The 257613-nt window shown below is 43.7% G+C and overlaps 3 protein-coding genes across 8 annotated transcripts in view; 1 reads left to right on the top strand and 2 right to left on the bottom strand.

Annotated features, from left to right (window-relative positions):
• The window catches only part of UGP2 (UDP-glucose pyrophosphorylase 2), a gene marked incomplete in the record, with an annotated part of 100819 nt that extends 98655 nt beyond the window's left edge, over positions 1-2164 (top strand). The window contains 1 exon segment of the mRNA XM_056567987.1: positions 1596-2164. Within this exon segment, the coding sequence (XP_056423962.1) occupies positions 1596-1703 (108 nt within the window).
• Positions 2165-65859: 63695 nt separating this feature from the next.
• Positions 65860-206681, bottom strand: VPS54 (VPS54 subunit of GARP complex). 4 transcript variants are annotated; one of them, XM_056567985.1, is made up of 23 exons: positions 206574-206681; positions 103966-104119; positions 101943-102184; positions 100759-100834; positions 95148-95185; positions 93892-94023; positions 91830-92215; positions 89601-89727; positions 89105-89212; positions 87560-87615; positions 83887-83983; positions 83012-83355; positions 78955-79084; positions 75156-75337; positions 73318-73430; positions 72269-72332; positions 72076-72181; positions 71763-71850; positions 71105-71226; positions 70380-70460; positions 69171-69278; positions 67640-67734; positions 65860-67049 (listed from the first exon to the last, which is right to left on the bottom strand). In XM_056567985.1, exons 2-23 carry the CDS (start codon positions 104108-104110, stop codon positions 66944-66946), a joined length of 2946 nt encoding a protein of 981 aa, XP_056423960.1. In that variant the 5' UTR covers positions 104111-104119; positions 206574-206681; the 3' UTR covers positions 65860-66943. The 4 variants fall into 4 exon arrangements, with proteins under 4 accessions (XP_056423960.1, XP_056423959.1, XP_056423961.1 ...); XM_056567984.1 differs by lacking the exon at positions 206574-206681 and adding an exon at positions 146853-146941; XM_056567983.1 differs by lacking the exon at positions 206574-206681 and adding an exon at positions 146980-147263 and having other exon boundaries at positions 65861-67049.
• Positions 206682-230682: 24001 nt separating this feature from the next.
• The window catches only part of PELI1 (pellino E3 ubiquitin protein ligase 1), a 65549-nt gene continuing 38618 nt past the window's right edge, over positions 230683-257613 (bottom strand). For 2 of the 3 annotated variants that reach the window (XM_056567980.1, XM_056567979.1), the window contains 6 exons: positions 244396-244531; positions 243123-243256; positions 241243-241344; positions 238563-238760; positions 237347-237535; positions 230683-233960 (listed from right to left, as the gene is read on the bottom strand). In XM_056567980.1, the coding sequence (XP_056423955.1) occupies positions 233394-233960; positions 237347-237535; positions 238563-238760; positions 241243-241344; positions 243123-243256; positions 244396-244465 (1260 nt within the window). In that variant the 5' untranslated portion in view covers positions 244466-244531 and the 3' untranslated portion in view covers positions 230683-233393. Of the gene's footprint in view, positions 233961-237346; positions 237536-238562; positions 238761-241242; positions 241345-243122; positions 243257-244394; positions 244532-257613 lie in introns of all 3 variants that reach the window. The other variant, XM_056567981.1, reaches the window with a different exon arrangement.

The following is a 257613-nucleotide window of genomic DNA, read 5'->3' as shown; positions in this document are numbered from 1 at the left end:
GCAATTGTTATTGGGCCCGATTCTCCCCTCTTAATGCTCTGGCTGCAGGATAGGGCATGTCTGAGCGCAGGGGATCCATCCTTTGGGACCCCCCACCTTCTCCAGAACTGGTACAGACTTTCCTGCTGACACTCTGGCCCACATGATAGGGAATAATTGTGTGACCCCACCTCTAGGACCCCCCTAAATTTCCTGAAACAGTGGAACAGGCCTGACCCCCCCCCCCCCCCCCGAAATGCTCCAGACCCCACGTTCCAAGACATACTTGTCTTAGCAGTGACGGGCCGCTCAGTCGATCACCAATATCGGGGACATCGCTGCAGCTGTTGATTAGCTGTGCTGTCCGTCACTACCGAGGCAAGTATATCTTGGAAGCTGGGGGCCAATCTAGATATCGCAGGGGGGGGGGGTCACATAAATCTGACTGCCAGCAATCCTGGGAGATCCTGTGGATAGGGAATATGTTCTTAATAACTCGATAACCCCTTTAAAGCTTTGTTCAAGTCAACTTTGAGGTATCAGAACACTTGGAAAGCAATAAGACATCTACAAGACTAAATAAATCTGCTGCTGATTTATTACTTACGATTGATTATATTGATGTTTAATGGTCTATTCACACGTACAGTATCCTGTGCAGATTTGATGCGCAGGATTTTCTGCTGCAGATTTCAATGTAAATTGCGCAAATCTGCGCAGAACACTTTACGTGTGAATAGACCCTAAGGGAGTGTTTCGGAGGGAAAATGTTGGTGTAAGAACGTGTAATACTCTGTATGTGTAATACTTGTTCTCCAGAGTATTAGACAAAGTCTGGTGTAGGGATGTCAGCACTGGGTTGCGTTAATCTGCAGTGCTGCGCTGTACATGGTGCAGTTTATTGTATTTGTGATACATTTCAGTCTTGAGTTTGTTTCTCTGATCTTCATAATTTCAAACTTATCTGTTCCATTTTCCATAGCATTTGACAATTGCTAGAAATTTTATCCAATATGTTCCATGAAGGCAAGTTTATACTAGGGGTATATGGCAACTTTAGTGCTTACAGCAGTGTTTCCCAACCAGGGTGCCTACAGCTGTGGCCAAACCACAACTCCCAGCATGAAAAGCTGTCCGGGCATGCTGGGCGTTGTAGTTTGGCCACAGCTGGAGGCACCCTGGTTGGGAAACACTGGCTTTACAGTCTTGCCAGCACGGTGGTTTGTCCTAACCATGTCCCTAGACTGCTGCCATCTGTTGTTATGGCCACTTTCCAAAGACTTAGAACACTAATAAAGCTTTATCTTGTTAGGACTATTGGCTTTTCACTGATAGATGTGATGCTGTGGGCTCTGATGGACTTAATCTCATGCATTATAAGAAGATTTATAATAGAATGGAGCCCATATGGACAAAGATCTAGATCAGTGTTTCCCAACCAGGGTGCCTCCAGCTGTGGCCAAACTACAACTCCCAGCATGCCCAGACAGCCAAAGGCTGTCCAGGCATGCTGGGAGTTGTAGTTTGGCCACAGCTGGAGGCACCCTGGTTGGGAAACACTGATCTAGAGACTGTGGGAACATGTACAATAAACTTTTAATTTCTTCTTCTCTCAGGGCACAGTGATTATCATTGCAAACCATGGTGACCGGATTGACATCCCCCCTGGAGCCGTTTTAGAAAACAAAATAGTGTCTGGAAACCTGCGGATCCTGGATCACTGAGGCCGTCTATGTACATACTTTTTACGTATGATGTACAGTATATAATTACACAGACGGCTGGTTACTAGCTGATCTGAACTCTGTGGTCTCCACTGTCAGTATTGTAGTTGTCTGTGCTCTCTATAGTCCCTATTTAAGAAGAAAGCCCAATCTATATTTAGAAGCAATAAATAAAATATTTAGTAGTGTAATAAAAGATATACCCTGGTAATGTGCAATACCGTCCTGAATTGGGAACAATTAAAGGACAAATCTAACCTTGTGTCTGATTTTCTTTCTTGGAGTTTGTTGCCATCAGAACCAAAACAACATAAAAATGTCCGGGAAACCATTTGCTGACACTAAAGTGTGATGTTATAAGGAATGTCGCTTATGATTTGTCTTTGTTTGTACCCCATAATTGTAAGCGCTGCGGAATCTCTAGGCGCTATATAAATAAAATGATTAATATTATTATGAGACATTTTAGAAGTTGAGACATTTTTCTGCATACTTCACAGGAGTGAGACAATTCTATGCTTGAGCGAAATGGTTAAATGGGTTGTCCCAGCACAATAATTTTTTATATATTTATATATATTTATATATATATATATTTATATATATTTATATATCTCCAAAGAATCTCCTGTTGAGATATATATATATATATATATATATATATATATATATATATATGTATATATATGTATGTATATATAATATTTATATTACAGACCAAAAGTTTGGACGCAGAGTTTTCTTTATCTTCATGACTATGAAAATTGTAGATTCACGTTGAAGGCATCAAAACTATGAATTAACACATGTGGAATTATAGACATAACAAAAAAGTGTGAAACAACTGAAAATATGTCATATTCTAGGTTCTTCAAAGTAGCCACCTTTTGCTTTCATTACTGCTTTGCACACTCTTGGCATTCTCTTGTTGAGATTCAAGAGGTAGTCACCTGAAATGGTTTTCACTTCACAGGTGTGCTGGTGTGGAGGAGGAGGTGTGATGGGGTGGGGGTGCTTTGCTGGTGACACTGTTGGGGATTTATTCAAAATTGAAGGCATACTGAACCAGCATGGCTACCACAGCATCTTGCAGCGGCATGCTATTCCATCCGGTTTGTGTTTAGTTCGACCATCATTTATTTTTCAACAGGACGATGACCCCAAACACACCTCCAGGCTGTGTAAGGGCTATTTGACCAAGAAGGAGAGTGATGGGGTGCGGCGCCAGATGACCTGGCCTCCACAGTCACCGGACCTGAACCCAATCGAGATGGTTTGGGGTGAGCTGGACCGCAGAGTGAAGGCAAAAAGGGCCAACAAGGGCTAAGCCTCTCTGGGAACTTCTTCAAGACTGTTAGAAGACCATTTCAGGTGACTACCTCTTGAATCTCAACAAGAGAATGCCAAGAGTGCGCAAAGCAGTAATCAAAGCAAAAGGTGGCTAGAACCTAGAATATGACATATTTTCACACTTTTTTGTTATGTATTTAATTCCGCATGTGTTAATTCATAGTTTTGATGCCTTCAGTGTGAATCTACAATTTTCATAGTCATGAAAATAAAGAAAACTCTAAATGAGGTGTGTCCAAACTTTTGTTCTGTACTATATAGAGATAGAGATGATATTTTACAACCCTTACGCACACTTGAAGGGGGTTGGCTTTGCCACATGGGCTGGCCCTATATTGCAACTGCTGCATGTAGGGGAAACCATGCAGTGGCCAATGGCGTAAATATGTAAATTGACCACAGATCTAACGCGATTGTGACTGCACATGGTGCATTACCCAGCCCTAGTCAAGGGTGGAACAGTCCATACAGGATGCATCTGCCATGAGGTGAGATGAGTGACTTGCCTCAGGCATCAATTTGCTGGGTGCCAGGGCCTGCAATGCTGCAGCTGCACCACTTACATATGACATTTTAACTGTCTCATTTACACTGCCCGAGTGTCTCTTCCTTTGGGACACAGGGCACACAATGAGTGAGGTCATTGATCAACATGTATCTTAAAGGAAAAGACACTCCTGGACTCTAGTAGCTGCAGGTTCGAGGAAAACTATCTACTGGAGGGGGACATAGGCGAAATGATCTACTGACGGCACCTACATAATTGAGGAAAATAGCTTCTGGTGGATACCAGCATACCGGTGATGCCAAAGAGACATCTGCACAGGATGGCTCATAACTTAAAGGGGTACTCCAGTGGAAAACAATTTATTTGAAATCAACTGGTGCCAGAAAGTTACAGATTTGTAAATTACTTGTATTTAAAAAAATCTTATTCCTTCCAGTACTTATCAGCTGCTGTATGCTACAGAGGACGTTCTTTTCTTTTTGAGTTTTTCTGTCTGTCCACAGTGCTCTTTGCTGACACCTCTGGCTGTGTCAGCAACTGTCCAGAGCGTGAGCAAATCCTCTTAAACCTCTCTTGCTCTGGACAGCTCCTGACATGGACAGAGGTGTCAGCAGAGAACACTGTGGACAGACAGAATGGAAATTCTCTGTAGTAAACAGCAGCTGATAAGTACTGGGAGGATTAATATTTTTTAATAGAAGTAATTTACAGGGCCCACCTCTTAATATTTGTTATACATTGAAAAACTTGTCTAGGATATAAAATTGCAATAAAATGTGTTTGCTTGCTGGTTGTAGATAGCAAACTAAACATTGGAAACGGAGCCCAATTCAAGTTCTCTAACATAGCATTAAAATAAACTATTCTCTTTTTATACGTCCTAAAGTTGTAGCCTTCTCATTTATTTTAGGTGGCATAAACAGAATTAGGAAAAGACTTGAAATACTGCAGACCCTTACTTTCTCCCTGCAGTATCAGATAGAGATAAAATAACGTGTGGTGGCCAAACACAAGACAACAAGCGGCCTGTGACTCTGTAGAGATGGTGAGTCTAATATAATCTCACTTTTTATAGGGAGGTCATAGCTCTACATGACAGACGAGAACAGTGTTACAGCTTCCTGTTAATTAGGAAGATGGAGAGATCTGCGGCACTAACATCTTAGTCCTGAAAGGAAAAGATCAACAACGGTTCTGTATAAAAGGATCGACGAGGACTGTTTAGGTTCTGTAGAAGGATCCAAGAGGACTGTTTAGGTTCTGTAGAAGGATCCAAGAGGACTGTTTAGGTTCTGTATAAAAGGATCCAAGAGGACTGTTTAGGTTCTGTATAAAAGGATCCAAGAGGACTGTTTAGGTTCTGTATAAAAGGATCTAAGAGGACTGTTTAAGTTCTGGATAAGGATCCAAGAGGACTGTTTAAAGGGGTACTACGGTGGAAAAACTATTTTTTTTTCCCCTTTTTTTTTTTTTTTTGTCATCTGGTGCCAGAAAGTTAAACATATTTGTAAATTACTTCTATTAAAAAAATCTTAATCCTTCCAGTATTTATTAGCTGCTGAATGCTAAAGAGGAAATTCCTTTCTTTTTGGAACACTGATGACCTCACGAGCACAGTGCTCTCTGCTGACATCTCTGTCCATTTTAGCAACCATGCATAGCAGATGTATGCTAAGGGCAGCATGGTGGCTCAGTGGTTAGCACTGCTGCCTTGTAGTGCTGGAGCCTTGGGTTCAAATCCCACTAAGGACAACAATAAATAAATAAAGACTTATTATTCTAATAACATCAGCAGAGAGCAGTGTGTTCATGATGTCATCAGAGAGCATTCCAAAAAGAAAAGAATTTCCTCTGTAGTATTCAGCAGCTAATAAATACAGGAAGGATTAAGATTTTTATAATAGAAGTAATTTACAAATATGTTTAACTTTCTGGCACCAGTTGATTTAAAAAAAGAAAAAAAAAATAGTTTTTCCACCGGAGTACCCCTTTAAGTTCTGTATAAGGATCTAAGAGGACTGTTTAGGTTCTGTGTAGGGATTTTAAGAGGACTGTATAGGGATCAATGAAGACTGTTTAGGTTCTGTATAAGGATATAAGAGGGCTGTTTAGGTTCTGTATAAGGATATAAGAGGGCTGTTTAGGTTCTGTATAAGGATATAAGAGGGCTGTTTATGTTCTGTATAAGGATCCAAGAGGATTGTTTAGGTTAAGGATATAAGAGGGCTGTTTAGGTTCTGTATAAGGATATAAGAGGGCTGTTTATGTTCTGTATAAGAATCCAAGAGGACTGTTTATGTTCTGTATAAGGATCCAAGAGGACTGTTTATGTTCTGTATAAGGATCCAAGAGGATTGTTTAGGTTAAGGATATAAGAGGGCTGTTTAGGTTCTGTATAAGGATATAAGAGGGCTGTTTAGGTTCTGTATAAGGATATAAGAGGGCTGTTTAGGTTCTGTATAAGGATATAAGAGGGCTGTTTAGGTTCTGTATAAGGATCCAAGAGGATTGTTTAGGTTAAGGATATAAGAGGGCTGTTTAGGTTCTGTGTAGGAATTTTAAGAGGACTGTATAGGGATCAATGAAGACTGTTTAGGTTCTGTATAAGGATATAAGAGGGCTGTTTAGGTTCTGTATAAGGATATAAGAGGGCTGTTTAGGTTCTGTATAAGGATATAAGAGGGCTGTTTATGTTCTGTATAAGAATCCAAGAGGACTGTTTATGTTCTGTATAAGGATCCAAGAGGACTGTTTAGGTTAAGGATATAAGAGGGCTGTTTAGGTTCTGTATAAGGATATAAGAGGGCTGTTTATGTTCTGTATAAGGATCCAAGAGGATTGTTTAGGTTAAGGATATAAGAGGGCTGTTTAGGTTCTGTATAAGGATATAAGAGGGCTGTTTAGGTTCTGTATAAGGATCCAAGAGGACTGTTTAGGTTAAGGATATAAGAGGGCTGTTTAGGTTCTGTATAAGGATCTAAGAGGACTGTTTAGTTTCTTTTATAAGGATATAAGAGGACTGTTTAGGTTCTGTATAAGGATATGAGGACTGTTTTTAGGTTCTGTATAAGGATATGAGGACTGTTTAGGTTCTGTATAAGGATCCAAGAGGACTTATCTTATGAAATCTTATCTAAGTAGTATACTGCACCCTTCACGCAGTCTGGGTTTATTCCTCTTGTTTACTGCTTCTCAACCAGGGTGCCTTCAGCTGTGACAAAACTACAACTCCCACCATGCATGGACAGCCTTTTAAGGCATCTCAGCTGGTATACAGTAGTCATGAAATGCAATTAAATAAAATCATGGTGTAAAGGGTACGCCGGTGGAAATTTTATTTTTTTTCATATCAACTGGTTCTGGTTCTAGTTAAATAGATTTTTAAATTACTTCTATAAAAAAAAAATCTTAATCCTTCCAGTACTTATCAGCTGCTGTATACTACAGATGAAGTTGTGTAGTTCTTTTCAGTCTGAGAGAGGTGTCTACAGAGAGCACTGTGGTCAATGTCAGGAACTGTCCAGAGCAGGATAGGTTTGCTAATGGGATTTGCTTCTACTCTGGACAGTTCCTAAAATGGACAGAGGTGTCAGCAGAGAGCACTGTGGTCAGACTGAAAAGAACTACACAACTTCCTCTGGAGCATACAGCAGCTAATACGTACTGAAAGAATTAAGATTTTTATTAATTTTTTATAGAAGTCATTTACAAATCTGTTTAACTTTCTGGAACCAGTTGATATGAATTTTTCCCCCCTTTTAAGGCTAGCTTCACACTACAAAATTTCCCAGTGTAAATGCACTTAGAAAATACACTTGGAGATTCTATTGCAGCAAATTCCTATTGGTGACTATGGCATTTCAACAGCCGAAATTTTGATCATTGATGATTTTGGCAAAATACAGTCTATGAGGGCGCATTTGGAATCTCTGCCCGGAGTGAACCTTGCCAAAGGATTTAAAAAAAAAAAAAAAACATTGGGGTTGGGATGGCCATTTCAGAACATTGGGGGACATTTACCATTGAATTTACACCACCTTTTGTTTTTTAAATTGTTTTTATTGAAGTTTTTCAAGTAATAACAGGGGGGATACAAGCATGTAAAGCATAGATATTAGGCAATACAAAGCAGATTCAGGTCCTGTTTTAGTCATGAGGTTACATCTGGTGGTAGTATCCCAAAAAAGAGAGAGGATTACATTATAACAATGTGTAACATCACAGTGCTGAGCTTACAGCATACGTCCTAAAGGCAAAGCCAGTGTCAAAGTTGTCATTTCTCCTGTTTGGAGGTAAAAGCGATGTAAAAAGTTGTTCAGTTGAAAAATCGATAACAAAATGTGAATGGATAGAAGTGGAGGTGAGCGAGAGAAGATAATGTGAGTGTGAGTAGGTACCTAACAAGAGTGGGTAGCAAGAAAAGGGTTTATATATCTTTACAGTACTCTGATTGTATCCAACATTGCCAACGGTTTTGAAAAAAATTGGTAACGTCCAGCTCCCAGTGCCATCATTTTTTTTTTAAAGAGTAGGTCGTGTTGATCTTGGCTATTAGGTGGTCTGAAGTAGGGACATCGGTGGCACACTATCCAATAAAGGTCTCTCAGGTGCTGTGGGAGTGTGAGCAGGTGGATGAATAGTAAAACAGAATTCGGTAACCAGGGGAGGTCGCAACCCAATAGGTCATGCAGTAAGGTTTGGCAGGAAGTCCAGAAGGGTCTAATCATCTGATACATCCATAAGATAGGATTAAGGGAGCCACATGAGCCACAGCCTCGCCAACAGAGGTGAGAGGTGCCCGTGTATATGACCGACAATTTATCTGGAGTGTAATACCAGCGCAGCATAGTATTAAATGCTGATTCTATGTGGGAGGGGCATTGAAAAGAGGCGTGCACAGTCTTAAATGCCCATTGCCAATCCTCCGTGAAAAATTCTAGACCCAACTCTCTTTCCCAATGTCTCAACGGATAAGACTTAGTGAAGGAATTAGACCTCAATAGATGATTATACCGAGGTTTTAGGCCTTTAATTGGAAAAACTAACAGTCGTATGACTGAGTAGTTCAAAGGGTCATTTGATAAGTGTAATTCGTGCAGGGAATGACGGATCTGCAAGTATTTGTAAAAGTCTGTGGAACAGAGGTGGTAAGTGCTACATATCGTTTGGAATGTATTCAGGGTATGGTCGGAGTATAGATCTTTGAGGTATGTAATGCCCTGTGAGATCCAAAATCTTACATGAAGGTCAGGTATTGTAGCATGCAAGAAGGACTGCGGGAGATCTTCACTAAGAGCAATACACGAAGGTAGTGTGTTTTTTGAGACTTTACACCACTTTAATGTTCTAAATGTCACTGCAAATTTTGCATAACGGCATTTTTAGTGCAATTTTTTTCCCGATCTTTTCTGTAGAACATCTTTCAAAGTTGTCTACAGTTTGGTGCACCGTACACCACTTTTTGCAGTGGAGCTGTATTTACCTCTTAATAGGGCACATACAAAGGTGTCAGATGCCAGAGCACAAAGCTTAAACCTAGCTTTGCAGCTCACTGGTTTTTATAACTGCACAATTTATCAAGTCTGTGCACCTTTTGGTAAATTTGGAAAAACTGTGTAAAGAAATATACCAAGCAAGTGGGTAAATTTTATACTTCCTCACACCAACATTGAGTAGATTATAAGCAGTATTTTGGGTCATTGTCCAGCCCCGGTGTAATTTCCACTCTCCACTATTCTCAAGTATCTTCTGAATGGAATCTATGCGACCCTCAACTTTAAGGCTATGTTCACACATCTGGAATATCCGCATGAAAAAATCATAGAAGGCTATGCATTCTGTGTGGAGTCGGCAGAAAGAAAAGGTTCATTCTTTTTGCGGACACAGAAAAGGAAACATCTGGTGTGGAAATTCCGTCATGTGCACAGCACGCAGCAGTATCCTATTGAATACAATGGGATTCTGCTGCTCCAGAATCTCAGTTGGAATTCCAATGTGAAATTCCGGACTTGTAAATATGGCCTAAAAAGTCTACCAGGACTAGCAAAGGCCCAACAGCATGATGGAACCTCCACCCAATTTAACTGTGGGTACAAGTGTTTATCTTGGAACGCTGTGTTCTTTTGACGCCATGCATACTGCTCAAAATTGTGCACTTATTATGACCAAATAACTCAAATAACATTTTCTGTTCATCCAATAAACCTCATTTCACTTCAATTACTGCGTCTTTTAGATATTTGATTGCTCAAAATAAACTAGCTGATCCAAACACCCAATTATTTCAAAAATAAAAAAATAATAGAAATTGTCAGGGGTGCCTAAAATTATGCATACAACTGTATATTAGAATACTTCATTTCTCCTTTAATCACATAAAAAATAAACCTAATTGGTACTGCCGTGTTTAGAGTTATGTAGGTTATGTATGCCACCCGGTTTTGCAGGTCATTATGGTGACAAAAAGGTTCACAGTAAAAGGGATAACGTCCAGCAAAAGAAAAAAAAAAGTCCCTCCTACTAAAAAAAAAAAAGTTATATTTCTTTTGTATTCCATGTTATTTAGAGATGAGCGAACTTACCGTAAATTCGATTTGTCACGAACTTCTCGGCTCGGCAGTTGATGACTTTTCCTGCATAAATTAGTTCAGCTTTCAGGTGCTCCCGTGGGCTGGAAAAGGTGGATACAGTCCTAGGAGACTCTTTCCTAGGAATGTATCCACCTTTTCCAGCCCACGGGAGCACCTGAAGGCTGAACTAATTTACGCAGGAAAAGTTATCAACTGCCGAGCCGAGAAGTTCGTGACGAATCGAATTTACTGTAAGTTCGCTCATCTCTAATGTTATTATTCAGATCTTCAGGACAAGTATGTAATGGCAAAAGCTAAGAATGTTCCGCAGAATCCATCTGCAGAGGTGTGCAACTACAATTGGGGCCACATGTTACACTAAAAAGGTGTGGAAATTCCATATTCCTTCTGCAGTTTCCATAGTTATTGTCTGGGTGTGTTTACAGATTCAGTTATTTTTAATATTTCTCCATTACGTCATGAATCTGACATCTGTGACATTAGGTGTGGTGCAGCATATTCAGAAAACTGCAATCTGGCAACAATTACTCCTGAAAATGATAAAAGAGGTAAAAGGGAGTAATAAGACACTAAAAACAGCGTTTCCCAACCAGGGTGCTCCAGCTGTTGCAAAACTACAACTCCCAGCCAGCTGGGAATTGTAGTTTTGCAACAGCTGGTGAAACCCTGGTTGGGACACGCTGTACTAAATTGGAGATTTTCCTAGTCCTAATGATGGAAAATGGATTTCATCAAGGTCCGGAGACTTCACATTATGCATGCACTCTTTCTTTTTACTGGATAGCAGCAATCATATAATTAATAAATTACAGAAAAAATAAACTTGAAATAGCATATACAAACATGCTATAACTGTAAGCACCAATCAGAGTATAGCACAGGTTATATAAGGTGTGACACTCCAGTCAACTTCCTCTTTCTTTGATGGTGAGAGGATAAAACAAGAATTATAAGTCCCATGTAAAATTGGTAAACATGAAAGCCAAAAGTCTAATAAAACAGGAAAGAAGGACGTGGATCAGCTTGTGAAGAAGGATTCTTCTCAAAGCTGTATTGCAGAAGTATCCAAATGAAGAAAGTCGATGAGAAGACAAAAATGTCAGCCATGGAATCTCAGTATGCTAGAAACAAAAATATACAAGTAACATAAGTTAAAGGGAAGGGACAATGGGAGGGATAATGTTTGTCTCCTGTCCTTAAAAAAATCCATATTTTCTGTCATTAGGACTAGAAAAATCTCCAATTTTATTACAGAACGGAGACTTCACGTTATGCAAGTTTAAAGCTTAAAGTAAGCATAAACCATACAGATATAAAATAGAGAAACACAAAAGTACTATAAAATAGACATAGAAACATGACATCAGGTTTAAAATGTTCTAAAAGTTGATTCAGAAACCAGTTTGCAGCCTTCAGAATGTCTGAGAGAGAAGCTCCGGACTGGAATCATTTAGTAGACATGGCACCTCTCGTAGAATGAGCGCTAAAAGAAGATTTCAATGCCAGCCAAAGCCATGGATTGTTTGACCCATCAAGCCAGAGTGGCGGAAGAAACAGGTAAGTGAGGTTTACACTAGGAAATAAGAAGTTGGGAAGAAGAAAGTCTTCTAAGAGAAGAAATTCTGGATTCATAGGATCTCAAACAATGTACCACACATAATTATGAGTGGTGAGGAAACGAGGGGCAAAAAAATTGAAGATAAATTAGCTTAAGTACTTCTGCAAACAGAAAATGTAACTTCATTAGGGAGATCTTGTCCATAGGAAATATCCAAGGCCTTAACGTCAGAAATTCTCTTAATAGGGATTAAACATAGAAGAGAAGTCAATTTAAAGGATAAAAAGTTCCCAAGAAGAAAAAAGATTAAAGAGAAGATTGACATCCCAGGTAGAATGATATTTGGATAAAGGAGGGTGTCTAAATCTGATACATTTTAAAAGTTTGCAAACCAATGGATGTTTGCCAACAGGAACAGAATCAATGAGAGAATGAGAAAAGGAAATAGCGGATCGATATAGATTGATAGTGCAGTATGCTTTTCTTTCATCAAAAGAGGAAGACAAGAAGTTTAAAATAGGAGCTAAAGGTGCATGAATGGGATCCAGATCCCGTTGTGAGCACCAATGAAACCATAATTCTCAGGCTGCTCTATAAGCCTTTTTGGTACCTGGAGATTCTCCAAGCCATAAGATTCAATTGGTTGGAAAGAACAAGAGGGTGAGGATTCTCTGAAGGATCCACAAGAAGATGTGGATGAGAAGGAAGAAGTCTCAGAAAATCTGTTAACATCCCTAGAATTTGAGGGAACCAAGATTGCATTGGCCACCAAGGAGTTATCAAAATTAGGGAAGCCTTGTGGAAGAAGGTTTGAAGAAGAACTCTGGGGATCAGGGAGAATGGAGGGAATGCATAAAGAAATTCTCTGGGCCACGGTTGACGAAAGGCATCCACTCCAGAAGCTTCGTGATCTGGACGCCAACTGAAATATATTGGGAGTTGTTTGTTCAATCAAGATGCGAACAAGTCCAATGAAGAAGACCCCAGAGGGAATTGATGCGTAGAAAAATAGAAGAATTCAGTTTCCAATCAGCCACGATATTGGATAAACCTGGATCATATTCCTCTCCAGGCAGAAATGGCAAAGATTTTTTGTAATAGTGGTAAGTATTTTCGACTTGGTACCGCCCATTCGGTTGACATGTTGGACTGCTGAAATATTGTCCATGCATAGAAGGACGCAACAGTGAGATTGGTTTTTCATTAAACTCTTCAAAGTAAAAAATCCTGCGAGGAGTTCCAGGCAATTTATATGGAGATGAAATTCTGAGGTAGACCATTTTCCTCCTGTAGATTGAAGGTGACAACGGGTCCCCCAACCGGAGAGACTGGCATCGGACTCCACTATAAAATCCGGATTGGAACTGAAAATAGTTTTCCCGTTCCAATCCTGAATGTGTTGGAGCCAACAAATTAATTATTTCTGGCTTCTGGAGAACGAGGAATTACATCTGAATTAGGCTGGGTCCACGCTACGTTTTGTCCCATACGGGAGCGCATACGGCAGGGGGGAGCTAAAAGCTCGCGCTCCCGTATGTCACCGTATGCGCTCCCGTATGTCATTCATTTCAATGAGCCGACCGGAGTGAAACGTTCGGTCCGGTCGGCTCATTTTTGCGCCGTATGCGCTTTTACAACCGGACCTAAAACTGTGGTCAACCACGGTTTTAGGTCCGGTTGTAAAAGCGCATACGGCGCAAAAATGAGGCGACCGGACCGAACGTTTCACTCCGGTCGGCTCATTGAAATGAATGACATACGGGAGCGCATACGGTAACATACGGGAGCGCGAGCTTTTAGCTCCCCCCTGCCGTATGCGCTCCCGTATGGGACAAAACGTAGTGTGGACCCAGCCTAAGCCAGGCCTTCTCTTAAATGTCAGATTTTTAGTCTTTGGAGAGCTCTGTAATGTAGGGGTGCCGAAATATAGCCTGAATGGATGCTGAAAGCAGACCTACTATCAGCTATGATCCGTAAAGAAGTTAGATTTTTGTTCAGGGTGGTTCGAATTTCTTTTTTGATAAGTTTCAATTTCTTGGGGGGAAGTCTCAAAAGAGTCGATTTGGTATCTATCATGAAACCTAGAAATTATAGATGTCTGGACGGGGAAACGAGAAGCCATGATAAGGATGTCGTCCAGATAAATGATTAGACGAACACCCTGAGAACTAAGAGCTGCAACCACCGGCTTCAATAGTTTGGTGAAGCACTAAGGAGCTGAAGAAAGACCGAATGGGAGGCAGGTGAATTGTTTTTTCCAGAGGAAGTGGAGATAAGGTTGGGAAGAAGGGTGAATTGGAACAGTGAGATAGGCGTCTTTGAGGTCTATTTTCACTAACCAATCCCCTTGTAATAGAATATCCCTCAAAAGATGAATGCCCTCCATTTTGAAGTGGCGGTGTGTTACAAAATCGTTCAACAGTCTTAAATTTATTACTGGTCTGTGACCGCCAACTTTTTTCTTTACTAGAAAAATATTGCTTAGAAACCGTTGAGAATGGAGGGGAACAGATATAATTGCATTTTTTTAGATGAGTTCCTCTATTTCCAGATCTATCAATTGTTGGTCTGGAAGGGAAAAATGGATAGGATGAGGAAGGTGGTGTTGTGTTGGAGGGTAAATAAAATATATTTGATACCCTGATATGGTGTTCAGAACCCAAGAGTCTGTTGTCAGCATGTTCCAATTTTGGAAAAAATATTGGATTCTCCCTCCTAATGGAATGAGTGAGGGTATGTTACATACCTGAGGGTCTTGATCTTGAAAACCTGCATCTTCCTCTGGACCTCCACAGTTTACCCCTATAGGGGAAGAAAGGTGTGGGTTGTGTGGGAGGAATGGGCATGGAGAAGCGGTCTGATTGGGTGGGGCCTCTTTGGGAAAATTTATTCTGGAAGGCACGGCTGGGAAAGCGGCCCCGTCCTCTCCCAGCCCTGCCAAAAACCTTAGGGGCAAAAACCTTTTTTAAAGATGCTTGGGCTTTATCCAAGCTGGAAAACAGGCCCACATATTTGGAAATTCCTTTAATAAAAGATTCTCCAAACAATAATCAGTAGATGTTGATTCTTGAGGGGCTAAGTGAGATAATTCATTGTCAAGTTTCATGAGGATTGTACAGCGCCTTTCTGAACAGACGGCTGAATTTACATTGCCAAATAAACATATGGCCCTTTGGGCCCATCCTTTCAGGAAGTCCACATCTATGTGAGTACTAGTTGAAGAAGCTATTTCTTCCATATCTAACATTTTTGGCAAGGGACCTAATAAGTCAAGAAATTTGTCTTGGAAGGTTCTAAAGGATCTATCCAATCCTTTTTTGGGGATTATCCCAGAATTTAATAGATATTTAATTAGAATTGGGTCTATATCGGTTGTAGCTGCAGCATGTAATGGAAGGGATGGTCTAGGGCACTTGGCCCTGAGTTTACTTCTAGCCGCCTTGTCAAGATTTCTTCTGATCCACAAATTAGTGAATATTAGTACCTGAGGTTGAGGGACCCATTCCCCAGATCTTGGATGACGTATTTGGGCCGGATCAAAAAATGGTACTCCATTGCCATCCAATATAACATCTTTAGAATATCATCATTAATGATCATGTCATCATTTTCATCAGAAAATTCTTGTTCTGAAATAGCATAGTCAGATTCGTCAGATGGAATACTGGAATATTCACTATCTGATTCTAAAAAGGAGTCAGATTTTACTCTTTTGGAGGATCTATTGGCCTGCGGAGGGTCCATGGTGTGATATTAAAACACCTGCAGATGGGCTACAATTTTTATTAGAGCCATGCACAAGGTCTTGACCTCTTTGACTTTTGACATATTTAGAGGAAGTAGGGTCGTTATTGTCCATGCAGTAGCATCATGAGGAGATTTTTGAGTATTGGTGTGAGACATGGCAAGAACCATTGAATGTGAAATTGACTCTTGTATAGAATTAATTGCCGAATGAACGGCTTCTTGAACAGACTCCTGAACCAAGATTTTTATTTGGTCACTATTCAAATGGTCAGGGTTAGAAGTGTTAGCCATGTCTTGAGAGGACATAATAAAATATAAATAAAAATTTGATAATGAATTGAATAATTAATTAGTGAATGCTATATATATATATATAATATGCATAATGAGGAATTTATTTAAATTAAATAATACTGTATATCAATTGATTGATGAAGTAAAATATTTGATGAAAAATATAAAAGGGAAATTAATGATGATTAATTGATATGTAGTGTTAGAATTGATGTAAGAGAGTGAGGTAGGGAGAAAAGAGAAAATCTTTATTACAGTGGGTAATGAAACAGGAGCCTGGGAAAGCTGGGTGGATACAATATAAATACCTAGCAGCACTACGGACAGAGATTGACAGAGGAGCTGTGGTGAAGGCAGGAGATGTGATTGACAGCAGGGAAAGCCGAAGCAGGAGCTGGAGGAGATGCTCCAAAGAGAGACACGCAGAGGAGCTGAATACAGTTCTGTGACAGGATACCTCACTGAGGTAAGCGGGGCGGGAAAGGGATTATAATTACAGATACGCAATGAAGAGCGCAAGCCAAAGTGGGACATGTGACCGGCCAGGAGCTACACAGCAGAAAAAGATATATATAATATATACATGTATGTACGTTTAGAGAAGGGCAAAAAGAGGGAAAATTAGAGATCAAGTAAAATTAAACCTAGGAATATGGTGATAAAGATAAATCATGTTTATGGAAAGAATAAGTGTATATTGTAAATAAATGGATTGAAAAAAGAAGAAATCAGGACAAAAAGGAATAAAGAGAAATTAAAATAATGAGAAATATTGTAGGAATGCTAAATTGGAATAAAATGAAATGATCATTAAAAAACATCAATAATGTATGGTAAAATAATGGATGGATTAAAAAATAGATGAATAATAATACATTAAAGAAATGAATTAAACAAATAAATAAGAAATAAATTAATAAAGAGTAGAATAAATAAGTCAATAAAATATAAAATAAGGGACACCACAATAAGAACTATGGAGGTGTACTTATCTAGTTTGAAGCACCAAAGAAAGAGAAAGTTGACTGGAGTGTCACACCTTATATAACCTGTGCTATACTCTGATTGGTGCTTACAGTTATAGCATGTTTGTATACGCTATTTCAAGTTTATTTTTTTATGTAATATATTATTAGCTATTTGTTTGCTGCTATCTAGTAAAAAGAAAGTGTGCATGCATAATGTGAAGTCTCCGTCCTGTAATAAAATTAATGTTGTCTATCTAGTTGTCACCTACTAGTAATGTTATCTATTTTATTTTTTTTATTTTTATGTTTTAAAATTTTTTTTAAATAAACTTATTGAGGTACTTGTATGAGCACAATACTTAGGAACCCATTCCTGCAGATAAAAATGTGTCCTGCTCACATCTCCATAGAAATGATAAGGCGCATGGCAGTAGACAGGATGCATATTATTACCCAGGCCTATTTATCCACAAAGATAAAAACATTACAGACTGTGTGACAGCTGTGCAGAGGAAAAGTGGAGCAGTTGCCCATAGCAACCAATCAGATTGCTTCTTTCTTAGAAAAGGCCTCTGAAAAATGAAAGGATCACTCTGATTGCAATGGGCAACTGCGCCACTTTTCCTCTGCACAGCTTTTGTTAAATCTCCCGCACAGTCTGTAAAGTTTTTTAACTTTGTGAATAAAATGCAATGCTAAACTGGCTGTATCAACAACACATGGCCTGATGTTTGTCGCCATATAGTGACTAAACTTCAAACTATTTTTTTTAAAAGCTGATGTTGAAGTGATTTTCAATAGGCAAAACTGCTGAAACCATCTGAAGCGTACCAAATTCTATACTCGATAGGCTTATATGTATACGAATGTAAGTGTTTGTATAGATAATCCACAACATAAGCATGCCTATTGTATTACTGTTCTATAAATTTGTTGTGGATTGTCTGTGTGGAATGGTTCAACTTCTGAACAGGGCTTATTTCTATCCCTATAAGGTTATGTTCACACAGCAAAAATTTGTGGAATGTCCGGACAGAAAATATGGGCAGACATTCTGCTACATCTGCATGTTCTGCCGGCGCTAGGACCGCTCGGAAATGTGCCGTCTCCGTAGACAACAATGCATTTCCGAGCAGAAACCGCAGAACATGTTTATTGTTTCTGCGGTTGCCGAAATTAGGAAATTACGCCGTGTGCATAGTGCAGTAGTATCCTTCTAAAATCAATAGGACTCTGCTGCAGCTAAATAGTTCCGGAATTCCGCTCGGAAAGTCCGCTGTGTGAACATGGCCTAATATAACGCTTCCCTCCCTGTATACTTGTCTGGGGAGATTTAGCAAATCCTGTGCAGAGGAAAAGTTGACCAAACAGATTGCTGCTTTTATTTTTCAGAGGCCTTTGTAAAAATGAAAGAGGCGATCTGTTTGGTTGCCACAGGCAACTGATCAACTTTTCCTCAGCACATGTTTAGATAAATCTCCCCGGTACTGTAGTCAGCCCCTATTTATGCATTATCTGTCGTCTTGTGCGGGTATGAATTATTTAAAAAGTCATAATATATAACATTAAAAATAAATTCTATCTGATCTACAAAATTTCGATATGGCACATCAAACGCCAGATGGTCAGAGGCGCTCCACTATCCAAGGAACACAAAAATTGCTATATCTTAAAAAAAAAATTAAAAAAAATCATATATGTCTTCAGTAGGTTTTAAATGAACCAGTAGATCAATTACATTTTAAAATAGTTACAAGAAATGAGTCAATGGAGGATTTGCCTGTTTTGTCTTCTATTCGCTGTTGTGCACATTGGAGGCAGAAAGCTGTCTTGCCGAGCTCCCTCCCTCCTCATTATTCCCTGCCCGGCCTGCCCCATGAGGAATATTCAAATGTCTTCACTTTCACATTACTAGGATGTGAGATGCTGCCGGGGGTGAGCTCTCTGCTGCCTCGCTACACCCGGAAGAGAGCCACAATGTCATGTACTGTCCACGCGACAATCCACATATTGTTGTGACAGTCCTGGATTCCGGTGACTGCAGATATTGGGACAGAATGATAAAGCTTTATGTATATGTATGGGACATGAATATTCCTTGAAGAGGAATGCATGGGAACTGAGTTCCTGCACTTTTTCCACAGCAGGAGTCCTGGAGGACTAGCTTTTGAGTGGAAATCGTGGGCGAGTTCCTTCACTTTTTCCGCAGCAGGAGTCCTGCAGGACTAGCTTTTGAGTGGAAATCTTGGGCGAGTTCCTGCACTTTTTTTTTCCCCCAGGACTTGACCCCTGCATGACGGAGATATGATGTTGTACACTGTACAACTTTTCCTCATTTTTAGGATCAATTTCTGGCGTTGTCAATAAAAATACATCAAAAGTACCCTGTAAAAACAATGCAACATCTGTAAGTCTCCAGAGAAGAGTCACATACATACAGTATATAGCGACTGTTCTTCCGTGTACCACACTACATTTGTATACATTCACTCTCACATAAGAGCACAGAAAAAGTATTGTTGGCCAAAAGAGTGCAGGGTTACAGGGTTCTCCAGTTCAGAGAAGCCCCAGTCATTACAGGAGCTCAGGCCTGACGCACACAGAACATGATGTTCCTAAGCAAATATTTTCAGACGTATCCTGAGGTCTTGGTAACACTGTATGCCTTGTGAGTCTCTTTCCTTTCAGGTACTTACTCCCTCATCTTAAAGGGGTTATCCACCATAAAGTGATTTTAGTATGTACCTGCCAGACAGTAATGGACATGCTTGGGAAGGATCTGCGCTTGTCTTGGGGCTAAATGGCTATGTTGTGAGATAACCATAACACTGTGGCTAGCTTTTTGTGAACTGGTATTTCATTTTTGAGTTTTCTTCTTTTGCCTACAAACCCATAATTCAGTTTTCTTCCCTCCCACACATCAGCCACCAAACCCATTGAAACATAAATGAGCTGCATCCATTCAAATGACCTGTGGTTTTTAATCAGGGTGCCTACAGCTGTTGCATTAGTTGCAGATTGATTTCTCTACCACCAAGCGATCCCTCCACCCATTGAAGCAGACAGGCTCCCTGTCATCAGCTGACTAGTGAGTCAGGTCTCGGCCACATTGCAGCCTGGGAAAAATCTGAGACAACAGTCATTTTGTATGCTGGTAAAAATTAATATTGGGGTGAAAATCACAGAAGAATTGTGAGAAAACCATTACACACAGGTACAGACACTATATTATGAACTACACTAACTTTACAGCCCCTGTAGCATAGTCAAATAAAAAAAAATCCTGGAATACCCCTTCAAAGGTGATGTCAGTGACCAGTCTGTGAGTATTTCACCTCACTTCTGTAGGCAGATGCATGCAAAAGCTGAACAGGCTTCCTGCAGTAAAGTGGGATATGGATGAAGAGGAAAAAATCTCTGCCAGCAGGCGCTCAGAAGTCCATGGAAGATATCACACTTGAGTTACGTTGATAAAGTATAGGCAACTTTATTGATGTACAGCAATGACGCGTTTTGGGGTACACACTGCCCCTTCTTCAGATTGACATAGTACTATGTCAATCTGAAGAAGGGGTAGTGTGTACCCCCGAAATGTGTCATTGCTGTACATCAATAAAATTGCCTATACTTTATCCACGTGACTCAAGTGTGATATCTTCCATGGACTTCTGAGCGCCTGCTGGCAAAGGTTTTTTCTCTTCATCCAAATCCAAGTTATCTACAGGACACCGGCTGGTACTCCTGGACCGTGGGCTGCACAGGATCCACATTCATCCCATACCCCTATACGGGGTGATATGCGTATTTCCTATATGCTTAAGGTGAGCTGCCACTCTATAGAGCCTGCACCTCCCTCCTGCTACCAGCAGGGAGGGGAAATAATATCTCCCCCCCCCCCCCCCCCCCCCACTGCTATCTGGGGTGACACACAAGCCACCGTCCTTCGGTCTTTCCCCTTTTCTACTTTTTTACAGGTCCTGCAGCAAAGGACCATTAAAGCACTAGACCAGTGGTCTTCAAACTGTGACCCTCCAGCTGTTGCTAAACTACAACTCCCAGCATGCACACACCCCAAATGAGCTATATATGTGAATTAAATTCTTATGTATTTTTGATTGGCATGTCAATAAAGTGATTGCCTTCATAACTGCAGGAATTTTCTTTATTTGACTATGCTACAGGGGCTGTAGGAACTGCAGGAATTTTTTTTATTTGACTGTGCTACAGGGGCTGTAAAGTTAGTGTAGTTCATAATATAGTGTCTGTACCTGTGTGTGTGATGGTTGTCTCACAATTCTTCTGTGATTTTTACCCCAATATTTATTTTTACCAGCTTAGTACTTTGTCAATCTGAAGAAGGGGTAGTGTGTACCCCCGAAACGTGCCATTGCTGTATATCAATAAAATTGCCTATACTTTATCCACGTGACTCAAGTGTGATATCTTCCATGGACTTCTGAGCGCCTGCTGGCAGAGGTTTTTTCTCTTCATCCATATCCAAGTTATCTACAGGACACTGGCTGGTACTCCTGGACTTTGGGCTGCACAGGATCCACATTCATCCCATACCCCTACACGGGGTGATATGCGTATTTTCTATATGCTTAAGGTGAGCGGCCACTCTATAGAGGGGTGATATGCGTATTTCCTATACACTTAAGGTGAGCGGCACATTTCCTATACGCTTAAGGTGAGCGGCCACTCTATAGAGCCTGCACCTCCCTCCTGCTACCAGCAGGGAGGGGAAGTAATATCCCCCCCCCCCCCCCCCCACTGCTATCTGGGGTAATGCTCAAGCCACAGTCCTTCCCTTTTTCTACTTTTATACAGGTCCTGCAGTAAAGGACCATCAAAGCCCTAGACCAGTGGTCTTCAAACTGTGACCCTCCAAACTGTACAGACATAATATAGTGTCTGTAACTGTGTGTGACGGTTTTCTCACAATTCCAGGGCAGGCTCGATGTAACGTACTTTATTTACAAATCAACAGACATGCTGTTGTGGTAGCCCTCTGGGGGTGTATGGTAGTTGAGGTGTTGTTTTGGTAGATGAGGGGTTAAGGTTAACCCTATAGTTCGTGACGCCAGGCTGAGGGCTAGTATGCTGAGGTAATTATCCAGCCTATCGCTGTCCTTCCCAGTAACGATAGGTGCATGCATAAAATGACTGAAGGTCCACAAGGTACTTGAACTTGGATAAACTTTACTTAAATGCTTGCGGTACATCCAATGAACAGTAACAGTCTCAGGAATACAGTCTCTATCTATTGCAATGACTGACAGTTGTTGCGGACCTTGACTTCTCATAAAGTCTCTGAATTAGGGAATATTGCGAAGATCCGTCCGGATTTAGGGGATAGATAAGGTCTGGTGATCTTGCAGAGTGTTTAGGGATTGACACACTCACAATTTAGCAGATATCAGCCGTCGCCGCAAGGCACAGGCCTAAACTCACTGATGACAGCAGCGCAGATCCTTCTCCATCAACAGCCCACAAGGAAAGAGAGTGAGCAATGGCCACCGCTCCCTTATATGGGTTTTTACTGCTCCAATCAACCAAGGAGTGATGGGAGATAAACGTCACAGGAACCTCCAAAGGTCCTCAAGCGCAAAACCATAGAGTTCACCCGGTCACGTGATCCGCAGGTCCTGTTACGCTATGCCTAGGTAATTAACCATTTATATACCCTTGTACAATCCTATATATACAAATCCTAAAGAATTACTAGATAACTAATACCTAGATGAGAGGTGACTAGGGGCGGGCTAGTTAACCACTTAAGGACCTAGGGTGTATGGATACGCCTTGACGTCCTGGTACTTAAGGACCCAGGGCGTATCCATATGCCCGTGGGAATTTCGGTCCCCGCCGCACGCCGGGCGGGGATCGGACCGGGATGCCTGCTGATATCGTTCAGCAGGCATCCCGCGCAAATGCCCAGGGGGATCATCAGACCCAACCCCATGTCGGCGATCGTGGCAGATCGTTGGTGAATTCACACTAACGATCTGCCGCGATTCGGGTCATACGGGTCACGTGTGACCCGCCGACCCAAAGATACAAGGTGATCGGGGGTGTACAATACACCCCCTATCACCCACTGTATCTATGGGGAGGTGGCGATTTCGTCACCCCCCCAGGAGCGCTGCTATTGGCTGGATCGTCCAGCCAATAGCAGCCGGCGGGGGAGGGGTTAACTGCATCTTCTTGCAGCTCTGCCCGTTAGCTGAGTTCAGTCAGCGGGCAAAGCTGCTCGAAGGTGCCAGGGATCCCCCCTGTGAGGATTGGAGCCCCCTCAGGACCGATGATCCCCCATGGAGCAGGGACAGAAAAACCCCCAGGGAAAGGTAGGAAAAAATTGTGTAAAACAGTAAAAGAAAAGTAAAAAAAAAAATCCCCCCCCCCCCCCCCTGACCTCCTAATAGGTCCCCAAGGGTCTGCCTTAGATTTTTTAGCTTGACCCGGGCCCTATTAGGGGTTCAGGGCGCTGCGTTTAGACCCCCATTTTTTTGGGGCCGCAGCTTTTTATTTTTGTTCATACATCCCCGCCACCCCCCACACACACCCCCTCCCCCCCGCCCCCCGCCACCGTAGAAAAAGGCGATGGCTCGCCGGGAATTTTCGGTAGCGGAGGCATACGCTGTATTCTTCATCGTCCTCCTCATCATCTAGTACTGATGATGAGCCCCCTGCACGGCGGTGGAGACGCCGCCAGGCGAGGCCACGCACCCCCCATTAAAGTGCCCCAGTGTCTGGTACTAGTGCAAGAGGTGATGCCGCTCGTACTAGGAGTCCGACCCCCCAGGCGATTTTACCGGAGCTCCCTTCCGGTGAACCTGTCTGGAGACCCCCAGAGGGTTATCAGCCACGGATTCCGGAGTTTGTTGGCGACTCTGGAATCCGGATTGACACGGCTGGGTTCACTGAATTTTACTTTTTCAGTTATTTTTTCAGTGACAGCCTGGTCAATCACATGGTGGAGCAGACGAATCTGTACGCCAGGCAGTTCATCGCCCACCACCCTGATTCTTTTTTGGCCAGGTCCAATGAATGGTACGCTGTCAGTGCAGCCGAAATGAGGACATTTTGGGGCCTCGTGCTGCACATGGGCCTGGTAAAAAAGCCAAGTGTCAGGCAGTACTGGAGCGGGGACGTCCTATACCAGACCCCGATGTACAGTATGGCCATGGCACGGAAGCGGTTCGAGGCCATTCGGAAAAGCCAGCATTATGCAGATAATGCGGCATGTCCACCCCGAAGTGATCCCACCTATGACCGGCTTTACAAAGTGAGGCCGGTCATCGATCACTTTGGGGCCAAATTTTTGGAGGCCTATGTACCGCTTAGGGAGCTCTCTGTAGATGAGTCTCTCATCAGTTTTAAGGGGAGACTCATCTTCCGCCAGTATATTCCCTCGAAGCGGGCGAGATATGGCGTGAAGCTATATAAACTTTGTGAGAGTACCTCCGGGTACACTCTCAAGTTTAGGGTGTATGAGGGACGAGATTCCCGTATTGAACCCCCAGATTGTTCCCCCACTCTGGGCGTTCGCGGGAAAATCGTTTGGGACCTTATGTACCCATTGCTGGATAAGGGTTACCACGTGTACGTGGACAACTTTTATACCAGCATCCCTCTCTTCACATCCCTTGCCGCCAGATCGACGTCAGCTTGTGGGACCGTGCGGAAGAATCAGAGAGACCTCTCTCTAAATTTTGTTCAGACACCTATGCCCAAGGGTGAGTCCCGTGCCCTTACCCATGAAAACCTGTTGCTGGTCAAGTATAAGGATAAGAGGGATGTCCTTATGCTGACCACTATTCATGGTAACGGCAGCTCACCTGTCCCTGTGCGAGGTATCACAACAACGGTCCTCAAGCCCGATTATATTCTGGACTACAATCGGTATATGGGGGGAGTTGATCTTTCTGATCAAATCCTGAAGCCATATAACACCATGCGGAAAACACGTGTATGGTACAAGAAAGTTGCGGTCTACTTGGTACAGGTTGCCATGTACAACTCTTTTGTACTGTACCAGAACGCTGGCAACACAGGGACATACCTTCAGTTCCAAGAAGAAGTCCTAAAGATCCTGATATATTTGGCATATTTTTTTGTTTTGGCTATGCTCTGGGTCATCATTCTGGGAACATAACCTGTTTTATCCTTTTATGTCCCACTGTACCCCTTGTTAGTTATTAGTGTACCCCATATAATGCCCCTTGAGGGGGGGGGGGTCCCACTGTTCTGGCTCCATATGCAGAAGCTCATGGCCCCTGACTGCCCTCCTGTTCCTCCGTGACCAGTGTGCTCCCGGAGATCCGTTTTACGCCCAGATATGAGGTATGTCCTTTTTCCAAAGAAATGTATTTACAAATTTAATTTTTTCTTTGCTTTTCTCGCAGTAAATGCAACATGCCCCCCCCCCCATTTCAGCAAAATTAGCAAATGTGACTCCTTCTCTTCTGAGCATTGTAGAGCTCCTGCAGTGCATTTGACGTCCACTTATGGGGTACCTCCATACTCAGAAGAGATGGGGTTACACATTTTGGGGGGTATTTTCTGCTATTAACCCTTGCAAAAATGTGAAATTTTGGGGGAAACACACATTTTAGTGAAAAAAATATATATTTTTTTTACATATGCAAAAGTCGTGAAACCCCTGTGGAGGATTAAGGCTCACTTTATTCCTTGTTACGTTCCTCAAGGGGTCTAGTTTCCAAAATGGTATGCCATGTGTTTTTTTTTTTTTTGCTGTTCCAACACCATAGGGGCTTCCTAAATGCGACATGCCCCCCGAGCAAAATTTGCTCTCAAAAAGCCAAATATGACTCCTTCTCTTCTGAGCATTGTAGTTCGCCCGTAGTGCACTTCAGTTCAACATATGGGGTACCTCCATACTCAGAAGAGATGGGGTTACAAATTTTGGGGGGGTATTTTCTGCTATTAACCCTTGCAAAAATTTGAAATATGGGGGGAAACACACATTTTAGTGAAAAAAAATATATATATTTTTTTTACATATGCAAAAGTCGTGAAACCCCTGTGGCTCACTTTATTCCTTGTTACGTTCCTCAAGGGGTCTAGTTTCCAAAATGGTATGCCATGTGTTTTTTTTTTTTTTTTGCTGTTCCAACACCATAGGGGCTTCCTAAATGCGACATGCCCCCCAAGCAAAATTTGCTCTCAAAAAGCCAAATATGACTCCTTCTCTTCTGAGCATTGTAGTTCGCCCGTAGTGCACTTCAGGTCAACATATGGGGTACCTCCATATTCAGAAGAGATGGGGTTACAAATTTTGGGGGGTATTTTCTGCTATTAACCCCTGCAACAATGTGAAATTTGGGGGGAAACACACATTTTAGTGAAAAAAATATATATTTTTTTTACATATGCAAAAGTCGTGAAACCCCTGTGGGGTATTAAGGCTCACTTTATTCCTTGTTACTTTCCTCAAGGGGTCTAGTTTCCAAAATGGTATGCCATGTGTTTTTTTTTTGCTGTTCTGGCACCATAGGGGCATCCTAAATGCGACATGCCCCCCGAGCAAAATTTGCTCTCAAAAAGCCATCACATCGCAATGTCTTATCCCATCACCCTCCCGTGAGAGGGGTGTAGCTAAACTGTCTTTTATTGTTTTACCAGATCAAGCCAAGTCATATCTTGTGTATGGTAGAGACAATTGATGGCCGATATTTTGCAGATACCTATTTGCAAGATGTGTTCATATGTCCAATCAAGGGGTTAATTGACACTGGGTCTCAGGCCACCCTACTTTTGCAGAGGCATTTCCATCAGATTATGGATTTAGCCACAGTGAAACAACGGTTAAAACCATTTACTGGTTCTCTGATTAGCGTGGGAAGTGATTCTCTTAATGTTTTAGGAACAACTTGGTTAAAGTTTAGTCTGGACAAGAAGACAATTAGGCATTCCATAATCATTGTGGATCTTCCATATGATCGGCTGATCATTGGAATTGATTTGCTAAAACGCTTGATTTACATAGTAGACTTCATTAATGAAGTGATATGGGTGCAAGTAAGGGCACCAATTGCCTACGATCATTCTTGCAAGGAACGATCCAGACATAGCTATCATGTTGTGGAAGAAAGGCCTGATACTATTGAGATTCATTTTAGGAACAGTCAAAGACCTGATGTGACAGTCCGGCAAAATGGCAATCCAGTGACATCCGCTAATGGCGATGCCCACACCATTACGGTCCAGAAGGACAGGATTAAAAAGGGTAACTCTGGATAGGGATGTCCTAACCATTTCTCTTGACAACCCAATGATTCCTATTCAGGTTAACAATATAGCTAGGATGAAGTATGCCAAGCTGGATCTGAAGTCTGAAGACAGCTATATCAGACTGAGCCTATTAACCCCTTAAGGACCATGGACGTAGGCGTACGTCTAAGCATCCTGGTAGTTAAGGACCAAGGACGTACGTGTACGTCCGTGGGAATTTCGGTCCCTGCCGTGCGGGGACCGGACCGGGGTGACTGCTGATATCGATCAGCAGTCACCCCGTGCAAATGCCCAGGGGGGTCATCAGACCCCCCCCCCCATGTCGGCGATCGGCGCAAATCGTAAGTGAATTCACACTTGCGATTTGCGCAATTCCGGGTCATTACGGGTCTATGGTGACCCGGTGACCCAGTGACCCAGAATATAAGGGGGATCGTGGGTGTCTAAGACACCCACAATCCCCCTGAAGAGATAGGAGTGAGGTGGCAGGGGTGCCACCCCTCCTATCCCTGCTATTGGTGGTCTAGACGCGACCATCAATAGCAGATCGGAGGCAGTGGGTTAACTTTCGTTTTCCCCGTCCTGCCCACCCACAATAGGCGGGGCAGAATGGGGAAACGATAGAGGACCGGCGCCGGAGTCCACTTACCGATCTGCGGAGATCGGCGGGCGGCGATGTCGTGCAGCAGGCTCCCTGGATCCGACGGAAGCCGGTAAGTTGCCTAGCAACATCTGGAGGGCTGAAGTCCGAGACCACTATATAGTGGTCTCTATACTGTAGCACTCCAGATGTTGCAAAACTACAATTCCCAGCATGCCCAGACAGCTGTTTGGGCATGCTGGGAGTTGTAGTTTTGCAACAGCTGGAGGGCTACAGTTTGAGATCACTATATGGTAGTCTCTGAACTATAGCCCTCCCGATCTTGCAAAACTACAACTCCTAGCATGCCCACACAACTGTTTGCTGTCTGGGCAAGCTGGGATTTGTAGTTTTGCAGCATCTGGAGGGCCACAGTTTGCAGTGGTCTCTATACTGTAGCTCTCCAGATGTTGCAAAACTGCAAATCCCAGCATGCTGGGAGTTGTAATTGTGATCCCTCCAGCTGTTGTATAACTACATCTCCCAGCATGCCCTTCGGTGATCAGTACATGCTGGGAGTTGTAGTTTTGCAACAGCTGGAGGCACACTGGTTGGAAAATATTGAGTTAGATAATAGAACCTAACTGAAGATTTTCCAACCAGTGTGCCTCCAGCTGTTGCAAAAGTACAACTCCCAGCCTGCATGGTCTGTCAGTACATGCTGGGAGTTGTAGTTTTGAAACAGCTGGAGGCTTGCCCCCCCCATGTGAACGTACAGGGTACATTCACACAGGCAGGCTTACAGTAGGTTTTCTGCTTCAAGTATGAGCTGCGGCAAATTTTTCGCCGCATTGCAAACTCCTAGCAGGGAACTCACTGTAAACCTCCGCCAGTGCAAATGTACCCTAAAAACACTACACTACACTAACACATAATAAAGGGTAAAATACTACATATACACCCCCTTACACTGTCCCCCCCCAATAAAAATTAAAAACGTATTGTACAGCAGTGTTTCCAAAATGGAGCCTCGAGCTGTTGCAAAACAACAACTCCCAGCATTTCCAGACAACCACTGACTGTCCAGGCATGCTGGGAGTTTAGCAACAGCTGGAGGCACCCTGTTTGGGAATCACTGGCGTAGAATACCCCTATGTCCACCCCTATGCAATCCCTAATTTAGTCCTCAAATGCGCATGGCGCTCTCTTACTTCGGAGCCCTGTCGTATTTGAAGGAAACAGTTTAGGGCCACATATGGGGCTTTTGGGGGGCTTTTACTCCTTTTACCCCTTATGAAAAGGAAGATTTGGGGTCTACACCAGCTTGTTAGTGTAAAAAAAATTTTTTTTTTACACTAACATGCTGGTGTTGCCCTTTACGTTTTATTTTCACAGAGGTAAAAGGAAAAAAAATTGTGACGCAAAATTTGTAACGCAATTTCTCCTGAGTACGGAAATACCCCAGATGTGTGTAAAAAATGATCTGCGGGTGCATAACAAGGCTCAAGAGTGAAAGCGCACTATGTACATTTGAAGCCTAAATTGGTGATTTGCACAGGGGTGGCTAATTTTACAGCGGTTCTGACATAAACGCAAAAAAATAAATACTGACATGTGACCCCATTTTGGAAACTACACCCCTCACAGAATGTAACAAGGGGTATTGTGAGCCTTAACACCCCACAGGTGTTTGAAAATATTTCGTTAAAGTTGGATGGGAAAATGAAAAAAAAATATTTTTTTTCACTAAAATGCTGGTGTTACCCTAAATTTTTCATTTTCACAAGGGAAAATAGGAAATAAAGCCCCCCAAAATTTGTAACCCCATTTCTTCTGAGTAAGAAAATACCCCAAATGTGGATGCAAAGTGCTCGGCGGGCGAACTACAATGCTCAGAAGAGGGAGCGCCATTGGGATTTTGAAGAGAAAATGTGTCCGGAATTGAAAGCCACGTGTGTTTACAAAGCCCCCATAGTGCCAGAACAATTTCATTTTTCATTTGCTCAGCCCACTGTTCCAAAGATCTGTCAAATGCCAGTGGGGTGTAAATACTCACTGCACCCCTTATAAAATTTTGTGAGGGTGTAGTTTCAAAATGGGGTCACATGTGGGGGGTCCACTATTCTGGCACCACAGGGGGGCTTTGTAAACGCACATGGCCCCTGACTACCATTCCAAACAAATTCACTCTTCAAAAGCTCAATGGTGCTCCTCCTCTTCTGAGCATTGTAGTTCGACCGCAGGGCACTTGACGTCCACACATGGGGTATTTCTATACTCAGAAGAAATGGGGCTACAAATTTTGAGGGGTATTTTCTGCTATTAACCCTTGCAAAAATGTGAAATTTGGGGGGAAACACATTTTTGTGAAAACATTTTTTTTTTTTACATATACAAAAGTCGTGAAACCCTTGTGGGGTATTAAGGCTCACTTTATTCCTTGTTATGTTCCTCAAGAGGTCTAGTTTCCAAAATGGTATGCCATGTGGTTTTTTTTTGCTGTTCTGGCACCATAGGGGCTTCCTAAATGCGACATGCCCCCCGACCAAAATTTGTTCTCAAAAAGCCAAATATGACTCCTTCTCTTCTGAGCATTGTAGTACGCCCGTAGTGCACTTCAGGTCAACTTATGGGGTACCTCCATACTCAGATGAGATGAGGTTACAAATTTTGGGGGGTATTTTCTGCTATTAACCCTTGCAAAAATGTGAAATTTTGGGGGGAAACACATTTTTGTGAAAAAAGTATTTTTTTTACATATGCAAAAGTCGTGAAACCCCTGTGGGGTATTAAGGCTCACTTTATTCCTTGTTACGTTCCTCAATGGGTCTAGTTTCCAAAATGGTATGCCATGTGTTTTTTTTTTTTTGCTGTTCTGGCACCATAGGGGCTTCCTAAATGCAACATGCCCCCCAAAAACCATTTCAGAAAAACGTACTCTCCAAAATCCCCTTGACGCTCCTTCGCTACTGCGCCCGCCGAACACTTTACATAGACATATGAGGTATGTGCTTATTCGAGAGAAATTGGGCTACAAATACAAATATAAATTTTCTCCTTTTACCCCTTGTAAAGATTAAAAAAATTGGGTCTACAAGAACATGCAAGTGTAAAAAATGAAGATTGTGAATTTTCTCCTTCACTTTGCTGCTATTCCTGTGAAAAACCTAAAGGGTTAAAACGCTGACTGAATGTCAGCATTTTAGGGTGCAATTTTTATAATGGGGTCTTTTATGGGGTATTTCTAATACGAAGATCCTTCAAATCCACTTCAAACCTCAACTGGTCCCTGACAAATAGTGAGTTTGAAAATTTTGTGAAAAATTGGAAAATTGCTGCTGAACTTTGAAGCCCTCTGCTGTTTTCCAAAAGTAAAAACTTGTCAATTTTATGATGCAGACATAAAGTAGACATATTGGAAATGTGAATAAAATTTTTTTTTATTTGGAATATCCATTTTCCTTACAAAGCAGAGAGCTTAAAAGTTAGAAAAATGCAAAATGTTCAATTTTTTCATAAAATTTGGGGATTTTTCACCAAGAAAGGATGCAAGTTACCACAACAATTTACCACCATGTTAAAGTAGAATATGTCACGAAAAAAGAATCTATAGACAGCTATATCAGACTGAGCCTATTAACCCCTTAAGGACCATGGACGTAGGCGTACGTCTAAGCATCCTGGTAGTTAAGGACCAAGGACGTACGTGTACGTCCGTGGGAATTTCGGTCCCTGCCGTGCGGGGACCGGACCGGGGTGACTGCTGATATCGATCAGCAGTCACCCCGTGCAAATGCCCAGGGGGGTCATCAGACCCCCCCCCCCATGTCGGCGATCGGCGCAAATCGTAAGTGAATTCACACTTGCGATTTGCGCAATTCCGGGTCATTACGGGTCTATGGTGACCCGGTGACCCAGTGACCCAGAATATAAGGGGGATCGTGGGTGTCTAAGACACCCACAATCCCCCTGAAGAGATAGGAGTGAGGTGGCAGGGGTGCCACCCCTCCTATCCCTGCTATTGGTGGTCTAGACGCGACCATCAATAGCAGATCGGAGGCAGTGGGTTAACTTTCGTTTTCCCCGTCCTGCCCACCCACAATAGGCGGGGCAGAATGGGGAAACGATAGAGGACCGGCGCCGGAGTCCACTTACCGATCTGCGGAGATCGGCGGGCGGCGATGTCGTGCAGCAGGCTCCCTGGATCCGACGGAAGCCGGTAAGTTGCCTAGCAACATCTGGAGGGCTGAAGTCCGAGACCACTATATAGTGGTCTCTATACTGTAGCACTCCAGATGTTGCAAAACTACAATTCCCAGCATGCCCAGACAGCTGTTTGGGCATGCTGGGAGTTGTAGTTTTGCAACAGCTGGAGGGCTACAGTTTGAGATCACTATATGGTAGTCTCTGAACTATAGCCCTCCCGATCTTGCAAAACTACAACTCCTAGCATGCCCACACAACTGTTTGCTGTCTGGGCAAGCTGGGATTTGTAGTTTTGCAGCATCTGGAGGGCCACAGTTTGCAGTGGTCTCTATACTGTAGCTCTCCAGATGTTGCAAAACTGCAAATCCCAGCATGCTGGGAGTTGTAATTGTGATCCCTCCAGCTGTTGTATAACTACATCTCCCAGCATGCCCTTCGGTGATCAGTACATGCTGGGAGTTGTAGTTTTGCAACAGCTGGAGGCACACTGGTTGGAAAATATTGAGTTAGATAATAGAACCTAACTGAAGATTTTCCAACCAGTGTGCCTCCAGCTGTTGCAAAAGTACAACTCCCAGCCTGCATGGTCTGTCAGTACATGCTGGGAGTTGTAGTTTTGAAACAGCTGGAGGCTTGCCCCCCCCATGTGAACGTACAGGGTACATTCACACAGGCAGGCTTACAGTAGGTTTTCTGCTTCAAGTATGAGCTGCGGCAAATTTTTCGCCGCATTGCAAACTCCTAGCAGGGAACTCACTGTAAACCTCCGCCAGTGCAAATGTACCCTAAAAACACTACACTACACTAACACATAATAAAGGGTAAAATACTACATATACACCCCCTTACACTGTCCCCCCCCAATAAAAATTAAAAACGTATTGTACAGCAGTGTTTCCAAAATGGAGCCTCGAGCTGTTGCAAAACAACAACTCCCAGCATTTCCAGACAACCACTGACTGTCCAGGCATGCTGGGAGTTTAGCAACAGCTGGAGGCACCCTGTTTGGGAATCACTGGCGTAGAATACCCCTATGTCCACCCCTATGCAATCCCTAATTTAGTCCTCAAATGCGCATGGCGCTCTCTTACTTCGGAGCCCTGTCGTATTTGAAGGAAACAGTTTAGGGCCACATATGGGGCTTTTGGGGGGCTTTTACTCCTTTTACCCCTTATGAAAAGGAAGATTTGGGGTCTACACCAGCTTGTTAGTGTAAAAAAAATTTTTTTTTTACACTAACATGCTGGTGTTGCCCTTTACGTTTTATTTTCACAGAGGTAAAAGGAAAAAAAATTGTGACGCAAAATTTGTAACGCAATTTCTCCTGAGTACGGAAATACCCCAGATGTGTGTAAAAAATGATCTGCGGGTGCATAACAAGGCTCAAGAGTGAAAGCGCACTATGTACATTTGAAGCCTAAATTGGTGATTTGCACAGGGGTGGCTAATTTTACAGCGGTTCTGACATAAACGCAAAAAAATAAATACTGACATGTGACCCCATTTTGGAAACTACACCCCTCACAGAATGTAACAAGGGGTATTGTGAGCCTTAACACCCCACAGGTGTTTGAAAATATTTCGTTAAAGTTGGATGGGAAAATGAAAAAAAAATATTTTTTTTCACTAAAATGCTGGTGTTACCCTAAATTTTTCATTTTCACAAGGGAAAATAGGAAATAAAGCCCCCCAAAATTTGTAACCCCATTTCTTCTGAGTAAGAAAATACCCCAAATGTGGATGCAAAGTGCTCGGCGGGCGAACTACAATGCTCAGAAGAGGGAGCGCCATTGGGATTTTGAAGAGAAAATGTGTCCGGAATTGAAAGCCACGTGTGTTTACAAAGCCCCCATAGTGCCAGAACAATTTCATTTTTCATTTGCTCAGCCCACTGTTCCAAAGATCTGTCAAATGCCAGTGGGGTGTAAATACTCACTGCACCCCTTATAAAATTTTGTGAGGGTGTAGTTTCAAAATGGGGTCACATGTGGGGGGTCCACTATTCTGGCACCACAGGGGGGCTTTGTAAACGCACATGGCCCCTGACTACCATTCCAAACAAATTCACTCTTCAAAAGCTCAATGGTGCTCCTCCTCTTCTGAGCATTGTAGTTCGACCGCAGGGCACTTGACGTCCACACATGGGGTATTTCTATACTCAGAAGAAATGGGGCTACAAATTTTGAGGGGTATTTTCTGCTATTAACCCTTGCAAAAATGTGAAATTTGGGGGGAAACACATTTTTGTGAAAACATTTTTTTTTTTTACATATACAAAAGTCGTGAAACCCTTGTGGGGTATTAAGGCTCACTTTATTCCTTGTTATGTTCCTCAAGAGGTCTAGTTTCCAAAATGGTATGCCATGTGGTTTTTTTTTGCTGTTCTGGCACCATAGGGGCTTCCTAAATGCGACATGCCCCCCGACCAAAATTTGTTCTCAAAAAGCCAAATATGACTCCTTCTCTTCTGAGCATTGTAGTACGCCCGTAGTGCACTTCAGGTCAACTTATGGGGTACCTCCATACTCAGATGAGATGAGGTTACAAATTTTGGGGGGTATTTTCTGCTATTAACCCTTGCAAAAATGTGAAATTTTGGGGGGAAACACATTTTTGTGAAAAAAGTATTTTTTTTACATATGCAAAAGTCGTGAAACCCCTGTGGGGTATTAAGGCTCACTTTATTCCTTGTTACGTTCCTCAATGGGTCTAGTTTCCAAAATGGTATGCCATGTGTTTTTTTTTTTTTGCTGTTCTGGCACCATAGGGGCTTCCTAAATGCAACATGCCCCCCAAAAACCATTTCAGAAAAACGTACTCTCCAAAATCCCCTTGACGCTCCTTCGCTACTGCGCCCGCCGAACACTTTACATAGACATATGAGGTATGTGCTTATTCGAGAGAAATTGGGCTACAAATACAAATATAAATTTTCTCCTTTTACCCCTTGTAAAGATTAAAAAAATTGGGTCTACAAGAACATGCAAGTGTAAAAAATGAAGATTGTGAATTTTCTCCTTCACTTTGCTGCTATTCCTGTGAAAAACCTAAAGGGTTAAAACGCTGACTGAATGTCAGCATTTTAGGGTGCAATTTTTATAATGGGGTCTTTTATGGGGTATTTCTAATACGAAGATCCTTCAAATCCACTTCAAACCTCAACTGGTCCCTGACAAATAGTGAGTTTGAAAATTTTGTGAAAAATTGGAAAATTGCTGCTGAACTTTGAAGCCCTCTGCTGTTTTCCAAAAGTAAAAACTTGTCAATTTTATGATGCAGACATAAAGTAGACATATTGGAAATGTGAATAAAATTTTTTTTTATTTGGAATATCCATTTTCCTTACAAAGCAGAGAGCTTAAAAGTTAGAAAAATGCAAAATGTTCAATTTTTTCATAAAATTTGGGGATTTTTCACCAAGAAAGGATGCAAGTTACCACAACAATTTACCACCATGTTAAAGTAGAATATGTCACGAAAAAAGAATCTCGGAATCAGAATGATAACTAAAAGCATTCCAGAGTTATTAATGTTTAAAGTGACAGTGGTCAGATGTTCAAAGAACGCTCTGGTCCTAAGGTGTAAAATGGCCTGGTCCTTAAGGGGGTTAAAACAGATGTCCAATCCTAAAATGATTAGATGTCTTTCTCCACAGGAATAATGGGTACATGATCTGGATGGGGACACTATGAGTCATAATGTCTTTGCAAAATGTTTGTTATATATTTCTATAGGTAACAAAACTGCAGAACACTCTTTTCTCATGCGGAGAGAGCCAAAATACCAGATGTATGTGGGTAATGACCTCTTACACCAATTTGCCATACAGATCGACCTGATCAATGGTAACTTGTGGTCCAGGTTACCAGGGGATCCAGAAGGATTCCTGGATGCGGGACAGACCTTAAGATGGGACAACAAATGCCTTATGCTGTGAGTATCATGGTTGCTGACAAGGTAAAGATCCCTAAAGGGCACCATCAGTTTCTTCTTCTAATACAGATAAAGGAGGGGCAGAAGTTAAAGAATGCTGATGCTTTGATCTGTTAGTCCACTAGGATGCAACAACTCGGTCATAAGGTACCACATAATCCCATAGTAAATATTCAACAATATCCTTTGTATATGGTTGTGTATAACATGGCTCCTCATAACATATGAATACCAAAGGGTACTTCAATTGGCCTAGCTTTGGAGTCAGAATATTATACCTTTGGATTCCAGAATGATGTAATTGGACTTATTCCTGATGAGTACCTGACAGAAGAACAGATAGTGGAACAAAACTTTTCCTCTACTCCAGAAGGGTTATTCAACAGGAAAAGGTAAGAGAACCTAAAGGCGACTTAACAACTAAGCTTGAAGAAACTTATGAGTTAAGTTAACATGAAATCTTCCCTGAATTTCAGGAGCGGGTGGAAGAGCAGGTCTCTATAGCTGATGCATGCTCCGATGATTTTACGCATCAACAGCTAAAAAGGGCTCTTCACAGATTTCCAAGAGATGTTTGCTAAGGATTCTTATGACTGTGGGGTAACTGACCTACATGTTGCAAGAATCCAGACAGATTCAGATGCACCTCCCGTATATGTCAAACAATACCAACTTCCGCTGGCAGCTTACGAGTCGCTATCGGTAATCATCAAGAACTTGGAGAAGCGAGGTATTAAATTAAGCGGGTATATATAAATTATAAATTAAGCGGGTATATATGTCTGGCTGGCCCGTACCATATATAGACCAGTGTTTGGCACAGATACAGGGGTCCAAAATTTTCACTGCCCTTAATCTTGCACAGGGATATTGGACAAATAAGGTGGAGGAGAGAGACCAATACAAATTGGTCTTCACATTTGGGAAGCAACAATATGCTTGGACCCGATTGCCTTTTGGTTACATTCAGGCCATACAACTCAGGCCATGTGTTCGCTGTGTTCATGCATAAGGCGATGCCTGATGCCACTGAACGTGGTACCTTATCCTATGTGGATGACATTCTGATTAATGGTCTATTCACACGTACAGTATTCTGTGTAGATTTGACACGCAGATTTGATGTGCAGGATTTTCTGTTGCAGATTTCAATGTAAACTGAATGATTGAACACAGCTTGAAATCCTGCACATCAAATCTACTTTTCACGTAAGTTCATTGATAACTATGCCGAAATTTCAAAACCTCTATTGCAGTTATTGAAGAAAGGAGCAAGATGGGAGTGGAGTGGAACTCACGATCAAGCTCTGAATGAACTCAAGAGGAGACTCACCCAGGCCCCATGCCTAGCATACCCAGAAGGTGGGAAACCTTTCTTTTTTGAAACAGGCTTCACCAACAAAAGCATGAGTGCAGTTCTCTATCAGAAGCAGGAGAATCTGAATAAGACCATCGCTTCTGCCAGCAAGTCCTTATCCTCGGTGGGAGTAAAATTCAACAATTGGGAAAAAGCAATATGATCAACCGTATGGGCTTTGCAAACTCATCCAAGGTGAGAAATCATTGTGGAAACGGCACATCAACCTGTGCAATATTTGCAAAGTGCCAGGATAAGGGATGGTAATCTTTCTAACAGCAGGATAACCACGTGGACTTTATCATTGATGGGATGGCCTCTAGAGGTCAGATACAAGCAAAGCAAGGGAAATCCAGTTGCCCAAGGGTTAGCTGAGATCCATGATTGTACTGCTCCAAAACATAGTTATGAACTGGTGGGAGAAGATTTCCTGGATGAACAATTATTATCTCCTTATAAGTCATTTGAGGAGGAATATTGTAGACTTTACCATACGTGTACATGGACGGTTGCTCCTGCCATGCTGTGATAGGAGATGAGCGAAAATTGGTTGCAGGTACTGGCATGGTTTGGTGTAACACTTTCCCAGATATATCCCGGGGGTACAGTATTGGTTCAAAATGTAGCCAGGTTGCAGAGCTCACAGCTGTGTACAAAGCTGTTCAAATGGCCGTAGAATATGGTATGAAGGAATTTGTTATTGTCACGGATTCTAACTATATTCGTGATAGCTGTGTAGAGTATTTTCCTGGATGGAAAAGATCCAATATGATGCGAAGTAACAACAAGCCTGTCCAGCATGGTAAGATATTTTGCAGGATCAATGAAATGGTTTGTGCACACGGATTAACCCTTTATTGGAAAAAAGGCCATTCAAAATGCCCTTGTGCATAAGGAAGGTAATTACTTGGCAGATTCCCCAGCCAAGCAAGGAGCCATTCATGGAGAATATTTGGAGGTCGATGATCTCATGGGACCTATCCAGGTAAATACCTTAACCAGAGAACAGGCTAAAAGGGAAGCCAAGGCCCAGGGCCACTGTGGGGGGTACACCCAGTAAAGGGCCCGAGCTTCCAGGAGGCCCAGGCCCCCACTGCAGCCCCCTGCAGAAGCCGCATCAAAGAAGGGGTGGACTGACCGTGGGGCACTCCAGCTTGAGAAGGAGCCCACTGCTGCCAGCACCATTCTCTTTTCTTTCTTTTTTTTTTTTTATTCAGTCTGGGGTCCCTTTAAAGTCAGCGAAGGGTCGCGGCCATGCTGACTTTCTGGGAGGAGAAGGATGCTCCTTCTCCTCTCTCTCTCTCCCCCGGTCATATGGAGCAGGCACATGATGGATTCAAAAATCTGCTCGCACTGCCGAAAAAAAGAGGACTTCTTCTCACCACTGATCCTGCCCATCTGGTAGGTTACTTTTTGCGGGGGGGTTGTTATGCAGTTTGGGGGTTAGTGTTTTCCAGTGCCTCCTGGTTTTACAAAACTACAACTCCCAGCATGCCTTTGGCTGTCCGGGATGCTGGGAGTTGTAGTTTTGCAACAGCTGGAGGCACTCTGGCTGGGAAACACTGATCTATCTAATATCTTTCTATCTATTTTATATCTATCTATTTTATATTTATTTATTTTATATCTATCTATCTATTTTATATCTATCTTTCTGTCTATCTGCGTATATATATAACGCCCATTTTTTAAGCTAAAATTAGCTTAGCTTAAAGTCTATCTGCATGTTATACGCCAATAAACTCTTTCTGGCCCAGCAAAAGCCACTGTGGTTCAATGATTTAAAGCGGCCGTTTTAAATCATGTAACTGCAGCGGCTTCTGCGGGGCCAGAGAACCGCCACTACCCGATTCCCTCCCCATCCCCGGCATTCATATTTACCTGTCCTGGGGCGTGCTCCCTCAGCGCCTGCACTGTCGCTGTGCACTGATGAGTGACGTCCTTAATGCAATGTCACTCGTCATCGCGCAGCACACAGTGACAGCGCAGGACGCCGCCGGAGCCTGCAGGAGGACGCCCCAGGACAGGTAAATATGAAAGCCGGGGATGGGGAGGGAATCGGGCGGTGGGACTCTGGCCCCATAGAAGCAGCTGCAGTTACATGATTTAAACGTCCACTTTAATTCATTGAACCGCAGTGGCTTATGCGGGCCAGAAAGAGTTTATCGGGGTATACACACACCTACACGCACCCTTATTTTAACAAGGATATATGGGTAAAAACACTTTTTTACCCAAATTTGCTTGGAAAAAATAGGGGGCGTAATAGGCCAGTGCGTGGTATACCCCGATAAATACAGTATTTTATATCTATCTATCTTCTATCTATCTCATATCCAGGGACAGACTAACAGGTCGGGCATCCAGGCACTGCTCAAGGACTTGGGCCTGAAAGGGCCGCTGCCAGCACCGTTTATTTATTCTTAAATCTACCTTCAGCCTACTATGACTCAGACGCTGGGACAGGCTGTGGGATCTTAAAAATCAGCACAGGGGCCTGCCAAGGGTAGGCATGATCTGCCAGGGGCACTACCTACCTGGGGGCATTACTTACCTGGGGGCGGGCACTATCTACTGGGGACAATAGCTACCTGGGACCATTACCTACTGGAAGCATTACGTACCTGGTGGCATTATCTACTAACTTCTGGGGGGCATTACCTACTTGGGGGCACTACATACTGTGGGCATTACCTACTACTGACCTATCTGGGGACATTACCTAATAACTACTGGGGCATTTCTTACAACCTACCTAATGGGGGTATTACCTACTACCTATCTACTGGTGGCATTACAGACATACTGGGGGTTTCCATCTTATAAGGGAAATTTCATAAGTACCTACTGAGGGCATTACCTAATAGGGGAGAGGAAATTACCTACCCACCACCACCCAATCTCCCTACCCTTTCCCCCAACACTGACTCCCTCGCAGGGACCCAAGGGGGGGGCATTATTTGGGGGCACTGAGGGTAGGAAACACGTGGGGAATGTGCAGAAAAAGCTCAGAACCTAATATGTTTGTTGTCTGACAGATTCTGTGGACACAACTCATCGTTAGAAGAAAACATTATGGAGATCAGATCAAAACAGAGAAGAAAAGGAAAAAGAACGACTCCAAGAAGATGCCCCCTGTGAGTCAGTAAATATAATTGCACTGTAATCACATATGGTCTGCAGGCCCTGAGTAGAGCTAGGGTCACTGCTATATGGGCTTTGTATAGGGAATATTGGTCTATGTTCAGTGATTTCTTTGATATAGTCACTATGTGGTGATAAAGTTAGTGGTCATGGTGTGACGATACTATTCTACCTTGTGTCCTGGTATTATTGGTAATACTGGTGTCAGTATACAGGATTTGGCCAGTAACAGTATGATGGTAATATGTATATTTCCTCCTTCCTTCCTCAGTGAACTAAAGGGCTTTTGTTTTCATAGACAGTGGGGAAAATAGTGGGCGGGCCCTGGAGATGGGGCCCGGGCCTTGAGTTGTGTAAAAGGCCACAAAATTTCTAATGGCAGCCCTGCCAAGACCAATGTGGCATAATGGAGCCAGGATTCTCCCAGTGAAGATCTAATCGCGAGCCAAAAGGAGGATCACATCCTTGGTATCTTTTCTAAATATATTGATAAGCCCCAGAAAAATCCCATCTCTGAAATGGATTGGGAAGGTAAAGAAGACTTACAAATTTTAATGAAAGGTAAGTCACAGTTCTCATTACAGGATGGATTGTTGTTGATAACTACAAAGATCGGCATATCGCAATGGGTAGTCCCTACCCCATTCCATGGTTTGATGCACCAGCATGCCCATGATGCTCCAACTGCTGGTCATCGAGGTGAAAAGGTAACCTATGAACTGTTACAGGATTATGCTTATTGGCCTCATATGTTGAGGTATGTTCAAACCTATTGTCAAGGATTTTTAATCTGTCCTCAATTTCAACCGCAAGCTCCCATTCACCGGACACCACTGATGAAAAGGGGGATGTCGCTACCCTGGTCAGACATCCAGATTGATCTCATCGGACCTGTAACTCCTTCGTCAAAGGGAAACAGATATATGCTGACTGTTACCTGTCTTTTCACTAAATGGGCCGAATGTTTATCTTATAGGACATGTAGTTCAAGTGTGTGTGCCACGTTACTTATTAACCACATATTTTCCAGATTTGGTCTTCCTCAACGCATTGAATCATATTGTGGGAGTCATTTTACCAGTGAAGTGATGTCCAAAATGTGGGATATCCTAGGCCTCAAAAAGGAAGATACATATCACTTACAGACCCGGCCTCTAGTGGTGGAGTAGAACGTTACAATCAATCCATTGTAAACATTCTCAAAAAGTTTGTTAGCGAATCTGGTAAGGACTGGGATGTCAAGTTGCCTTAGGTTCTTATGGCCATTTGCGCCACACCAAGCACAGCAACTAAGCTTTCTCCTTTTGAGATGATAACAGGTAGGAAAATGGTTTTACACCAGCGCCTACTATACTGGACAACAGATTCCAATTTGATCAATGCTTCAACAACTCATCAGTATATTGAGGATCTTTGGAAGCATCTTCAATAGGCTTTCGCCATTGCGCAAAGGAATCTGGAAAAAGCAGCAACTAGTACTAAGACCTATTATGACTTAAAGACTACACAAAAGGAGCATGAAATCTCAGATAATGTTTATCTGTACAATTTCGCTCACAACCAGGTGAAAGAGAGAAAATTCTTACCTTTGAGGGCCTAGTAGAGAAGGAGGAAGGCTTTCTTTGGGAAGAGGCCTTAGCTGGCCGCTTATGGTATACTTCCTCTTGGGCCCAGGGTCTGAAGTAACTTAGAGACCTCTTCAATTGAACTTTAGATAAAGCCTTTATAGAAATTTGATCCCCTGCTTGTGATGCCATTCTCTTTTGTTTGGCAGCAGAAGGATCGCTAATGAGGGGACGTTGTTTTTGGGTAGCTTTACCCTGTTTAAATCCACCCTCCATGTGAGAGCTGGAGTCCTCTGAGGACCAAAACAACTCAGAGGGAGTGGCTGGACCCATTTGAAGGGAACCATGAAATGTGTTACGGTTCATTGCTGAAGCCACAGATTTAGCAAATAGATCGTGTATGGAAGACATAGCAGAACGAACTGCTGTCTGTACAGATTTATTGACCGGTCTTGTGCACATTAGACTGCAATAGATTTTCATCTATAATATCAAAATAATGAGTGTCAGACATTTTAGTTGTTTCCTCGTTCTCCATTTATGAATAGAAAAATATATGAGAGAAAATATAGGAAATAATATAATACATTTAGGAATAAATATGAATAAATTTTACTAATAATGATTAATTTATTAGTCTTATTTATAATTTATATATTAGTAAATGTATTATTTATTGACTTCAGCTATTAATCTATTTATTATTAAATTAATTACATTAGTAGTATGAAGAAAAGGAATCTGAACAAAATGAATTAATATAATATATTGAATGTAGTTATCTGAAATGAACACTAGATGGCAGTAGTCTTTCAATGGAGCTGAACCCTGACTGAAAGCTCTGGCTGCCGAAGCTGTGAGGTAACCGATAGGCGAATGAGTGATGTGCCAGGAAAATGGATGCCTGTGTCTGAGGTGATTTGAGTGTGGAGCTGCCTCTGTCTGAGGTGATTTGAGCGCATGCAGCTGATCACCAGCCCAAACGCAGGAAGCAGGGACACCACAGAGCTGTGCATGAGGTAATTGTACAATTGGACAATGAATTGTAAAAACGGAGAGAGAAAGAGAGAGAAAGAAAGAGAAAGAGAAAGAGAGAAAGAAAGAGAAAGAGAAAGAGAGAAAGAAAGAAAGAGAGAAAGAAAGAAAGAGAGAAAGAAAGAAAGAGAGAAAGAGAGAAAGAAAGAAAGAGAGAAAGAGAGAAAGAAAGAAAGAGAGAAAGAAAGAAAGAGAGAGAGAGAGAGAGAGAGAGAGAGAGAGAGAGAGAGAGAGAGAGAGAGAGAGAGAGAGAGAGAGAGAGAAAAAGAATACTGTAGTTATCTTAACCATTAGCAGCAAAGAAAGAGGAGGGGGCCTCACCTGGGGGTCCTTATATTCACCTGGACTGTACCATTACTGATTAAATACTGGACTTAATGTACTGCTTCAACTTTTTTCTTGTTAACTCTTTATCTACTGTTACATGTATTAACATATCTTGAATTTAATATACTCTTTTCTTATGTATACTAACTGCGTATACTGTATGCTATATACCGTTGATATCTACGTTGCCATCTTGTGGTCAATTTTGAATACCGTTGTGAACTAGGGCAGTATACTCCCATCTAGTGGGCAAATTTAGATATCACTGTGACTTAGTACGGTATAATGACATCTAATGACATTGATCTACATATTCCATCGTATTTTATATTTCTATATTTTAATTAATAAATCGTATATCTATTTTTACATATTTTATTGTTGATGTCTTATTTGTGCAACAATATTCCTATTTTCCAAATCTTAATGAATACTAGAGGTATTTATTGTGTCGACCTCACTTGTTTAAATCTTTTTTTATCCGTGGTCCTCATATTTTTATTTTTGAGAGATAACGTTTATTAATTTATCTTCCTCGCGTATAAACTATACGACACTCCCATCAGCTTGTTGTTGTTTATTCTTCATAATTCTTCTTTATGATTATCCACAGACCTGCCTCCTATACCAACTGTAAATTTATTTTAATTTCATTTTTCGGGAATAGTTTAGTACATCGATCCTAGATCTATTTAATTACATTGTGGCTATTAACAATTCACTACAGGTCAACTAGAAGATACAATACATTAGGAAAGGCATTAGACACTTTCATTTTTTCCCCTTTTGTGATGCTGCAGACTTGTGCAAAAGTAAAATAAACATTCACACTTTCCCAATCATTCTGCAGTCAATGCTACAAAATGAAAATGTGAAAACAGAATTTTAGGAAAAAAAGGAAAAATTTTAAATTGGCATGGACATAAGTATTCAGACCCTTTGCTCTGGACACTTGAGATTTAGCTCTGGCTCCTCCCATTTCTCCTGATCCTCTCTGAGATGTTTCTTCACCTTGATGGAAGTCACCTGTGGTAAATTCAGGTGATAGACACATCCCTGTCTATATAAGGTCTCACAGATGACAATGTATATCAGAGAAAATACCAAGCCATGAGGGGGAAAAACTGTCTGTAGAGCTTAGAGACAGGATTGTGTGGAGGCACAGATCTGAAGAAGGGAGCACAGTGGCCTCCATAATTCTTACAGTGAAGCATGGTGCTAGCAGCATCATGATGTGGGGGTGTTTTTTTTTTTAGCAACAGGGACAGGGAGACTGGTAAAGGTTGAGGGAAAGCTGAATGGGGCAAAGTACAGAGATATTGTTATTGGAAAAAAAAAACCTGGTCCAGAGTGTTCTGGACCTCAAACCTTCCAACAATACAATGGGGGAGATTTCCACCTGTACAGAGGAAAAGTTGCCTAGTTGCACAAAGCAAATAATCAGATCGCTTCATTTATTTTTCAGAGGCCTTTTTTAGAAGGAATCTGATTGGTTGCTATGGGTACCTGTCAATTTTTCCTCAGCACAGGTTTTAATAAATCTGGCCCAATGACCCTAAGCACACAGCCAACAGAGGAGCGACTTAAGGACAACTCTGAACCCTGACTTCAACCCAAAGACCTGATTATGGCTTCCAATAACGGCCTCCATCCAAACTGACAGAGCTTGAGAGGATCTGCAGAGAAGAATGGCAGAAAATCCTCAAATCCAGGTGTGTAAACCTTGCGGCCTCATCCCCAAGAAGACTGGAGGCTGCAAAAGTATCATGTTTATAATCTGTGGCTACAAATGTAAAAAAAGAAAGTATTATTATTTGCAAAAATGAATCTTGTTTACTCATTACTGTTGGTCATATAGTCAGGTGCATAAATATTGGGACATCGACACAATTCTAACATTTTTGGCTCTATACACCACCACAATGGATTTGAAATGAAATGAACAAAATGTGCTTTAATTCCAGACTGTCAGCTTTAATCTGAGGGTATTTACATCCAAATCAGGTGAACGGTGTAGGAATTGCAACAGTTTGCATATGTGCCTCCCACTTGCTAAGTGACCAAAAGTAATGGGACAATTGGCTTCTCAGCTGTTCCGTGTCCATTTGTGTGTTATTCCCTCATTATCCCAATTACAGTGAGCAGATAAAAGGTTCAGAGTTCATTTCAAGTGTGCTATTTGCATTTGGAATATGTCGCTATCAACTCTCAAGATGAGATCCAAAGAGCTGTCACTATCAGTGATGCAAGCCATCATTAGGCTGAAAAAAACAACAACAAACCCATCAGAGAGATAGCAAAAACATTAGGTGTGGCCATAACAACAGTTTGGAACATTCTTAAAAAGGAGGAACGCACCGGTGAGCTCAGCAACACCAAAAGACAAGGAAGGCAACTGTGGAGGATGACCGAAGAATTCTTTCCCTGGTGAAGAAAACCCCTTCACAACAGTTGGCCAGATGAAGAACACTTTCCAGGAGGTAGGTATATGTTTGTCAAAGTCAACAAGAGAAAACTTCACCAGAGTGAATACAGAGGGTTCACTACAAGATGGAAACCATTGGGGAGCCTCAAAAACAGGAAGGCCAGATTAGAGTTTGCCAAGCAACATCTAAAAAAGCCTTCACAGTCCTGGAACAACATCCTATGGACAGATGAGACCAAGATCAACTTGTACGAGAGTGATGGGAAGAAAAGAGTATGGAGAAGGAAAGGAACATGATCCTAAGCATACACCTCATCAGTGAACATGGTGGTGGTAGTGTAGAGTGGGCATGTATGGTGCCAATGGAACTGCTTCTCTTGTATTTATTGATGATGTGACTGCTGACAAAAGCAGCAGGATCAATTCTGAAGTGCTTCGGGCAATATTATCTGCTCATATTCAGCAAAATGCTTCAGAACTCATTGGACGGCGCTTCACTGTGCAGATGGACAATGACCCAAAGCATACTGCAAAAGCGTTTTTCCGTTTTTGCATTTTCCTTTTTTCCTCATCACCTTCTAAAAATAATAATGCTTTAAATTTTGCATATAAAATTCCATATGATGGCTTATTTTTTGCGCCACCAATTCTACTTTGCAGTGACATTAGTCATTTTACCAAAAAATCCACGACGAAACGGAAAAAAAATTAATTGTGCGATAAAATTGAAGAAAAAATGTAATTTTGCAACTTTTGGGGGCTTCTGTTTCTACGTAGTGCATTTTTCGGTAAAGATAACACCTTATCTTTATTCTGTAGGTCCATACGGTTAAAATTATACCCTATTTATATAGGTTGGATATTGTCGCACTTAGGAAAAAAAATCATAACTACATGCAGGAAAATTTATATGTTTAAAATTGTCATTTTCTGACCCCTATAACTTTTTTATTTTTCCGCGTACGGGCGGATATGAGGGCTCATTTTTTGCGCCGTGTTCTGAAGTTTTTATTGGTACCATTTTTGCATTGATTGGACTTTGTGATTGCTTTTTATTCATTTTTTTATGATATAAAAAGTGACCAAAAATACGCTATTTTGGAATTTTGAATTATTTTGCGCATATGCCATTGACCGTGCGGTTTAATTAATGATATATTTTTATAGTTCAGACATTTACGCATGCAGCGATACCACATATGTTTATTTTTATTTACACAGTTTTTTTATGAGAAAAAGGGGGTGATTCAAACTTTTATTAGGGAAGGGGTTAAATGACCTTTGTTAACTTTTTTTTTTTTTTGCAGTGCTATAGCTCCCATAGGGACCTATAACACTGCACACACTGATCTTTTACCCTGATCCTTGCAAAGCCATAGCTTTGCATGGATCGGCGAGATAGGGGCTCGATTGCTCAAGCCTGTAGCTCAGGCTTGGAGCAATCAAACGACGACCGGATGCGACCGAGCAAGGTAAGGGGACCTCTGCTCACGTCTTAGCTGATCGGGACATCGCGATTTTATTGCGATAGTCCAGATCAGCCCGACTGAGCTGCCGGGAAGCGTTTGATCGCCACGTCTGAAGGGTTAATAGCCGGCGGCACAACGATCAGAAGTTCCGGTTAGCCCAGGGTTCCGGTTATGAATAGCAGCCGGGACCGACTCGGTGGGATGCGGGGTCACGGCGTGACCCCGTTTTAAACACCCGGACCGGGCGCAGGGCATACAGGTACGCCCTGCGTCCTTAACCCCTTAAGGACAAGGCCATTTTATACCTTAAGGACCGGAGCGTTTTTTGCAATTCTGACCACTGTCACTTTAAACATTAATAACTCTGGAATACTTTTAGTTATCATTCTGATTCTGAGATTGTTTTTTCGTGACATATTCTACTTTAACTTAGCGGTAAAATTTTATGGTAACTTGCATCCTTTCTTGGTGAAAAATCCCAAAATTTGATGAAAAAAATGAAAATTTTGCATTTTTCTAACTTTGAAGCTCTCTGCTTGTAAGGAAAATGGATATTCAAAATATATTTTTTGGGGGTTCACATATACAATATGTCTACTTTATGTTTGCATCATAAAATTTATGAGTTTTTACTTTTGGAAGACACCAGAGGGCTTCAAAGTTCAGTAGCAATTTTGAAATTTTTCACAAAATTTTCAAACTCACTATTTTTCAGGGACCAGTTCAGTTTTGAAGTGGATTTGAAGGGTCTTCATATTAGAAATACCCCATAAAAGACCCCATTATAAAAACTACACCCCCTAAAGTATTCAAAAAAACATTCAGTAAGTGTATTAACCCTTTAGGTGTTTCACAGGAATAGCAGCAAAGTGAAGGAGAAAATTCAAAATCTTCATTTTTTACACTCGCATGTTCTTGTAGACCCAATTTTTGAATTTTTGCAAGGGATAAAAAGGAGAAAATTTTTACTTGTATTTGAAACCCAATTTCTCTCGAGTAAGCACATACCTCATATGTCTATGTTAATTGTTCGGCGGGCGCAGTAGAGGGCTCAGAAGGGAAGGAGCGACAAATGGTTTTTGGGGGGCATGCCGCATTTAGGAAGCCCCTATGGTGCCAGAACAGCAAAAAAAAACCACATGGCATACCATTTTGGAAACTAGACCCCTCGGGGAACGTAACAAGGGGTAACGTGAACCTTAATGCCCTACAGGTGTTTCACGACTTTTGCATATGTAAAAAAAAAATTTTTTTTTTACCTAAAATGCTTGTTTTCCCAAAATGTTTACATTTTTAAAAAGGCTAATAGCGGAAAATACCCCCCAAAATTTGAAGCCCAATTTCTCCCGATTCAGAAAACACCCCATATGGGGGTGAAAAGTGCTCTGCTGGCGCACTACAGGTCTCAGAAGAGAAGGAGTAACATTTGGCTTTTTGAAAGCAAATTTTGCTCTGGGGGTATGCCGCATTTAGAAAGCCCCTATGGTGCCAGAACAGCAAAAAAAAAACACATGGCATACCATTTTGAAAACTAGACCCCTCGGGGAACGTAACAAGGGGTAATGTGAACCTTAATACCCTACAGGTGTTTCACGACTTTTGCATATGTAAAAAAATATATATTTTTTTTACCTAAAATGCTTGGTTTCCCAAAATTTTTACAATTTTAAAAAGGGTAATAGCAGAAAATACCCCCCAAAATTTGAAGCCCAATTTCTCCCGATTCAGAAAACACCCCATATGGGTGTGAAAAGTGCTCTGCTGGCGCACTACAGGTCTCAGAAGAGAAGGAGTCACATTTGGCTTTTTGAAAGCGAATTTTGCTCTGGGGGCATGCCGCATTTAGGAAGCCCCTATGGTGCCAGGACAGCAAAAAAAAAACACATGGGATACCATTTTGGAAACTAGACCCCTCGGGGAACGTAACAAGGGGTAATTTGAACCTTAATACCCTACAGGTGTTTCACGACTTTTGCATATGTAAAAAAATATATATTTTTTTTACCTAAAATGCTTGTTTTCCCAAAAATTTTACATTTTTTAAAAGGGTAATAGCAGAAAATACCCCCCAAAATTTGAAGCCCAATTTCTCCCGAGTACGGCGATACCCCATATGTGGCCCTAAACTGTTGCCTTGAAATACGACAGGGCTCCAAAGTGAGAGCGCCATGCGCATTTGAGGCCTAAATTAGGGACTTGCATAGGGGTGGACATAGGGGTATTCTACGCCAGTGATTCCCAAACAGGGTGCCTCCAGCTGTTGTAAAACTCCCAGCATGCCTGGACAGTCAACGGCTATCTGGCAATACTGGGAGTAGTTGTTTTGCAACAGCTGGAGGCTCCGTTTTGGAAACAGTGGCGTACCAGACGTTTTTCATTTTTATTGGGGAGGGGGGTTGTATAGGGGTATGTGTATATGTAGTGTTTTTTACTTTTTATTTTATTGTGTGTTAGTGTTGTGTAGTGTTTTTAGGGTACAGTCGCACGGGCGGGGGTTCACAGTAGTTTCTCGCTGGCAGTTTGAGCTACGGCAGAAAATTTTACGCAGCTCAAACTTGCAGCCGGATACTTACTGTAATCCTCCGCCCATGTGAGTGTACCCTGTACATTCACATTGGGGGGGGGGGGGGGGGAACATCCAGCTGTTGCAAAACTACAACTCCCAGCATGTACGGTCTATCAGTGCATGCTGGGAGTTGTAGTTTTGCAACCGCTGGAGGCTCCGTTTTGGAAACAGTGGCGTACCAGACGTTTTTCATTTTTATTGGGGAGGGGGGCTGTGTAGGGGTATGTGTATATGTAGTGTTTTTTTACTTTTTATTTTATTGTGTGTTAGTGTAGTGTAATGTTTTTAGGGTACAGTCACACGGGCGGGGGGTTCACAGTAGTTTCTTGCTGGCAGTTTGAGCTGCGGCAGAAATTTTGCCGCACCTCAAACTTGCAGCCGGATACTTACTGTAATCCTCCGCCCATGTGAGTGTACCCTGTACGTTCACATTGGGGGGGGGGACATCCAGCTGTTGCAAAACTACAACTCCCAGCATGTACGGTCTATCAGTGCATGCTGGGAGTTGTAGTTTTGCAACAGCTGGAGGCACACTGGTTGTGAAACACCGAGTTTGGTAACAAACTCAGTGTTTTGCAACCAGTGTGCCTTCAGCTGTTGCAAAAGCTACAACCCCCAGCATGTACGGACAGCGGAAGGGCATGCTGGGTGTTGTAGTTATGCAACAGCTGGAGGCATACTACTTTGGCTGGGGATGCTGGGGATTGTAGTTATGCAACAGCTGGAGACACACTGGTTTGCTACTTAACTCAGTGTGCCTTCAGCTGTTGCAAAACTCTCAGCAGTCACCGACAGCCAAAGGGCATGCTGGGAGTTGTAGTTATGCAACCACCAGATGCACCACTACAACTCCCAGCATGCACTTTAGCTGATTGTGCAAGCTGGGAGTTGTAGTTACACAACAGCTGAAGGTACACTTTTCCATAAGGGCATGCTGGGAGTTGTGGTGGTCTGCCTCCTGCTGTTGCATAACTACAGCTCCCAGCATGCCCTTTTTGCATGCTGGGAGCTGTTGCTAAGCAACAGCAGGAGGCTGTCACTCACCTCCAACGATCCAGCCGCACAGGTCAGTCCCTCGTCGTCTCCGCCGCCGCCGCTGCTCCTGGGGCCCCGATCCCAACAGGGGCGCCGGGGATCGGGGTCCCCAGCACCCGGGGTGCACGTCCCGCACCCGCTCACGTCCTCTGGAAGAGGGGCGGAGCGGGTTGCGGGAGTGACACCCGCAGCAGGCGCCCTGATTGGTCGGCCGGTAATCCGGCCGACGAATCAGGGCGATCGTGAGGTGGCACCAGTGCCACCTCACCCCTGCTGGCTCTGGCTGATCGGGGCCGTCTCTGACGGCCCCGATCAGCCAATAATTCCGGGTCACCGGGTCACTGGAGACCCGATTGACCCGGAATCCGCCGCAGATCGCTGGACTGAATTGTCCAGCGATCTGCGGCCATCGCCGACATGGGGGGTCATAATGACCCCCCTGGGCGATATGCCCCGATGCCTGCTGAACGATTTCAGCAGGCATCGGACACCGGCTCCGCTCCAGATGGTTGCGGGGGGCCGGTAAAACACATGACGTTCTCATACGTCATGTGTCCTTAAGGACTCGGAAATGGAGACGTATGAGAACGTCATGTGTCCTTAAGGGGTTAAGAGGTTAAGGGAAAGAAGTGGAATGTTATGCAATGGCCAAGTCAGTCACCTGACCTGAATCCGATTGCGCATGCATTTCACTAGCTGAAGACAAAACTGAAGGGAAAATGCCCCAAGAACAAGCAGGAACTGAAGACAGTTGCAGTAGAGGCCTGGCAGAGCATCATCAGGGATGAAACCCAGCGTCTGGTGATGTTTATGCGTTCCAGACTTCAATTTGTAATTGACTGCAAAGGATTTGCAACCAAGTATTAAAAATTGAAAGTTTGTTTTATGATTATTATTCTGTCCCATTACTTTTGGTCCCTTAACAAGCGGGAGGCACATATGCAAACTGTTGTAATTCCTACATCGTTCACCTGATATGGATGTAAATACCCTCAAATTAAAGCGGACAATCTGCAGTTAAAGCACATCTTGTTTTTTTTTTTTTTTAATCCATTGTGGTGGTGTATAGAGCCAAAAATGTTAGAATTGTATCGATGTCCCAATATTTATGGGCCTGACTGTATCTTAGTATAATAGTATTAAAGGGGTATTCCGGCCACAGACATTGAATCCCCTATCCCCCCCGCGATCTCTGTGTAGCACCCGCATTCTATGCCGGGCTGCTACTCCATTCTCTGAAACCTCTGTATTTCGGGGACTGAAGACGTGAAGTCACACCACGCCCCCTCCATTCATTTCTATATACGAGGGGGCGTAAGGCTTCCGAGACTGGAGTAGCAGCCCGGCATTGAATGAGGGTGCTGCACGGAGATCGCGGGGGGTCTCAGCAGCGGGCCCACCTGCGATCAGACATCTTATTCCCTATCCTTTGGATAGGGGATAAGATGTCTTTGGCCGGAATACCCCTTTGAAGGGGTTGTCTGCAATGAGAAAGGGTCTGACTTCCCTACCCACAAACTCTTGCATAAAGGTTGCATATTGCATCACAGCTTAGCCCAATTTATTTAAATGGTAATAACCGCACTACTAGTAAGAAACCTTTTTTTAAAAACACAAAGGAACAGATATTTTTTTTAAATCTCATAATCCCATCATAGGGAATGTGGGAAACATCAGTGGTCTCTACCAATTTCCCTGAGTGAAAGTAAAATTGAATGGAACAGCCAATAAAATCTGATGCATTATTTATAAAGAAAATTTCGATTTTTATTGTGTGTGTATATATATATATGGGAGATATCTTGGCTCATATGGGAGATCTCCACCACACTGTGCCTGTACAGTTAAAGTAGTTGATAATATAGTGTCTCTACCTGTGTTTGATGGTGGCCTGCAATTCTTATGTGATCTTTGCCCCAACATTTATTTTTAGCAGCATACAAAATGAGTGTTGTTTCAGGCCTTTCCCAGGTTGCAGTGCGGCCCGAGATATTATCAGGTGTTGAAAGGGAGCCTGTCTGCTTCAACTGGTGGAGCAACCAGTGGGTGAGAAGGAGACCATTCTCCACAGGGCTGCAGGGTATTGTAGTTTTAAGCACAGCTGAAAGGGAGCTCAGCTGTGGGGTGGGGTGACATGTGGGAGGGAGAAAAGTGACCTCACTCACACTTACAAACAAGGGATCCTGGGACTTGTAGTTGGAGGGAGGGATCTCCAACAGGAAATTGCTATTTCACAAAAAGAAAGCTACATCCTTCATAAGCATGTCCATTACTGTCTGGCAGGTAAGTACTAAAATCACCTTATGGTGGATAATCCCTTTAATATGGTGCTGGAGCATTATGGGAAACTTAGAAAACCCTTTGGTCCACCGTAGGTCTGCAGTAGATCTTCTCTGTGCTTTCTTCAGAGATATGAAGCTGGTTGCAGGACCTTCCCACTCAGTCCCTGTCCGAGACAGGACATCACTGTGGCCAGGTGCTACAGCAAGCTGCTTGTCTCTGAAGAAAGAAGCACAGAGAAAATACCAGGACTGCATAGAGGAAAGCAGGCTCTGCGGAAGACCTACCAGGTACAGGGGCTAGTTAAGTATGAGGTTTTTTTTTTTTTTAGGTTTCCCGCACACCCCGGCACCATATTACATACACACAGGGGTCGGGTCTGGCACTCGGCCGTGAAATTCAAATGCAAGGTAATAATGGCAGGATTTTGCAGTCACGTACCAGTGAATGGCTGATATTGCAGTTTGATTGTTTTTGCAATAAATTGTGCAGCCTTAATACATATGCATGTCAAATCGTCCTAGACTCAAGATCAAGTATAATTATACAGCTGTAATGTAATAATGACATTGTTCAAATTCAACGACTAGAAATCAATTAGAAAAAGTTACATTTTGAAGTAATTAAATTAGTATATGAAAGTGAAATCCATTAAAGCATTAGTAGCTTTAATGACTTGAGAAAATACCACTAATATGAAGAATGAATGAGCGCTCTGCTTCATTGTCCTCAGCAACACCCACTAAACTTCTAATTCTGTATCTAAGACGTCTGAGAAGAATCTGCAGATAACTCAGTGGGAATTCAGAAGGAAGAACTTTTTTTTGGTGCCATTTATATAGTTATATAGGGTTATACAATCTTAGAAAGGTATGATATTTCCATAAAATATGCCATAAAAGTCTGATACCGATTTCATGTCTGTGACCAACAACTATATGCAAAATTTGGGCCCCCCCAAAGTCACAATCCTGGTTGGTGAGGCAAGCTGCCATATTATCCTATGGTAGGTGACAGGGATAGGTCACCTCTGCTGCCTCCCTGTACAGTGACTTCTACACACATCACCGAGAATGCCCACAACACTCTCCTACACACATCACAGAGCATGCCCACAACTCTCCTGCACACATCAGAGCATGCCTACAACACTTTCCTACACACATCGCAGTGCATACCCACAACACTCTCCTATACACACCACAGAGCATGCCCACAACACTCTCCTATACACATCACAGAGCATGCCCACAACACTCTCCTACACACATCAGAGCATTCCCACAAAACTTTCCTACACATATCACAGATCATGCCCACTATGCACTGTGATGTGTGTAGGAGAGTGTTGTGGGCATGCTCTGTTACAACAGCTCAGCAAAAAAAAAAAGTCTGCCCTTCATAATTATGTAAAAATAAGAAAATAAAAACAGGTCAGAAAAAACAGAGAGCCATGTTCCACAACGGTTTCTAGATTAATTCCTAACCAAGACTGGACCTCCCCAAACTGAATTGTCGGTGACCGCCACAGTGAGGTCTGATAGAAGACTCTAAGGTCAATTGATTAAAAGATGCAGACAGGATAACATTATTATTATATAACACTGTCCCCACCAGTATTCCTGGAGTGTTACTAGGTTCATCCCAGCTCAGCTGCATCCATGCATTGCATTACTGCAGTCGAGTCATGTGATTTCTTGTCTTAACGACATGCTGTAACGTGTGGACGGGAGGTCAGTCTCTTATGATGGTCTCAGTACAGGTCTCCAGACCCAAGATCAGGGGTAGACTTGTGTCCATAATAGGGGGGGGGGGGGGTGTCCGTCCCCCGGCTAAGCAATTGCTCACAATTAGCCAATCAGTTCTGGGGTTGTCATGTGTTATGGGTGCTTTACGATATTCCCATTTGGGGAAGGACAGAATTGCAAGTTCCACAATTTGTGAATTACTTGAACCAGAACTATTTTAATCTTAGGTTCACATTTAATCATGGTGGAAGCTAAATTGAATTCCTTGACATATTATTAGTATACAGAGGATGAGGGCACAGTCAAAATCTATGCCAGACTATATAGAAAACCCACAGCACGCGATTCTCTCCTTAAATCTCCTTAATCCCTTCACCTGTGATCAGAACATAGAGGGGGTCAATCCAGTCACTGCGCGCATGAGCAATCAAAAAGGTGAAGAAACCTTTAAGGCAGTGTTTTGAAAGCACTGCTGCTTTAGTAACATGGTTCATAAGGTTGAAAAAAGACCAGAGTCCATCAAGTTCAACCTATAACTCTGAGTCCCTACTGAGTTGATCCAGAGGAAGGCAAAAAACCCTCATACTAGAGGTAAAAATTCCTTCCCGACTCCAAATATGGCAGTCAGAATAAATCCCTGGATCAACCTTCTGTCCTTTAAATCTAGTATACATAACCAGCAAGGTTATTACTCTCCAAAAATGTATCCAGGCCCTTTTTGAACTCTTTTACAGAGTTCCCCATGACCACCTCATCCGGGAGAGAATTCCACAGTCTCACTGCTCTTACAGTAAAGAACCCCCCATCTGTGCTGGTGTGGAAACCTTCTTTCCTCTAGACGTAGAGGATGCCCCCTTGTTATAGATACAGTCCTGGGTATAATAGATCTTGGAAGAGATCTCTGTACTGCCCTCTGATATATTTATACATAGTTATTAGGTCTCCCCTAAGCCTTCTTTTTTCTAAACTAAATAACCCTAATTCTGATAATCTTTCTGGGTACTGTAGTCCTCCCATTCCCCGTATTACCCTGTTGCCCATCTTTGAACCCTCTCCAGCTCCACTATATCTTTCTTGTACACAGTATTCTATGTGTGGTCTGACTAGTGATTTGTACAGCGGTAGAATTATTTCCTTGTCGTGGGCATCTATGCCCCTATTGATGCACCCCATGATTTTATTTGCCTTGCCAGCAGCTGCCCGACACTGGTTACTACAGCTATATTAACTGTTAACTAAGACTCCTAAGTCCTTTTCCCCATCAGTTGTCCCAAGTGTTTGCCCATTTAATACTTAATCCCAGGCCGGATTTTTCTTCCCCATGTGCATTACCTTACATTTATCAGTGTTGAACCTCATCTGCCACTTCTCAGCCCAAACCTCCAACCTATCCAGATCCATCTGTAACAGTGCACTGTCCTCTATAGTGTTTACCACTTTACAGAGTTTAGTAACATCTGCAAAGATTAATACTTTACTATTCAACCCCTCTACAAGGTCATTAATAAATATAGTAAACAGAACAGGATCCAAGACTGACCCCTGTGGTACCCCACTAGTAACAGTCACCCAATCAGAATAAGTACCATTAATAACCACCCTGTTTCCTATCACTGAGCCAGTTACTTACCCACTTACACACATTCTCCCCCAGCCCAATCCTTCTCATTATATGTACCAACCTTTTATGTGGCACCGTATCAAATGCTTTGGAAAACTCCAGATATACAACATCCAGAGATTTCCCCTGGTCCAGTCTGGAGCTCATCTCCGCATAAAAGCTGATCAGGTTAGTTTGACAGGACCAATCCCTTATAAAGCCGTGCTGATATGGGGTTGTATATTTATTTTTATCAAGATATTCCAAAATAGCATCTCTTAGTAAACCCTCAAACAATTTACATACAGCAGAGGTTAAACTAACAGGTCTATAATTCCCGGGGTCACCTTTTGAAATATTGGCACCACATTGTCATGCGCCAGTCCTGGGGAACAGTCCCTGTCACTATAGAGTCCCTGAATATTAAAGGGGTTCTCCACTGCCTCAACCTACTTTTGCGAAACTACAACTCCCAGCAAGCCCAGACAGCCTTCGGGTGTCTGGGCATGCTGGGAGTTGTAGTTTTGCAACAGCTGGAGGCACCCTGGTTGGAAAACGCTGCCATAGCAAACCTTCAGGAGCTGTCCAGCGCTCCGGAACTCAGCTCTGGCCACGTTAGGGTTAACAAACCCCCAGCGCGTCAGGCCCGATGCTGACATTACTATGGCACATGCACAGATGATCCTCCGGAGCGAGGACCAACTGCGCATGCGCCCATCACGGCATCCGATTCGCCGAAAGCAGCCCAATCCGCATTCAGCTTAGAAGAAGCTGAAAGTAAGGAGGGTGCGCGCTGATGACGACTGAGGATTCTGTCGCACGGGAGGCGGGCCCGTACACACCACCCTCCACGGTGACGTCCCGATGGCAAGATGGCGGCGGAAGAAAAGAAACAAAGTGGTCGAGGCAAGGCAGGAAGCAAATGAAGAAACCAGCTTCCGGGTCTGGAAAAAAGGTAAGTAAAACACCACATACAGAACAGTTAGCAACATGAAAAAAAGCCATAACAACATATAGCCACAGAACTAACTAGCTGCCAAAAGTAGGTTAAGGCAGTGGCGAACCCCTTTAAAAAATAGGGGTCTTACAAAACTTAATTCCTTTAGAATACGGGGGTGAATGCCATCTGGACCTGGTGATTTGTCTATTTTGATTTTTGTAGGCGGCACTGTACTTCTTCCTGGGTTAGACAGGTGACCTGTACTGGGGAGTTTTCCTTATCTCGCTGTATTTCACCTGGCATTTCATTTTCCTCGGTGAATACAGTGGAGAAGAATTTGTTTAATATATTTGCTTTTTCCTGATCCCCGTGTATGTCTTCCTCATCATTTTTTAAAGGGCCTACACTTTCACTTTTGACCTTTTTGCTATTTATATAGCTAAAGAATATTTTGGGGTTAGTTTTACTCTCTTGGGCCATGAGTTTTTCTGTCTCTTTTTTTGCGGCTTTTATCTGTTTTTTACATATTCTACATTTTTCTCTATAGCTTTTTAATGCTTCTTCACTGCCGTTCTGTTTTATTTTTGTCATTTATTGCTCCCTTAACGTTCTTATTCATCCATATTGGTTTTCTTTTATTTCTGACCCTTTTATTCCCAGGTCTCCGCCCCCTCCCTCAGTATGCTGTCTGCTCACATCTCCCCTAGCATTAGCAAAACAACAACTCCCAGCATGTCCTCACTGACAGTAGCGGGACACAAGCTGACAGTGGAAGGATTTTCCTCCAGCTGTGAGCCCTGCGCTCACAGCTGTGAATCAAGGAAGTGGGTCCATGACGCATGGACACAGCAGGACTAGTATGTGTCCAAGCAGTTAGTTACTCTGTCAGGTCTGTTGCTTAATATTAAGTCTAGTAGGGCGCCCCCTCTGGTCAGGCCCTGCACCATTTGGGACAGATAATTGTGTTTAAGGGATGGAGGTAGAGGGAGGAGGCTTCTACTTAGAGAGGTAGAAAGGCTTTTACCATTAATACAACAGCTTCATGAGATTGAAACAGAAGGACTGATCTTATGTTTTTCTTTTTATTATTCTATATTTTATAAATTTTTCAATTTAAAAGTGAAAACAGCAATTACAGTAACACCCCCACTCTTATACCAGAGGAGGAGAGAGAGAAAAGAAAATTTCTATTTAGAACTTACTGAAGAATGGGACACAGAGTAAGTATACCCGTAAGTGGACATGGACAGTGAGGGACATTTATCATTATTGCTTTGGAGTTCTGAAGTCATTTTTTTCTTTGGTTTTGCTTATGTGTGACATATTTATCATACTATCACAGGGGGTTGATAAATTTGGCTCACATAAGCAAAAACAAGAATTCACTTGAATACCATTTTTTTTTAGAACACATAAGCAAAAAACAATAAATGCCTTCAGAACACCACTTTGTAACCCAACCTCAAGTCACAGCTGTACAAAAAATTTGTGATTATATATATATATATATATATATATATATATATATATATATATATGTGTGTGTGTGTATTACATTTTTTTTTACCACTTTTTTTTCCCCCTAAATGTACTAACCCATTTTTTTGTGTTTTTTTATTCTCATTTCAGATCAGTGTATGCAGAGGACTACTTCGGATTTGGTGGACTACGGTGATCAGTATTTTTTTGGTTTAATATTAATAAAATGGTTAACGAGGGCTTGTGGGGGGAGTGTTTTTTTTTTTTTTTAAGTTTTTAAATATGTTTTTTTATTTATGTTATAGGCTTAGTAGTGGAAGCTGTCTTATAGATTGAGTCCATTACTAAGCCGGGGCTTAGTGTTAGTATCAACAGCTAGCGCTAACCCCCAATTATTACCCCGGTAACCACCGCCACAGGGTTGCCAGGACGAGCCAGTATTAACAGTAACAGGCTGGTGTTATTTAGACTGAGGAGGGCCAGTAAAAATGGTCATCGCCCACCCCAGTAACGTTAGGCTGTTGCTGTTTGGTTGGTATCTGGCCGAGAACCCCACCCCAGGGGAGGGGGAACCCCACCCTTTTTTATTATTGAATTATTTATGAAAAAATTTAAAAATAACGCATAGGGTTTCCCGTATTTTAGAAACATAGAATGTGTCGGCAGATAAGAACCATTTGGCCCATCTAGTCTGCCCAATAATCTGAATCCTATCAATAGTCCCTGGCCCTATCATATCTTATCTTATTTTCATTCCCAGCCAGATATCAACCAAGCAGCAACAGCCTGACGTTACCAGGGTGGGCTAGGACCATTGTTACTGGCCATCCTAAATAACACCAACCTGTTACCGCCTAGGTCCAGGAGAGCCATTTTTGATGCTCCGGGCCTGTTGGTACCTGCTCTTCCCAGCAACCCTGTGGCGGTGGGTACTGGGGTAATAATTGGGAGTTAGCGCTAGCTGTAATTGGGGCTAACGCTAAGCCCGGCTTAGTAATGGACTCAAGTCTATAAGACAGCTTCCACTACTAAGCCTGTAAAGTAAATAAAAAAAAACACATTTTAAAAACTTTTAACGCAAAAAACACTCCCTCACAAGACCTTGTTAACCCTTTTATTGACAGTAAGCAACAAAATAAAACGTGCATCATCGTCATAGTCCACCGAATCCGAAGTAGTCCTCTGCATACACAGATCTTAAATGAAAAAAAAAAAAAAAATTAAAATAAACCAAAAAAAAGGGTTAGCACATTTATGGCACTCTCCCCTGGGGAGAATGCCCATAAAGTAGGGTTTCCCAAACTGGGAGCCTAAAGCTGTTACTAAACTAAACCCCACATCATTTCCAGACAGCGAAATTATACGAGTTGTAATTTAACAACAGCGAGCCACCAGTTAAGCACCAGCTGGAGTCTTGCTGTTCCTAAACTACAACTCCCCTCATGGGAGTTGTAGCTTAGCAACAGCTGGAGGTGGCTGTTGCAACTAAAACTCCCAGAATGTCCTACTATAAGGGCATGCTGGGAGTTGTAGTCTTGCAACACCTACCTGGCAGTTGGTAGATGTGGGTGGCAGGTGGGGAGTGGAGCCGGTTGGCTCACAGGAATGTGAAAGTACAGCACTGTAATTTCATATTTCCCGTTGGGAGACGTGATCAGGGCTCCAGGTGAGAAATATGAAATTACAATGCTGTACCTTCATATTTCTTTTAGTGAGCCGGCTCTGCTCTCTGGCCACCTGCCCGCATCTACCACCCGTCCGCTATCTTTTGAAGGAGTACAACTCCCAGCATACCCTTACAGTGAGGACATCCTGGGAGTTGTAGTTGCACCAGCTAACGGGCAGGATGTAGATGTGGGCAGGTGGCCGAGGAGTGGAGCTCCGCAAAACTTTTGTGCGACTTTTAAAAAATGCTGTCAAAAGCAAGTTTTGTAAGCCAGGTCTTTTTGAAGGGGGTTTACGACTTTATTGCTTAAATGCAACATTCGCACTTGATAGATTCCCGACCACTGCAAAGTGAAAATGAAAAATTGTTTAGGTAGGGCTGATTGGTACTTAATGCTTAACCACAAAAGTCGCACAAAAAAATTGCGTAGGCCCACGTGCAACTTTTTGTGCGACTTTTGTAAGCAAGAAAAAAAAAAAAGAAAAAAAACAAGAAAAAAAATCCCTTGATAAATCTTAATGAAATTATAAAGTTTTTACTGATTTACATGCAGGGGTTAACATTTTTTTGTGTTGTCAGCATCCAAACCACACCCTGGGTTAGGTCACTTCCATAGTGTTATAGTATTATAGAGTGTTTTAAATTGGTAAGCCATGAGTAAGGGTAAGGTGACCAGAAAGGTGTTTTTTGTAATTTTTGTTGTTGTACATACATACTGTACAGTTTTAAACTGAAAGTAAACTTTAAGTAATTATTTACCTTTATTATAGTGTAAATTCAGGGTCCAAGAAACATTTTTAACACTGCCTTTTAACAATAAGAGCTTTATTTTTCTGATACTGTTACTTTAGGAATCCTGTTGCTATGAACCTTGTTGTTAGGGGAGTATGCAAAGGTGAACCAGATGACTTATCCGGCCAATGGGATCTCTCTAAATTGCTCCCATATATATATATAGTGAGGTCAGAGTTCAGTTCTGCAGTCTTGTGCTGAGGTACAGTTTGGTGAGGAGTGACGTCTGTCTGTGAGGTGATCTGAAGGAGGCCTGAGGCCTAGTCCAGCAACAACGCATCAACTACCAGTTAACCCCACTACCGAGGTGAAAGTCAAAGCCTTGTGGTAAGCAGTGCAGTCCGTGGATTAACTCAAGACAAGTAGTCAAGTCTAAGTCACTAAAGTCTAGCGTGGACTGCTTGCAAGTCAAGTCAGTCATATACAGCACAATCAACTTCAAGTCCCAGCAAGCCGATAAGCTTCCCAAAGTTCACCCTGCAATTCCTTCGTACTAATCTGAACTGTAACGGATTGTACCATCTTTCCAACCTCAGTAAAGCCAGTTATCCGTAACCTTGCCTTGGAGTGATTATTTGCCCCGTGCCTGGTCTGCCCCGGGTGGTGTATAGGTAAACCATGCCCTGGCATGATATCATGCTGGTTACCTTTACCCTTAGCGGAAGCTTACTGCATAGTTTATTGCATTGTTATTGAATTGGATGTATAAGCACTATGCAGCAAGCTTCCACTAGTGGTGTGTCTTAGAGTCCTGTCAACAATTTTGATTGGTCGGGGTCTGGGTGTTCAGACTCCCAATCATCATCAGAACTATGATATTTAGAGATTCTCTGGTGTCTGGTATTGTGCCAAGGGACTGGCACAAGGCGAATGTGGTACCAATCTTCAAGAAGGGCTCTAGGTCTTCGCCAGGCAATTATAGACCGGTAAGTCTAACGTGCATTGTGGGTAAATTGTTTGAAGGACTTATACGGGATTACATACAGGAATACATAGGGGATAATTGTATTATAAGTGATAGCCAGCATGGGTTTACTAAGGATAGAAGTTGTCAAACCAATCTTATTTGCTTTTATAAAGAGGTGAGTAGAAGCCTTGACAGAGGGAATGGCTGTGGATATAGTGTTCCTGGATTTTGCCAAAGCATTTGATACTGTCCCTCACAGACGTCGGACAGGTAAGTTAAGGTCCTTGGGCTTGGAAACTTTAGTTTGTAACTGGATTGAACACTGGCTCATGGATTGTACCCAGAGAGTGGTGGTCAATGATTCGTACTCTGATTGGTCCCCGGTTATTAGTGGTGTACCCCAAGGTTCAGTACTGGGCCCGCTGTTGTTTAATTTATTTATCAATGATATAGAGGATGGTATTAACAGCTCTGTTTCTATCTTTGCAGATGACACCAAGCTTTGTAGCACGGTACAGTCTATAGAGGATGTGTATAAGTTACAAGATGACTTGGATAGACTAAGTGTCTGGGCATCCACTTGGCAAATGAGGTTCAATGTGGATAAATGTAAAGTTATGCATCTGGGTACTAATAACCTGCATGCATCGTATGTCTTAGGGGGGATTAAACTGGCAGAGTCACTGGTAGAGAAGGATCTGGGTGTACTTGTAGATCACAGACTACAGAATAGCATGCAATGTCAGGCTGCTGCATCCAAAGCCGGCAGGATATTGTCATGTATAAAAAGAGGCATGGACTCGAGGGACAGGGACATAATACTCCCCCTTTATAAATCATTGGTACGGCCTCACCTGGAAAATGCTGTTCAGTTTTGGTCGCCTGTTCATAAAAGGGACACTGCGGAGTTGGAAAGGGTGCAGAGACGCGCGACTAAACTAATATGGGGCATGGAACATCTTAGCTATGAGGAGCGATTAAAGGAGTTACAATTGTTTAGTCTTGAGAAGAGACGTTTAAGGGGGGATATGATAAACGTATATAAGTATATAAATGGCCCATACAAAAAATATGGAGAAAAACTGTTCCAGGTTAAACCCCCCCCCAAAGGACGAGGGGGCACTCCCTCCGTCTGGAGAAGAAAAGGGGCGTAACACCTTCTTTACCGTGAGGACTGTGAATTTATGGAACGGTCTACCTCAGGAACTGGTCACAGCAGGAACAATTAACAGCTTTAAAACAGGGTTAGATACATTCCTGGAACAAAATAACATTAATGCTTATGCAGAATTATAAAACTACATCCCTTCCCCTTATCCCCTTACACCCTTCACTTCAATTCCCTGGTTGGACTTGATGGACGTATGTCTTTTTTCAACCATACTAACTATGTAACTATGAGGGAGAGAAGCACTGCTGACTGAGACAATCTTTGACATTTCTCTACACCATGTTAAAAGTGTTTTTTTTTAAGTGACAGTGCCCATTGAAAGGTGTACTCCACTGCCCCTGCGTCCGAAAGATTTTGTTCTGAACGATGGGTGCGGCCTGCGAGGCTCGTAACGTCACAGCCATGCCCATTGTGACGTCACGCCACGCCCCCTAATGCAAGTCTATGGGAAGGGGTGTGGTCGCTGTGTCTGTACCTTTGGATGCAGCGGACCAATAAACAAATGTGAAACAATACATTTATAGACTGTTGTGTGCACCAGTCTGGATCTTTGTGTGTTACAGATAGACATGCCCTTACTCCTGTGGTGACTTCAAGATTCAATAGTCCATGTGATTCATGATGACGGCTGCTCGGCACAGCTGACTTTTTTGATAGATCTACCGATAACCAGGTTGATAAAGATTGTGATGCCCAAAATGTACAATTTGAAATTGAAACTTTGGTTTAATTGAATCAAGTGGATCATATCCATTCTGAATTGGTTTCAGTGCTGTTTCGTATTACTATAGTGCTGAGCCGTATGGGCTGTGAAATTATAATTGGAGTGAAGTGCTACTGATTTTCTTAATGTGTATCTATAGGATGGAATAGACCATTTGGTAGTTTTTATTTATCTCCCCCCAATGTTTAACACAAGGTTTTGCCCTGGGATCCTGCTGCTTGGCTGAAATGAGAGGTACCCTTTAAAGTGAAAGTATCAGCAATATTTTATTAACCAGTTAAAACCAGATGTATGTCCTTTTCATAGATTTTATTTTCTATATGTAGCATCTATTTTCTATACATGGTTATGGGGGCAGCCATCTTGCCTGAGCTGCTTGTAACAGCATTTATAGATATGACTTAGAGCAGCCACATGGACCATAGGAACCTGTAGTTTGACTTGATTTATTGACTTCTATGGTATTATAGGCCTGCTCTGTGGCCTTTGAAGTCATTGTGCAGGGAGCGGGAGGGAGGAGCAGTTACCATCACCTAATGTTAATGGTGGATCCACTGTCATCTGTATGTAGGTGTTACAGTTGATTGAAATCCTGCCTGTTATAATGGTGAGGACACAGCTGAGAAGTGAACTCTACAAAGTGTCAGCTAATTACTGGTAGAAGCCAAACTGCAAGCGACAAGATATTAGGATTATTTTTTTTAATAGTATTTTTGTATGTGCAATATTACCTTTGAATATACCGTATATACTTGAGTATAAGCCGACCTGAATATAAGCCGAAGCCCCTAATTTCACCTCAAAAACCCAGGAAAAGTTATTGACTCGACGATAAGCCTAGGGTGGGAAATACATCATCCCCCCTGTCATCATCCAGACCCCCATCATTAACACCCCCGTCATCATCACCCCCTCCGTCATCAACCCCGTCATCACCCCCCCCCCCCCCTTCATCATCACCTCCTGTCAATCCCTTCATCAGTGGTCTTCAACCTGCGGACCTCCAGATGTGGCAACACTACAACTCCCAGCATGCCCGGACAGCCATCAGCTGTCCGTCCATGCTGGGAGTTGTAGTTTTGAAACATCTGGAGGTCCACAGGTTGAAGACCACTGCGGCCTTTGTCATCATCCAGACCCCCCTTTAGTTTTTTACTCACCTCCCCTCGGTGGGAAGGAAGGGTGAGCTGGTCCGGGCCATCTATGCTGCAGGGACCGTCCGGTGGGGAAGGTTAGTCGTTCCGGGCTGTCCATCTTCACCGGGAGGCCCTGTTCTCTGCTCCGGGCCGGCCCCGAACTAGTGATGCCGCCTTGACGACGACGCACAGGGACGTTGATGCGCAGGGATGGACGTCCCTGTGTGTCATCGTCAAGATAACGTCACTAGTCCGGGGCCGGCCCGGAGCGGAGAAGAGGGCCTCCAGGTGAAGATGGACAGCCCAGAACAACTAAACCTCCCCACCGGACGGTCCCTGCAGCACAGATGGCCCGGACCAGCTCACTCTTCCTTCCCACCGAGGGGAGGAGAGTAGAAAACTAAAGGGGGGTCTTGATGATGACGAAGGCCGCAGTGGTCTTAACCCAGCGGACCTCCAGATGTTTCAAAACTACAACTCCCAGCATGCCCGGACAGCCATCGGCTGTCCGGACATGCTGGGAGTTGTAGTTTTGCAACATCTGGAGGTCCGCAGGTTGAAGACCACTGAGAAGGGATTGACAGGTGGAGAGCTCACTTGAGTAGAAGCCGAGGGGGGCGTTTTCAGCACGAAAAATCGTGCTGAAAAACTCGGCTTATACTCGAGTATATACGGTACTCATGATATGTATGTATGTAAGTGTGCGCGGATAGATAAAAAGATAGACAGATAAATAGATAGATGTCTACGCTTCTGTCTGTCTTAACACACACAAATGACAAACATCATTCTTAATTGATTGAAATTTACTTAAAAATGCAATCAGAAAATATCCACATCAATAGCAGATACTGCAAAATAAATACTTTCGCCCTCACCGAGTAAGGGAAGAGCAAAAATACCTTAATTTAAAACAAACAAAAAAAAAAAATATATATATATATATATATATTGTACAAAAATACTGATTGAAAATACCAGCAATTTAATAGCATTGTCCCCAAGCTATCTGAAGGATACCAGCTAATCAAAGCACCATTACTATGGAGTTATTCTACCGGAGCAGTGCAAGACACAGAGGAGATGTGGCAACCTGTGGCCCCTCAGCTCCTGAGCGATCGCCCTCCCGCCATCACCCTGGAGAGCCACATATTACTTGAGCATGAAGAGTCTGGCACAGAGAAGCCTGCCCTGTGCATCAAGGATCAATTACTCCATTGTGCTTAGAGGGCAAGTAACAGGGCCTTTGAAATAGAAAACCCAGTATCCAGTTTGAGGACAGACAATAAAGCAGGTGAACAAAGGACCTTCACTTACTCCCGCAGTTGCTCGGCCGCCAACCACCATTAAAGCTTTTTCCTTCCGATTTCTTCACTGCTAAAATGCCCAGCTTTTGTATATACACAACCAGCGTTGTCTTAAATAGAGAAATCACAAATTACAGTGACGGTTCTGTCAATACGTAGTGTTCAGGGAATCTGTACCATTGTTATACATTACAAGAGAAGCCTTTGAAAGTCTTTTGCAGAAAGGGGGATCCTGTTACTTATTAATACAGGCGATCTGACATAAGGGGAGCTGTGTTGCAGCCATGCACTTGTTTGGATTTGGTCCAAAAAATAAACAAAAACCTGAGGTTGTTTTTAATGAAAAATAAAGAGGTTTTTTTTTTTCCCCTGTAAATCGTTCATCAGTTGTTCATTGAGAGGAATAGTTACGGGTCGTCCCTGACAGCCAGGCCGGATCCAGTTACCGGAAACCACCATCTTGCAGCCCCTGACTTGCACTTTGGAATTTACATTAAGGTCTTGTGTATAACACTTCCAATCGTACACATACTTGAAAGATCAAGGTCTTTTTTTTTTCTCTCCTTTGGTTAGATATCACCTTTTCTGCTCCCAAATTTCACCCATATTTAGGTCCAAATCCTTAAGACTCTTTAGAGCTTGGACATTTCCAGTGTAAAAGGCAATATCTGCTGCTACCATTCTGTAAACAGAAAGCAATTCGTGTCAGCTGTAAAATGTGGCACATAGTCCACTCACCAGATTATAAAGTATATATAAACTATATAAAGTATCATTACAACTGGAGTTATCTGACAATAAGGTAACATTTCTTATAGTAGCATTTCTGATGCAAACTGTCTGCTTGTTGTCTTTATTAGCCCATCTTCCTGTAATAGACTTTCTGTTCCTGCTGTACACTCTAGCTGGGATTTCAGCCAACTCTATATTCCTCCCACTATAAGGGAGGGTCTTGCGGGTGCAGGGGTAGTGGGCCAGTAGGAAGTTGGTTACAGGATGTACACTACACAGGAAGTTGGGGTAATGAAGACAACAGAGCAGGCCATTTGCATCAGAAGCAGAAGATAAGCATGAAAGACCACAGATAAGCAGTAAAATAACTTTATTTACCAATATATATTAATTTATTAAATCAGAATATAGGTTTCATTGTCAGAAAACCACTTTTCCGAAAGACAAATACTTCACACCTGTATTATCATATATTTCTCTCTGTATACAGTATATACATTTAATGCACATTTGTTGGACTGCACAGAGGGGGATACTCACCCATGCTGGGGACCTCCGTCATTTATGACATTCAGGTGACACAGCTGATTTTTTAGGTGACGTCTGCAGCTTGTGTTTATTCGGAGGAACAGACTCTGCATTAAAGCAACAAAATAATATCAGAACTCTATAAAGACAGCTGCAAAACTGAATGAGCTGAGAAGAACATTGGGATGTGTAAGAACATCTTGACTTACCACCTATTTTTCCTATTTAGAACATGCTTACTGATTTAGAATAAATATGCTTGTATAACATGTTGCAGGTATAAAGGTGCAGCACACTGGTGCATAAGAACTAATGGTGCAGAAGACCCAAGATGGATTAAAAGGGGGTTATTCAGCAATAGAAAAATAGCGGATTTCTTAACAACAACAAAAAAAATAAAAAATTAAAAAATTGTCCCTTATTCATGTGCTGGTTGAGTGTCATGTTAAAGCTCAGATCCATTGAAGTGAAAGGAGCCAAGTTGTAATACCACATACAACCCACAGACAGGTGTGGTGCTGTTTTTTGAAAAAAAAAATTATGTTTTTTATTTTATTTTTTATTGCTGGATAACCCCTTTAATGCTGGAATTACACAGTATTTTGGTTCGTATTTTCAGCCCAAACCAGGAGTGGAACTGGTACATAGGAAACTGCAAAAAAAAAACTATAAAGATTTGAACTTTTTCTGTGTTTTGGAATCACTCCTGGGTTTAGTTAAAACGACTAGCCAAAACATAGACCAAAAAACTACGTGTGAACTATAAAATGTTGAGAAAATATAAAAAATAGCCCTAATGTGGGGCTGTGACATTGCTGAACATAGGAAAAAAAATTGTGGATATTTTCACCTAACTTGTATAAAAATTAGATGACATTATATGGTTATATAAAAGATTTTTTTTAATGGTTTACAAAATAACTGCAGTGGAAAACTGGAGCTGTTGCTCATATTATAGGAGTTGTCTTATGAAGATAATCCTTGTTTATATATATATATATATATATATATATATATATATATATATATATGTCTTATTAGAGCCTGAATGAAGAACTGCACTCTGGTGGACTACAGCCATCCGTCCTTTATACGGACAACCATCTATCTGAGTGCTATTCTTAAAGGGGTATCCCAGGCCAAAATTTTTTTTTATATATCAACTGGCTCCGGAAAGTTAAACAGATTTGTAAATTACTTCTATTAAAAAATCGTAATCCTTCCAATAGTTATTAGCTTCTGAAGTTGAGTTGTTGTTTTCTGTCTAACTGCTCTCTGATGACTCACGTCCCGGGAGCTGTGCAGTTCCTATGGGGATATTCTCCCATCATGCACACCTCCCGGGACGTGACATCATCCTTGAGCAGTTAGACTGAAAACTTCAGCAGCTAATAACTATTGGAAGGATTAAGATTTTTTAATAGAAGTAATTTACAAATCTGTTTAACTTTCCGGAGCCAGTTGATATATCTAAAAAAAGTTTTGCCTGGAATACCCCTTTAATAGTGAAATTTTTTTTTTTTATACTTAAGGAGGTACCTACTTGTGTTTGTTCCTCAGGCAGTAGATCATAAATAGCTTCGTGCATTTTAGCCATTTGCTTGCAGATATTTCTAAAGCACATTGAGGGAACAGGGGCTTTTACCTCGTACTAGAAGAGAGAAACATATGTTAAACCATTTTAGGCATCATGTACCACATATCATATGCAAACAAGAGTCACCTTATCTGGGAGACATCAACAAACAGCAAGCAAAAATGTCTGACACAATACAGATTATATATATATATATATTTATTATATATATATAATATTTATTTATTATAATTATTTTTTTTTTCCATTTCTTCAGGGCTCAATCCATAATAATGGGAATAATAGGAATCATGTTAAGATAATGGTCTACATCAGTGTTTCCCAACAAATGTGCCTCCAGCTGTTGCAAAACTACAACTCCCAGCATGCCTGGACAGCCGAAGGCTGTCCAGGCATGCTGGGAGTTGTAGTTTTGCAACAGCTGGAGGTAAACTGGTTGGGAAACACTGGTCTAGATTATTGCTCTAGACCAGTTCTCATATTTTTCTTTTTGGTTGGAACAAAGTGGAGATTCTGAAAGGGAGAGCACAGCTGAAATAAATGATCTGTGAACTTTTGATAATAACACTATATTAGTAAGTCGCTTTATTACAGATTTTTGGCACCAAAACCCCATTCTTTTCTGTCGCCAGACAACTCCTTTAAAGGAGCACTCTGGTGAAAACCAACTTATCCCCTATTCACCGCTGGGGTCCCCACGATCACCATGACAGGACCCGGCGCTCTCAGTGAGGAGCGCTTGTCTACCAGTTGACGGCTCGCGCTCCATTCATTCCCATGGGAGCGTCGATGATGCCCCAGAGCTGTACTCAGGTCTTTTTAGAGCTCCCATAGGAATGAATGGAGTGCGTGCCGATTGCAGCACGAGCTGCTCGTCCCGTCCCAGTGATCGCGGCCCCAGCATTCGGACCTCTAGCGATCAGCTACTTATCTCCTATCCTGTGGATAGGGGAACCTTTTTTTTTTTTTTTTAGCCGGAGATCTCCTTTAAATAATTTCAAGGGACAGCCTAGCAACCAGAGAAAGCGACCACTCTGGTTCTGCAGGATCTTGTTTAGATTCAGTGTGGTCACCTATTTTGCAGGAGGACCACCGGCATTCCTACAGCTAAAAAGAGAATTTTTTTTTTTTTTTACAAGTACGGAGTGAAGGTACCTTTGACAGAAGTTTCTCAAATAAGGAATCCATTATGGAAACCAGTTTGGCCGAAATTTCCGCTATGTGGTCATTGTAGTCCTGTTACAAGACAAAAATAAAAATACTTATCTGTATATGTTGCAGATTGGTTACAGACTATAAGTGTTCACAATCTATGCTCAGGCAGCAGCGGATATTATTTTGATAAAGTGCAATTACAAATTGTGTGTATCTAACCTGTGTCTTTTAGTTTCTTGTTCCATTTTCTCTTCCTGATGTGATACCAGCGCTATCTTCCACTTCAATCAGCTGTCTATCTACTAGTACAGACAGAAAAACTGCAGCTGCATCCCCCTCCTCCCTGTCTACAAGATACTGTAATAATCTAGGTTTTTTAAGGTTTAAAGTCTTTTTCACACAGGGTGATTATTAGCTGAATGGCTCGATTACTGCCCTGTGATCAGCTGAAGCAAACGCTGCCCAGTGATTTCCAGTGATGTTGGTGGAGGATCACACAAATGGCTAAATCCTTCACTCACTACAATTTCCCCATTAGATTATCCTTTCAACAAGCATTAAGAGGATTTGTGCTCATATCCAGGTAATTGACTGTACATATTCAAAGGACCCTAAGGAGGTCTGTAATTTACGGAACCTGTAAGTAAGGAAATAGGGACCTACAGGCTGCTGAAAAGGATATCTATGGAGCAAATGTTCTATGGAATGTACCAGGTAGTTATTACCTTAGTGATGTGGTCAAATTGTCGAAGCATGCTGTACTGCTTAGGCTGCATTCGGGCCTCAAAATGTGCCCTTATTACAGGAATGTAATGTACAATAAGCTGCAGGCACTGGGAGGATAATGCTGGAAAACAAACATTAGAATTATAACATTAATGCAGTTATCAATGATTATTATAAAGATAATATATTTATAGGGCTAGGTTCACACACAGTATTTTGGTCAGTATGTTTAGCCCAAACCAGGAGTGGAACTGTCACAAAATAAAAAAATAATACATTTTTTTTTAATAACAATTATTTATTTTTCTGTGTTTAAAAATATTGACCAAAATACTTTGTGAACCCAGACTAAAAGTCAAAAGACAATGAGTCAGATTCATCAATTTGTCAGAGACAAAAACGGTCTGGTTTTCCCATAACAATCAAACACAGCTTAGATTTCATATTTCAAATGATAAATCTGGTAAAATTTAAGCTGAGCTGTGATTGGTTGCTATGAGCGAACCTTAGACAGGCAGGTTAATACAACTGGGCCAGTAAAATAGGTTTATTATATGTAGTCCTATGCAAAAGCACATTATTGCAATTGTACTGTCCATCACGTACTCATGTCTGCTGCATCTGTATTTATAGAAACTATTTGAATAACAAAATTACCTAAGTTTTTTGTGGTTATTGTCTTCAATCCAACGACTTGAAGAGCCCCAGCTCCCAGAACCAGCTGACAGCTACGCGAGTTGAAGTACTAAACAGAAAAGAAAAAGATTATCACCTTTGGATCAGTCTCTCTCCTCTATACTGTTCATAGTCCCTGTACACTCCCCTATGTTTCTTTAATAAAGGAAAAAATGGGAGAGGAGGTTTTCATTAAACTGCAATGAAAAAGTTTGTGTTTTTCAACTCATTCAAAAGTCCATTTTAGTTCCACTGGCAGCATATGGTAAATGTGCAGAGGATGTGAGATACCTACCTTTAACAGCTCTGACAGGCGAGTGAGCATGTCTGTGGTTATTGATGGGATGTCGTCCACGCAGCTGCAGTACTCCAGAATTATTCTGATCAGAATCAGGACAGTGCTGCAGATAAACCAGAGGTTATGAGAATGATGTAAAATAGCAAAAAAGAACCGAATTTCATAAATAGAAATGGAATAAGCAGCGTACCCAACGACAGCGTACTTCTGGCCATCAACAGTAAGAAAGTCAGAGGGTTTCCGCTCCTCAACACCTGAGAATAAAATAAGAGAATTGTAAAGACAATCTATCACTACTTCTCCCCTATAACATAAGCATACAGCAGTGTACAGTGGAGTCTTTTGAGGACCTACATGTATTATTTGTGTATTTGCTATAATATTAGGTATTTCATATAATCTTCTATACACATTAATGGTATAACATGCTCATCAATATCCAAAGGATATTGGATTCAGCTTAACAGGGTACAGACCATTCTTTGCCCCTTCTCACCAACCTACTTAATTGTCTAAATATAATTCATTAGTCCCCTCACCTCTGCCTTCATTGTCACTTACATGCAGGGAGTGAGAAAAATATGATATCCAGCCATCGTCTGTGTCTCTGTCCAAGTCCTCTCTGAAAGCAGCCTCCACCCTCACAGACCGCATGGTTTCTGCCCTGCACTGAGAAGTCATGCTCCCTTTAGCTGGGAGGTGTGTGCAGCCTCAGGCCCATCACACACTGTATTTCTCTGCTCAGAGAGCTGGAGGGTGGGGGATGCTCACAGAGAGGTAGCTGGACAGCAGTGAGAAGAGAGCTGGAATGACTGCCAGGAATGTAGTATACATGCTGAAGAGGAGGGAAGGATGACAACAGGGGCAACTGGATCATTTACAGGGAACATATGAAGGTAGTGTAGTGGTTTTGGAGGTTTTAGTTTTTTTTTAACGTGTACTTTCCTGGCGCACCCCTTTAGACCTTTTCCTAGACACAAGGACTGGCTATCCTCCTTGGAAGAAGCTTTGTGACCAAGAAGGACAATGCTGTCTTACAATGTAGTATAGTTAACTTAGCAGAGAGATTTTTACAGAAGAGAACTCTCCAGGGAACCTTATGGAGTGGAGCTAATTGTAAGGCTCATCTCCATAATCTATCCCCGGCCGCAGGAGCTCATAAACAAATACTAACAGTAGGAAGGAGCTTGCTGTGTGTTACTTTTATGACACACGCTGCATTATTAAATACCAACTCACATCCAGATTTCCTCTCAGGTAATATTATTTTGCCATCTGTTATGGAGTCAACCAAGTCCTGAAATTCAGCGGGGACGTCGGCCTGCTTCCAGCGCTCATTATCCAGCAGAAGGCTGCGGAGAACAAAACAGATTTCGCAAAGTGTTGTCTGGCAGATTACGTCCAGTTAATCAGTGCTGCGCTCGCTGCTATTTGTTAGACTGAATGCTCCCTATCAGCAATACTAAACCAATGTGACTTCCCTCTGATACATCAGTGCGATGTAAAATAACCTCGTATGGCTACAACCTCAGAATGGCAACATAAAACACATTGAAAGGTCTCACAGACATGAATACGAATTCTAAAATAGGTTTGGGACATTATTTCATTTTCTGTGTCGAAGGCTCCAAAGGCAAAGAGTGCATATCTGTCGGTAAAAATAACAGCGCTATTTTTCCCCATCAAAACGCCTGACGGCGTGACAGTAAATGGGGTTTGTGAGATGTTGGTCAGCTATTGAAACCTGGCACTGTGTGTATTTTAATTGAAACCATGGTAGTACTGTAAGTCTACCTGTTCACTGTGATCATTATCAATATTTGTCCCAAAAAAGCACCCAGCAGTCACTATAAAGAAATGTTCTGGGCCTGCGCTTAAGCCAGTGTTTCCAAACCAGTGTGCCTCCAGCTGATGCAAAACTACAACTCCCAGCATGCTGGGAGTTGTAGTTTTGCAACAGCTGGAGGCACACTGGCTTAAGCAGTAAATATACATGGTCCTTGCAGTAATCAAGATGATTACCTTGATGATCAATGGGGGTCCGACCTCCTGGACCCCACAGGCTTCATTGTTCGTCCATACACAGCAGATGCCCTGCTCAGCGGGTTGGCGGATTGCCATTGTGCTGTGAATAAACTGTGAAGAGTCCATAGCACTAAACCAGTGCTGCAGTCTCTTCCTTTTCTGGATCAGAAGGTCAGACCTCCACCAATCATAAATTCATTGAATTATAAAATGGGAATACCCCTTTAATTAGTCACAATTTTTTTTTATAACAGAAAAACTAAAGATAAAATGACCTGCTATCTATCTATAACCCACGCTGGAGCCTTCTCAAATTTAAGAGTGTATTCCCACATACAGTATATCCTGGGCATATTTCATGTGCAGGATTTGAAGCTGTTGATTTTATGCTGCAGAGTTCAATATAAACTGAATTACTGACCACAGCATCAAATCTGCAGTATTAAATTCTGTGCATCAAATAGGCTCAGGATACTGTTTGTGTGAATACACCCTAAGCGTAGGGTCACATGACTTATTTTGCTGCTGCAAATGGGCATTAAAGTGAATGGGTAGCAAAATACACAGTCGATTTTGCTTCCAAATGACTTCAATAGGAAGGAAAATACACAGCTGCAAAAATGCAGCAAAATACGGCATGTGTGACCCTACTCTAAAGGTGTGTTCCAGAATATAACTGGTGGCCAGTCCACAATATAAGCCTTTTACAACCTAGCATCCCCGCCAATAAACTGATCGGTAAAGCTGCAGTGCTTGGGTGTAAACAATGTACAGGGCCGGACGGCTTGGCTCTGCATGCTGTGTAGTGGTGGTGCAGCGCAGCTCCCATTTATTTCCTCAACCATTTTTACCTGCAAAACCCCCTTAGGGTCTCTATTTGCAATAAAAGTGTCCTGTGCATATTTGATATGCAGGATTTGAAGCTGCGTTCAATCATTTAGTTTACATTAAACTCTGCAGCTTCAAATCCTGAGAATCAAATACGTTCAGGACACTGTACATGTAAATATACACTAAAGAAGTCACCTCACTATTACACACTTAAACTATACCTGAGTTTAGTTTTCCGTTCATCATGAAAACGGTTTACAAACTTATTGGCCTGGCTCTGGAGAGCCCCTCGGAGAGACATGCTTTTTCTACCGCAGATTTTCTCTGTATCCTGGACAAACGCTTCGACGGATCGGGACAAGGACACAAACTCGGAAGAGTTCAGTTTTTCAAGAAACCCATCCTAAAAAAAAAAAAAAACACAGGTAAAGAATCAAGTTATAAATCACAGAACATGAACAGCTGTATTATCTATGCTTTAATGTAAAAGAGTTTCGCAATACGAAATCACATGGTGTCATGAAACATTATAACAGTGTTTCCCAACCAGGGTGCCTCCAGCTGTTGCAAAACTACAACTCCCAGCATGCTCGGAAAGCCTGTCATGTGTATACAAACCCTGCTTAAAGAGAAGCTGACATCAGTTCCATCTTTATGCATCCAATAGGGGCAAGCTTTTATATCGCAATGGTGTATGATTCACCATGAAACATGTTTTAGAGGGATCATAGTAAAAACACTCGCTGGGAGCGAGGCACAGAGTCATCAGGACGGTCCCTGGCAGGTTGTCCCTGTCTAGCTAGCCCTCAAAACTTTCCCGACCTGCAGCAACCACTGCTGAATACAGATTTATAATGGAGTTCAATGGGGGCTACATCATCTTTTTTGGAGTGAGCTCCCCCTAATGGTCGTTGCAGGTAGCCTAACTTGTTCAGTTACATATATGACTGTATTCATTAAAAGTGTAACTGTCATGAAATTTTGGTGCAATAACCTGCACACAGCCTTTGTACTATGAGCAGGTGGTGGGTATAGCAATATTTTTACCTGAAATTTGCAGGCTTTCATGACTGCAAAAAATGCTTTTATTCAAAGCCACTGACGGTCGGATAGGCGTGGCGCGAGGTACGCGATGCCCCGCTGCCACCACGCCCACCCCGTATGTCAGCGCTGGGACCGCTATGTGATTGACACACAGGTCCCGGCGCATGCGCCCTTCAGCTAATCTAACCTGCGCGCCGCTGTGTGTCATCCAGCAAGCGCTCGCTCCCGCCGCCGTCTTCCTCCTCAGAGCGCACTTCCTCTCTGCACCTAGTATCAAGAACTAACCTGATTGTGCGCTGCTCTGCGCAGGCGCACTGAGGAGGAAGACGGCGGCGGGAGCGAGCACTTGCTGGATGACACACAGCGGCGCGCAGGTTAGATTAGCTGAAGGGCGCATGCGCTGGGACCAGTGTGTCAATCACAAAGTGGTCCCAGCGCTGACATACGGGGTAGGCGTAGGGGTGCGCGTGGCGGCGGCAGGGCATCGCGTACCTCGCGCCACGCCTATCCGACCATCAGTGGCTTTGAATAAAACCATTTTTTGCAGTCATGAAAGCCTTCAAATATTAGGTAAAAATATTGCTATACCCACCACCTGCACATAGTACAAAGGCTGTGTGCAGGTTATTGCACCAAAATTTCATGACAGCTGCGCTTTAAAGCACCGGGATCCTGAGTTAAGCTAAAGAAAAACAGGTCCAGTCTCCAAGAAAAAAATTTTTTTATAATAAAAAAAATAAAAAATAAAAAATTAGGAAATGTATAAGCATAGAAATCTGAGCATATCAGCATACAAAAGTAAGTGGACCGACCGCCTGGGGGAGAGCAATTTCTCACAGTGCTTCGTTCCTACACACTGATTCTAAGTGCATGGAAAGCTGTTGGAAATGAGCAATATAATGTTTTATAACAACTGACACAAGTGAGTGAGACTTTTATTACAATGATGGGTGTTCCTGTGCCCACAAGTCACACAGCGGTGATGAAGCTCAGCGTGATCGTACCTAGGTCAAATACATTACTCTGTATTCTTTCTTTCTTTTTACTTCTTATACATGATACAATATGTACTAATTCATCTTAAAGGGATTTAACCTCTTAAGGACCAGGCCAATTTTTTTTTTTGTTTTATTTCTCCTCGCTAGAAATGAGCGAAGTTTACAGTAATTCGACTCGTCAAGAACTTCGCGGCTCAGCAGTTGCTGACTTTATCCTGCATAAATGAGTTTAGCTTTCAGGTGCTCCAGTGGCAGGAAAAGGTGGATACAGTCCTAGGAGAGAGTCTCCAGCCCACCGGAGCACCTGAAAGCTGAACTCATTTATGCAGGATAAAGCCCGCAACTGCCGAGCCGTGAAGTTCGTGACGAGTCGAATCACCGTAACTTCACTCATATCTACTGCTCGCCTTCTAAAAATCATAACTCTTTTATATTTTCATCCACAGACCCATTTGAGGGCTTGATTTTTGCGTGACCAATACTTTGTAATTGCATCACTCATTTTGCCATAAAATGTACGGCGCAAACAAAATAAAAAAATATTATTTATGGGGGGAAATTGAAAAGAAAACCACAATTGAGCAAATTGTGGAAGGTTTTGTTTTCACGCTGTACGCTTTCCGGTAAAAATGACATGTTTTCTTTCTTCTGTGGGTCAATACGATTAAAATGATATCCATGTTATATGCTTTTCTATGATTGTACCGCTTAAAAAAAATCTCAAACTATTTTATCAAAATTAGTACGTTTGAAATTGCCCTATTTTGACGACCTATAACCTTCTCATTTTTCAGTATATGGGAAGGTATGAGGGCTCATTTTTTTGCGCCATGATCTGTAGTTTTCATCATTACCACTTTTGCTTATATTGAACCTTTTAATAATTTTTTATAATTTTTTTTGGGGGGGGAATAAAATGTGACAAAAAAGCAGCAATTTCTTTTTAGGTTTACGCCGTTCGCCATATAGAATCATTAACATATGTTGATAGGTCGGACATTTAAGCACACAGCGATACAAAATATATTTAGTAATTCATTTTTTTTTTTTTTTTTATGCCTTTTAGGGATAAAATGGGAAAAAGGGACAATTTACAATTTTATTGGGGGAGGGGATTTTTCACATTAACTTTTTATTTTTATTTTATTTACACTCTTTATATGTAATAGGGGACTATTTACTGCAATCATTTGATTGCTAATACTGTTCAGTGCTATACATAGCATTGATCAGTATTATCAGTGATCTTCTGCTCTGGTCTGCTCAATCTCATACCAGAGCAGAAGACTCCAGGAGACGGACGGAGGCAGGTGAGGGGACCTACGTCCGGCATTATAGATTATCGGATCCCTGAGGCAGCGCCGCAGGTGATCCGATCATCCATTTTAAGTGCTGCACTGCCGCAGATGCTGTGATCTATATTGATCACGGCATCTAAGGGGCTAATGGTGGACATCAGCGAGATCGCTGATGTCTGCCATTACTGGCGGTCCCTGACTGCGTTCAGCAGCTGGGACCTGCTGTGCATGATGCAATCACCGGTCCGGTACTCGCGGTCACATACATGACGTGAATGGTGCGTTAAGTCCCGCTGCACCATGATGTACATTTATGTCCGATGTTGTTAAGGGGTTAAACATTGATGGCCAATCCTCAGGATAGATCACCAATATTAGATTGTTGGAGGGTCCAATGCCCACCATTCTTCATGCTAGTACTGCAGGCTCTACGTTTGCCTTGGCTGTAATTCCGCTCATACTTGCAAACACCATGTTAATTAGCAGCAGTGCTAGGTGCTGAAGCACTGTCCCATATATTTGAATGGGACAACACTATAGAACTTGCCTCACCACAAATTATTAGTATGGTGTGTGCAAATATGAACTGTATTGAAGCCAGTGTAAGGCCGGATTCACACAGCAAAATATCCAGATGGAATTTTCCCAGGAGATCTCACGGGTGGAAATGCATCATATACCTTGGCTCTTGCCAGCAGAAACTTGACACAGCGGTCGTGACAGATGTCAGATGCATTGTATAGAAGCTCCTGTATATTGTTTGCAATTTTACCAAGTTCCAGATCTGTTAATTTTATATCCTCGGTCATTCTAGGAAAGAGAAAAACAAAAAACAGACAAGGATTAATTCAGTTTTCTAGTCTTTGCAGCCAGGGAATGTTGAAAGTCACAATGCTACATAAGGCAGTAACAACATGAATGCAAATCCCCATCTTTAATAATAAATGAGCCTGATACTGAGCTGGAAATAGCAGAGAGATAGATAGGCGGCTGCGAATACATTCGGTTCAGTAATAAATGACCCCATTAATGATTGAATAATCCGGAAATAATCCGCTGTGTACAATGCAAGCGTGGGAAATGGTGTGGAGATGGTTTACAATGAACACACGAAATAGCAATACATGAGCTGGGCTGCTGGATCTGCACAGAGCAGTAATACTGCGGCACGCAGCTCAACATGGTGTTCTCCCATAATTGTGACTTGCACCTAAACTCTATGTAATAAAATCATGCAAATGTGAACATACCCTAAAACAGTATGTACTAAAGTAAAGTACCCCCTGGGGATTTAGGCGGTGATTCAATTGCTATGACTACTAAGGCACCAATGCAGTGTCTCCAGCCGTTGCAAAACTACAATTCCCATTAAACCCAAAGGACTGTGAAAGGTCTAATGTGTGTAAGCATATCCCAGTGGGTAATCTCACACATGCTGCAGATCAGTGGAAAACATTTTGGGAGAGATTTAGCAAAACCTGTCATAGGAACAGTTGCCCATGGCAACCAATCAGATCGCTTCTTTCCTTTTTAACAAGGCCTCTGCAAAATGAAATAACCAATCTGATTGGTTGCTATGGGCAAATTTTCCTCTGCACAGGTTTTGATAAATCTTCCCCATATTATTTCTGCACCAAAGCAAATAAATGTATTTGAAATCAGCTGCGGGTCTGATGCATTTGTGTATAATCTGCAGTGAGTGAACGCGCCCTTAGGGTACGTTCACACGTGAGTATTTTTGCTGCAGATTTTGCTGCCCATTGACTTCATTGGGCAGTTAAATCTGCTGAAGCAAATCTACAGCAGATGTGCAGCAGAAAATACACATGTGTGAACGCGCCCATAGGGTACATTCACATGTACAGGATCTTATGCATATTTTTGCTGCATGTTGCTGATTTTGCTACTCATTAACTTCAATGGGTAACAAAATCAGCTGCAGAAAATATGTAGCAGAAATATGCAGCAGATCTGTACGTGTGAACATACCCTTAGGGGACGCTCACATGTGCATATTTTCTGCTGCAGATTTGCTTAGGCAAATTTTGCTGCCCAATTACTTCAATAGGTAGAAAAATCTGCTACAGCAAATCTGCAGCAGAAAATATGCATGTGTGCACTGACCCTTAAGGTTGTGTTCACACATACAGTATCCTGCGCATGATTTGACGAGCAGAACTTTCTTCTGCAGATTTCATTGTAAACTAAATGACTGAGCACAGCTTCTAATCTGCAGTTACAAATCCTGCGCATCAAATCTACGCAGGATCCTGTAAATACACAGTTAGGGTAGGTTCACGCTACATTTTGCTGATACTGTCACTGGATCTGGCTGGGGGGGGGGGGGTAGAGTGAAAACCGGGTATACTGCGGTTTTAGGTCCAGTCAGAAAACCGAATACAGGGCAAAAATGAGCCGACCGGAGTCACTATCTGAATTCAAATCAATGAGATCCAGGCCAGGTCCGGTTGGCATACAGGAGCGCTCGGATTTTTTAGGATGTGCTTGTAGAATGTAAATTGACCAAAGGATAGGGGATAAGATGTCTCATCCCGGGGGTCTCGCTGCTGGGGACCCCCACTATCTGTCATTCAGCACTCGCCTTTGCGAGCTCTCCGCAGCGCTGGAGGCTCCGAGTGTGCAGCGTGATGACCACGGGGCCGGAGTATCATGGCGTCACGACTTTGCCCCCCTGTGACTTCACATTGCACACTCAGAGCCTCCAGTGCTGCGGAGAGCTCGCAAAGGTGGGTGCTGAATGACAGATAGCGGGGGTCCCCAGCAGCAGGACCCCCAGGATCAGACATCTTATCCCCTATCCTTTGGATAGGGGATAAGATGTATTAGGGCCTGAGTACCCCTTTAAGAAATGTTAAGAAAGTTCTCCAGGCAAAGTGACTTACTACCAATTTATTATTGTTATTTTTAATCAATGTTTTGCCGTGCACACTTTCTCGGATGCCACAATGCTTCTAGAGGAGAATAGCTCTGTACATAAGGAGTGGGATGTAGCATAGGACAATTTTGTCAGATTTGTACTCTATGTGGAATTTGAGGCATATGAAAGACAGAAGAGACCTAGGTGCCATTACAGCAGCTCTACGACAGCTCCATAAAAAATGGAGCCATAATACAGCCATATGCAAAGGCACTAAGAGTGCATCCAGTTCACATAGATTGCTACACGCCAACTGAGAATTTGTATGGAAAGTGTATACCTTTTCAATATACATGTTCAGTCTGTGGAAACAATAATAGCCCTTTAAAGCACAGCTGTTATGACTTTTGACCTTACAACCTAACACCAGTATGCTAATAAGGTTTAGAATTGTACCGCAGCATTACCGATGTCTCACCAACAGTCAGATAGGCGAGGCCAGGGGTTGGCAATACGCTGTGGTGACTATGCCTATCTCCTCTACATAAACACTAGGACCGCTGTCTGACTGACATCCTCAGAGCATGTGTCCTCCATCTATTTTTCCATTTCAGTGAGTTCTCTGAGCCAGCGCTCGCTCCGGATGGATCCCGGAATCTGCCTGTAGGATAACAGACACGCTGATCCGACATGAGAGGCAGCGCATGCAGAGGAAGTGAACTTGCTGTGGGCACGTAGGGGTTATGGAAGGCGCATGCGCTGAGGACCTGTGCGTCAATCACACAGCTGTCCCAGCGCTTACATACAGGAAAGCGACTTTGTAGCTGCCGAAAAAAAAAAATTTTTGATCATCAAACCTGCTATAAAGGAGGCAACGGTAACGCTGCATTACAATTCTAGACCTCTTTAGTATACTGGTGTTAGGTTATAAGGCTCAAAATTCATGACTGTTGCAATTTAAAGGTGTACTCCGCCCCTAGACATCTTATCCCCTATCCAAAGGATAGGGGATAAGATGTCAGATCGCCAGGGTCCTGCTGCTGGGGACCCCGGGGATCGCTGCTGCAGCACCCCGCTATCATTACTGCACAGAGCGAGATCGCTCTGCACGTAATGACGGGCAATACAGGGGCCGAAGCATCGTTACGTCAAGGCTCCGCCCCTCGTGACTTCACGGTCCGCCCCCGTCAATACAAGTCTATGGGAAGGGGGCGTGACGGTCGTCATGCCCCTTGCCATAGACTTGCATTAAGGGGACGGGCCGTGATGTCATGAGGGGCGGAGCCATGACGTCACGCTGCTCCGGCCCCTGTATCGCCCCCCATTACGCACAGAGCGAACTCGCTCTGTGCAGTAATGTTGGTGGGGTGCTGCAGCGGCGATCCCCGGGATCTCCAGCAGTGGGACCGCGGCGATCTGACATCTTATCCCCTATCCTTTGGATAGGGGATAAGATGCCAGGGGCGGAGTACCCCTTTAAGCAAAAAAAGAAAAAAAATTATACATTTTAAAAAATGCAGCCAATCCCACATACATGTATACACCCTACATGCAGGATAGAGTCACACGTGCCGTATTTTGCCGCTGTGTATTTTCCTATCAATTGGAGTCAATGGGTAGCAAACTACGCAGCTGGTTTTGCTACCCATTGACTTCACTGGGTAGGAAAATACGCAGCAGCAGCAAAATATGGCATGTGTGAACCTACCCTAAAGGTGTTATAACTGCAGCGACGGCCTGAGGTTAAATGGAGATGACCTTAAGCACACATTCATATATCAACTGTTTTTAATACTATTGGTTATGATCATCAGGTCTGCTTTCACAAGGCAATTTCTACAAAGTCTAATTTTACTCACATTATTTCTATTCCCCCTGGGGTTACTGAAGGCAGTGTGTGATCTTTGCTGGATGAGGAGTCAGTAGTGCATTCGGGATCAGATACAGAATCGCTGCCAGAGGGCTCGCTACTGCTGGGTGATGCATTCCTTTGAAAGTTAGTGTTGGCAGCGGCATGGGGGTGCTCACCTTCACTGAATGCATCACTTATAAACAAGCCTTCGTGAGTCAAGTAAGCCAAATTGTTGTCCACATTGCCGTCTCTGGCCAGGCTTTTCTGAGCTGCCATCACCTCAGTTTCTCTGAACCGCTGGTTCTTATCCAAGACCATGAGCACAACACTGCGAATAACGTTGATTGTGGCCTGTGCAGGAACATAACCACATATAAAGTGAAAATAGTGAATATTGTAGTATTTGTTTCCAGACACATGCTTAGTGGCCATCATAGAGGTGTTTCTCACTTCATCATAAAGTTGCCACTGCTGTTCACAAACACAACTCCATGAGAGGCTCAATGTGCCTATAATTGTTGCAATACTACAACTCTCAGCATGCTGGGGGTTGTAGTTTTGCAACAGCTGGAGGCACACTGGTTGGGAAACACTGCCCTAGAGGGACAACATCTGTCCACATGCCCTGATAGAGGATTTGCCTTTGTGAGACAACTCATCCTAAAGGGCTTATATAAGCATTAACATGGTGTATATACATACGTGTGTGTGTGTGTGTGTGTGTGTATGTATATATATATATATATATATATATATACACACACACACATATATATATATATATATATATATATATATATATATCATGCCTAGCTTCTCTGTCCTCATATTGCAAAGCATTTCTAATGAAAATGCCAAGGACAGTGTTCATTCATCTCTTACCTTGACTCGCCGAAGGAAAATCGTAAATTTAGAAAAAATATTTTGCAGCAAATCGAACCACTGGGAAAAGTTCATCATCCGCATCTGATCAGCGAGCCTGCGACAACAAAACTAGTTAATATGAATCCTACAATACAGTATTAAGACATAGCTAAATATGGATGTGACCAAGGATAATATTATTCACCATGCGCTAAGCGCTTAAAATTTCAGAATTTGCGGATATTAAAGCACATCATAGTTTTAGGCACCTTCGATATTTACAGCAGTGGTCTTCAAATTGAAGACCTCCAGATGTTGCAAAACTACAACTCCGAGCATGCACCGCCAAAGTTTAGAGTAGGTAGGAAAGTGTTTTCCAACCAGGGTGCATCCAGCTGTTGCTAAACTACAACTCTCAGCATGCCTGGACAGCCAAATGCTGTCCGGACATGCTGGGAGTTGTAGTTTTGCAACAGCTGGAGGCACCCCCTGGTAGGGAAACGCGGAGCTAGGTGCTCATGTAGGCCACTTTTTTATGCCATTTAGTTTGTGACATTTATCAAGCTAATGTGCTGTCCTAGAACATCATACTCTAACAGATAAATACTTTAAAAGGTTTATCCCACAACAACAATTTTAACAATAAATCCTCTTTACATCAGATCTCTGCACAATCACAGCACCCCATTCCTTCTTCTACAAGGCAGCATTGGGTCACAAATGCAAACCCCACCAAGCCATTCAGGGTCTATGGGGCTTTTACAATGAGGGTCATGTGTTATCAACATCCCAATGTAGATCCAGCATCATTGAGAAAAATATAAATTAGGAACATCCTTACTACTGTATTAGTAACTATCTGAACTAGGAGGAACCCAACACTATTCTAGTGAGTGTTTGTATATTATACTATTAGGATATGTCCTATGGAGACTGTATAGGGATTACATGTGTATGAGTCACAAAATAGAGCTGGGCAGTATGACCAATAATGTGTATTACGGTATTTTTGTAAGTTATGGCGGTTCCACGGTATTTACAGATATTGTCCCCCCACCCCCCATCATGTGACCCATGGGCGCTGCTTCTCTACCCCCCCTCCAGCTTCTTACATGACAGTGCGCTCAGCTTATCACCGGCCGAGCCAAGACATCGCTGCGGCCGGTGATAGGCTGACGGCTCTGTGACGTTACCATCCCCAGCGAGAGGGCGTTACCGGAGCAATGGGGGAACGCAAGAAGGTAAGTTAACGTTTATTCTGTTTATTTTTGCAGCCTGGGCACAAGGAATATGTAGTACAGTACGGGGGGAAGAGAAGCAGTGCCCACGGGTCACATATCTTTAGTTCCCCGATGTGGGGACAGCGCGCTGCGGCTGATAATTCATTAATTCGAGGGGGGGGGGGGGTCCAAGCGGTATTGCGGTATTTGGTATGAACAGGTATACCGCCCAGCACTATCACAAAATACTAAAAAATACTTCTACATAGATCAGTTGTTTGTCAACCAGGGTGTCTCCAGCTGTCGCAAAACTACAACTCCCAGGATTTCCAGACAGCCAAAGGCTGTCCAGGTATGCTGGGAGTTGTTATTCTGCAACAGCTGGAGGAAAAATGGTTGGGAAACACTGATCTATGGACAAGAGATGCTGCCTGTTTAACCTTTGCTGTGCTTCTCAATAGTGCATCGGATACTCGCAAGTGCAGCGAGATGGGCTTGCAAATAAGAAAGAAAAAATCCAGAGCCCAAACATTAATTTTGTATAAAACCTTCTTTTATTTGGGACCCATTTTGAAATAGTACAAAACAGACATCATATAGAAAACAAGTGCTTGATGTGTTTCAGGGGGAAGCTCACCCCTTAAAGAGAACTTCTCATGATCTTGTTAAATATTATAATCCTCCCAGTTCACTGCCCCATCATGATAAACCACCCCTGCCTTTATTCTTATTGTTTTTTTTAGTTTTCTACCTTGACATTGCTCTGTATTTTCTGCTCAGTCTCAGTCAGATTCACAGACTGGGAAGGGGCGTTACCCAGCAGGCGTGACATCATCTGAAGCCATACAGGGGAGAACTTCCTCCCTCACTCTGCTACACACAGCCCAGAGCAGTTCAGTGTGAGATGAGCTATGGTTGGCCAAGGCTGCACCCATCACCCCCCCCCCCCCCCATTTTTTACACACTCAGACTGCATTCCTTGTTTTTGGACTTCTGTCAGGCCAGCAGGAGTCCAAAGTTTGTGCAAGGGATAGGGGGAAATGTGCTCTGGACAAGTAGGGAGACACCTGGTGGCAGCTTTTCTAAACACAAATAAGACATGGAAAACGTCATTTTTTTTAAAAACAAAGTCTATTAGAAATATTTGTTTATTTACCATAAGGAGTGCAATAGAAAAAATTTGTTTTAATGTCAGTGCCCATTTAATCTTTAGAGCTTATGACTTAGGAGTTACCCCCAGAAATGCGTCAAAACTTGTTTTCTATGTGATATCTGTTTTGTACTATTTTAAAATGGATCCAAAAAAAGAAAGTTTTAGGTAGGACTTCTGGGCACTGGACTTTTCCTTTCTGAATCCAATGCAGACCGCTTTGTTTTGTAGAAAAAGCAATGATGAAGAGCCCCTATAATGATCCTCAAATTATTACTGCAAAAAAAAAATATATATATCTTGTTGCAATGATTTTTCTTATGATCAATTATTTTTGTGGAGATCCAGGCGGTGTAGGGAGTCTTACAGGCACTATTCCAATAAAAGCTGAGCCAAGATGCATAACAGCTACTGATCTGCCCCAGCTTTACAGCGTTGCATGCATCTTCAGCCAAGGAGAGTGTACAATTAGCGCCAGATTAAAAGATCTTTATACTGACAATTACTGTATATCTGTCTCCAATATTTATAAACACTATTACATAATGTAAATGTAACACAAGTAATGAGAATGTCAGGGTTGTTCTTGAAACTTCTGTATCATACTGTACGTTTTTAAAGAGTACCTATCGTCAGGCTCTGCGGGACGTGATTGTCATCACGGGCAGGCACAGCAGCTGTCTGATTGACAGGCAGGGAGCTGCGCTGTGCTTTTCAGTGTCCCGGCTGCACTGAGAGTTCGGCCTCATGCTAGGCCGGCATGAGTCCGAAATCAATGAGCCGGGACATGTAGGGAGACCCATAGTGATCAGTTTTTAAAAGTAAAAAAAAAAATATATATATATATATATATATATATATATATATATATATATATATATATAAATAAAAGATACATTTTTGTTAATCACATGGTATTAGAAAGTTGTATCTGATACATTGATTAACAAAATATAAAAACTTTTTTGGGTGACAGGTACTCTAAGTGTTTTTGTACACCTCGTTACTGAAATGAGCTGTGGATAAATTGTTCATGTTATCACTGCCAATCTACAGTAGGGTTATAAGGAAAAGAAAGACCTGTGGTTGTCCTGTTCTTGTACAGCCGTTGATTCTTTTATTCCAAGCCATTACTAGAAAATAACTAAGTAGTAAGAAAGCTACCAGTAAAGAACAGCTTGGGCCCCAGAACATATGGTCAAAATTAATGTACAATAATAACATGTGAGGATAACTACTGAATGGTATGGTATACAGCAGCTATAACTCCTAAGGAGGAGTATATCTGCAGTGTTTGGTAAGACGGGTAACATATACTTACTTGGTGACAAGTTCAGAATCTATCTCATCAATCTGAAAGACTGTGCTCACCACACACTGGGATGAAAACACAAAAAAAATAGAAAAGATTATAAAAGGAGACATACAATGCGCAGATTAGATCAAATTACAAATGCAAAAATGTAAAGAACCCTTACAGATTAACTGTTACTATAACTATTTTTATATTTTATTATTAAATACAGTGATCCCCCGACCTACGATGGCCCCAACATACAATCATTTCAACATACGATGGCCTCTCAGAGGCCATTGCATGTTGAAGGCAGCATCAACATACGATGCTTTTATATGTCGGGGCCATCGCATAAGCAGATATTCGGCAGAGCTGACTGCTTCAGCTGCCGTCGGATAGCCGTTTAATGTGCCCTGTGTGCTCCGGTGAGTGTCACTTACCTGTCCCCGCCGCTCCGGACTGTCCTCTTCATGCTCCGCTGCATAGCAATCGCTCTCCTTCGTCGTCATCACGTCGCCGCGCACACTGTTCGGTTAACCAATAGGAGCGGCATGCGCAGCGACGTGATGATGGCGATAGAGAGCAACGATCCAGGGCAGCGGTGACGATCCGGAGCGGCGGGGACACCCCGGGGACGTGAATACGGTGACGGAGAGCGACGATCCAGGGCAGAGGTGACGGTCTGGAGGGGCGGGACACGTGAACATAACTTTGTATATTATTATTGCACAGATCCCTCAACATACAATAAATTCAAGTAACGATGGATCAGATGGAGTGAATTACCATCATATGTTGAGGGATCACTGAATAGGCGATTTTAAGAATTTTGCAATGATGTATTTTATCAGCCTGTTCTGGCCCCTTCTGTGTTAGACTGGTAACCCCTCCCCCCATTCCTAAAGCAGTAGCTGTGTACAAGCAGAAGCAGGGCGGCACTGTGCACTTGCAGCTCCTGGAGCTCACTCTTTCTAAATAGCTTTACCCAATGCCATAGACAGAAAGCATCAGGGAAAGCTATTTAGAGATTGGGAGAGCGAACACTGAGAACATCAGAGCATTGAAGGCACAGCGCTGTCATCCCTGGCTCCTGCCTGTACACAACTAAGTACTGGGAGAAGCAGGCTGCTCCCGCGGCTCTCGCTATCTTGCGTCCCAGCGGTTGGACTATGTGCCTTTAGACAAGTTGTTTTTCCCCGGACCACCGCTTTAAAGGAGTTATCCAGAGATGGCAACTTATTACTTACACACAGGATAGGCAATAAGTGTATGATTGAGGGGGCTCCAACCTCTGGACTGCTGAAGATTCTCAAGCACTGTACTTTGTTGTCTTTGACAGTCACAAAGTTTGATTAGAGTGGCAGCACACAGACGCAACCATCACTCCATTCAAACAGGGACAGTGAGGACCCCTGTCCTTGTGATCAGTGGATGTCCCTATCGGTTGGACCCCCACCAATGTGCATCTGTGATATGTTGTGGATAAGTGATAAGATGTCATCTTACAATAGAATAGGGACTAGAGTTCAGTATGGGAAGTGCCTATTGCCAGAAATGATCGTTTAATACCTGTTTAATGATGTTTTTCGCGGTTGCCATCATTTCATCGGCATAGATCTCAAAAAAGTCCAGCTTCCGCTGCTTCAAGAGTCCAAAGACCAACGACACCAGTCTCTCCTGAGGACGACAAAAATGTGTTAGGCTAGGTTCACATTTCATCACACTTCATCACAGACTCTGTTTAGGGCCAGAAAACTAAGCCGGACCACCCATTACAGAACGGACACCAATGGATCCCAATGACTTCAATTGGGCCCTTTGGGATTTCCACCTGATGTCCATTTATTAAGCAGGATTTCACACATTTTTTGACTGGTGAAATGCTGCTTAATAAATGGAATCTGTGACCCAGATTTACTGGAGCTATATGTAAATATAACTGTAGGGTCATAAATGACACAAGCATGCATTATTATGTAACGTACACACTGAATTATCTAAGGTATAATCAATACACATCACAACAACAAATACAGCTTGAAAGTATTCGGCTCTATTCCCACACCTCCTCTATCACTTGGTAGTCCTCCTCTAAAGGTCTGTTCAGGTCAGAACGGGCGTACGATGTAAACTCCGCAATGATCATTTTATCAATGAGCTTTTCCAGTTCACACAGTTGGGACCCAAGGTGCCTGTGGAGACAAAAACAAATCAGTTTGCTAAACAAGGTTCCTGGATATCAGTGATTCTATTTTTTTATATGTCTTTTATAGCAATCGCAACAATGTACAAAAACTCCAAAACCATTGCCTGCAGTGGAGTTCAGAAGCTTAGCACATAATGCAGTGTTTCCCAACCAGGGTGCCTTCAGCTGTTGCAAAACTACAACTCCCAGCATATCCGGACAGCCTTTGGCTGTCCGGGAATGCTGGGAGTTGTAGTTTTGCAACAGCTGGTGGCACCCTGGTTGGGAAACACTGACAATGTTATACACTGAACTCTTTAAAAGCTATGAACATCTGTCCACTGAAATTATTTGAATGATTTGGTTTCCTACATGCAAAATAAAACATTTAAAACAGTCTTCATTAAACATTTCCTACCATTTAGCTGCTAGGGTAAGATGTGTGTGTGGGGGGGAATTTGAAAACAGCAGACAAGATTGTGGACAGAAACGAGAGCATACATGGAGGGCAACTCACAACAGCTGTAGATAGGGAGGAAAGACACAAAAGGAAGGTTGCAGGGGAGAATCACATGGGCTGCGTACAAGTATAGAGAGAAAGAAGGTGAATACAGCAACATTAGAAAAGTCTGAAACAAGGAGCAACTTGCCGACTGCAAATGGGGGGGTCTAAAATAAATGAAGGAGCGTAGATTGCAGACTTAAACCTAATGCAACATATTTCTAACTTAAGGTATCCAACCACTTATGCGTGTTTGGCAAAAGCCCATAAGCTCACATTGACCCAGGACCCAGTTGGCCTGAAAGGCACAATTGTTAAAACTCTCAGGCACACAGAGCCCGGGCAGAGTGTCTGCCACAGTGTTCTCCAACTACCACAGTCAGAATATTATCTCGATAGCTAGACTAGTCTAGTATTGTGTGCCATGCTGATCTCTAACCATCATTTATCCCTCTCTACCCCTCTCTTAGCTCTCTAGTCTCCCCACTTCCTCGGACTCCCTTCTGCCCCATATACTCACCTTTAGAGGGGTACTCGCGTGGAAAACTTTTTTTTTTTTTAATCAACTGGTGCCAGAAAGTTAAACAGATTTGTAAATTACTTCTATTAAAAAATCTTAATCCTTCCAGTACTTTTTAGTGGCTGTATACTACAGAGGAAATGCTTTTCTTTTTGGATTTCTCTTCTTTCACGAGCACAGTGCTCTCTGCTGACCTCTGCTGTCCATTTTTGGAACTGTCTAGAGCAGGAGAAAATCCCCATAGCAAACATATGCTGCTCTGGACAGTTCCTAAAATGGACAGCAGAAGTCAGCACAGAGCACTGTAGTCGTGACATCAGAGAAATCCAAAAAGAAAAGCATTTCCTCTGTAGTATACAGTCCATAAAATGTATTGGAAGGATTAAGATGATTTTTTAATAGAAGTAATTTACAAATCTGTTTAACTTTCTGGCACCAGATGATTTAAAAAAAAAAAAAAATAAAGTTTTCCACGGGAGTACCCCTTTAAGCCCTGTGCTAGAACAACCTTCCCCTAACTGTAGCACTCCAGCTGTTGTACAACTATAACTCCCATCATGTCCAGACAGTTTTGCATCAGCTGGAGAGCTACAGGTTGGAAAATGCAATGCAGATGGGGAGAGCGCAGCCAATGTCTAGATCTCTTTGCCCAGCATGCAGTCAGATCACAAGATCACAGTAAATTTAACATGCTTCAGGGCCCTGATATTAAGTAAACCTTCTATCGGGCGATGTCTAATAAATAATGAAGTTGCCTTGGTCCATTGAGAATTGAACTTTTGTTAGCTGAAGATCTATACACTGCGGTCCTCATTATTCCCCTACCTGGGACATGATGCACACACACGTCACAGAGCACCATTCCTCTGGCCTGCACACTAAATATATTTAGTCCCTGATGAGACCACTACAGAACTGATCTGTAATGGGCTTCTTATCAAGTAAACAGGAAAAATCTACAGCTCCGTACAGTCTGGTCCCCTTGTGAAAGAATCCTGTGATTACTGCAGAGGGTTGACCAACATATTCCTGAAAATAAAAATATGTTATCTTGGCAAAACAGAGAATATCTTGTTAAATCACTTACCGAAAACTGTGAATACCCTGAAGTTCTTGCTGCAAAACTTCTTGAGTGGTTGCTATCAAGTCCAGGGCCCCTACGTATTCAGAGGTTGAAAGCAGCAGCTGAACCGTAGGCTGAGTCTGGTGCACAGTAGCCATTAGCTTCAGTTTATTGTACACTTTAATGCAATTGTTTCTCGTCATGGCCTGACGCAGGATTCGTAGAGATCCCTCGCACATTACTCTGTCTATCTGAGAAATCTTGTCCCGCAGCATCTTCACAGCCTGGGAAGTCTTCCTGAGGTAGTCCTGCAGCTCGTGCTGGGAGGTCATAGCGTGGAAAAAGGCTTCGGAGCGTAAAGAAATCTGATGGGCAATGTTCACCTCTACAACATCCAAATAGTGGCTCAGCTTAAACAAGAGAGAAAAACATGATGACTATATACAAGAACGTGGACTACTTACAGCTATGGCTGCTTTCACGCTATAAATTCATCTGTTTTAAAGATCCGTTATAATGATCCGTTAACAAAACCATTAAAAACAGACATTAAACAGCCGTTACAAAATCCCATTATAGTCTATGGGATTTTTACATTACCCCGTTTTAACCCTTCATAGCCTGTTATTAATAACGGATGTTATTTTGTGATGGGAGAAGGTAATGGAAGAAATAATGCATGCACTATTTCTTCCCTTCTTTCTCCCGTCACAAAATAACGTCCAATATTAATAACGGATGAATTTATAGCGTGAACGGAGCCTAACACACAAATATCCACTCAAATATCCCACAATAGGTAATAACTGTACCAAAAGGAGCCAAGAGAAACCTGAAAATATCGCTGCAGCCTACAGCGAAGGTTATCTGTCATCTACGTAGTATGCTTAGTTTACGTATTTTATGGCATATATTGGGAACCTGCTGCTTTATTTAGTGCCAGAATATATCTTTAAGGCCCAATTTAATTACCTTTTTGCATGCGCGGCCTCCACAATCTCAACCTGAGTTTCCTGTTAGAATTGAATGGCCCGTATGTGCACTGAAGCTTTATTCATTATCTATGAAAAATGCTGGAGAAATCAGAGAATAGCTTCCGGCTGTCTCTGCAACTCCCATAGAGAATGAAAAGAGCAGCGTCGATATTAAAAGGGTTATCCGGGCAAAGACATCTTATCCCCTATCCAAAGGATAGAGGAGAAGATATCTGATCGCAGGGGGGCCCGCTGCTGGGACCTCCTGCTATCTCCGTGCAGCACCCGTATTCTTTTCAGTCTCGGAAAGCTCCATGTCTGTTACGTCACATCTCCAGTCCTCGAAAGAAAGAGCTTTCCGAGACTGGAGATGACTGGAGATGCAGCCCTGCATAGAATGCGGGTGCTGCACCGAGATTGGGGGGTCCCAGCAGCCGGGCCCCCCGCGATCAGACATCTTATCCCCTATGCTTTGGATAGGGGATATGATGTCTTTGCCCGGATAACCCCTTAACAGGAGAATCTGGTCCCCATTTTTTTAATTTTGGGGGGTCCTAGTAGTTGCTGCCCCTCTGCATTTAGATAGTTATCATTTTAACCCCCATTTCATAAGATGTAAAAACAGGGGTCAAGTCCTGGAAAAAAAAAGTGTGGGAACTTTTCCACATAAGGGCTGGTAATAGGAACAATGTTCCTTCTGTGGAAAAAGTGCAGGAACTCAGTTCCCACATGTTCCTGCAGGACTTGAGCCCTGTGTAAAAACCCCTATACAGTATATGTTAATACTTTTTTATGATGTATCCTTTAAGTGCCATAAAATACCATAATAGCTTAAGGCCGGGGTCACACTGCAGAATCTCCAGACAGTCTTTCCACCGGAGATCCCGCGAACGTCGCTAGGAATGTGCCGTCCCCATAGACTCAGAAATGCATTGCAGTCCACATGGTCCTAGCGCCGCCCACGGGATCATTGGCGGAATTTCTGTCTGGAGATTTTTCAGTGTGAACCCGACCTATGGGTGACAGATAAACTGAACAAAGCCTAACAGTGATATCCATCTTCCATTCTGAACCGTTACATAGTAACCATAAGCACTAAATATTGAACTTACCTTTTCCTGCAGTAGCTTAGCCGATGCAGTATCTCTGCTTCCTTTACCACTTGCACTACTGAAATGGGACCATGGTAGAACTGCGTTAAATGTTAAAGAATCATCCAAAGCAAAGTCTGGTTTCATGAAGATCTGGAAAGTAATAAAAGAAGAACTATATTTTTCACGGCCCAGATTTATTTTCTTTTCCATTTGCAACGTACTTCAGCCTAGAATTCATCTCACTTCAGCCTAGAATTCATCGCTAAAAATGTAGAAAGGCAAAGTGAAGGAGCTTCGTTCCATTATTCACACAGCAAAACAGCAGATTACAAAACCAGCAAAGTAGATGTGATTTTTTGAAATCTGATCTACACACAGATTTCAACTGTGCAAACAATACACCAAGCAAAGAGGGGCTAAATCTATTCTACCTTACACCAACATTGATAAATGTCCCCACTGAGTAGCAAAATAATCTGATTACACATTTGAGAAAATTCTGCTTAGCCCTTGTTCACATTTGCGGAAACATTTAGTTTGGTAATTCCATAGCAGCACAGTTCCATTTATTTTAGTTAATGGGATTCTGCTGCACCGTGGAAACAGATGGTATCTTTATGGTTGGGTCACACATAATGTATAAGCAGCATATTTCATGCTGCGAGAAATCCATTGGGCAATGGAAAATATGCTGCACATTTTGCTTTAAGCAGACACAAAGGGCTTCCTCATCGCAGCCCTGTGTGTGCAGGGAAGTTTAGAGGCAGGCCGAGTGCACCGATGTGACTGTGACGCAGGAGCCCACCTCTGAACCTTACTGCACACACAGGGCTGCGGTGGGGAAGCCCTTTGTGTCTGCTTATAGTAAAATGTGCAGCATATTTTTCGCTGCCAGGCATGTTTCTTACAGCGTGAAATAAGCTGCAAATAAGCTATGTTTGACCCTACCCTAAATACGCAAAAAGGAAGCCATCAGTCACTTGTATTTAAAAAAGCTGTGCTGTACACGTAGTGTTCGGAAACATCAGTATAATTTGCTATATAACAGACACCAATAAATAGTAGAAAATCAACAGAATAAGTGTCTAGTACAGTGTTTCCCAACCAGTGGGCATGCAGCTGTTGAAAAACTACAACTCCCAGCTGTCCGGGCATGCTGGGAGTTGTAGTTTTGCAACAGCCGGAGGCAACCTGGTTGTAAAACCTGGGTCTTGTACAAAAAAAAAAATATATATATGTATAGATGCACTTTTTCAATTGATTGCTCGATTTACCTTAGGTACTTGATCCAGATCCGCCCTTGGTTTATTACCTAAAATAAATAAGAATAAAAAATTCTGATAAAATTCAGTATGTAAGCAATAGAAGCAGGAATTTGATATATATAAATATATATATATATATATATATATATATATATATAAATATATATATATATATATATATAAATATATATATATAAATATATATATATATATATATATATATATATATATATATATATATCTCACAAACAAGACGCACATTCTCCAACATTATAGATAGTCACTGACTGGCTCAATTCTTAGGTAAAGATCTAAGCTAAAGCAAAGTTCATACTTCAAGGTTTTCGCGTGTGTTCTGCCTGCTGCAGATGTTATATGACACTGAACACGATTTTATCAATAAGTCAGGGAGACAGTTCAATATAAAATGCTAGTAAACAATATGACCTATCTTTTTAAGTCAAATAATTGGTTCTCTGCTCCAACCTGTGAAATCCAGAAAATAAATCATGGACTTGAGTGTTCGGGATTATCAGATGGTAGACTACAATAAAAAAAAATTCACTATACATTTCATTGTTGAACTGTAAAGAATTCCATTTACCATGAGCAGTGGGCGTTTGAACATTGAAAGCTCAAAATATAATTGTCCGCAATGTTGGTCACCTTCACATTCTGATTTTTATGCTGTATATTGAGACGCGGAATCCATGTGGAACCTAGAAAATGTAAATTCTCCTATGAGCAGACACAGAGGACTACTTGGCGGCAGCCCTTGTGTGCAGTAATGTTTGGAGGCCGGCCCAGTGGGCTGATGTGACTGTGGCGCGAGGGCCCATCTCCAACCTTCTTGCACACACAGGGCTGCCGCAGGGTAGCCCTAAGTGTATAGGAGTATATGCAGTGTATTCTCCGCTGCGTAGTGGATTTCGCAGTGTGAAATACACTGCGCATACACTATTTTTAACCATACCCTAACACTAATTATGATGTAGAGGTCATGCAAATTTTGACGTAGATTTTGGCATAGATTTTTAGACTCCCACTGATGAGAAATACTCACATGTAAATGGACCCAAAAGTGCCAGGCTTTTTCTGCAACTAAAAATTCAGCATCACTGGTGTAAGTGAATAATTCTTGTGATGACATAGATTTGGGGGGGGGGCCTGTTTGTTTGCAGGCAGGATATAGGATGATTTGTTTCAAGTCATTATAAGAGTTTTTAGTAGTTAGTACAAAGATACAGGTGTCATTGTAAAACAAGAAAAGGCCAAATAAATCAACATGTAAGTTCATTGACACCACTGAAAAATCAGGCAGATAACTGGAAAAATAGGGGAAATAGGTGCCAAGGCAATGGGTCACAACCTGGCCAGGCTTGCCTACTGCATGTCCTGATATCAGCCATACTGCTCTCATGAGAGAGGGTTGGAATCTATAGAATAAAAAATGCTGAAGGATTGGGGTGGGGGTGGGGGACAAAGAAAAAGGGTGGGGGGGGGGGGGGGAAGGTACGGTAAACATGGAACAGAAGCGCTGTGGGTGCAGTCGACATATCACAGCTAGCAGTGGGTAAAGGGGACATCCAGATCCAACACCCAATGTGGGGTAAGGTGATACCAAATCAGGTAAGTTTTGAGGGGAAGAGGGGGTTTGGTTAAACATCACCCAAGGGAGCCACAGACAAGCAATTCACTCAGCCCTGTCATGTGCCTCCACCATCAGCTCTTCCAATCTGTAGATGGTCCAATTCTATTACCTGTTTTCACAAGGAAGGTGGGTCTGATAGTTTTCAATACCTGGAAATCATTGTTTTGGCTGTAATAGAGAAATGTACTAAAATCCCATTCTTAATAGGGTATCAGGGAGCCTGGATAGCAATGCGATTTGAGTACAGGGCGCAAGGGAGGCCCCAGTCCTTAAGTTACAGGTCTCAAAGATTGCACACCAAATGTGGAGCATAGTGTGGGTCTCACCGTGGGTGGCAGCACCAACAGAGTTCACAGACCCCCAAGAAGTATTTATGAAGCAGATGAGGGAACCTATAAGATCTTATGTAAGGATAATAAAGTTTTCCTTCTGGACATAACAGGCATCTTGTGGTTTAAGGTTAAAGGGGTATTCCAGGCCAAAACTTTTTTTTTATATATCAACTGGCTCCAGAAAGTTAAACAGATTTGTAAATTACTTCGATTAAAAAATCTTAATCCTTGAAAAAGTTATTAGCTTCTGAAGTTGAGTTGTTGTTTTCTGTCTAACTGCTCTCTGATGACTCACGTCCCGGGAGCTGTGCAGTTCCTATGGGGATATTCTCCCATCATGCACAGCTCCCGGGACGTGACATCATCATTGAGCAGTTAGACAGAAAACTTCAGAAGCTAATAACAATTGGAAGGATTAAGATTTGTTAATAGAAGTAATTTACAAATCTGTTTAACTTTCCGGAGCCAGTTGATATATAAAAAAAAGTTTTTGCCTGGAATACCCCTTTAAGCTTCTGGGCCAGTTAGAGTCAATCCTAGCTCTTAGGCGATCACATTTGAAAACAATGGATCAGCAGAGACATTAAAGAGGATTTGATAAAGCTGTGAGATCACATAAGCAGGAGGACTAGTTTGCAGCAGGTAAGTTTGAAGCTCTGTCGGTGATGAGTCCAGGATTCGCTGATGGTATTTAAACTGAAGATGGGTATTCACTTGTCAGTACACAAACCGGGAGAAAGTCCTCTTCAGGCAGCATGCCTAACGTGAATTTCAAGAGAGAATATCCGGATGTCCACCTAAGAAGTTACTTAACCTGGTGCCCCACAGACCAAACCAAGAAAGATCACCTACCTCCTGCAGGAGGGAAAGAAAGATCGTCAGACGGGGCAATTCATGCCTGGAGAGGGAGAGAGCCTCACATTGTTATGGCCTGGCCCCATACCAGTAAGAAATGTCTGGTTAAGGGAAATAATGAGGAGGAGGAAGGTCTTTGGACTGGTAGGATCCAAGAGAGGGATCGAAGGGAAAAGGGAACCAGTTCCCCTTCCAGTGAAACGGACTGTTCACACTATGACTGCAGCATTATAGTACAGGGAGAAATCACTGCCCTATCTGGACAACCCTCCAACCCAATACAGTTTGCTGTAGCAGAAAATTATAGTAGGTCACAAAAAAAACTAAATTAGGGCATATGTTCCTTGCTTATGCATAAGCAATCATGGGCTCAAACATGTAAGGATCTTCATTCTTAGGATCTGTAGGTCAATCATAAAGTTGTTTCCCATTTTTAATGTGCTATTACTTTAAGGCTATGTTCACATGTGCTGTAACTTGCTGCATATTTTCTGCAGTTGATTTTGCAACCCATTGACTTTAATAGGTAGGAAAATCAGCTGCAGAAAATATGCAGCAAAATTTGCACGTGTTAACATACCCTAAGGGTGCTTGCACAGAGATGTAGAAGTCGGCACTTCAACCCAGCATACAATAAAGACACAAACACAGCACAGGCAGCGGCAGTTATACAACCTTCATGCGGGGTGCGGGTAAGGAGGATACAGTTCAAGTAATGTCCGCAAAAAGAAATGATGAATAGCACTCACCGCTCCGGTATGGATTAAGCCGGTTTATTCACAAATGCAGAGACAAGGTGCAGGGTGCAGACATGGACAAGACGTGGCTACTTCCAATGAATGGGTGACAGCTGTTGCGCGTGCACACCGGCACGCTTCCTCAGACCCCCAGTGACAGCTGTCACCCATTCATTGGAAGTAGCCACGTCTTGTCCATGTCTGCACCCTGCACCTTGTCTCTGCATTTGTGAATAAACCGGCTTAATCCATACCGGAGCGGTGAGTGCGATTCATCAATTCTTTTTGCAAACATACCCTAAGGGTGCATTCACACGTGCATATTTTTGCTGCAGATTTTGCTGCCTATTGACTTCAGTAGCCAGTTAAATCTGCTGAAGCAAATCTGCAGCAGAAAATATACATGTGTGAACGCACTCTAAGGGTACGTTCAGAAAAGTGGATCCACAGCACATTTTACGCTGCCGATCCGTTGCTGAAGGACCGCTACATGCTTCCTTTAAATGGCCTCGGAGAGGCAATACGCCGCTATGAGCAGACACACTGAAAAGATGTGCAAGTCGCTGCGCATGCATGGTGTACCCGCACGCATTGCGGCCGCTCCCCCTGCTCCATGAGCTAGGCCGAGAGCGGCCACGATGAGCGAGTAAACTGCCCATGCGTGCTGAGACTCGCACATCGCAGTGTGTCTGCTTGTAGCGGTGTATTGCTGCTCCGAGCAGGCACATCTAAAGGCACCATGTAGCGGTCCTTCAGCGGCGGATCCGCAGCATAAAATACGCTGTGGATCCACTCGTCTGAACGTACCCCAATCATGCGTTCACATGTGCGTATTTTTGCTGCAGATTTGCTTCAGCAGATGTTGCTGCCCATTGAAGTCAATAGGCAGCAAAATCTGCAGCAGCAAAAATATGCACGTGTGAACGCTGATTTTGCAACCCATTGACTATAATAGGTTAAAAAAAAATAAAAAAAAATAAAGGGGCATTGTGACTTGCTAAAAAATGTGCTAAGCCTGCTTCAAAACATTAAAAAACAAATACTTCTCTTCCTCGCTTCCACTACCATTGCCAGTTCTGTTGAACAGTGCTTGCTGTGTTTGGGGTCGGTGCCTACATTGCCCTCTCAGCCAATCAATGGTTAAGGCAGGACACTGCTGCAGAGGCTGATTGGCTGAGCGGGCAGTGAATGCCCCAAACACAGCAAGCACTGTGCAATGTAAACGGTTACAGGGGAACGGCACCAGCATTGGGAGTACTTAAGGTAAGTGTATGTATGTGTATGTATGTATGTATGTATGTATGTATGTATGTATATATATATATATATATATATATATATATATATATATAATTTTAATTTTTTTTTATGCTTCCAGAATACCCTTTTAAATTTACGGAGATAGGGAAGAGTGACTAACATTCTTATATTGATTTTGTAAGTAGTGGTGGAAAAAGTATTGAGTCAAAAATTAAACAGTCTACCTTTCAATTCCTCCCACCAAGCCACCCATTTCACACATCACAGGAATGGACAACCCCATGCATATTAGATTGTGTATTCCACTACCCAAACCAGGACCTATGCCTAATGACAAATATCAGTACAAAAAAAAAAACTATACAAATGGAAGAAACGCATAAGGCATAGTATATAGAGACTGGTTAAAGAGAAAGTCCAGGGAACTGAACTTTTTAGACACTTATCCCTATTCAGAATAGGGGATATGTGTCTGATTGCAGTGAGGCCCCCGTTAACTTACACGTATTCAAAGCAGAGCAGCCCCCACCTTCCTGGTTGAACACCAGTAACGGCCCTCTCAGCCAATCAGCAGCTGAGGCAGGACATAGCTGGGGCCGGTGATTGGCTGAGCGCACTGTCACTTGCATTTGCTCAGGAAGGTAAGGACTGCTCTGCTCTGAGGACGTGTAAGTAGACTGGGGCCCATACAGGAGATTGTGGGGGGGTCTGGCCGCTGGAATAAGTGTCTAAAAAGTTTGGTTCCCTGGACTACCCCTTTATTAAGTTTCTTTATAAAAACATACCATGGGAAAATGCCGGCCTGTTAAAGTCATCTTTTGGAGGACATATTGACTTCCACTTTTCATGATTTTTTTCTCTCTGAAGAAAAAGAAATAAATTAGACAATAAACACACATTGACTATAGATGTTGCCAAGTAGCAAGAAAATGTTCCCACATTTTTTTTTTATTCTCTAATGCAGTGTTTTCAAACCTATGTGCCTCCAGCTGTTGCAAAACCACAACTCGCAGCATGCCTGACACTAGATCAGTGTTTCCCAACCAGGGTGCCTCCAGCTGTGGCAAAACTACAACTCTCAGCATGCCCGGACAGCCAAAGGCTGTCCGGGCAAGCTGGGAATTGTAGTTTTGCCACAGCTGGAGGCACCCTGGTTGGGAAACACTGCACGAGATGTACATTGGGACCTCTAGTGTCTGTAGCAGTGTTTTCCAAACAGAGTGTCCAGTCGATAAAAAAAAAACTATAACTCCCAGCATGCCCAGACAGCTAACTGCTGTTTAAGTCTGCTGGCAGTTGTTGGTTTGCAACAGCTGGAGGCACCCTGATTGGCAAACACTAGCTCTAATGTATAATTAGCAACCTGTTCCCCATTCTACCATGGGATTTCCATACTGGAGATAGGTACGGGTCCTGGAGGTAGCACCTTTTTCTAATGTCATCATTTATGACATATTCTGTCGAAATACTACAAGCAACTAAAGATGGGAAAAACCCTAATCTGACTATACGCTCGAGATATTTAACCTACTAAAAGGACATTTTTGACCGAAGGCAGGTATTTGTGGAATGTCAGATGTTTGTTTCATTCACAGTCATTGCATCATAACCAACAATACATGTACGCCTTGTCAAGAGATCCCCAAAGCAGAAATGACTGGCGAAGTATTGTTTTAAAGGGTAATCCAGCAATGGAAAAACAGCACAACACCTGTACTCAGGTTGTATGTGGTACTACAACTTGGCTCCATTCACTTCAATGGAACTGAGCTGCAATACCCCCCACACAACCAGGACAGCAGTGAAGCTGTTTTTGGAAGAAATCAGCTCTTTTTTTATAATCCCATCTATAACCTTTAGACTTTGCCGTGCTGGACGGCAACTACTACAGACCGACCATGACCAAAAAACACAAATCTTGAGTGTGTGGATGACTTCTGAAAACCGTAGAAGAAATGGTTTATCTTACTAGACTGGTTTGCTGGATGTAAGATGATAAGTGTTCCTTGTTGATGGGTAGGAGGTAAGGTGAGGGCAAGACGTCCATTTCCACAAAGTCCTGGCCCCATGTCTTCGTAAAGAAGTCAGACTCCCGTTTTGCTAATCGGGGGTCATTTAATGCTGCCGGGAGGTTCACTTTGGAATGATAGATCGTCCATTTGTGCTGATCGGCAACTACAGACGGCTCATCGCACATACTTTTAGAATCACCTGTGAAAAACAGAGGGACGACAGAATAATTTACTCGCCAAGTACAACAGTGGAATACATCACAAGACATATTACTTACTTACACAAGACATTACTTAAAGGTGTACTGCAGCCAGAATGAACTTATCCCCTATCCACAAGTAGCTGACCGTGGGGGGGGGAGATTGGGGGTCCGATCGTTGGCCCCCCCCCCCCCGCTATCTTCTGAATAGGATCACACCCTCACTTACTAGACTTTGTCCATGCCTGTGCTTCAGCTTGAACAAAGCCATGGTTTTATAAGTCATGATTTCTATAGAAAGGAAATTAATTTTTCTTTCAAAGACAAAGAATATTAGAAAGGTTAAAGGGGTATTCCAGGATTTTTTTTTTATTTGACTATGCTACAGGGGCTGTAAAGTTAGTGTAGTTCATAATATAGTGTCTGTACCTGTGTGTGACTGTTTTCTCACAATTCTTCTGTGATTTTCACCCCAATATTTATTTTTAATAGCATACAAAATTACTGTTGTCTCACATTTTTCCCAAGTTGCAATGCAGCCGAGACCTGACTCACTAGTCAGCTGACGACAGGGAGCCTGTCTGCTTCAATGGGTGGAGGGATCAATCTGCAACTAATGCAACAGCTGTAGGCACCCTGATTGAAAACCACAGGTCTTTTGAATGGATGCAGCTCATTTATGTTTCAATGGGTGGGGTGGCTGATGTGTGGGAGGGAGGAAAATGGAATTATGGGATTTGTAGGCAAAAAAGAAAACAAACAGGAAATACCAGTTCACAAAAAGCTAGCCACAGTGTTATGGTAATCCCACAACATAGCCATTTAGCCCCAAGACAAGGGCAGATCCTTCCTAAGCATGTCTGCCTGCCAGGTACGTACTAAAATCACCTTATGGTGGAGAACCCCTTTAATGTTTTGCCAAGATGTACAACATATAAGAAGTTTTTAAATCAGACAGTGCCCATCTAACAGGAGTTGAGCAGAGAAAATAAACACTGATTGCAGTATTTTTTATCTCTGCTCAAGTCCTGTAATCGAAATGGACTGAGTGGACGGAGCTCAACTCTGATGTGAACCTGGCCTAATCTGGTGACTTTTGTTTTGTCACATGACCTAAGCCTCTCCCATTAAGGAACATGACACACGAGAAGACTGCACAAGAAATCATACTGCTTCATGAAAACATTCAAGATAAGGGGGAGGGAGCAGGAACAAACACTGTACACTGAGAAAAAATGCTCAGGGATAGAAATAAGCTAAGGGGAAGTTGGAGAAATAGGTTTAAAGTGTATCTGTCGTCAACAAAAACTTTTTATATAATGTAGATAATACCATTATATGTATGTTTGTAATATACATTGGTTAGAAAATGTGTATATTTTTATCCCTGCAGCTATTGCATGTGTGTCTCTATGAGGAGACCAAATACAGGAAGTGAGGGTGGACAAGCAGGGCTCTGTGCAGTAAGAAAAAGCAGGACAGTGTGCACTGAGGCTCTAGGACATGTTTATGGCTCATACATCAGGATGATTGACAAGCCTGGAGTATCCAGAGATCCCTGCTTGTCCTGCCCTCACTTCCTGTTTTTGGACTCATCATAGAGACACACAGACAATAGCTGCAGGGACAGCATTTTTTTCACCCAAAAATATACACAATTTTTAACCAATGTATATTACAAATATACATATAATGGTATTATCTACATTATATAAAAACGTTTTTGTTGACGAGAGGTACACTTTAAGTACGACAAAAAAACGGAGATTGGGACATTTACCTGTAGGCTCTTTGGGGCAAACATCAGGAAGCGAGCGCACCAGTCCTAGCTGCTGTGAGGGTTCCAGTCCTTTTCTGTACACAGGTTTGCTGCTGTTAGAGTGAGACACTATTGAAGAGCTGTGGCTTGACGCCATTGCATACATCTAGAGAAGCTGTCCAAACAAAGAAAAGGAGAGACTTGTACTGGGTGCAGTTTATTGTTTCACAATAACCTATATTCCTATTTAAAGCTACATTAGTTTATGAGACTTCTACACACTTGTCGTTTCATCCTGCAAAATGTACGTGAATCCACAGCGTCAATGTTCTGCATATATCATCTAAGCCTTCGGACCACAAAATGCATCACGACCCGTGTTCTGTACATAAACAAGGATGCATTTCTACATACTGCAGCCTAATGCAATGAAGTCATCACAGGGCAGCATGTAACGGGACACCCGGGAGCTGAATTATTCATGGGCCAGATCTCTAGTACATATGCTGAAGAAGCTTACATTTTCCACTCGCTCAACGGTAAAGAGGAAAAGGTTTTGTGCAGTGTATGTGTATATAAAGAGAAATATACAGTATATATATATATATATATATATATATGTCACTTGATGTATACACACAAAAAATTAACATAGTTAAATTACCAATTTATTTTATTATTTTTTATTTATCTATTACAGTCCACAAAAAAAAGTGAACTTTGTTACTTCTTTTGAAAATGCATGAATAAAATTGATGTTATTTTCCTTGTCCAGTGTTTACCGACCAGGGTGCCTCCAGCTGCTGCAAAATTACAACTCCCAGCATGCCCGGACAACCAAAGGCTGTCCGGGCATGCTGGGAGTTGTAGTTTTGCAGCAGCTGGAGGCACCTTGGTTGGGAAATGCTGCCCTACAGTGTCTGTCATTACTTAACCCTATTGACAATTGGTATGGTAAAACACAGTTATCAATTCATGCATACATTTCCAGGAGGAATAAGAGAGGAATGGGACAATGCACAGTCCTAAGAATAGATCTTCCAGATTTTTTTTTATTTGTGGAAAGGGAAACTTCAAGTTATTACAAAATTTTACAAAATTTTTATACCATGGCAACGTCCTTGATGACTAGTGCGATTCTGTGCATACCCTGAACTGCAGGGACAGCAAAAAAAAAAAAAAAAAAAGTACCTGATCCTGATCATGTACATCTAATTTTTATGGGTCTACAACCTATATTTCTCTCAGAATTACCTTTATTTACTTGCCATCATTTGCTCTGTGAGGTTTCTGTTCATGCACAGGCATGGGGCGTGTCCCTCTCTTCTCCTCACTGTGATGACTCCTCCCCCTCCCTCATTCTGCTGACTGAAAGAGGGCTGGGAGCAAACACAGCAGCTCTGGACCTGCCTGCAGCCCTGTCAATCACTCATGGTGTCCATGACGTGTCAATGACCACTGCAGGACAGGTATGTGATCCAGGAGGCAGGGGGACCCCTAGTGGCCACTTTAAAAAAAAAATTTAAAGCAACTTTTGACGTGTTGAGCAGTAAGACGTTGAGCAGTAAGGTGCCCGATGCCATACACTTTTCCCGGCTGTGACTCAGGAGTGGCCCGATGTGAGCTCAACTTTTGACAGGTCTGAACAACATGTCAAAAGTTGTTTCAAATGGGCACTGTCAAATAAAAAATAAAAACTTTTTATATGTTGTACATCTTGGCAAAAAAACCTTTTTAACCTTTCAAATAAACTAATTTTTAAGTATATATTTCCTTATTGTAGAAATCATGGCATAACAAAAAAAAATATAAAAAAATTAATAAAAAAATTAATAAAAAAAAAAACCACAAGGGGTCCCTATACCCTCCAGAACAAAGTCCTGTCTGTCTGCAGCATCATCTTTGTCCCAGTTGAAGCACAGGCTGGGACAAAGTTCAGAAAGTGGGGGCAGGACTAGCACTCCCCTGTGCTCATTCCTGTCCTATAAGACTGCAGCATGAAAACAGTGAGGAGGTGGTTACCGAGCAGCCTGCAGTGATTGGATTAAGAGACCCAGCACAGCAGACTCAGGGAGGGAGTGAATGCATGATGAGTGAGGACGGGTTCAGTGCTTGGCTCGGACACGTCCCTTACTGAGTAGAGGATGTCAGAATGACTGAGCAGAAGAATGGAGGGATTTGCGACCCAAATACAGACACACAAAAAAGACATGTAAAGCATCTGCATGACCTAGTGTGTAACATATAGAAAGATAATTTTTTTTCTGTGATATAACAGGTACGCTTTTAAGGGCTTATCGAGGAAAAAAACTTTTTTTTCTATATATATCAACTGGCTCCAGAAAGTTAAACAGATTTGCAAATTACTTCTATAAAAAAAATCTTAATCTTTTCAGTACTTATGGGCTGCTGAAGTTGAGTTGTTCTTTTCTGTCTAAGTGCTCTCTGATGACACGTGTCCCGGGAACCGCCCAGTTTAGAAGCAAATCCCCATAGCAAACCTCTTCTACTCTGTGCAGTTCCCGAGACAAGCAGAGATGTCAGCAGAGAGCACTGTTGCCAGACAGAAAACAACAACTCAACTTCAGCAGCTGATAATTCTTGAAAGGATTAAGATTTTTTAATAGAAGTAATTTACAAATCTGTTTAACTTTCTGGAGCCAGTTGAGATTAAAAAAAAAGTTTTTTTCCTGGAATACCCCTTTAAAGAAAACCCCTTTAAAAAATAAATAAATAAAAAAATCAATGTTCCTCTTCTGCAGCCTGCATGTTTTCACATACATTGCAAGCTGCTCTGTCTCATGCACAGTGAATTTTGTCGGCAGAGCAACCAAAATGGCCAAATATCCCATCCGTCCCTCTCCTCAGCCGATTCATGACCAGATCAAAGTTGGTCTTTGATAAGAATATAGATCAGAAGATTTTCAAAAGAGAAATATGGGCTGGAGACTGAGCAGTCATGGCGGCTGCAGAACAAAATGTAAAAAAAGTGAAAGGGTTTGAAAACGTTCTGAATGCACTTTATGGGAAAACATGCAGGTTGTGGAATAGGAACTTATTGCATTACAATGTCCCTATGAATGGCACGGACCAGTGGGACAACCCTAAATAATTTTGGTTTACCCTTGATGGTTGCATATATAACCGCAGCCCTTCCAGTCACATATGTTAACCTTTGTTCACATGTTGTGATGGGAATACAATCCTGGAATGCACAGAATCACACTAGATATCCTGACTCATAACCTACTGGAATTTAAATTTGCATAGATAATAAAAACTGCATTCAAAGGTTTCCATAGGCTTTAGATTTCATTCAATATTGCTCATTAGAGATAAGCAAACTTACAGTAAATTCGATTCGTCGCGAACTTCTCGGCTCGGCAGTTGATCTTATCCTGCGTAAATTAGTTCAGCCTTCAGGTGCTCCGGTGGGCTGGAAAAGGTGGATACAGTCCTAGGAGACTCTTTCCTAGGAATGTATCCACCTTTTCCAGCCCACCGGAGCACCTGAAGGCTGAACTAATTTATGCAGGATAAGTCATCAACTGCCGAGCCGAGAAGTTTGTGACGAATCGAATTTACTGTAGGTTCGCTCATCTCTATTGCTCATATAACAACTGCTCTACCTTCATAACAAACTACCACAATCTATTCTTAGCACTGATTTTCAGGATTAAATCTGCAATTTTTTATTTCCTTTTCTGCTACATATGCGTCTACAGCAGTGTTTCCCAACCAGGGTGCCTCCAGCTGTGGCAAAACTACAACTCCCAGCATGCCCGGACAGCCAAAGGCTGTCCGGGCATGCTGGGAGTTGTAGTTTTGCCACAGCTGGAGGCACCCTGGTTGGGAAACACTGGTCTACAGGGATCTATTACTTACTCCCCGGGAAAACATTTTTTTTTTAATCAACTGGTGCCAGAAAGTTAGACCGATTTGTAAATTACTTCTATTAAAAAACCTTCCTGTACTTATCAGCTGTTGTATGCTCCACAGGAAGTTCTTTTCTTTTTGAATTTCCTTTCTGTCTGACTAGAGATGAGCGAACTTACAGTAAATTCGATCCGTCACGAACTTCTCGGCTCGGCAGTTGCTGACTTTTCCTGCATAAATTAGTTCAGCTTTCCGGTGCTCCGGTGGGCTGGAAAAGGTGGATACAGTCCTAGGAAAGAGTCTCCTAGGACTGTATCCAACTTTTCCAGCCCACGGGAGCACCTGAAAGCTGAACTCATTTACGCAGGATAAGTCATCAACTGCCGAGCCGAGAAGTCCGTGACGAATCGAATTTACTGAAAGATCGCTCATCTCTATGTCTGACCACAGTGCTCTCTGCTGACACCTCTGTCCATTTAAGGAACTGTACGGAGCAGGATAGGTTTACTATCCTTGACAGTTCCTAAAATAGACAGAGGTGTCTGCAGAGAGCACTGTGGTCAGACAGAAAGGAAATTCAAAAAGAAAAGAACTTCCTGTGGAGAATACAACAGCTGATAAGTATAGGAAGGATTACGTTTTTTTAAAATAGTTTTTAAGTAATTTACAAATGTGTTTAAACTTTCTGGCATCAGTTGATTAAAAAAAAATGTTTTCCTCCATATTGCGGATTTGATTGACCCGTTACCCGTGAAAATTTACCCTTTCGATATCCTGAGAGAAAAATTCCATTTGCCTAATAGCTCGTATTTATACTATTTAGAGATCAAAAAATATCTAGAAGTCCCGTCTGACAACTTTGTATTCCCAAGACCCACGCCATTTAAATTACAATGCAAAAGCTCTACTTCCACCAGAGGTCTTATATCTATTATCTATGATATCCTTTCCACACCATGTGATGTCTCTATTTCCGTCATGGATATATGGACAAGTGGGACTTATATATGGATTGCCCTCTGTCTATGCCTCAGTGGCACATTATATGGAAAAGGGCATCTAAATCGTCTTTTTGTACCTCAGTATAAAATACCGTATTTATCGGTGTATAACACGCACTTTTTTTGGCTAAAATTTTTAGCCTAAAGTCTACCTGCGTGTTATACGCCGATAAGCCGCTGCAGTTCAATGATTTAAAGCGGGCGCTTTAAATCAATGAACTGCAGCGGCTTTGCAGGTGTAGAGACCACCAGCGCTGCCCGCTTCTCTGCCCCTGCCTGCCCTGGGGTCTAGAGCCCTGCTGCCGGCCCTTCTCTCCCGCTGGCTATCGGCGCCGCTGCCCGTTCTCTCCCCCTGACTATCGGTGCCGGCGCCCCATTGCCGGCACCGATAGCCAGGGGGAGAGAAGCGGTGCCGGCAATGGGGCAGCGGCGCCGACAGACAGAGGGAGAGAAGGAGCAGCGGCGCCGATAGCCAGCGGGAATGAAGGGCCGGCAGCAGGGCTCTAGACCCCAGGACAGGCAGGGGCAGAGAAGCGGGCAGCGACGGCCTCTCTCCCCCTGCCTTTCCTGGGGGTGTATCGGGGTATACACGCGCGCACACGCACCCTCATTTTACCAAGGATATTTGGGTAAAAACTTTTTTTACCCAAATATCCTTGGTAAAATGAGGGTGCGTGTTATAGGCCGGTGCGTGGTATACCCCGATTAATACGGTACTCGCCCATTGGTATCACACACCCGACAAGTTACACCGTCTTTTTCCCCAAATATCTCCAAACTGTTGGAGACGTGAAACAGAAGTAGGTGCCCTTCCTCATGTGTTCTGGGATTGGCCGTCACTCAGGCACTATTGGCTTGAGGTACAATCTGTTATCACTAAGGTGTTTTCGATTAATCTCCCCCTTACGCCATCAGTTTACCTTTTAAATCTCTCCCCCCCCCCCCCCCCCCTAACCTATCTAACATTGTAGTCAGACTCCTCCATATATTATCTGCAGCAAAATGCCTTATTGTGCAATGGTGGAACAAAACGGAAGCTCCTCCTATTCAAGCTAAAATTAATAAAGTTAAGAATATCAGACAAATGGAATATCTTTCGGCTTTAATAGACAATAACCTTCCATATTTCCATAAATTATGGAAACCTTGGGATATGCTCTGACGCTTGAGACCACGGACTAAACATGTCTTCCTCCCAAATGTATGTCGGCCATGCTAACTCTTTTTCTGTTCTTTTCTTTCTACTTTCTCAAATACCCCTTCTCACTTCTTTCTCCGTATCATTCTTTTTGTCCCTTTATCTTCAACTCTTTTCTTTTTCTTTTGCTTTATGTCACTTTATTTTTTATTTTTGCTTGGTACTAATATCATGATAAGCCTTAAAGGGGTACTCCGGTGAAAACCTTTTTTCTTTTAAATCAACTGGTGGCAGAAAGTTAAACATATTTGTAAATTACTTCTATTAAAAAATCTTTCTGTACTTATTAGCTGCTGAATTCTACAGAGCAAATTCTTTTCTTTTTGGAATGCTCTCTGATGACATCACGAGCACAGTTGTCTGCTGACGTTATTATAATAATAATAATAATAATAATAATAACGCTTTATTTATTGTTGTCCTTAGTGGGATTTGAACCAAAGTTCCCAGCACTACAAGGCAGCAGTGCTAACCACTGAGCCACCATGCTGCCCTTAACATACATCTGCTATGCACGGTTGCTAAAATGGACAGAGATGTCAGCAGAGAGCACTGTGGTCGTGATGTCATCAGTGTTCCAAAAAGAAAGGAATTTCCTCTGTAGCATTCAGCAGCTAATAAGTACTGGAAGGATTAAGATTTTTTAATAGAAGTAAATTACAAATATGTTTAACTTTCTGCCACCAGTTGATTTAAAAGAAAAAAAGATTTTCACCAGAGTGCCCCTTTAATGTCTCTCATAATTACTATGTATACTTAATAACGTGTTTACTTGCCTAGAAACAGTTCTCATTACCTAGAATTGTGATAATTCAGTTTTTTCTCATGTATTATTTACAGCTTTCCTTTTTCCCATTTACCACATGGAGGATTTTTCTTCTTGGATTTGATATATTTCTACATCCATATTGTCTTTTTTATTTTCGTTATTTTATGTTGATTTACTTTTATGGACTTGTTTTTATTTTATTTTCCACATGCTTGTGGACTTACTTTTGTTCATGTATTAGGGGGGGGGGGGGGAGTTATAAATAAACAGTTATACAAAAAAAAAAAAAAAAAAAAAAAAAAAAAAAAAAAAAAACATTTTTCTGGCGAGTACCCCTTTAATGTACATAGAAGGACCACAAAAACAGTGACTGATAACAAACCATATAAAAATACTGCCCGCACGGACATAATTCCTTCCAACAACCTCTCCAAAAGTAATAGAACTTGTTTTTTTGAAGCTTTTAATCTGCTGGATGAGTATAGAAAGGTCATCGCCATGGTGGGACAGTATACTGTGCAGACCCCATCACTGCTGATCTGTGCACAATAAAAAACTATCTGATGGGAATATTATTGCTGTAATGTAAATGTTTTTATGAAAAACAGGTGAAAAAAGCAAGAAAGTCAATGAAGATAAATGGATATGGTATCGGAGTTTCTCTTGCAGCTCATATAGTCCTAACTAAAGGGGTTGTCTGCTTTATGGAACCTGGAGATATGTTAGGGCAGTTTCCCCACAGTGCAAAAAAAAAGGGGTGCTGCAGCATTTAAAGACTTCTTCCCTGCCCCCCAACATTATCTTAAAGGGGTACTCCGGTGGTTAAACAGATTTGTAAATTACTTCTATTAAAAAACTTTACCCTTTCAGTACTTATTAGCAGCTGTATGCTACAGAGAAAATTCTTTTCTTTTTGAATTTCTTTTTTTGTCTTGTCCACAATGTTCTCTGCTGACACCTGATGCCCGTATCAGGAACTGTCCAGAGCAGGAGAAAATCCCCACAGCAAACCTATGCTGCTCTGGACAATTGCTGACACGGACAGAGGTGTCAGCAGAGAGCACTGTGGACAAGACAAAAAAAAAAGAAATAAAAAAAAAAATAATAATTTCCTCTGTAGCATACAGCTGCTAAAAAGTACTGGAAGGGTAAACATTTTTTTTTTATTTTTTTTATAGAAGTAATTTACAAATATGTTTAACTTTCTGGCATCAGTTCATTTAAAAAAAAAAAAAAAAAGCTTTCCACCAGAGTACCCCTTTAACATCTCTCCCTTGATGCTATTCCAGAACTGAACCATGTAGCAATGGAAGAAGGTGATCTTGTCTGATAAATCGTGTGAGTTACAAACCTTGTAAAGTAGTGGCATGATGCCACAGTCCAGTAAGGCATGTTGGCACAGATCATTACAGCATTGTGGCAAAGTTCATCAGGCCCAGGTGGCACAGTTAAGTTATACTTTCTCTTTTTTTATGTTCTTTTTTTTTGGCCTTTGCCCAGTTTGCAGAAGGCTCCTTAGGGATCTCTCATCATCAAGTGGCAGAAAATGTACTCGGCCAGGTTTTTTCTGTTGCACTGCGCCAAAATTGAAAATGTGACACAATTTGTGCCGGAATAGTAAACACAGCAAGTCGGGAAGGGAATTCAACTAACCAGAAAACCCAACCGTAAGGGCTTATTCACACTACGGAATCTCAGCCCAGAAAAATCCGAAGCCGATATTTAATCAGTACTGTGATCCCTCAACTTACAATAGTTTCAACATACAATGGTCTTTTCTGGACCATTGTAAGTTGAAACCAGACTCAACATACAATGTACAGACAGTCCAGATCTGTGAAACGTGTCAATGGCCGGAAGATCTGACCTATTAGAATGGGCAATTTACTGGTAAAACACCTGTATTACTGAAGCGTATGCACTGACTGATGTCTACAGTACAGGGAGGTATTACATGTTCTGTACTCTTTACCTGTACCAGGGTTACCTGCTCTTTTGGACACCAGGTAAGGACGACTCCTTGTTACTTTTTTTTTTTCAGGACATTGCATTTACTGTACAGGAACCCGAAGAAGCTCCTGTCCTCTACATATACCAGGGTTTCCCAAGCAGGGTGCCCCCAGCTGCTGCAAAACTACAACTCCCAGCATGCCCGGAAAGCCAAAGGCTGTCCGGGCATGCTGGGAGTTGTAGTTTTGCAACAGCTGGAGGCTCCCTGCTTGGAAAACACTGACATAGACAGTGATTACAGCTCCCAGCAGATCTTTCTTACTTTTATATATAAGGATTTGCTTTATCTATATTAGTTATCTACTTATTTTTCTTTAATCCTCACTTTTTCCTATTTTTGGATGACATTTTGGGGCTTTAGAACCAATTACCAGGTTTCCATAGAGTTCTGGTCTCAACATACAATGGTTTCAACATACAATGGTCATCATGGAACCAATTAATATTGTAACTTGAGGGAGCACTGTAGTGGGTATCAGCAGAACCAACCCGTGCTAGGACCTCTTAGAAATGCACCGTCTCTACATTTTCTGCATTTTCAAGAATTTCTGCCAAAAAAATACACAAGTTCATTCTAACGGTGGAGTTTGGGGTCTGTGAATGGTGAAGCAGAATCCCATTGAAAAGAATGGGAGGCTGCTGGACTGTATTTTTCACAGCAGAACTCTGGAGAGGAATTCCGCTCTAATATGTAGCTTTGAAAACTGAAAAGATTCTGTAGGTTAAATATCTAATGGATTGGTAGGTGAGGTGTACTTATCTCTCCCATTCATTTATAATAACTTAAAAGGGGTACTCCACTAGAATTTTTATTTTATTTTTTAAATCAACTGGTGTCAAAAAGTTAAACAGATTTGTAAATTACTTCTATTTAAAAATCTTAACACTTCCAATACTGATCAGTTGCTGTATGCTGCAGAGGAAGTTATTTTCTTTTTGAATTTACTTTCTGTCTGACCACAGTGCTCTCTGCTGACACCTCTGTCCATTTTAGGAACTGTCCAGAGTAGGAGCAAAGCCCCAAAGCAAACCTCTCCTGCTCCGGAAAATTCCTAAAAATGGACAGAGGTGTCAGCAGAGAGCACTGTGGTCAGACAGAAAAGAAATTCAAAAAGAAAAGAACTTTCGGTGGAGCATATAGCAGCTGATAAGTACTGGAAGGATTAAGATTTTTAAATAGAAGTAATTTACAAATCTGTTTAAACTTTCTGGTACCAGGTGATTTAAAAAAAATAAAATAAAATAAAGTACCCCTTTAAAATCCTGATCTGAACCCACTGGGAATCAGCCCAGGATGTGATGGCAGATGTCGGTGGGAAGAAGGATCGGGCATGCCGAATTTAAACATGTTAAAAACCCTTTGTTTTCATAGGAAATAAAACACGGGGGTTTCTTCTAATCTTTACAGAAAGACACATGTATGTTCGGCCAAAAATCATTTCATGTGTATGGCCACTTTTAAAATTAAATGGGCACTGTCATTTGCAAAAACTTTTTATATAATGTAGATAATACCATTATGTGTTTATATTACTTGTAATATATATTGGTTAGAAATGTGTTTATTTTGGGTTAAAAACAAATGTCATACTTCTTACCACTAGGAGTCCCTCCACTGTCCAAGACAAAATACAGGAAATTGTGGGCAGGACAAGCAGGGCATTCTGCGCGTTCTCCCAGGTTGTCAATCAGCCTGATCTGGGAGCCGAGGGCCTGTCTAAGAACAGAGCAGCCAGTTGTCAGTTCTGAGGAGTGAGGGAGGAAGTTCCCACATGAAATGTGAGGGCAAGCAAGAAACAACCCCTCCTTCTCAGTGAACTGCATGCAGTGTGTGCAACATAAACAACCAAATTACCGTGTTTTTCGCCGTATAAGACGCACTTTTTCTTCCCCAAAACTGGGTGGAAAAAGTCGGTGAGTCTTATACGGCGAATACACCCCTATCGCAGCGGTCCCTGCGGCCATCAACGGCCGGGACCCGCGGCTAATACAGGACATCACCGATCGCGGTGATGCCCTGTATTAACCCTTCAGACGCGGCGATCAAAGCTCACCGCGTCTGAAGGGAAAGTGACACTAACCCGGCTGTTCAGGACCGCCGCGATTTCACCGCGGCAGTCCCGAACAGCCCGACTGAATAGCCGGGTTAGTGCTTACAGGACACCGGGAGGGACCTTACCTTCCTCCTCGGTGTCTTCTCCGTTCAGGGATCCCCTGTATGGCCGGCGCTCTCCTTCCTCATCATCACGTTGTCGCGTACGTGCGTCGGCGTGCGTAACGGCGTGATGACGGCGACGGAGAGCGAGGATACCCGGCCGGCAGCAGAGACGTTCCGGAGCGATGGGGACGCGGCGACAGCGATGGAGCGACATCCAGGGCAGCGGTGACGGGTCCGGAGCGGCGGGGACACGTGAGTATTACCTCCTATGCAGTGGTCTTCAATCTGCGGACATCCAGATGTTGCAAAACTACAACTCCCAGCATGCCCGGACAGCCAACGGCTGTCCGGGCATGCTGGGAGTTGTAGTTTTGCAACATCTGGAGGTCCGCAGATTGAAGACCACTATTGGGTTCAAAATCTTTATTTTTTTCGATTTTGCACCTATAAGTTGGGTGCGTCTTATACGCCGATGCGTCCTATAGGGCGAAAAATACGGTAGGAGCCATAAACTAATGAAAACCAGGATTTAAGCACAGAGACAGGATCAGCAACAGTTAAAAAGTAAGCCTGGAGCATTTTTAAAAAATCTCCTGACAGGTACACTTTATGAAAAAAAAAAAACTATATATAGACAACAAAAAGAATACCGAGGTATGCATGACTACCAGAAATGTAAAAGCAAATAAAAATTGTTTAGCAGGAACATCTTATAGGTAGCGTCAGGATTGGAAGTCAGAACAGAGCTAACAGTGAAACAGGCAAAAAATCCAGCAATGAACGTTTCACTAACCACAAGCGTCCTTTGTGTAGACATAAAACGTGCAAAAGAATGTTCAGAGATGCCCACGGAACAAAAAATTGTCTGATACACATTATTACAACTTTTATTGTTCTCTGATTCAGATCTGCTCCATGGTTGTGATGCCGCCACATGGTGTGGGAAGGAAAGAGGTCGATGTGAGTTCTGAACATTGGGGTTATCCAGGAAAAAAACTTTTTTTTTCCATGTATCAACTGGCTCCAGAAAGTTAAATAGATTTGTAAATTACTTCTATTAGAAAATCTTAATCCTATCAGTACTTATGAGCTGCTGAAGTTGAGTTGTTCTTTTCTGTCTAACTGCTCTCTGATGACACGTGTCTCGGGAACTGTCCAGAGTAGAAGCAAATCCCCATAGCAAACCTCTTCTACTCTGTGCAGTTCCCGAGGCAAGCAGAGATGTCAGCAGAGAGCACTGTTGCCAGACAGAAAACAACAACTCAACTTCAGCAGCTGATAATTATTGGAAGGATTAAGATTTCTTAATAGAAGTAATTTACAAATTGTTTAACTTTATGGAGCCAGTTGATATTAATAAAAAATAAAATTTTCCCCTGGGATACCCCTTTAAATCTGTCACTTGGTCTAAGCCAGTGTTTCCCAACCAGGGTGCCTCCAGCTGTTGCAAATCTACAACTCCCAGCATACCCGGACAGCCAAAGGCACCCGGTTGGGATACACTGGTCTAAGAACATAAAACAAATTTCCATGCAGACGGTCCACCGTGTGAACATAGCCTCAGTATCAGGATACAAGTTATACCTTTAAAGGGGTATTCCGCCCCTAGACATCTTATCCCCTATCCAAAGGATAGGGGATAAGATGTCAGATCGCCGCGGTGCCGCTGCTGGGGACCCCTGGGATCGCTGCTGCGGCACCGCGCTATCATTACAGCACAGAGCGAGTTCACTCTGCACGTAATGATGGGAAGTACAGGGGCCGGAGCATTGTTACGTCACGGCTCCGCCAATCGTGAAGTCACGCCCCTTTCAATACAAGTCTATGGGAGGGGGCGTGGCGGTCGTCACGCCCCCTCCCATAGACTTGCATTAAGGGGACGGGCCGTGATGTCACGAGGGGCGGCGCCATGATGTCACGCGGCTCTGTCCCCAGTATCGCCCGTCATTACGCACAGAGCGAACTCGCTCTGTGCTGTAATGATAGCGCGGTGCCGCAGCAGGGATCCCAGGGGTCCCCAGCAGCGGCACCGCAGCGTACTGACATCTTATCCCCTATCCTTTGGATAGGGGATAAGATGTCTAGGGGCGGAGTACCCCTTTAAAGGGGTACTCCGGTGAAAACCTTTTTTCTATTAAATCAACTGGTGGCAGAAAGTTAAACATATTTGTAAATTACTTATATTAAAAAATCTTAATCCTTCCAGTACTTATTAGCTGCTGAATGCTACAGAGGAAATTCCTTTCTTTTTGGAACACTGATGACATCACGAGCACAGTGCTCTCTGCTGACTTCTCTGTCCATTTTAGCAACCATGCATAGCAGATGTATGCTAAGGGCAGCATGGTGGCTCAGTGGTTAGCACTGCTGCCTTGGGTTCAAATCCCACTAAGGAGAACAATAAATAATGCGTTATTATTATTATAATAACGTCAGCAGAGAAAACTGTGCTCGTGATGTCATCAGAGAGCATTCCAAAAAGAAAATAATTTCCTCTGTAGTATTCAGCAGCTAATAAGTACAGGAAGGATTAAGATTTTTTTAAAAGAAGTAATTTACAAATACGTTTAACTTTCTGCCACCAGTTGATTTAAAAGAAAAAAGGTTTTCACCAGAGTACCCCTTTAATGTCTTCTGTTTTTTTACTTATTTCAATTCTTTTTTTGATCTATTTTTAGTTCTGAGCATGCTCAGAACAAAAAAAATAAAATAATTTTTTATTAACTGAACAATAACTGATCCACATGGATAACATCCATTTGCATCCGTTATTGTCCGTCTTTTTTTTTTTTTTTTTTTTTTAAAGTTCGTTTTTATTTTTGACGGGAGAAGAACGGGACAGTCGTGTGAACGCAGTATAAGCCATAAATATGTTGTAAGTGCAGTTTCCACCCCCTAAACAATCATGTTGAGAATGATGGGCCACTAACCCAGTTTTTCCACTGTGCCTCCAGCTGTTGCAAAACTACAACTCCCAGAAAGCATGGACATATTTTGGCTGTCCAGGCATGCTGGGAGTTGTAGTTTTGAAACAGCTGTAGGCATCCTGGTTGGAAAACACAGTGCTAACCCCAGTAGTGCTTGATAGTCGCACCTTTGTACCTATCACAATTATTGACATATGCCGTATCATGCCAGCTCCTGGTTCAGATTTTTACAATAGATTATACCCCTTTGAATGTAGTAGGGGTAAAATTTACAGAAAAGTAATATAGAGATAAACGTGGCTACGGCAGAACATGCAGGACAATCTTGTTTCGTGTTATAGCTCAGAATAAAGAATTAATGACATGTGCCTAGTTATACTGAAGCCTATAGATAGAACAAGAAAAACGTGAGCGAAACCCACAGGATGACTTGGCAGACTAGTCACTGGCATCTAGTAATATGATTAATAAAGGTGAGATCACCAAGATAATAGTACAGGGTAATGGCTTATATAAAGAGTCAAAGACCGTGAAGCTTTAAAAGGAGTACTTTTTATCAACTGGTGCCAGAAAGTGAAACAGATTTGTAAATTACTTCTATTTAAAAATCTTAATCCTTCCAGTACTTATCAGCTGCTGTATGCTCCACAGGAAGTTATGTAGTTCTTTCCAGTCTGACCACAGTGCTCTCTGCTGACACCTCTGTCCGTGTGAAGAACTGTTGAGAGTAGGAGCAAATCCCCATAGCAAACCTCTCCTGCTCTGGACAGTTCCTGACACGGACAGAGGTGTCAGCAGAGAGCACTGTGGTCAGATAGAAAAGAAATTCAAAATGAAAAGAACCTCCTGTGGAGCATACAGCAGCTGATAAGTACAGGCACCAGTTGAGTTAAAAAATTTTTTTACACCAGAATACCCCTTTGAAAGGGTACTCTGCTGCTCAGCATATGGAACAAACTGTTCCGAACGCTGGAGACGGGAGCTTGTGACATCATAGCCCACGCCCCCTCCCATAGACTTGCATTGAGGGGGTGGGGCGTGACATCATGAGGGGGCGGGGCTATGATGTCACAAGCTCCTGGCGTGGGCTCCAGCGTTCGGAACAGTTTGTTCCAAACGCTGAGCAGCAGAGTACCCCTTTAAGGGTAGGGTCACCCGCACCATATTTTGCTGCAGGCGATTTTGCTACCCATTGCCTTTAATGGGTAGAAAAATACGCAGAAGCAAATACACTAAAAGACAACTAATAGGGTACGTTCACATGTAAATAATCAGTTGCTGGAAACTGATGTCAACGGATAGCAATATAATCCGCAATCTAATCCGCAATCTAATCCGCAATCTAATCCGCAATCTAATCCGCAATCTAATCCGCAATCTAATCCGCAATCTAATCCGCAATCTAATCCGCAATCTAATCCGCAATCTAATCCGCAATGTAATCCGCAATGTAATCCGCAATATAATCCGCAATATAATCCGCAATATAATCCGCAATATAATCCGCTTGCAGAATTTCAGATGAGGGAAGCCTGCAGCAGATTATTCACGTGTGAACGTACCCATTAGGTTTAGATAAATGTCCCCCATAGTGAGTAATCATCAAGTGGGAGCAAGGGTTACAGCACCAAAAATCCGTGATAATTGACAGTACAATACACAGGAATACACCTGTAGTGAAAAAACAACCTGCACACAATTCAGGGCACGCTGAAGATTTTAGTTGTGCCATCTAAAACAAGACACTATTTGTAGCCATCCTTGAGAGGGGCTTATAGATGGTGGTCCTGATTGGTGAACCATACAAAGCAAAAGCCCCCCCCCCCCCCCAAACCCCATTTGGGCAGCTACTTTAGAATGAATTGTTGTACGGACATGTGGGCATTGTCATAATACCTCGCTGCTCTAACTCTTTTTGTACATCCATGTTAACTATTCAGTATTACACTTATCTTGCACTTAAAGGGGTACTTCGTTGGAATACATTTTTTTCTACTAATGGCAGAAAGTTAAACATATTTGCATATTACATCTATTTAAAAATCTTAATCCTTCCAGTACTTATCAGCTGCTGTAGAATACAGAGAAAGTTCTTTTCTTTTTGAATCTCTTCTGACCACAGTGCTCTCTGCTGACACCTCTGTCAGCAGAGAGCACTGTGGTCAGACAGAAAGGAAATTCAAAAAGAAAAGAACTTCCTCTGTATTATACAGCAGCTGATAAGTACTGGAAGGAAAGATTTTTAAATAGAAGTAATTTACAACTCTGTTTAACTTTCTGGCACCAGTTGATAAAAAAATAAAAAGTTTTCCACCGGAGTACCCCTTTAACTGCTCCATTTATTGTCTATGGCAGTGTTTCACAACCAGGGTGTCTGCAGTTGTTGCAAAACTACAACTCCCATTATGCCTGGACAGCCACAGCCTCTATTAGTGGGCATTATCATCATGATTATTGCCTTCAAGGGACGGACACCTCAGCAGAAGTTCAAAATCAACTCCTGAGGTCTCGGATCAGCACAGGCCTCCTTCAAACCAATGGCCCAAATGTAGTCACCAAGTGACAATGTTCGTGTTATTTCTGAACATATCAGAGTTGTTGTGATTGGATGAATAGACCCAGCACAGCACAGCAGACTCAGTGGAGAAGTGAATTCATAGTGAGTGAGGGCGGTCTGAGTGCTTGCCTCGGACATGTCCCTTCCTGAGCAATGGATGTCAGAATGAGAGAGCAGCAAAATAGAGGGTTTTGTGAGCTAAATACGGAAGCTAGACACAAAAAAAAAAATGTAAAGAATCTGCAGGACCTAGTGATGAACCTATAGAAGCATCATTTTTTTCTGTCATATCATAGGTGCATTCATATAGATGTGCGAAGAGAGAGACAACAGCGAGGTATTAAGACAATAACCACGTGTCCTTTTAACATTTGTTCTGAAGCGGCTTCCTAACTGTATCACTAAATTAAGACTAAAGAACAACTACTTTATATGAAAAGGTCATCACCTGAGGGATAATAATGCCACAAAGCTAAAAGGCCGGGTCCTTAAGCTGCCAAGTCATTTTGTTCCATTGATCAATATAAGAAGATTTATATAAACTGAGGAGATCTATACTAATACACTTTGGAGCACTTGTTTTGCTGCTAATCTGAGTGATGTGTACAATATAGAAGGGTCTTACAGCAGTCATACACTCCCTGTATAATCTTCTCCAGAGAGTATACCGTATTTATCAGCGTATAACACCCATTTTTTAAACAAAAATTTTAAGCTAAAAGTCTATCTACGTGTTATACGCCGATAAACTCTTTCTGGCCCCGCAGAAGCCGCTGAGGTTGAATGATTGAAAGTGGCCGCTTTAAATCATGTAACTGCAGCGGCTTCTGCGGGGCCAGGGACCCGCCGCCGTCCGATTCCCATGTCTCTCCCCATCCCCGGCTTTCATATTCACCTGTCAGTGTGCTCCTGCGGGCTCCGGTCGATGTGTGCTGCGCACTGACGAGTGACGTCGCGTTGAGGATGTGACAGTCCTGACAGGTAAATATGAAAGCCGGGGACGGGGAGGGACATGGGAATCGGACGGCGGCGGCGGGTCCCTGGCCCCGCAGAAGCCGCTGCAGTTACATGATTTAAAGTGGCCGCTTTAAATCATTGAACCGCAGCGGCTTCTGCATTGCCAGAAAGATGTATCGGGGTATACACACATTTACACGCACCCTCATTTTAACAAGGATATTTGGGTAAAAAAAAGTTTATTTGGAAAATGTGGGTGAATGTTATACCCCGATAAATACGGTATAACTGGACTGCACATTGCTCACTAGTGCTGGGCGATATGACCAAAAATGAATATAATGGTATTTTTCTAAAGTATCACGGTATTTCACGGTATTTTTTTTTTTTTTTTTTTTTACATTGAGACTTGCATTGAGGTGGCGTAGCGGAACTAAATGGGCTTTTGGAACCAAATGATCTGAACACTGGGGCAGTGGAGTACCCTTTTAAATAGATGTAACAAACAACCCTACAGCCTCCAGTTGTTGCAAAACTACAACTCCCAGCATGTTGGACTATATAGTAGTGTATAGTATAGGTCAGTGTTTCCCAACTAGGGGTGCCTCCAGCTGTTGCAAAACTACTACTCCCAGCATGCCCGGACAGCCGTTGGCTGTCCGGGCATGCTGGGAGTTGTAGTTTTGCAACAGCTGGAGGGCCTACTGTAGGTATAGTATATTATACAGACCTCTGTCCATCCCAGAACCCTAACTCACCTTCCCAGTTGCTGCAGGGACGGTCCGGGGAGGGTGGTCCGGGCCATCCATCCTTCCTGTAGTGTCCGGCGGCATTCCGGGTGGAGGGTGAACCGGTCCGGGCTGTCCTCCTTCTCCGGGGGACCTCTTCTCCACTCTGGGCAGGCTCCGGCCTAGTAAAGCTGCATAGAAGCCGCTGCGCAGTGACGTCCGTGCGCAGCAACGCACCTGACGTCACGGCGTAGCGGCGTCTATGCAGCGTACTAGGCCGGAGCCTGCCCGGAGTGGAGAAGAGGTCCCCCGGAGAAGAAGGACAGCCCGGACCGGTTCACCCTCCACCCGGAATGCCGCCGGACACTACTGGAAGGATGGATGGCCCGGACCACCCCCATTACGGGTAAGTTACATTTTTTTTATTGACTCGGAGGGTGGGGGAGGGGCCCGACCGGTATAGCGGTATGGGCAAAAATCCATACCGTGGGAGAAAAAAAAAAAAAAAACGGTGTCCGGTTCATACTGGTATACCGCCCAGCACTATTGCTCACCTTCTTATACCATGGGATAGGAAATGCAGCAGGCCTTTAATTACAGGTATAATGACGTTAAATGGACACTGTCAGAATCAAAACCTTTTTATATGTTGTACATCTTGGCATAACATTAATCTTTCTAATATACTTCATAAAAAAGTATCTAATTTTTACAGAAATTATGACCATTAGGGATCCCCATTCCATCCAGAACATAATCCTGTCCGGCCGCAGCATCATCTTTGTCTCAGCTGAAGGCTGGGACAAAGTTCAGGAAGTGAAGGGGGGACAAGCACTCCCCTGTGCTCACTTTTGTCATGTCCTATCAGACAAACACCCCTTCCTGAGCAGTGGATGTCAGAATGAGTGAGCAGCAGAATGGAGGGATTTGTGAGCTAAATACAGAAGACAGACACACAGTATCTGCATTTGTGCCTGTCTTCTGTGATATGACAGGTACGCTTTAACCTCTTAAGGACAATAGGCGTACAATTCCATCCTGTGCATGAAGCGAGCACAGAAGCTGCATTCTCTTGCATCCTATCAGCAGCCAGGGATCAGCCAGTAATGGCAGACATCAGTGATCCCGCTAATAACCACCATTAACCTTTCAGCTACCGTAACCATTAACCCTTCAGCTGCCGTAATCAATACCTGCGGCATGGATGTGAGGGACCTTTCAGTGTCAAAGGAGTGTGTCCGAGTCCGCACTGACTGAACAATGTCAATGTGCAGGGACAAGCCCCCAACTGGTAACACCCACCTGTCAATTTATTTTTAATAACAAAACTGTTATTTAATATTTAGATTGTACTAAACCTAACGAGCCAGGAGGGGCCTCAGATCCTCGTTAAACTGCACCATGTCCATAAAGGGATTCTCCGCTGCTCAGCGTTTGGAACAAAATGTTCCGAACGATTAGAGCCGGTGTGAGGTGGTTTTTTACGCCCCCGTAGATCCATGCGTCCGCTCCTCCCCCAGCTTTCCGAACATTTCCGAAGCTAGAGCTGGGGCAAGGGGAGGAAGGAGGTTCACGCCCCCTCCCTGAGCTCGGCTGGACGCAGATCTCCACGACACGCCCCCTCCCTGAGGACATAGATCTCCACGGCAGGTCCCCTCCCTCATCTCCCCGAGCTGAGGACGTAAATCTCCACGGCAGGTCCCCTCCCTCATCTCCCCGAGCTGAGGACGTAAATCTCCACGGCAGGTCCCCTCCCTCATCTCACCGAGCTGAGGACGTAGAGCAGTGCTCCCAATGAGCTCTATTTGTAAAGGGGGACATAATGTATGGGCTCTTTAGCCCATGCAGTATGTCCTCCTTCAGCCTGTACAGTATGTCCCCTTTAGCCCGTACAGTATGTCCCCTTTAGCCCGTGCAGTATGTCCCCCTTTACACATAGAGCTCATTGGGAGCACTGCTCTATGTCCTCAGGGAGGGGACCTGCCGTGGCGATCTATGTCCTCAGGGAGTGGGTGTGCCGTGGAGATTTACGTCCTCAGCTCGGGGAGATGAGGGAGGGGGCGTGGACCTTCTCTCTCCCCTTGCTCTGCCCTCCCCCAGTTCTAGCTTCGGAAATGTTCGGAGAGCTGGGGGAGGAGCGGACGCATGGATCTACGGGGCGCAAAAAACCACCTCACACCGGCACCGGGAGATTGTGACATCATAGCCCCACCCTCTCATGATGTCACGCCCCGCCCTCTCAATGCAAATCTATGGGAGGAGGCGTGACGGCTGTCACGCCCCCTCCCATAGACTTGCATTAAGGGGCGGGGTGTGACGTCACGAATGGCGGGGTTATGAAGTCACAATCTCCCGGTGCCGGCTCTAATCGTTCGGAACATTGTTCCAAACATCGAGCAGCGGAGAACCCCTTTAATGTGTGTTTTTTTTTTTTTTTGGGGGTGTTCTCCTACTGACCCCCAATTGGCACAGTACTACACTGAAACTGTTCGAGGAACATTTACTATAAGGCCACATTCAGACACTGCACAGAACATCCCTAACAAAGTACAGTCCGATACGTGTAAATGGCGTTTTAATACTCTGTGCTGATTACTTCACCCTTGACAAAACAGACTGCAATTCGCTGCAAATTATATGCTAATTGCCCTTTTCTATCACAAGATATTATATAAAATTGCTCTTAATATAATTATCTAATTGTTGTGCAATACATATCTCATTATCAGCTTAAGCTGTTCATGCAAATGCATATTGGAAGTGTTAAAAAGCCGGAGATAATGACTAAGAAACCACTCAGTGATACGCGGCGGAACGCTCTGCGGCTGGAGTGGTTTCCTCTATAATGTTTATTTAATTAGAGGGGAGGTCATCACAGCGACGGACTGGAGGCTGCAAAATCTGCTTAGCCATGAACACATCTACGAGACGGCATCTAGGTATTGGAGACATTGACCCTCATTTACTATTCTAAACCCGACCTCTTTTGCCGGGTTTTTTTGTCGCATCTTTGTCTGCGCCATGTCGCAGACATCGTGCGCCAGTCTGCGACACGATGCAACATTTTTTCCCGACGGACCCGATGTGGATTCTCCCAAACCCGAAAAAGGGGCGTAACCCGACATTTCTGAGCTTTCCCACGTATTTATAAAGGTTTCCAACCCGAATTTGTTGAATTGTTGTGGATTTTTTCCCGAGAGCTCAGAGGAGTTGGAAACCAAAACCAACAAAACCCACGTGCGACAAACAGGATGCGACATAATAATAAATACCAGGGGAAAAAGCAGTCGGGTAAGAAAGCAACATAGACTTACAACCCGATTTTCTTAGTAAATGAGGGCCACTGTGTTGGGACCACAATGGGGTTTCTGATTCCCAAACAAATAGCAGCTCCAATTTATGGCTACAAAAAGTAGAATTTCGCAACCACTAGTAAGATTTTACTTATCGACTTAAAGTAATAACTTTAATAACTCAGTAAAACTTGGCACTAGTTATGTCTGCCAGAGAACAAGAGTTATGACTTCTGGGCTAAACAATTTATTTATTTATTTTAAATCAACTGGTATCATAAAGTTAAAAAGATTTGTAAATTACTTCTATTTAAAAAATCTTAATCCTTCCAGTACTTATCAGCTGCTGTACAGGAAGTTCTTTTCTTTTTGAATTTATTTTCTGTCTGACCACAATGCTCTCTGCTGACACTTCTGTCCACGTCAGGAATTGTCCAGAGCTGGAGCAAATCCCCATAGCAAACCTCTCCTGCTCTGGACAGAGGTGTCAGCAGAGAGCACTGTGGACAGACAGAAAAGAAATTCAAAAAGAAAAGATCTTCCTGTGGAGCATACAGCAGCTGATAAGTACTGGAAGGATTAAGATTTTTTAATAGAAGTAATTTACAAATTTGCTTAACTTGCTGGCACCAGTTGATTTAGAAAAACAATTGTACCCCTTTAAAAAAAAGCTTTACAAAAAAAAATGCAATTTGATGGGCTGCCATGGTAACACCATAATGATCATATGCTATGCAATTTTTTTTGTTTGTAAAGAAGTTATTTTTTTAAGCATGCTCGGTTATATACATTCATACGTACAGGATCGGCTACATATTTTATGCAGATGATGATTTTGTTACCTATTGCAGATCCTGCTCATGTGAATATATCCTAAAACTGCATGACGCCCTGACTGTCATAATTCCATGGATTCTACCCGCTACCCTCAGTCCTAGGGACGTTCACTAAAACTGATCTGACATAAAACATCAATAAATGATCAAAAGGAACAGTTACTACAAGATCGTGTCAGCAAAAACAATGGTATTTTGGGTTTTAGGTTGATTATGTCATTTAGCCATCTGCCTCCAGAATCTACGTTCTACAGGGACTTGTGGTAAACCGCGCTCTGCTCCTCTTTCCTTTATAGTGCATGTCATGATAGAGGTGCTAATGTATTTTATTATTGCGATACCAAGCTAAATGGACAGCGGTGACCAAACAGCAAAGGTGGGTTTAGAAGCCAGGAAAATAGCACTATAAAAATCAGAAGAAAACATTATGGGCCAGAAAAAAAATAAAATATATATATATATATATATATATATATATATATATATATATATATATATATATATATTTTTTTTTTTTTTTAAGGTGCCTGTGATGTCAAGCCCTGTTATACACTCAAGCACTGTTTCCCAACCATGGTGCCTCCAGCTGTTGCAAAACTACAACTTCCAGCATGCCCGGACAGCCGAAGGCTGTCCGGGCATGCTGGGAGTTGTAGTTTTGCAACAGCTGGAAGAACCCTGCTCTAACCAGAAGGATCATGAACCACCAAGAGGCTTGTTTGCTTGTTCGGATTACAGAATTCCGCGAGGAAAATTTCCCAGCCGAATTCCTCTGTGAATCTGCGCCCATTCATACAAATAAGGATACCCAACAATTGGGGAACGCTGTAGTACCTTGCACAGCTGCTACTAAAAGGCGGCAATGGAAAGGACAAGCACCGCAAAACATTGAAGAGGATGTGGCACTCACATGACCACCATGGCCCCTTCAATAGAACAGGACATTTACATTATATCGGGGGTCAACTGACGACCAGCACCCCTCCGATCTAATATTAATGGTCTATCCTACGCAGATTGGCCAACATATTCATGAGCCCAGATAACTCCTTTTAGGTATGGCATTGTGCGACATTCCTCTCCCATTGACCTCAATAGATAAAATCAAAATATGAAAACATAAATATGCATTTAAAATGAAAACACACCGCCTGGGCTCTGTTCACATGAATGCTGTGGCTTCTATTTGCTCAAAGCTTTGTACAGAACAAGAACATTTCCCTTGTGTCACCCGTTTCCTCACAGATTGCAAGTTCTTGTGAGCAGGGCCCCCACTCTGTCCGAATTGTTTAAAGGCTTGTTTTTGGGTGTGTATATATATATATATATATATATATATATATATATATATATATATATATATATATATATACATACACACAAAAACATGCCTTTTTAAAGTGCTGCTAAATATTTTGGTGCTATATCAATAAATTTAATTCATAATCTTCCTCCATCCCCCCCCCCCCCCCAACCCCAATCTGTCAATTACGGTCAATGGCTCCACCCTCTCTCCTTTCCCACATGTTCGGGATGGACTGTGAATCTGCGCTGTCTTTCAGACCCCCTAAGTACACTTCTCGAATACACCTTTCTGAACAAAACTGCTGGTACATGTCCTGATCATCTCCCACCTGGACTAGTGCATCATAAAGGGGTACTCTGGTTAAAAAAAAAAATAATAATAATAATAATAATAATAATTCACATCAACTGGCTCCAGAGTTAAACAAATTTGTAGATTCCTTCTATTTAAAAAATCCTAATTAATCCTTCCAGTACTTATCATGGACACCTCTGTCCATGTCAGGAACTGTCCATAGCAGGATCAAATCCCCATAGCAAACCTCTCCTGCTCCGGACAGTTCCTGACATGGACAGAGGTGGCAGCAGAGAGCACTGTGGTTAGGCAGAAAAGAACTACACAACTTCATCTGTAGTATACAGCAGCTGAAAAGTACTGGAAGGGTTAAGGTTTTTTAATAGAAGTAACTTACAAAGCTGTTTAACTTTCTGGCACTAGTTGATTTGAAAAAAGTAGTTTTCCACCGGAGTACCCCTTTAACTCTGTTGCCCAATTAATCCACCTCTCCCCTGATTTCTCCTCTGCCAATCCCTTCATTGGCTATCCATCGTCCAGCACATTCAGATTAAACTGTTAAAGGGGTTATCCAGGAAAAAACTTTTTTTTTAGATAAATCAACTGGCTCCAGAAAGTTAAACTGATTTGTAAATGACTTCTATTAAAAAAATCTTAATCCTTTCAGTACTTAGGAGCTGCTGTAGTTGTGTTGTTCTTTTCTGTCTAAGTGCTCTATGATGACACCTGTCTCAGGAACTGTCCAGAGTAGAAGCAAATCCCCATAGCAAACCTCTTCTACTCTGTGCAGTTTCCGAGACAAGCAGAGATGTCAGCAGACAGCACAGTTGCCAGACAGAAAAGAACAACTCAACTTCAGCAGCTGATAATTACTGGAAGGATTAAGATGTTTTAATAGAAGTAATTTACAAATCTGTTTAACTTTCTGGGGCCAGTTGATATATATATATATATATAAAAATATAAATAAAAGGTTTTTTTTCCGGGAATACCCCTTTAATAATGACATACAAAGCTGTCCATAACCAGTTCTCTCTACACATCTCTGACCTGATCTTCTGACACCTCCCCTAGCGTAGTCTCGATCCTCACCTCTGTCTGTGTTCTTCCTTCGTCTACTCCTCAGACAACCGTCTTCCATGATTTCTTCCATACTCTGGAACTTACTACCTGGACAAATCTGTCTCTTACCCTCCATCACAACCTTCAAAAGCAACTTGAGAACCCATCTCTTCAGCATAATCTTCAACCAACAATATCCCTGCCTCTCCAATACTGCACTGTGAACGGACACTTCCCTCCCCTTGTAGACTGTAAGCCAGTGTTTTCCAACCAGGGTGCCTCCAGCTGTTGCAAAACTACAACTCCTAGCATGCCCGGACAGCCTTCGGCTGTCCGGGCATGCTGGGAGTTGTAGTTTTGCAACAGCTGGAGGCACCCTGGTTGGAAAACACTACTGTAAGCTCTCGTGGGCAGGATCCTCTTTCCCTCTGTATCAGTCTGTCTTTAAAGGGGTGGAAAACTTTTTTTTTTTTTTTTTTTAAATGAACTGGTGCCAGAAAGTTAAACATATTTGTAAATTACTTCTAGTAATAAATCTTTATCCTTCTAGTAATTATTAGCAGCTGTATGCTACAGAGGAAATTCTTTGCTTTTTTGAATTTCTTTTTTGTCTTGTCCACAGTGCTCTCTGCTGACACCTCTGTCCGTACCAGGAACTGTCCAGAGCAGCCTAGGTTTGCTATGAGGATTTTCTCCTGCTCTGAACGCGGTGACGTGCGCTATTAACACTGATCGCGGTGCCGTGCACAATTAACCCTTTAGACGTGGAGTTCAAAGTTGAACACCGCGTCTAAAGTGATAGTAAATCGTTGCCGGTTAGCTCTGGGAGCTGTTCGGAATCACCGCGGTGAAATAGCGGCATCCTAAACAGCTGTAGGACGCGAGGAGGATCCCCTTACCTGCCTCCTGTTGTCCGATCGCCGAATGACTGCTCAGTGCCTGAGATCCAGGCATGAGCAGTCAAGTGGCAGAATCATTGATCAATGGTTTCCTATGAGAAACCATTGATCAATGTAAAAGATCAGTGTGTGCAGTGTTATAGGTCCCTATGGGAGCTATAACACTGCAAAAAAAAAGAAAAAAAAGTGACAAAAGATCATTTAACCCCTTCCCTAATAAAAGTTTGAATCACCCCCCTTTTCCCATTTAAAAAAAAAACCCTAAATAAAAATAAACTTATGTGGTATCACCGCGTGCAGAAATGTCCGAATTATAAAAATATATCGTTAACTAAACTGCACGATCAATGGCGTACGCGCAAAAAAATTCAAATAAAAAAGTGCATTTTTGGTCACTTTTTATATTATGAAAAAAATGAATAAAAAGCGATCAATAAGTCCTATCAATGCAAAAATGGTACCACTAAAAATTTCAGATCATGGCGAAAAAAATTTGCCCTTATACCGCCCTGTACGCGGAACAATAAAAAAGTTATAGGGGTCAGAAGATGACAATTTTAAACGTATAAATTTTCCTGCATGTAGTTATGATTTTTTACAGAAGTACAACAAAATCAAACCTATATAAGTAGGGTATCATTTTAATCGTATGGACCTACAGAATAAAGATCAGGTGTCATTTTTACAGAAAAATTTAGTGCGTAGAAACGGAAGCTCCCAAAATTACAAAATGGCGTTTTTTCTTCAATTTCGTCACACAATGATTATTTTTTCCGTTTCGCCGTAAATTTTTGGGTAAAATGACTGACGTCATTACAAAGTAGAATTGGTGGCGCAAAAAATAAGCTATCATATGGATTTTTAGGTGCAAAATTGAAAGGGTTATGATTTTTAAAAGGCGAGGAGGAAAAAACTAAAGTGGAAAAACCCGTGGTCCTTAAGGGGTTAAACGTATACATTTTCCTGCATGTAGTTATGATCTTTTCCAGAAGTACGACAAGATCCAACCTATATAAGTAGGGAATCATTTTAATCGTATGGACCTACAGAATAAAGATAAGGTGTCATTTACCAAAAAATTTACTGTGTAGAAACGGAAGCCCCCAAAATTTACAAAATGGCCTTTTTTTTTTTCAATTTTGTCTCACAATTTTGTCTCACAATTATTATTTTAAAGCAGTTGTTCTGCATCCTTTACTGCTTTACAGTTCTTAACATTTACACGATGGCTCGACTATTTACGGAGGCTTAAAATTGCTTTACTAAAATGATCCGGCGCACAGCTCAGCAGTTCACTTCTGGACAGTCAACGATTCCTGACTGAAGCGTAAAGAAAGTGAAATAAAGACGTGTAACCTGTTCACAGGCTGAGCAAACAAGTGATATGCGGAAAGTGTTTGATCTACCAGCCGACGTGTCACTGGATTCAATACCTGCAGACTGTATCCCAATGCCCTCACACCTTTACTGAATCAGGGCTAATTATTTGGTTTTTCTTCTTTTATTAGAAAATAATATAGAAGGAGAATTATCAAGCTCCATAGTGGATTTTTTTTGCGTAAAAAAGTCGCACGTACTTGCGCACATCAGACTTTTCTTTACTTTGCAGTGGTCATGTATTTATCAATGCGATAGTCGCTATTTATGAAGAAAGAAAAAAAATTGCATATGTATTCCAGGTCCAACCTGGCTTACATAAAGTGCATACATCTGCAGAAAAGAACATTAAAGGGGTATTCCAGGAAAAAACTTTTTTTATATATATCAACTGGCTCCGGAAAGTTAAACAGATTTGTAAATTACTTCTATTAAAAAAATCTTAATCCTTCCAATAGTTATTAGCTTCTGAAGTTGAGTTGCTGTTTTCTGTCTAACTGCTTTCTGATGACTCACGTCACGGGAGCTGTCCAGCTCCTATGGGGATATTCTCCCAGCATGCACAGCTCCCGGGACGTGACATCATCATTGAGCAGTTAGACAGAAAACTTCAGAAGCTATTAACTATTGGAAGGATTAAGATTTTTTAATATAAGTAATTTACAAATCTGTTTAACTTTCCGGAGCCAGTTGATATATAAAAAAAAAGTGTTTGCCTGGAATACCCCTTTAACACCCACTTTAACAACTGTTCTTATTCTGCATCATGAATCAAAGCTACTACATTAAGGCTAGGTTCAGACTACGGAATTCAGTCGTAAAATTTCCGTCCGAAATTCTGCATGCTAAAATGTCTAGTGTAGTGAATGGGTTTCCGTTCACAAATTCAAACTTTGTGAAGCGGAAAATCCGCTTAGAAATTTCCGCCTGAAGAATGGCGGTACTCTTTCTTCAAGCGGAAATCCGCGCGGAACACATTGCAGTCTATTGGAGACTGCAGTGTCCGCGCGGTCCTAGCGCCGACTGATTCAGCCGGTGCTGACCGCACTCGGAATCTTTTCTGCCTGGAGATTCGGTAGTCTGAACCTAGCCTAAAGGGGTTATCCAGGAAAAAAACTTTTTTTTATATATCAACTGGCTCCAGAAAGTTAAACAGATTTGTAAATTACTTCTATTAAAAAAATCTTAATCCTTTCAGTACTTATGAGCTTCTGAAGTTAAGGTTGTTCTTTTCTGTCTAAGTCCTCTCTCATGACATGCATCTTGGGAAACGCCCAGTTTAGAAGCAAAACCCCATAGCAAACCTCTTCTAAACTGGGCGGTTCCCGAGACAGGTGTCATCAGAAAGCACTTAGACAGAAAAGAACAACCTTAACTTCAGAAGCTCATAAGTACTGAAAGGATTAAGATTTTTTAATAGAAGTAATTTACAAATCTGTTTAACTTTCTTGAGCCAGTTGATATATGTAAAAAAGTTTTTTTCCTGGAATACCCCTTTAACCTCTTAAGGACCCAGCCATTTTACACCTTAGGACCCGGCCATTTTTTGAACATCTGACCACTGTCACTTTAAACATTAATAACTCTGGAATGCTTTTAGTTATCATTCTGATTCCGAGATTGTTTTTTCGTGACATATTCTACTTTAACATAGTGGTAAAAAAAATTTGTAACTTGCATCCTTTCTTGGTGAAAAATGTGAAAATTTTAGGAAAAATTTGAAAATTTTGCATTTTTCTAACTTTGAAGCTCTCTGTTTGTAAGGAAAATGGATATTCAAAATATTTGAATTTTTTTTTCACATATACAATATGTCTACTTTATGTTTGCATCATAAAATTGACAAGTTTTTACTTTTGGAAGACACCAGAGGGCTTCAAAGTTCAGCAGCAATTTTCCAATTTTTCACAAAATTTCCAAACTCCCTATTTTTCAGGGACCAGTTCAGGTTTGAAGTGGATTTGAAGGGTCTTCATCTTAGAAATACCCCACAAATGACCCCATTATAAAAACTGCACCCCCCAAAGTATACAAAATGATATTCAGTCAGCCTTTTAACCCTTTAGGGGTTTCACAGGAATAGCAGGAAAGTGAAGGAGAAAATTCACAATCTTCATTTTTTACACTTGCATGTTCTTGCAGACCCAATTTTTGAATTTTTACGAGGGGTAAAAGGAGAAAATGTATAATTATATTTGTAGCCCAATTTCTTTCGAGTAAGCACATACCTCATATGTCTATGTAAAGTGTTCGGCGAGCGCAGTAGAGGGCTCAGAACCGAAGGAGCGACAAGGGGATTTTGGAGAGTACGTTATTCTGAAATGGTTTTTGGGGGGCATGTTGCATTTAGGAAGCCCCTATGGTGCCAGAACAGCAAAAAAAAACACATGCCATACCATTTTGGAAACAAGACCCCTTAAGGAACGTAACAAGGATTTAAGTGAGCCTTAATACCCCACATGTGTTTCACGAATTTTGCATATGTAAAAAAATAAAATAAAATTTCACTAAAATGTGTGTTTCCCCCCAAATTTCACATTTATGCAAGGGTTAATAGCAGAAAATACCCCCCAAAATTTGTAACGCCATCTCTTCTGAGTATGGAGGTACCCCATAAGTTGACCTGAAGTGCACTACAGGCGAACTACAATGCTCAGAAGAGAAGGAGTCATATTTGGCTTTTTGAGAGCAAATTTTGCTCGGGGGGCATGTCGCATTTAGGAAGCCCCTATGGTGCCAGGACAACAAAAAATACCCACATGGCATACCATTTTGGAAACTAGACCCCTTGAGGAACGTAACAAGGAATTAAGTGAGCCTTAATACCCCACACGGGTTTCACGACTTTTGCATACGTAAAAAAAAAAAAATAAAAAATTTCATTAAAATGGGTGTTTCCCCCCCAAATTTCACCTTTTTGCAAGGGTTAATAGCAAAAAATACCCCCCAAAATTTGAAACCCCATCTCTTCTGAGTATGGAGGTACCCCATAAGTTGACCTGAAGTGCACTACGAGCGAACTACAATGCTCAGAAGAGAAGGAGTCATATTTGGCTTTTTGAGAGCAAATTTTGCTCGGGGGGCGGGGGGGGGGGGGGGGGGGGGGGGTCGCATTTAGGAAGCCCCTATGGTGCAAGAACAGCAAAATAACCCCCACATGGCATACCATTTTGGAAACTAGACCCCTTGAGGAACGTAACAAGGGGTACAGTGAGCATTTACCCCCACTGGTGTCTGTCAGATCTTTGGAACAGTGGTCTGTACAACATTTTTATTTTGCACAGCCCACTGTTCCAAAGATCTGTCAGACACCTGTGGGGTGTAAATTCTCACTGCACCCCTCATTACATTCCGTGAGGGGTGTAGTTTTCAAAATGGGGTCACGTGGGGTTTTGTTTTTTTTGCGTTTGTCAAAACCGCTGTAACAATCAGCCACCCCTGTGCAAATCACCTCAAATGTACATGGTGCACTCTCCCTTCTGAGCCTTGTTGTGCGCCCCCAGAGCACTTTGCGCCCACATATGGGGTATCTCTGTACTCGGGAGAAATTGCATTACAAATTTTGGGGGCTTTTTTCCCTTTTACCTCTTGTCAAAATGAAAAGTATAGGGCAACACCAGCATGTTAGTGTAAAAAATTTATTTTTTTACACTAACATGCTGGTGTAGACCCCAACTTCACATTTTCATAAGGGGTGAAAGGAGAAAAAGCCCCCCAAAATTTGTTAGGCAATTTCTCCCGAGTACGGCGATACCCCATATGTGACCCTAAACTGTTGCCTTGAAATACGACAGGGCTCCAAAGTGAGAGCGCCATGCGCATTTGAGGACTAAATTAGGGATTTGCATAGAGGTGGACATAGGGGTATTCTATGCCAGTGATTCCCAAACAGGGTGCCTCCAGCTGTTGCTAAACTCCCAGCATGCTTGGACAGTCAACGGCTGTTCGGCAATACTGGGAGTTGTTGTTTTGCAACAGCTGGAGGCTCCATTTTGAAAACAGTGGCGTACCAGACGTTTTTCATTTTTATTGGGGAGGGGAGGGGGGCTGTGTAGGGGTATGTGTATATGTAGTGTTTTTTACTTTTTATTTTATTTTGTGTTAGTGTAGTGTAGTGTTTTTAGGGTACAGTCACATGAGCGAGTTTGAGCTGCCGCGCAAAATTTGCTGCATCGCAAACTTGCAGCCTGATACTCACTGTAAGCCCCCTGCCCATGTGAATGTACCCTGTACATTCACAAGGGGGGGACCTCCAGCTGTTGAAAAACTACAACTCCCAGCATGCACAGTCTATCAGTGCATGCTGGTAGTTATAGTTTTGCAACAGCTGGAGGCACACGGGTTGGGAAACACTGAGTTAGGAAACAGACAATGTTTCTCAACCAGTGTGCCTCCTGTTGTTGCAAAACCACAACTCCCAAACATTCTCAGGCATGCTGGGAGTAGTAGTTGGCAACATCTTTAGAGCCAGATGTTGCCGAACTACAACTCCCAGCATGCTTGGAGTTGTAGTTTTGCAACATCTGGGGGACTACAGTTTGCAGACCACTAATACAGTGGTTCCCAATCTGTGCCCTTCCAGATGTTGCAAAACTACAACTCCCAGTATGCCAAAACTGTCCAGGCATGCTGGGAGTTGTAGTTCTGCAACATCTGCAGGGCCAGATGTTACAGAACTACAACTCCCAGCATGCCTGGACAGTAAGGGCATGCTGAGGATGTGTAGTTTTGCAACATCTGGAAGGACACAGTGGTCTCCAAACTGTGGACCTCCAGATGTTGCAAAACTGCAACTCCCAGCATGCCCAGACGCCAAGGGCTGTCTGGGCATGCTGGGAGTTGTAGTTTACAGGGTCCCATTACAGCAATGCATGTCGCTTTACGGCGACGTGCATTGCTGTAAAGGGCCCGACCGCGGCTGAAGATCTACTCACCTGTCGCAGCCGTCTCCGCCGCCAGGATCCGGGTCTTCAGGGACGAGGTAAGTACCGGGGCCGGTCCCCAGCACTCCCCCGTCGCGTCCTCCGGTCTTCCTCCCGTCCTCTCCGGACTTTCATGGGCCGGGCAGGACGGGAGGAAGTAACCGCCCCCCCTCCTGCGATTGGTCGGTTAACTAACCGACAGATCGCAGGGTATAGGAGGTGGTGTCAGGCTTGCCACCTCGCTCCTATACATTAGCATGGTCCTGGCTGTCTGTGACAGCCGGGATCACGCAAAATTACCGGGCGGTCGGGTCCCAGAGACCCGATCAGCCCGGTATCGCCGCAGATCGCAAGGGTGATTTCCCTTGCGATTTGCGGCGATCGCCGACATGGGGGGCCTACATGGCCCCCCTCGGCGTTTGCCCTGGATGCCTGCTGAAGGATTTCAGCAGGCATCCAGTTCCGATCTCTGCCCGGCGCGCGGCAGAGACTGGAAAACGCCAGGGCGTATGGATACGCCCTGGGTCCTTAAGGCCCAGGGTGTGAGGGCGTATCCATACGCCCTGGGTCCTTAAGAGGTTAATGTTAATTATAGAAAGAAATTAATTATATAACTAATAAATAATTTTTTTTTGAAGTCATTTAGAAATCTAGTTTAACTTTCTGGCACCAGTTGATTTAAAATAAATAAATAAATAAAAATAAAGTTTTCCACATGTGGCTTATTCTGACCAGTCTGTTCAAGTAAATACTAATATTCCCCGTGAAATAATAATTCTGGAACATTTTTTTTAATAGGCTTCAGTTGTGCCGTTCCTTTATTATTGTTCCCAGAAATGTATGACTAAATAGCCAACTGGGTGTTACCAGTTTTGATTGGATATTCTCAAACAGTATAAAGACACGCCCCACCCAAGAAGTAACACCCAGCTGTCTATTTAGGGCAGTGGTCTCAAACTGTGGCCCTCCAGATGTTGCAAAACTTTAACTCCCAGCATGCCCGGACAGCCAACGGCTGTCCGGGCACGCTGGGAGTTGAAGTTTTGCAACATCTGGAGGGTCACAGTTTGAGACCACTGCTCTATACAGATAGATAGATAGTGCTGGGAGTTGAAGTTTTGCAACATCTGGAGAGTCACAGTTTGAGACCACTGCTCTATACAGATAGATAGATTTAGATAGATAGATAGTGCTGGGAGTTGACGTTTTGCAACATCTGGAGGGTCACAGTTTGAGACCACTGATTTAGGGTTTCCTGCATTACTATTTTATGGGTAACAATAATGTGATAAATCAGTCAGGTCAGGAGAGGCCTGTAGGATGGAGGAGTAAAAGACGTAAAGCAGTGTCCGTGTAGACAAAGAAGAAACAGTTAGTGACGATTCAGCAGATTTAATAAAAGATTACAGAACTAGTTGAGCAGGTTGATGTCTTATGAATCATCCAGAATGTAAGTCATATAGAAAGTGCGATATCACAAAATACTGCAGCTCTGCTCATCTAAATCATTGTCTGATCGTGACCATGGGGGAGATTTATCAAAACCTGTGCAGAGGAAAAGTTGCTGAGTTGTGACTAGTGACGTTGCCTTGATGACGACACACAGGGACGGACGTTCATGCGCGTCCCTGTAAGTCGTCATCAATGCAACGTTACTAGTCCGGGGCCGGGCCAAAGTGCGGAGAAGAGGGCCTGCCGGTGAAGATGGACAGCCCGGAACGACTAACCCTCCCCACCGGATGGTCCCTGCAGCATAGATGGCCCGGACCAGCTCACCCTAACTTCTCACCGAGGGGAGGTGAGTAGAAAACTAAAGGGGGGGCTGGATGATAACGAAGGCCGCAGTGGTCTTCAACCTGTGGACCTCCAGATGTTTCAAAACTACAACTCCCAGCCAGCATGCACGGACAGCCGATGGCTGGAGGTCCGCAGGTTGAAGACCACTGATGAAGGGATTGACAGGCGTTGATGATGAAGGGGGGGGGGTCTGGATGATGACATGGGGGGGGGGGGGTTGATGTATTTCCCACCCTAGGCTTATAGTCGAGTCAATAACTTTTCCTGGGTTTTTGGGGTATAATTAGGGGCCTCGGGCTATATTCGGGTCGGCTTATACTCGAGTATATACGGTAGGTGCAGAACCTGCCTACGTTCAAATGATGACATCGCGCAGTGAAGAGGCCTCGGTGCAGGACCATAGGGAAAGTGTGAGTAATTTTATTATTTTCTTTTGTAGGGGATTTATTGGGGGAAACTACTTAATGGGGACATCTACCTAATAGATTCCCTACCAACCTGACTACCTATCTGATGGGGGTATCAGGATGGGTACCAGGGATATATGCACAAGAACAAGTACAAATGTCCAGTATCAGCACAAATACCAATATGGGTATTAGGGCACCCCTATGTTTTTTTTTTTTAAATCAGATATTTTTAATAATAGTTTAACCATTTTTAAACATACAACAATATTTCCCCAACAATAAACCCCCCACCCACGTTACATACAAACAATCCGTCACTTCCCTCTACAGAGGGCACCCCTATGTTTATATAAAAATCTAATTTACATGTTGCATTTGGAAATCAGGCACATTAGGGTTCCTGCATTTTAAAATGTTCACTATTCAATGGGATATGTTTTTTTCTAGGCTAGGGGTTATATTTATTTCTGTAGCATTCACTGTGCAAATGTAATGCTGATTTGGGATATACCACAATGCAACCTCTGAACATAGCCTTATACCAATAGCTTGTCAACTACAAGTTGTAATGGTTTGCTGTCCTATTTACAGGGCTTTAAGGGGTACTCTAGTAGGAATTTTTTTTTTTAAATCAACTGGTGCCAGAAATAAAAACAGATTTGTAAATTACTTCTATTTAAAAATCTTAATCCTTCCAGCACTTATCAGCTGCTGTATGCTACAGAGGAAGTTATTTTCTTTATTTAATTTATTTTCTGCTTGACCACAGTGCTCTCTGCTGACAACTCTGTTCATGTCAGGAACTGTCCAGAGCAAGAGCAAATCCATATAAAATCCTCTCCTGCCCTGGAAAGTTGCATCAGCAGAGAGCACTGTGGTCAGACAGATAAGAAATTCAAAAAGAAGAGAACTTCTTATGGAGCATACAGCAGCTGATAAGTACTGGAAGGATTAAGATTTTTAAAAAATGTACCCCTTTAAAAAAGCTTTACATGAAAAAAAAAAATGAAAATTGGGCAAAAGTGGAGATGCCATGGTAACACCATAATGATCATATGCTATGAAATTTTTTTTGTTTGTAAAGAAGTAATTTTTTTAAGCATGCTCGGTTATATACATTCATACGTACAGGATCGGCTACATATTTTATGCAGATGATTTTGTTACCTACTGCAGATCCTGCTCATGTGAATATATCCTAAAACTGCATGACGCCCTGACTGTCATAATTCCATGGATTCTACCCGCTACCCTCAGTCCTAGGGACGTTCAATAAAACTGGTCTGACATAAAACATCAATAAATGATCAAAAGGAACAGTTACTACAAGATCGTGTCAGCAAAAACAATGGTATTTTGGGTTTTAGGTTGATTATGTCATTTAGCCATCTGCCTCCAGAATCTACGTTCTACAGGGACTTGTGGTAAATCGCGCTCTGCTCCTCTTTCCTTTATAGTGCATGTCATGATAGAGGTGCTAATGTATTTTATTATTGCGATACCAAGCTAAATGGACAGCGGTGACCAAACAGCAAAGGTGGGTTTAGAAGCCAGGCAAATAGCACTATAAAAATCAGAAGAAAACATTATGGGCCAGAAATTATTTTTTTTATATTTTTTTGTAAAGGTGCCTGGGATGTCAAGCCCTGCCATACATTTAAACGGGTACTCCTGTGAAAAACTTTTTTTTAAATCAACTGGTGCCAGAGAGTTGCTCTTTGGACACTGTAACTCTATATAAATATCTGCTGATCAATTATTGCTAAAATGGATTCAGTATGGGCACACTTGGATTCAGTATGGGCACACTTGGATTCAGTATGGGCACACTTGGATTCAGTATGGGCACACTTGGATTCAGTATGGGCACACTTGGATTCAGTATGGGCACACTTGGATTCAGTATGGGCACACTTGGATTCAGTATGGGCACACTTGGATTCAGTATGGGCACACTTGGATTCAGTATGGGCACACTTGGATTCAGTATGGGCACACTTGGATTCAGTATGGGCACACTTGGATTCAGTATGGGCACACTTGGATTCAGTATGGGCACACTTGGATTCAGTATGGGCACACTTGGATTCAGTATGGGCACACTTGGATTCAGTATGGGCACACTTGGATTCAGTATGGGCACACTTGGATTCAGTATGGGCACACTTGGATTCAGTATGGGCACACTTGGATTCAGTATGGGCACAGTTGTGCTGTTGCCCCCATTATATTTTAAATGAGAGCTTATTAAAAAAGTACTTCCCTGGAAATAAACTGGTGCCAGAAAGTTAATCAGATATGTAAATTACTTCTATTTAAAATTCTTAATCCTTCCAGTACTTCTCAGTTGCGGTATGCTCCACAGGAAGCTCTTTTCTTTTTGAATTTCCTTTCTGTCTGACCACAGTGCTCTCTGCTGACACCTCTGTCCATTTTAGGAACTTTCCAGGAGCAAATCCCCATAGCAAACCTCTCCTGCTCTAGACAGTTCCTAAAATGTACAGAGGTGTCATCAAAGGGCACTGTGGCCAGACAGAAAGGAAATTCAAAAAGAAAAGAACTTCTTTTGTGGTATACTGCAGCTAATAAGTATTGGAAGGATTCAGATTTTTAAATAGAAGTAATTTACAAATCTGTTTAAGTTTCTGGCACCAGCTAATTTAATTTTTATATATATATATATATATATATATATATATATATATATATAGCAAGTAGACGCAGCAGCACTCCAGCGTAGTGAAAAATAGTGACTTTATTTATCACCAAAATGAATTGGAGGATTTGCGATCGTGATCTTGTTTCTCGGGTCCCATGTCCGGGCCTGGAGGTATGGACTGATTCACACGGATTGTACTTCTATGAGATGTCATACCATTTATTACCTGTAAACTGTGTGCTGAGCACTCGTTTATGTATTTTTTACACTTATTTTGGTTGCACTTATTTTTGCAGTGGAATAGGTCTCCTTATTATGTATGATGTGCAGAGCACCACTACTGCAATCTTACTTGTTTGTTTACATATGTTAATTACTGCACGCCCACAGGAAGTGAGGTCACTATGTTTCTCCTTATTTAAAGCATTCATTAACTTGCACTGCTTGAGGACGACCACGAGAGGTGGTTGAAACAGCGCAATTCATTTTGGTGATAAATAAAGTCACTATTTTTCACTACGCTGGAGTGCTGCTGTGTCTACTTGGCTGCTGTATTTAATTGGGGCTTGAGGACCAGGGCCTATCCACAGTCTGCACCCGTTACATCATATCTCCCTGTGAGTGCTGCTCTACCTGCTTTTTCACCATAGCTGTATAGCTCTCCATGTTTTAACTGCATGTTCATGTTTCACCTATATCTTTGTGCTGGCAGTGTGCTGCTGCATTCTTCTGTTGCTGTATATCTAGCCTAGTAGCGTGCACCTGTAGGCCAGGTCCATATAATAGTTTGGTATCAACTAAAGTGCTGGCTGACTTATTCTTTGTCTGTATTGCACATACGGGGGAGTGGCTACCTCCATGTTGGCCGTGCACCCCACCCACCTCTATCAGGTGTGTATATAAGGTGTCTTGGATGTTCCAGATCCTGCCATACTTACTGAATTGTTCACACAGAGGCATATTCACAGTGTAGGGTCCGTCCCAATGAGGCTACCTTATCGCGGTGGGACGGTCCAAGCTATTTGACCGCGGGCGGAGACAAATTTGCGAGCTAAGTGCCTCACTATTTCATAGTTTCACATTTGCATCTATTACACCATAGCTGTATAGTTCTCCATGTTTTAACTGCATATTCATGTTTCACCTATATCCTTGTGCTGGCAGTGTGCTGCTGCATTCTTCTGTTGCTGTATATATATATATATATATATATATATATATATATATTTTTTTTTTTTTTTTCACCGGAGTACCCCTTTAAGTAGAGTTTCCCAACCAGGGTGCCTCCAGCTGTTGCAAAACTACAACTCCCAGCATGCCGGGAGATTTGGTTTTGCAACAGCTGGAGGCACCTTGATTGGGAAACACGACAGAGTTCCACGTTAGAGATAAAGGTCCCTTATGGTGAAAAAAAGTTTGTGAGCAAATGATGCTTTATGAATTTAGTAAAAAAATAAATAAAAAAAATAAATGGATGAGTAGCATGGCATATAAAAGGTGAGGGAAGTGTGACTATTTTATTTTAAGCCATATCCAGCTAATACAGGGTCTGAAAGGTCCCTTTGTAAAGGTTTTGGGGCAAACCTGTCAGCGGTTTCGTCCTGCCCGATCAGCAAGCAGCAAAAGAAACACAGGGAGCGCGAGGCAGCATGAAACTGCTGGAAGGTTCCCTTTAAAAAACTACACGTAAAACACCCAACAAATATTTATCAGGGCACACTGAGAGCCTCCCGAGCACACCACATCCTTATGCCCATGTTATGGGTCTACTCACCTAAAGAAGCGGCTGCATCTGCTGTGGATTTTACCTGCAAACCTAAAAAAGTAAACCTGCAGCATTTCTGCTACATGTAAACTGATCTTATAGGAGTCTCCTCGCCATCAGAAGTGATGGCACATTGCTAGGACACGCTGTCACTTCCTGATCGCTCAAGTTTTGATGATCAGGAGTCCTTAGTATGAAGAAGATGACACTAGATAATCACAGCGACTACTTCACAGATTCATCCATCCATTGTGAAATGGAACAGCAACTCAGTCTATATTCACATTGTACAGAACGGTACGAGTGTTCTATGCAAAGCAGGTGGCATCCATTATTCAGTTGATCGGCAAGGGTCCCAGTAGTCAGATCCCCACCTATTAATAATAAGAGAATATCCTATGATTGTGAGATTATAATACTCTCTTAAAACGAGGCTGTCCGGGCATGCTGGAAGTGATAGTTTTGCAACATCTGGGAGCAGCCCGGTTAGAAGACCCTGGCCTAAACACTGTACTGCCAAAACAGCAAACCACATCTGTAGGGCAGAAGCAATGTACAATGCTTTGAAATTCACCAAGTGCACCGAGGACAAGCGGGGCTCTGTGCACCGAGGACAAGCGGGGCTCTGTGCACCGAGGACAAGCGGGGCTCTGTGCACCGAGGACAAGCGGGGCTCTGTGCACCGAGGACAAGCGGGGCTCTGTGCACCGAGGACAAGCGGGGCTCTGTGCACCGAGGACAAGCGGGGCTCTGTGCACCGAGGACAAGCGGGGCTCTGTGCACCGAGGACAAGCGGGGCTCTGTGCACTGAGGCTCTATGACATGCTATGGGCTCACACATTAGCATGATTGACAAGCCAGCAGCCTGCACAGAGCTCTGCTTGTCCTCCCCTCACTTCCTATTTTTGGACTCCTCACAGGCGATAGCTGCAGAGACAGCACTTTTTCACCCAAAAATATACATTTTTTTTAACCAATGTATATTACATATATACGTATAATGTTATCATCTACATTATATTAAAAGTTTTTGTTAATGACAGGTACACTTTAACCCTTTATAAGCAGCTTACAAACTTTAAAATGTCACCTGTCTTCTGACAGAGTAGCTACTTGTAACAGGTCATCAGTCCAAACAAACCTCCAGCTCTACTATGGCATTATCTGGTAGATGTAGAGCGAGTTCCCACGGCTATTGTGCTCCAACTTGTTTGGCTCTTTTTTCTTTTCTTCTTTTTTTTTTTTCACTCGAGTATAAGCCGAGGGGGGCGTTTTCAGCATGAAAAATCGTGCTGAAAAACTTGGATTATACTCTATTATATACGGTAGTGTAAAAACTTCCCATTTTCTATATAAATGTCACGAGAACGTAACCAGAGCGTTCACAGTCAGCATATGCGCCAGGCGTCCAAAGACCCCTATAGACCCGCTAGATTTCTACAATGTACAAAATGGGGCAAATACGGGAATCCGGTTTATTAAGTATCTGGCGGCCCTTTGCAGGTTTTCCCATGTCGGAGCATTTATATTTTGGGGGAAGTGGCTGATATTACAATAATCTTGCGCCAATCATATACAGTACGTTTCATCTCAGACCGGACCTGATACCATCACCAAAGCAGCTACAACAGGGGAGACCATTCCACCTCCTGCACATAGTGTGGGGGGGGGGATTTCTCTTTGGTTGCAAATGTTTGCGCAACAGGATAACATTACAAGTTACAAAATACTGCGCAATGGGCAAACCATAGAAAGTATGTGCTGGAGCAGGACTTCAGGAAATTCGTACCTGCGTAAAAATGATCAAGTGTCGTGTCAATTTAATAAATTTGGCCATATTGGTTGTCACCCAGCAAGGCAAATGTACTTAACAAAGAGAATGTATTAGAAAATAACCATAAAAGATTTGCCATTCAGGAATCTGGGAAAGTTAGGGACGAATCTTGACAGAATGATGTGGTCAAGGTGGTGGTCACCCAGCTATTCTAGGACACTGAATGGGGAATCTACTTGATACATTGAACAACTAGAGATAGTCTTGAAAACCTGGGTGACAACCGCCATGGCTGTACAGCTCTGACAGGGCTCATCAACCAGCTTTCCTAAAGCCCTGAATAGCAAATATAATAAGTTATTTAAAAATATATCCCCTGTTTCAAGTAGACTTGTTATTTAAGGTTCTAAAAAAGATGGGTAACAACAAATATGGCTGCACAGCTCTGAGAGGGCTCGCACCTAGCTTTCCTAAACTCCTGAATAGCAGTCTACTAATACAGATGATATATTAAAATACATAATGTAAATAGTATAGGATACATGATGTATATACAGTAGTAATGTATATAGCAGTATGTGATTTAGATGGCAGCATATACAGTAGTCATGTATAAACCAGTATATGATACGATGTATATAGCAGTAAATGATACATGATGTATATAGCAGTATATGATACGATGTATATAGCAGTAAATGATACATGATGTATATATGGTAGTGATGTATATAGCAGTATAGGATACATGATGTATATATGGTAGTGATGTATATAGCAGTATCGGATATATGATGTATATATGGTAGTGATGTATATAGCAGTATAGGATACGTGATGTATATAGCAGTATAGGATACGTGATGTATATACGGTAGTGATGTATATAGCAGTATAGGATACATGATGTATATACGGTAGTGATGTATATAGCAGTATAGGATACATGATGTATATACGGTAGTGATGTATATAGCAGTATAGGATACATGATTTATATACGGTAGTGATGTATATAGCAGTATAGGATACATGATGTATATACGGTAGTGATGTATATAGCAGTATAGGATACATGATGTATATACGGCAGTGATGTATATAGCAGTATAGGATACATGATGTATATACGGCAGTGATGTATATAGCAGTATAGGATACATGATGTATATACGGCAGTGATGTATATAGCAGTATAGGATACATGATGTATATACGGCAGTGGTGTATATAGCAGTATAGGATACATGATGTATATACGGTAGTGATGTATATAGCAGTATAGGATACATGATGTATATACGGCAGTGATGTATATAGCAGTATAGGATACATGATGTATATACGGCAGTGATGTATATAGCAGTATAGGATACATGATGTATATACGGCAGTGATGTATATAGCAGTATAGGATACATGATGTATATACGGCAGTGATGTATATAGCAGTATAGGATACATGATGTATATACGGCAGTGATGTATATAGCAGTATAGGATACATGATGTATATACGGCAGTGATGTATATAGCAGTATAGGATACATGATGTATATACGGTAGTGATGTATATAGCAGTATAGGATACATGATGTATATACGGTAGTGATGTATATAGCAGTATAGGATACATGATGTATATAGCAGTATAGGATACATGATGTATATATGGTAGTGATGTATATAGCAGTATAGGATACGTGATGTATATAGCAGTATAGGATACATGATGTATATATGGTAGTGATGTATATAGCAGCAAATGATACATGATGTATATAGCAGTATAGGATACATGATGTATATATGGTAGTGATGTATATAGCAGCAAATGATACATGATGTATATACGGCAGTGATGTATATAGCAGTAAATGATACATGATGTATATACGGCAGTGATGTATATAGCAGTAAATGATACATGATGTATAAAGCGGTATATTACAATACATGATGTAGATACAGTAGTGATGTATATAGCGGTATATTACAATGATGTATATTGCAGTGTATGATACATGATGTAGATACAGTAGTGATGTATATAGCAGTATATGAAGTATACAGCAGTATATGCAACCTGATGTATATAGCGGTATATGAAGTATACAGCAGTATATGTAACCTGATGTATATAGCGGTATATAAAGTATACACTAGTATATAACCTGCTGTATATAGCAGCATATGATGTATATACCCATGTATGCTCTGTAGACAGGCAGATGGCAGGATCTTATATAACATATACACACAGAGTCTGTGTGGTGTCAGCCATGGCTCCGTCTCTACGTGTCCTAGTCCTCGGATCACGGTGTAGGCCTCACCCGGAGCCGGGGACTCTCCAATCGCAGTGTACGCCCAGCCCCGCTCCTCTCCCGGCCTGCATCCCCTCAGACACCGGCTCTTGCAGACCTCCTCCCCGCCTCTCTCTCCCCGGTGTCCCCCGGTTACCTGTAGCAGCTGTGTGGGTCTAGGCGCCACCGCTCGTCCAGCAGCATCTCCCGGGCGACCAGAGCCCCGAACACCGGCAGCAGAGCCCGGCATGCAACGCGTCAGACACCGGGGGAGGAGAGAGCCCTGAATGGCTGCAGCCTTCGAGCCTGATCCTGAGAGACAGAAGGAAGAGGCTGACACCGACCTGGCGACAGACCGGGATGGGATAGAATACACCAGTGTTTCCCAGCCAGAGTGCCTCCAGCTGTTGCAAAACTACAACTCCCAGCATGCCCGGTCAGTTGTAGTTTTGAAACAGCTGGGGGCACCTTGATTGGGAAACACTGGAATACACTGACTGGAGCAGCCACTAGAGTAGTGTCCCCCCACCTGTGGCCCTCCAGTTGTTGCAAAACTACAACTCCCATCATGTCCTGTCAGAGAATTATAGGAGCCAAAGGTTGTTTGTTTCCAAACTAGGGTGCCTCCAGCTGTTTCAAAACTTGCTGGGAATTGTAATTTTGCAACAGCTCTATCCTGGGCAAAATGTATTGTGCCCCAAACCCAGGTTGTGAATGCAAGAGAGTGGCGATGCCTACAGTTATCACCAGGGGAACAGGCTTTGGGGTAAAAAAAAACTAAAACCTAAAATAATACCTCCACACCAGGATGACATATAGTGTTACTAATGCAGTGACTAAATAATACCATCATACTGATATTAAATAATTACCGCTATGCTCAGCCCAGTATCACCAATAACACCACCATACGAAGGACAAATAATAGGGCCACACCATGACCATTAACCACTTTACACTCTCCCCCCCCCCCCCCCCCCCCCCAATTATGGAGATGCTTTCAGTTTGTAGAAGCCCCTGGTAAGTAGAAAAGACATCCCCCGCTTTATCAGGTAGATTCCCCAGTAGGTACATATTTGCTCTCCCATCAGGCAGAGGCCCCAGTAGATATATTATTCCCCAAATAGGTAGAAGTCTTTGTAGGAAGATCATTTTTTCCCCATTAGACAGCTCCCCAAAAGGTTCCCACCAATGTAAAAAAAAATGCACAGACCCGTAACCTCAACCCCTTCCAACAGCTTAGGGATGAAGTAGATCAAATATTGCGAGCCAGGCCCTCTCATCCAACACAATTGTCTGACCTTTTGGAGGAATGGACAAAAATTCCCACAGACACCTCCGAAATCTTGTAGAAAGTGTTCCCAGAAGGGAGGAAGCTGTTATAACTGCAAAGGGGGGACCCGCTCCATGTTAAAAAGCTATGGATGTAGAATGAGAAGTCCTTAAAGCTCCAGTAGATGGAACGTGTAGGTCTCCCAATACTCTTGTCCGTATAGTGTATCCAGTTAAAGTGTACTTGTCAGATCACCTATATTTATTATAAAAATCCCTTTTCTCACAGTGTTTGAAATCCTCTCAGGGGAAGGGGGCATGTCCCTCCCTTGTGGTGGTGGGAGGTTAGTGGTGTGTCTGCTCATGCTGCCTTGTCCATGAGTCATAGACACATTTTTTCCTATCATTTAGAGTGTCCATTGGAAAGCTCCTGATAGACACTCTAAGGGGGAAGTTTATCAAGGCATTTACACAGGTTTTTTTGTGTATATTTGTCGCAAAAAAAGTTTCAAGTGCGACTTTTAATGGTATGCCAGCCTGCATAATTTCTCACTAAGGGTGGGTTCACACCACGATTTTCTATACAGTTTTTGGATACTGTTTTAAAAAAAAAAAAATGTATGCAACTGTACATAAAACCGTGCCCATAGACTTTCCATTCAAAACCGTATGCACCATATTGCATACAGTTGTCTCCGTTTTTCACACCACACGGTTTTTGGTCCAGGTGAAAAACCACATTGACCCGTATACGTTTGTTTTTTAACATGGGAGTCAATGTGAACCGTACAGAACTGTATGTGTGTACGGTTCCATCCAGTTTTTACCATACGGTTTTTGACTTTGCACAGTTTTTTTCTTGGAATTTCAATCAAACAAGTGAAACTTTATTCATAATGGAGTGAAAAGTTCAAAACGTAGGCGTTTTTTTTCTTAAAAAACGGATGCAACTGGACATCACTTTTCAAACCGTATATGGTTTTTAACCGTATACAGATAAAACTTTGTACACACGTTTTGATACAGTTTAGTCAGGTTTTGAGGAATTCGTTTTTTTATCAAAAACCTGAAAAAAGACTGTATTGCAAAAACGTGGTGTGAACCCACCCTAAACAGGTGTTTTACACTAAATCTGCTTTTTACTTTGCAGTGGTCAGTGGTTACAGTGTGCGACACGCAGGTTTGTCACACAGCCTTCAATTACACAAAAAACCTACACCAGAACAGACTTGGCTTCCAAAACTGGCTCTTAAAAAGTTAGTCAAAAGTCTCGTGGGTGGAAAAAGTCACACAAAAGTCGCAGAGAAGGGGGTTATACAAAGTGGTGTTCTGAAGTGAAATTTCACAAAAATGTGTACTAGCCCCATGTTTTTCACAGGCCCTACACCATGAAATAAATTTGGTGCATGTACACTCCAACTAACTGCACCATCAAAACCTGTGTATAACATCAGCGTACCTACACGGACTTTGATAAATCTCCCCCTAAATGTCTTCATAGGGGTCCACCCTGTGACAGAGGGAGAGTCACCGGACAATTCCAGCTCCCTCCTCTGTTTTTGCTCTTGTCCATGTCAGTTTACCAAAACTAGTAATTGTACGACTGCAGGGTTCTGAACCTGGATGTCATTGCTCACAGTGCCAGTAGATATTGTGGTGTTATTTTCCTTATGAGCCTAACATGGTCAACCAGTGTTACATTTATGTTTTGACATATTCTGTGGCATACATTGCTTTATCTTTTTATATCTCATGGATGTTGTCACTAATAATTGTGTAATAGAAACGCGTTGGTGGTATATCTTATAGTTTTGATACTTTCAACATTCTGTGCAGTACTTATGTGGCTCTCTGGACTCTGTAACTCTATAGAAATGTCTGATGATCAATTATTGCTAAAACGGATTCGGTATGGGCACTGGCAATGCTCTGCCAGTATTTGTCAGAGCATTGCGGGGAATGGCTGCGGCAGCTCTCAGTAAAGTATCGCAGCCGCAGCTCCGGCCGCGGCTACTTTACGGGAGCTGCGTGGTTGCCGGGGAGACGTGTGACGTCCCCTGATGTCGCGCGGAGGAGCTGCACAACACAGGAGGACGTCACCCTTCTGTGTGGTGCCGAATGGGACTCCGGGAACAAGCCGGGTAATGTTAAAAAAAAAAAAAAAGTAATAACTAAGTGAATGGGAGGGAGGTATGTTATATATTTATTGCAGCTCAGGAGGATCGGAGGGGGGATGGGTGGGGGGAGATAAATAATGGCACAAGGGCATTAAGATGGAGGGGGAGAGAGGGATAATAGCAAAAGGAGATTAGAGGGAGGGGGGAATTATGGCATAGGGGGATTAAGATGGAGGGAGAGGATAATGACTACCCCCCCCTCCATCTTTATCCCCTTGTGCCATTATTCCCCCCTCCCTTTGATCCCCTTTTGCCATTATCACTACCCCCTCTATCTTAATCCCCTTTTGCCATTATTCCCCCCTCCCTCTGATCCCCTTTTGCCATTATCCCTCCCACCTCCATCTTTATTCCCTTGTGCTATAATTCCCCCCTTCCTCTGATCCCCTTGTGCCATTGTCCCTCCCCCTCCATCTTTATCCCCTTGTGCCAAAGTTCCCCCCTCCCTCTGATCCCCTTTTGCCATATCAGATAATAATGGCACAAGGGGATTAAGTTGGAGGGGGGAATAATGGCAAAATGGGATCAGAGGGAGGGGGGAATAATGCACAAGGGGATTAAGATGGAGAGGAGAATAATGGCACAGGGGATTAAGATGGAGAGGAGAATAATGGCACAAGGGGATTAAGTATCGCATTAGTATAAAGATAAGCACACAATTTTGTCTGTGGGTACCCCTTGTGCGTAAGTTCCGCGCAAATTTACGCGTGAGGGGTACCTGTGGACATACTTACAGCCTTTGGGGGTACAGTTGCCAAAAAGGCTGAGAACCATTGGTGTAAGGGAACTATTAGGGAGACTAACTACTGCTAGGGGGTAATTACTGTAAGAGGGCACTATTTGGGGGAAACTTCTGTGTGGGGCACTGTTATGGCGTAACAACTGTGTAAGGGCCCTATTGGGGGTAAACTACTTTTTCAGGGTACTATTAGGGGGGGGACAACTGTGTAAGAGCCCTATTAGGTAGTGACTACTGTGTCAGGATACTATTGGGGGGGGGGAAACTACTGCGTAAGGGCAATATTAGGGGGTAATTGCTGTAGAAGGGCCCTATTGGGGAAAAACTACTTTGCCAGGGCACCATTAGGGGGTAACTTTTGTGTCAGGGCACTATTATCTGTGTCTGTTTTGGGGACATTGTGCTTGACGCTGTCTGTATTGGGGAGTGTCATATTTGTTAGTGTCTGCATAGATAGGAATGCTTGTCAGGATAAGGAATAACAAGCTGATCTCTGGGACCCAACCGATACTCAGAATAGAGGACAATTGTCCCCTGAGTGGCCAGCGCTCCATTCATTCCTTATAGGGCAGCAGAACATTGCCAAGCACTGAACTCGGAAATGTTTGGTGGCCCAGAGAGCTATGGCATCGCACGTGTGATACACCTTTCATTCTACATTATTTGGATTAGTGAGAGTCCCAGCCATCAGACCCTTGCCAATCAGCTTATTTCCTGTGCTGTGGATAGAGGATCATTTCATCATATGGGAATACCCCCTTAAGCCACCTAAGCTATGAGACAATTGGAGATTTTCCTACCCTTGGTGATGGAAAATATGGCTTTTACAAGACAGGAGGCGAGCATTATGCAGTTCTCTCTTTACTGCAGAAAGTTAGCAGTTAATATTAAAGCGTTTTAACAATAATAATAAGAACAAACTTAGATACAATGGTGCATTCAAACATGCTATATAATGATAACAGCCAATCAGAGTGTCTCCTATATTATAAAAGGAGCTGTAACTGAGGTAACTTCCTCTTTCTTTACAATAAACTATAATGAATTAAAGTCTCAAATGTAATAGTTTGTGAAGTCAATAGAAGATAGTAGAGTTGAAGATTCAAAACAGGAACGACAGGAACGTTGTCAGGAGAAGAGGTTGCATCTGAATGAAACTAATATACTGAAAAGAAGCACAAGAAAACATAAGGGTGGGTAATGGGAGGGATAATGCTTGCCTGCTGTCTTTTATAAAATCCATATTTTCCGTCACCAAGGTTAGGAAAATCTCCAATCCGATTCTTTGTTTTAGTGCATCTATGAATGTTGAATAAAACACCTTGAGGGAAATAATGTTGATGAGATATATCTAATGCTCTGACATCAGATACTCTCTTAATAGAGATAAGACATAATAAGGTAGTGAGTTTAAAAGATAATAATTTAAGGGAAAGAGTATCGTTATCGTCCCAGGATGAAAAGAGTTGATGAAGTAAATTAACTTCCCATGTAGAATGATATTTGGGAAGAGAAGGATGTTTAAAAAAATATACCTCTGATGTTTGCTAATAAGGATGGAATCGATAGGTGTTAGGGGCAGCGCTTCGTCCATCCATCCTAGCTGTGAGCGCTCCCTCTCCTCTGTTCCTGCCAGTCCCGGGCACTGCTTGGGGCAATGCTCCGGCTGTTCCATCCGGCCGTGAGCGCTGCAAATCTTGTGCCCCCGGCGGCTCCGGGACTCGCTATGCGGGACACGCCCGCATCCGAGTCCCGAGTGTCCTCTCACCTCCTCGCTCCTTTTATCTCTGTGTCTGCCGGTGTGCACGCCTCCGCCTCCTAGGGCGCGCGCGTCGGCACTGTAAAATTTTAAGGTCCAGCACACCATTAATTGGTGCTTGTGTAGTTTGACCCTATATAACCCCGCACTTCCTTTAACCCTTGACGGATCTTTGTGCTTAGTGCCCTAGAGAAAGCGTTCCTGTGATTGTGCCTTAATTGTGTTTCTGACCTCCAGCTTTTGACCTGACTTTGCTCCTTTGCCGCCTGCCTCCTGACCTTGTGCCTGTGACCTGACCTTGCTCATTTGCCGGCTGCCTCCTGACCTTGTGCCTGTGACCTGACTTTGCTTCTTTGCTGCCTGCCTCCTGAACCGTGCTACTTCTGACTTTGCTTCATTCTCTGTGCCAAGTTACATCTGGGCAACCTGTGTGGACGGATCGTGCCAGGAGCAGCGACCTGGGTGCCTCCTGCCGCAGAAAGTCAATCCTGCTTTGCTGCGGACTTTGGTGAATACCAGCGGCACCTTAGACTATGCTCCCTGGTGCGGTTCAGCCATTGTCCACACAGGACAGCGGATCCACTTGCCAGCTGTTTACGATAAGACTGTTACAATCGGAGAGTGATAAAAAGAGATGGCCGAACGATATAAGTTCAAGGTTTGGTAAGCTTTACCGGAACCAAAAGAAGCAGACAAATAGTGTAAGATGTGAGATATAGGTGCTTGTATGGGATCCAGATCCCGTTGTATGCACCAATCAGACCAGAGTTTCCATGCTGAACGGTAGGCGGTTCTGGTACCTGGAGCCCAGGCCTCTGAAAGGATATTTCTAGTTGACTGAGAAAGTTCTGACTCAGGGTTGAATGGCCCAATATTAGCCAAGCAACTAGAAGTTGTAGCGATAAGATGAGAGGATGATGATTCCCCAAGGGATCCAATAGAAGAAGGAAGGGTTCTTGGATAATCTATGGACATACTCAAAATTTGGGGAAACCAGGGTTGAGTCGGCCAATAAGGAGTTATCAGGACTGTGGTTGATTTTTGGATCGAAACTTGAAACAAGACTCGAAACAAGATGAATAAGGATGAATAGTGGAAACGCATAAAGTCTTTGAGGTGGTCAAATTTGGAGGAGAGCGTCCACTCCTGATGCTTCTGGATCCGGACGCCAGCTGAAGAATAGAGGAAGCTGATGATTGAGGAGGGAAGCAAATAGGTCCAGATGAAGGGGACCCCAAAGAAGATTGATTTGTTGAAAGACAAGCGGATCTAGTGTCCAATCGCTGGCATCGATTAAATAGCGAGAATTCCAGTCTGCAATTTTGTGGGACAGACCCGGAAGGTACTCTGCTTTCAAAATAATGTTTCCGGAAGGTACTCTGCTTTCAAAATTCTGTTTAGACAAAAATGCCAAAGATCTTTGGCGATATTCGCTAGGAGTTTTGATTTTGTGCCTCTAAAACAATTTATATATTGACTAGCAGGAATATTGTCCATGCGAATCAGGATGCAAGAATTGGAAATGTTTTTTGCAAAGCTCTTCAAGGCGAAAAATTCCACTAGAAGCTCTAAGCAAGTGATGTGAAGAGACAATTCCATGGGGGACAATTTGCCTCCAGTAGAATGGGGGCCACAACGAGCGCCCCAACCGATGAGGCTCGCATCCGATTCTAGAATCAGATCTGGATTGGAATGAAAGATTGTTTTGCCATTTCAGTCTTGGATATGGTGGAGCCACCAAAGAAGTTATTTTTTGGCTTTGGAAGAAAGTTGGATTTGGTCTGAATATTTCAACCCTTCTCTCAAGTGTTGAATCTTCAACCGTTGGAGAGCTCTGTAGTGAAGTGGAGCTGGAAAAATCGCCTGGATACAGGCCGAAAGGAGACCCACAATTCGAGCTATGGCTCGTAGAGATATCAAATCTTTGTTGAGAAGGGAATGGATTTCCCTTCTGATGGGCTTCAATTTCTTTATAGGAAGACTCAGTAGAGTTGTGTGGGTATTGATCAAGAACCCCAGAAATTCCACTTCCTGAGAAGGAATAAGAATGGACTTGTCTTAATTGATAAGGAACCCTAGGTTCATAAGGATCGATAGGGTCCATTCTATGTGCAACAAGGCTAGATGAATTGACGCCATGATAAGGATGTCGTCCAGATAGAATATTAGACATACTCCTTGAGCTCTTAGAATAGCCACCACTGGTTTCAATAATTTTGTAACACACCAAGGGGCTGAAGAAAGTCCAAATGGGAGGCAAGTGAACTGCCAAATGAATTGGAGCCAATGTTGTGAAGAAGGATGGATGGGGACTGTAAGTGTCACGCTGAGCGATCTGGGTCCCGCTGCCTCCCCGGAGCGCTCACGGCGTTCCTCTGGCTGCAGTGCTCCAGTCGGCATTGCTGACCGCGAGCGCTGCTCTCTGGTCCCCGGAGGGGACGCGATCCGAGGCACGGCTCGTGTCCGCCCTCGGGTCGCGCCCCGTCTCACTCACCTCTCGCCCCCGTCTGCTTCCTCCCGGCACGCGCGGCCCCGCTCCCTAGGGCGCGCGCGCGTCGACTTGCTTAAATTTAAAGGGCCAGTGCACCACTAATTGGTGCCTGGCCCAATCACTTCCTATCACTCCCTAACTTATAAAAACCCACTTCCCCTTCCTCTCCTTGCCGGATCTTGTTGCCTTGTGCCCTGAGAAAGCGTTTAAGTGTGTCCCAAGCCTGTGTACCTAGACCTTCTGCTGTTGCCCCTGACTACGAACTCCGCTGCCAAGCCTCGCTGATCTCACCTCCGTGGTTGCCCAGCAGTCCCAGCAAATTGCTCAACAAGGACAACAGCTGTCGCAGTTGACCACCATGATTCAACAGCTCCTGCCTCCACAGCCTCAGCTCCAGCTCCAGCATCTCCTCCTCTCCGAGCTGCTGCTTCTTCTGCTAGAATCCGCCTGTCTCTCCCAGATAAGTTTGACGGGGACTCTAAAAATTGCCGGGGATTCCTGTCCCAATGCTCCCTGCACTTAGAGATGTTGTCGGACCAATTCCCCACTGAACGGTCTAAGGTGGCGTTCGTCGTCAGTCTACTTTCTGGGAAGGCCTTGGCCTGGGCCACGCCGCTTTGGGACCGCAACGATCCTACCACTGCATCAGTCCAGTCCTTCTTTTCTGAAGTCCGCAGTGTCTTTGAGGAACCTGCCCGTGCCTCATCCGCGGAAACTGCCTTACTGAACCTTGTCCAAGGAGACTCTACCGTGGGCGAATATGCCATACAATTCCGGACTTTGGCCGCTGAGTTGGCCTGGAACATTGAGGCTCTCTGCGTGACCTTTAACCCCTTAACGACGCAGGACGTATATTTACGTCCTGCGCCGGCTCCCGCGATATGAAGCGGGATCGCGCCGCGATCCTGCATCATATCGCGTCGGTCCCCGCGCTCATCAATGGCCGGGACCCGCGGCTAATACCACACATCGCCGATCGCGGCGATGTGCGGTATTAACCCTTCTAAAGTGAAACTGAAAGTGACCCGGCTGCTCAGTCGGGCTGTTCGGGACCACCGCGGTGAAATCGCGGCATCCCGAACAGCTGACCGGACACCGGGAGGGCCCTTACCTGCCTCCTCGGTGTCCGATCGACGAATGACTGCTCCGTGCCTGAGATCCGATAATGCTGATCACAGGCGTGTTAATACACGCCAGTGATCAGCATAGGAGATCAGTGTGTGCAGTGTTATAGGTCCCTATGGGACCTATAACACTGCAAAAAAAATGTAAAAAAAAAGTGTTAATAAAGGTCATTTAACCCCTTCCCTAATAAAAGTTTGAATCACCCCCCTTTTCCCATAAAAAAAATAAAACAGTTTAAAAAAAAAAATAAACATATGTGGTATCGCCGCGTGCGTAAATGTCCGAACTATAAAAATATATCATTAATTAAACCGCACGGTCAATGGCGTACGCGCAAAAAAATTCCAAAGTCCAAAAAAGCGTTTTTTGGTCACTTTTTATACCATTAAAAAAATGAATAAAAAGTGATCAAAAAGTCCGATCAAAACAAAAATCATACCGATAAAAACTTCAGATCACGGCGCAAAAAATGAGTCCTCATATCGCCCTGTACGTGGAAAAATAAAAAAGTTATAGGGGTCAGAAGATTACATTTTTAAACGTATACATTTTCCTGCATGTAGAAGTGCGACAAAATCAAACCTATATAAGTAGAGTATCATTTTAACCGTATGGACCTACAGAATAATGATAAGGTGTAATTTTTACCGAAATATGCACTGCGTAGAAACGGAAGCCCCCAAAAGTTACAAAATGGAATTTTTTTTTCGATTTTGTCGCACAATGATTTTTTTTTCCGTTTTGCCGTGCATTTTTGGGTAAAATGACTAATGTCACTGCAAAGTAGAATTGGCGACGCAAAAAATAAGCCATAATATGGATTTTTAGGTGAAAAATTGAAAGGGTTATGATTTTTAAAAGGTAAGGAGGAAAAAACGAAAGTGCAAAAACGGAAAAACCCTGAGTCCTTAAGGGGTTAAAAAAGGTTTATCAAGCCATATTAAGGATTGTCTGGCCGCACGAGAGATACCCTCCTCCCTGACCGAACTAATCCACCTGGCTACCCGCATTGATATGCGCTACATTGAGAGATGTCAGGAGCTCCGCCAGGAGAAAGATCTCGTTCGCACTAGGCTCCTCTCTTCCAGCATCCTTTGCAGTCTGTTACTGTGCCTCCCGCTGAGGAGGCCATGCAAGTGGACCGGTCTCGCCTGACCCAGCAAGAGAGGACTCACCGGAGGAACGAGAACTTATGCCTATACTGTGCGAGCTCTGAACATTTCCTAAAGGATTGTCCTCTTCGTCCTCAGCGTCAGGGAAACGCTCGCACCTAGTGATCGTGGGAGAGGCGTCACTGGGTGTAAATTCTTCCTCTCCACGCCTGACTATTCCAGTGTGGATTTCTCCAGCTGATAAAGCCTCCTTCTCTGCGGAGGCATTCTTGGACTCTGGTTCAACAGGAAACTTCATAAAAGCCTCCTTCATCAACCGGTTTAACATCCCTCTTATCCGTCTAGTCAAGCCCTTCTACATTTCCTCAGTTAACGGATAACACCTGAATTCTACCGTGCGTTACCGCACGGCCCCTGTACGCATGACCGTGGAGGTTCTCCATCAAGAAAGGATTGAGTTCTTTGTCCTGCCTAACTGCACCTCAGACATCCTTCTTGGCTTACCCTTGCTCCAGCGGCATTCTCCTACCCTCGACTGGACCACGGGGGACATAAAATCCTGGGGCTCTTCCTGCCATTCACGCTGCCTTAAGTCGCTTCCCACCAGCCAAGTCTCTATTGCTTCTCCTTTGCTCGGCCTTCCAAAGGCCTATCAAGACTTTTCTGACGTCTTTTGCAAAAAACAGGCAGAGGTCTTACCACCACATAGGCCCTACGACTGCCCTATTGACTTGCTCCCTGGAACCACGCCGCTCTGTGGCAGGATTTACCCTCTCTCCGCTCCGGAAACGGAGGCCATGACGGAATATATTCAGGAGAATCTCAAAAAAGGTTTCATCAGGAAGTCTTCTTCTCCTGCTGGAGCAGGATTCTTCTTTGTTGCCAAGAAGGATGGGTCTCTACGCCCTTGTATTGACTACCGCGGACTCAATAAGATTACTATAAAGAACCGCTACCCTCTGCCACTCATCTCAGAACTCTTTGACCGGCTGCGCGGAGCAAAGATTTTTACCAAGCTTGACCTCAGGGGCGCGTACAATCTCATCAGAATTCGTGAAGGAGATCAGTGGAAAACTGCTTTTAACACTAGAGATGGTCATTTCGAATACCTTGTCATGCCATTCGGTCTTTGCAACGCCCCCGCAGTCTTCCAAGACTTTGTCAATGAGATCTTCCGGGACTTGTTGTATACTTGCGTGGTGGTCTATCTCGATGACATTGTAATCTTCTCCTCCAACCTAGAGGAACACCGCCTCCATGTTCGCCAAGTGCTCCAGCGCCTCTGAGTTAACCATCTCTACGCCAAAATTGAGAAATGCCTCTTTGAACGTACCTGTCTTCCTTTCCTAGGATATCTGGTCTCAGGACAGGGCCTTCAAATGGACCCCGATAAGCTCTCCGCAGTCTTGGATTGGCCACGCCCCTCTGGACTTCGCTCTATCCAGCCCTTCCTCGGATTCGCTAATTAATACCGTCAGTTTATCCCCCACTTCTCCACTATCGTGGCTCCCATTGTGGCTCTGACCAACAAAGATGCGAATCCGAGATCCTGGCCTTCCCAAGCAGAAGAAGCTTTTACTCACCTTAAGGCCGCCTTCGCCTGCGCACCAGTCTTGACTAGGCCTGATCCACTGAAGCCATTCTTCCTCGAGGTGGATGCCTCTTCAGTTGGAGCCGGGGCGGTTCTTCTTCAGAAAAATGCTAAAGGAAAAAACGTCACTTCCGTTTTTTTCTCTAAAACATTTTCCCCTCCTGAAAAAAATTACGCTATTGGTGACCGAGAATTGCTGCCCATAAAAATGGCACTCTGGAGGCATCTCCTGGAAGGGTCTCTCCACCCGATCACCATCTACACTGACCACAAAAATCTGTCATAACTACAGTCCGCTCAGCGCTTAAATCCTCGCCAGGCCAGGTGGTCATTGTTCTTCGCTCGCTTTAACTTCCAGATACATTTTCATCCTGCAGACAAGAATGTCAGGGCGGATGCCCTTTCTCGTTCCACTGATGCCACGGAGGCAGAAACCGCTCCTCAACACATCTTTTCCCCTGAGTGTCTGATCTCTGCTGCTCCGGCTTCCCTGGCACCAGTTCCTCCAGGAAAAACCTTTGTCCCTCCACGTCTTCGCCTCCGGACTCTCAAATGGGGTCACTCCTCTCACCTGGCGGGTCACGCTGGAATCAAAAAATCCACTCAGTTGATTGCCAGACACTATTAGTGGCTTTCCCTTGAAAAAGATGTAACTGACTTCGTACGCTCCTGTACTGTCTGCGCACGTGATAAAATTCCTTGCCAAAGGCCCGCGGGTCTTCTTCTTCCTCTGCCAGTTCCCGAACAGCCTTGGTCACACATAGCGATGGACTTCGTCACTGACCTTCCTGTATCCCATGGCAACACTGTCATTTGGGTGGTCGTTGATCGATTCTCCAAAATGGCCCATTTCGTTCCACTCCCTGGCCTCCCTTCTGCGCCACAATTGGCGAAGCATTTTTTTTTGCACATTTTTCGTCTCCACGGACTGCCTACGCATATCGTCTCCGATAGAGGCTTTCAATTCGTCTCGAAATTCTGGAGAGCACTCTGCACCCAATTAAAGATTAAATAGAATTTTTCCTCCGCCTACCACCCGCAATCTAATGGACAAGTGGAGAGAGTAAACCAAATCTTTGGTGACTACCTGCGACATTTTGTCTCCTCCCGCCAAGATGATTGGGTTGACCTATTACCCTGGGCCGAATTCTCGTACAATTTCAAAGACTCTGAGTCATCCGCCAAGTCTCCATTCTTTGTGGTGTACGGCCGTCACCCACTTCCCCCCCTCCCTATCCCCACTTCATCTGGAGTCCCTGCCGTAGATTATTTGACCCGGGACTTTTCCTCTATTTGGAAGGAGACTCAAAGGTTGCTCTCGCTGGCCTCCTCTCGTATGAAGAAACATGCGGATAAGAAGAGAAGAATTCCTCCTGTCTTTGCCCCTGGTGACAAAGTGTGGCTCTCTGCCAAATATATTCGGTTCCGTGTCCCTAGCTAAAAGCTGGGTCCACGTTACCTCGGGACATTTAGGGTCAAAAGTCAAATCAACCCTGTCTCTTACAAGCTTTATCTTCCTCCTTCTCTTCGTATTCCTAACTCCTTTCATGTTTCCCTTCTCAGGCCTCTCACTCTAAACCGCTTTTCTCCCAAGGTCACCGTTCCTGCTCCTGTCTCGGGCTCCTCTGACGTCTTCTCGGTTAAAGAAATTCTCGCTTCAAAGATTGTCAGAGGTAAAAAAAAATTTCTTGTTGATTGGGAGAATTGTGGCCCCGAAGTGAGGTCTTGGGAGCCAGAGGACAATATTCTAGACAAAGAACTCATCTACAGATTCCTCGGTTCCAAGATGAGGGGGAGACCCAAGGGGGGGGGGGGGGGTACTGTCACGCCGAGCACTCCGGGTCCCGCTGCCTCCCCGGAGCGCTCATGGCGTTCCTCTGGCTGCAGCGCTCCGGTCGGCATTGCTGACCGCGAGCGCTGCTCTCTGGTCCCCGGAGGGGACGCGATCCGAGGGGATGGCTCGTGTCCGCCCTCGGGTCGCGCCCCGTCTCACTCACCTCTCGTCCCCGTCTGCTTCCTCCCGGCGCGCGCGGCCCCGCTCCCTAGGGCGCGCGCGCCGACTTGCTTAAATTTAAAGGGCCAGTTCACCACTAATTGGTGCCTGGCCCAATCACTTCCTATCACTCCCTAACTTATAAAAACCCACTTCCCCTTCCTCTCCTTGCCGGATCTTGTTGCCTTGTGCCCTGAGAAAGCGTTTAAGTGTGTCCCAAGCCTGTGTACCTAGACCTTCTGCTGTTGCCCCTGACTACGAACCTCGCTGCCTGCCCTGACCTTCTGCTACGTCTGACCTCGCCTCTGTCTAGTCCTTGTGTACCGCGCCAGTCTCAGCTGCCAGAGAGGTTGAGTCGCTACTGGGGAACACGACCTGGTAGTTACTGCCGCAGCAAGTCCATCCTGCTTTGTGGCGGGCTCTGGTGAACACCAGTAACTGCTTAGAACCGATTCCCCAGTACGGCCCGCGTCATCGCCTCTCTGGTACAGGGGATCCACCTCCAGTGTCTTCACCAGCCGCTAGTCCGGACCCTGACAGTAAGTTAAGCATCTTTCAAATTGATTTTTATCAACCAGTCGTCTTTTTTCAAGAGATCTCTGAGAAGGTGAATGCCTTCCATCTTGAAGTGACGATACTTTACAAAATCATTCAGATTTCTCAGGTTGATTACTGGACAAAAACCGCCATCTGTTTTTCTTTACTAGAAACAGGTTGCTGACAAAACCTGGAGAAAGGAAGGGTACTTGAATTATGGCATTTTTGGTAGAAAGTTCTTTTATCTCTGAGTCTATCAAGGTCTGTGTTAAGTTATGCGCTCCGGCCGCACACGCTGGCCGTGAGCGCATGGTCCCGTTACCTGCTGCTGCCTGCAGGGCTGGGACTCGCATTCCAGGATGCGCCCGCATGTGAGCCCCAGTCCGTCACTCACCTGGTACTTCTCCTGCCCCAGCCTCTGCCTCTCTGCTCTGGCGCGCGTGTACCCGTCCCCTGAGGCGCGCGCGCCGGAGCTTTAAGATGAAGGGCCAGTGCGCTCATTAGTGCAATTCACCTGTGGCTCATTGATAAATTCCTCCACCCTCCTCACTTCCCTGCCGGATCTTTGTTGCCTTGTGCCTTTGAGAAAGCATTCCTGAGAGTTGCCTTACCGTGTATCTGATCCTTTGCACTGTGACTTGACCTTGCTCCTCTGCCTCCTGCCTACTGACCTCCTGCTATGTCCTGACTATGCTACTTTGCCGCCTGCCTTGATCTTCTGCTATCCTGACTACAAGCTGCCTTATCCCTCCTCTGCCTCGCATTTCCTCAGCCGCCTGTGTGGTCGAGCTGTGCCAGGGGTGGCGACCTGGGTGCCGCCTGCCACAGCATGTCCATCCCGCTTTGCGGCGCGCTCTTGTGAAAACCAGCGGCACCTTAGACTCCGCTCCCTGGTACAATCCGAGTCATCTGTCACACAGGTCCAGCGGATCCACATCCACCGGAGTTCCTGTCTCCTGAAACGTGAGTGTTACAGAAAGATCCGGCCATGGATCCTGCTGAGGTACCCCTGCCTGAAGTCGAGGATCTTCCCTCCGTTGTGGTACGTCAGTCACAGCATTTGGCCTGACAGGCACAGAAACTTTCTCAACTTTCAGCTATGATGCAACAGCTTTTGGCCTTGCAACAGCAGCAGGGGCCGCAACCTGGCCCACTCCCACCATCAGCTCCTGCAGTGTCTTCTGGCTCCCAGCTACGTCTGCCTTTACATTCCAAGTATGATGGGGATTCCATGCAGAGGCTTTGTTACACAGTGCTCCATGCACTTGGAGCTCATGTCTGAACTGTTTCCGACGGAACGTGCGAAGGTGGCCTTTGTCATGAGTCTACTGTCCAGAAAAGCCCTGGCCTGGGCTACACCCCTTTGGGATTGCAGGGATCCAGTAGCTTCCAATTTGACAGCTTTTCTGGCAGAATTTCGCTGTGTCTTTGGGGAAACCGCACGCGCCTCTTCTGCTGAGACGGTTTTGCTGAACCTATCTCAAGGGAATTCTTCCGTTGGTGATTACGCAGTTCAATTCTGCACTCTAGCCTCAGAAGTAGCATGGAATGATGAGGCCTTGTGTGCCAAATTCAAAAAGGGACTGTCTAGCAGGATTAAAGATGCTCTTGCTGCACGTGATCCTCCATCTTCTTTGACTGAACTTATCCACTTTGCCACACATATTGATGTGCGTTTTGCTGAAAGGCAGGAAGAACTGCGCTTAGAGAGGAACCTACCCGAACACGGAGATATTCTCGCCTGGCACCTGTGTTTCAACGTCCACCTCTACAGTTTCCTGCACCTCTTGCCGAAGAGGCTATGCAAGTGGATTGTTCCCGTCTTACACAACAGGAGATATCACGACGACGCAGTGAGAATTTGTGCTTGTATTGTGCTAGCCCCAAACACTTCCTCAATGACTGTTCTGTTCTTCCACAGTTTCCGGGAAATACTTGCACCTAGTGTACGTAAAAGAGGCGTCCCTAGGTGTGAATACCACCTCTCCTCGCTTAATTATTTCTGTACAAGTCTTCACTTCTACCAAGTCTTCCTTCAGTGCTACAGCATTTTTGGATTCTAGATCAACAGGTGACTTTATTGATGCTTCTTTGGTCTACAAGTATCATCTTCCTGTCACTCGGCTTGCCAAGCCCTTGTTAATCTCCTTTATTAATGGACAAAATCTGGACTGTATGGTTCACTTCCGTACTGAATCTCTTGTCATGCAAGTGGGTGTATTGCATAAAGAAAAGGTTGAATTCTACGTACTGCCACACTGTACTTCAGCGATTCTTCTTGGCCTTCCTTGGCTGCAACGCCATTCTCCGCACCTGGATTGGAGAACTGGAGAAATGATTCGCTGGGGACAATCCTGTCAAAATCTTTGCCTCCGATCAGTTCAGTTTAAAATTGTTTTTCGTCCTCCTCCTTTACCTGGTCTGCCACCACCTTTCCAAGATTTCTCTGACGTTTTCTGCAAGAAACAGGCTGAGTCTCTGCCTCCACATCGTCCTTACGATTGCCCTATTGATCTTCTGCCTGGTACCACTCCTCCTCATGGAAGGATATACCCTCTATCGGTTCCTGAGACCAAAGCCATGACTGAGTATATCCAGGAGAATCTCAAAAAGGGATTTATCCATAAGTCCTCTGTTACGCCTAGCGCTCCGGGTCCCCGCTCCTCCCCGGAGCGCGTACGGCGTCTCTCTCTCCGCAGCGCCCCGGTCGGTCCCGCTGACCGGGAGCGCTGCACTGTCATGGCCGTCGGGGATGCGATTCGCACAGCGGGACGCGCCCGCTCGCGAATCGCATCCCAGGTCACTTACCCGTTCCCGTCCCCTGCTGTCATGTGCTGGCGCGCGCGGCTCCGCTCTCTAGGGCGCGCGCGCGCCAGCTCCCTGAGACTTAAAGGGCCAGTGCACCAATGATTGGTGCCTGGCCCAATTAGCTTAATTGGCTTCCATCTGCTCCCTGCCTTTATCTGACCTCCTCCCATGCACTCCCTTGCCGGATCTTGTTGCCTTGTGCCAGTGAAAGCGTTTTGTGTGTCCAAAGCCTGTGTACCAGTACTTCTGCTATCACCCTGACTACGAACCTTGCCGCCTGCCCCCGACCTTCTGCTACGTCCGACCTTGCTTCTGTCTACTCCCTTGTACCGCGCCTATCTTCAGCAGCCAGAGAGGTTGAGCCGTTGCTAGTGGATACGACCTGGTCACTACCGCCGCAGCAAGTCCATCCCGCTTTGCGGCGGGCTCTGGTGAAAACCAGTAGTGACTTAGAACCGGTCCACTAGCACGGTCCACGCCAATCCCTCTCTGGCACAGAGGATCCACCTCCTGCCAGCCGGCATCGTGACAGTAGATCCGGCCATGGATCCCGCTGAAGTTCCTCTGCCTGTTGTCGCCGACCTCCCCACACTGGTCGCCCAGCAAGCCCGACAGATTGCCCAACAAGATCACCAGCTGTCGTACTTGACCACCATGACTCAGCAACTCCAGTCGCAGCTACAGCAGATTCAGTCTCAGCTACAGCAGCAGCAACCATCTCCTCCGCCAGCTCCTGCACCTCTTCCGCAGCGAGTGGCCACTCCTAGCCTCCGCCTGTCCTTGCCGGACAAATTTAATGGGGACTCTAAGTTTTGCCGTGGCTTTCTTTCGCAATGTTCCCTGCATTTGGAGATGATGTCGGATCAGTTTCCTACTGAAAGGTCTAAGGTGGCTTTCGTAGTCAGCCTTCTGTCTGGAAAAGCCCTGTCATGGGCCACACCGCTCTGGGACCGCAATGACCCCGTCACTGCCTCTGTACACTCCTTCTTCTCGGAAATTCGAAGTGTCTTTGAGGAACCTGCCCGAGCCTCTTCTGCTGAGACTGCCCTGCTGAACCTGGTCCAGGGTAATTCTTCCGTTGGCGAGTACGCCATACAATTCCGTACTCTTGCTTCTGAACTTTCTTGGAATAATGAGGCCCTCTGCGCGACCTTTAAAAAAGGCCTATCCAGCAACATTAAAGATGTTCTGGCCGCACGAGATACTCCTACCAACCTGCATGAACTCATTCATCTAGCCACTCGCATTGACATGCGTTTTTCTGAGAGGCATCAAGAGCTCCGCCAGGAAAAAGACTTAGATCTCTGGACACCTCTCCCACAGTCTCCATTGCAATCTGCGCCTAGGCCTCCCGCCGAGGAGGCCATGCAAGTGGATCGGTCTCGCCTGACCCTGGAAGAGAGGAATCGCCGTAAGGAAGAGAATCTTTGTCTGTACTGTGCCAGTACCGAACATTTTTTGGTGGATTGCCCTATCCGTCCTCCACGTCTGGGAAACGCACGCTCGCACCCAGCTCTCGTGGGTGTGGCGTCTCTTGATGCTAAGTCGGCTTCTCCACGTCTCACGGTGCCTGTACGGATTTCTTCTTCAGCCAGCTCTTCCCTCTCAGCCGTGGCCTGCCTGGACTCTGGTGCCTCTGGGAATTTTATTCGGGAGTCCTTGGTGAATAAATTCCGCATCCCGGTGACCCGTCTTGTCAAGCCACTCCACATTTCCGCGGTCAACGGAGCCAGGTTGGATTGCACCGTGCGTTTCCGCACGAAGCCCCTCCTAATGTGCATCGGACCTCATCATGAGAAAATTGAGTTTTTGGTCCTCTCGAATTGCACTTCTGAAGTTCTCCTTGGACTACCCTGGCTTCAACACCATTCACCAACCCTGGATTGGTCCACAGGGGAGATCAAGAGCTGGGGTACCTCTTGTTTCAAGGACTGCCTTAAACCGGTTACCAGTACTCCCTGCCGTGACCCTGTGGTTCCTCCTGTATCCGGTCTCCCTAAGGTCGTTATGGACTCTGCCCGCCTTAAGAAGTGCCTCTCCCCCCCTCCCAGTCCAGTCAGGCAAGCCTCGGTGCCTCCTCATGGTCCTCGTCCTGGTGTCACACTGCCCCGTGCCAGGCCTCGCCCTCTGCCCTCCCTCCCCATTCCCACTCCTGCTGTACTGCCTGCCGTTGAGGAATCCCTCCATCCTTTCCCGGTGTCCTCATCCCAGGGGAGGCAGTTACCGGACAAAGAGAAGGGGAGACCTAAGGGGGGGGGGGGGTACTGTTACGCCTAGCGCTCCGGGTCCCCGCTCCTCCCCGGAGCGCGTACGGCGTCTCTCTCTCCGCAGCGCCCCGGTCGGTCCCGCTGACCGGGAGCGCTGCACTGTCATGGCCGTCGGGGATGCGATTCGCACAGCGGGACGCGCCCGCTCGCGAATCGCATCCCAGGTCACTTACCCGTTCCCGTCCCCTGCTGTCATGTGCTGGCGCGCGCGGCTCCGCTCTCTAGGGCGCGCGCGCGCGCCAGCTCCCTGAGACTTAAAGGGCCAGTGCACCAATGATTGGTGCCTGGCCCAATTAGCTTAATTGGCTTCCATCTGCTCCCTGCCTTTATCTGACCTCCTCCCATGCACTCCCTTGCCGGATCTTGTTGCCTTGTGCCAGTGAAAGCGTTTTGTGTGTCCAAAGCCTGTGTACCAGTACTTCTGCTATCACCCTGACTACGAACCTTGCCGCCTGCCCCCGACCTTCTGCTACGTCCGACCTTGCTTCTGTCTACTCCCTTGTACCGCGCCTATCTTCAGCAGCCAGAGAGGTTGAGCCGTTGCTAGTGGATACGACCTGGTCACTACCGCCGCAGCAAGTCCATCCCGCTTTGCGGCGGGCTCTGGTGAAAACCAGTAGTGACTTAGAACCGGTCCACTAGCACGGTCCACGCCAATCCCTCTCTGGCACAGAGGATCCACCTCCTGCCAGCCGGCATCGTGACATCCTCTACTCCTGCTGGATCTGGTTTCTTCTTTGTTGGAAAGAAGGTGGCTCACTTGGTCCATGCATTGACTACAGGGGACTTAACAAAACCTCGGTCAAGAACCGTTACCCTCTACCTCTTATCTCAGAACTTTTTGACCATCTATGTGGTGCCAAGGTCTTCTCCAAAGTGGACTTCCATATACCTCATTCGTATCCGCAAGGGAGATGAATGGAAAACAGCCTTCAATACTCCTGACGGACATTTTGAGTATCTCGTAATGCCATTTGGTCTCTGCAATGCTCCAGCCATTTTTCAAGAGTTTGTCAATGATATCTTCCATGATCTTCTCCACACCTGTGTTGTCGTATACCTAGATGACATCCTGATCTTCTCTTCCACCTTAGAGGAGTATTATACTAATGTTCGTCTAGTTCTTCAGTGATTACGGAAGAATCTCCTCTACGCCAAACTGGAGAAATGCCTGTTCGAGAAATCTAGTCTTCCACTTCTTGGCTACATTGTCTCTCACCAGGGCCTGCAGATGGATCCAAATAAATTGTCTGCAGTACTGGATTGACCTCGTCCTTCGGGCCTACGTGCTATTTAACGCTTTCTGGGATTCGCAAACTATTAACGTCAATTTATCCCACATTTTTCTTCCTTGGTTGCTCCAATTGTGGCTTTCACTAAGAAGGCATCTAATCTTAAGTCTTGGCCTCAAGAGGCTGAAGAGGCCTTCTCCCCTTTAAAGTCTGTGTTTGCCTCTGCTCCTGTGCTTACAAGACCTGATCCGGAGAGGCCCTTTGCTTTGGAGGTTGATGCCTCATCTATTGGAGCGGGTGCCGTTCTTACTCAGAAAAACGCCAAGGGCAAGACTGTTACTTGTGGGTTCTTCTCCAAGACTTTCTCTCCTGCTGAGAGGAATTACTCCATTGGAGATCGTGAACTCCTCGCTATCAAGCTGGCTGTGGAGGAATGGAACATTTATTGGAAGGTTCTTCTCATTCGGTCAGCATCTACTCCGACCATAAGAATCTTCTATACCTTCAGTCTGCTCAGCGTTTGAACCCACGCCAGGGAAGGTGGTCACTGTTCTTTTCCAGGTTCAACTTCTTCATTCACATCACAAACTTCTTCATTCACGTGATAAAACTCCTCGACAGAGATCTGCAGGACTCTTACAGCCTTTACCCATTCCAGAGACTCCCTGGTCTCTTATCGCCATGGATTTCATCACCGATTTGCCACCATCTCATAATAACACTGTCATCTGGATTGTTGTAGATTGGTTTTCCAAGATGGCTCATTTCATTCCTCTACCAGGTCTTCCTTCTGCCCCGCAGCTGGCTAAGTACTTCTTGTTGCATGTCTTTCGTTTACATGGTCTTCCTCAGCATATTGTTTCGGATCGAGGTGTGCAGTTTGTCTCTAAGTTCTGGCGAGCCCTTTGTAACCGTCTGGACATCAATCTGGACTTCTCCTCAGCCTACCACCCTCAGTCCAACGGTCAGGTGGAGAGGGTTAATCAAATCCTAGAGACTTATCTTCGGCATTTTGTTTCATCTTGCCAAGATGACCTTCTTCCCTGGGCTGAATTCTCATATAATGGTAAGAATTCCGAGTCCACAAGGTCGTCTCCCTTTTTTGTTGTCTACGTACTCCATGTCCATCCTCCTCTTCCTCTCCCAGTCTCCTCCAGTGTCCCTGCTGTTGATGAGTTGGTCCGTGCCTTCTCTACCATCTGGCAACAGCCCCACAGTCATTATCTCAGACTTCTTCACGAATGAAGGCGCAAGCGGATAAAAGTAGAAGACCTCCTCTGTCCTTCTCTCCTGGTGACATGGTGTGGCTTTCATCCAAGTACATCCACTACAAGATCCCCTGTTACAAGCTCGGTCCTCGCTACCTTGGTCCCTTCCAGATTATACAAAAAATCAACCCTGTCTCCTACAAACTCCGTCTACTTGCTACATTACGTATTCCCAATTCCTTCACGTCTCTCTCCTCAAGCCTCTTGTCATAAACTGGTTTTCTCAGAAGAATCTTGTCCCCACACCTGTCTCCGGCTCTTCTGACAGGAGAGATCTTTGGAGCCTGAGGAGAATATCATGGACCGTGACCTTCTCAGGAGTTTTCTGACTCATAAAAGGAGGGGAGACCAAAGGGGGGGGGGGGTACTGTTACATTATGCGCTCTGGCCGCACACGCTTGCTGTGAGTGCATGGTCCCGTTACCTGCTTCTGCCGGCGGGGCTGGGACTCGCATTGCGGGACGCGCCCACATGCGAGCCCCAGTCCGTCACTCACCTGGTGCTTCTCCTGCCCCAGCCTCTGCCTCTCTGCTCCGGCGTGTGTGTCTCCGTCCCCAAGGGCACTCGTGCGCTGGAGCTTTAAGATTTAAAGGGCCAGTGCGCTCATTAGTGTAATTCACCTGTGGCTCATTGATAAATTCCTCCACCCTCCTCACTTCCCTGCCAGATCTTTGTTGGTAAGTGGGATGTAGATAGTCTCTTAATTGTAATCCTGTAGGTGCATGAGGCTGCGTTCTGCAGCACTGGAGGCCCCTCAAATGTGGACCACTCATACCGGAGCACGTTTCCGGTGTTGTACGGTGAAAACCTTTTTCCGGCAACTAGGCTCCAAGAAATTGCTGATAAGAGGCACATTGTGCCATATCCCCAAACCAACTCAAAACTTTCCCTGTGCCGCCGGGGTAGAGTGGTCGACATTTGAGGGGCCTCCAGTGCTGCAGAACGCAGCATCATGCACCCACAGGTTTACAATTAAGAGACTATCTATATCCCACTCACCAATCACTATCCCTGTGCCGCCAGGGTAGAGTGGGATACACAAGGAAACCCCTGCGCCGCAGAGCGCATTGATATTAACTCCTTACCAACACGCTGCCGCATGCAGTATCCTGACCAGATACGAGCTATACAGAGACATCGCTGCTCAGACTAGAAGATATTTGTAATCAACCATACAAGGCACGATATCCGTGCATACATCTATAAGTGCTACAGACTATTTGCCACACTGGGATACCAGCACTATTTTACCCTGTATATTATATGTCTATTTTATTTTATTTCATTGTATGAATATGTTATACATTCACTACCTTGATTATCGTGGTGAGTCCGATGTAATGGCCCTACAAAGGACACCACAAGCAGTATCATTGTAATAATACATTGTTTTAAATTCATTTACTTGATCTACATAATTTTTTACATATATTTTATATACACCCATTTATTGGTGACAATCAAGCCCAGACTTGAGGAAAGTGTACCCCCACTTTATACATTGTTTGCAGGTTGTATGGGATACACAACCTTTTTCACATTAGTACTCGTCTGGCAGTAATACTATTGTCCCTATTGTCAGGTTGCAGCTACCTATACAAGTTTTTTGGCTAATTGTGGGTCTAGCTTTAGTAATATAGACCTTTTCTTTGCTGTACAAAATGCTTCATTTTTATTGCCAAAGAGGCCGATGGCCCGTTGAGCACAACCTCTAAGGGTGGACACATCTACTGGATTGCCCATGGTAGCGGCTTCTTCAGATATGTCTAGGATTTTTGTAAGCAGACCTAAATGGTCTAAAAATTTGTCTTGGCATAAGGCAAAGCTGTGGTCAATACCCTTTTTAGGGTTTTTCCATGATTTCTCAATGTATTTTACAAGAATTGGGTCTAATTCGGGTGTCTGTGCCGCATTCATGGAGAGTGTTGGTCTTAGGCACTCAACCAGTAGTTTGCTTCTGGACTTTTTGTCAAGACCCTTGCGTATCCAGTAAGAAATGAACTGTTCCACTTGGGATTTGGGGTCCATTCTTCAGAGCGGGGATGTTTGATAAGTGCAGGGTCAAAGAAAGGTTCTCCAAGGCCAAACCTGAAAATAAGGTTCAATCATAAGTAATATCACTGCCCTCTGATTCATTCAGTAGACAAGAGGGGTCATTAGAGTCTGAATAATCAGAATAGTCATCATCAACATCAGAGTCATTTAGGTTAGAGTCTTCAATGTAGGAATCAGGTTCTGAAGGTTTAGAGGCTTTATTAACCCGAAAATCATGTAACTCCTCTCGGGTAGAGGGTAAGGGATGCAACATAGGGGCATCTGCAAAATGGCTGCGATGTGTATGCGAGCCCTCATAATTTCCCAGACCCATTTCAAGAACATTCGTATTTCTTTGTTTAAAAGAAATGTGGATTTCATCATTTGTATGCCTACAAAGGCTCTTATGTGATATTGCTTGGGATGCCCATTGGGCAGAATATTGTGACAATGCCATAGAGACTGACTTTGTTACTGAGTCATGCATAGTGGCCATAGAGCTATTAACCGCTGTAGTGACAGACCTAGAAACTGACTGGTCTACCAGGTATTGTATCTGGTCATCCAATACATATACAGAATCTGCAGATTTTGGTTGTTCAGAAGACATGTTTTCATTGTCTCTGTAAATATGTATAGTATGTTATAAATAGTTAATATTTTAATAGTTAATAGAAATGAATTATAATAGATATTATAATAATAAATAATATAAGAATATAGTAGATAATTAATATACAGTATATACACTAATGAATAGGAACTTAGTGAAGTAAATATTTCACAGTTTAAGGTAATATGAGGTATAGGACAGTAAAACACTGTTGAAATGTCCTGAAAAGGGCATCGGGAGGTAAGCTGAAGGAGGTTTTAGTCAGTGACAGGAGTAGAAGGAGCGGAGTTCACCGTGACGCCACTCTGTCGGAAGGGTAGCGCTGACTGACAGAGAGACGGGAAGATGGATGGCTAGTTGATGATCAACTGCCGACGTCTCGCAACAACGAGATCAGAGCCGTGTCACTGTAATGGAGAATATGACTAGAAAAAAGAACAATATGGATGTGACATGAGCACAATAGAACAAGTGTACAATAAATTACAACAAAGGAACTTATCTGTATCCTTAGCAGTAAAGGAAGAGGAAGTTACCTCAGTTACAGCTCCTTTTATAATGTAGGCGACACCCTGATTGGCTATTATATTATATAGCATGTTTGCACCATTGTATCTAAGTTTTTTCTTATTATTATTGTTAAAACGTTTTAATATTAAAGGGGTATTACAGGCCAAAAATTTTTAGATATCAATTGGCTCCGGAAAGTTAAACAGATTTGTAAATTACTTCTATTAAAAAATCTTAATCCTTCCAATAGTTATTAGCTTCTGAAGTTGAGTTGTTGTTTTCTGTCTAACTGCTCACTGATGACTCATGACCCGGGAGCTGTGCAGTTCCTATGGGGATATTCTCCCATCATTCACAGCTCCCGGGACGTGACATCATCATTGAGCAGTTAGACAGAAAACTTCAGAAGCTAATAACAATTGGAAGGATTAAGATTTTTTAATAGAAGTAATTTACAAATCTGTTTAACTTTCCGGAGCCAGTTGATATAAAAAAAGGTTTTGCCTGGAATACCCCTTTAACTATAAATGGAGAAGTATAATAGGGTTTGATCCAGGGTTCTAGGACAGATCTCCTTTCCCTGGGTCAAGAAGGAATTTTTCTCCTGTGACACAAATTGTCTGAAAGTGTGCATGGGCTTTTGCCTTCTTCTGGATCAACAGCTTAGGAATAGGGATCTTATTTATAGTTATAACAAAATTAAAACAAAAGAAAAAAAATTTCCCCTGGGGCATGAATTGGCTGAATGTGTTCAGGGTTTTTTTCACCTTCTTTGGGATCATTTTAAGAAATAAAAGATCATTTATAAATATTACTTTGTGTATTCTCCTTTTTTCATGTACTAAATAAAAAACAGGAACATTTGGTGGCTTATTAATGTGGTAGCCCTTGGGGGGGGGGGGGGGGTAACGGTGGTATAGTATCGGTATATGAGGGGTTAATGTTAACCCTATAGTTCGTGACGCCAGGCTGAGGGCTGATATGCTGAGGAAATGCTCCGGCCTATCGCCGCCCTTCCCAGTAACGATAGGTGCATGAAATGACTGAAGGTCCACAAGGAGATTGAACTTGAACAACTTTACTTAAATGCTTGCGATACATGCAAGGCACAGTAACAGTCTCGTACAAACAGTCCTTATATCGCTCAGTGACTGACAGTTGTTGCGGACTTTGAGCTATTTAGAAAGTCTCTGAATTTAGGGTAGATATTTGCAGATCCGTCCGGATTTAGGGGTTATATTAGGTCCGGTGATGCTGCAGAGTGTCTGGGAATTGATACACTCTATATTCTGAATTACTCAGCCGTTGCCGCAAGGCTCGGGCCTAACTCACTGCGATAGCTGCTGCGCAGATCCTTCTCGTTTGACAGCCCAGGAACAAGAGAGAGATCCTTACTGTTTGGCTGCGCAGGAACAAGAGAGAGAAAAGATGGCCGCCGCTCCCTTATATGGGCAGGGGGCGGGGTGAAAGCGATTGGTCCGAACATGTGTCACTCACCATTACAGAGAGTAATGGGATTGCATACGTCACAGGGCCTCCAAAGGTCCTTAAGCAACATACCATAGAGTTTACCTAGTTACGTGACCCGCAGGTCCTGCAATGCTATGGAACCAGTAATTAACAATATGTCTACATATATATTACTATATTTACATTACCCTTACATAACTTACTAGGCTATTAGTTGGAATAGAGGCGACAAGGGGTAGGCTACACAACAGGGATCCCTACGTCCTAGGGACTCTGGCTATGGGGACCCACACATACATAGGTACTGTATAAGATGCGGTACCGGGACACCACAAACCCCCTTACTTAAATTAAGTCGGCCTCGACATCTGTCCCCTGAGACAGAGGGACTAGGACTAGAACAGGATGCTATAGAACAGGATGATCTGTACTTTTGCTATACATCCTAAGTAGATTAAACACATTTACATTCTTTTGATACCTTTCCTAGTATCTGGATTAGGCAATTATGCTATGTAGACATTCAATGCTATCTAGACATTTAAAGAAGCTATCTATCCTTTAGTTTCTAGCTTCCTATACAACTTTATCAAACTTATTATACATTTGAAGCTTACTAGACAATTAGGCAGCTATCTGACATGTAGTTGCTAGCTCCTAAGACACTTTATTAGCTCTCTATACATTTTTATGAGGCTAAACTGAACATTAGCACATACTTCTATACATAAGGCTAACTAGACATTAGTACAGCTTTCTATACAGTTAGCTTCAAGCTGACTAGGCATTTGTATTATCTCACACATTCTATTTGCCAACAATAAGTTACCTGTTAGTACACAAAAGGTATACTGGCTAGCCGGAAGCTAGGTCACAGTAAGGGTGGTTGCTAGGGTCTATCGGCTATACTCTACCTATCCCTAGAGCACTTTCAAAACAACCTATTAGGTTATTCTTGGAATTACGTGTTTATTTTTGTATTTGCAAGAGCGGATACTGGCCAGGCAGAGCATCTCACACACGCAATGGAAGAAAAGAAGAAGTGTACCTAACAGTGGCAGGAATTGGGTATCAAGATGCTACAATTCCTTAAGTGTTTTTCTTTAAGTGAGATATTTATTTTGATGTATGTACTAGAGAAATTTTGAGGTAGTACATTTAAGTGAGTAATCTAAATCTGAAAAGTGATTGGCAGGGCATTGAAGTGGGTTATCAAAGGTACTATGTGTACAAGTACTAGTTTAAGGGGAATTCTCCCTACTATTTTTGGTTTAGACAGGTGTTAGCGATGGGCGACAGCAATAATACTACCCTCGGAGGAGCCGAGGTGTCCCCTATTGAGTTACCTACTAAACACCTTTATCATTCTATACATTTATATGTACAAGAATTAGTTAGGTTTTTAGTGTTGAGTGTACACGTGCAGTACGTCGATATTTTCTTTGTACAGCTCTAACTTACTTTTTATGTACATAGACATTAGACTATTTTCCTATGTACAACCTTTACTTACTACTCATGTACACAGATATGAGGATACCTTCCTGTGTACAGAACCATATACATATTTACTATACATTTATCAACACTCCAACATGTTTCAGATGCATTCATCCGATAAGTGCAACATTTATCATAAGAGTTCTTCTGAAGCTGCTGGTATATACATAAAGCAGACGTGTAAGGATCAGCAGTCCACCTACACTAAGAGTCCAAAGAAAATATACAAATTGGTGTGCAAGGATCAGCAGTCCACCTACACTAGGAGTTCATAGGAAGGGAAAGGTAAACACGGCCTTACCACAAATTAGCTGGGTACAGTCCTTAATGAATCTCCTACAAGCTAGGAGTCTCTTGACTTAATAGTCAGGCACAAGCTTAGTGGTTACGTTGCTGAACTTTGAACTGGAACAACTTAGCACAGTCCTGCTAGGCACAATTCTTGAACTTGGTTGCTGTAAGACAAAATTGTTAGACAGAAAAACAATATGACATTACTTTAGAGTCTCTCTAGAAGATGTTCTTCTTTACTCTTGTAGTGCCTCTTCTGGTTCCCCTATACCTGCCAACATCAGGGGCAGGGTTAGAATTAACATAGTTTTGCCACACCCCATTGGTGAAGATAGAGTGGTGGAAAGCAGCTTGAGAAGGGGTTATAGGCGTACTAACTGGGATCACAGTGGGGCAATAGGGCTTGAGCACCATCTCCAAATTAGGAGCAACCCATGACCGTTTTGTTGGTACCCTGGAAGCAGGCAAACTCTCCATGTCAGAAGAGGGCCTTGGTACATACGTTGGTACCTGTGCAAGAGGCAAACTCTCATTGCTCCGAGAGGGCCTAGGTACGGTCTTTGGTGCCCGCAATTTGGGCTTGCTTTCCTGAACTTGAGCAGGACTTGACTCTCGACGATCTGTAGAAAATTAAGAACTTGACTCTTTGCTGTACATAGAAGATGGTGGACTTGACTCTTTAAGCTCCTCCTCCTTGGGTACGCTGGTGGAGGCTTTAGAAGCAGACCTTGTCGGCCTTAAGTTGAAGGGATCGGACTCCCAATCCGTTGACGGAAAATATTTGAAGGGAAGCTGTGTTGGGGCTGTTGGTCTGGTGACCGCTGCAGCCCATTCTCCACGAAGTCTCTGGACGGGGGTGTACTCCACAATTTCACCCACCTCCAAGGTATAGAATTTCTTATGGAGATATGGCCTTTGCACTGCTCACCGGCTTACGAGGATGGTCTGCCCAGTGTGGCAGTCAAGGAGTGTCCCATAACCTCTGACCTTGTCGAACTTGGCCACAGTTGCTCTTCTTCTTTCTAATGGCTTCTCCCCTTCTCGGGGGTGATCCCATTTACGGATGTACAATGCCTCCATTTCTTTGGTATTTTCTTGATACCGCACTCTTTCTTCATAAGTCAAATGTACGTGCTTTGGAGCGTAGAGTTCTTTGTATCGGGCCTTTATCTTTTCCATCAATTTGGCCAGCTCGGCTTCTTGACGGGCCCTTTCCCTTTCTGCAGTTGGGATTGGTGGGAGTGTCTTCCAAGGTAACGGTTGAAGTACTCTGTGCATGTACTCGATCAGCTCCGGCTCATCTCCGAACACCCATTGCGGCAATTTTGGTGAGCACGGTCGTGCATTTGGCAAGCTTGATCGATGAATGACCTCAGGGCTGGAGGAGGAAGAATAGGCCGCCTCTGGCAGGGTTCTCACAGCAGACTCCTCCGACGGGATCTCAGCCCACGAGCCCCAGGTCCTGTGGTGAGGGGACAATCTCACCGGTGACGCACCTCCAGGTGTCCCTGCACTGTTCGCTGGAGGTGTCTCTGGCCAATCGTCGTCATCAGGCAGTGGGGGAAGATTGCAGGCCCCCTCTTCGTCTAATGACAACCGCTGCAGACGATCAGCAAGCTCTTGAAAAAGTTGGGCTGCGACTGCCACAACTTTCCGTGTTTCCGGCGCCATTTTGCCAACTTGACCACGTGGAACGCTGCTCTCCGCCATGTCTGTACTCTCCAGCTCTCTCTGCAGACTGAAGAGGTTGCTCTGCGTGGCATCTTTTATAGTAGGCTTCTTCAAAATGGCGCTGGACAGGAAGGACGCTATCGGTGCAGCCCCGACTTCCGGTCCCTCCAGAAACGACTCTTGCATTTCTGAGTTCCCTTTCGGCTGGCCCAGAGGATCGCAGCATGAACTCATTGCGCAGTTTACACATTTCAACTGTAGACAAATCTTCGTCTCCCCCCTTACTTTTCTCTTGGCCCCCTTGTATGTTGCCCCACAAGCACCGCTCTTGTACAAAGCAACACATGAATAAAGTTCGCATTCTGGGGGGATACACTTTCACTAGTGGCAATAGCAGGCACACACCCGAATCCTGTTCGTGCAACGCCAAAAAGGCTTTGTGGTAGCCCTTGGAGGGGATGTATGGTAGTGGTGGTATAGTATTGGTATATGAGGGGTTAATGTTAACCCTATAGTTCGTGACGCCAGGCTGAGGGCTGGTATGCTGAGGCAATGCTCCGGCCTATCGCTGCCCTTCCCAGTAACGATAGGTGCATGAAATGACTGAAGGTCCACAAGGAGATTGAACTTGAACAACTTTACTTAAGTGCTTGCGATACATCCAAGGCACAGTAACAGTCTCGTACAAACAGTCCTTATATCGCTCAGTGACTGACAGTTGTTGCGGACCTTGAGCTATTTAGAAAGTCTCTGAATTTAGGGTACATATTTGCAGATCCGTCCGGATTTAGGGGTTATATTAGGTCCGGTGATGCTGCAGAGTGTCTGGGAATTGATACACTCTAAATTCTGAATTACTCAGCCATTGCCGCAAGGCTCAGGCCTAACTCACTGCGATAGCTGCTGCGCAGATCCTTCTTGTTTGACAGCCCAGGAACAAGAGAGAGATCCTTACTGTTTGGCTGCGCAGCAACAAGAGAGAGAAAAGATGGCCGCCGCTCCCTTATATGGGCAGGGGGCGGGGTGGATCCGATTGGTCCGAACATCTGTCATTCACCATTACAGAGAGTAATGGGATTGCATATGTCACAGGGCCTCCAAAGGTCCTTAAGCAAAATACCATAGAGTTTACCTAGTCACGTGACCCGCAGGTCCTGCAACGCTATGGAACCGGTAATTAACCATTTATCTACATATATATTACTATATTTACATTACCCTTACATAACTTACTAGGCTATTAGTTGGAATAGAGGCGACAAGGGGTAGGCTACACAACAGGGATCCCTACGTCCTAGGGACTCTGGCTATGGGGACCCACACATACATAGGTACCGTATAAGATGCGGTACCGGGACACCACATTAAGAAATAGAGGACAAATGTAAATAAATATGACAGCAGGATCAGACTACATAAGGTTTCCTTGTAGTCTATTACCAAGGATGCACATAGACCTGTGTAGGTGCTGTAGGGACAAAACTTACATAGAACGTTTGCAAAGAAGCTTCATTCTTCATTGAAAGGGGTTGTCTGGTGAAAATTATATTATCCAATATTCACTGGATACGGGATAAGTATCTCACAGTGGATCTCTGAAACAGGACCCCATCTCTCTGTGAGAGCACTTGTACATCTCCGATGCTCGAACAGAGCATGTGCAATCTACAGCAAGCGCTCTCTCTGAGAGCTTGTGTCCCGTTTCGGAAATCGCTGGGGGTCCCAGGGGTCAGACTCTCCGCTATCAGATATTTATTCTGTGGATAGGGAATCAGATCATTTTAACCAGACAACCACTTTAAGACATATTGAGACCGCAAGACATTAATGGACAACCTAATCTTTAAATCCTATCTGTGATAGCTATCCCTATAGGTAATAGCTAATCAATGGTGGACCCCATTGATATGGAGAACTGATACAAATTGCTCCCTGAATAAACAGAGCACAACACACAGGCCCTGCCACTGCTCCATTCATTCTCAGTGGAGCTTCTGAATATTGCCAAGTGCTGAGCTTGGTAATGTTCAAAATCCCCATAAAGGATGGGAATTGGGAATACACCTATAAAGAGAACCTGTCAGGTCCCTGGGGCCTCACTCACTGCCCCCAGGACAAGAAAGGTCAGAAGAACAGTGTTCTGACATTGTTCTCCTCAATGCTATGAAATGCTGCATAGACTTTAAAAGGAACTTTGAAGGGCATGTGCCTTGAATGATATCTTAGTCACTGGGGAAAATACATGGCGGCTTCAGGTCAAGCTTGCCATGCCAAAGTGCTGTCAGGCTGTCAATCGAGCAGGCCTGTACAGGAGGAGGGCAAGTGGAGCATGAAGGCGCATCCACCCCCCCTTTTTGACTGACAGAGTCACAGATTGCGCCCTTGAAAGTTATTTTTCAGCCCCATGTGGCATCACATAAAGCTGAGCCTGACATTGGAGCTAACAATCACTAACTCTGCAACTAAACTTGTGGAATCCAGTGTAAGGGCTTAATGCCAGGGTGGACTTGTATGTACCGGAGCTGCCCGAGGCTTTCACTTGCGATATCCTTTGGTTGCTATGGGGCCCGTTGGCTCTCATGCTCTTCTCCCCAAAGCGGACTTTTGTCTGAACCTAACATGAACAGACTTGACTGGTGAACGTCCTGGTCAGCCGGATCCTGGTGAAGGGTGATGTCCCTCAGGAATTAAGATTGCTGCAGCAACTGGGCCTCTTATGCCTTTTTCCTCATGTGGTGAGGCACAGGTCCCAAAGCAGAGATCTGGACTGGACCTCCACTCATTCTCCTATCCAGACTCACAACTCTCCACTGACTAGCTTATCCCTGTCTAAACAGACCTGGAAGAGCAGGGCAGTTGGCCCTGATTGGCCAAAATGCTCACGTGGTTCTCTATGCATCCCCCTGCACAGACCAAATTAACTCTTTTATGGCAAAAAAGAATGTGAAGGCATTGAATACATGACATTAGAGTACATTATAATGCATATAACAATGTAACCCTGAGCACTGGGCAAGAGCAGACACAGCAAAGTGACATTCACCTGGCAGGGCAGGTAGACAAGTGTGTTCTGCACAGGTACACCACACCTCTAGTGGACCAGATCACACTGAATGGGGGCATGGAATGCCAAGGCCAGCACTGATTGGCCCAGATTGCCAGCCTCCTAGTTGGCCCACTCCCATCACTCACAGGGGCAGGCAGCCACATGGCACTAGTTCCCCTGGAAACTAGGGAACCCTATGCGGCAGGAGACTTAAGCGATACCCGGCACTGGGTGCCGCTTAAGTCTACAAATTACCATATGAATTCCCATTATAATGTTTCTGGCCAAATCCTGAATACCAAGACCAATATTTCCAATACTACCAGGAAAAAAATAATACCATTACACCATGAGCACACATGGGGCCTCATGTAATATTTGATTTCCATGCAAATATAGGTGTAAAAGTATGGAGAAATGCATTTTTTTTACTGTATGTATTATGCTGTGCGCCAAGCATGCGCTGACATTTTTCACAGAGATATTAAATTAATAAAAACCACCAAAGTTTCATGACATGTATAAACACAGGAAAAAAAATCTCTCAAAGGGAAGATAAAAAATGAAATTGTAAATAAGGGCCATAGTGTCTGACTAATATCTCCATATTCATAATGAATACACAATGGGGGAGATTCATCAAAACCTGTGCAAAGGAAAAGTTGCCTATAGCAACCAATCAGATTGCCCACAGCAACCAAAGAAGCAATCTGATTGGTTGCTGTGGGCAACTGGGCAACTTTTCCTCTGAACAGGTTTTCATAAACCTCTCCAAATATTCTCCCCCATACTGTGCTTGGCTATATACTAGCTATATACCATCTCTACACAGGCTTTGCAAATCAAATAGGTGATTACAGTGCAGTTACATTTTTTCCTTTTCTTCTCCATCTAGTACAGATACACTGGATCCTATTGATTTCTATTGGAAACTTTTCTAAGCATTCTCTGTGCTTTGTGTAGAAGACATTGTGCAGGGACAGAGAGGAGGACAGGTAATCCTGTCTGTGATGATAAGGAGACTGCTGAAAAGTGATCTGTACAGAACAAGAAGTGTCTGCTCAATATAAGGCCAAGTGGCCAGACAGAAAACTCCAGGATTTTCAGGATTATTCAGGATATCAGGAGTTAGTCTAGAGTTGGCAGAGGGCCAACTTTAGTTGAGAGGCCCTGATAGGTTAACAGATCCAGACACACTTAATCTGGCCATGGGGAAATATTACAGCAGTGTTAACCTGGGCAGGGTATAGGGAAAAACTTTAGCATGGCAGCATTCAAAAGTACAACTGGTTCCACAAAAATTAATCCTTGTGCGGCTCTGTTGATGGAAAAATAAAGAGTTAATGCTCTAAAAAGGCGAGGAGGAAAAAATTAAAATTGGCTGCTACATTAAAGGGGATGAGGTCGTGGAGGGTCCGACTACTGGGACCACCACAATGACGGCCCACTACACCAATCATCAGCCACAGCGATGTCCGGCTGGTGATTGGCTAAGCGGGCTATCACTCCTGAGACCAGGTGGGGGCCGGAGTGCTCCAAGGTAAGAGGTGAACCCTGTTCTGGATATTGAAGGGGGTCTAAACGCTGAATTCCTGTGGAGAGGGGATACGTTTTATTCACCGGCTAACCCCTGTAAAGGGTTAACCCCCTTACCACATCTTGACACAGAGTATTGTGGTGGGTGGCCCAGTACAGGAGTTGTACCCCCGTACCCCTGCTGCCTTGTCCGGCAGCCTGCTTGCATTGACCCCTCTACACCTGTCCCCTTGTATATACAGTTTATCTATTGCCTCTATTATATTGTATAATTTTTATAAAAGGTGTTATAGCTTTAAGAATTGTTAACATGTGATTACCAGTTGTCATGTGAGTGTAACCCAGTGAGGTATCAGTGACCATGTTACCTAAGGATAACCTATAGGACCCCTCAGAGTCTCCCCCATATAAGCCCTGGGTGGAGCCTCTGATCTCTCTCTTCCTGCTTATGCATATTTGCAGCAAGGTCAAGTCCAAGAGTGTGTCTGGAGTCCATAGAAGGCCTCAAGTCAGTCAAGCAGCCACATGTCTACAAGTAAGCTACAAATGGAATATAGTCAGTCCCATTCAAGTCAGTCAAGTCAAAGTCATCTGTCTTAAGTCAGCGTTGCCTGCATCAATTTTGTCCCAGTCCACTACAAGCCCTGAGGTCTCTGAAGTCACTGGTCACCTCCGTGGGCCTGGCTAAGCTGTATAGACTGTTCCATCTGTCACTCAGTAAAGCTACCATTGTCCGTAACTTGGCGTCGGAGTCATTATTTTGTTTGGGGCAGCTGCTGAGCCACAGGCTGTATCAGGGCATGCTGGGAGTTGAAGTTAGTAACTAACTGCAACTCCCGAATTTAATTTAAAAAAAGCGATCAAAAAGTCACATCAAAACTAAAATGAATAAAAAATTAATGAAAAAAACTATTGATCGGGCGCAAAAAATTAGCCCCATACAGGCCCATATAAGGAGAAATAAAAAAGTTATAGGGGTCAGAATAAGACAACATTTCCCCCCATATGTGTATCCTGTGATATTACGCATATATAATTAATTGTGAAAATTAGCATGGCCAGTATTGGTTTTCCTTTTTTTGCAAGAAAGGTGGCAACCCTAGGGGCTTACAATCATGAAATTAGCAGATAATCGTAAGTACGGCCTGGCCTGCCATTGCTTGAGCTTTGTGAATATTACACAAGTTCGGATCATCGGGATTGTTAAGTCTTGTACTTAATTATTGTTGATAATTAATATGATGCGATAGCATTGGTTTCTGTCTGTTTACTGGTCAAACAATATGGAGAACGAAAGGGAAACCAAAGAGATTTATACATATGACAAACAAGATATAGTAACTGTCGTTGCTCTACTATTTCAGAACCTCACAGCTACAGAGCCATCTAGTGGTACTAGACATACATAAAAGACAATACATAACACAATACATAGCAGAGATCAGTGCTGTGTAAAAGTGTCTACGATGCATATTTTCCTTTCTTTCCTATGTTTGTGTTTATGGTGCCTGCCAATGTGTTAAAGTTTACCGCGAGATTGTAGTAAACTATGAGATGCATGTGCATTGGAATCTCAGTCAGTTCGGCAGCTTCTCCCGGTTGTTCATTGGCTGGGACCAGGGTCACGTCCTGGGAAAAAAAAGTGTGGGAACTCACCCAAGATTTCCACTCAAGGGTTGGTCCTGCAGGACTCTTGCTAATGGGAATGGTGTTCCTGCTGTGGAAAAAGTGCAGGAACTCAGTCCCCTTGCATTCCTGTAGGACTTGAGCCCTGGCAGGGACGCACACACACTCTCGGCCCAGCTCGTCTGCAGGGAATTTTACAGCGAGAACCCATTCAGAAGTCTCATTCCTGGGCTTTTTGTGCATTAATAGCTTTATTTGAAAGTGTCTGTGGGACACAGAAGGGACATTTGGGATTAAAAAATATGGGCAGCGCGGCCGATCAATACATTCTGTGTGCCTGTCACCAATCATATATGTCAGGCCCAAGGCCTGATTATGGAAACATACATGTGTTTTATAAGACATGGGTGAGGGGTCATTTAGATGGTGTATACTTTGTTTTTTTGTGTATTGCATTTTATTGGGGGGTCTGGCTGTTTGTTTGTTTGTATCTCCTTTGAAGTCATGCACTCTGGTCTCATCACATGATCAAAGAGATAAGGGGTCAGGAAGAGAGATGCCCCATCTGGTGGGATCAGAGGGGAGGGGGGGAATGGAGTTTCCCTCCAAAGAAGCAGATAAGACTTAAAATGCTGGATTCAACTGTTGTTCAATGCTGTGCAACAAGCTGACAAGACCATCCTAAGAACAGCTGGAACTCACTCTCATGGACTGCTATATCATCATGCTGTAAGAACTTCATCTTTTGTTTTCTGAACTTGTCTTGCTAAACTCTTTTATATATTTTTGTACCTGTATGTCATTTGTTTCTGTATTTTTATATATATAGTCACATTAGAGAGAGTGTGATGGTGCAAGGGTTCAAGCCGCCAGACCTCTGGGTATCCACTACTAGTCCCAGCAAATCACCAAATGAACCCTTAGATAAACGTGTTTCCACCAGAGCTGCCTTCAGAAAGGTGAGCTCATATATTTAGAGATCAAAGACCAGAACTGATTAATTAAACATTTAATCTGATAAAAGGTATCACAGTGCTATGCATAAAAATAAACAAATGACATACAGTTACAAAAATATGAAAGAGTTTAGCAAGGCAAGTTCAGAAAACAAAAGATGAAGTTCTTACAGCATGATGATATAGCAGTCCATGAGAGTGAGTTCCAGCTGTTCTTAGGATGGTCTTGTCAGCTTGTTGCACAGCATTGAACAACAGTTGAGTCCAGCATTTTAAGTCTTGTCTGCTTCTTTGGAGGGAAACTCCATTCCCCCCCTCCCCTCTGATCCCACCAGGTGGGGCATCTCTCTTCCTGACCCCTTATCTCTTTGATCATATGATGAGACCAGAGTGCATGACTTCAAAGGAGATACAAACAAACAGCCAGACCCCCCAATAAAATGCAATACACAAAAAACAAAGGATACACCATCTGAATGACCCCTCACCCATGTCTTATAAAACACATGTATGTTTCCATAATCAGGCCTTGGGCCTGACACCTCCCCCTTAAGATAGAGACAGAGAGATCTCGCCTCTTCCAGGCTGATAGATCTGTCTCCATTAACCGTCTATTTCTCCCTGACGCGATAATCCATCTGCATTTTGATGCAGGCTTCCTTTCCTGTGTTGGACAGTGAAATTATATTGTTGGAGGATAAGACTCCAGCGAAGCAATTTTCCATTGTTACCTGACACTCGGTCCAACCAATGTAGAGGGTTGTGATCAGTTATGACAGTAAAATCCCTGCCATACAGGTATGGCTGTAATTTTTGCAAAGTCCAGACCACAGCTAGACATTCCTTCTCTATGATCGCATAGGCCACTTCTCTAGGCAATAGCTTCCTACTAAGGTAGAGTATGGGGTGTTCTTCTCCATTGGAGTTTATTGGCTAAGAACAGCCCCCAGCCCAAAATTGGAAGCATCTGTTTGTACCACAAACCTCCTACTGAAATCTGGGGCCTGGAGGACCGGAGAGTTGGACAATTGTCACGTACCGGCAGGACTGGAAGTGGATCCTCTGAACCAGAGAGGCGATGACGCGGGTTGTACCAGAGGACCGGTTCTAAGTGGTTACTGGTTTTTGTGGCGGGATGGACTTGCTGCGGCGGTAACCACCAGGTCGTATCCTCCAATAGCAACTCGACCTCTCTGGTGTCTGATATGGCGTGGTACACAGGGAGCAGGCAAGAGCATAGTCGGACGTAGCAGAGGTCAGGGCAGGCGGCAAGGCTTCACAGGCGAGTATACGGTAGCAAGGGTTCGGCAACTGGTTAGGCAATAACACTGTAGGGAACGCTTTCTCAGAGGCACAAGGCACAAAGATCCGGCAAGGGCAGGAAGGGGCAGGTGTCTTTTATTGGGAATTGACAAGGGAGGTGTGGAACCAGCGCACCAATTACTGGTGCGCTGGCCCTTTAAATTTACTGAAGCCGGCGTGCGCCAGGAACCAGGGACGCAGCACGGGGAGCAGGTAAGCTTAACGGGGACGCGGCGCGTGAGCGGGGACCAGCCGCCACGCTAGCCAGGCTGAGACCCGCGCTCCCGGTCAGTGTGTTTGACCGGGAGACACCGGGACCCCAGAAGGGGAAACACAGGCAGCGGGCGCTCCGGTCCGGAGGTGGAGGCCAGAGCGCTCGCTGTGACAACAATGCAGTCTTGAGGGCAATGAAGGACTTATCACAATCCTCAGTCCAGGTAATTTGCTTGGACACCTTCTTTTTTGTCAAGTCTGTGAGAGGTGATGATGTCCTCTGTATCCACCACTTCAGGCCACACCAAGGTAAAGGAGGCTCCAGAATCTCGCAAACCCACTGTCACCCGGTCACCCACAGTTACACTCTGCAGGTTATCCGCTCTTTTCTCCACCGCTCCGGACACCAGAAGAACGGCTGTGTGTCCTCCAGCTACTGGTGGAGAATTATTTTTGTTGGGGCAAGTGGCACTCAGGTGCCCAATATTGTTGCATCTGCAACATCGGCGGGTGTCCCCCTGACCCAATGTGGCTCCTGTTGCTTTTGGGAATGATGGCAAGAATTTCCCGGCTGACCTGGTGGCGCTTTGTGGTTGTGTGGCTCCCCTCCAAGTACTTGCTCCAGCTTGTGCAGATCCACGCTTTGCTGCTGGCGCCCGGTTGTTGGCAAAGTCATCTCCTAGTTCTGCTGCTTCCGCTGCTGTCTTGGGCTTGCGGTCCAAAATCCACTCTCTGGCTTCAAAGCTCCGTGTTTGGAGAAACTGATCCAGGACCATCAAGTCCTCCAGGGCCTCATAGGTAGTGACTTGTAGGCCCCCAGTCCATTGCCTGAATGCAGTCCTTAGCTGACCTGCATGTTGAGTGCAGCTTTCTGTGGCACTTTGTGGCAAAGTCCGAAACTTTTTCCGATAAGTCTCTGGAGTCAGATTAAAACTTTTGAGCAGGGCAGATGTTATTGCCTCATAGTCCTGGTCACTCTCAGAGGAAAGAGAAGCAAACACATCAAGGGCTTTCCCTCGCAGCCGTGGGGTTAGATATCGTCCCCACTGTTCCTTAGGTAGATGGAACTGCCGGCAAACCTTTTCAAATCCCCTCAGGAACACATCCAGATCACCATCTTTCTCCAACATGGGGAAATGTTCCAAGCGGGGTTTGTGGTCTCCTTGATCCTGCACATCACTCCGTGCGGATGAAGCATCCCCTCTCAGCCTCAGAACCTCCAGTTCTTGCCTCAGCTGGGCCTCTCTCTCTCTGCAGCTCGTATCTGGGCCTCTCTCTCTGCAGCTCGTATCTGTGCCTCTCTCTCTGAAGCCCGTGCCTCTATCTCTGCAGTCTGGAACTGGAGAAGCAGTTGGAGTTTCAAATTGGCATCCACATTCCCAAGGTGTTGTAAGGCAGTCCGCATATAAGAGTCCAAGGCCTCATGTGGAGTACTGTCCTGATGGGGAGTAATGTTGTATTCCCCAGGAGATATCAGTCCTTGGATGGCAGTTCCAGCTGTAGGACTTTGCCTCATGTCACTCAGCTCTTCTGCATGGGCATCATACTCCACAAGATCAGCAATAAGTTGTTCCTTGTTCTTTCCTGCAATAGGGATGTCCTTTTCTTGGCACATTAGCTCCAGTGCAGGCTTGGACTGCTTGCGATATGCCTCCATATTTCCGAGATGAGACAGAGGAGGTAAAACAGGAGATGGGGAGGACAGAACTGTCTTGCACTCTTTTTGTATGTCTTTTAAACCAGCACTGAGCTCTGTCTTTGGAATTTACACACAAGAATATGTATGCAATTTCTTTTTAGTGCTAAGATTTCCTTGCAGGTAAAATCCAGCAAGCACTAAAAATCTCTAAATATATCCCGACGCTGCCACCAGTTGTCACGATCACACCCTATCGGTCCAGCCAAGACATTAGAGAGAGTGTGATGGTGCAAGGGTTAAAGCCACCAGACCTCTGGGTATCCACTACTAGTCCCAGCAAGTCACCAAATTAACCCTTAGATAAACGTATTTCCACCAGAGCTGCCTTCAGAAAGGTGAGCTCATATATTTAGAGATCAAAGACCAGAGCTGATTAATTAAACATTTAATCTGATAAAAGGTATCACAGTGCTGACTATATATAAAAATACAAAAACAAATGACATACAGGTACAAAAATATATAAAAGAGTTTAGCAAGACAAGTTCAGAAAACAAAAGATGAAGTTTTTACAGCATGATGATATAGCAGTCCATGAGAGTGAGTTCCAGCTGTTCTTAGGATGGTCTTGTCAGGTTGTTGCACAGCATTGAACAACAGTTGAGTCCAGCATTTTAAGTCTTATCTGCTTCTTTGGAGGGAAACTCCATTCCCCCCTCCCCTCTGATCCCACCAGGTGGGGCATCTCTCTCCCTGACCCCTTATTTCTTTGATCAGAGGTCCCCTCACCTGCGTCTGTCCATCTCCCGGGGTCTTCTGCACTGATCTGCCTTTCAGCAGACCACAGCAGAAGATCGCCGATAATACTGATCAGTGCTATTGTCACGATGCCGGCTGGCAGGAGGTGGATCCTCTGTGCCAGAGAGGGATTGGCGTGGACCGTGCTAGTGGACCGGTTCTAAGTCACTACTGGTTTTCACCAGAGCCCGCCGCAAAGCGGGATGGTCTTGCTGCGGCGGTAGTGACCAGGTCGTATCCACTAGCAACGGCTCAACCTCTCTGACTGCTGAAGATAGGCGCGGTACAAGGGAGTAGACAAGAGCAAGGTCGGACGTAGCAGAAGGTCGGGGCAGGCAGCAAGAATCGTAGTCAATAAGGCAATAGCAAGAGGTCAATACACGGTATGGATAAACACAGTAACGCTTTCACTAGGCTCAAAGGCAACAAGATCCGGCAGGGGAGTGCAGGGGCAGAGATCAGATATAGTCTGGGAGCAGGTGGAAGCCAATTAAGCTAATTGGGCCAGGCACCAATCATTGGTGCACTGGCCCTTTAAGTCTCAGGGAGCTGGCGCGCGCGCGCCCTAGAGAGCGGAGCCGCGCGCGCCAGCACATGACAGCAGGGGACGGGAAAGGGTAAGTGACCTGGGATGCGATTCGCGAGCGGGCGCGTCCCGCTGTGCGAATAGCATCCCCGACGGCCATGACAGTGCAGCGCTCCCGGTCAGCGGGACCGACCGGGGCGCTGCGGAGAGAGAGACGCCGTAAGCGCTCCGGGGAGGAGCGGGGACCCGGAGCGCTAGGCGTAACAGTACCCCCCCCCTTAGGTCTCCCCTTCTCTTTGTCCGGTAACTGCCTCCCCTGGGATGAGGACACCGGGAAAGAAAGGAGGGATTCCTCAACAGCAGGCAGTACAGCAGGAGTGGGAATGGGGAGGGAGGGCAGAGGGCGAGGCCTGGCACGGGGCAGCGTGACACCAGGACGGGGGCCATGAGGAGGCACCGAGGCTTGCCTGACTGGACTGGGAGGGGGGGAGAGGCACTTCTTATGGCAGGCAGAGTCCATAAAGACCTTAGGGAGACCGGATACAGGGGGAACCACAGGGTCACGGCAGGGAGTACTGGGAACCGGTTTAAGGCAGTCCTTGAAACAAGAGGTACCCCAGCTCTTGATCTCCCCTGTGGACCAATCCAGGGTTGGGGAATGGTGTTGAAGCGAGGGTAGTCCAAGGAGAATTTCGGAAGTGCAATTGGAGAGAACAAAAAACTCAATTTTTTCGTGATGAGGTCCGATGCACATTAGGAGGGGCTCCGTGCGGTAACGCACGGTGCAATCCAACATGACTCCGTTGACCGCGGAAATGTAGAGTGGCTTGACGAGACGGGTCACCGGGATGTGGAATTTATTCACCAAGGACTCCCGAATAAAATTCCCAGAGGCACCAGAGTCCAGGCAGGCCACGGCTGAGAGGGAGGAGTTGGCTGAAGGAGAAATCCGCACGGGCACCGTGAGACGTGGAGAAGCCGACTTTGAATCAAGGGACGCCACACCCACGAGAGCTGGGTGCGAGCGTGCGTTTCCCAGACGTGGAGGACGGATAGGGCAATCCACCAAGAAATGTTCGGTACTGGCACAGTACAGACAAAGATTTTCTTCCCTACGGCGATTCCTCTCCTCCTGGGTCAGGCGAGACCGGTCCACTTGCATGGCCTCCTCGGCGGGAGGCCTAGGCGTAGATTGCAACGGAGACTGTGGGAGAGGTGCCCAGAGATCTAAGTCTTTTTCCTGGCGGAGCTCTTGATGTCTCTCAGAAAAACGCATGTCAATGCGAGTGGCTAGATGAATGAGTTCATGCAGGTTAGCAGGAATTTCTCGTGCGGCCAGAACATCTTTAATGTTGCTGGATAGGCCTTTTTTAAAGGTCGCGCAGAGGGCCTCATTATTCCAGGATAGTTCAGAAGCAAGAGTACGGAATTGTATGGCGTACTCGCCAACGGAAGAATTACCCTGGACCAGGTTCAGCAGGGCAGTCTCAGCAGAAGAGGCTCGGGCAGGTTCCTCAAAGACACTTCGAATTTCCGAGAAGAAGGAGTGTACAGAGGCAGTGACGGGGTCATCGCGGTCCCAGAGCGGTGTGGCCCATGACAGGGCTTTTCCAGACAGAAGGCTGACTACGAAAGCCACCTTAGACCTTTCAGTGGGAAACTGGTCCGACATCATCTCCAAGTGCAGGGAACATTGCGAAAGAAAGCCACGGCAAAACTTAGAGTCCCCATCAAATTTGTCCGGCAGGGACAAGCGGAGGCTAGGAGTGGCCACTCGCTGCGGAAGGGGTGCAGGAGCTGGCGGAGGAGATGGTTGCTGCTGTAGCAGAGGCAGAAGTTGCGACTGATGTTGCTGCACCATGGTGGACACTTCCGACAGCTGGTGGGTTAGATGGGCGATCTGTCGGGATTGCTGGGCGACCACCGTGGTGAGATCAGAGATAGAAGGCAGGGGAACCTCAGCGGGATCCATGGCCGGATCTACTGTCACGATGCCGGCTGGCAGGAGGTGGATCCTCTGTGCCAGAGAGGGATTGGCGTGGACCGTGCTAGTGGACCGGTTCTAAGTCACTACTGGTTTTCACCAGAGCCCGCCGCAAAGCGGGATGGTCTTGCTGCGGCGGTAGTGACCAGGTCGTATCCACTAGCAACGGCTCAACCTCTCTGACTGCTGAAGATAGGCGCGGTACAAGGGAGTAGACAAGAGCAAGGTCGGACGTAGCAGAAGGTCGGGGCAGGCAGCAAGAATCGTAGTCAATAAGGCAATAGCAAGAGGTCAATACACGGTATGGATAAACACAGTAACGCTTTCACTAGGCTCAAAGGCAACAAGATCCGGCAGGGGAGTGCAGGGGCAGAGATCAGATATAGTCTGGGAGCAGGTGGAAGCCAATTAAGCTAATTGGGCCAGGCACCAATCATTGGTGCACTGGCCCTTTAAGTCTCAGGGAGCTGGCGCGCGCGCGCCCTAGAGAGCGGAGCCGCGCGCGCCAGCACATGACAGCAGGGGACGGGAACGGGTAAGTGACCTGGGATGCGATTCGCGAGCGGGCGCGTCCCGCTGTGCGAATCGCATCCCCGACGGCCATGACAGTGCAGCGCTCCCGGTCAGCGGGACCGACCGGGGCGCTGCGGAGAGAGAGACGCCGTAAGCGCTCCGGGGAGGAGCGGGGACCCGGAGCGCTAGGCGTAACAGCTATGCCCTATGTTGGAAAAGAAAGAATTTTTTTTTTTTAATCCCCCAATAAAGTTTTAAATCACCCCTTTTCCCCATATTAATACAAAAAAGCGTACAAAAATGGTAAATAAAAAACACATTTGGTATCGTTGCATGCGTTAATGTCCAAACTATAAAAATATAATGTTAATGATGCCCTACGGCGAAAGGCGTAAACGTAAAAAAAAATAAAGTAAAAAATGCATGCTTTTTTGTCACATAAAACTGCAAACAAATGTAATAAAAAGCGATCAAAAAGTCACATATCTGCAAACGTGGTATCAAAACAAACTAAAGATCATGGCGCAAAAAATGAACCCCCCACACATCCCTGAATATGGAAAAATAAGAAAGTTCGAGGTGGTCAAAATTTTAAACATACTGATTTTGTAAAAAAAAAAGTTTCAGACTTTCTAAAAGCAGTAACCATGGGTATCATTTTAATCATATTGACCCAGAGAATAAAGAAAACATGTAATTTTTACCGTAAAGTGTAGAAAATGAACCCCCCCCCCAAATGTGCAAAATCATGATTTTTGTTAAAATTTCCTTACACAAAAATATTTTTGGGGGGTTTACCATACATTTTAGGGTTAAATGAGTGATGTAATTACAAAGTACAACTGGTCATGCAAAAAACAAGCCCCTCACATGGGTCTGGGAATGGAAATATAAAAGAGTTATGACATTTACAAGGCAAGGAGGAAAAAAACCAAAACGCAAAAATATAATTGGCCTTAAAGGGGTACTCCCGTGAAAAACTTTTTTTTTTTTTTTTATCAACTGGTGCCATAATACAGTTGCTGAATACTACAGTGGAAATGATTTTCCGTTTGGAACACAGAGCTCTCTGCTGACATCATGAGCACAGTGCTCTCTGCTGACATCTCTGTCCATTTTAGGAACTGTGCAGAGTAGAAGAAAATCCCCATAGCAAACATATGCTGCTCTGGAGAGTTCCTAAAATGGACAGAGATGTCAGCAGAGAGCACTGTGCTCATAATGTCAGCAGAGAGCTCTGTGTTTCAAAACGAAAAGAATTTCCGTTGTAGTATTCAGCAGCTAATAAGTGCAGGAAGGATTAAGAATTTTTAATAGAAGTAATTTACAAATCTGTGTTTAACTTTCTTGCACCAGTTGATTAAAAAAAAAAAGTTTTTCGCCGGAGTACCCCTTTAAGGTGAAAATGGGCTATGTCCTTTAAGGGGTTAAGGTTTTTCCTAGGGTGGCAAAAATCCTTGCACCAGCCTTGCTTTTCTATGTACACAAGATACCAATTAAATGCTAATGTGCAAGTTACAAAGATAAGTCAGGGTACTAAGAATACTAAGATGTAAACAAATCCGCATCAGGCTAAAGATTGAAAAATACACTGGCTCAGTATCTCCGATAGTGTGAATATCACAACGCCATAAACTTACTCTAGGAACAGTCTATCATGTGAACATATATAAGTTTCTATCCAAAGTTTTAGCTCATTGCACTATAATATGCTGAAGATAGACATGTTTCAGATTTAATTTAACCCACTCAGGCTTCCATACACATTCCAGTAAAACCAGTGCCATAGCTTTCTATGGGGCCTGCTATTCAATAGTCTTCACCATATTCTCTGATGCCATCTAGTGGTGAGATCTAATGCTACAAGTAGAATGTATATTATTACAGTATCCTCAGCATTTTAATCTTAGAGCCCTAATTTTTTTAACTTCTATAGGAACTGACTGAACAATGTAGAGGGAGGAATTTTATACCTTTTCTCCATTACTATGAATTAGAAAGCTGAAAACAAATGAATTCATTAAAACATTTCAACCAGATATATATATATATATATATATATATATATATATATATATAGTGTATCTATCCCCATATTTGATCGCTTTTCATAAAAAAAAATTCTGATATATAATGCAATAAAAAATCAGTACTCTTGGCGTTTGGTATTTTTTTTTACTGTTATGCTGTTTAACGTGCAGGATCATAAACATTATATTTTAGTAGTTTGGACAATTACGCACGCGGAGATACCAAATATGTAAATTTTTCTTCTTTTTTTGTAAGATGAAAAATAAGGGTAGTTTTATTTTGTATTAGGGGATGGAGTTTTATTTATTTTAGGGAATTTTTTAAATTTCTATTTTACACTTTTTAAGTCCCCATTGTGGACTTTCATATTTTATATGCAATCATTAGATTACATTCACTGTATAATGCCATGCCTATGGCATAGCATTATACAGTGTGATCAGCGATCCACTGATCTAGTCTCGCTATGCCGGGCCACATCAGTTAGTCGCCAATCGGACCCTCCTCTGCCATTTTAGCTTACTGAACCCCTGCGATCACACTGCAGGGTTCTATGAGCTTCTTTGAGCTACCACAGATTTTTACTTTCACTTTAGTATTGGGTATTGGGTTATATTATCATCATTGGGTTAAAATAATTATTGTTTTCATACCATCTGGGTTCTACTCAAGTTCTACAGAGGGAAAATTTAGCTAGAACAAGTTCCGGTGATATGTACCAACTGAATTAGATAAGGAAAGACTATACTGTAGAGAAGACATCACCTGTAGTCACTGATATCATTGTGTATTCTCCTCACTATAGAGAAGACGTCACCTGTAGTCACTGATATCATTGTGTATTCTCCTCACTATAGAGAAGACGTCACCTGTAGTCACTGATATCATTGTGTATTCTCCTCACTGTAGAGAAGACGTCACCTGTAGTCACTGATATCATTGCGTATTCTCCTCACTGTAGAGAAGACGTCACCTGTAGTCACTGATAACATTGTGTATTCTCCACACTGTAGAGAAGACGTCACCTGTAATCACTGATATCATTGTGTATTCTCCTCACTATAGAGAAGACATCACCTGTAGTCACTGATATCATTGTGTATTCTCCTCAATATAGAGAAGACGTCACCTGTAATCACTGATATCATTGTGTATTCTCCTCACTATAGAGAAGACGTAACCTGTAGTCACTGATATCATTGTGTATTCTCCTCACTATAGAGAAGACGTCACCTGTAGTCACTGATATCATTGTGTATTCTCCTCACTATAGAGAAGACATCACCTGTAGTCACTGATATCATTGTGTATCCTCCTCACTGTAGAGAAGACGTCACCTGTAATCACTGATATCATTGTGTATTCTCCTCACTGTAGAGAAGACGTCACCTGTAATCACTGATATCATTGTGTATTCTCCTCACTATAGAGAAGATATCACCTGTAGTCACTGATATCATTGTGTATTCTCCTCAATATAGAGACCTCACCTGTAATCACTGATATCATTGTGTATTCTTCTCACTATAGGGAAGACGTCACCTGTGATCACTGATATCATTGTGTATTCTCCTCACTGTAGAGAAGACGTCACCTGTAATCACTGATATCATTGTGTATTCTCCTCACTATAGAGAAGACGTCACCTGTAGTCACTGATATCATTGTGTATTCTCCTCACTATAGAGAAGATATCACCTGTAGTCACTGATATCATTGTGTATTCTCCTCAATATAGAGACCTCACCTGTAGTCACTGATATCATTGTGTATTCTCCTCACTGTAGAGAAGACGTCACCTGTAATCACTGATATCATTGTGTATTCTCCTCACTGTAGAGAAGACGTCACCTGTAATCACTGATATCATTGTGTATTCTCCTCAATATAGAGACCTCACCTGTAGTCACTGATATCATTGTGTATTCTCCTCACTGTAGAGAAGACGTCACCTGTAATCACTGATATCATTGTGTATTCTCCTCACTGTAGAGAAGACGTCACCTGTAATCACTGATATCATTGTGTATTCTCCTCACTATAGAGAAGATATCACCTGTAGTCACTGATATCATTGTGTATTCTCCTCAATATAGAGACCTCACCTGTAGTCACTGATATCATTGTGTATTCTCCTCACTGTAGAGAAGACGTCACCTGTAATCACTGATATCATTGTGTATTCTCCTCACTGTAGAGAAGACGTCACCTGTAATCACTGATATCATTGTGTATTCTCCTCACTATAGAGAAGACGTCACCTGTAGTCACTGATATCATTGTGTATTCTCCTCCCTATAGAGAAGACGTCACCTGTAGTCACTGATATCATTGTGTATTCTCCTTACTGTAGAGAAGACGTCACCTGTAATCACTGATATCCTTGTGTATTCTCCTCACTATAGAGAAGACGCAACCTGTAGTCACTGATATCATTGTGTATTCTCCTCACTATAGAGAAGACGTCACCTGTAGTCTCTGATATCATTGTGTATTCTCCTCACTATAGAGAAGACATCACCTGTAGTCACTGATATCATTGTGTATTCTCCTCACTATAGAGAAGACGTCACCTGTAATCACTGATATCATTGTGTATTCTCCTCACTATAGAGAAGACATCACCTGTAGTCACTGATATCATTGTGTATTCTCCTCACTATAGAGAAGACGTCACCTGTAGTCACTGATATCATTGTGTATTCTCCTCACTATAGAGAAGACGTCACCTTTAATCACTGATAACATTGTGTATTCTCCTCACTATAGAGAAGACGTCACCTGTAGTCACTGATATCATTGTGTATTCTCCTCACTATAGAGAAGACGTCACCTGTAATCACTGATATCATTGTGTATTCTCCTCACTATAGAGAAGACGTCATCTGTAGTCACTGATATCATTGTGTATTCACATCACTATAGAGAAGACGCCACCTGTAGTCACTGATATCATTGTGTATTCTCCTCACTACAGAGAAGACGTCACCTGTAGTCACTGATATCATTGTGTATTCCCCTCACTATAGAGAAGACGTCACCTGTAGTCCTAGCAGCCCTAGCAATGCCACTGCACTTGCTTCAAAGCCACTTAGGGCGTCGGGTCTTAGAGGTATATATATATATATATATATATATATATATATATACTCTCTATATATTTTCTGTTTTCTTCATTTTTATGTGTTTATGTGTTTTATAAACTTTTTCTATACAGTGGTCCATCAAGTTACAATATTAATTGGTTCCAGGATGACCATTGTATGTTGAAACCATTGTATGTTGACACCATAACTGTATGGAAACCTGGTAATTGGTTCTGAATACACCAAAATAACATCCAAAAATAGGAAAAATTGAGGAATAAAGAAAAATAAGTAAATAACTAATACAGATAAAGCAAGTCCTTACATATAATAGTGAGAAAGATCTGCTGGGAGCTGTAAATCACTGTCTATGTAGAGGACAGGAGCTTCTTAGGGGTCCTGTACAGTACACGCAGTGTCCCAAAAAAGTTACATGGAGCCACCCTCATCTGGTGTCTAAAGGAGCAGAAGCTAATTCTGGCACCGGTAATTAGTACAGAACATGTAATACTTCCCTGTACTGTAGGGGGTGCTACCAGACAGGAATTTCGTGCATGCACTTCAAGAATACAGGTGTTGTACCAGTGAATGCCCATTCTGATTGGTCAGTTCTTCCGGCCCTTGCCATACTTTGGACAATATTGGACGACACAGTTCAGACTAGGGGGGAGGACTTGTGGCATAAGGCACACGCCCATATCCTGTTCGTGATGCCAAAAGTTGTGATAGATGGGTGTGATGAGGGCATATGTTGTTACCCTAGGGGCAGATGGCATTAACCCCTTGTATTCATGATGCCAGGGTGTGGTTTAGCCTATAACCACCTGAAGGTATACCGCTGGATCCTGGGCTGGGCACAGGGGCAATAAAGACTACGACGCCAAGTTACGGACAACGGTAGCTTTACTGAGGGTAGACTGTTGGTAAAGTCTATACAGTTCAGCCAGGGCCCAAGGAGGTGACCAGTGACGCAGAGATCTTAAGGGCTTGCTGGGACTTGTAGCAGGACTTGACAATTGAATGCAGACCACGCTGACTTGACAGATGACAGGGATTGACTTGACTTGACTCATAAAACTGTGACTTTACCTTTCTTGAATTGATGGTGGCTGCAGGACTTGACTTTGAGGTCTCCAACACTCTGGACACACACACTAGGCGACTGCACTGGACCTCAGCAAAGACTTGTAAAGAAAGAGAGAGAAGCTAGCTCCACCCAGGGCTTATATGGGGGAGACTAGCAGGGAGCCCATATGTCACTCTTGGGATCACCTAGTCACTGGTACCTCCTGGGTAACAATCACATGACATATCACATAGTATAACTCAACATTACATTTATAACACATATTTACAATGGGGAAACAAGTGCAGGGGGGCCTTGGGGACACTGAAGGAGGCTGCCTGACAGGACAGCAGGAGCATGGGGTAACACCTCCCGTACTGGGCAACCACATATTTATGGGGACAATTAATATCCTTATTGAATCCAGTACCACAATATGTGTAGAAAATAAATTCCAGGCCATAACTGGGGGAATAACTAGTTTTTGGAGGCTACCTACTATGCTGGGGCCCAACTACTGTGTGGGGGCACTATTAGGCAGACTAACTACTATGTGGGGCATTGGTAGAGGTAACTACTGGAAGAGGGCACTATTAAGGAGTAAACTACAGTGTAAGGGCCCTATTGGGAGGTAACTACTGTACCAGGATACTATTAGTGGGGAAACGACTGTATAAGGGGCTCATTGGGGAAACTACTGTGTCAGGGTACTATAGGAATACCCTTTAAAGCACCTAAGCTATGTGACAATTACATTTACTAGAGACATAAATGTAAAATCTACAATAAAAAAGTAAATTTTCCAGAGGGTTATTCCTATTTTAATGTGAATGTTAGGAGGCTTAACAATCTGTTATTGAGGGTCTGTTTCCATTAACTTGGAACTGGATGACATGGCTGACTTTGGGACTGTTACGCCGAGCGCTCCGGGTCCCCGCTCCTCCCCGGAGCGCTCGCTTCACTCTCTCCGCTGCAGCGCTCCGGTCACGTCCTCTGACCCGGGGCGCTGCGATCCCGCTGCCAGCCGGGATGCGATTCGCGATGCGGGTAGCGCCCGCTCGCGATGCGCACCCCGGCTCCCCTACCTGACTCGCTCCCCGTCTGTTCTGTCCCGGCGCGCGCGGCCCCGCTCCCTAGGGCGCGCGCGCGCCGGGTCTCTGCGATTTAAAGGGCCACTGCGCCGCTGATTGGCGCAGTGGTTCCAATTAGGATAATCACCTGTGCACTTCCCTATATTACCTCACTTCCCTTGCACTCCCTTGCCGGATCTTGTTGCCTTAGTGCCAGTGAAAGCGTTCCTTGTGTGTTCCTTGCCTGTGTTTCCAGACCTTCTGCCGTTGCCCCTGACTACGATCCTTGCTGCCTGCCCCGACCTTCTGCTACGTCCGACCTTGCTTCTGCCTACTCCCTTGTACCGCGCCTATCTTCAGCAGCCAGAGAGGTGAGCCGTTGCTAGTGGATACGACCTGGTCACTACCGCCGCAGCAAGACCATCCCGCTTTGCGGCGGGCTCTGGTGAAAACCAGTAGTGGCTTAGAACCGGTCCACTAGCACGGTCCACGCCAATCCCTCTCTGGCACAGAGGGTCCACTACCTGCCAGCCGGCATCGTGACAGTAGATCCGGCCATGGATCCCGCTGAAGTTCCTCTGCCAGTTGTCGCTGACCTCACCACGGTGGGCGCCCAGCAGTCACAACAGATTGCGCAACAAGGCCAACAGCTGTCTCAACTGACCGTTATGCTACAACAGTTACTACCACAGCTTCAGCAGTCATCTCCTCCGCCAGCTCCTGCACCTCCTCCGCAGCGAGTGGCCGCTCCTGGGATACGCTTATCCTTGCCGGATAAATTTGATGGGGACTCTAAGTTTTGCCGTGGCTTTCTTTCCCAATGTTCCCTGCATCTGGAGATGATGTCGGACCTGTTTCCCACTGAAAGGTCTAAGGTGGCTTTCGTAGTCAGTCTGCTGTCCGGAAAAGCCCTGTCATGGGCCACACCGCTCTGGGACCGCAATGACCCCGTCACTGCCTCTGTACACTCCTTCTTCTCGGAAATCCGAAGTGTCTTTGAGGAACCTGCCCGAGCCTCTTCTGCTGAGACTGCCCTGTTGAACCTGGTCCAGGGTAATTCTTCCGTTGGCGAGTATGCCGTACAGTTCCGTACACTTGCTTCAGAATTGTCCTGGAATAATGAGGCCCTCTGCGCGACCTTCAAAAAAGGCCTATCCAGCAACATTAAAGATGTTCTGGCCGCACGAGAAATTCCTGCTAATCTACATGAACTTATTCACCTAGCCACTCGCATTGACATGCGTTTTTCTGAAAGGCGTCAGGAACTCCGCCAAGATATGGACTCTGTTCGCACGAGGCGTTTCGTCTCCTCGGCTCACCTCTCCTCTGGTCCCCTGCAATCTGTTCCTGTGCCTCCCGCCGTGGAGGCTATGCAGGTCGACCGGTCTCGCCTGACACCTCAAGAGAGGACACGACGCCGTATGGAGAACCTCTGCCTGTACTGTGCTAGTACCGAACACTTCCTGAGGGATTGTCCTATCCGTCCTCCCCGCCTGGAAAGACGTACGCTGACTCCGCACAAAGGTGAGACAGTCCTTGATGTCTTCTCTGCTTCTCCACGTCTTACTGTGCCTGTGCGGATGTCTGCCTCTGCCTTCTCCTTCTCTACGGTGGCCTTCTTGGACTCTGGATCTGCAGGAAATTTTATTTTGGCCTCTCTCGTCTACAGGTTCAACATCCCGGTGACCAGTCTCGCCAGACCCCTCTACATCAATTGTGTAAATAATGAAAGATTGGACTGTACCATACGTTTCCGCACGGAGCCCCTTCTTATGAGCATCGGATCTCATCATGAGAGGATTGAACTTTTGGTCCTCCCCAATTGCACCTCAGAAATTCTCCTTGGACTTCCCTGGCTTCAACTTCATTCCCCAACCCTGGATTGGTCCACTGGGGAGATCAAGAGTTGGGGGTCCTCTTGTTCCAAGAACTGTCTAAAACCGGTTCCCAGTAACCCTTGCCGTAACTCTGTGGTTCCTCCAGTAACCGGTCTCCCTAAGGCCTATATGGACTTCGCGGATGTTTTCTGCAAAAAACAAGCTGAGACTCTACCTCCTCACAGGCCTTATGATTGCCCTATCGACCTCCTCCCGGGTACTACTCCACCCCGGGGCAGAATTTATCCTCTCTCTGCCCCAGAGACTCTTGCCATGTCCGAATACGTCCAGGAGAATCTAAAAAAGGGCTTTATCCGTAAATCCTCCTCTCCTGCCGGAGCCGGATTTTTCTTTGTGTCCAAAAAAGATGGCTCCCTACGTCCTTGCATTGACTACCGCGGTCTTAATAAAATCACGGTTAAGAACCGCTACCCCTTACCCCTCATCTCCGAACTCTTTGATCGCCTCCAAGGTGCCCACATCTTCACTAAATTGGACTTAAGAGGCGCCTATAACCTCATCCGCATCAGAGAGGGGGACGAGTGGAAAACGGCATTTAACACCAGAGATGGACACTTTGAGTATCTGGTCATGCCCTTTGGACTGTGCAATGCCCCTGCCGTCTTCCAAGACTTTGTCAATGAAATTTTTCGTGATCTGTTATACTCCTGTGTTGTTGTATATCTGGACGATATCCTAATTTTTTCTGCCAATCTAGAAGAACACCGCCAGCATGTCCGTATGGTTCTTCAGAGACTTCGTGACAACCAACTCTATGCCAAACTTGAGAAATGTCTGTTTGAATGCCAATCTCTTCCTTTTCTAGGATATTTGGTCTCTGGCCAGGGACTACAGATGGATCCAGACAAACTCTCTGCCGTCTTAGATTGGCCACGCCCCTCCGGACTCCGTGCTATCCAACGCTTTTTGGGGTTCGCCAATTATTACAGGCAATTTATTCCACATTTTTCTACCATTGTGGCTCCTATCGTGGCTTTAACCAAAAAAAATGCTGATCCCAAGTCCTGGCCTCCTCAAGCAGAAGACGCCTTTAAACGACTCAAGTCTGCCTTTTCTTCGGCTCCCGTGCTCTCCAGACCTGACCCTTCCAAACCCTTCCTATTGGAGGTTGATGCCTCCTCAGTGGGAGCTGGAGCTGTTCTTCTACAAAAAAATTCTTCCGGGCATGCTGTCACTTGTGGTTTTTTCTCTAGGACCTTCTCTCCAGCGGAGAGGAACTACTCCATCGGGGATCGAGAGCTTCTAGCCATTAAATTAGCACTGGAGGAATGGAGGCATCTGCTGGAGGGATCAAGATTTCCTGTTATTATCTACACCGACCACAAGAACCTCTCCTACCTCCAGTCTGCCCAACTGCTGAATCCTCGCCAGGCCCGGTGGTCTCTGTTCTTTGCCCGATTTAATTTTGAGATTCACTTTCGTCCTGCCGATAAGAACATTAGGGCCGATGCTCTCTCTCGTTCCTCGGATGCCTCAGAAGTTGATCTCCCTCCGCAACACATCATTCCACCTGACTGCCTGATCTCCACTTCTCCTGCCTCCATCAGGCAGACTCCTCCAGGAAAGACCTTTGTTTCTCCACGCCAACGCCTCGGAATCCTCAAATGGGGTCACTCCTCCCATCTCGCAGGTCATGCGGGCATCAAGAAATCTGTGCAACTCATCTCCCGCTTCTATTGGTGGCCGACTCTGGAGACGGATGTTGGGGACTTTGTGCGAGCCTGCACTATCTGTGCCCGGGATAAGACTCCTCGCCAGAAGCCCGCTGGTTTTCTTCATCCTCTGCCTGTCCCCGAACAGCCTTGGTCCCTGATTGGTATGGATTTTATTACTGATTTACCCCCTTCCCGTGGCAACACTGTTATTTGGGTGGTCGTTGATCGATTCTCCAAAATGGCACATTTCATCCCTCTTCCTGGTCTTCCTTCTGCGCCTCAGTTGGCTAAACAATTTTTTGTACACATTTTTCGTCTTCACGGGTTGCCTACACAGATTGTCTCGGATAGAGGTGTCCAATTCGTGTCTAAATTCTGGAGGGCTCTCTGTAAACAACTCAAGATTAAATTAAATTTTTCCTCTGCATATCATCCCCAGTCCAATGGACAAGTAGAAAGAATTAACCAGATCTTGGGTGATTATTTGCGACATTTTGTTTCCTCCCGCCAGGATGACTGGGCAGATCTCCTTCCATGGGCCGAATTCTCGTATAACTTCAGGGTCTCTGAATCTTCCTCCAAATCCCCATTTTTCGTGGTGTACGGCCGTCACCCTCTTCCCCCCCTCCCTACCCCCTTGCCCTCTGGTCTGCCCGCTGTGGATGAAATTTCTCGTGACCTTTCCATTATATGGAGAGAGACCCAAAATTCTCTCTTACAGGCTTCTTCACGCATGAAGAGGTTCGCGGATAAGAAAAGAAGAGCTCCCCCCGTTTTTTCCCCTGGAGACAAGGTATGGCTCTCCGCTAAATATGTCCGCTTCCGTGTCCCTAGCTACAAGTTGGGACCACGCTATCTTGGTCCTTTCAAAATTTTGTGTCAAATTAATCCTGTCTCTTATAAACTTCTTCTTCCTCCTTCTCTTCGTATCCCTAATGCCTTTCACGTCTCTCTTCTCAAACCACTCATCCTCAACCGTTTTTCTCCCAAATCTGTTCCTCCCACTCCTGTTTCCGGCTCCTCGGACGTCTTCTCGGTCAAGGAAATTTTGGCTGCCAAAAAGGTCAGAGGGAAAAATTTTTTTTTAGTAGACTGGGAGGGTTGTGGTCCTGAAGAGAGATCCTGGGAACCTGAGGACAACATCCTTGACAAAAGTCTGCTCCTCAGGTTCTCAGGCTCCAAGAAGAGGGGGAGACCCAAGGGGGGGGGTACTGTTACGCCGAGCGCTCCGGGTCCCCGCTCCTCCCCGGAGCGCTCGCTTCACTCTCTCCGCTGCAGCGCTCCGGTCACGTCCTCTGACCCGGGGCGCTGCGATCCCGCTGCCAGCCGGGATGCGATTCGCGATGCGGGTAGCGCCCGCTCGCGATGCGCACCCCGGCTCCCCTACCTGACTCGCTCCCCGTCTGTTCTGTCCCGGCGCGCGCGGCCCCGCTCCCTAGGGCGCGCGCGCGCCGGGTCTCTGCGATTTAAAGGGCCACTGCGCCGCTGATTGGCGCAGTGGTTCCAATTAGGATAATCACCTGTGCACTTCCCTATATTACCTCACTTCCCTTGCACTCCCTTGCCGGATCTTGTTGCCTTAGTGCCAGTGAAAGCGTTCCTTGTGTGTTCCTTGCCTGTGTTTCCAGACCTTCTGCCGTTGCCCCTGACTACGATCCTTGCTGCCTGCCCCGACCTTCTGCTACGTCCGACCTTGCTTCTGCCTACTCCCTTGTACCGCGCCTATCTTCAGCAGCCAGAGAGGTGAGCCGTTGCTAGTGGATACGACCTGGTCACTACCGCCGCAGCAAGACCATCCCGCTTTGCGGCGGGCTCTGGTGAAAACCAGTAGTGGCTTAGAACCGGTCCACTAGCACGGTCCACGCCAATCCCTCTCTGGCACAGAGGGTCCACTACCTGCCAGCCGGCATCGTGACAGGGACATTGGTAGTTTTATTCTTACATTGGCCCTGATTTATCAAAAATGTAGGGTTGGGTTTGTTTTTTTGGTTTCAACCCGACCATCATTTTCCCTATCAATTTATTATTGTGTAGCACGTTTTGTCGCAATCAGGTTTTGTTTTTTTTTGGTCGCAGGCAGGTTTTTTTTTGTCTCAGCTTTCTAATTCTCGCGTTATTAGCAAATTTCCTGTCAGAAGAAATAACCAATATTTTTTTTAGTTTAGAAAACAATGCATAATGACTATTGACATAAGAGCATGTATCGGAGAGTTTAGAAGCCTAAAAAGGGGTGTTTCCCTAACAAAACCAAGGTTTCCAACTTATTTATTTAGAAACCGACCAGACTTTTAGGGTTTCAGTGTACTTTTTTTTCCCACTGCTTGAAGAAGTGGGAAAAAAAGGACACTGAAACCCTAAAAGTCTGGTCGGGTTTCTTAATAAATCAGTTGGAAACCTTGGTTTTGATCAAGAAACGCCCCTTTTTTCGGCTTGAAAAATCCCCGAGTCGGGTTCGTAGGAAAGGCTTGTTGCAGTTTGTCGCACGATATCTGCTCCTTGTCGCAAAAAAAAAAAAAAACTGTCGGGTTTCCAATGATAAATGAGGGCCATTATCTCTATCTATTATTTTAGATTATATCTTTATGTATGAGAAATGTCATGAATTCTATTATGTGAGGCTTTATTTTGGCTTGTGATGGACATTTATAGGAGAATAAGGAAAGATGAAGAGAACAAAGCCTATAAAGTGACCCATAAGCCTATCCCTGCACACCGTACTTGTATACATTACAGTCATGTCTTTTGAAGCCCATTATGACCTTATTCCCAAAAGAGACTGTAATTCTGCATTTTATATTTTGGTACAAGTAGGTATTGGTTTCCCCCAGTCTTCTGTATCCTGAGTGTTAATAAGGTCAGGCTCCATTGTACATTGTACCTCTTAACACGGATGATTCATTCCTTATTTCCTGTCTCTTCCTCTCGTTGCTTATAGCATCGGAACGTTAATCCTATCATTATATCCCGAATAATTGTTGTCTGAACTACAGTAATTATCAGGGAAGGCGAAACTAAAGATTTCACTTTATTGTGCAATCTTTTTTTTTTTTTGCCAAATTATTCTATTTGCAACATACAGTATTCTATTCAGCGGCTGGAGACCAGACGCATTCATCGGTTCATTGTTCATGTACAGATCATACTTTATTGTATTCTATGATGTAAGACAGTGTTTCCCAAACAGGGTGCCTCCAGCTGTTGCGAAACTACAACTCCCAGCATGCCCGGACAGCCTTCGGCTGTCCGGGCATGCTGGGTGTTTTAGTTTCGCAACAGCTGGAGACACCCTGGTTAGGAAACACCAATGTAAGGGTTGATCTGTAGCATACAAGGTTTTATAGTTTTTGCAGTTTCTCTACAGCCGTCATCTGAATAAACATTTTTTCGGTGTATATTTACTTTTCATGGCTTGGTAGTGCCGTATTGCAGTTGACCTACATATGACGATAAAAAATTTGAGTTACCGCCACCAAGCAAAGTGCTGAAGGGATGAAGTTTGGGCCTATATAGTGTAAAAAGTTATTGAGAGTCACCATTGTTAGCAATAGTTCTGCAAAAAATCAATGCTAAAAAATAAAAATATATATAATTATATATAGCAATCCAAGGGAAGCAGCACCCCAAAAAAAAGGTAATATGGTGCACGCAGAACCGAACCCTGGTCAATGGTCCATATGTAGATAAATTAGTAGAAATCCGCAGCACACAAAATGATGTAAAGTGCAAAAAAGAAATTCATTCCATATCTTGGTGAAAGTTACAGCGACGTTTCAACCAGCTCTCCTGGTCTTTCTCAAGCATGCTTGAGAAAGACCAGGAGAGCTGGTTGAAACGTCGCTGTAACTTTCACCAAGATATGGAATGAATTTCTTTTTTGCACTTTACATCATTTTGTGTGCTGCGGATTTCTACTAATTTATAATTATATATATGTATATAGAAATGTGTATCGGCGCTCAAATAATAAAAAACTACAAGTAAGGCTAGATTCAGACTACGGAATCTCCGGGCAGAAAATTTCCAGAGATTCCGAGTGCGGTCGGCGCTGACTGAATCAGACGGCGCTAGGACCGCGCGGACATTGCGGTCTCCAATAGACTGCAATGTGTTCTGCGAGTATTTCCGCCTGAAGAAAGAGCAACGCCATTCTTCAGGTGGAAATTTCCAAGCGGATTTTCCGTTCACACATTCCGCTTCACAAATTCCGAAGTGTGAATTTGTGAGCGGAAACCCATTCACTACACTGTGCATTTTAGCAAGTGGAATTTCCGCCTGCAATTTCAAAGCGGAATTGCAGGTGGAAATTCCGTAGTCTGAACCTAGCCTAATAATAGAGGCTCACTTACTAAAATCTTGAAGGGGAGTGTACTCGGAATCTCTGCCCAGAGGGAAGTTCTTCATAAGTCTCCATCATAAGATCCTATAGAGCAAGTGTATCCTCTTCATAGGATGCAGAATGCACGGCTAGAGTAAAAAATCGATCAACACTCTTGTTCCTTTCTTACTTAGTCCCTTATATTGTGCTTAAAGATCCCGAAAAAGCTGTCAGTCCGTGTCCCTGATAGTATGGAGCTTGTCCCATTGTACTTTTTGTGCTTGGAGTAGTTTTCAGGAGTCCGTGGTTCCAGTCAGCCTATTAGCCGGGAGATCTGCCCCGGCCGGTGGTGTCTCACTGGCTTGCTGTACTGTTGGTGGATTTCGGAGTGCTGTGACCTAGCGCTGCGAGTGACGTCACTACTACAGGGAGAGCGCAAGGCCAAAAAGCACTAACGCGTTTCGGAAAGTAACGCTTTCCTTCCTTCATGGATTATCCATAATAATAATATATATATATATATATATAAATATATATATATTAATAATATATATATATATATCTTAGCTGCGTTGAAGGGGTACTCCGCCCCTAGACATCTTATCCCCTATCCAAAGGATAAGCGATAAGATGTCTGATGGTGGGGGTTGCAGGTTGCAGCAACACTCTTGGTCAAAAAATGGAGGCTCTTAATGCACTTTTTGATCAAAACATGTCCCCTATCCACCACGTGGAGGTGGCCTAACTTTGGATGGGACCCTAACACACTCATTCCACTCGCCTCTGCTGGGCATAAAGCCTTATTTAGTTTTATGCTTTCGAAATGGAACATGGCCGTCTTTTAAGGCCATGTTCACACGTCGGAATTTCCGTGCGGAATTCCGCTTGAAATTGTGCATGGAAATTCAACGGGATTCTGCTGTGAAGTGCACGTGGCAGAATTTAAATGCCAGATGTTTCCGGCACGGATATTTCGAATTCTGTGTCTGCAGAAAGAATGAACCAGTTCATTCTTTCTGCAGACTCCGCACAGAATACATTGCTGTCTATGAGATGGCGCATTCCTGTGCAGTTCTAGCGCCGGTAAATTATGTCAGCGTCCGTAGTCTCCAGAATGTCCGCACTGAGATTCAGACATGTGAACATAGCCTAAGATGCATGATGGTTGAAACAATGGCCGTGCATACTTGTCCCTAGTTTTATTAAGGTTAATGCCGATGAATGTTTAGTGGACTATTGTAATTTGTTTTATGACAATATCAATCCCACTTTTCTTTTTCTCTTCTTTTTTTTTTCTTACATTTTCATAGGTCCCTTGTGTTGCTTTGAAGATATGCGAGAGTTCATGTTGGTTTTTTTTGCGCCATTCTTGTGGGGGTTTTTTTGTGTGCCAAAATGGCCGAGTGTTAAATTGTAAATCCCAGAAAATTCAGTCAAAAAGCATCTCACGTAATATTCCATGACTACATGTCCAGGGGTTAAATGTGAGTGCAGGGGCAGTGAAAATGATAATTAATATTTATATTTAAATAATTGATTGAATGACCCCCCCCCCCCCCCCACACACACACACACAAAAATTAAGAAAAAACTATAACTAAAATAAAAAAATTAAATAAAAAATAACCTAAAAAAAACAAAAACAAAACAACAACCATTTTTGTGATTTCTACACTAGCAAGGAGCCGATATTAATTTTTTAAAATGTAAAATGGACTCTTAACCCTTTGAAAATATCATGTACTACACCATGCCCACTTTTGCAAAACTGTCATGATCATCTTGGATCATTCTCATGTAATAGTATTTGTCTTTACCCTCTAGTAGGTAGGTAATCCCCCCATGGGGTGAATGCTCCCAATAGGTAGGTAATCCCCCATTAGGTAGGTGCCTCCACTAGGTAGGTAATCTACCCATTAAGTTAATTCCCTCGAGTAGGTAGGTAATCCCCCTCAGTAGGTAGACTCCGCCATGTGGTAAGGTATTCCCTCACATTAATGTAACAACAAATGTAACAACTGTGTGTTTTTTTTTTTTTTTTAAAAGGTGTGCACCTCCTAAACACTTGTTTGGTTAATAAAATATAACTAATACTTGCCGTGACGGACCATTAGGAAGGCTCATACAACTTCCCAATAAAGGGGTACTCCGGTGAAAACCTTTTTTATTTTAAATCAACTGGTGGCAGAAAGTTAAACATATTTGTAAATTACTTCTATTAAAAAATCTTAATCCTTCCAGTACTTATTAGCTGCTGAATGCTACAGAGGAAATTCCTTTCTTTTTGGAACACTGATGACATCACGAGCACAGTGCTCTCTGCTGACATCTCTGTCCATTTTAGCAACCATGCATAGCAGATGTATGCTAAGGACAGCATGGTGGCTCAGTGGTTAGCACTGCTGCTTTACAGTGCTGGGGACTTGGGTTCAAATCCCACTAAGGACAACAATAAATAAAGCGTTATTATTATTATTATAAAAAGTCAGCAGAGAGAACTGTGCTCATGATGTCATCAGAGAGCATTCCAAAAAGAAAAGAATTTCCTCTGTAGTATTATTCAGCAGCTAATAAGTACAGGAAGGATTAAGATTTTTTAATAGAAGTAATTTACAAATATGTTTAACTTTCTGCCCCCAGTTGATTTAAAAGAAAAAAGGTTTTCACCAGAGTACCCCTTTAAAGAGCATGGAAACTAGAAATGTTGCAGCTGATAGCATGGCTCCTCCATAAAGTGTATGAGGGGCCTTCACTTTTAAACTTAAGGTCCCAATGCACACTATGGAATCTACTGCCCCATAGCTGGCAGTACATTCTGCTCAATATTCCGCTGAAAGAATGAACATGTTCATTCTTTTAGTGGGGGAACTTCAGTGGTCGAAAACTGATCAGTGACGTCTCCAGTCCCAAAAACACAGAGGTTTCCAAGACTGGAGCAGCAGCCCCGCAGTGAATGCAGGTGGTGCACGGAGATCTGGGGGGTCCCAGCGGCGGACCCCCCGTGATCAGACATCTTATCCCCTATCCTTTGGATAGGGGATGAGATGTCTTTGGCCAGAATACCCCTTTAGCAGCAAAGGGACTTTTCTGCACCTGAATTTCCAAGTAGAATTCTGCACTGGAAAATCCATAGCATGCATGGGCCTTTAGGCCGGGTTCACACTACAGAATCTGCGGGCAGAACATTTCCGGCCAGAGATTCTACGAGCGGCCAGCGCTGACTGAATAAGTCTAGGGTAGGATAGGCTAGGACCGCACGCACATTGCAGTCCTGATAGAGGGCAATGTCTGCGGAGTCGATTCATCCAAAGCATTGAGCAAGTTCAATGTCCTGGTGCAATTTTTTTAATGGAATTTTCTGTAGGAATGATGGGTTCAAGGAAAACAAATCCGAGTGTGCATGTGTATAGTGGGGAATGGGAGTTATAGCTGTCGGCTTATCCAGCATGTAGAACTGTAGCCAGAGAACAATAGAGGAGAGCACTCCTCCCAGTATCGATCACTCTGATATTGCCACTGGAAGTTATGTAAGCTGTCACAATCCGGGATCCGGCAAAATACTGCTGACAAAGGTAGAACAAAGGCAGATACAAAAGAACGACAGCACGCACTCACCGCTAGAACTGCGTCTACGGGTCCGAGAGTCTGGGATCACGGGGCGGCATACCAGGATGTGCCAAAGCGCTCAGAGGCTTTGCCTCTGAGCGCTTTGGCACATCCTGGTGTGCCGCCCCGTGATCCCGGACTCTCTGTAGACGCAGTTCTAGTGGTGAGTGCATGCTGTCGTTCTTTTGTGGTTGTATCATCAAGCATTTAGCCTGCAGCTATTTTATGTCCAGTTTTATTTTGTTGTATGAAACAAAAACAAAATAAATACATTAAAGGAGTACTCTGGTGCATAGTACTCCTGCTCCGTCCTGCCCGGGATGCAAAAAAAATGAAAATAAACCATCACTCACCTTCTTGGGTTCCTGCGGAGCACCACCATATTTAAGCTACAGTAATTCTGATGGATCACCATACATCGATCTTATTTGGTTACCACCCAGGACTGTTTCTATTCCGGAAACAATGTCACACTTGTTCAAGTTCTGTGTCTAGTATTACAGCTGCATTTGCTTAAAGGAGTACTCTGGTGCAGAGTACTCCTGCTCCGTCCTGCCCGTGCTGCAAAAAAAATGAAAATAAACCATCACTCACCTTCCTGGGTTCCCGCGGAGCACCACTACAGCTGATCGGTCCTCCGGTCCATCTTCTTCATACTTCCGTGTGAACGAAGCGTCACATGGCGCTCAGCCTATTATGGGCCGAGGCAGAACATCGCGGCGGCCGGCGATAGGCTGAGCGCCATGTGACGCTTCGTTACACCCGGAAGTATGAAGAGGATGGACCGGAGGACCAATCAGCTGTAGTGGCGCTCCGCGGGAACCCAGGAAGGTGAGTGATGGTTTATTTTCATTTTTTTTGCAGCCCGGGCAGGACGGAGCAGGAATACTATGCACCAGAGTACTCCTTTAAGCAAATGGAGCTGTAATACTAGACACAGAACTTGAACAAGAGTGACATTGTTTCCGGAATAGAAACAGTCCTGGGTGGTAACCAAATAAGATCGATGTATGGTGATCCATCAGAATTACTGTAGCTTAAATATAGTTATTTCCACATGACAGCCGCGATGGGTCGGTATAACATAGGTAAGGAATACAAACATTTGCAGAGGCCTCCTTAATGTGCAGACACAACATCATTAGCTCAGTAAATGCTTTATTTTTTTGGCTCCGATTAATCCATGTAGAGGATTAGGTTTGTGTTATGGGGAAAAAACTATTTAGTGTTGTCTTTCATGGATACACACATGTGGCGACGGCTGCAGAATGTGTAATGAGAAGCCTTTGTGTGGAAGGAGATGTAATTGTCGCGTCTTGTGCATCTTACAAATAACCATTCAATGCAGTTGTGTTCGGTGAATACACAGCACTAGCTGGAAATCTAATAGAGGAATGTCATTAGGAAGGGCGAGCAGCTGGGTCAGAACCATGAATACGCCATTAATTCCCAGGCAGCTGGAGCGTGATGGTAACTATCCGTGAGCGCACTCCTCTGTGGTGTATTAGACCATGGAAGGGTTGAGGAAAATTCTACATTTACCTTTTAGGATTTCACAGAAGTGGGTTTATGTGGAGTCAAGTTACTCAGAGGGGTACTCCGAAGAAAAAAAATTCTAATAAAATTGGTGCCATACAGATTTGTAAATGACTTCTATTTAAAAAATCTTAATCCTTCCAGTATTTATCAGCTGATGTATACTACAAAGAAAGTTGTGTAGGCCTTTCCAGTCTGACCACAGTGCTCTCTGCTGCCACCTCTGTCCATGTCATGTTTGCTATGGGGATTTTCTCCTGCTCTGGACAGTTCCTGACACACACACAGAGGTGGCAGCAGAGAGCACTGTGGTCAGACAGAAAATAACTACACAACTTCCTCTGGAGCATACAGCAGCTGATAAGTACTGGAAGGATTACGATTATTAAGTAGAAGTAGTTTACAATTCTGTTTACTTTTTTGTCACCAGCTAATTTGAAAACATTTTTTCAATGTTCAGTGCCCCTTTAACCCCTTAACCCGTACCCATGCGTCCCTGTTTCAGAGTCCTTAAGGACTGAGGGCATACAGGTACGCCCGTGGGAATTTTGGTCCCCACCGCTGGCCGGTCGGGGACCAGACCGGGATGCCTGCTGAAGTCAATTCAGACCGGCAATCTGTGGCAATTCTGGGTCATACTGGTCTCCGGTGACCCGGATAATAAGGGGGATTGGGGCTCTCCAAGACACCCACGATCCCCCTGAAGGGATAGGAGTGAGGTGCCAGGGGTGCCACCCCTCCTATCCCTGCTATTGGTCAGTCAGAAGCGAACGACCAATAGCATATTGGGAGCAGGAGGGCTAAAGTTCGGTTTCCCCTTTCTGCCCACCCACAGTAGTCCGGGCAGAACTGTTCTGTGAACGGTGGTCACTTACCATTGGCAGCAGCGGCGATCGACGCGGCAGCGGGCAGCGATGATGTGCGGCTGGCTCCCTGGTGCAGACTACAGAAGCTGGTGAGTTGCCTAGGTTGTGGACATTCAATTATTTCATACCTCCCTATCGCTTTTGGGAAGGGTGGTGGTAGGACAAGCATTGCAGAGAAGGCCCCACTCTGGCGTCACGAATAGAAAGGGTTAAACAGACCCTATTGAAGTACCGCACAGCTACACCCCATATACCCTACACCCCCCCCCCCAAGCTACCACAAAATGTTGCAGGAAAAGTCGTACGGGACCAGCCTGCGACTTTTCCTTTGACAAATTTTGACAAAAAAAGGGGTCTAAATTGTTTGATAAATTCCCCTCAGAAAACCTGTGTAAATGCCTTGATAAATGTCTCCCATACAGCGTATATCAGTGGTCTTCAACTGGGGACCTCCAGATGTTGCAAAACTACAACTCCCAGCATGCCCGGACAGCCAACGGCTGTCCGGGCATGCTGGGAGTTGTAGTTTTGCAACATCTGGAGGTCCGTAGGTTGAAGACCACTGGCGTATATATTTGGGGAATGGATCGAATATAGTCACTTGTCATAGATTTTTTTTTTCTCTGAATCTTTTATTTTCAAGACCTTCTTTCTTCAGACCAGTGTTTCCACACCAGAGTGCCTCCAGCTGTTGCAAAACTACAACTCTCAGCATGCCTGGACAGCCATAAGATGACGGGCATGCTGGGAGTTGTAGTTTTGCAACAGCTGGAGGCACACTGGGAAAACACTGCTTCAGACTGGTGACCTGTAAGTCAGTCTCCGTGCTCACTGGCGAGGCAATGCTTTGTTCACCATGAGGCATAACATGATGGAAGGACCCACAATGCTTCTGTCCCAGCAGACGTGATTTATCACAGTAGGGTTGTGCTCAGTCCTGACAATGATTGTCATCCAAACCCAATGCTGTGGTGTCCAATGTCAAAGAGGACACGACTCAGGAGCAAGACATGGTAAATAAAGGTGGTGCTCTGGTTGGGGGGTCTGAATTCATTTTAGCATATGGGCTGGTGTCGACATAAACTTTGAGGCCTGGTCTGGGACACTGCATTAATTTAGGCTTCTGTAATGGAGTATAATTTGATTTAGCAAAATCAGCAAATAAAGGACACATTAAAGGGGTACTCCGGTGGTTAAAGTGTTTTTCCGTTTTTGATTTACCCTATTTGTTTTGTTTCATTTCTATTCTTGTTGTTTTGCCTACTCTATTTCCGTTCTTTGTTGTCTTTTTATCCCCCACTTTGTTTACCTATCTTTGCTTCTATTTCCTGTTTCTTGCTGTGCTGAAAACTACAAATCCCAGCATGCCACATGCCTTGCTGGTTTGGGGCGGCTCCTTTTTTTGTTTGTTTGTACCGCCCTTTACCCACCCTACTATTTTCCCGGGTCGGCCCCCTTATACACAGCACACTAATATAATCAACCTTGGTTGGGATACACTGGCATACACACACATAAGGGACTACAACTCCCAGCATGTGTCATTCAGGAGTCTTCAGTCTGTGGTATAACACCAGCATGCTGCCTCTGTAGTCTCCTGGGGGTTGTAGTTCACCACACCTCTGTAGGGCATACACCAGTGTCCCCATTTTTTCTGGTGTGAACTCCCCTACCCTTTATGGCTATTTGTGTTGCTTTTTGGAGTGGTGCATTTATAAACGGAATATATGGGTTTCTCACATATTCTCTTTATTCGTCACGTGTTCTAAACAGATTTACTTTGGCGTGGTGCGGTGCACCATGATAGCATAGAGTTGTCCCCCCCCCCCCTTGAAGGGCAGTAAACATCGAAACCTCTTTGCATTGATACAATGAAGATTAGGGTTACAATTTTATACTTATGGCTTCTTAAGATAGGATAGTGAAACAAAATAAAAGAAATTATTGTGCAAACAATTCTATCAATCTATAATGGCTCTGAGGTCACGAGGTATGAAAAGTACCTGAGCGTACGGAACAGATTACACATGGGAACTTTTAAACCGGTTTTTTGGCTTCTCAGCAACTGGAACGGGATCTTAAAACTTCCAAAGAAAATTCAGAAAAATTGTAAAAAAAAAAAGTGCAAGATACCTCTTTGTGAGACGCTTTATTTGTACCTTATTCGAATCCTACTCTGTCTCTAGGGTAGTGGTCTCCAAACTGTGGCCCTCCAGCTGTTACAAAACTACAACTCCCAGAAAGCACACTTGGAGTTGTAGTTTTGAAACTTATTGGACAGTGGTCTGCAAATGGGATCCAGCCCAGCCAGGTTTAGAAACGCTATTATATATTTTTTTCCGAATAAATTATTTTTATTCTGTCATCATCCCTCGGTGCATTTCCTCGGGGTGCCAAAATTTGTCTGTTGTCCAGCAACCTCTTTGAGTGCAGCCTTTTATCTTGGTGTTCTGGAGTAATGACTTCAGGAAGTAAAAAAAATAAAATAAAAAATAAGTGTGTGTGTATGTGTGTGTGCAACTTTTTTTTTTTTAAATCAACTGGTGCCAGAAATTTTAACAGATCTGTAAATCACTTCTATTAAAAAATCTTAATCCTTCCAGTACTTATTAGCTGCTGAATACTACAGAGGAAATGCTTTACTTTTTGGAACACAGTGCTCCCTGCTGACATCTCTGTCCATTTTAAGAACTGTCCAGAGTAGGAAAAATATTTGGTTCCATATAGTGAATGATTGTACTATTCTGGGACAGGATATGTAACTGTAATGCAGACTAAAAATGTGGCCAATTTACAGACAGCTGAATAAGGCCTTAGGCCTCGGCTGTCTGGGTATGCTGGGAGTTGTAGTTTTGCAACAGCTGCAGGCACCCTGGTTCGGATACACTGCCTTAGGGATAGTAGATGTGTGTAAGGCTGCAGTCACACCTCATTTTTGCAATACAGTTCCCGTATAAGGCTTTTGATGAAAATCGAATTCCTCAAAACCGAGCTAAACTGTATCAAAACGTGTGTACAAATTTTAACCAACCCAAATACAGTTAAAAACCGTATACTGTTTAAAAAATGATGTACGTTTGCATCCGTTTTTTAAGGAAAAAAAACATATACATTTTTAACTTTTCACTCCATTATGAACAAAGTTTCACTTGTTTGATTGAAATTCCAAGAAAAAAAACTGTGCAAAGTCAAAAACCGTATGGTGAAAACCGGATGGAACCGTATGCACATACAGTTCTGTATGGTTCCCATTGACTCTCATGTTAAAAAAAAAAAAAAAAATAACATATACGGTTTAATACAGTTTTTCACCCGGACCAAAAACCATTGTAGGCTACGGTTTTGGGTACGGAAAAAAAAACGGACAAAACCGTACAGGATGCAAAACAGATACAACCTGATGCATATTTTGGTATACGGTTTCCAATGGAGAGTCAATGCATATGGTTTTCAATACGGTTTTCACATAGAAAATGTATACGGTAATTGTATTGCAAAAACGTGGTGTGAATGCAGCCTTATACTGCAGCTCAGCACCATTCAGTTGAATAAGGACTGTTTAGGAATGTAGGGAGGAGACGGCTTGTGGCCACCAGTCCTATCTGGTCCATGGTCACCTTTATGTCTAAAAGCATATCATTTAAACAATGGTCGTCTGATATCGGTATCATCTGTTCTGTAGGTTTTAACTTTTACATATAGGTCACAGCCGATACTGTGATGGATGCCTATGTAATGATCCTATATCACATTATTATCCAATTCATGGTGTGAGGATTAGATAAGGGCCTGACGTACCTGATCATGTGAAAGTTCACTGGGAGCTTTGAACAAAACATTAAACATTCATAAACCAGGTTGAAGGTAGTACACGATTGTAAAGGAGCAAAACAGAACCTCCCTTAGCAACAGCAAATCATTAAAATAATTCATTGATTCTCCTGTTCTTAACCCCTTCCCGCAGAATGTCATATATAAACGCCGGGTTGTGCAGTGCGTTCGCGCATCCCGGCGTTTATTAATGACATTCAGTTAACCCGGCGATGCGCAGCATCGCACGGGTTAACTGGCAGAAGTCCCGCTGTTTCCAGCAGGGGACAACTTCTGCTTCACCCCCAGGACCATCCATTGATGGTCCTGGTCAGCGATCACTGTGATTGGTCCCTGTGGATCAATCACAGTGATCTGGGGTGAAAGTTCAGATCCCCCGCACTGCCCGCCCCTGGAAGTCGGGCAGAACGGGGGACGATGGCTGCGGGGACCTGCGGCATAGGGGGGGGGGGAACATCAGGGGACCGGCGGACTTACCTGGCGGGACCGAGGAGCACTGCGGGACCGGCCACGTGGGCGAGCAGCGACGGGACCGGCAGGTAAGTATATGGTCCTCAGAAGCAGCAGTGAAGATCTTCACTGCTGCTTCTAGGAGTCTGAAAACTACAACTCCCAGCATGCCTAGACAGCCTTTGGCTGTCTGGGCATGCTGGGAGTTGTAGTTTTGCAACATCTGGAGGGCCCCAGTTTGGAGACCATTGTATAATGGTCTCCAATCTGTGCTCTTCCAGCTGTTGCAAAACTATAACTCCCAGCATGCACTAACAGACCATGCATGCTGGGAGTTGTGGTTTTGCAACAGCTGGTGCACCCCCCCCCCCCCCCCCTGTGAATGTACAGGGTACATTCACATGGGCGAGGCTTTTACAGTGGGTTTCTCGCATCTTGAGATGCAGCAAATTTTGCGCCGGGAAACTCGCTGTAATCCCCCGCCCATGTGACTGTACCCTAAAAACACTACACTACACTAACACAAAATAAAATAAAAAGTTAAAAACACTACATATACACATACCCCTACACAGCCCCCCTCCCCCAATAAGAACGTCCGGTACACCACTGTTTCCAAAGCAGAGCCTCCAGCTGTTGAAAAACAACAACTCCCAGTATTGCTGGACAGCCGTTGACTGTCCACGCATGCTGGGAGTTTTGCAACAGCTGGAGGCACCCTGTTTGGGAATCATTGGCGTAGAATACCCCTATGTCCACCCCTATGCAAATCCCTAATTTAGGCCTCAAATGCGCACGGCGCTCTCACTTTGGAGCCCTGTCGTATTTCAAGGCAACAGTTTAGGGCCACATATGGGGTATCGCTGTACTCGGGAGAAATTGCGTTACAAGGTTTGGGGGGCTTTTTCTTCTTTAACCCTTCATGAAAAGGAAATGTTGGGGTCTACACCAGAATGTTAGTGTAAAAAAATTAAATTTTTTACACTAACATGCTGATGTTGCCCTATACTTTACATTTTCACAAGAGGTAAAAGGGAAAAAAGCCCCCCAAAATTTGTAACGCAATTTCTCCCGACTACAGAGATACCCCATATGTGAGCGCAAAGTGCTCTGGGGGCGCACAACAAGGCCCAGAAGGGAGAGCGCACCATGTACATTTGAGGTGATTTGCACAGGGGTGGCTGATTGTTACAGCGGTTTTGACAAACGCAAAAAAAACAAAACCCCACATGTGACCCCATTTCGGAAACGACACCCCTCACGGAATGTAATGAGGGGTGCAGTGAGCATTTACCCCCCACAGGTGTCTGACGGATCTTTGGAACAGTGGTCCGTGAAAATGAAAACTTGTACAGCCCACTGTTCCAAAGATCTGTCAGACACCAGTGGGGGGCAAATGCTCACTGTACCCCTTGTTACGTTCCTCAAGGGGTCTCGTTTCCAAAATGGTATGCCATGTGTTTTTTTTTTGCTGTTCTGGCACCATAGGGGCTTCCTAAATGCGACATGCCCCCCGAGCAAAATTTGCTCTCAAAAAGCCAAATATGACTCCTTCTCTTCTGAGCATTGTAGTTCGCCCATAGTGCACTTCAGGTCAACTTATGGGATACCTCCATACTCAGAAGAGAATGGGTTACAAATATTGGGGGGTATTTTCTGATATTAACCCTTGGAAAAATGTGAAATTTGGGGGGAAACACACATTTTAGTGAAAAAAAATAATTTTTTTTTAACATATGCAAAAGTCGTGAAACACCTGTGGGGTATTAACGCTCACTTTATTCCTTGTTATGTTCCTCAAGGGGTCTAGTTTCCAAAATGGTATGCCATGTGTTTTTTTTTTTTTGCTGTTCTGGCACCATAGGGGCTTCCTAAATGCAACATGCCCCCCAAAAACCATTTCAGAAAAACGTACTCTCCAAAATCCCCTTGTAGCTCTTTCGCTTCTGAGCCCTCTACTGCGCCCGCCGAACACTTTACATAGACATATGAGGTATGTGCTTACTCTAGTGAAATCGGGCTACAAATATAAGTATACATTTTATCCTTTTACCCCTTGTAAAAATTCAAAAATTGGGTCTACAAGAACATGCCAGTGTAAAAAATGAAGATTGTGAATTTTCTCCTTCACTTTGCTTCTATTCCTGTGAAACACCTAAAGGGTTAAAATGATGACTGAATGTCATTTTGAATACTTTGGGGGGTGCAGTTTTTATAATGGGGTATTTTGTGGGGTATTTCTAATATGAAGACCCTTCAAATCCACTTCAAACCTGAACTGGTCCCTGAAAAATAGTGAGTTTGAAAATTTTGTGAAAAATTGGAAAATTGCTGCTGAACTTTGAAGCCCTCTGGTGTCTTCCAAAAGTAAAAACTCGTCACTTTTATGATGCAGACATAAAGTAGACATATTGTTTATGTGAATAAAAAATTTTTTTTATTTGTAATATACATTTTCCTTACAAGCAGAGAGCTTCAAAGTTAGAAAAATGCTAAATTTTCAAATTTTTCATCAAATTTTAGGATTTTTCACAAGGAAAGGATGCAAGTTACCACAAAAATTTACCACCATGTTAAAGTAGAATATGTCACGAAAAAACAATCTCGGAATCAGAATGATAACTAAAAGCATTCCAGAGTTATTAATGTTTAAAGTGACAGTGGTCAGATGTGCAAAAAACGCTCTGGTCCTTAAGGCCAAAATGGGCTTGGTCCTGAAGGGGTTAAAGGGGTTTTCCAGGCAAAACTCAGTTATCCCTAAGATAACCCAATGGATGTTTTGCAATTTTTAACAGACCCTGAATCATGTGTGGCCAAGTTTCACATGGGTGTAAGGCTGGGTTCACATCTGTGTTGGCAGCAATGTTTGAGCCGGCAGGTCTACTACAAAACGAGCCCAACGTACCCTGTTGACTTTAAAAGGGTCTGTTGGATTTCTGGTATGGTAGCCATTCATTTGGCTAAACAAAAAATAAAAAAATACTGCACACTGTGTTTTGTGGTCTGGTCGGTTGGACAGATTCTGTGGCCCCAAATGGAACTTCCAATACATACAGTATGTGAACCAAGCCTAATGGGGTACAGCAGGTTTTATTAGCTGATAGCATCATAGTCCTCTCCGACAAAGACAAAACAAGTGCCAACCAGGCACAATTATGCCAAATATGCCCTAATAAATCTGAACATTTATTGTGCGTTTAAAATGATGGGAGTTAAAAAAAAAAAAGACCTATGTTAGCCCAAGGCTGCAGTCCTTTGGGCTATTGTCTGTGACAGCACTGATATTTAAAACATAACAAACCCTGCCCTCTAAGGCTGGGTTCACACCACGTTTTTCAAATACGGTTACCGTATGCGGTTTTCTGCTAAAAAACGTATGGCAAAAACCGTATGCAACCGTATACAACCATATGACTCCAAATTAAAACGTATACAGTTTTTCCCCGTACGATTCTATCCGTTTGCATCAGTTTTTGCCAACGGTTTTGCTATTTTGTTGGAATTAGTTTTCCAGCAATTTAATAAAGTTACTATTGTTCTATTGAAATTCCAATCTGCGCATGTGTCAACTCCAAAAACGGATTTGAAAAACCGTGTGCAACCGTATTCTGAAATTCTGTGTATGGTTCTCATAGACAACAATGTTAAAAGAACCGCATACGGTTTTCCAACCGGAGGCAAAAACGTGGTCGACAGCGTTTTTGCCTACAGTTGAAAAATCGGCAAAACCGTATCCGAGGCAAAGCAGATGCAACCGTACACAACATTTGGAATACAGTTTACAATGCATTCTCTATGCATACAGTTTTGGATACAGTCGTATACTTTTTTTGGCGGAAAACAGTATAAGGTTACCGTATTTGAAAAACGTGGTGTGAACCCAGCCTAACTAGTTTCACTCTAACGGAGCTTCATCCGAGGTACAGGCTAGTGACTGTCAAAATGGCGGTCTTTTGTCCTTTTATACCCTCTGGTGCTTACATCACTCCAGGGGCAGGCTCTGAATGTAGCCAATAATAGCTCCCCTTATAGTGGTGTAAGGATTCCTCCCAATCAGATGGTTCATTACAACATTCATATGACCAATCATTACACATTTTTACCTGTATCCATTGGCAACTCCTATCCAGAGGGGCCACATCATTATGCTCCCAAACCTGGTTCCTCCTTCATAATCACGTCAACAAGTAGTACCGTATTTATCAGCGTATAACACGCACTTTTTAGGCTAAAATTTTTTAGCCTAAAGTCTATGTGCGTGTTATACGCCGATAAGCCGCTGCAGTTCAATGATTTAAAGCGGGCGCTTTAAATCAATGAACTGCAGCGGCTTTGCAGGTGCAGAGACAGCCAGCGCTACCGGCTTCTCTGCCCCTGCCTGCCCTGGGGTCTAGAGCCCTGCTGCCGGCCCTTCTCTTCCCCTGGCTATCGGCGCCGTTGCCTGTTCCCTCCCCCTGACTATCGGTGCCGGCGCCGATAGCCAGGGGGAGAGAAGCGGCGCCGGCAATGGGGCAGCGGCGCCGACAGACAGGGGGAGAGAAGGGGCAGCGGCACCCATTGCTGGCGCCGCTGCCCCGTTGCTTCCCCCCATCCCCGGTTGCATAATTAACTGTTGCCGGGGTCGGGTCCGCGCTGCTTCAGGCCTCCGGTGTGCGTCCCCTGCGTCGTTGCTATGTGCTGCACGGCGCGGCGCATGACGTCAGTGCGCCGCGCCGTGCAGTGCATAGCAAGGACGCAGGGGACGCACACCGGAGGCCTGAAGCAGCGCAGACCCGACCCCAGCAACAGGTAATTATGCAACCGGGGATGGGGGGAAGCAATGGGGCAGCAGCGCCAGCAATGGGTGCCACTGCCCCTTCTCTCCCCCTGTCCGTCGGCGCCGCTGCCCCATTGCCGGCGCCGCTTCTCTCCCCCTGGCTATCGGCGCCGGCACCGATAGTCAGGGGGAGAGAACGGGCAGCGGCGCCGATAGCCAGCGGGAGAGAAGGGCCGGCAGCAGGGCTCTAGACCCCAGGAAAGGCAGGGGGAGAGAAGCAGGCAGCGACGACCTCTCTCCCCCTGCCTTTCCTGGGGGTGTATCGGGGTATACACGTGCACACACACGCACCCTCATTTTACCATGGATATTTGGGTAAAAAACTTTTTATATCCTTGGTAAAATGAGGGTGCGTGTTATAGGCCGGTGCATGGTATACCCCGATAAATATGGTATATCTCACCTGAGAGCCAATCATATCCCTTGTTGATATATACCAATCTACTTACATGGTACTAAAGATTGCTGAGACATGTAATCCTGTAGAAGAAATTATTTTCGGTTTGTGGTTGTTTTGCTTCCTGTCCTCCGCGCATGGGCGTGGAGTTTTCATTCAGCCGAAGCGGTTAATCTCTTAGCACATGTGTCGGCACTTCCTCTCAGCACCGGGATTGTAGATATCACCGTGCATGTGTAAACACTTAGGGGGACATTTATCAAAGCATTTAGTAGGTTTTTTTTGCTTAAAATTGTCGCAAAAAAGTCGCACTTTCTCTTTTTTCTGCAACTTTTTGATTGTGCAGTGTCCTAAGCAAAAAATAAAAATCGAAACAAAGTGATTGTTGACTTGCAATGGTCAGAGATTTATCAAGTGCGAAAGTCGCAAAAAAGTCGCATTACATGAAAAAACCTACTAAATTTACTCCAGCTCAGACATGGAGCGGAAAAGCCACTACCAAAGCAAAAAAAGAAAAATTGCTTACATGAAAGAAATTTATCAACAGGCTGAAAGCAGTTGATAAAAAAGTCACACATAAGCAAAAAATTGTAAGAAAAAAAATAACTAAAAAAAGTAATACATAAGCAAACATTGATAAATGCCCCCCTTAGTCTCTGCATGGAACTAAAGGGAATCAACTTACATGTCTCATTCCTGACTCCAGATCAACGTTGGCTTCTTCCTATAGAGATTAGACTTATGGAGGAGTAATAATGTTTATATATTTTATTTGTTAATATTTTTATCAGAAGGGATCTCTCTCGATCTCTTTCTCTCTCTCTCTCTCTCTCAATCAATCTCTCTCTCTCTCTCTCTCTCTCTCTCTCTCTCTCTCCACACACACACATATATATATATATATATATATATTAAAAAGAAAAGGTATAAATCATTAAATTAAAACCTAATAAAAGAACCTAGATGGGTTTCAATACAATTATTTCCAGTATGAATCCTTACTACTTCTAATGCACCAAATGGGTATTTACCGACCACCAAGAGCGTCAAACCATTTACAATCAATAAATATATGTATCCAAATACATATAAGTGGAGAACCAACCAATATATAACATTTGGATATCAAAATTATTAATGAGAACGATTCACAGGACCTCGCCTCATCTCTCCAAATGGAGTTGAACAGAAGTCATTGTATAACGTCACCAGATAAATTCATCCAATAGCGATACACAAAAAAGGGGACCATTGTTCACAAGAAAGCTGAGAAGGAAAAGCCTTCATTAAGGCCATTAGGGCTCAGACTCCTAAGTCTGTATATCCAGTGTGCTTCCTCCCTCAGGAGGAGGTTTTCAAGGTTCCCTAATTTAGTTTGACTAATCCCTCAGAAACGTAACACATCCACGTTACCTCCATGTAGAAAGTTAACATGGCATGAGATAGGAGTGTCCTCGTGTCTTCTAATAGCACTTAGTTGTTGACATATCCTCCTCCTAAATTCTTGAATTGTCTTGCCCACATAAAGTTTCCGGCATGTGCAGCTGGCAATATACACAATTCCTTTGCTCCTGCAATTGAAAAATTGTCTGATCTCATAGGATCTACCATCGACCGGGTTGGTAAAGTTTTTTGTTGTAAGTACATGCTTGCAGAAAATACAATTATTCCATGGAAATAAGCCTATTGTGTTAGATCTCAACCAAGTCTCTTTCATCTCACGAGAGAAGTGACTATGTACTAACAGTTCTCTCAAGTTGGGACTTGAATCAGGATTCTCTAATGCCTTGTAAGGATTTTCTTCACCTCCTCCAAATACGCATCATATGTCCCAATACACCGCATAACATTTTGATTGCCACTCAAAATCATTGGGGGATCACCCCATGGAAAAGTCTATCCCTATCACTCTTGCGAGCTCGATTATATGCTTTCCGGAGGCATTTTTTAGGGTAACTCCTCTGTATAAATTTCTCCTTCTGGAAAGTCTCTTCCTCCGAGCAATTTCTGCAAGCTAGCAGATATTGGCCAACTGGTATACGCATTTTGAATGGCCTCGGGTGATGACTACTCCAATGTAATAAGCTGTTTGTAGCCTTCGGCTTTCATATTTGAATCTTTCCTTGTCCATCAATATATATGGTGCTATCCAGAAAACAAATTTCTCTAGCATGGATTTCAGATGTAAATTTATGCCTATTTCATTTTGGTTTAGAATGTTGACAAAATCCTAAAAAAGTGCAGTGTCCCCTTCCCAAAAAATAAGAATATCATCAATGTATCGCCCTCAAAACAAAATGTGCTCAGTTAGTCCTCAGAAAAAACGTGCTCGTGCTCCCACCACCCCAAAAAATATTGGCGCAAGTGGGCGCACACGTGCTCCCCATGGCACTACCTTTGATTTGATGATAAAAAGTGCAATCAAATAGAAAAAAATTGTGAGTATGTATAAACCGTATGAGTGACAGAACAAAATTATTGTGACCAAGGTATCTAGTGCTTCGAGTGTCCAAATTTTTTTTAACAGCCATCACCCCTAAATCATGTCTAATATTCGTGTAAAGTGATTCAACATCAAGACTTGCAAGTGAAGTGGTGCTAGTGACTGTGATTTCTGTCATTTTGCTAACTATATCCTTGGTGTCCTTTCTATACGATGGTAAAGTGCTTACAAAAGGTGAAAGGATTTTGTCAACATAGATGCTTGCTCCCTGGGTAAGGCTAACGTTTCCTGAAACAATAGGCCTTCCTCTGACCGGTACTGTCTTCTTACGCACTTTAGGAAGTGTGTAGAAGGTGGCCAGAGTTGGACAAGGATTAGAGAGGAATTACAATTTTTCCTCCGCCATAATTTCATTCATCCTGGCCTTCAACAGTGCATGTAATTCTTGAAGAAAAACAGGAGTGGGATTCATATCCAATTTAACATATGTAGTGTCATCATCCAATAGGGACCGTACCATTCTCCCTTATTCAGACTTCTCCACAAAGACCAGTGGCGTAACCAGGGGTGGGGCAACGGGGCAATTGTCCCGCCAGAGATTAATTTCCCCAGTCACATTCGGGACATGCCTGTGTCCCAGAAAGATCTTTTCAGGACACAAGGATGTCCCGGTTACCTTTCTGCACCCCCGGGTTAACTTTAAAAATGCAGGGGCCGCCGGGAGGTAGTGCAGTAGAGACGTCACTGACGTCCTGTGCGGAGAGAAGCAGCTAGGACGACGCTTGCATGGTAAGTTACCAGCGGCACGTCATCTTTGGTGCTCCGACCACCACTCCTCCGGTCCCGGGACCTACTGCTATCATGACCCCCTGGCTGGAGGAGCAGTGGTCGGAGCACTGAAGTGGGGCAGTACACAGACATACAGCCTGCAGCCATACACTGTATATGGCTGAAGGCTGTATGTCTGTGGGGGCCACTGCCTACCTAATGTGGGGGAACTACAACCTAATGTGGGGGGAACTATACTGCCTACCTAATGTGGGGGAACTATGCTACGTACTTAAAGGGGTCCTCCACTGACCCAGCATTCAGAACAGTTTGTTCCAAACTCTGGGTGCAGGCTGCGGGGGTTGTGACATTACAGCCACGCCGGCTCCATGCAAGTCTATGGGAGGGGGCGAGTCGACCACCGCACGATACCGATAGTGCCCCTCCCGAGACTAGACTCTGGATCCGCCCTTGATGAGGACAATATTCCCCCCCTTGTCAGAGGGTTTAATCTCCAGGTTTTCCAGTGCCCTCAACTCAGTCAGCGCCTGCTGTTCACTAGCCAACAGGTTCAAGATAATCTTTTCTTTTCTAGAATGTAACCTGCGAATATCTTCTGTGACTAAAGATACAAAAGTGTCAATATTAGGGAATTGTGAGAGACTCTCTGTTAACTGTGATTTAGATCTTAAGGTGGTTTGTGGCAAAATAAATTCAGCATCATTCCCTTCAGTTTCATTGGAGTAGGCTGACCAAGGTATTAATGGCTTCCGTTTCTCTGTCTTTAAGGTATCTCAGATCTTGACTATGGTGTTTTTGCCATTTGTGTCCATTTGTGAGGGAAGAAGCACGCTGGATATACAGACTTAGGAGTCTGAGCCTTAATGAAGGCTTTCCCTTCTCGGCCTTCTTTTGAACAATGGTCCCCTTTTTTGTGCATCGCTATTGGATGAATGTATCTGGTGATGTTATACACAGACTGCTGTGCAACTCCATTTGGAGAGACGAGGTGAGGTCCTGTGGATCAGTCTCATTAATAATTTTGATATCTATAGGTTACATATTGGTTGGTTCTCCACTTATATGTATTTGAATATATACATTTATTGATTGTAAATGGTTTGATGCTCTTGGTGGTCGGTAAATACCCATTTGGTGCTATTAGAAGTAGTAAGGATTCATACTGGAAATAATTGTATTAAAACCAATTTAGGTTCTTTTATTAGGTTATAATTTAACTATTTATACCTTTTCTTTTTATCATTGCATATATACTTACCTGTGGTCCTTCAGCCTTTTATGTAGAAGGATCTTATATATCTATTGTTATATATATATGTATATATATATATATACACACATACACACATACATATATCCCTTCTGATAAAAAATATAAACAAAATATATACTTTATTACTCCTTCATAAGTCTAATCTCTATAGGAAGAAGCAAACGTTTATTGAATGATGCACACGGATCTGGAGTCAGGAATGAGACATGTAAATTGAGAGACTAAGTGTATTGGATATAATCTATGTCCAATATGCAATAACACTGTAAATCCAGTAAATCGTGACAATATAGGTCTTTTTTTAACTCACGTCATTTTAAACGCACAGTAAAGGGCATTTTAAACCTGGTTGGCACTTGTTTTGTTTGCTGGGATTTCCCTTCCGTAATAAGGGTATTTTGATTAGTATACTCCGATACAGACAGGACATTTGTCCATAACAGTGTGGGTGCCTCGAGCTCTTGCAAAACTACAACTCCCAGTATGGACTGGACCAGGTATTGGGGCTTATTCACAATCAATCAACTGATCGCGTGAGTTATTTCAAGACACGTGATCAGAGCAAGTAGGGGGTGCACGCGTGTGGAATTTTAATAGCATAGGGACAGACCACAATAGGGAGAGTCTATTGCTGCTTATGAGGCAATCAATATAAAGGGCAGATTTACTGAACCAAATTGGCCATTCATTCATCAGTATTTGTGATCCAATCAGTATTGCAATAGTCCCCGGTTCTAAGAGTGGATACATTAACCACCAAATCCTGGTTCTGGTCCCTATGTAATTGTAATTGCAACATCACTGTATATATTAGCACCAAGGATATATAAAGCTTTTTAACAATATAAAACAATAAAAGTTATATTTTAATGGGAGTCCCTAGAATTGGGAACTAGCCCCATCTGGGCTTCAGATCGGAAGGGAATTTGATAATATTGGAAACCCTGGGAAACCCTTGGGGAATTTGGATATATATTCACAATCAATGGGACTGATTTGCAATAACAGACAATGCAGAGAGCAAAGCCTTTTTCTAATCCTGGAAACGTCTTTTATGCCATGTACACATTTCCGTGCAGAATTCCGCCGACATTCAGAGAAAATTTTGTTCAACAGGATTCCGCTGTCCCATTCACACAACAAAATTTCCGCATTCCGCAATATTTAAAGACCTGTCTTTAAATTTTGCTGAATTGCAGGCAGAATCCCATTGAACTCAATGGGGCTTGGAATTTCGTCAGAACTCTGTGTTTTGAGCGCACAGAAATTCCGCTGCAAGCTTCGCAGAATGGAATTTGAGAGGAATTCTTCCTTGTGACATAGCTTTAAAGGGGTACTCCGCCCCTAGACATCTTACCCCCCCACGATCTCGGCTGCAGCACCCCAGACATCTGATGCTCAGAGCAAACTTTTCTCCGTGCCAGATCACTGGCAATGCGGGGCGGAGGCTCGTGACGTCACGGCCATGCATCCTCAATGCAAGTCTATAGGAGGGGGCATGACAGCCATCAAGCCACCTCCTATAGACTTGCATTGAGGGGGCTTGATCGTGACGTCAATAGCGGGGCGAGGCCGTGACGTCACAAGCATCTAAAAGCTGTAAACAAACGCCGGCAGCAGGGAGATCGCGGGAGTTCCCAGCAGCGGGACCCACGCGACAAGACATCTTATCCACTATCCTTTGGATGTCTAGGGACGGAGCACCCCTTGAATGGCACACGTCCCTTAATCCACGGATTTTATCACGTGCCGCATTCACCCACACCTTTCCACGTCTCCCAAAATTTAACAACTTCCTAAGAGGCATCAATGCTTAAAACACTTTAATAAAACTGGACGCTTAAAAAGAGAAATGTCAAGTTTCACATAATTCATTTAATATCCAAAGATACTTAAGCTTTCTCAGTAACTGCCCCATAGATATCTTAGATGTAGGTTTCATACACAGTATGCTTCGTCCGCACAAAGAAGGGCACCAGTTATGGCTTAGCTCTAAAACAGAGGTGTGTATATATATATATATATATATATATATATATATATATATATATAAATTTTAAATTTTTTTTTTTTAAGGAATGCTTTTATAAATGATTGAAATAAAAATGCTCCACCTAATACAGAAGATATTCCTGATATCTCTTAAATTGTGGACACACATTCACCAATGTACAGGCTGCGGGTGTAAAACCGGAAACAAAACAAAAACAAAATAAAAGGCATACTAAATGCTGACCAAAAAATTGCATAATTTAAAACATTCATATCCGAATAGGTCGCCACAATATTAGAAAAAAATTTAAATAAAAAAAACAAGAGAAAAATGAATTCATAGACAACTACAATCACAATCTTTTTTATGCAGTAAGTAAATGCATAGTAAGACAATTTTATCCTTTTTTCATTTTTTTTGTTGTTAAGTTTTTATGTATTTTTTTTTAATTTTTTTTTATAAAGTCTTTGTAAAATCATGGATGGTGTTTAACCCCCCCCCCCCCCCTTAACCCAATCCAACCCCAATGCCCATAAAAACATAAAATATGAACAGATGAATACAACCTCTGCTACTACATCTCCCAAACTGAAGCCGGATTCTCTTTTCTCAAAGTAAATAAATTAGGCTGTCAAAAGAAATAAAACTCAAATTTTACAGTAAGGACTCTTTACATATATTTATATATTTATATAGATAGATATAAAAAAAAAAAATTTGCAGGTTATTTACATGAATAACAATAATTTCTGAATAACAAAGCAGCCTATACGTGAGTCTGTTGTGGCAGCCATTTCTTCATAGGTTAAACAGTGTTTCCCAACCAGATTGCCTCCAGCTGTTGCAAAACTACAACTCCCAGCATGCCCGGACAGCCTTTGGCTGTCCGGGCATGCTGGGAGTTGTAGTTTTGCAACAGCTGGAGGCACCCTGGTTGGGAAACACTGGGCTAAAGAATGCATTATGTAGGTATACAGCAGATACTTCACGTGAACCTCCCCCTATTAACACCATGTTGTTTTTTGGGTGAAAATTCTGTGCTTATATCTTAATATATCTTCGGTGCTGTGTTTTTTCCTATTAGGCCGAACACACAGTCTTAGGCAGTGTTTTCCCAAATAGCGTGCCTCCAGCTGTTGCAAAACTACAATTCCCAGCATGCTCGGATAGCCGTGCTGGGAGTTGAAGTTTTGCAACAGCTGGAGGCACACTGGTTGGGAAAGGTGTATGGCTGCCTCGGACGCTCTGCAGAAAGATGATGTCGGTGTAGAGAAGGGTCGGCCATGTTGGATTTTTGTCCACCCAACCCTATTATTCTGGGAGGGATAAGCCGGCTTCCTTCTCATAACATTAGGCAGCGCTGAACATTTAGGTGTATGGCTAGACAATCATTCGACCGACAGTTGTATGGCCACCTAGAGCAGTGGTTCTCAACCTGGGGTACAAGTACCCCAGCCAATCCAAATCAAATATACCCCAACCGTTCTCTCTCCCAACATCATCTGTCAAGTCAATTGACAGGTCTCATTGAAGTTGGCAGGTTTGGACAACTTTTAACTAAAGCGAATGGGGACCTTACTACAGTAGACTTAAGTGGTGTCTGCAGGTAGACAGAAGATTAGGTTTTCAATGTAGGACAATGAAGTGGATCTGTACGAGAATAAAGACTGCTCCAATCACCATAAAAGAGCATCTCATTCTGAAGGACCTGTCCTGTACTACACAGACTACCAGCCAATTTGAATTGGCACTGTAATACTCAATTTCTCCTGCGGAGGCACTGCAGAGAGACCGAACACTTACTGACTGCATTCACCACAGAGTAAAGGGGTTATCCAGGAAAAAACTTTTTTTTTTATATATCTATATATATCTATATATATATATATCTATCAACTGGATCCATCAAGTTAAACAGATTTGTAAATTACTTCTATTAAAAAATCTTAATCCTTTCAGTACTTATGAGCTTCTGAAGTTAAGGTTGTTCTTTTCTGTCTAAGTCCTCTCTGATGACACCCGTCTCAGGAAACGCCCAGTTTAGAAGCAAATCCCCATAGCAAACCTCTTCTAAACTGGGCGTTTCCCGAGACAGGTGTCATCAGAGAGGACTTAGACAGAAAAGAACAACCTTAACTTCAGAAGCTCATAAGTACTGAAAGGATTAAGATTTTTTAATAGAAGTAATTTACAAATCTGTTTAACTTTAAAATGTCATAGTTTACTAAGGAACCATTAAAATAGTACAGAAGATGTGATGACACAAAAACACAAATGCTTTTCCATTGTCTGCTATACTATTTCGATGGATCTTTGATAGCGTTTTGGACTGAGCGCTGGACTTCTTCCCTTTTCACTGATCCACTTATTAAAGAGTATGTGTCACCAAACAACATTTAATATATTGTTCCTTATGTAATTATAAGACACTTTGCTATTTACTTGCTGTGAAAATTCTCTGTTTCTCTATATGTTTTTAATGGGATTGAAAAAAACGGGCACAAGGTGGCTCTGTTCTCTTCCCTGCTGCAAGTCAAACAGTTAGTTTGGTCTCTTCCCGGCCTGGCAGTAGACCAAGCTCAGGAAGTGCGTGTGGGGCATGGTGAGGCACAGCTTTTGCAGGCTTCAGTGACATCACACCTGCTGGGGAACGCCCACTTTCTTCTGCCGGGAGCTCACACAATGTGAGCAGGGGAAAGGTACGATACACAGCTTTTTGAAGCTTGGAATTTTTTTTTATTTTTTAGGGCAGGAGGGGTGTTAGGAGTAGTAGTAGTAGTGAGTAGGGAATGTAATCTGAGTTTATTTAGAAAATATGGTTTGATGACAGGTCCTCTTTAAAAAGGGACTTTACCAACATACAGAGACTGTCCAAGCCCATTGGAATCGATAAAGCAAAAAAACTGCAGTTTTCTATGCAAAAATCCGCATTGGATTACAGTGCCAGACAGGTGTATGAGATTATTTTTTTTTTTTTTTATTATCTCCGACACTGGAGTCATAAACATGCTGCTGTGGATTTTACCGCCACACCCGGACCTAACCCTTAAGAAATAAGCACAGAATTTGCAACTTATTTAAATAAACTAAGAGTGGATATTCATGTTAAAATGTAAATGTACTTTCTAGTACACTCTTTCCCAACCAGGGTGCTTCAGCTGTTGCATAACTACAACTTCCAGCATGCCTGGACAGCCAAAGGCTTTCTGGGAGTTGTAGTTTTGCAACAGCTGGAGGTAGCCTGGTTGGGAAACGCTGTCCTACTCGATTGATAGGTTACATTCTCAATTATGAAGAAAATGTCTGTCTTCCCGTCCTGTATAAAGGAGGGCACACACTGAAGCTGCACATATTTATAGATACCAGCCAGCTGAAATATATACAACTGACAGCTAACGCCCCGTGGGCATACATCGTTGGCTCAGCCAAACACGTATGTCCACTAATATTGGGGAGGGGGGGGGGGGGTAGTGGTGGTGTTTGCAACAGCCCATTCATTCTCTCACAGAGGACAGATACCAGCAAAGCTCTGGTAGCCCCCCTCCCTTACACATCATGGTGGTTCTGCCTGTACTAATCTAATGTGTATGATCAGCTTAAGACACTCTCCTTGATGAGATTTCAGGCTCTAATTGACATATGCCACACAATGGAAATATTGTAGCTAGCCGTGTAGTTAGTTTTTCCTGAGTGCGTGCAAAAAGACAAAAGTAACAAAAAAAAATTAAAATAAAAAAAACCCATGCCGGCAAAATCACTAAAAACCATTCCACTCGTGCGTACTGTATTCCAAGATTGCACACACTTCACCGATAAAGAAAAGACTTATGTCCTGTTACCTCCTTTAAAGCTAATGCTATGCTACAATCATAGAATCATGCAATAAAACAAACAAAGTAACCTACTCTACGATCTGCCGCTGGAACTCAGAACTGACAGGGTTAATAGCAAGAGGATGTAGGCCCGTGAGAAAAAAAATAAATTTAAATGTCCCCGACAAATATTTGAGTGTACAAAAGGTTCTCGCCTGCTCACAATACAATGGTAAAACCCCAAAATAATGGCTCAAAAAATAAAAATAAAAGGACAAAAACACATAATGTCACAAGTACTTCAGGAATAGAAATCTGAATAAAACTTACGATAAATAAAACCCTGAAATGTTGCAAACATATGCACACTGTCTAGCATCTGATAAGACTAAAACATGGAGGACATCAATGAGCTACGTATTTACAGATCCCTCAGGTGAACTGGTTACATGATTCGATGGTGAGATGTGCCCGTCCCGTGGCGGAAAACAAAAAAGAAACCGCTGAACGCTGTCCTTATTTGCGTTGCGATGACTTGTCCCTGGGCTACTTTAAGTATCCAAAGTGTACACGGAGTCAGTATGCAGGACGATTCTATCAAGTCACTGGGAATTTTTCCGTACTAAATTTAAATACAAAAAAATTGTCATATGCTATAATTTACAATGTGTGTTGAACTGTAAACTAATGTAGTTTGAGCTGACTGTTTTCTTCCCCAGTTTCCACAAAATAATTTAATACTGAGGCGGGTCATTCAGAAAAGAGTAATGAAGGCATTTGTATCAGATCTGCATAATTCCGTTTTGAAATGTCTGGTTGCACAGAAAAGTTTTTTTTGTTTTATTTTTGTGTTTTCCCATTTCTCTTCATTGGTTCTCCGTCCTTCTGTCGTGTTCCTTTTCCGATGCAAACTTGCTGAGGGGGTCCTAGTAAGTCGGAAAAGTCCACAGGAAAAAAGCAAACTAAACCCATCTTAGCTTGTGTGTTCAGTGCAAGCCCTGACAAAAGGAAAAATAAAATAAAAAAAGTTTGAAGCAACTTAGTCTAGAGGTCCTTGGAAAATAAGTCTGATGTAACCTTGTTCTCCTGAAAGCTGGTGTGCACAGAAGGGGCACGCTGCGTGGAAAGTGTGAGTACCGTGAGGGAGAGGGATCTGGGACCAGTAGGAAGTTGTTTTCTCTGAGCAGACGTGTCCACAGGGGCTGAAGGCATGAGTAGGTGGGCCCGCATCCACATAAAATCCAGCTTCACATCCCAGCCATAGAGGAACGTAGGGTCCCACTGAACGACACATTGGACATTCCCGGTCTTTGCCGTCCCGTTCTTCTTTATTCCCCCAGTTGTGGTAGCCATGCACATGCCCACAGTTCAGGTAGACCCAAGGCTGTTTCTCGTCGACCACATCCTTTCTTTTCATGCTGGGAAAAGCTAGTGTGTTAAAACCGACAGGGCACTGAGGTCTCGCTGCGTTGATTTCCTGTCTCAGGGCTTCCAAGTGTTTCACAGTCGGAGTTCTGGAAAGTCCTTCAGCTGTACGCCATAACAGAGTTGCTCCACATAGATCGATAAGGGATCCATCCTGAAGTTCGTTGCTTTCGTTTTCCACCTGTAAAATGTTAAGGATTTCGGTCACTTATGGACAACATACACAAGGAAAAAATTATATTTGATTTTGAAGGAATGGGTAACCTCAAAAGGATGGGGGAGATTTTTTATTTGGAAAATGGGAGAAGGGGGGGCGATTTGAATTTTTATTATAGGAGGGGTATATTATTTATATTAAATGTCCGCAAAAAGAGAAAAGTAGAATATGAGCACTCACCCGTACTGTAAAACTTGACTTTTAATTCGACCATTGAAATGTCCGCCGGCCGTAGAAAATTTAAAATGGATGGCAACAGTCTGTTTCACGGGAAACTCCCGCTTCGTCTGTCCTGAAGGCCGGACAAATCGGGAGTTTCCCGTGAAACAGACTGTTGCTATCCATTTTAGCTTTTCTACAGCCGGCAGGCATTTCGGACCTTCAGGACAGACGAAGCGGGAGTTTCCCGTAAAACAGACTGTTGCCATCCATTTTGACTTTTCTACGGTCAGCGGGCATTTTAATGGTCTAATTAAAAGTCAAGTTTTACCATACAGGTGAGTGCTCATATTCTACTTTTCTCTTTTTTGCGGACATTTTGTTTTCATAGCATACTGAATATTGGATGACGCACCCCCATCTACTACAATGCAGTTCTGAGCAGGTCCAATAATTTCAGCATAATTTTTGGATAGTGCAGTGGTGCCACCCACTATTCTTCTGTGCCTTTAGTATATTATTTATATTATTTTAAATTATTATTATTTTTTTTTAACTAACTTTTATTGTTCCCCTAGGGCACGCATAGGCAATCCTCGGCACTGCAGACGTTTTGGACTACATCTCCCATGATGCTTTGGCAGCATTTTAGCTTTAAAAGCATCATGGGAGATGTAGTCCAAAACATCTGCAGTGCCGCTGGTTGCCTATGCTTGCCCTAGAGGATATGTATGAGCAATAATATGTATTACATTGATCAATGAGATCTGTGCTCTACTGATAGAGCCTGCCAATAGCAGAGTCCCAACAGCTACATAGGATGAAGAAGAATTTTATATATGGCTGGGGGGTGTAAAACAAAAAAACAAAACAAAATGAAATAGCTAGTATTGTGTTCTGCTGTTACTCTTTCTGCCAGCATCATAAGGGTATAATACCTAGTAAAGCTGATTGCCTGCGCCGCAGATAGCGCTTCACAACGCTCCTCCCTTATGTCCTTTCCAGCTGGAAGTCAGGCACCATATAAATATATAACTAGCACAAAACTTAATAAATCTATTACTATAAACCACAAAACTTTTGTCTAGGGGAAGCGAGATCTCTTAACACCAACATATTTAACCCACTATGGGAAAAAAGGTTTGTGTATCAAGCTATTCTTTGTACTGCAGCACTTGAGATTTTTTACATCCGCTCTAAGGTTCTGTAACCATCTTCTAAGGATTACACAATGTGTGACTGCAATAAGTGACATTTGTAAGTCATGAAAAAGAGGACTGACTAAATCACGGTATTAAAGGACATCTGTAGTGCAATATAACTTATCCGAAGGATGGGGGATAAGTTATAGATCGCGGGGGATCCGAGCGCTGGGGCCCCCCGCGATCTCCTGGACGGGGCCGCGGCAGTCAGCAGGAAGTGCATTTTCGTCCCCCTGCAGAAAGCCGCGGCAGGCACGCCCCCTCCGTGTATCTCTATGGGGTACATGGAGGGGGCGTGTCGGCCGCCACGTCATGAGGGGACGGAACGCCCCCTTTCCACCATACTGCAGCAGCTCCGTCCAGGAGATCACGGGGGGCCCCAGCGCTCAGACCCCCCGCGATCTATAACTTATCCCCTATCCTTCGGATAGGGGATAAGTTATATTGAACTACAGATGTCCTTTAAATTTTTTTGTAGTAAGTAAATCATGGCTGGCAGGGTTTTCCTGTTGCCAACTTAAAAGGGTATTCCGGCTTTATACATCTTATCCCCTATCCAAAGGATACGGCCACGGCCTCTAGTGACTTCACAGGGCCTCTAGTGACATCACACCACGCCCCCTCCATTCATGTCTAAGGGAGTGGGGGTGACTCCCATAGACATGAATGGAGGGGGCATGGCGTGACATCACGGCCACGTCCCCTAGTCCCCGTCTCTGAGGCAGTGCCCGGCACAGAATGCCGGGTGCTGCACAGAGATCACATGGGTCCCCAGCGGCGGGACTCCTGCGATCATACATCTTATCCCCTATCCTTTGGATAGGGGATAAGATGTATAAAGCCGGAATACCCCTTTAACTTTAATACTTTATGTAAACCCTGATCATTGGTCTATATCAGGGGTCTCCAAACTGTAGACCTCCAGATGTTTCAAAACTACAACTCCCAGCATACCCAGACAGATGGAAGCACACTGGTTGGAAAACACTGGTCTACATGAACAGGGTCTTTTTTTTTTTGAGACCAAGAATCCCTCAAGTCCTTTTTAAATTGTATATAGGGGGGGGCGCCTGCGGTTCTTAAATAAATGCTATAAGTCTGGAATGTCTCATGCAAAAAAGTCTTTCTACCGGGCACAATTAAAATGTAATACAAGGAATATTCACCCACAGCATCTTTCTGTATATAGAAAGTATAGTAGTACAGATAGAAAATGATAGTAAGACAACTAGGAATTAGGGGGTGCATCTATACTAGGTGAACAGATAACATGGGTGAACCCCTCTGCCGGACGGGAAAACACTAACTGAGGGTCCCGGTTACAAATTTTGCATTGGGGAAACATTAGCATCAAAAATACACCTCCGGATGCAACCGACAGAGACGCCCATAACATTTTGGAGTTATTCCTGGGTTTATCGTGTGCTCAAATGACCAGTTGAGATCCCAAACCCAGGAGAACAATAGGAGCGCCATGTCTGAACAAGTGTGCCTGCCCTGGTAGCTATAAAAATGCTACAAATACGGATATCCGAAACAGCAGCCGAATGGTTAATAGAAACGACTTTAAATGCCAGGCCTTTGCAACTCAAGCTGTCAAAGAACAGCCCAGTTATATAAAGGAAAACATGTTAAGATGAATCATCGTCATTGAGTATTCACATTTTTCTTCGATGAACAGCATGTTCTGAGCTTGACAAGATGAAATTCACTTGAAAAGGGGGCTATAAATATATTTATGAGAAAATAGACCCTTAAAACAAAAATAATACCAACCCAAGTAAACATTAGTCACATTATGGTGTGGATAGGGCAGTGTTTCCCAACCAGTGTGCCTCCAGCTGTTTCAAAACTACAATTCCCAGCATGCCCGGACAGCCAAAGGCTGTCCGGGCATGCTGGGAGTTGTAGTTTTGAAACAGCTGGAGGCACACTGGTTGGGAAGCACAGGTATATGGGACTAACAAGAGACCATTCTAGTGCACATACCATCTTTCCTCTCTGTTGGGCAGAGCGGGTTTCTCGCAAACTAAACACATTGCCGCACACAGATATCTCCCTCCAGACCCCTGGCTTAGAGTCCTCCGTGAATCCGTTGCGTGGATGCATAACAAGGACTCCATTTGTTGTTAACCCATCCATCTGTCCATCTACAGTCTTCCACTTGGCAGCTTTCTCCTGTTAAAAAGGGGGAAAAAGACAAAAGCAATTAAAGGGGTATTTAAGTGAAAAACATTTTTTTTTTTTCCATATCAACTCACCCCAGAAAGTTAAACAGATTTGTAAATGACTTCTATTAAAAAGATCTTAATCCTTCCAGTACTTATCAGCTGCTGAAGTTGAGTTGTTCTTTTCAGTCTGACAACAGTGCTCTCTGCTGACACCTGTCTGTCTGTCTCAGGAACTGTCCGGAGTAGGAGCAAATCTTTCATAGCAAACCTCTCCTGCTCTGGACAGTTCCTGACATGGACAGAGGTGTCAGAAGAGAGCACTGTGGTCAGACAAAAAAATAACAAATCCACTTCAGCAGCTGATAAGTACTGGTAGGATTAAGATTTTTTTTTTATAGAAGTAATTTACAAATCTGTTTAACTTTCTGGAGCCAGTTGATATGAAAAAAATAAATAAATAATAAAATAAAGTTTTTTTTTTTACTGGAATACCCTTAAGGGGTACTACAGTGGAAAACTTTTTTTTTTATAAATCAACTGGTGCCAGAAAGTGAAACAGATTTGTAAATTAATTCTATTAAAAAAATCTTAATCCTTCCTGTACTTATTAGCTGCTGAATAAGTACTTATTAGCTGCTGGAACACAGAGCTCTCTGCTGACATCATGACCACAGTGCTCTCTGCTGACATCTCTGTCCATTTTAAGAACTGCCTAGAGTAGGAGAAAATCCCCATAGCAAACATATTCTGTTCCGGGCAGTTCCTAAAATGGACAGAGATGTCAGCAGAGAGCACTGTGCTCGTGATGTCAGCGGAGAGCTCTGTGTTCCAAAAAGAAAAGAATTTCCTCTGCAGTATTCAGCTAATAAGTACTGGAAGGATTAAGATTTTTTAATAGAAGTAATTTACAAATCTGTTTAACTTTCTGGCACCAGTTAATAAAAAAAAAAAACGTTTCCCACCAGAGTACCCCTTTAAGTATGCTTCAATATAAAATAAGAAAGTTCAGTATTAAACACAGGTTTTATCTTTACCCCGAGAAAAATATTCTTAGAAGAGTCGAAGCCTGCGGCATATATTCGTGCGGTGAAGGGAGGGTTTCTTTCGCATATGATTCTGCATGCAAATCTGGAGATGGTGCTCTGAACGGACTGGGTATCGGTGTTACTCTGGCTTCCTGGAACTGTGTCGGTTACCACAAAATCAATAGGGCTTTCTGTCGACCTTCCAATCTAGAAATACAGTAGACAGGAATCAGGTGAAGCAGCAGATATATGGGGGGGGGGGGGTCTTTAGTCAGGACAACAAGGGTTTTATTATAAATATGGAATAAGACATTTTCGGAGAGAACAAGGAACTCTACTTCCACCCAGCATGTAAGGTCTCATATTTACTGATGCACTCAAATAGACTAAAGAAAAGAACTGGTATACCGTATAACCCAGCGTATAAGACGACTTTTTAACCCCGAATTTTCTTCTGAAAAGGTCGGGGGTCGTCTTATACGCCGGGTACTGGGGTCCGGCATAGGAATACCTATGATTATCTGCCCGGCCCGGCTCCCGTGTGCGGCTGCAGGCGGGGACCGGCCATAGCATGTAAAAACTAATTACGGATACTAAAAACCAGGGGGCCTCCAGCTGTTGTGAAACTACAACTCCCAGCATGCCCGGACCAGCAAAGGCTGGCTGACAACCTGTGGGGGGAGCTGCCTACTATTATGGGTGGGAGCTGCCTACTATTATGGGTGGGAGCTGCCTACTATTATAGGGGGAGCTGCCTACAAATGTGGGGGGAGCTGCCTACAAATGTGGGGGGAGCTGCCTACAAATGTGGGGGGAGCTGCCTACAAATGTGGGGGGAGCTGCCTACAAATGTGGGGGGAGCTGCCTACAAATGTGGGGGGAGCTGCCTACAAATGTGGGGGGAGCTGCCTACAAATGTGGGGGGAGCTGCCTACAAATGTGGGGGGAGCTGCCTACAAATGTGGGGGGAGCTGCCTACAAATGTGGGGGGAGCTGCCTACAAATGTGGGGGGAGCTGCCTACAAATGTGGGGGGAGCTGCCTACAAATGTGGGGGGAGCTGCCTACAAATGTGGGGGGAGCTGCCTACAAATGTAGGGGGAGCTGCCTACAAATGTGGGGGGAGCTGCCTACAAATGTGGGGGGAGCTGCCTACAAATGTGGGGGGAGCTGCCTACAAATGTGGGAGGAGCTGCCTACAAATGTGGGGGGAGCTGCCTACAAATGTGGGGGGAGCTGCCTACAAATGTGGGGGGAGCTGCCTACAAATGTGGGGGGAGCTGCCTACAAATGTAGGGGGAGCTGCCTACAAATGTGGGGGGAGCTGCCTACAAATGTGGGAGGAGCTGCCTACAAATGTGGGAGGAGCTGCCTACAAATGTGGGAGGAGCTGCCTACAAATGTGGGGGGAGCTGCCTACAAATGTGGGGGGAGCTGCCTACAAATGTGGGGGGAGCTGCCTACAAATGTGGGGGGAGCTGCCTACAAATGTGGGGGGAGCTGCCTACAAATGTGGGGGGAGCTGCCTACAAATGTGGGGGGAGCTGCCTACTATTGTGGGGAAACTGCCTACTATTGTGGGGAAACTGCCTACTATTGTGGGGGAGCTGCCTACTATTATGGGGGGAGCTGCCTACTATTGTGGGGGGGAACTGCTACTAATGTGGGGGAGCTGCCTACTAATGTTGGGGAACTCCTGACCTAATGTTGGGGAGCGGGGAGCTGGCAATCTAATGTGGGGGAACTGGCAACCTAATGTGGGGGGGGAACTATACTGCCTACCTAATGTGGGGGAACTGCAACCTACTGTGGGGGGGAACTATACTGTCTACCTAATGTGGGGGGGGGGAACTATACTGCAAGTATATCCCAAACTCTACATTTTAACTGTAAAAGTTGGGGGTCGTCTTATACACCCAGTTGTCTTATACGCCGGCATATACGGTACATGTATTATATCTAAATGAGATAAATTACACTGGAATCTTGATGCTTTATATTGCTGTTTCTTTGCCTTCTATGCCGGGTGACTACTAATCATGGCAGATTTAGCATTTTTCAGAATATTTACTTTAGGCCCCTTTCACACTATAAATTCATCCATTTAAAGACCCGTTATAATGTTCCGTTATGAAAACCCTTAAAATCGGCCGTTAAAAAAAATCCCATACGGCCGTTACAAAATCCCATTATAGTCTATGGGATTTTTACATTACCCGTTTTAACCCGTCATAGCCCGTTATTAATAATGGACGTTATTTTGTGACGGGAGAAACCGTGCATGGACTATTTCTCTTAGACTATAATGGGATTTTGTAACGGGCGTATGGGATTTTTTATCGGCCGATTTTAAGGGTTTTGTTAACGGGTCTTTAAAGGGGTAATTCACTGCCCCAGCGTCCGAAACGTTTAGTTCAGAATGCTGGGTGCGGGGGTCGTGACGTCATGGCCACGCCCCTTGTGATATCACATCCCCTCAATGCAAGTCTATGGGAGGGGGCGTGACGTCCCTCAGGCCCCCTCCCATAGACTTGCATTGAGGGGGTGTGGTGTGATGTCACGATCCCCCGCAGCCCCTACCCAGCATTCGGAACTAAATGTTCCAGACACTGGGGAAGTGGAGTACCCCTTTAAAATGGAGAATTCTATAGTGCGAAAGCAGCCTTACAGACTTAATAGAAAAGGCTTACCTGAAACATGTCCGTGTTGCTGTCATGTGTGTACTCTACCACCACAGTCTGTGCCCGGGACAATGTGTAGGATATGCTGTGTTGGTCCTTGTTACTTATTGCCTAAAACAAATATTACATAACATCACTAATCCATATATTTTACACAGATTCACAGTTAGACTTTCCCCTAAAAATTCTATTTGCTGTGTTACTCAGTTTTTTAAATACCTTCACCAAGGCACGGTGACTTGTTGGCGATTACACTGGTACCTAGGGCACATGCCCTGACACCCTCTCTTACCTGGGGCACATGCCCTGACACCTTCTGTTACCTGGTGCAAATGCACTAACACCCTCCGTTACATGTGCGCACATGACCTGACACCCTCCGTTACATGTGCGCACATGACCTGACACCCTCCCTTACCTGTGCGCACATGACCTGACACCCTCCGTTACATGTGCGCACATGACCTGACATCCTCCCTTACCTGTGCGCACATGACCTGACACCCTCCCTTACCTGTGCGCACATGACCTGACACCCTCCCTTACCTGTGCGCACATGACCTGACACCCTCCCTTACCTGTGCGCACATGACCTGACACCCTCCCTTACCTGTGCGCACATGACCTGACACACTTCCTTCCAGTACTTATCAGCTGCTGTTTGATCCACAGGAAGTTCTTTTCTTTTAGAATTTACTTTCTGTCTTACCACAGTGCTCTCTGCTGACACCCCTGTCCATTTTAGAGCTTCCTGTAGAGTATACAGCAGCTGATAAGTACTGGAAAAAATTTAAGATTTTTAAATAGAAGTAATTTACAAATCTGTTTAACTTTCTGGCACCAGTTGATTTAAATTATTATTTTTCCCCCCCAAAGGATAGGGGATAAGATGTTAGATTGCGGGGGTCCCTGACATTGGGTGCACAGAGTGAACTCCGCTCCGTGCCCGATGACTGGCGCTGCAGGCCACCACGCCCCCTCCATTCACGTCTATAGGAGGAGGTGTGACTTATGTTCTAGCCGCCCTCTCCCATAGACATGAATGGAGGGGGGCGTGACGTGGAAGCTGCAAGCTTTCATGTTCCGGATGCCGACGCTGCCGGCCCGGAGATCGCAGGGGGTCCCCTGCGGCAGGACCCCCGCAATCTAACATCTTATCCCCTATAATTTGGATAGGAGATAAGATGTTTTCTACGGAGTCCCCCTTTAAAAGCTGCTCATCAAGGGGCTAAACTACAGAACTCAGACCGGCGAAAAATACAACAGTGCGACTCCAAGGAACGGTCGGAGGGGTAACATCAGCCCAAATATCAACTGTAAGGCCTGTAGAAATATTACGAATATCATCCTACATTAAAGGGTCTCTGACATTTAACCAAACTTTTGCAGGGTCACAGAGAAATGTCAAATCTTTTAATTGGTTAGTGTCTTGGTGTCCAGACTTCCACCGATCATTAGAACAAGTAGGGAGAAGTGTGCGGCTGTGCACTTCACCCCTCAGTTCAGCCGGACCCAAACAAACAAACAAAACTTTTGAGAGCCGGACCCAAACAAACAAAACTTTTGATATGTCTCTAGGACAGTGGTCTCCAACCTGCCGACCTCCAGATGTTGCAAAACTACAACTCCCAGCATGCCCGGACAGCCAACGGCTGTCCGGGCATGCTGGGAGTTGTAGTTTTGCAACATCTGGAGGTCCGCAGGTTGGAGACCACTGCTCTAGGACACCTGCAAAGTTTTCTTCCATCAGTGCTAGGGTAGAAGGGAAGCTTTTATATACATCTGATCCAGAACACTCACTGAATCAGAGGCATCCACAGTTTTCTGGGAATACTTGTAGTTTACAACATTCAGATCATGTAAAAGGAAAACAAGTAGAGTGTATTTACCTTTGCTGCCTGCGGCGTACAGGCAATGTGAACAGTACTGGGCTTCACCCCATTTGCTTTCAGTCTTTTCAGCAAAGCGAACCTGCTTTTCCTCCTGCCTCTGTCCCCGTTTGGTAGAGAGCCATTGTACCTACAGTATTTCAAGAATACCACACAAGATAAATTACCCAATACAAAAAAGGCACATTGTTAGGCTGGGATCACACTACGTTTTGGCTATACAGAGACCGGATGCGGCTAGGGGGAAGTGAAAACTGGGCGCTCCCCTATCCCAGCTGGACCCAGCCCCGATCTCATTCATTAGAATGAGCCGACCGGAGTCAGATATTGACTCCACTCGGCTCATTTTTGCCCCGTATCCGGTTTTGTGACCGGACCTAAAACTGCGGTATACCATGGTTTTAGATCCGGTCAGAAAACCGGAGTGCCCAGTTTTCACTGCCCCCAGCCGGATCTGGTCCCTGTATAGCCAAAAAGTAGTGTGAACCCAGCCTTACTGTGTAAAGTGGGGTGCTTGGTGCATTAACACGCTGTTGTCCTGCAGTCTGGCTGTGTAATCTGGACCGCCCCATATTACCCTGTAAATGCTGGGAGGTGGAGATCCATTCAATAAAATGAAAAAGACTAAAAAGGGGCTATATGCACAGCAGAGGTGAGTTATCATGTTAGGGTCCCATCCGATATGAGGCCACCTCCGCGTGGTGGATGGGGGGACACATTTTGATCAAAAAGTGCGCTAAGAGCCTCCATTTTTTGACCTAGAGTGCTGTTGCAACTTTCTTTTTTATACATTTTGTATTTGCCACAGCAGCGGGCACCTGTGTACTAGGTTGTTGTGCTGGCTATTTTTCCTTTAGTTTTTACTTTGTAAGTTGGGGGGTGTGGCACCCTCTTTAGCCGTGCACCCCACCCCTCTCAGACTGGAGGTGGTTTAGTCAATGGCTGATCCAACATGTCACACAGTCAGAGGCTATATGAACAGCAGAGGTGAGTTATGTTAGGGTCCCATCCGATATGAGGCCACCTCCGCGTGGTGGATGGGGGGACACATTTTGATCAAAAAGTGCGCTAAGAGCCTCCATTTTTTTGACCTAGAGTGCTGTTGCAACTTTCTTTTTTGTACATTGTGTATTTGCCACAGCAGCGGGCACCTGTGTATTAGGTTGTTGTGCTGGCTATTTTTCCCTTTTGTTTTTACTTACTAAAAAAGAGAGACTTCAACTGTAATAACCTACAGCACCGAGCGTGCACAGGTAATATGAAGGTACTCACCCCAGTACAATGAGCTCCCCATACTTCACAGGTGCTTTAGCAGGGTGATTTTCTTGATCAGGAGAAAACATGAGCGTGGCCGTTACTTATACCCCAGTCTTATCAAGAGTTTTGGTGCACTGTTTTCATTATTTTGTCTGCAAGGGAAAAAAACATGCAACATGAGCAAACGTAAAGAAAAGTAAGGTAAAATCACTTCATATGTATGTCATCCGTTTAAAAAAATAAAATAAAATGGCGCAAACCCCCCCCCCCCCAAAAGCATTTAAAAAAAAGCACAGAAAATAAGACAGTTTTTTAAGTGTTTTTATGCTGCAGATTTTCTGCAACTGATTTTAAATACATAGATTTGTTTTGTTATGTCCTGCAACCAATCTACAGCAAATCTGCAGTGTGTGACGAAACCTTTAGGGTGTCATAGGGCATCTCTGTGTCTAGTGCAGTGTTTCCCAACCAGGGTACCTCCAGCTGTTTCAAAACTACAACTCTCAGAACACACAGACAGCCAAAGGCTGTAAGGCATGCTGGTGGTTGTAGTTTCGCAACAGCTAGAGGCCCTCTGGTTGGGAAAAACTTGTCTAATGCCTTTTCGGTATTACAAAGATATCCATGGATTTGGATGGGCAGTGTGTTCTTTCCCCTGTAGTGGTTCTGTAAGAAAATTGTTGTCCATACACATGTATACTCTGCTTGGCCAGTCCCACCAAAATCAGCGACATTTCTCGAATGTTGGGGGTGGGACGACTACTGCAAAGTTTTCCCAAGGACTACAGCTGACTGCTGGGGAGGATCTTAAAGGGGTTATCCAGGAAAAAACCTTTTTTTTATATATAAACTGGCTCCAGAAAGTTAAACTGATTTGTAAATTACTTTATTAAAATAAAATAAAAAACTTAATCCTTTCAGTACTTATGAGCTGCTGAAGTGGAGTTGTTCTTTTCTGTCTAAGTGCTCTCTGATGACACGTGTCTCGGAAACTGTCCAGTTTAGAAGCAAATCCCCATAGCAAACCTCTTCTACTCTGTGCAGTTCCCGAGACAGGCAGAGATGTCAGCAGAGAGCACTGTTGCCAGACAGAAAAGAACAACTCAACTTCAGCAGCTGATAATTATTGGAAGGATTAAGATTTTTTTAATAGAAGTAATTTACAAATCTGTTTAACTTTCTGGAGCCAGTTGATATAAAAAACAAAGTTTTTTCGTGGATAACCCCTTTAATACAGGGAAACTTTGCAGTAAGTATATTGTCTTGAGGTACCGATCGGCTTGTGTGTCAGATAGCTGTATCTCATATTATATAATTAATTTATTTATTTTTTATTTATGTTTTTGTGTGTGTGTATATGTGTATATATATATGTTGCTGAGCGGTCAAGTGTTCTGAATGGAAAGAAGAAGAGGGGTGAGCTGCTGCCAGACTGTGGGGAAAGATTTCAAATATGTTAGGCAGTTGAAATCCAACATGACCGATACTTTTCTGAACAGATGATGTTGGGGGGAGAGAAGAGTCAGGAGGCTTCATATGTATTAAACCAGTGTTTCCTAAGCAGGGTGCCTCCAGCTGTTGCAAAACTACAACTCCCAGCATGCCCGGACAGCCAAAGGCTGTCCGGGCATGCTGGGAGTTGTAGTTTTACAACAGCTGGAGGCACCTTGCTTGGGAAACACTTCTCTAAGAGATGCAGCCCCTTGTTATTATCATCTATTACACAAAGGGTGGTCTGCACCTCATGGTTACGGCACCCTTAAATAAATGTACAGAACCAATAATTCACCCCGATTTTCTCTGACACCCCAATGAACTCAATGCACATGAAGTTCTATCACGGCCGGCTCGGCCTGGGTGAAAGCTTCACTATGTAACGCGATATGAATTATAAATGCAAGAGAGAAAATTACATTTTGGATGGTGTCAGATCTTAAATTAGAGACTGAAAAGGGGAATCTCATCTCAGCAGCAGATATTCTCCACGATTCAGACACCATCTCAGCCCCCACCTTAGGGGCAGGAGAGGTTTTCTATTGGGATTTGCTCCTACTCCAGGCAGTTCCTGACATGGACAGAGGTGTCAGCAGAGAGCACTGTGGACAGACAGAAAGGAAATTCTAAAAAGAACTCCCTGTGGAGCATACAGCAGCTGATAAGTACTGGAAGGATTAAGATTTTTAAATAGAAGTAATTTACAAATCTGTTTAACTTTCTGGCACCAGTTGATTTTAAATAAATCAATACATTTAAATTAAAGCCCTTTAATGTTTAGGAGGGGGGAGATATCCAGAACTTTTTGTGTTGTAGGTCAATTCTATCTCTTGAAACCGCTCATTTCTCAACTCTGACTAGACTCCTGGTGCATGCCCTCATCATCTCCCACTTGAACTACTGCAACATTCTCCTCTGTGGCCATCTATCAAACACTATTGCTCCAATCCATCCTCAACTTTGCTGCTCAACTATTTCACCCCTCAACTCCCCTCTGCCAATCCCTTCAATGGTTACTTATTGTCCAACAAATTCCTTTTAAAAGGGCAGGGTCACATACAGCGCATCCACAGCGTATTTGACATTGCGGATGTGCTGCCGGTAGTCACAGAGCGACAGCAGAGCGAGCTTCCTGCTCCCTGTAGCTCTGTATGCTGCTCGTAGCGGTGGATGTCACATCTGTGACCTGATTACCCGATATCGGTCCCATAATCTTTGATCCTCGCAAGACATCCGTACCTCATCACAACCATCTTTAAAAGGGGTACTCCACTGGAAATTTTTTTTTATTTTTAAATCAACTTGTGCCAAAAGTTTAACTGATTTATAAATGACATCTATTTAAAAATCTTAATCCTTCCAGTACTTTGCAGCTGTAGAATGATCCCCAGAAAGTTCTATTCTTTTTGAATTTCCTTTCTGTCTGACCACAGTGCTCTCTGCTGACCCCTCTGCCCATTATAGGAACTGTCCAGAGTAGGAGCAAATCCCCATAGCAAACATATGCTGCTCTGGACAGTTCCTAAAATGGACAGAGGTGTCAGCAGAGAGCACTGTGGTCAGACAGAAAGGAAATTCAAAATCAAAGGAACTTTCTGTGGAACATACAGCAGCTGATAGGTACTGGAAGGATTAAGATTTTTAAATAAAAGTAATTTACAAATCTGTTTAACTTTCTGGCACCAGTTGATTAAAAAAATAAAAATAATGTTTTCCAGTGTAGTACCCCTTTAAGACTTCTCCCGTCTTTCCCCCATACTCTGGTACTCTCCACCCCATCACATTTGGCTCTCACCCACCAAGACCTTCAAAAGAAACCTGTAGAGCAGTTTCTTCAGGAAAGCCTATGACCTATCATAACCCTACTGCCGCTGCACTATGAACGACGCTTCCCTAACCTCTCCAAAATGACCAGCTGTCTCCCCCTCTACAGTTTCCCTTCCCTTGTAGGCTGTGAGCCCTCTTCTTTATAGCAGTCCGCCATTTACTCTGTATGACATTCATTGTACTTTGCGTTGATAAGGGTGAAAATACATATGTACAGTGCCAGGGAACCAAGGTATATTTAACAATATATATAATAAAATCATCATTTTTAGTCGATAGAAAACAAATCTTAGACATGAACGTACAGCTGGATCGGGGCCAAAACACACAGGAGCAGATTTATCAAAACGGTGTTCACACGGAGTAATTCCTCTTGAATTCTCCGCTCCAAATTAATGCCCATCTCCTCTGCCCATTGACTTTAATGTTTTTTCCGCTGTCCTGTTCACACTGCGGAAATTCTGCTAGCGGAATTCCGATGCCGAATTCCGCTACACTTGAAGAATGCGCATGTTCATTTTTCAAGCGGAATCCACTAGCAGAAATCAATGGTAAAAAAAAAATTCCACCCGACATCGTTTTCGCGCAGAATTTGCGCGGAATTTGGACAGAAATTGGATGGAAATTGGGCAGAAATTGGGCAGAAATGGCTGAAAAACCCTTCACTTCTTTCTCCCCCATTTCCACGCGCAGTTCCGTGCAAATTCCGCGCAAATAAAATTCTTTTTTCCGCCTGTAAATTTTTCGGCGTGAATTACTCTTGATTTACTCCGTGTGAACGCAAATGATCTGCTGTCTACCATTTTCCGATGCTGTCAATGTCACCTATTCTCCAGTGCACATATGACACCTGCTGTCCAGAGACCAATGACAGGTAACTGTGTCCCCCCTGACTCAGCGTTTCCCAACCAGGGTGCCTTGAGCTGTTGCAAAACTACAATTCCCAGCATACCCGGACAGCCGTTGGCTGTCCGGGCATGCTGGGAGTTGTAGTTTTGCAACTGCTGGAGGCAACCCTGGTTGAGAAACACTGCCCTGACTACTGAAAAGTAAAGGGTTAATCAGAAGTAATGACAGCGGTGCATTCTCTTGGGCTCCTATTTCCTCGCTGCCGTGTCAAACTAACTTCCCGGAACATAGCAACAGTAACCACAGGCAGCAAAAAGACACGGGAGATATAAAAGAAATAAATAAATAAAAAGTCTATGGCACAAGCAGCGATAGAGAAGCGGGAGTTCTTGCACTATCATTATATGTTCCTGTGAACCATGATTCAGTCCTGACTTTGCGCCACGCCGCTTCATTCCAAGCATCGCGGATGTATATGAACAGAGGATGTGATGTGCGTTACAATTATATACCTGTGCCATTAATTCAGTATGGGAAGGAACAGAAAGCTCTGGAGAACATTAACCGGCACAATACTGTACCATTAGCTTCCCAACATCCCGGCGGAGAAAAGAACTGGCAACTAAACTCGGGAGAGGCCGCGCGCAAATATTAGGCAGCCATACTAGCCAGTGCCAGCTTAAATGGGCACTGTCCCTAGGGGTGTGAATCGCCAAGAATTTGGCGATACGATTCGATATATCCCGATACCAGTGTGGCGATTCGATATATCCCGATTTATGGCAATACCGTCTAGGTGACGACGATACATCGCGATATATCCCGATTCTGTCTAAAAAACAATGTCTTTTACTCTTATTAAAACTTTATTTTTATTTTATTTATTTTATACACTTTATTAGTCTTTTAGGAATCATTAGATTCCTCAGACAGATGAATAGAGTTCTACTGAACTCCATTGATCTGTGATCCATTGATAGAGCCTGGTCCAGCCAGGATCTATCAATGACAGAGCCACGGAGAGCAGGGAAGCAGAGGTAAGCCCTGCTAGCCCACTAGCCCACCAGGGAGCATTCACAGATCCCTTTAGACGCCGCTGTCCGCTTTGACAGTGGCGATCTAAAGGGTTAATAGCCAGCTGTGGTGATCGCCGAATGCTGGCTATTAGCGGCGGCCCCGGCTACTGAGAACAGCCGGGGGCTGCAGAGTATGGAGCGGGCAGGAGTCCGGAGCCAGCTCCATACAGATAGAGCACCGCATGCTGGATATTAGCGGCGGTGATGTATTAGCGGCCCCCGGCTACTGAAATCAGCCGGGGGCCGCAGAGTATGGAGCGGGCACGAGTCTGAGACCGCTCCATACACCCAGAGCGACGCCGCGTCAGATCCGGCTCACAAAATGTGGAACTTGTATCTCCTGATGCTCGGGACATGCTGTTCCGGGAGTCAGAAGATACAAATTCCACATCACTAAAAGAATCGATTCAAAAATATTTTGAATCTATTCAGTATCGGCAAGTGAAAAATCGCGATAATCGCACAAATCAATTTTTTCTTACATCCCTAACTGTCAAACAATTTTTTTGATATGTTGTAGTACTCATGTACTATAACATATCTCTAATATAGATCTATTATTTTTTTTTCCATTAAACTAGTTTATTTTACATTGAAAACCAGCCACTAGGTGTCTCCCTCCTAGCGGCCGGCTGCAGGCTGGCGTGACGTCACGCATGAATTAGGACCGATGCCGGCCGGGCATCGGTCCTAATTCATTCAGCCTGCGTTCGCTCCCTGCCTGTCAATCAGACAGGCGGGAGCGAGCACTGAGAGCACATTGGCTCCCTGGCCTCACCCACCTCCCGGCATATACGCGGCGCTGCTGCTGGACGCAGCACTTGGCACTTGGGTATGTCTGGAGCGGGGAGTGGTTGGTAGCGCTGCAGCCATAGCAAATTTATTGTTTTCGACGGGGGCGGCCGCGGGGGTTGGTGGTATGATTAGCGCCGTGGCCATAACAAATTTATTGTTCTCGGGAGTGGGGCACAGGGTGCCTCCAGCTGTTTCACCATTACAACTCCCAGCATGCCCTGACAGCCAATAGATGTCAGGGCAAGCTGGGAATTGTAGTGGTGAAACAGCTGGAGGCACCCTGTGTAGAGGAACTAAGGGCGGAAGTCATCAGTGACGTCATGCCTGCTGGGGAAGTCTGCCTGGTAGTGAGCACACTACCAGGCAGACAAAAAGGCACTTTTTATATGGTAAAAAAAATGTTTTTTAAAGCAGGGAGGGGGGTTAGGGAGAGATTGGCAATAGGCAGGGACAGAAAAAATAAAAATAAAAAAAGATGGTGGGAGCTACCCTTTACTCTAGTGAAATTTTTTCTCTCTTTTTTTTTTTTAAATCAACTGGTGCCAGAAAGTTAGACAGATTTGTAAATGACGTCTATTAAAATGTCTTAATCCTTCTAGTACTTATTAGCGGCTGTATACTACAGAGGAAATTATTTTCTTTTTGGATTTCTTTTCTGTGTGACCACAGTGCTCTCTGTTGACATCTCTGTCCATTTTAGGAACTGTCCAGAGCAGGAGCAAATCTCCATAGCAAACCTCTCCTGTTCTGGACAGTTCCTGATATGGACAGCGGTGTCAGCAGAGAGCACTGTGGTCATGACAGAAAAGAAATCCAAAAAGAAAAGAATTTCCTCTGTAGTATTCAGCAGCTAATAAGTACTGGAAGGATTAAGATTTTTTTTTTTTTTTTACAAATGTGTATAACTTTCTGGCACCAGTTGATTAAAAAAAATAAGTTTTGCACCGGAGTACCCCTTTAATACAAGACTACAACAGGGGCCCAATATAGTGTGGCCTGTGATGTCCTTTTTTCACCTTTTTGTGCTACAGTAGTTCTTCTGTAGGGTTGTCGCAGGCTAGCCTTTGCTTCTCACGAGCACCACAGTGTTCATTCCCGGCTTTCCTTTCATGGACCACTTTTTTGGTAGTCACCCAGCACTGCATATGAGGAACACCCCATAAGACAGTGGTCTCCAAACTGTGGACCTCCAGCTGTAGCAAAACTACAACCTTCAGTAGGGATGTCCCGATACCGGTACTGGGCATTTGCACGAGTATTTTTACTTGAGCAAATGTCCCTGAAACCTGCCAGAGGGGCTCCTGCTGGCAGGTTTCAGAGACATCACAGTATGACAGAGGTGGGGTAGGCCTGACATATTCTCCATGCACATAAAAAAACAAAAAAAAAAAACGCTTGCTCGCTAACCGCTTGAGTGTCACTCCGCCTGCACCAGAGGACAGAGGATGCTGGAGGTGAGTCTCACCAATCAGCATGTTATCCCCTATCCCAGTGTTTCCCAACCAGGGTGCCTCCAGTTGTTGCAAAACTACAAGGGTTACTAAAGGGTTACTTCTGATTAACCCTTTACTTTTCAGTAGTCAGGGCAGTGCTTTTCAACCAGGGTGCAAAACTACAACTCCCAGCATGCCCGGACAGCCAACGGCTGTCCGGGCATGCTGGGAGTTGTAGTTTTGCAACAGCTGGAGGCACCCTGGTTGTGTCTTTATTTTTTTTAAGGCAGAATACAATTACCAAGACTTTTTTTTTAAGTACTTGCTGACACACACTACTGATACTTTATTTAAATGTCATGTGACAGGTTTCTACTTTTTTTTTAATTTTTTTTTTATTTAATCGGAAAAAGTTTTTTTCCCCCCATTCTTTTTTTCCCCCAAGGGCTATTTTTACATTAGAAAAAAATAAAACTTTTTTATATCATTTTTTGGGGCACTGTGTACTGCTTGTTACCCAGCATACCCAGTCTCCTGACAAATAGTCTCTACAGCAGGCTGGGAAAGCTGGGTAACCGGTAGGTGTTATTTTAGTGTGTGTGTGTGTGTGTGTGTGTGTGTGTGTGAGGGGGGGGGGGGGACACGGAAATTATCTACCCGCCCCCCCCTCCCGCCCCCCCCACACACACACACTAAAATAACACCTACCTGTTACCCAGCTTTCCCAGCCTCCTGTAGAGGCTATTTGTCAGGAGACTGGGAATGCTGGGTGAGAAGCAGTACACAGTGCCCAAAAAAATTATATGAAAAAAGTTTTGTTATTTATTTTCTAATGTAAAAATAGCCCTTCACCTAATGAAAAAATGGGGGGAAATTTTTTTTCCCATAAAAAAATCTAAAATAAAAATAAATGGAAAAACCTTTCACGTGACATTAAAATAAAGTATCAGTAGTGTGTGTCAGCAAGTACTTTAAACAACAAGGCTTGGTAATTGTATGCTGTCTTAAAAAAAAAAAAAAATTAAAAATTTAAAACATTTATCGGGACATCCCTAACTTCCAGCATGCCTGGACAGACTTGCTGGAAGTTGTAGTTTTGCAACAGCACTTATGCACCGATCCAATTATGTAGCCTATTTATTGGGTTGTTTGGGAGCGTTAAAATCCTAAACTAGTGACTGCAAAAATAAAATCACTCGTAAGTTTTTTTTTTTTTATTAGAAATGCTGTTTAGGACACGCCTGTTCCGTTTACATACAGGCGAGGTGACGTGTCATCGAGTCATCACGCCCATGTACACCGGTGAGATCATGTGACAGAAGAACACGATACCAGCCGGGACAGCAGTCACCGCAGACGTATGTAAATGACACCAATAATAATAACCTGTGTAAGGCCCCTTTCACACTACAGATATCATCCCGTAAAAAAAAAAACTCCTATAAAAAGTCCTGAATACGGCCGTCAAAAAATACCATTCATGTCAAGGGATTTTTTGACCATCCTTTTGCATCAGGAATGTCCGTTTTTACTAATGTCAGTTACTTTTGCTGGCACAAAAGACGGTGCATGCAGTCATTTTTGGTCCGGCTAAAAAAAAAAAAAAAAAAAAAAAAAATGGTGAAAATCCGGATGATAAAATTTAACATTGAAGTCTATGGGAACCGGATGTTTAAAAAAAATAAATAAATAAAAAAAAAAATCCGTTCTCATCAGTTATTGTCAGGTTTTTTAACATCTGTTTTTTGAACTGAGCATGCAGTACAGCTTTACAAAAAAAAAGGGTTAAAAACCTGATAGAAAAAAAAAACTATGTAACTGGTAACGGATGAGAACGGATGAACAACATCAGTTTTTTTAAAGAAAAAAACAAAAAAAATAAAAAAAAGATGATGGTCGTCAGTTATCATCGGTTATTACCAGTTATTGCATCAGTTTTTTTTTTTATCCGTTATTGTAAAATAATGTCAGTAAAAAAGCAGGATGATACCTGTAGTGTGAAGGGGCCTAAGTGCATTCCTTTTACCGTCACTAGTTTTACATATCTATACTATTTACCAGTCATGTTCTCTTACTATAAGGTGGTGTTGTCCAACCGATGGCTCCCCAGCTGTTGAAAAACTACAACTCTCAGCATGCCTAGGAGTTGTAGTTTAACAACCGACTGGAAAGCTGCAGGATTGCAAACCAATGATATAGGGTGAGGGTCCAAGTGTTGAAGGGCCTGCTGCGCTATAGCATCTTAAAGGGGTACTCCACTGGCCTGCGTTCGGCTCTGCGGGGATCGACCACGCCCCTCGTGATGTCATGGTCACACCCCCTCAATGCAAGTCTATGGGAGGGGGCGTGACTGCCGTCACGCCCCCTCCCATAGACTTGCATTGAGGGGGGCGTGACCATGATGTCACGAGTGGGGTGGTCGACCCCCGCAGCATGTAAACAGCGTTCTGAACATTTACTTCTGAACGCTGGCCAGTGGAGTTCCCCTTTAAGGTGAAATTGGAGCTAAATACCGGCACGGAATTACGAATGTAAATTGCTCAGTGTGAACACACCCTTATTGTTTATATGTGCCTGTACTAGCAAATGCTCTACGTTTCCTTGCCGCTTAGCTATGCGCTGCAACTACGTCCCATTGGCTTGTATGTGACACGGCTGCAATGCCCTTCCTTGTGCAAAGTAAAAATATATGGTAGTATGAGAACAAGTTCTCATGGTCCAGCAGGTCCATGGATTGGGTTCTCCATGGAGGAAGACGTGGTGGAGAAGTGTTCATACTTGGGTAGGTCTCTCTCTGTAGTGAGTAGCAAATCTCATGAAGCTGTCCAATTCGATTTGCCTTCGATGGCAACATATTCATTATTGCTGCTTACATCCGGGCTGACACACTAAGGAGTGAGGCACACATTATATGCCTGGCTGCTCAGTGTACAGGTGCGGGGACTCCTGTCTTTAACAGAAGCTCCGCTCTTGTCAAAAAATTCCCCAAAAAATTTCAGACAAATACATTTTTGGGGGAATTTTAAAGTCAAACTGATAGGTGATGAACCAGTTTGCTCATCTGTAGTTGATATATTTATGGCATATCAGTAGGCATGACAGATGCTGTTGCCCCTAGAGGACTCCCACCAATCGGGAGAATGTGAGTCCACAGATATACAAAGAGGACTTCTATTCTCCCAATACCCTGGAGACCTGTAAATTGAGTTAAAGTCGTTGTTAAAAGGGTATTCCAGAAAAAAAAAAAAAAAAAACTTTCAACTGGGTCCAGAAAGTTAAACAGATTTGTAAATGTCTTCTATTAAAAAAAAATCTAAATCCTTCCAATAATTATCAGCTGCTGAAGTTAAGTTGTTCTTTTCCATCTGGCAACAGTGCTCTCTGCTGACATCTCTGCTTGTCTCGGGCACTGCACAGAGTAGAAGAGGGTTGCTATGGGGATTTGCTTCTACTCTGGACAGTTGCCGAGACAGGTGTCATCAGAGAGGACTTAGATAGAAAAGAACAACTCAACTTCAGCAGCTCATAAGTACTGAAAGGATTAAGATTTTTTAATAGAAGTAATTTACAAATCTGTTTAACTTTCTGGAGCCAGTTGATATGTAAATAAAAAAAATAAAAATTAAATAAAATTAATAAAGTTTATTCCTGGATAACCCTTTAAATGGAGTAAGCCCAGATCAGAATAGTCAATCTGCACACTCCAGTCACAGAGTACAGCCAAAGCTGTACACATACACTGCTATTTGCTAAGCCTTACTAAAAGTAGGGGGAATCAGACAAGCGCGATTAAGACTAATGTTCAAGACATTTGCATTTTTTTTCAATAATATTCTGTTTCAACCTGAGGGGTAAGCGACTAAAGATCCAGGTGGAAGGAGCGTTCCCGGCTGCTCCTGTAGATTGATGTTCATGAATAATAAGAGGCCAGATGTGCTGGATTCTCCACAACGTCAGACAATACTCTAAGTCTTTCCCACAATGCACAGTGAAGTCTCTATCTCAAGGCCAATAGCTGGCACGTATAAAGGAAGCATTTGTTAGGTTGCACTGAAGTGAAGACCAACTAAGGTAAAGGCCGTTGCCGTCGTTCCTAGAAGGTAAACTCATTATTTCTGGGAGCCATACAGAGAGCTTTGCTTTCCAGCAGGAGTTGCGCGGTCTACGTAGCGGCTCACAGAAGTAGTACTGTGTATAGATGTCTGCACCTGATCCTTTATTGTGCCAATGTAACCGTCAAGGCCAATATACACACCAAAGAGCACACAGATGAGCTGTTAATATTCAGATGAAGTACACGCTCCGTCTCTAAAGAACCGAGACCTCCTAACACAGAGTCCTTCTCCTCAATCTGCTTCTGTTATACAATACAAACATTATATATTAACTGTGAGCAATAAACTCCTGGATAAGAGGCTGACTCCATATATACACCAAGCAAGGTAAACTCTGGTCCATTATCCGAGCCCTACACATTAAGCAAGATGGAGGGGGTCAGGGAGGATCCAAACACAACGTATTATGATGGTATTTCCAAATGGAGAAAGACAAAATGTGGACACCCATAGTGATAAGCAAAGCATAGTCTACTGTTAAGGTTATTTTCCAAATATAATATTACAAAAACAATCATTACCAAGGTAACAACCATTTTGTGATAGTCAGCAGTACATGGGCAGACGACAGCCCCATACTAGTGCTGAATGACTATGTACATTGGCTTGCGCTTGTTTAAAGTATCCTCCGCAAGGCCCAATTGTTCGCAGAATCGTTCATATGGACGTTCACTGCCATTATTTTCGGCAGCACACCCCTGCTTACACATGGACGTGTGCAGCTGACCAATGATTTATGGGGCTTCGGGAGATTAGCCAACGAATGAACGTCTCATTGGATGACCAGAGCCTTATACACAAGGTGATAATGGTCCCGTCTGGCCAATAATGGTCCCTTAGTAAAAAGAACCCGATGTGCACATAGCAGATAAAGAGGAATGGCTGAAATAAGGCTGCATTCACACTATGTTTTGTCCATACGGGGACCGGATCCGGCTGGGGGATGGGAAAAACCAGGCGCTCCCATATCCCAGCCGAAACTGGCCCACATCTCATTCATGTGAATGAGACGGCCAGAGTAAGATAGTGACTCCGGTCGGCTCATTTTTGCCCTGTATCCAGTTTTCTGCCCAGACTGAAAACAGCAGCATACTACAGTTTTCTGTCCGGCCAGAAAACCGGATACGGGGCAAAAATGAGCCGACTGGAGTCACTGTCTCTGGCCGGCTCATTCAAATTAATGAAATCCGGGCTGGCTGGGATACAGGAGCAACCGGTTTTCCCATCCCCCAGCCGGATCCGGTCCCCGTATGGACAAAACGTAGTGAGAATGCAGCCTTAGCAAAGGAGAAAAAGAAAGAATAAAATAAAAAATATTTTGAAAAAATATTACCACACTTTATATTACGGGATATCTTTACAGTTTAATGCTTAAAATAAGCAAAAAAAGAGACACAACGCAGAGTGTCTTCTACTAATTGTGAAGTTGGTTGGAATCTTAAATTCCTGGAGCTTGACGCCGATGAGACAACTGAAGTGTTCCCCACAATAAGGATGACATCAGAAGATAAGTGAGCTGTTCTTACGGCAGGCAGTGATCACGTAATCCAAGATCATCGAGATGTCAGAAAGCAAAAAGGAGATTAGGCTGGAAGCTTCAGATATTTACGGAACAGAATGATCAGGATTTTCCGAGCTTCACCGG

The sequence above is a fragment of the Hyla sarda genome, chromosome 3 (assembly GCF_029499605.1).
Source record: "Hyla sarda isolate aHylSar1 chromosome 3, aHylSar1.hap1, whole genome shotgun sequence".
NCBI lineage: Eukaryota > Metazoa > Chordata > Amphibia > Anura > Hylidae > Hyla > Hyla sarda.
The sequence above is the reverse complement of the archived record's forward strand: the minus strand, read 5'-3'. Positions and strand labels throughout refer to the sequence as shown.

Bases quoted from the DNA above. Each gene is read 5' to 3' on its own strand.
- VPS54 (XM_056567985.1), bottom strand. From the start codon at position 104,110: ATGTATGCAATGGCGTCAAGCCACAGCTCTTCAATAGTGTCTCACTCT. The intron at 95,186-100,758 runs GTATGTTTTTAT...TATTTATTTTAG, and splicing joins CAGGCCGGCATTTTCCCATG to GTAATAAACCAAGGGCGGAT. The intron at 94,024-95,147 runs GTAAATCGAGCA...ATTACTTTCCAG, and splicing joins ATCTGGATCAAGTACCTAAG to ATCTTCATGAAACCAGACTT.